Consider the following 241,602-nt stretch of genomic DNA (forward strand, 5'->3'; position numbering starts at 1 on the left):
TTTGGATGATTTCCAGTGGTATATCCTCGTGATTATTAAGGGAGCTGTTCAGAAACCCATAAACTTGTCTAAGATGACTGAAGTTGTCCAGGGGCCTGATGAGTCACCAGGAGCATTTTTAGAACGCCTCCAGGAGGCTTATCAGATTTACACCCCTTTTGCCCCGGCGGCTCCTGAAAATAGCCGTGCTCTTAATTTGGCATTTGTGGCTCAGGCAGCCCCAGATGTTAAAAGAAAACTGCAAAAACTGGAGGGATTTGCTGGAATGCATATCAGTCAGCTTTTAGAAATAGCCCAAAAGGTTTTTGACAACTGAGAGTTTGAAAAACAAAAACAAGCAACATAGGCATCTGAAAAAGGTGCTGATAAAGTATTCAAAAGACAAGCAAAAATCTTAGTGATGGCTATCCAAGAGGGGAAAAAGAAAAGGCCCCCATCACAGAGAAATGGCCAGGGAACCTTGGGTTCCCACCATAAAGGTAAAGGAGTTGAACAGGCTCCTCTAGGAAAGGACCAATGTGCTTATTGCAAGCAGACTGGCAGTGGAAAAAGGAATGCCCACTACGACCAGAAGAAAAATCAGAAAAGAAAAAGTCCTCACCCTACCTGTAATGGAAGAGCCTGATGACTGAAGGGGCCAGGGCTCCCTCACTGTTGGCTCCCAGGAACCCATGGTAACTGCTACAGTGGGGGGCCAGCCTGTACGCTTCCTAGTAGATACCAGGGTGGAGCACTCGGTACTGTAGACCCCCTTGGGCAGTGTCTCAAATAAAAGTGACTGTACAAGTCACTGGAGCAACTGGAGCTATTCAAGAAGATCCTGTCACACACTCATGAGAAGTGAGCTTGGGACAGAAAAGAGTGACGCAGTCATTTCTTGTGGTTCCAGAGTGTCCTTTTCCTCTCCTTGGATGAGACCTGCTCCATAAGTTACAGGCCTCAATCTCTTTCTCAGCTCAATAGGCTCACCTCACACTAGGAAATACAGCTCCCTCCACTGCCCAATTTCTGCTAAGTACCCCTCTGTCGGAGGAATAGCTTTTAGTTTCACCATCACAATCACCGGAGGAGAATAATAATCCTCTTCTTTTGGACTTACAGACACTTTTTCCCTGAGTTTGGGCCGAGCCAAACCCTCCAGGACTGGCTAAACACCATTCACCAGTGGTTGTAGAACTCCTGGCCACTGTCATGCCAGTCCAGGTGAAATAATACCCCATGAGTCAGGGGGCAAGACAGGGGATTAATCCCCATATTTAATGACTGTTACAAGCTGGCATACTTACACCATGTCAGTCTGCTTGGAATGCTCCATTATTGCCAGTCCAGAAACCTGGAACAAATGATTACTGGCTGGTACAGGACTTAAGGGAAGTTAACAAATGGACTGTTACTGTCCATCCAACCGTCCCTAATCCTTATACTCTACTTAGCCTGCTCTCACCAGAACATACAGTATACACTGTCCTTGACCTAAAGGATGCTTTTTTTGCTATTCCTCTGGACCCCAAAAGCCAGCCGATCTTTGCATTTGAATGGGCAGATCCTAGCTCAGGGAACACTACCCAACTGACTTTGACTCAGTTACCTCAGGGTTTTAAAAACTCCCCCACCCTTTTTGGGGAGGCTCTCCAGCAAGATCTTGTACCATTCCGAGCTAGTCACCCTAACTGTACTCTTCTTCAGTACGTTGATGATCTTTTATTAGCTACTGGAACTATGGACAGTTGCCTGCAACATATGAGAGACCTACTTTACCTCCTTCAGGAGCTCAGGTATCAAGTCTCCACCAAAAAGGCCCAGCTCTGTCTTCCCAGAGTGTCTTACTTGGGATACGAGATAAACCAAGGAAAAAGGGCACTCACCAGTGCCCAGAAAGAAGCCATCCTATGAATCCCCGCTCCCACCACCAAGAGACAGGTACATGAATTCCTGGGGGCCATGGGATACTGCTGCCTCTGGATATTGGGGTCCACAGAGATTGCCAAGCCCCTGTACACTGCTACAGGAAGAAACGGCCCACTGGTTTGGACAGACACCGAAGAACAGGCTTTTCAAAACCTGAAAAAGGCATTAACTGAAGCCCCTGCTTTAGCCCTCCCAAATATCTCAAAGCATTTTCACCTGTTTGTCCATGAAAGCCAGGGAGTTTCTAAAGGGGTGCTTACTCAGACTTTAGGACCCTGGAGATGCCCAGTGGCCTATTTATCTAAGAGGCTGGATCCTGTGGCCTCTGGATGGCCAAGTTGTCTGCAAGCCATAGTGGCTAGAGCAATACTAGTCCAAGAGGCTGATAAGTTAACTCTGGGCCAAAATTTAACCCTTATGGCTCCTCATCCCATAGAGACTTTACTATGAAGTGCTCCTGGCAAATGGATGTCAAATGCTCACATCTTGCAGTATCAGAGTTTACTGTTAGATCAGCCTTGTTTGACTTTCTCCCCCACAAGGTGTTTAAATCCAGCTACACTACTCCCTGATCCAGACTCCACTACTCCTGTTCATGACTGTCAGGATCTGTTGGAAACTACCAAAACTGGCCAACCTGATCTTCAAGATGTGCCCCTAGAAAAGGCAGATGCCACTGTGTTCACAGATGGTAGCAGCTTCCTCGAGCAGGGAGAACGAAAAGCTGGTGCAGCTGTTACCATGGAGACAGACATGTTGTGGGCTTAGGCTTTACCAGCGAACACCTCAGCACAAAAAGCTGAATTGATTGCCCTCACTCAGGCTCTCCAATGGGGTAAGAATAAACGTATTAACATTTACACTGACAGCAGGTATGCCTTTGCTACTGTACATGTACATGGAGCCATCTACCAGGAGTGCAGGCTACTCACCTCAGCAGGAAAGACTCAAAAACAAAGAAGAAATTCTAGCCCTGCTTGAAGCCGTATGGCTCCCTCAGCAGGTGGCTGTAATCCACTGCAAAGGACATCAAAAAGAAAACACGGCCATTGCCCGTGGTAACCAGAGAGCTGATTCAGCAGCTCAGGACACAGCATGACTTTCAGGCACACCTCTAAACTTGCTACCCGCAGTTTCTTTTCCACAGCCAGATCTGCCTGACAATCCCACATACTCAACAGAAGAAGAAAAACTGGCTTCAGATGTTGGAGCAAATAAAAATCAGGAAGGTTGGTGGATTCTTCCTGACTCTAGAGTCTTCATATCCAGAACTCTTAGGAAAAGTTTAATCAGCCACCTACATTCTACCACCCATTTAGGAGGAGCAAAACTAGCCCAGCTCCTCTGGAGCCTTTTTAAGATCCCCCATCTTCAAAGCCTAACAGATCAAACAGCTTTCCAGAGCACAACCTGCACCCAGGTAAATGCCAAGCAAGGTCCTAAACCCAGCCCAGGCCACCATCTCTGAGGAAACTCACCAGGAGGAAAATGGGAAATTGACTTTACAGAAGTAAAACCACACCGGGCCGGGTACAAATACTTTCTAGTACTAATAGACACCGTCTCTGGATGGACTGAGGCATTTGCTACAAAAAAAGAAACTGCCTGCATGGTAGTTAAGTTTTTACTCAATGAAATCATCCCTCGATATGGGCTGCCTGCTGCAATAGGGTCTGATAATGGACCGGCTTTCACCTCATCCATAGCTCAGTCAGTCAGCAAGGCATTAAATATTCAATGGAAGCTCCATTGTGCCTATCGACCCCAGAGCTCTGGGCAGATAGAACACATGAACTGAACCCTAAATACACTCTTACAAAATTAATCTTAGAAACCTGTGAAAATTGGGTAAGTCTCCTTCCTTTAGCTCTACTTAGAGTAAGGTGCACCCCTTACCAGGCTGGGTTCTCACCTTTTGAAATCATGTATGGGAGAGTGCCGCCTATCTTGCCTAAGCTAAAGGATGCCCATTTGGCAGAAATATCACAAGCTAATTTATTGCAGTACTTACAATCTCTCCAACAGGTACAAGATATCATCTTGCCACTTGTTTGAGGAGCTCATTCCAATCCAGTTCCTGACCAGACGGGGCCCTGCCATTCGTTCCAGCCAGGAGACCTAGTGTTTGTTAAAAAGTTCCAGAAAGAAGGACTCACTCCTGCTTGGAAGGGACCTCACACCATCATCCTCACGACGCCAACGGTTCTGAAGGTGGATGGAATTCCTGCTTGGATTCATCACTCCCACAACAAAAAGGCCAACAGAGCCCAACTAGAAACATGGGTCCCGAAGCCTGGGTCAGGCCCCTTAAAACTGCGCCTAAGCCGGGTGAAGCCATTAGATTAATTCTTTTTATTTACCTCTCTTGTTTCTTTTTGCCTGTTATGTCCTCTGAGCCTTCCTACTCCTTTCTCCTCACCTCTTTCACAACAGGACGTGTATTCGCAAACACTACTTGGAGGGCCGGTACCTCCAAGGAAGTCTCCTTTGCAGTTGATTTATGTGTACTGTTCCCAGAGCCAGCTCGTACCCATGAAGAGCAACATAATTTGCCGGTCATAGGAGCAGGAAGTGTCGACCTTGCAGCAGGATTTGGACACTCTGGGAGCCAAACTGGATGTGGAAGCTCCAAAGGTGCAGAAAAAGGGCTCCAAAATGTTGACTTTTACCTCTGTCCTGGAAATCACCCTGACGCTAGCTGTAGAGATACTTACCAGTTTTTCTGCCCTGATTGGACATGTGTAACTTTAGCCACCTACTCTGGGGGATCAACTAGATCTTCAACTCTTTCCATAAGTCGTGTTCCTCATCCTAAATTATGTACTAGAAAAAATTGTAATCCTCTTACTATAACTGTCCATGACCCTAATGCAGCTCAATGGTATTATGGCATGTCATGGGGATTAAGACTTTATATCCCAGGATTTGATGTTGGGACTATGTTCACCATCCAAAAGAAAATCTTGGTCTCATGGAGCTCCCCCAAGCCAATCGGGCCTTTAACTGATCTAGGTGACCCTATATTCCAGAAACACCCTGACAAAGTTGATTTAACTGTTCCTCTGCCATTCTTAGTTCCTAGACCCCAGCTACAACAACAACATCTTCAACCCAGCCTAATGTCTATACTAGGTGGAGTACACCATCTCCTTAACCTCACCCAGCCTAAACTAGCCCAAGATTGTTGGCTATGTTTAAAAGCAAAACCCCCTTATTATGTAGGATTAGGAGTAGAAGCCACACTTAAACGTGGCCCTCTATCTTGTCATACACGACCCCGTGCTCTCACAATAGGAGATGTGTCTGGAAATGCTTCCTGTCTGATTAGTACCGGGTATAACTTATCTGCTTCTCCTTTTCAGGCTACTTGTAATCAGTCCCTGCTTACTTCCATAAGCACCTCAGTCTCTTACCAAGCACCCAACAATACCTGGTTGGCCTGCACCTCAGGTCTCACTCGCTGCATTAATGGAACTGAACCAGGACCTCTCCTGTGCGTGTTAGTTCATGTACTTCCCCAGGTATATGTGTACAGTGGACCAGAAGGACGACAACTCATCGCTCCCCCTGAGTTACATCCCAGGTTGCACCAAGCTGTCCCACTTCTGGTTCCCCTATTGGCTGGTCTTAGCATAGCTGGATCAGCAGCCATTGGTACGGCTGCCCTGGTTCAAGGAGAAACTGGACTAATATCCCTGTCTCAACAGGTGGATGCTGATTTTAGTAACCTCCAGTCTGCCATAGATATACTACATTCCCAGGTAGAGTCTCTGGCTGAAGTAGTTCTTCAAAACTGCCGATGCTTAGATCTGCTATTCCTCTCTCAAGGAGGTTTATGTGCAGCTCTAGGAGAAAGTTGTTGCTTCTATGCCAATCAATCTGGAGTCATAAAAGGTACAGTAAAAAAAGTTCGAGAAAATCTAGATAGGCACCAACAAGAACGAGAAAATAACATCCCCTGGTATCAAAGCATGTTTAACTGGAACCCATGGCTAACTACTTTAATCACTGGGTTAGCTGGACCTCTCCTCATCCTACTATTAAGTTTAATTTTTGGGCCTTGTATATTAAATTCGTTTCTTAATTTTATAAAACAACGCATAGCTTCTGTCAAACTTACGTATCTTAAGACTCAATATGACACCCTTGTTAATAACTGAGGAATCAACAATTTGATTCCCCGAAAACATGGGTGGTGAATGTAATGCCCAACATTGTTTTTACTAACCCTGTTTTTAGACTCTCCCTTTTGCTCTCTTAATCACCTAGCCTTGTTTCCACATGACTAAAACTCTCGCTTAGCTGAGAAAGCCGGACGAACTCCATCTGGCCCCCTTGATTTGTAAGACATTAAGGACTCCTTACCCACCCCCTTCTTCAAGGAGTTAACTTGTGTAAACAGATTCTCAACATATCAAAAGAGTCCAATTAACTGATAAGGTACTGAAACAAACAATGTACGAAGTTCCCAGGATTTTGCTCAAAAGATAACACCACAAAGCCTTGAGTCTGTGTCCGGCATAGCACCCATATCTAACATCTTATGAAGGATTTAGAGCCCCCGCACCTGCTACCGTTGCTTTTCTGTAAACATTTGTCTTTTAAATTGTCTGTTTCTCTGTAATCATTTGTCCTTTTAATTTTTGCATGTTTTTACTTCTGTAGAATTGTTGCGTTTGAGCTCCCCTCCCCTTCCTAAACCAAAGTATAAAAGAAAATCAAGCCCCCTCCTCATGGCCGAGAGAATTTTGAGCGTTAGCGGTCTCTTTGGCCACCGGCTAAATAAAGGACTCTTAATTCATCCCAAAGTGTGGCGTTTTCCTACCTTGCTCGGGTATAACATGCTAACAGAAGAGAGTATGAGATTATTCTGTTAAAAAAATGATTTATCATTAACCACCGTAAATCCCCTTAACCCAGCAGGTTTCCCAACAGGGAGTCTAAACCTTAATTACCATAGAAAAGTCTGACCAGACCTAGGAGGAACTCCCTTCAGGACAAGATGATAGATGGTTCCTCCTGGGTGATTGAGGGAAAAAGGCACAATGGGTATTCAGTAACTGATAAGGAAACTCTTGTAGAAGCAGAGTTAGGAAAATTGCCTAATAATTGGTCTGCTCAAACGTGGGAGTTGTTTGCATCCAGCCAAGCCTTAAAGTACTTACAGAATGAGGAAGGAGTCATCTATACCAATTCCAAGTTAATACGGACTGAACAAGGTCTTATTAATAGCAAATAATAATTGAAATCCCAAATTGACAAGGTTTTCAACAAAAGTAAAGTTTGCTGAAAGTTAACAGTGTTAACATGTATTATCCTAACTTCTAATCTTGTGGCCTTAAACAGTCTAGTCCACAGACAGGAAGGAAGTTCGCATTGGAGAAGAATGGTTATCATCTTTGAAAGAAAAAAAAGGGGGGGAGGAGAATTTATGTAAAAAGGGATGTTATATGGTAAATTCTTGTTCTAAAATAAATTAACTGTTTGCTTAAAGAAAGGGATGTTTGCAACAAGTCAGAAAGTTGAGGCATGTGAAGAATTATTTTTGAAAGCCTTGAAAAATGTTATAAAGGGAATTTATGCAGGAAATGTTTTATAATTTAAAAGTAATTAGGCGTCCTGAATGTAAAACTATTGAAGAAACAATTTACTTGCAAGGTGTGTAAGGAAAGTAAAATATACTTTTGGTAAAAGGATTATAAGGAGGCATAAGAATGTGGATTTTTACCTACACTTAAAGGTTAAAAAAATTTATTTTAAAGGTCTCAGCAAGTTTTGAAACATTAATTGTAAAGAAAATTCTGTGTGTAAACATATGAGCTAAAGTTAAAGGGGTATCATCCAGTTTTTCTGTGAACTGGACATTAAAATAAAAGCACAACAGGTTTTTCTTAACTTGCTCTTTAACAAACTTTAACAACTAACTTGCTCTCTAACAAAAATTATAAAAGGTTAAAAAGAGTCTATAAAAATCTTACCTTATGGTCAGACATTAAAAGTTGGATAAATATGTCTACAAGGTTTTATTAAAGTTAAGTTTAATATTAATAACACTAAATTTAGCTTATCTCATATAAAAATCATATGGGAAGCATTTTAAAATATAAAATGGTGTTTGACTTTCTTTGGTCTGAAATCTAATAAAAATAGGTACTAAAGAAAATTTCTCAACAAGAACGCACCAAGGACTATAAAGTCCACTGTTGAGGTCCCCACATTTAAAACAAAAGATCGATTTCTTAGAAATCTTATACTAAGCGTATCTTCCACTTTACTTTCCCTCAAAACTAAAAGTCTTTTAGCACAGGTACCACCCCTAGAATTTCTGGTAAACCAGCACCAGCCTTGGGATCACGTTCTCATCAAAGGGTGAAAAGAAGGAAAACTCAAGTCAGCCTGGGAAGGACCCTATCTTGTGCTGCTAACTGAGGCTGCTGTTCATACTGCAGAAGGGGGATGCACACATCACACCTGAGTCAAGCAAGCGCCATTATCATCAGAATCATGGGCCATTGTTCCTGGATCAAGCCCTACCAAATTAAAGCTAAGAAAAGCTCAGTCTAGCTATACTTTCCTTTCCTTTCTTAACCCAGTGCTTATATTCATTACTATTCCTACCACTATCAACTCTAACCCCACTTTAGAGCACTTCTATGATTTAGGAGCAGAGGTCACTGGAAAGGATCCTATACGATTCTTTAAGATGCGCATTTTTCTCCCTCCTCCACCTCCTACATCTGCCCTGTTCCCAAACCTATGACACCAAACTATGCCTCACCTCATGCCAAATGACAAAAGCAAGCTCTCGGTAGTAGAAATAGGAGATCTGAGGCAAACCATAGCCATTGAAACAGGATATAAAGATGTAAATGCCTGGATAAAATGGATTAAAGATTCCATTCACGCTTTAAACAGAAGTGGCTGTTATGCTTATGCGGATGGTAGGCCAGAGGCCCGGGCTGGGCCTTTCCACTGGGGTGGTCCTCAAATCAAGTGGACACGGAGTGCATGACCGCTGTTTTTCAAGATTCCACTGCCTGGAATAACGAATCATGCCAAGCTTTCTCTGCTATTTCCTGAAGTCCAACACCCTGTGGGTCAGCCCCTGAGCGCCATCCAGCCTCCATCTTCCAAAACCAATTTTACATCGTGTCTCCAATGACAAGGGAAAAAATTTGGCATTCCGTGGAAACTTTACAGGATGCAGTGAAGTCCGGCATTTCCTAGAGCTGACCCATTAGTCTGCTCTTATTCATCCCTGAGTGGATGTATGGTAGTATTATGGAGGACCTTTACTGGACACTCTGCCAGATAATTAAGAGCAGTACTTATGCTCTAGTTCAATTGGCTATCCCTTTTACTCTGGCATTTCCTCAACCAGAGGAAGGAAAAATAAGATATCATAAAGTGAGAGAAGCTCCTTATGGGTCTTTTGACTCTCAAGTCTATTTAAACGCAATTGGAGTCCCACGGGAAGTACCAGATCAATTTAAAGCCCAAAATCAGGCCGGGCACGGTGGCTCACGCCTGTAATCCCAGCACTTTGGGAGGCCGAGGCAGGCGGATCACGAGGTCAGGAGATCGAGACCATCCTGGCTAACACGGTGAAACCCCGTCTCTACTAAAAATACAAAAAATTAGCTGGGCGTTGTCGTCGGCGCCTGTAGTCCCAGCTACTGGGGAGGCTGAGGCAGGAAAATGGCATGAACCCAGGAGGTGGAGCTTTCAGTGAGCCGAGATCGTGCCACTGCACTCCAGCCTGGGCAACAGAGCGAGACTCCATCTTGAAAAAAAAAAAAAAAGCCCAAAATCAAATAGCTGCAAGATTTGAGTCAATATTTTGGTGGGTGGCAATTAATAAATGTAGATTGGATAAACTACATCTATTACAACCAACAGCGATTTATTAACTGCACTAGAAATGCTGTTAAAGGAATAGCTGAGCAATTAGGGCCTATTAGCCAGACGGCTTGGGAAAAATAGAATAGCCTTAGACATAATATTAACATACAGAGAAGGAGTTTGCATCATGATTAAAACTCAATGTTGTACCTTCATCCCAGACAACACTGCCCCTGATGGAAATACAACAAAGGCATTGCAAGGTCTGACTGCTCTGTCCAATGAGTTAGCCAACAATTCAAGTGTAAATGACCCCTTTACAAGATGGCTAGAAAAGTGGTTCAGTAAATGGAAAAAAATAATAGCCTAAATTCTTACTTCCCTTGCAGACGTAATGGGTATACTTCATCTTGTCAGGTGCTGTGTCACACCATGACTCCGTGAGTTGGTGCAGAGGCTTATAAAAACAGCACTTACTAAAACCTCCCTTAATTATCCACCACCTTATCCATAGAAGCTTCTTTTGGAAAATCAAGCAGAACAACTAAGCCAAGACATGTTAAAAAAAATTTGAAAAGAAAGGGCTGTAAGGAAATGCAAGAGGAGGGGTTGTTAGATATGACTTCTAAATTTCTTCTCAAAGAATCAATATGTCAGTATGTTCAATTCTTTGCCTTCTACTTTTAAGCTTAACTTCCTCATAAAGCAACCTTTTTCAATTACCTGCTCCACCCTGACTCATTCCCATTACCTGCTACCTGCTCTGCTCTGACTCATTCTCCACCCGGCATAACCACTTTTTCCTACCAAACCACTTACCCCGTCACTCTCTTTAAATTAGCCAATCGGAATGAGTTTAGCCTGTCTGGTCTAACCCTAGCCAATAGGGGAAAGACACAGCAGCAGGGTCCACGTGCATCAAAGATAAGAACCCCTTTACCTCCCTTGTCCGGGTATGCGCTCACCATTGCTCCATCTGTAAGGGTGCACCCTTCTATAGAAGTACCTCGGCTTGCTGAGAATTAAAAAGAAAATGTTATATTTGAGTGCTATTTCTTTAGCCGCACCGAAACTTTATAACAGTACCTTCTACACGTGTTCCCATGTGACTAATCTTTTACTGCATAATTTTTAATAGAAATAATAAAATAATACATATATTGTCTGAAAAAAGTAGATATATTTGCTTTTCTTATGGAGGTGTAAAATGCAAGCAACTTAGCCAGGTACTGTGGCTCATGCCTGTAATCCCAGCAGTCTGGGAGGCCAATGCAGGTTGATCACTTGAGGTCAGGAGTTCAAGACTATTAGGCCTCTGAGCCCAAGCTAAGCCGTCATATCCCCTGTGTCCCACACATATACATCCAGATGGCCTGAAGCAAGTGAAGAATCACAAAAGAAGTGAAAACAGCCAGTTCCTGCCTTAACTGATGACATTCCACCAATTTGTGACCTGGAGGGGCATTCTCAGTACACTTTTGAGTAGAAATGTTCAGGAAGCAGGATAGTAGCCTGCTGGGAACATTAGTAAGAGGGGCTGCAAAGAAGATAATCAAAATATTGAATAAGGTGGGGTCAGGAGTTTGAGACCAGTCTGGTCAACAAGGTGAAACACTGTGTCTACTAAAAATACAAAAATTAGCTGGTGGTCATGGTGGGTGCCTGCAATCCCAGATTCTCAGGAGGCTGAGGTGGGAGAACTGCTTGAACCTGAGAGGCGGAGATTGCAGTGAGCCGAGATGGCACCACTGCACTGCAGAGATGGCACCACTGCACTGCAGCCTGGGCGACAGAGTGAGACTCCATCTCAAAAATAATAATAATTTATTTTGGCCACTGAAGACAAACTCAGCTGATTGTTTTAATGAGAATAAGGAGAAAATATGCAGAGTGTGTATCTGGCATTGTGATAAGTAAGAAAAGAGAGCATTATCTAAGTCGTAATGGGAAGAGTGTTTCTTTCCACAAACTGTTACTGGAGCACACAAAGGATGTAGAATTTTATTAATCGCAAATATTTTTTATGATTTTGTGTTTCATCTTTCCCCATCTCTTTTCTTTGTTCTATGCATTTCTTCCATTTGGCTTTTCCTGGGCTGCATTTTATATATATGAAACCGGTAAACGTAACTACAGTGTTTTGCTGAGTTCTGTGAGTAGCTCTACCCAATTATTCAACTTCAGGGAGGTTATGGGAGTCCCCAGTTTTTAAGCAGCAGCTCAGAAGCATAGATGGGCCCATGGGGTTTGTGACTGGCATCTGCAGTGAGGACAATGTTGTGGAACTGAGCCCTGAATCAGGGTCTGTGCTGACTCTGGGTGGTGTCAGATTTCAAATGTTAGACAATGAGTTGGTGTTGGAGAATTATTTGATGTTCAGCAAACTACAGATTTGGTGCCAGAAAAAAGATATCATGGAGCCCTGGCCTGGAATAAAATTCTGGGTGTTTGGGAATGGGACTGAAAACTTAGAGGAAAGGAGCGCTGATGACAGACCCCCTTTTCTTGCAGCTGTTACCACAGGATTCCCACCCACTCACAAACACACACACTAGACATTGACATGTCCACACTCCTCCCAGGACTAGGCACCACCCTCAGGAACTTCACCACGGCATTTTTGATCCAAGAGTTTCTTGCCAAGAACCCACAAGTCTCTACAAATCTGGCATATCCCCCTCCCTGGACACCGAATCTGCAGCAGCAACCTGTTTTCTCCACCAACCTAGGGTTCTGGACCTGCTTTTCACAATCTCGTCTGCCTGCATTCACACAGAAATAAATCAGAGTACAGCCCCACTGGGCCACTATCTGTAGCGAAAATCAGTCCACTTACCTACATTGCAATCTCCCCGACCCAGGAATTTTTTTTCTTTTAGCTCTTATTTTTGGTTTGGGGTACACATGTGGGTTTGTTACACAGCTATGTCATGGGGTTTGGTGTGCAGATTATTTTGTCCCTGAGTTACTACCTGTAGCACCAAACAGGTATGTTTTCTGATCCTCTGAGTCGTCCCATACTCCACCCTCAACTAGGCCTCAGTGTCTGTTTCTCTCTCTCTCTTTTTTTTATTTTTATTTTTGAGACCGAGTCTCGTACTCTTTCCCAGGCTGGAGTGCAGTGGTGCCATTTCAGCTCACTGCAAGCTCTGCCTCCTGGGTTCACACCATTATCCTGCTGCCTCAGCCTCCTGAGTAGCTGGGACTACAGGCGCCCTCCACCATGCCTGGCTAATTTTTTGTATTTTTAATACAGACAGGATTTCACTGCGTTAGCCAGGATGGTCTCTATCTCTTGACCTTGTGATCTGCCCGCCTTGGCCTCCCAAAGTGCTGGGATTACAGACATGAGCCACTGTGTCTGGCCTGTTCTCCTCTTTGTGTTCATGTGTTCTTATTATTTAGCTCTTACTTATAAATAATAACATGCATTTGGCTTTCTGTTTCTGCATTAGTTTTCTTTTTTTTGTTTTGTTTTGTTTTTTTGAGAAGGAGTTTTGATCTTGTTGTTTAAGCTGGAGTGCAATGGTATGATCTCGACTCACTGCAAACTTCGTTTCCTGGGTTCCAACAATTCTCCTGCCTCAGCCTCCTGAGTAGCTGAAATTACAGGAGGGCGCCACCACTCCTAGCTAATTTTGTATTTTTAGTAGAGACACAGTTTCTCTATGTCGGTCGGGCTAATCTCAAACTCCTGACCTCAGGTGATCCGCCCAAATCGACCTCTTGAAGTGCTGGGATTATGGGCCTGAGCCATCGCCTGGCCTCTGCGTTAGTTTTCTAAGAATGTTGGTCTCCACCTTCATCAATGTTATTGCAAAGGACATGGTCATTTTTTGTGTGTGTGTGTGGCCACCCAGTATTCCATGATGTTTCGTTTTTACTAAATTTTGTTTAGTAAATTTTTGTTTTTACTAAATTTTTTATTTTATTTTTGGAGACAAGCTTATTGCCCAGGCTAGAGTGCCAAGGCATGATATTGGCTTACTTTAGCCTCAACTTCCCAGGCTCAAGCAATTCTCTCCTACCTCATCCTCCCAAGAAGCTAGGACTACACACAGGCATTACCAAGCCTGGCCAATTTTTCTTTTTGCACTTTCCGTGGAGACAGGATTTTGCCATGTTTCCCAGGCTGGTCTCAAACTTCTAAGCTCAGGCAATTCACTTGCCTCCGCCTCCCAAAGTGCTGGGATTACAGGCATAAGCCACCGCATATGACCATACCATATTACCATATTTTCTTTATTCAGTCTACCATCGATAGGCATTTAGGGCCTGTCCTTATCTTTGCTAGTGTGAATAGTGCTGCAGTGAACATACATGTGGATGTGTCTTTATAATATAATAATTTATATTTCTTTGGGTATATACCCAATGATGAGATCCCTGGGTCAAATGATAATTCTGCTTTTAGTTCTGTGAGGAATCAACACACTGCTTTTTACAGTTGTTAAACTATTTACACTCCCACCAGCAGAGTATAAGCATTCTTTTTTCGCTGCAACCTTTGTCGGCATTTGTTATTTTTTTGAAATTTTATAAATAGCCATTCTGTTGGATGCGATGTGGTATCTCATTGTGGTTTTTCTTTTAATTTCTCTAATGATTAGCGATGAGCATTTTTTTCACACGATTGTTAGCCACATGTTTGTCATCTTTTGAAAAGAATCTCTTCAAGTTTTGTGATGTTACTTTTTAATGAGGTTTTTTTTTTTTTTTTGTAAACTTGTTTAAGTTCTTGGTTTTTTTTTTTTTTTTTTTTTTTGTCTTTTGTTTTTGAGATGGAGTTTCACTCTTGTTGCCCAGGCTGGTGTGCAATGGCCCAATCTTGGCTCACCGCAACCTCCACCTCCTGGGTTCAAGAGATTCTCCTGCCTCAGCCTCCCAAGTAGGTGGGATTACAGGCATGCAGCACCACGCCCTGCTAATTTTGTATTTTTAGTAGAGATGGGGTTTCTCCATGTTGGTCAGGCTGGTCTCAAACTCCCGGCCTCAGGTGATCTGCCCACCTCAGCCTCCCAAAATGCTGGGATTACAGGGGTGAGCCACTGCACCTGGCCTAAGTTCTTAATAAATTCTGGATATTAGACCTTTGTTAGAGAAAAAGTTTGCAAATTATTTTTATTCTGTAGGTTGTCTCTTTACTCTGTTGATAGTTTCCTTTGCTGTGAAGAAGCTCTTTAGTTTAAATAGGTCCCATTTGTCAATTTTTGCTTTTGTGGCAATTGCTTTTTGTAGATTCATCATGAAGGCTTTGTGAGTTTCTATGTCTAGAATGGTATTACCTAGGTTATCTTGCAGGGTTTCTTATAATTCTAAGTTTTACATTTAAGTGTTTAATTCATCTTGAATTCATTTTTGTACATGGTGTAATGAAGGGGTCCAATTTCAGTCTTCTACATAGTGCTAGGTAATTATTCCAGCACCATTTATGAAATAGAGAATTGTTCCCACATTCCTCTTGTCAGCTTTGGCAAAAATCTGTTGGTTGTAAGAGGGTGGCATTATTTCTGGGCTCTCTATTCTGTTGCCTTGGCCTTGTGCACTTATGGATTTTTTTATAACATCTTTCTGTCTTCTGTTTTTTTCCCCCATAAACCTTCTTTCAAGTGCATATAGTGTGCAAATTTCAGATGTCCCAGAGTTCAAAAAATTTTTAAAGTTCAAAAAAAATTTTGCTTTTTCTCTTTTCTTAGGTATTTAGATTATATGTAGATGTTTTTCTCTGCTTTTTTGAAATATATGTAAATCATATTAACAGCTAAATAAACCTTTTGTCATTTTTTCTCACTCCAGATTTTCTTTATCTAGTACTTCAGATTTATTGCTTTATTTTTGGTTCTGAGGGTTTATTTTTTTCATTTTTAGTCCTCTAAAGTAGACACAGATTTGTTTAGATAAAAGCGCTTTTCAAGAGCGCACAGAAGCTTAGCACAAAGATAGGATTAAGTTTTGTAATACAGAATGATAAAGACTGAAAGATGCTAAGTTTCTTTGACAGAGACCTGATGATCCAAGGAAATTATCTAATATTTGCAGGCTGAAGTACTTATACTGCAAAAGCAAGAACAGTTCAGTGTATAAACTGAAGAGTGGAGTCTGTAGTTGTACCTTGCTTTCTATTTATTACTTCAGAACAATTAGCATAGTTATGTGTAGTGTTTGTAGACAAGCTGCATCCATATAAATTAAACAGTATTTTCTTTTTTTAAATTATACTTTAAGTTCTAGGGTACATGTGCACAACGTGCACGTTTGTTACATACGTATATATGTGCCATGTTGGTGAGCTGCACCTATTAACTCGTCATTTACATTAGGTATATCTCCTAATGCTTTCCCTCCCCCCTCCCCCCAAGTATTTTCTTTTTTTGAGACAGAGTCTCACTCTGTTTCCCAGGCTGGAGTGCAGTGGCATTATCTCAGCTCACTGCAACCGCTGTCTCCCGGGTTCAAGCGATTCTCCTGTTTTAGCCTCCTGGGTAGCTGGGATTACAGGCGCGCATGACCACGTGTGGCTATGTTTTTGTATTTTTAGTAGAGACGGGGTCTCACCACGTTGGCCAGCTTGATCTTGAACTCCTGACCTCAGGTAATCCATCCAACTCACTCTTCCAAAATGCTGGGATTATAGGTGTGAGCCATAAACAGTATTTTCTAAAATTGTATGAATGTAAAGCTGCAATGCTGACTTCGAATGAATCACTTTAATTGTTAGTTTAATATTGTTATTTATACTTTTGAAATATAAAGTGTTTTAATTGAAGTATAGTTGCTATTTAGTTATTTAGAGACAGAGTCTCACTCTTTCACCCAGGCTGGAGTGCACTGGCTTGATCTCAGCTCACTGCAATCTCTGCCTCCTGGGTTCAAGCAATTCTTCTGTCTCAGCCTCCTGGGTAGCTGGGATGACAGGCACACTCCACGATGCCTGATTTTTTTTTTTTTTTGTATTTTTAGTAGAGATGGTGATTCACCATATTGGCCAGGCTGGTCTTGAACTCCTGACCTCGTGATCTGCATGCTTCAGCCTCACAAAGTGCTGGGATTACAGGCGTGAGACACCACTCCTGGCTATAGTTGCAATTTAAAAAATGCTGCATACATTAAGACTAGTTTATTAAAATTATTCATACTTAGATATTTATATGTAATATCTAAAGAAAATTTACTACCAAGTTGTTACAGTAGATATTAGGCTTACATGTTTATTACTTTATTCTATAGGGATAATTATGAGTAAACACAATTTTAGTATATTTTATTTCACTAAATTGGTATGCTGCTATTACAGGACAATGAAGACAGGTGATGTGGCCACCCAAAATTCGTAATAGCTCTTCAGTTACCTATGTTGCAAGTTCTAATGTGTTCCACTATATGAACACAGTCAGATTCTATTTCTTCATCAAAAAGTATTGTTGGAAGTTGTCAGATGTATTTCAATATAGAACCTCCATTCAATGGCTAGGAGAGGAGAGAGCAGCAGAGATGGAACAAAAACTTGATAAAATTCATCTGAAATTCTGCCCCCTTTCTTCATAATGCTCATGTTTCTCATGCTGAGAGTAATTGTGCACTTTCGGTGGTTAGAGAGAAATTGCTTTTAGGGGACTATTTTCTGGCTGACTTGATCAATCTTACATCTAATCTGAACTTTTTCTTAAGATCTTTTTAACTTTTTTTCCTCAAAATAATCTTGCTCAGATCAAGATCTGTTTTTCTCTCCAATGCTTTTGTGTTTGTTTCAAAAGCCCTATTCATATCTCATGGTGTCTGAATGAGGGGAGCTTCTCTATATGGACTCTATATAGAGTCCATCTCTATATGGACTCATTTGGAAATTCAGCAGTATTTTTTCCACATCACCATTATAAATAGAAATGGAGGCTGAAACACTGCTCACATTCCCATGATTGTGAAGGTGCAATTCTACCCAGGAGGCCTGCGTGCTCTCCTCCTGCAGCTCAGGCCTTGTTCTCTGATGTGACACTAGAGTGCTGCTGTGGTGAATGGTGTTCATATAAATTGTGAGCTGTGCTCTGGGTTGTGCCTCAGTGGCAGATGGTAGAGGTCAAGAGAGGACACTAGCAACCAGGAGAAAGCATCCAGTGCCAAGGAGTACAGAGCCACTTCTTTTAAATGGGAAAAGTTTATTTGTATTGAATATAAGGAATTAGCATACAGAGATGGCCTCTTTAGTCTACTTGTGAAGTAATTATGGTGACTATCTTTCTGTTGTTGCAGCCTCTTAAGCAGATTGATGATGATGCATGTCACATTCAAGTTCACTTGTGTAATAAAACTGTTTTCTTTCTGTTCTATTACTGTAGAGTTTCTCTAGGGCTTGAGAAAATTTTTCTTTTTCTTTCTTTCTTTTTTTTTTTGAGACGGAGTCTCACTCTGTCACCCAGGCTGTTAGTGCAGTGGCATGATCTCGGCTCACTGCAACCCCTGCCCTCTGAGTTCAAGTAATTCTCCTGCCTCTGTCTCCCTAGTAGCTAAGATTACTGTCGCCTGCCACCGCGCCTGGCTAATTTTTTGTATTTTTAGTACAGACGGAGTTTCACTACATTGGCCAGGCTGCTCTTGAACTCCTGACCTCGTGATCCACCTGCCTCAGCCTCCCAAAGTGCTGGGATTACAGGCATGAGCAACCGCACCTGGCCAAAAATTTTTCTTTTAATTATTGTTTCCAAACACTGTCTAGAATTACCAGACATGATATAAATGCATAAGGTGCCAACCAGGATTTTCTCTAGAGAAGACTTTTTCTCTCAGGCTTCCAGTCAACTCACACGTGTGTTGCAAAGTGCATGCTGTCCCCTAAATATGCAGGCAGAATTGTGTCTCTGCCTATTTGGAATCTATAGTCCTCTACAGTCACTTCCAGAGAGGCTAGACCACATTTCTACAAACTTCACAGGGGAGCAATTAACCATTTTACCTCTTTCAATGACTCGTGTATCTTCAGACGTGACACTGATATAGAAACTATATAGACCAGAAACCCAATCAGAATAACATGTGTGCACTGTGTAGACATAGAGACGTGAGAATCTCCGTGTTCCCCTTCCTCCTCTTGCTAAAGTGCTCACAAATGTGCAGGTAACACCTGCTGCTACTCCAGCCATTCAGGCCTAAATCTGTAGCTCCACATTTTGAATCCAGGTCGTGAGATTTGGGAAATAAAAAACTTTTATCTAAAAAATTCAAGTCCTTTTGGTTACCAAACTCAGAGAGACATTAAAATAAAAGTGCAGTTATTTCTCCCCTCTTTGAACTATGTATTCATCTCTTGAAACTGTTCACTATTGGCACAAGTACCTATAAGTTAAACTAATAATGCCACATTGGACAGTATATCCCATACCCTAAACCATAACGATATATATCTAATCAATAATCAATGCCATATCTGTATATAAATAAAAATTTCCAACAAACAACTTTGTATCAGCCCACTCTCTGTCCTTCTCTTGTTGTCTTTACAAATCCTCTTGTAACTGCTGTGAATCAAAGTGTAGATTCCAGGCAAATTGAACCTTTGCTCCCAGGTTATAATCCTTAAACTTGACCCAAATAAACTGTCTACTTATATTCATGTTGTGTCAGCTTTTTTTTTTTTATGTAGACTTATCATTTAGAATGTGCTAGAGCAGCCTCTATGAGGGGATCCCTCCTTTGTACTCCATTTGCTGTAACACCAAACGATGCAGAACCAGGTGGATTCTACCTAGAATCTGCTGATAAATTCAGGCCTCTGCCTGGGATTTATAAAAATGGCCAGATATTGGATTGAGAATGTACAGAAAACAAACAAGAAATTTTCAGCATTTTGAGATATCAACATAAACATCTTACAGCCCCCATTTGGGAGTGTGGCATTTTGAGGTTTTTTTACATCTTGTTCATTGACCTGCTGCGGTTATGTGAGAGGCTCCAGGAGGAAATAGCATCTGATGCCAGAATCTGTAAGTGTAAATAAGCATCTTAGGAGTGAGAGATGAAGTCCACAAAATATCCAGAGCCATGACCACAACTATATTTACCTGTAAAATGTGATACTAGAGTGTAGAATATTTTAGTTTTTTCTCTTACCCAAGAGCTAGCAAATCAGAATAGTGATCCAGGTTCTGGAGCTCCACCAGGGTAATTCCCTATTCCATTTACATTCAGCCTGAGTCTCTCCAGCCTGGCTTATCATTGACCATCAGCCCTGCATCACTGGGAATTCTCTCACAATCACCTAGGTGTCTTTGAGGCATTTGAGGATGTCCAGAGCAGAATTATGTCAGGCTGACAAGAACGGTTAATTCGGCTTCTGTCTCAGTGTAAGAGAAATGAGTCATTCTGTGTTTGTTCATCCCCTCATAGAAGAAGTGCCATTGGTTGGTACCCAGATGAGAGTTTATCCAGTTTCCTGGTACTTGGATGATAAACAAGGAGGAGATCTGGAGACCTAAATAGATAAACTAGTTGTTTCCATTTCATATGGCCATTAAAAAAAATGAAACAGTCATGGTTCCTACAATCCAGAAACGTTTAGTCTAGACTAGCAACTGGATAAATAATTAAGTTATGCATTATATGGTTGGTACAATAAGCAGATGTGTCCAAAATCTTGGGCTTTATTTAGGCCGCTGTCTTTATATTGTTGTGACTTCTGATGTCTACACCTGAATGATATTTATGAACAGAAGAATTGCTATAATTTCTTTTTTTATTTTTGAAATGGAGTCTTACTCTGTCACCAAGGCTGGAGTGCAGTGGCACAATCTTGGCTCATTGCAACCTCTGCCACCCGGGTTCAAGCAATTCTCCTGCCTCAGCCTCTTGAGTAGCTAGGATTACAGGTGCCTGACACCGCACCTGGCTAATTTTTGTATTTTTAGTAAAGACGGGGTTTGACCATCTTAGTCAGGCTGGCCTGGAACTCCTGACCTCGTGATCCAGCCAACTTGGTCACCCAAAGTGCTGGGATTACGGGCATGAGCCACCATGCCCAGCCATATAATATCTAATTTTTTTTACCTTGTTAAGTGCATGGTATTTATTTTCCAATAAAATTACACTAGAAAACCTGAAGGGATTTGTTTAAGTTGCATATTAGTATATGGTATAAAGTTGACAGGGCAGTTGCTAGAAAAGATTAAAATTAGAGAAATTCTAGGATTTAAGTTTCTTTCATGTAAGCTTAGAAAAAACAAAACTGGTATTACCCCAGTGGCATAGAGAACAGAATTCTATAGGGTCCTTACCCTGTTCCAGACCTGTTCATATTCACACTTGTTGGAGGCCTTATTTAGATCTGAATCTAACCTGGAGTCTTGCTCTCAGAACTGATTAGTAGAGATCAGAGTTTTGGCTGGTGAATCCTGCTGCCTTTCTAGAGCTGGTGCTCACAATTTCCTGAAACCCAAAAGCAGATAAATGGGAAAAATGAAGTATGTATTGTAGGGTCTTAGTTTTTAAATTTTCTGTTAAAACCAGTGCTTGCAGAGACATTCTATTTAGCAACTTGTTTTCTATTCCTGCAGATCCAGTAGTTGCTCCACAAGTCACAAAAAAGTAAATATAAACAGAATACAATTTTCTCTAAACTACATTAAACTCTTCCTTTCTATGTCTCTTTCATCTGTCTATATTTAGCTTTTATTCTTTACAGTTTTTTTAAAAATTTGCTAACAGAGAAACAGAAGAAGAAATAAAAATGCTGGGCCCTTTATCTAAATCTTGGAAATTATTAAACCCTTAGTACCAGCTCCAGGGTGTTATGACAATTAAATCACATAATGTGTTACGCCCAGCACAGTGCTCCATATCATACTCTTGAGCACATAGTACGTGCTTAATAAACATTGCATTAGTACATGTGTACATGTTTTTTAAATCCAGACTTATTCAGACATTGCTGCCTTTTGTTTCCTCTGTAAACTTTAAAGAGCCATCAAAGAATAGGAAACTTTAGGATGGAGATGGGTTGTCCTTATTTGTACAAGAAATATTTGGTTGTGACAAGAGTTCTAAGTGTAAGGAACCCTGTGCTGTGCCTGCTTTCTCTAACTAATGCTAATAATGAGCCCAGTGGAAGAAACATCAGCATTGACAGGGAACTTGTTTAAAACACCCATTCATGGACCCTTTTCAAACCTGCAGAATCACATTACATAAAGTGGGGCCAAAATTACCAAGTGATTTATAAGCTCGTTAAAGCTTGAGAGGCAATGATTAGCTCAGTGGTTATCAGCCCAGGCTTCTCATTAGGATCACATGGCCAATTTGCAGAAACCTCTTGTGCCCTCCCCACAGCTTCTGTTTATTGTTGTGGGTAGAAATATCCATGTTGTTTTTTTTTGCCTTTTTTTTTTTCCTTTTTGTGGAGAACGGGGTCTTGCTATATTGCCCAGGAAGGTCTCAAACTCCTGGGCTCAAGCTATCATCCTGCCTCTGCCTCCCTGAGTGCTGGGACTACAGGTGTAAGCCACTGCATCTGGCTCCATGTTACTTTAATGAAGGGCCTCATGTGACTCTAAGGTGAGGTCAGAATCAAGTATGAGGGTTTCAAAATACATTCATGAGAGTTAAGTTCCAACTATGCCCTAAAGTGCGGTCACAGGGGCAGTTCTGTTTGGGTTTGGTAGGGACAGGTCAGTGTGGCACATATTTGCATTACTGTAGCAGAAATTGCTGGTGTCTGTGGCAGGGGAGGGCAACTGAGGACAGAAAAGGAGAAACTTATATTTTTATCTTCATGGAGCGGCTCATTGTTCCTGAATCTCTTCTGTTTTAAAGGACAGAAATGAGTGGACTTTTTCTGTCTTTTTCTGCCAGTTGATGTCATGCTAGCAGGTACATGTGTGGTACTGACACCTTTAAAGGCATATTCTCAACATGCAGGTGTAATTTATCCAGAGAATCTCATCTGAGAAGAAATTCCAGAGAAGGAGAAGAAAGAAAAAAAATGGCTTTTCTTCAGGTAAACAGGTGTCAGATGAAGAGCTGTGTCCACTCTGCCTCCTGGACTGCCATGAATTTAGTACTTACAAAACTTTATTTCTCTACTTGTGTTTTTCCTCCTTAATGAGTTTGATTTAACTACTTCTTAAAATTCTTATGATAGTCAAGAGTCTCTGAGAAATATTTCTTTCCAATATCCAGTAGCCTTCTCTACATTTTCTATGTTATAGCTTCTTATATGACATGAAGAATTCTCAGCAAGAATTTATGATACACAGTATTAAAAATGTTCCCTTTGTGGCTGTTGAACAGGGAAAGATGTGGGTACTCAAGATCTCTATTGGGGAAACTTGTGGTCCATAGTACACATGGAGAACATGTCATGTTGAGGCTCCATCTGTGTGTTCCATTAGCTCTATGCAGAACAGGATTAAGAAAATGCTGATTTAAATGAAATGGAATTTATTAACCAGAAAGTTCTGAAAAAAGTTATTTGGAGATATCTGTTTTCTAGGTTGCCAAATGAAGCCTATTTAAAATTACTATTAAAATTACACAACATAGGAGTTATCTGGATTTTGAAGTTTGTATACAACTGATTTTTTTTATGGTTAAATTCAGACTATAATTTACTTCTTTTGGGAGAAATATTTCAACACTGATGCTGTGTTCTTCTATGTGAATTAGCACATCATAAAAATTTGTCCTAGTGCAGTTAGTGGTTAAAGATTCACTTGGTGGAATAGCTCTCTGATGAATTATTTTCACTACAGAGTTAATTATTTTTCTCTTCATCATGAAGTATCTTTATGCAGCGGATGTGCATAGACCATCACATTTAATCTGGCAGCTGTTCTTTTTTCTAATTTTTTCTACATAATTTTCTTTGGAAAATGAAGGCTTTCATCTTTGCTTACAGGCTAGAAAAACTGGGAAAAACATGGGCTCTTCCACTTACTGGATGTCTGCCAAAATATCCTTCTTGGGCCAAAAACATTGGCATTACTGGTGAGCTTGTTAGAAATTCAAAAAATCGGCCAAGTGCTGTTGCTCAAGCATGCAATCTTACCACGTTGGGAGGCCGAGGTGGGTGGATCACCTGATGTCAGGATTTTGAGTCCAGTCTGGCCAACATAGAGAAAACCCTATGTCTACTAAAAGTACAAAATTATCTGGGTGTGGTGGTGCATGACTGTAATCCCAGCTACTCAGGAGGCTGAGGCCGGAGAATCACTTGAACCCGGGAGACTTAGGTTGCAGTGAGCCAAGATTGCATCACTGAACTTCAGCCTGGGCAACTAGATCGAAACCCTGTCTCAGAACAAAACAAAACAAAACAAAAAATTTGAGAGGTGCCTTCTAACTCAACATGTCTTTTCCATTTGAAAAATATTCACAACTCATTCTGTATGATGTAAATATAGCACTCAAAAATGTACATGTTTATGTTTATGGCCTTAATTTTATACTTTATTATATGGAAAAATATAAGAACTGATATTGTGGATGTTATGCTGCTCTTTTTTCTCAGAGTTAGAGGATATATCAGAGAATATTTCTGTGTTGATATTATTTTATTGGATAACTTTAGTCAGTCGAATAAGTCAGAACCAGTTCTCTTTACTCTCTCATTTCACCTTAAGTCAAATAAAAAATTCTGCCTATGGCCACATGGTGAAAATGTGTGTGTGTGTGTTTTTCAGGGACCATTGCAATTTAGAGATGTGGCCATAGAATTCTCTCTGGAAGAGTGGCATTGCCTATACACTGCACAGTGAAATTGATATAGGGATGTGATGTTATGGAACTACAGACACCTGGTCTTTTTTGGTGAAGATAGCATTAATATATAATTCATAATATACTCTGAAGAGTATATTATTTCTCTTTTTTATAGAATGTATTATAGTAGTTTATTCTTTGCATAAAAGAGTTTCAGCGCTGGGCATGATGGCTCATGTCTGTAATCCCAACACTTTGGGAGGCTGAGGCAGGTGGATCACGAGGTCAGGAGTTCAAGACCAGCCTGGACAAGATGCTGAAACCCCATCTCTACTAAAAATACAAAAAATTAGCCAGGCATGGTGGTGGGCACCTGTATTCCTAGCTACTCAGTAGGCTGAGGGAGAGAATTGCTTGAACCCGAGAGGCAGAGGTTGCAGTGAGCCGAGATCGGGCCACTGCACTTCAGTCTGAGCAACAGAGTGAGACTTCATCTCAAAAAAAAAAAAAAAAAAAAAAAGAGTTTCTGATCCCCCTTTATTTGTAAAATCTTCAGAATTTGGTAATATAGGAAAGAATTTCTTCAATATGTTTTATCTTAATCCAAACTTTCCACAGTACTGAGATGAGCTGTATTCTTCACTCTAAATTAGTGGTACTTCCAGAAATTTAGCGGCATAAAATATTGTTGCCCCACCTGAAAATCTAATTGCCACCACCAATTTTTGATTCAGTAGTACCAGGTATTAAAATTAAGAAACCTACAAATTGAAAGTATTTTCTAAATATTTAGAAATTTCTTTTATAATTTAGTATTTTGGTATCAATTTACTATTATATTTTATCACATCCTCTCTGCTGAGCACATTACTAGCTTGTAGTTGGAGAATATGAGCAAGATTCATGTTATTTATTCTTAATAAAACAGGTATTGTTTTCTCTAAGCCAGACCTGATCACTTGTCCGGAGCAAGGAAAAAAACCTTTGACTTTGAAGAGACTTGAGATGATTGCCATAGCCCCAGGTAGGTGCGAGTGAAAATGAATACAACAGATGACACAGATAAGAGGTCCCAAGGTCAAAGAGAAAGCCAGTCCTTAGAATGTGACTGGGGAAGCTGAGTTCCAAAGGAAATAGTTCCTGGGCATCTGGGGTTTTTTGTTTGTTTTATTTTTTTAAATTTTGCTCTCAGAAAGGGGCATCTTTTTTGTTACGCTTTTTGCTTTTTTTTTTTTTTGAGATGGTGTTTCGCTCTCGTTGCCCAGGCTGGAGTGCAATGGTGTGATCTTTGCTCACCACAGTCTCCACCTCCCAGGTTCAAGTGATTCTCCTGACTCGGTTTTTCTAGTAGCTGGGATTACAGGCATGCACCACCATGCCCGGCTAATGCTATATTTTTAGTAGAGATGGGGTTTCTCCATGTTGGTCGGGCTGTTCTCGAACTTCCAAACTCAGGTGATTTACCCACCTCAGCCTCCCAAAGTACTGAAATAACAGGCGTGAGCCACCACACCCAGCCCTGCTTTATGCCTGTAAATTCTCTAAGGATTCTATTTTTCTTTCAGTGAGCTTCCTTCAGGTTTATACTGAAAGCAAAATTCCTCTTCATGGCATATAAGAGACTGCACAATCTGGCTGCTTTTTTATTGTTTGCAGGACTCACAAATATTTGCATGATTTTGAGAAACTAAAACTCTTTTTTAGGTTTTTTTTGCATCAGATTTGAAATGTGTGAGAGCAGTAGTTTCTTTTGCATTTTTTTGTTCATTTTTCTGCACAGTCCTTTCTGTTTTTATTGCTAGTCTTGAAATATAGTTGGCAATTATAAGTATGATATCCTTCTGCTTTGCTCTTTTTCCTTGATTGCTTTGGCTATTCCAAGTTTATTTTAGTTTCATGTAAATTTTAGAATTATATTTTCCATTACTGTGAAAAAAATAGCACTGCAATTTTGATTGGCATTATATTGAATCTATAGATCACTTTGGATAATATGGCACTTTAGTAATATTTATTTTCAATTCATAGACATAAAATATTTTAAAATTTATTTGGATCTTCCCTAATTTTTTTCATTTTTTTATTGTAAAGATTTTTTTACCTCCTTGGTTAAATTTTTTCTCAGACATTTATTATTTAATACTATAGCAAATAAGATTTCTTTCTTTTTTTTTTCTTTTAGAGATAGAGTCTTGCACTGTCACCCAGGCTGGAGTGCAGTGGCATGATCTTGGCTTACTGCAAACTCCGCCTCCTGCGTTCAAGCAATTCTCTTGCCTCAGCCTCCCAACTAGAAGAGATTGCAGGTGCCCACCATCAGGCCCAGCTAATTTTTATATTTTTAGTACAGATAGACTTTCACCACGTTGGCCAGGCTGGTCTTAAACTCCTGAACTCAGATGATCGACCCCCCTCAGCCTCCCAAAGTGCTGGGATGGCAGACGTGAGCTACCATGCCCAGCATCTTCCTGTATTTTATCAGATAGTTTTAAGTGTATGAAATCATACGTATACTTGTATGTTAATTTTATATTTTGCTAATTTACTGAGTGTATTTGGTTTAGACAGGTTTTAATATACTGTTTATGGTTTCTTTGTGTTTATTTTTGAGGCAGAATCTCACTTTGTCGCCCAGGCTGGGGTTCAGTGGCACAATCTCAACTCACTTCAAGCTCCACCTCCCAGGTTCACACCATTCTCCTGCCTCAGCCTCCTGGGTAGCTGGGACTATAGGCACCTGCTGCTGTGCCCGGCTAATTTTTTGTAATTTTTTTTTTTTTTGTAGAGATGGGGTTTCACTGTGTTAGCCAGGATGGTCTCGATCTCCTGACCTCGTGATCCACCCGCCTCGGCCTCCCAAAGTGCTGGGATTACAGGCGTGAGCCACCGCGCTCGGCCCTGTTTATGGTTTCTTAAATATAAAATTTTATGATCTACAAACTGCAACTTTTTACTTTTCTTTAATTTCAATGGATTAAATTTTTTCAACTAATTCTTCTGCCACATACATCCAGTGCTAGATTAAAATAGAAGCAATGACAATGGGCAAAATATAGTTTTATATTGGTGTCTGAATTTGATGGAGCAAACACCTCTTCAAATTTTCATAAACTGATTTCAGAAGATAAAAATCTTTTGTTGGACCCTTAGGGTGATGATAAGCTCTCTGAATTTGTAGTGAAGAGGGGTTGCAGCTTGGTCACAAGGCTGCTGGGTCTGCTTTAGGGTCCACCATTAGTTGGCTTGTTACAGGGGCTTGGATAGTTGTAATTCCCATTTTATTTGTGAACAGACCACATGTTTTTCAGGACTTTGCTCCATAGGGCAGACACTAGGGCAGGTTTTTGCAGTCGGATCTGCATATGGTGGGCCTCGTATCAGGATGCGGATGAGTGTAGCTTTCACTGAGTACCAGAGAACATTTCCTCAGGTAACTGTGTGGGTTTCTATGTAGGCAGAACTGATCATAAACTGAGGCTCAGGTAACTGAAACTGAGTCATTGAACTGCTTCACAGACCCCAGTAAAGGCCAAGGTTTGCAGGCCTGCCTACATGGCTGTAAATGGGTGCCTTCCTCCAGGTCTCTGGAATGGCAGGACCTTGGCCAGACTGTGGCTGGTAGGAGTTTGGGATAATTACAGAGTAAGTTCAGAATTCTCAGTGGGATCAAGTTGGGTGAACCCTATCCTGGTCTGTAGCCAAGAACAGGGGTCATGTAGTTTTCCACCTGAATGAGGGCCTGCCTTCCGAATAGAACACTTCTCAACCTTAAGCTTTAACAGTTTTTCACAACTCCCTCCCTGGATCTCAAATCTCTCATAGAGGCCCTTATTTTGGAGATGACGTCTTGCTTCATAACCAAGGCTGGTCTCGAAATCCTGGCCTGAAGCAGTTCTCCAACCTTAATGTACCATGTAGCTGTCATTACAGGTGTGAGCCATAATGACTGGTTCTCTAATAAAGGCACTTTTTTTTTCCTCTGAGATGGAGTCTCACTCTGTCATTCAGGCTGGAGTGCAGTGGCGCCATCTCAACTCTCTGCAAACTCCGCCTCCCGGGTTCAGGCAATTCTCCTGCCTCAGCCTCCTGAGTAGCTAGGATTACAGGTGTGTGCCACCACAACCGCCTAATTGTTTTGTATTTTTAGTAGAGATAAGGTTTCACCATGTTTGCCAGGCTGGTCTTGAATTCCTGACCTCGTGATCTGCCTGCCTCAGCCTCCCAAAGTGCTGGGATTAAAGGCATCAGCCACAGCACTCAGTCAATAAAGGCATCAGGGATGGCTGATTTTTTTTGCTGTAAGGGAATATGAAAATAGGGCTCTTTTAACCTTATTGATGTCACTCTCCCTATACATTTTTACTTTCTATTTTCTATTTCAAATTGTCTGTAACTTTAGATTCAGATATTTAGGACAATATGCTAGAATTTGCATGGTATGCCTGAAGTAAATTACATAACTAGCAGGCACTCCATATTTACCAAAATACTTCGTTATAAATTCAAATTTGTTGCAGGCAAAAAGGAATTACAGAATTTTCATTTACATTCTTCAGACTATATCTAAAGAATAACAGTTTATTTCCTAATATTTGTTTCACATATCACAGTGCCTAACCCTATTCTGCCAAATATATATGTATATAATTCTTTCTATGTTTAACAATTTAAGTCTATTTTTTGCTTCTAAAGTTGGATTACAACAGTTTCATTTTGTGTAATAATAGCATATATTTTAAACATAAAGAGTAACCCTAGTTTCTTTTAAATGCTTATTAAATGTTTCTCATTAAGTCTTCTATTTATTGTTTTGGGAAAAAAAGTCTTTCTGCTACTTTTGTTATCCACATAAAAAAACATATCCTCTACAAATAATAATTAACAAATGTCCAGTTTTATTCATTACAAATATTAACATCATTTTTCTTTTATTTATCCTTTATGCATCATTTTATACATTCACACACACAAAGAACATTAAAAATATATCCAATTATTCAATTTTGGTTGAATTTTCATTAAAATAAGTGTTAAAAATATTTATTTGTTTTCTGTTTTGAGAAGGCTTTTATTGTTGTACTCCAGAGTGTTATTTCTGGAGACAAAGTTGCCTGTGCTTTAATAGGGAGATTCCTGGGAGAATCTAAACCATAAGCAACAAAATTTTAAGTTAATAAATTCAAGACAAAGCAGAAAGTATAGATTTGCTTTCAGCATTCCCGAGGTGTTTAGATTTTTATTAGTCACCTAATTAAAATATTGTTCCAATAATTGTTCTTTTCTTCTGAAAATAAGCAGAAACTCATACTTACACAAAAACACTTCATAATTTTCTTACACCTAAGGTTTATCTTCAGAATGATATGTGTATATTTAACCCTGTGCAAATTAACACTAAAAGTCTATGTTTGCAGGCAGAGACCACATGTTCAAAGAAAACTATATAACAAATATTTTTAAATAATTTTTCAGGATTTTCTATGGATTTCTATTTCTTTTTTTTCTGAGATCGAGTCTCACTGTCACCCAGGCTGGAGCACAGCTGCAGGATCTCAGCTCACTGCAACCTCCACCTCCTGGGTTCAAGTTATTCTCCTGCCTCAGCCTCCATGTGCCACCATGTCTGGCTATATTTTGTATTTTTAGTAGAGACGAGGTTTCACCACATTGGCCAGGCTGGTCTTGAACTCCTGACCTCAGGGAAACCACCTGTCTTGGCCTCCCAAAGTAGTGGGATTACAGGCATGAGCCACTGGGCTGGGCCATATTCTATTTCTGTATAATTTTTATTATGACCATAAAAATAACAATGTAGTTAATAACAATTTAATTGTACATTTTAAAATAATTAAAGTATATAATTACACTGTTTGTAATAAAAAGTATAAATGTTAGAGGTGATGGATACCTTATTTACCCTAATGTAATTACTACACATTGTAGGCCTGAATGAAAATATGCCATATAAGGCATAAATATATACACATACTATATACCCACAAATACCAATAATAAATTTCAATAAGAAAAAAGAATAAAAATCTAACCTATGGAAACAATATTCTTAAATTCATTTGCTGTTTAAAGCCACTCGCAAAGTGATTACTAGAGATGTTATTTCACTATGTACCAAATAGTATGTTGCTACCATCTTTTACCTACACCCTTGAGTAAGGTGGGATAGGTTAAAGTTAGTGGAATAATGCTTCATTAAATGCACAATAGTCTTAACATGTTAAAAAAATAAAATTAAGTTTGCACATAATCTAATGATTTTTAAATATACTGCATTTTATTACATAAAAGTACAATTAATAATATACTTATTTTAATATACTTTTAACTATAATTAACAATTCCACCATAATGTAGAAAATAGTCTGAACACCTAGCTTATACATTACTTAATATAGGTTAACTACAATGAGCCTCTCCACTTATCTTTTCATCATGCATCTTACATTTTAGTGTCCTTACTTTTATAGAAAAGGTTATAAATAATGCCCAATAAAAAAAGAATCTCTGGTATCTCTGATGCAGCAAAAATTGCTCATATGTTTTCACATGTGAATAGGAATAAAATAACAGCATAAAGTAATTTGAAAGCTGTATGACATCATTATTCACTTTTGAAAAACTTTTTTTCAAGAAAACAAGTATACTTTTAATGTAATTACAATGCTTCCAAAAATCTCCTTTTAAAGCTATATACAAATAATTTTAAACAATTTTTTATTTTTATATTTATCAAGTGTGGCAACCAAATAAAGGCTTTGTCACATTTTATACTTTTCTACAGTTTCACACTAGTATAATTTTTTTATGTATAGAAACGTTGGAGGTGTTGGGAACAGCACTGTCACATCTTTCAGGTTTGTAGAGTTCCTCTTCAGCATGAATTATTGCCATGTCTCTTAAGAATTGAGAACTTATGGCTAGGAATGGAGGCTCATGCCTGTAATCCCAGCACTTTAGGAGGCCAAAGTGGGTGGATCAACTGAAGTCAGGAGTTTGAGACGAGCCTGGCAAATATGGCAAAACCCCATCTCTACTAAAACTACAAAAATTAGCTGGGTGTCATTGTGGGTACCTGTAATCCCAGCTACCCAGGAGACGAAGGTTGCAGTGAGCCAAGATCATGCCATTGCACTCCAGCCTGGGTCACAATAGTGAAACTGCATCTCAAAAAAAGAAAAAAAAAATTGAGAACTTGTTATAGGCTTTGCCAAATTCTTCACACCTGTAGGGTTTCTGTCCAGTATGAATTATGTGTAATAAGTGTTGAGAACTTCCTTACAAAGAGGTTTGTCAGCCTGGTGCAGTGGCTTGTGCCTGTAATCCTGGCAATTTGGGAGGCTGAGATGGGTGGATCACTTGAGGTTGGCAGCTGAAGACCAGCCTAACCAACATGGAGAAACCCCATCTGTACTAAAAATACAAAATTAGCCAGGTGTGGTGGTGCATGCCTGTAATCTTAGCTACACAGGAAGGCTGTGGCAGGAGAATCGCTTGAACCTGGGAGATGGAGGTGAAGGTGAGCCAAGATTGCGCCATTGCACTCCAGCCTGGACAACAAGAGTGAAACTCCATCTCAAAAATAAATAAATAAATAAATAAATAAATAGATAAATAAATAAATAAAGCTTTGTTACAGTATTGGTTTCTGTCCACTATGAATTCTCTTATGTTTATTGAAGTCTGAGGACCAGTTAAAAGCTTTGCCACATTCTTCACATTTGCAAGGTTTCTCTCCAGTATGAATTGTCTTATATTCACTTAGAGTTGAGGATGCAGTAAAGGCTTTGCCACATTCTTCACATTTGTAAGGTTTCTCTCCAGTATGAGTTCTCCTATGTTTATGGGGGCTTGAGGACCATGTAAAGGTTTTTATACCATTTATAGCATTTCTCTCCAGTATGAATTGTCTTATGTATAGTAAGGTGTGAAAAATGGTTGAAGGCTTTGCCACATTCTTCACATTTGTAGAGTTTCTCTCCAGTATGAATCTTCTCATGTTCACTAAGGGTTGAGGATAAAATAAAGGCTGTGCCACATTTATCACACTTGTATGGTTTCTCTCCAGCATGAATTTTCTTATGCCTAGTAAGGTGTGAGGAATGGGTGAAAGCTTTGCCATATTCTTCACATTTGTAGGGTTTCTCTCCAGTATGAATCTTCTCATGTTTACTAAGGGTTGAGGATGAAATAAAGGCTTTGCCACATTTATCACACTTGTATGGTTTCTCTCCAGTATGAGTTTTGTTATGTGAAGAAAGGGTTGCAGGATGTTTAAAAGCTTTGCCACATTCTTTACATTTGTAGGGTTGCTCTCCAGTATGAGTTATCTTATGAATAGCAAGCTGTGAGGGCCAGTTAAAGGCTTTGCCACACTCTTCACATTTGTAGGATTTCTCTCCAGTATGGATTATCTTATGTTCAGTAAGCGTAGAGGAATACTTAAAGCCATTGCCACATTCTTCACATTTGTAGGGTTTCTCTCCAGTATGAGTTATCTTATGTGTAGTTAGGTGTGAGGACCATCTGAAGGCTTTGCCACATTCTTCACATTTGTAGGGTTTCTCTCCAGTATGAATCTTCTCATGTTTACTAAGGGTTGAGGAAAAAATAAAGGCTTTGCCACATTTATCACACTTGCATGGTTTCTCTCCAGTATGAGTTTTCTTATGTGAAGAAGGGGTTGTGGGATGGTTAAAAGCTTTGCTGCATTCTTTACGTTTGTAGGGTTGCTCTCCAGTATGAGTTATCTTATGAATAGCAAGCTGTGAGGACCAGTTAAAGGCTTTGCCACACTCCTCACATTTGTGGGATTTCTCTCCAGTATGAATTATCTTATGTGTAGTAAGGGTACAGGAGTACTTAAAGGCTTTGCCACATTCTTCACATTTTTAGGGTTTCTCTCCAGTATGAGTTATCTTATCTGTAGTAAAGGTTGAGTACCAGTTAAAGTCTTTGCCACATTCTTCACATTTGTAGGGTTTCTCTCCAGTATGAATTTTCTTATGTGTAGTAAGGGTTGAGGACTGGTTAAAAGATTTGCCACATTCTATATGTTTCAAAGGTTTTTTTACAGTACGTCTTCTGTCTGTTTGAATTTGAAAATTGATGAAAGACTTTCACATATTTATCACATTGAAATATTTTGCAATGGGTAGTTGTCAAGCATTGGTTAAGCCCATTATAACCTCTTTTTTGCACCTTACACTCATCCACACTTTCACATCCTTTTTTTAACTGTAAATTGCCATGTCCACATTTTTTATATCTTCTCAGTATCACTTTTTGAAAAGAATCTTTTATGTTCTGCTCTAGCCAAAGTTCTTGGGCAAAATGAGAACAAATAACTGAAAGAGACAATAAAAACACAACACTTCAACTGCTAGACTCAGATAAATATATTTTACAAATCTAACCTATAAAATTTCACAGACTACCTAAGGAAGATGACATGGCAAAATACCACAAGCTGTAATTTCTTCCTGGACATATAAATGTAACAAAAACATACTGACCAAAATACAATTTGTAAAAAATGTATAAGTGAATTAAGTGTGTGAAGGGTCCCAGGTGAGCACAATGCAAAGAGCCACATAGAAGATAAAGAAAAGCCTGTTACTTATACCCAACACAGCTCTTCCATATCTCCAGTATAACTCTGTGCCTTTAAAAGTAAATTATTGGCCTGGTGTGGTGGCTTGTGTCTGTAAACCCAACACTTTGGGAGGCAGATGTGGGTGAATCACTTGAGGTCAGGAGTTCAAGACCAGCCTGGCCAAGATGGTGAAACCCCATCTCTACTAAAAATACAAAAAATTAGCCAGGCTTAGTCATGGGCACCTGTAATCTCAGCTACTGGGGAGGCGGAGGCATGAGAATTGCTGGAACCCAGGGGGTGGAGGTTGCAGTAAGCTGAGATTGCACCACTGTACTCTGGCCTGGGTACAGAGTGAGACCCCACCACAAAAAATAAAAATTAAAAAAAAAAAGTTAATTGCCAACCAGGCATGATGGCTCATGCCTGTAATTCCAGCAATTTGGGTGAACAAGATGGAGGACAACCAGAGGTGATCAGCCTGACCAACATGGTGAAACCTCATCTCTACTAAAATACAGAAAATTAGCCAGGGGTGGTAATAGGTACCTGTAATCCTAGCTACCTGGGAGGCTAAGGCAGGATAATTGCTTGAACTCTGGAGGCAGAGATTGTACTGAGCCAAGGTCATGCCTCTGCACTCCAGACTAGTTAATAGAGTGAGGCTCTGTCTCACACATACACACAAAAATGTAAATTGCCAACTCCTGGTTTCTTTTTTAAAAAACAAGAAAAATATTGACACATACATCTTTATTTCTGGCTTCTAGGGGCTTTTTTAGACACTAGTTGATATGTCCCATGACACAAAATGCCAAAAAAAATGGTGATATATGTTAGAATGACACTTTGAGTCTGAAGGTAAATTATAGAGAAGCAGAGAAACTGCAGTAACCCAAACAGGGAATGGGTGTAGTGAATGATTACTTATTATTAACTAAACAATAAACATAAAATTTTAAACAAGACACACCTTAAAAACATGTTTGAGGAATTCTCAGAATCTAGAGTCAAGACAATTGATTTCAGACTATGCCAGGACAGAGCCATATTATAAAGACTGTAACAGGTAGCTTTTTGTTAATGTCCTAATCTCAATCAAAGGTTATAATGTATACCAAATATTAGAGCAACATGGCCCCATCAAAAAAATTATAAAATTTTCAAAAGCAACCATAAAAAGTATGTAAAGTAATTTTTAAAATTCCAAATGAATTGAACAGCCCAGTGTTGGTAGCTCATTCCTGTAATCCCAACACACTGGGAGATCAAGGTGGGAAAATCACATGAGGTCAGAAGTTTGGGACCAGCCTGAGCAACATGGTGAAACCCTGTTTCTGCTAAAAATACAAAAATTAGCTGCGCATGGTGGCATGTGCCTGTAATCCCAGGTACTTGGGAGGTTGACACAGGATAATTGCTTGAATCCAGGAGGGGAAAGTTGCAGTGAGTGGAGATTGTACCACTGCAATGCAGACTGGGCAACAGAGCAACACTGTCTCAAAAATAAAGTAAAAAAGGCCAGGCACAGTGGTTCATGCCTGTATTCCTAGCACTTTAGGAGGCTGAAGTGGGTAGATCATTTGAGGTCAGGAGTTCAAGATCAGCCTGCCCAACATGGTGAAACCCCATCTGAACTAAAAATACAAAAAATTATCTGGGCATGGTGGCAGGCACCTGTAATCCCAGCTACTCGGGAGGCTGAGGCAGGAGAATTGCTTGAACCAGGAGGCAGAAGTTGCAGTGAGCCGAGATTGAGCCACTGCACTCCAGCCTCGGTGACAGAAAAATACTCTGTATCAGAAAAAAAACCAGAAACACAGACAACTATTGAAGATCAGAAAAATGAGAACAAAAAGAAATACTAAAGTAAACACACACAAAAAATTGTGGATATAAAAAGTACAAAAAATAACTGAAAAATTTATTACAAGAAAATACGTAAACATGAAAAAGCTGAAAAAACAAACTTAGATACACACAAATATATTTATAACACCCAAATAAGCAAAATTTCAAAAATCACATATAAGAATAGAATTTTGGGTGCTGAAGATAAAAATGATGTTCCGTTTATAAGCATAGTCTCATGAGATAACCAGTGAATTTATTTAAAACATTTTTGCATGTCAAAAGGAAACTGATATTGTTAAATTTATAATAATAATAAAAAAGCTGTCAAATGGGAATAATACCATCAGCAAAATTGTACTATCAGATAAAAAGAAGTCCTTCCAAAATAACCAAATCCTGAGAAAGTATATTGGCACTGCATACACCCTACATATCAAAGATGCTGAAAGGAGTTTCTTCCACTGAAAATAACATAATGTAAGAAAACACCACATAATCATATGAAAATACATAACTTTCTGGAAAAGATATGCAAATTCACAAAAATGGTATTTCTTACTTAACATTATCATAATGATACAGAAAACATTTTTAATTATTCTCTAAATTTAAAAGATAAAAGTACAGAAATTATTAACATCTGTTAATGGATATACAACATAAGAAATATAATTAACAAAATCAATAACAAAGTTGAAGGCAGATGTTATGATGAATAATTTTGGTATGTAACTGAAGTTAATTTTTTACCACATTAAAATACATTTTTGGATATTTTAGAGGTTTTATGGAGTCCCCTGGTACCACTAAGATTATATCTGTAGAGCTACACAAAAGTAAATAAGAGGGAACTGAAAGCCTATCAATACAAAAATAAAAAAAACACAAAAAAGGCAGAAAGAGAAAATGAGAGACAAAGACACAACAATCAAATAAAACAATTAATAAAAATAACAGTAAATTTTTCTATTTCAGAAAACTATTTAAATATATATGTTATCTTTCCAATCAAGAAACATACTTTTTTTTTTTTTTTTTGAGATGGAGTCTCGCTCTGTTACCCAGGCTGGAGTACGGTGGTGTGATCGGCTCACTGCAACCTCTGCCTTCCAGTTTCAAGTGATTCTCTTGCCTCAGCCTCCTGAGAAGCTGAGATTACAGTTGCCTACCAGCACACCTGACTACTTTTTGTATTTGTTAGTAGAGACACGGTTTCACCGTGTTAAACAGGCTGGACTCAAACTGCTGACCTTGTGATTCACCCACCTCAGCCTCCCAAAGTGCTGAGATTACAGGCATGAGCCACCACACCTGGTGGAGTTTACAGTGAGCCAAGATCACACCACTGCTTTCCATCCTGGGCAATAAAGCAAGACTCAGTCTCAAAAAAAAAAAAAAGACGGTACAGAAAAACTTTAAAATTCTTTTATAAAATATAAAAAACTATGTAAATTTGCATGAATCAATCAATAGATACACCATATGAAATAATTTTTATAACAATAACAAACTAGAAAATGTAGAGGCATAGTTTTTGTGTTCAATTGAAGTTGTTATGAGATTAAAACATATTGTTTTAACTTTAAGATGTATGTAATCTCTGGTTTTCAAAATGATTACAAAGGGAATATTTGTAGAAAGTATGGAAAAGAAGATAAAAAATAATCAAAGCATGCCAGTACAAAATTAAATGAAAATTAAGAAAGTAAAACAGCAAATGAGAAAAATATAACTACTAGAAACACATAAAACAATAACAATATAACTGGTAATAACAACTTCATTTCTTTAAGTAATCATTGTAAATATAAATTAATTAAACTGCTTAATAAAATGAAATGTAATTGGAGGACTTTCAAAGGCCAAGGTAGGCTGATCACTTGATCCCAGGAGTTCAAGACCAGCCTGGGGAACATGGCAAAACTCTGTCTCTACAGAAAAAAAGCTACCTGGGTGTGATGGCACTTACTGGTAACCCAGCTACTTGAGAGGCTAAAATGAGAGGATCATCTGAGGTTTGGAGGTTCAGTCACCAGTGAACCATGCAAATCAGCCTGGTTGACAGAGTGAGACCCTATCTCAAAAATAACTGAGGCTGGGCACAGTGGCTTATGCCTGTAATCCCAGCACTTTGGGAGGCTGAGGCATGCAGATCACCTGAGGTCAGGAGTTTAAGAGACTGGCCAACATGGTGGAATCCCATCTCTACTAAAAATACAAAAAATTAGCCAGGCGTGGTGGTTGGTGCCTGTAATCTCAGCTACTCAGGAGGCTGAGGCAGTAGAATCACTTGAACTTGGGAAGTGGAGGTTGCAGTGAGTTGAGATCATGCCATTGCACTCCAGCCTTGGCAACAAGAGTGAAACTTTGTCTCAAAATAAATAAATACATACATAAATAAATATACCTAAAGAAAAATCCATAGAATGCCTCAGTGGTTTCTTAAAAAGCATACTGTATGCTGCCCACAAAAGACTCATCGTAGCATTGAGTCAAATAGGCTGAAAGTAACAGAAGGAAAAAAATGTGTATTTCATGAAAATTGTAACCACAATTGAGTGAGGTGGTCATAATTATATTAGACATAACATGCTTTAAGTCAAGCACTACCATTAGGTGAAGACTGATATTATATTATAGTAAAGTGAGTTAATTTACCAGGAATCTATAACTATATTCATCTATCTATATGTATATGTGTATATAACATCAGGGCTCCAAAATATATAAAGCAAATATTGACAAAACTGAAGCAAGACATACACAGCAACGTAATAGTTGTAGACATCAAGACCCCATTTGCAATAATAGAAAATTCAGAGAAAAAAATGAAAAACAAAACTTAGACAATATTAGACTATATTATTTTGCATACAGAGGAATACTTCAGAGATTATAATTTATAAAGAAAAAAATTATGTGGCTCACACTTTGGCAGACTGTAAAAGAAGTGTGTGCCAGCATCTGCTTCTGGTGAGGGTCTCAAAAAACTTACAATCATGGTAGAAGGTAAAGAGTAACTGGACATATTATATGGTATGAGACAGAGCAAGTGTGAGGTAAAGAAGCCAGGTTCTTTTAATGAACCAGCTCTCATCTGAATTAATAGAGTGTAAACTTTTTGGTTACCAAGAGGATGTACCAAGCCATTCATGAGAAATTTTCCCCCATGACACAAAAATGTCCCAGCAGGTCCCACATCCAACATTGAGGATTTATCTTGCAGCATGAGTTCTGGAGAACATGGACATCCAAACCATATTATAGACCAACTAGGCTTCACAGACACACACAAAACTCTCCAGTCAAAACCAAGATAATACATAATATTCCCACTTGCATCTGGTGTATTCTGTTATGACATATACCAAGTTTTATTAAATTTAAAAGTACTGACTAGGTGCAGTGGCTCTCGCCTATAATCCTAACACTTTGGGAGACCAAGGTAAGAGGATCCACTGGGGCCAAAAGTTTGAGACTAGCCTGGGCAAAATAGTGAGATCCTAACATTACAAATAAGCAAACAATTAGCCAGACATGGTAGTGCATGTCTGCAGTTCTAGCTACTCAGAAAACTGAGGTGAAAGGATAACTTGAGCCCAGGAGGCTGAGGCTACAGTGAGCCAAAATTATGCCTCTGCACTCCAGCCTCAATGTCCATAAGATCTTGTCTCAAAACAACAACAAATCAATTAAAAAACACTAAAATTACACACTCTTGTGTTTTCTAACAAAAACTGAATGAAACTAGGAATTAAAAGCACAAGCCAAACAGGCAAATTCAAAAATATGTGAATATAAGACACATTCTTCAACATATTCTTGCTCAGGGGTCAAAAAACTTTATTTTTCAAAGATGTTAATACAACCTACAGTTAAAAGCTACAGTAACATAAACAATGTGATACTGACACAAAGATAAACAGATGAAAGAACAGAATAGAGAGCTCCGGAATGAACCCTTCTGTATATGATCAAATGATCTTCCAAAAGGTTGCCATGAGTACAAAATAGAGAAAAATCATCTCTTCAAAAAATGGTGTTGAAAACTGAATATCAACATCGATAAAATAAAGTTGGATTATTTTCTTGAATGATACAAAAATATATTTTAAATAAAATACTTAGACACAAAAAACTAACAAATCTTTCAGAAAAAATACAGGAAAAAGACATGACATTGTCTTGGCACCATTTTCTTAGATATGACATTAAATGCATGAGCAACAAATACAAGAATAGAAACCATTAACTATAGTAGATGTCAAAATTTCTGTACATCAAAAGAAAATTCGAGAATGACAACATATTTAGAAAATGGGTGAATATATTTGCAAATTACATGTGAAAAAAGTTAATATTAAAAATATATCAACAACTCTAAAAACTAAACCATAAAGTTCAATAACTTGATTTATAAATGAACAAACAAAACTTTCATCAAAAAACTACACAAATGGGAAGAAACATTTGACAGGATGCACAAAATTACTCATTTGCAGAGAAATGAAAAAAAAACACAATGACAGCGAAATCATCTCACACCCATTAGAATGGCCACTATATATTTTTTAAAAAATGCCAACTCTGTTGATGATGCAATAAAAATGAAACCCATGTTGGTTGTTGGTGGAAAACAAAGATGTAGTCATTATTTTAAAATGTTATTAATGTTCCTCATTTATATATCTATATACAAAATATGTAACACAGGCCAGGTGCAGTGGCTTAAGCCTGTAATCCTAGCACTTTGGGAGGCCAAGGTGGGCAAATCACCTGAGGTCAGGAGTTTGAGACCAGCTTGGCCAACATAATGTACGCTATCTTACTAAAAATACAGAAAATTAGCTGAGCGTTTTGGCGGGCACCTGTAATCCGAGTTACTAGAGAGGCTGAAGCAGGAGAATTTCTTGAACCCAAAAGGCAGAGGTTGCAGTGAGCTGAGATCGCACCACTGCACTTCCGTCTAGGTGACAGAGCGAGACTCCATCTCTACAAAAATAAATATATAAATACATAAATCACAGGAATGAATGAATGAATGAATGAATAAATAAATGCAACAGAGGACCAGGAAGACATATTTGAAAATCCATGGCCAGGCTTGGTGGCTCATGCCTGTAATCCCAGCACTTTGGGAGGCCAAGGTGGGTAGATCGCCTGAGGTCAGAAGTTCGAGACTAGCCTGGCCAACATGGTGAAACCCTGTCTGTACTAAAAATACAAAAATGAGCCGGTGTGGTGGTGGGCATGTGTAATCCCAGCTACTCAGGAGGCTGAGGCAGGAGAATCACTTGAACCTGGGAGGTGGAGGTTGTAGTGAGCCAAGATTGTGCCACTGCACCCTGGGTGACAGAGAAAGACTCCGTCTCAAAAACAAAACAAAACAAAACAAAACAAAACAAAAAAGAAAAGAAAGAAAGAAAAGAAAATCTATGTTTATTGCATCAGTATTCACAAAAGCCCAAAGGCTGAAGCAACCCAAATTTCTCTTGATTTATAAACATATCAAAAAATATAACATATACATACAATGGAATATCGTTCCACCTTAAAAAGAACAATCTTGTCACATTTTAAGATGAACATTGAGAATATTATGTCACTTGAATTAATCCAGTAAGAACATTATGGGTACTGTATGATTCCACTCATATGAGATACCTTAAGTAGTCAAAATCATAAAAACAAAGTGGAAGGTTTGTCTGTCAAGGACGGGAGAGAGGGTAAAATGAGCAGATGTTACTTAATGGGTATTGAGTTTAAATTTTACAAGATGTAAGGTTTCTAGAAGTTTTTTGCATAACAATGTCAATATACTTAACATCCCTGAAATGAACAGCTTTTCTTTTGAGACAAGGTCTCACTCTGTCACTGAAGCTAAAGTGTAGTGGCACACCTTTGACTCCTCCTCAACGTCCCAAGTAGCAGGTACCACAGCTGCACACCACCATGCCTAGCTATTACTAAATTTATTTTATATAGAGGGGTCTCCATATGTTGCCCAGACTGATCTCAAACTTTTGGGCTCCAGGGATCCTCCTGTGTTGGCCTTCCAAAATCCTGGGAATACAGATGGGAGCCACAACCATGCATGGCCCTGAAATATAGACTTGAATAGATTTAAGATGGTAAATTTTATGTTACGTGTTCTTAAAACAATTTTTTTAAAGAAAAACTGAAAAATGTCCAGAATTATAAATCATTTTGAAAATTACCTTCAAATCACAAAAATGTTTCTCTCACAAAAGAAAATATATGTTCATCATTAAACACATGGTGAAAATAAGACTGTGTCTATGGCTACTCACTTAAACAAGAAAATTTTATGGTCAGTTCTGCCTATATAGAAACTCACACAGTTTTCTGAGGAAACGCTCTCTGGTACTCACTAAAAGCCACACTCATCCACATCCTGATATAAGGCCGAGCGTATGCAGACCTGACTGCAAAAACATGCTGTAGTGCCTGCCCTACTGAGCAAAGTCCTGAAGGATATGCAGTCTGTCCAAAAATAAAATGGGAATTACAACTACCCAAGTCCCTGTATCAAGCCAACTAAAGGGGAACCCTAGTGCAGACCCAGCAGCCTTGTGACCAAGCTACAACCCCTCTTCACTACAAATTCAGAGGGTGTCTCATCACCCTAAGGGCCCAACAAAAGATCATTACCTTCTAAAATAAGTTTATGAAAACATGAAGTGTTTGCTCCATCAAATTCAGACACCAATACAAAACTATATTGTGCCCATTGTCAATATTTCTATTTTAATGTAGCACTGGAAGCATGTGGCAGAATTAGTCAAAGAAATAAAAAAATCCATTAAAATTAAAGAAAAATAAGTAAAAATTGGTGTTTGTAAATCATACAATCTTATATTTAAAAAACCATAAACAGCACATTAAAACCTGTCTAAACTGATAAATACACTCAGTAAATTAGCAAAATATAAGATTAACATACAAGTATATGTATGGTCTCATACATTTAAAACAAACTGATAAAATAGAGAAAGACAAAAACCTTATTTACTATAGCATTAAATAATATACTTCTTAGAAAAAAAATAAACAAGGAGGTAAAAAATCTTTACAATAAAAAAAAAAGAAAAAATTAGAGAAGATCCAAATAAATTTAAAAATTGGCATATTATCCAAAGTGATCTATAGATTCAATAAACTTTCTATCAAAATTGCAGTGGTATTTTTTTCATAGTAGTGGAAAATACGATTCTAAAAGTTACATGAAACTAAGATAACTTTGATAGCCAAAGCAATCTTGAGGAAAAAGAACAAAGCAGAAAGATACCATACTTATAATTTCAAACTGTATTTCAAGACTACATAGTAATAAAAACAGAATGTATTGTGCAGAAAAATGAACAAAAAATGCAATACAAACTATTACTCTTATACATTTCAGATCTGATGCAAAAAGAGAACTTAAAAAATAGTTTTAGTTTCTCAAAATCATGCAGATATTTTTGTGTCCCCAAAACAATGGAAAAGCAGCCAGATTGAGCAGACTCATATGTCATAAAGAGGACTTTGGTTCTCACTGTGAACTTGAAAGAAGCTCAACAAAAGAATTCTTAGAGAATTTAAAAGCATGATACAGAAGATGTCCCTTGGTGAGAACAAAATTAAAAACCAACCAGCCAACCAAACAAACAAACAAAAAACAGCTGCCCAGGAACTATTTCCTTTAGAACACAGCTTCCCAGGTCACATTTTAAGGACTGGCCTTCTCTTGGATGTTGCGACCTCTCATTTGTGTCATCTGTTGTATTCATTTTCACTTGCACCTACCTGGGGGTTTGGCAATCATCTCATGTCTCTTCACGGTCAGAGGTTTTTTTCCTTGCTCCAGACAGGTGATCAGTTCTGGCTTGGAGAGAACAATACCTGTTTTATTAAAAATAAATAGCATGAATCTTGCTTATATTGTTTAATTACAAGCTAGTAGTGTGCTCAGCAGAGAAGATGAAATAAAATATTCTAGTAAATTAATGCCAAAATACTAATTTATAACAAATTTCTAAATATTAAGAAATAATTTCAACTTGTAGGTTTCTTTTGTTTTGCTCTTGTTGCCCAAGCTAGAGTACAATCACTCAATCTCGGCTCACCGAAACTTCAGCCTCCCAGGTTCAAGCAATTCTGCTGCCTCAGCCTCTGGAGTAGCTGGGATTACAGGCCTGAGCCACCATGCCTGGTTAATTTTGTATTTTCAGTAGAGATGGAGTTTCTTCACGTTGGTCAGGCTGGTCTGGAACTCCGGACCTCTGGTGATCTGCCTGCCTCAGCCTCCCAAAGTGCTGGCACCTGGCCACCACACTGGGCCCTGCTTATAGGTTTTTTAAATTTTACTACTTGGTACTACTGAATCAAAAATGGCTTGTGTCAATGAGATTTTCAGGTGGGGGCAACAATATTTTATGCAACTAAATTTCTGGAATTACCACTAATTTAGAGTGAAGAATAGAGCTCAAGTCAGGAATGCAGAAGTTTGGATTAAGGTGAAACATCTTGCAGAAATTCTTTTCTACATGAACAAATTCTGAAGATTTTCTGGAAAAAGGCCATCTGAAACTCTTATGCAAAGAATAAATTATTTAAAAACATTCCACTAAAAAAGAAATAAAACTTTTAGGGTTTTTTGTGAATTATGTATTTAAGTTGTCCTCACCAAGGAAGACCAGGTGTCTGTAGTTCTCTAACATCACATCCCTATATAAATTCCGCTGTGCAGTGTCCAGGCAATGCCACTCCTCCAGAGAGAATTCTATGGCCACATCTGTAAATTGCAATGGCCCCTGAAACACACACACACACACACACACACACATTTTTACCAAGTCGCCATGGGTGGAATTTTTGACTTAAGATGAAATGAGCGAGTAAAGAGAACTGATTCTGACTTATAGGACTAAAATTATCCAGTAAAACAATTTTCAACACAGAAATATTCCCTATTATATTCTCTGACTCTGAGAAGAGCAGCATAAGATCTACAACATTATTTCATGTATGATATTTTTCTAAATAATAAAGTATAAAATTAACAGCATGAACATGAACATGTACATTTTTGAGTGCTATATTTACATCACATGGAATTATGAATATTTTTCAGATGGAAAAGACATGTTGAGTTAGAAGGCACCTCTCAAAATTTTTTTTTTTTTTTTGAGACGGAGTCTCGCTCTGTCGCCCAGGCTGGAGTGCAGTGGCATGAACTCGGTTCACTGCAAGCTCCGCCTCCTGGGTTCAAGCCATTCTCCTGCCTCAGCCTCCAGAGTAGCTGGGACTACAGGCGCCCGCCATCATGCCTGGCTAATTTTTTCTGTATTTTTTAGTAGAGACGGGGTTTCACCGTGTTAGCCAGGGTGGTCTCAATCTCCTGACCTCATGATCCACCCGCCTCGGCCTCCCAAAGTGCTGGGATTACAGGCGTGAGCCACCGCGCCTGGCCTCAAATTTTAATATGTACAATAAGCTGAAGACCTTATGCAGGTTTTTTTTTTTTTCCAGAAGATCTGGCATAAAGTCTGATTTTTTGAATTTCTAACAAGCTCACCAATAATGTCAATGTTTTTGTCCCAAAAAGGATATTTTGTCAAACATGCAGTAAGTGGAAGAGCATGTGTTTTTCCCAGTTTTCCTGGCCTGTAAACAAAGAGCCTTCATTTTCCAAAGAAAAGTATGTAGAAAAAAAAAAAGCTGCCAGATTTAATGTGATGGTTTATCCACATCAGCTGCATAAAGATAATTAATAATGGGGCCGGGCACAGTAGCTCATCCCTGTAATCCCAGCACTTTGGGAAGCCGAGGCAGGCAGATCATGAGGTGAGGAGATCAAGACAATGCTGGCCAACACGGTGAAATCTTGTCTCTACTAAAAATACAAAAAATTAGCCGGGCATGGTGGGGGGCGCCTGTAATCCCAGCTACTCGGGAGGCTGAGGCAGGAGAATGGTGTGAACCCAGGAGGCGGAGCTTGCGTTAGCTGAGATTGCACCACTGCACTCCAGCCTGGGTGACAGAGCGAGACTCTGTCTCAAAAATAAAAAAAAAAGATAATTAATAATGAAGAGAAAAATAATTAACTCTACAGTGAAAACAATCTGTCAGAGAGCTATTTCACCAAGTGAATTATAAACCATTAACTGCACAAGGACAAATTTTCATGATGCGCTAATGCACACAGAAGAACACAACATCACTGTTGAAATATTCCTCCCAAGGAAGTAAATAAAATCTGAATTTAATAATAAAGAAACATGTTTATGCTAATTTCAAAGTACAGAAAACTCCTATGTTCTGTAATGTTCAGTAGTAATTTTAAGGAGACTTCATTTAGCACCCAAGAGATCAGGTATCTCCTAATAATTTTTTTCAGAACTTTCTGAGTAATAAATGCCATTCCATATAAATAAGTATTGTCTTAATCCTGTTCTGCATAAATTAATGAAACACACAGATGGAGCCTCAACATTACACGTTCTCCATCTTTACTAAGGACAAAAGTTTTCCCCAATAGAAATCTTGAGTAGCCGCATCTTTCCATGTTCAACAGCCACAAAGGGAACATTTTTAATATTGCAGATCATAACTTATTGCTGAGAATCCTGCATGGCATATAAGAAGCTATGACACAGAGAATGCAGAGAAAGCTCTGGGATATAGAAGAAAAATTATTTTTTCAGAGACCCTTGACTATCGTAAGAATTTTAAGTAGTTAAACCAAACCCAGGGAGAAAAAACACAAGTAGAGAAGTAAAGGTTTGTGAGTGCTACATGCATGGCAGTCCAGGAGGCAGAGTGAACACAGCTCTTCATCTGAGACATGTTTACCTGAAGAGAAGCCTTTTTTTTTTTTTTCACCTCCTCCTCTGGAATTCCTTGTCAGATGAGATTCTCTGGCCAAATTACCCCTGCATCTTGAGACTATGCCTTTAAATGTGTCAGCACCACATGTTTACCTGCTAGCATGACATCAACTGGCAGAAAAAGACAGAAAAAGTCCACCCATTTCTGTTTTTTACAACAAAAAGATTCAAGAACAATGAGATGCTCCATGAAGATAAAAATATAAGTTTCTCCTTTCATGTCCTCTGGTGCCCTTTCTGCCACAGACACCAGCAATTTCTGCTACAGTAATGGAAATATGTGCCACACTGACCTGCCCCTACCAAAACCAAACAGAACAGGTCCTGTGCGCACCACTTAGTGCAAAGGTGGAACTTCTTAACTCTCATGAAAGTATTTTGAGACCCTCATACCTGATTCTGGCCTCCCCTTAGAGTCACGTGAAGCCCTTCATTAAAACAACATGGATACTTCCACCCAGAACAATAAACAGAACCGGTGGGGAAGGCACAAGAGATTTCTGCAAATTGGCCATGTGATCCTAATGAGAAGCCTGGGCTGATAACCACTAAGCTAAGCATTGCCTCTCAAGCTTTAAGAAGCTTATAAATCACTTGGTAATTTTGACTCCACTTTATGTGATTCTGTAGGTTTGAAAAGGGTCCATAAATGGGTGTTTTAAACAAGTCCCCTGTCAATGCTGATGTTGCTTCTCCTTGGCTCATTATTAGCATTAGAGAAAGCAGGAATAGCAGAGGGTCCCTTACACTTAGAACTCTTGTCACAACCAAATACTTCTGGTACAAATAAGGACAACACATCTATGCTAAAGTTTTATATTCTTTGCTGGGTCTTTAAAGTTTACAGAGGAAACAGAAGGCAGCAATGTCTGGATAAGTCTGCATTTAAAAAACATGTACACATGTACAAATGCAATGTTTATTAAGCAGGTACTTTGTGCTCAAGAGTATGATACAGAGCACTATGCTGGGCATAACATATTATGTGATTTAATTCTTGTAACATTCTTGGAGCTAGTACTCAGGGTTTAATAATTTCCAGGATTTAGATAAAGGGCAGAGAATTTTTACTGCCTCTTCTGTTTCTCTGTTACCAAATTTTTTTAAACATTGTAAAGAATAAAAGCTAAATATATACAGATGAAAGAGATATAGAAGAGTTTATTGTAGTTTAGAGAAAATTTTATTCTGTTTATGTTTACTTTTCTGTGACTTGTGGAGCAACTACTGGATCTGCAGGAATAGAAAACAAGTTGCTAAATAGAATGTCTCTGCCAACACTGGTTTTAACAGAAAATTTAAAAACTAAGACTCTACAATACATACTTTATTTTTCCCATTTATCTGCTTTTGGGTTTCAGGAAATTGGATTCACCAGCCAAAACTCTGATATCTTCTAATCAGTTCTGTGAGGCAAGACTCCAGAGTAGGGTCAGACCTAAATAAGGCCTCCAAAAAGGGTGAATCTGAACATGTCTGGGACAAGGTGAGGATCCTATAGAATTCTGTTCTCTATGCCACTGTGGTACTAACAGTTTTCTTTTTTTCTAATCTTACCTAAAAGAAAAACCCCAGAGTTTCTGTAATTTTAATATTTTCTAGCACTGCTCTGTCAACTTTATACTGTATACTAATATGCAATTTAAACAATTCTCTTAAGGTTTTCTAGGGTAATTTTATAAGAAAATCAGTGTGTACACTTACGAAGGTAAAAGAACAGAAATTATACGGCTGGGCACAGTGGCTTACACCTATAATACCAACACTTTGGGAGGCTGAGGTAGATGGATCATGAAGTCAGGAGTTCATGACCAGCCTGACTAAGATGGTGAAACCTCTTCTCTACTAAAAATACAAAAATTAGTTGGCTGTGGTGGGAGGCACTGTAATCATAGCTATTTGAGAGGCTGAGGCAGGAGAATCGCTTAGACCCAGGTGACAGAGGTTGCAGTGAGCCAAGATCATGACACAGCATTCCAGGCTGGGTGACAGACTAAGACTCCATCTCAAAAAAAGAAAAATTAATTATAACAATTCTACTGTTCATTAATATCCCTTCAGGTGGTAGGTACCATGACTGCTTCATGTATTTTTTTTTAATGACCATAAGAAATGGAAGCAACTAGTTTATCTACTTGGGTCTCCAGATCTCCTTGTTTATCATCCAAGTACCAGGAAACTGGAGAAACTCTCATCCCTGTACAAACCAAAGACAACTCTTGTATGATGGGTTGAACAAACACAGAATGACTCATTTTTCTTTACACTGAGACAGAAGCAGAATTAACCACTCTTGTCAGCCTGACACAATTCTACTCTGGACATCCTCAAATGCCTCAAAGAAACCTAGGTGATTGTGAGGGAATTCCCAGTGACCCAGGGCTGATGGCCCAATGATAAGCCAGGCTGGAGCGACTCAGGCTGATTCTAAATAGAAAATAAAACTGCGTTGGTGGAGCCCCAGAACCTGGGTCACCTGTCCTGATATGCTAGCACTTGGGTAAAAGACAGAACAAAAATACTCTACTCCAGTATCCCATTTTACAGGTAAACATAGTTGTGGTCATGGCTCTGGATACTTTGTGGCCTGATCTCTCACTCCTAAGATGATTATTTACACTTACAGATTCTGCCATCAGATTCTATTTCCTCCTGGAGCCTCTCACATCACTGTAGCAGGTCAATGAAAAAGATGTAAAAAAACTCAAAATGCCACACTCTGAAATGGGGGCTGTAAGATGTCTATCTTGACAACTTACAATGCAGAAAATAACTTTTGTTAATTTTCTGTACATTCCATATCCAAAGTCTGGCACTTTTTAAATCCCAGGCAGAGGCCGGACCTAATCTGTAGATTCTAGATAGGATCAACCTGGCTCTGCATCCTTTGGTGTTACAGCAAATGGAGTACAATCAAAGGAGAGTACCCTCATAGAGGCTGCTCTAGAACATTCTAAGTGATAAGTCTAAATAAAAAAAGCTGACATATCAAGAATATAAGTAGACAGTTTATTTGGTTTAAGCTTAAGGATTATAACCAGGGAGCAAAGATTCAAGTTGCCTGAAATCTACACTTTGATTAGCAGCAGTTACAAGATTTGTAAAGACAAGAGAGGGACATAGAGTGGTCTGATACAAAGTTGTTTGTCAGAAGTTTTTATTTATTTAGATAAATAATATTGATTATTGATTAGATATATATCATTATTGTTTAGGGTATAGAATATAGTATCCAATGTGGCATTGTTAATTTACTTTATAGCTACTTGTGGCAATAGTGAACAGTTTCAAGGGATGAATACATAGTTCAAAGGGGAGAGAAAGATGTTAACTGCTCTTTCATTTTAACATCTCTCTGAGTTTGATAACCAAAAGTGCTTGCACTTTTTAGATAAAAGTTTTTTATTTCCCAAATCTCAAGATCTGGATTCAAAATATGGAGCTACAGATTTAGGTCCTGAATGGCAGGAGTAGCAGCAGGTGTTACTTGCACATTAGTGAGCATTTCAGCAAGAGTAGAAAGGGGATAGTGGAGACTTTCTTGTCTACATGTCTACTCAATTCACATGTTACTCCAGTTCAGTTTGTTGGCCCCACGGTCTCTGAATCTGTTTAAGGTCTGAAAATACAAGAGTCATTGAAAGAGAAAAAATTATTGATTGCTTCCCTGTGAAATTTGTAGAAATCTGATCTAGTCTCTCTAGCAGTGACTGTAAAGGACTCTAGATACCAAATAGGCAGGGACACAATTCTGCCTTCATATTTAGGGGACAGCATGCACTTTGCTGCACAAGTGTGAGTTGACTGGAAGCCTGAGAGGAATAGTCCCCTCTAGAGTAAGTTCCGGTTGGCACCTTATTTGTGTTTATATCATGTCTGGTAATTCTAGACAGTGTTTGGAAACAATAATTAAAAGACAGATTTTATCCAGCTCCAGAGAAACTCCACAATAATAGAACAGAAAGAAAATGGTTTTATTACACAATTGAACTTGAATGTGACATGCATCATGGTCAGTCTGCTTAAGAGACTGCAAAGATAGAAAGATGGTCACCAATATTAGTCCCCAAGCAGAAGAATTTCCAGCACCATGTCATACATAGTTCATCCTAAATTCACCTGGAGATTGAAGAGGCCATCTGTGTATACTAATTGCTTATATTCAATGACAAATAAACTTTTCACATCTTCATAACAGGAGGTAGTTTAGCAGCTTGAAGCCAGGTGCCTGCTGAAGGTAGCCTCTTACTCTGCTACAAAAATGGTTGAATAGGGTTCTTTTTTGCTATTTACATTTTAGAGCTGTGGTTCTGTACTCCCTGCCACTGGGCTACAGCACTCCTGCTTGCTTTCTCCTGGTTGCTAGTATGCTCTCTTGACCTCTACCATGTGCCACTGAGGCACAGCCCAGAGCACAGCTCACATTTTATGTGAATCCCATTTGCCACAGCAGCACTTTAGTGTCACATCAGATAGTGAAGCCTGAGCTGCAGGAGGAGAGCCTGCAGGCCTCCTGGGTAGAATTACACATTCACAATAATGGAAATGAGAGCAGTGTTTCAACCTCAGTTTCTACTTATAATGGTGACAAGGAAAAAATACTGCTGAATTTTCAGCATGACTCAAGATAGAGATAGCTCCAAAAGTTCTCACTATGACAGCCCACCTCATTCAGAAAAAAATGGGATATTAATAGGGTTTCTGAAACAGACACCTAAAGCTTTGGAGAGACAAACAGATCTCCGTCTGAGCAAGATTGAGAGAAAAAAGCTAAAACTATCTTAAGAAAAAGCTCAGATTAGATGTAAGATTGATGATGTCAGCCAGAAAATATTCCCCTGAAAGCAATTTCTCTCTAAACACCCAAAGTGCACAGCTACTCTCTGCATGAGAAACATTAGCATTATGAAGAAAGGGGCAAAGTCTCAGAAGAATTTTATAGTTTCTTTTCTATCTCTGCTGATCCATCATCTCCTAGTCATTGAATAGGGGTTCTGTATTGAAATACATCTGACAACTTCCCACAACACCTTCTGATGAAGAAATAGAATCTGACTGTGTTCATTTATTGGAATATATTAGAACTTGCAACATAGCTAACTGAAGAGCTACTATGGTTTTTGGTGGCCACATCACCTGTCTTTATTTGTCATGTAATAGCAGCATACCAATTTAGTGAAATAAAAGATATTAAAATTTTGTTTACTCATAATTATCCCTATTGAATAAAGTAATAAACATGTCACACTAATATCTACTTACTGTGACAATTTGGTAATAAATTTTCTTTAGATATTAGATATAAATATCAGTATGAATAATTTTAATAAACTAGTAATAATATATGTAGTTTTAAAAATTGCAACTATACTTCAGTTAAAACACTTTATATTTCAAAAGTATAAATTACAATATTAAAATAACCATGTAAGTGATTCATTCAAAGTAAGTATTGCGGCTTTATATTCATGTTACTGTAGAAAATACTGTTTATGGCTCATGCCTTGTCCACACTTCGGGAGGCTGAAATGGGTGGGTCACCTGGGTCAAAAGTTCAAGATCAAACTGGAGAACATGGTGACACCCATCTCTACTATAAATACAAAAACTTAGTCAGGAATGGTGATGCACACCTGTAATCCCAGCTACTCAAGAGGCTGAGGCAGAAGAATCGCTTGAACCCGGGAGGCAGCGGTTGCAGTGAGCCGAGATCATGCCATTGCACCCCAGCCTCAGCAACAGAGTGAGACTCTGTCTCAAAAGAAAAAAAAAAAGAGAATACTGTTAAATGTATATAAATGCAGGTTGTCTACAAACATTACGTATAACTATGCTAATTATTCTGAAGTAATAAATAGAAAGCAAGGTACAACTACTGACTCCACTGTTAAGTTTATACACTAGACTGTTCTTGTTTTTGCAGTGCAAGTACTTCAGCCTGCAAATATTGGATAATTTCCTTAGATCATCAGGTTTCTGTCAAAGAAACGTAGTATCTTTTATTGTTTACCATTCTGTGTTACTAAATTTAATCCTATCTTTGTGCTAAGCTTTTTTGTGCTCTAAAATTAGCTTTTACCTAAACAAATCTGTGTCTATTTTAAAGGACTAAAAATGAAAAAAATAAAGTTTTCAGAACCAAAAACAAACCAATAAATCTGAAGTACCAGATAACGATAATCTGGAGTCAGAAAAATGACAAAAGGGGATGGGCATGGTGGCTCACGCCTGTAATCCCAGCACTTTGGGAGGCAGAGGTGGGCGGATCACAAGGTCAGGAGGTCAAGACCATCCTGGCTAACATGGTGAAACCCCGTCTTTACTAAAAATACAAATTAGCCAGGTGTGGCAGCATGCGCCTGTAGTCCCAGCTACTTGGGACGCTGAGGCAAGAGAAGGGCATGAACCTGGGAGGCAGATGTTGCAGTGAGCCGAGATTGCCCCACTGCATTCCAGCCTGGGTGACAGAGCGAGACTCTGTCTTAAAAAAAAAAAAGAAAATGAAAAAGAAAAAATGACAAAAGACATTATTTAGCTGTTAATATGATTTACATACATTTCAAAAAAGCAGAGAAAATTGTCTATATATAATCTAAATCCCTTAAGCAAAGAGGGAATAGCAAAATATTTTTTTGGAACTTATTGAAGAGTTTTGAACTCTTGGACATCTGAAATTTGCACACTCTATGCACTTGACAGAATGTTTATGAAGGAAAAACCAGAAAAGAGAAAGATGTTATAAAAAAATCCATGAGTGCACAAGACCAATGCAACAGAATAGAGAGCCCAGAAATAATGCCACCCTCCTACAACCATCAGATTTTTGATGAAGCTGACAAGAGAAATGTGGGAAGGATTCTCTATTTAATAAACAGTGCTGGAATAACTACCTAACATTATGTAGACGACTGAAGCTAGACCTCTTCATTATACCGTATACAAAAATCAACTCAAGATAAATTAAAGACTTAAGTGTAAAACTTAAAATTATGGCGGGGCGCGGTGGCTCATGCCTGTAATCCCAGCACTTTGGGAGGCCGAGGCGGGTGGATCACGAGGTCAGGAGATCGAGACCATCCTGGCTAAAATGGTGAAACCCCGTCTGTACTAAAAATACAAAAAATTAGCCAGGCATGGTGGCGGGCGCCTGTAGTCCCAGCTACTCGGGAGGCTGAGGCAGAATGGTGTGAACCCGGGAGGCGGAGCTTGCAGTGAGCCGAGATTACACCACCGCACTCCAGCCTGGGCGACAGAGCGAGACTCCGTCTGAAAAAAAAAAAAAAAACAGAAACCAACCAAACAAAAAAACCCTTAAAATTATGAGAAACCCTCCAAGATAACCTAGGAAATACCATTCTAGACATAGAAACTGGCAAAGACTTCATGAGGAAGCTACCAAAAGCAACTGCAACAGAGGCAAAAATTGAAAAATGGGACCTATTTTTCAATTGTGAAGATCTTAAGAGCTTCTTCACAGCAGAAGAGATTATCAACAGAGTAGACAACCTACAGAATAAAGGAAAATATTTGCCTCTGACAAAGGTCGACTTTCCAGAATTTATTAAGAGCTTAAACAAGTTTACAAGAAAAAAACAAGCAACCTCATTAAAAAGTAGACAGGACGGGCACAGTGGCTCACGCTTGTAATCCCAGCACTTTGAGGGGACAAGGAGGGTGGATCACTTGAGAGGAGTTCAAGACCAACCTGGCCAACATGGTGAAACCCCGTCTCTACTAAAAATATCAAAAATTAGCTGGGCGTGGCGGCAGGTGCCTGTACTCCCAACTACTCAGGAGGCTGAGGCAGGAGAATGGCTCAAACCCAGGAGGTGGAGGCAGAGGTTGCAGCCAGCTGAGATCACGTCATTGCAATCCAGCCTGGGTGACAAGAGCAAAACTGTTGCAAAAAAAAAAAAAAAAAAAAAAAAAGTAGGCAAAGGCTGGGTGCGGAGGCTCACACCTGTAATCCCAGCACTTTTAAAGGCTGAGGTGTGCTAATCACCTGAGGTCAGGAGTTTAAGATCAGCCTGATAAACATGGATAAATCCCGTCTCTACTAAAAATACAAAATTAGCTAGGCATGGTTGTGTGCACCTGTAATCCCAGCTACTTGGGAGGCTGAGGCAGGAGTATTGCTTGAACCTGAGAGTCAAAAGCTGCCGTGAGCCAAGATCGCACCATTACACTCCAGCCTGGGCAATAAGATCAAAACTCTATCTCAAAAGACAAAACAAAATGAAACAAATAAATAAATAAATAAAACTAATGTAGAAACAGAAAACCAAATGCATGTTATTATTTAAGTAAGTGCTAAATAATAAGAACACATGAACACAAAGAGGAGAACAAGAGACACTGAGGCCTAGTTGAGGGTGGAGGGTGGGAGAACTAAGAGGATCAGAAAACATACCTGTTTGGTACTATGGGTAGGACCTCAATGACAAAATAATCTGCACACCAAACCCCCATGACATAATTTTAGCTGTATAAAAAACCCACACATGTACACCGAATCACAAATAAAACCTAAAAGAAAAAAATACTCCAAGGTGGGGGAGAGTGCAATGTAGGTGCATGGACTGCTTTTCACTATAGATAGTAGCCCAGGTGGGGCTGTACTCTGATTTATTTCTGTGTGAATGCAGGTAGATGAAATTACAAACAGGTGGCCCAGACCCTAGGCTGGTGGAGAAAACAGGTTGCTGCTGCAAATTTAGTATCTAGGGGTGGGGATATGCCAGGAGACTTGTAGAGATTTTTGGGTTCTTGGCAAGAAACACTAGGATCAAAAATGCCATGGTGAAGTTCTTGAGGGTGGTGCCGAGTCCTGGGAGAAGTGTGGATACCTCAATTTCTAGTGTGTGTGTTTGTGAGTGGGTGGGAATCCTGTAGTAGCAGCTGCAAGAAAAGGGGTCTGTCATAAGAGCTTCTTCTGAGTTTTCAGTCCTCTGTCACCCTGGGAGAAGACCTGGAATCACAGGACAATGGGCAATGTGACAGCCTGTGTACAGGAGAGCAGAGCCTCCCATTTCTAAACACCCAGAGCTTTGTTCCAGTCCAGGCCTCTGTGATATCTTTTTTCTGGCACCAAATCTGTAGAGTTTGCTGAGCATCAAACAATTCTCCAACAACTAATTGTCTAACATTTAAATTCTGACACCACCCAGAGTCAGCACAGACCCTGATTCAGGGCTCAGTTCCACAACATTGTCCTCACTGCAGATGCCAGTCACAAACCCCATGGGCCCATCTACGCTTCTGAGCTACTGTTTGAAAACTGGGGACTCCCAAAACCTCCCTGAAGTTCAATGATTTGGTAGAGCTACTCACAGAACTCATCAAAACACTGTAGTTATGTTTACCGGTTTAATATATAAGATGCAGCCCAGGAAAAGCCAAATGGAAGAAATGCATAGAACAAAGAAAAGAGATGGGGAAAGATGAAACACATAGATAATCATGAAAAATGTTTGTGATTAATAAAATTCTCCAGCCGGGCACGGTGGCTCACACCTGTAATCTCAGCACTTTGGGAGGCCGAGGAGGGTGGATCACGAGATCAGAGATCGAGACCATCCTGGCTAACAGGGTGAAACCCCATCCCTACTAAAAATACAAAAAATTAGCCGGGAGTGGTGGCAGGCGCCTGTAGTCCCAGCTACTCAGGAGGCTGAGGCAGGAGAATGGCATGAACCCGGGAGGCAGAGCTTGCAGTGACTGGAGATTGCACCACTGCACTCCAGCCCGGGTGAGAGATCGAGACTCCGTCTAAATAAATAAATAAATAAAAAATAAATTGTCCATCCTTTGTGTACTCCAGGAACAGTTTATGGAAACACCCTTCACCTTATGACTTCAATGGTGCTCTTTTTTCTTACCTATCACACAGGCAAACACACTCTCTGCACATTTTCTCCTATTTCTCATTATAAAAATCAGCTGATTTTTTCTTCAGTGGTCAATTTTTTTTTTTTTTGGTGTGATCGAGTCTTGCTCTGCTGCCCAGGCTGGAGTGCAGTGGCGCCATCTCCATTCAGTGAAACCTTCGCCTCCCAGGTTCAAGAAATTCTCCTGCCTCAGCCTTCCCAGTATCTGGCACTACAGGCGCCCGCCACAACGCTCAGCTAATTTTTGTATTTTTAGTAGACACAGGGTTTCACCATGTTGGGAAGGCTGGTCTTGAACTCCTGACCTCAGGTAATCCGCCTGCCCCGGCCTCCCAAACTGCTGGGATTACAAGCGTGAGTCACCACCCCTGGCCTAAAATAAAGTAATTCTTAATGAAATTTACTTAAGTTTATCTCCCTCCGTCAGGCTCCTGAACTTTGAGCTACCCTCGGTCTGAGTCGACATACAACCCCATTTACGTCCCTCCTAAGAACATGCTGATTTCAGGGTAAGACATTCTGTGATCTAAAATCTGACCTTTTCACCCTCCATTTGCCATTCCCTTCCCACCTCCTTTCTAATCTTGTTTAATCCTCCTTAGGAAAGAAAGTCCTTTTGTGCCTACAGTTTTGCAAGCCACAAAGACCTTATAGTAAGTTGATACTTTCTCCTATTGCAATACTTTTTTGGAATTCATTGTTTTACATAAATCTAACGTTGTTATCTTACAAAGTCTAAAACTTGCCTCAAAACAAAAACTTCATTATCAGTAAGACCCTCCCAGTTTCCTTTCATCTTAATCTTAACTGCATCTGCCTGTGGGGCTCCAGCTTTCCAGGGCTCTGTAGCTTCTCTCAGGATAAAGGCTCTTTCCATAGCTGGGGTGAGCAGGCTGGGACATCTGCAGGGAAGTCTCCCCAGCAAAAAAAGAACTGGGCCTTTAATAACCTCCTGTTGGCCGAGTGCGCTGGCTAAAGCCTGTAATCCCAGCAATTTGCGATGCCGAGGCGGGCGAAAAACCTGAGGTTGGGAGTTGGAGTCCAGCCTGAAAAACATGGAGAAACCTCCTCTCTACTACCACACAAAATTAGCCGGGTGTGATGGCGCAGGCCTGTAATCCCAGTTACTCGAGAGCCTGTGGTAGGAGAATCCCTTGAACCCGAGGTAGAGGTTGCGGCGAGCCGAGATCGAGCCATTGCACTGCACCCTGGGCAACAAGAGCTAAACTCCATCTCAAAATTTAAAAAAAACAAAAAACAAAATAAAAACACCTCCTTTTTGCAGCCTTAATATTAGCCTTAGCTTGGAATTACTAGGTTCAAGCTTCAGTTTCCATGTCAGTGTTATTCACCTGGTTTTTGAAACTAAGTGTTTGAAAAATCCAGTGAAATTACTCAAACATAGTGTTTACATAAACGGAGATTTTAAGATACTTTTTAAAATTTTATTAAACAGGAGTCTCGCTCTCTCATGCAGGCTAATGTGCAATGACGCGATCTCAGCTTACTGCAACTTCCGCCTCCCGGTTTACATAAAGGAAGGAAATTTTAAGATCCTTACTTTTTTTTTTTTGCGATGGAGTCTCGCTCTGTCGCGCATATTGGAATGCGACGGCGCGATCTCGGCTCACGGCAACCTCCGGCTCCCGGGTTCAAGCAATTCTCGTGCCTCAGCCTCCCAAGGAGCTGGGATTACAGGCATTTGCCACCACGCCTAATTTTCGTATTTTTAGTAGAGACGGTGTTTCGCCATGTTAGCCAGGCTGGTCTAGAACTCCTGACCACGTGATTCGCCCGCCTTGCTCTTTGAAAGTGTTGGGATTACGGGCGTGAGCCACCGCGCCCGACCAGGAAGTGGTTTTTTAACCCTAAGGCAGTTTTGTTTTTGTGTTCTTCCCCTATTGCCTGGGGTCAGACCAGATCATCTAAACTGATCCCGACTGGCTTAGACCCCAACTTTTTCCAAATAGGATAAACGGAGATTTGCAGGGAAAGAAGAGGGAAGAAGGCGTAGTATTGATTTACAATTTTTACAATTTATGACCTGGAAGTTGAGTCTTTCAAGAGGAACTTAGTTGTCCTAACAACCCTTTACCTCAAGGGATCCGCCCGCCTCAGCCTCCCAAAATGTGGGATTACAGGCGTAAGCCACCGCGCCTGGCCCCATAAATTTTTAATACGAGAAAAGAGAAACTGTGAACCCCACGGACCAAAGCTCTTCCCATTCGGGAACCCGCACCCCGAGTCAAGATTCTCCCCTAAAGACCCTCTCGTGGTTCCTGCACAATCTGGGAGATACCCGGAGCTGTGGGTGCAGAGCTGCCCAGAGAGGGCTCCAGGCCGGGGCACACTCGCTGCCAAGGGAAGAGTCAGGACGCCCGGGACCGGCTTATAGAGCACCCGCCATCTTTTTTTTTTTTTTGAGACGGAGTCTCGCTCTGTCTCCCAGGCTGGAGTGCAGTGGCGCGATCTCGGCTCACTGCAAGCTCCGCCTCCCGGGATCACGCAATTCTGCCTCAGCCTCCCTAGTAGCTGGGACTACAGGCGCCCGCCATCATGCCTAGCTAATTTTTTTGCATTTTTAGTAGAGACGGGGTTTCACCGTGTTAGCCAGGATGGTCTCGATCTCCTGACCTCGTGATCCGCCCGCCTCGGCCTCCCAACGTTCTGGGACTACAGGCATGAGCCACCGCGCCCGGCGGAGCAGCTTCCATCTTATGGATGGTGGGGACTAACGCCAAGCTGGGCAAGGAGAACTCAGGGCACAGATTGTGGAGCTGACTGCGGGGAGCCCTGAGTCCCGCCACTGCCACTTCCCATCAACCAGTCCCTCCCCTCTCTGGGGATGTTGGACCGGTACTCTTACCATTTCTAGACTTCTAGGGGGTCCTGGCTCTTGGCTGTGGATCTCCCAATACCTGCAGGTCAAAGGGCCTCAGAGGCTGGGCCTCTATGAGCAGAGAACACAGAGCAGTGAACAAGAGATCTGGAGCTCCAGCGGCAGCAAGAGACAAAGGCCGCGCCATACCAGAAAGCCGTCCTCTTCGCTCCAGCTGCCTGCCTGATTGGAGGGTTTCCAGACCAGCCTCCCTGATTGGATTATGCTTAAGGCTCTGCCCCCTCAGTACCTGAGTGACAGAAGATGTAATCAGATTCTGGGCTGAGTGAAGGAGTAACAGCCTAAGATGCAGCCTTTCCAGACAGGGCTTCCTCCCTGAGCTGAGCCAGGCTCACCCCAGAGAAGGGAACAATTCTGTATCTTTTTTACTCTCTCTGTTTTTGAATGTATTCAAAAGGTGAGCAGGAGTATTTTTCTGTCATATGAATAATACATAATATTTTTGTTCAAGAGAAAATCAACTTTTACTTTGGTAATAGTGTATTATCAATACTAAAGCTAATTTTAATAAAACCTTATAAATAAATCAAATTTGCCACTTTTAACCTCTCGAGATTTACACATATATTTTGTAATCTCTTGTAATTTTTTTAACTTTTTATATTTTATTTTTATCTACATTCTATTTTTTCAATTTGAAACAACCTTTAAGTAATTTCAAATTGTTGTAGGAGATAGAAAGAAATCATTTAAGGCCAGGCACAGTGGCTCATGCCTGTAATCCCAGCACTTTGGGAGGCCAAGGTGGGCAGATCACTTTAGGTCAGGAGTTCAAGACCAGCCTGGCCAACATGGTGAAACCTAATTTCTACTAAAAATACAAAAAATTAGCTGGGCATGCTGGTGCACACCTGTAGTTGTAGCTATTCCGGAGGCTGAGGCAGGAGAATCACTTGAATCCAGGAGGCGGAGGTTGTGTAATGGCCCAAGGGGTACACCTTGCCCTTTGGTTTAGACAGAGCTGATTTATCAAGACGGGCCTTTTGCCTAGACAGAGCCTATTAATTAAGACAGGAGAATTTGTGGAGGAAAAGTTAAATATTAAATTTGAACTCAATTGAATGTGGACACAGACAATGGTCACTAAGTCCCAGAATAGGTTGTGTGAGCCCCTTGAGGCATTTATCCAGTGCTGTATTGGAGAAATCTGTAATTCAATCTATTCCCATACATTTATTATTGAAAAACAATAGGCAATCACAAAAACAAATTGGCCTTTTTGTGTTCCTTGGGCCTAGTCTTGAAAGGCTGTCATAACTGGGCCTTATGCCAAACAACTTGCTACAAAAAGAGCTAGGGTCCCAGTGTAGCAGGACAAGCCACAGACAAAACCTCTCAGACATCGAGTTGTAGAAGGAAGGGCTTTATTCAGCTAGGAGCATCAGCAAGCTGCTGTTTTAAAATCCAAGCTCTCTGAATGCACAATTTCTGTCCTTTTTAAAGGCTCACAACACTAAAGATTTCACATGAAAGGGTCGTGATTGATTTGAGCAATCAAGGGTTACATGACAGGGGCTGCATGCACCGGTGGTCAGAGAGAAACAGAACAGGGCAGGGAGTTTCACAATGTTCTTCTATACAATGTCTGGAATCTACGAATAAAATCAGTTTTTAAGTTATGAGTTGATTTTTTATTATTAGGTTTAGGCCAGGCAGGCCCAGGGCTGCCTGTCTTTAACTTCACTTCCTTGTTTTTTTCTTAAAACAGGTACTGAGTATAAAACAATAAAACAATATGAGTGGGTCTCTCTCTTCCCTCATTTCCTCTCTTTGAGACTCTCACTTTTTTATTAGTGGGAGTTCTCACTCTTATTTTTGCTACTTATGTCTTTTTGTGCAATAGATTGATAGTGATTTATACAGTATGCTTGTGCTGAAGTATTTTGGTGAACTAAGGTAGCGACGAAGTTTTTTATCATTTGGAGAAATACAGGTATCAGACAAGGGAGCAGTAAGCAGGTTCCTGTTACTATTATTACTCTTATTATAAGAGTTTTAAATCTTCCTATTTCTGGAATTAATTTCTAAACATGGCTCTTGGATTGAGTCTGTGCCACACTTGCACGGGTACATGTGCTAGTTTTGTTATATCTTTAACTATATCTTCAACTACTTGCCCCTGATCATCTGTGTGTAGACAACAATTAGTAAGGTTAAATTTTCTACAAACTTCTCCTTCAGCTGCTAGCAAGTAGTCAAGAGCTAGTCTATTTTGATAGACAGCATTTCTCATCAGAGTCCCTCATGGGGCAAGAACAGTCAAGGCTTGACCAGTTTTATTAGTAATAATTTTTAAAAACAGCTTGTAACCCTATGATTTGGTTGAGCCTGTAGATGGGGGCTCGATATCCTTATGAGCCATCTTGTGCCTAAGTGGCAGGTCTATAGTATTGTATGATTTTTTCAGGGGGCCATTCATTATCTTTCTAATCACCTATGGCTATGCTTCATTTTTCATGGGAAGCATAGACTGGGAAGCCTAGAAATTCACCTGTTTTTATGGACAGCAAGAAGAAATGGACAGCTTAATGGTGCCAATTACACAGCTACCTGTCTACTGATCAGGTAGCTTAGCATAAGCTCTGTGTCTATAGATCCAGTATAACCTGGTGGGGGCTGTCCAGTCCCGTGGAATTCTGGGTGGACTTAACAGGCTGCAACTTTGGAAATTTACTGAATGGATTTCTTTCTGTGTAATTGGAACTTCACCATGTAACTGTTTTTGTGGTATTATTACACAGCTTTTGTCCTAGGCAACTAAGTCAACTTACAGAATGAGTGAATTTTGTTCTTTTTCTGGATATGCAATATTGTCCAATAATTGAGACTTTTAGAACCTAGAAATGATCAGGGTGATTCTTTTGGGCCAGGAATTCATCAGGAACTGGGTCCGTAGGCACTAATTCTTGGGCTTCTTATGGCCATTGATCTTTTATTACAGTTTATTTACAAACATAACATGAAGTGATATTTAGAGATTGGGCTACATGCTCGGCTAATTGCAAAAACAAATTTTTAGTTTTTCCTGGAATCTCAGGTACTGGCACATTTAGTTCATCATAGAAAGTCTGAAATACTGGTTCTGAAGAGTGTTTTTGAACCTCCTTTTATTAGCATGCTTATACTAGGATCTAGTCCTTTTCCATCAATGCCTAATGTTACATTATATTTTTTGTTCTACTTTGGGTCTGAGGGGTTTGTGATTATCGATTTTAAAAGGTTGCAGCTCCTACTTGTGCAGGAGGGGCTGACTTTTCCTTTTTGGAGCTAAACAGGATCTTTTTTATCTTTTTTTCAAGTAGCCTAAATGACACAAGACTAGTATTGACACATCTTAGATAAATATGATTCTTGACAGATATATACATTTTTTTTTACTGTGTAACTTTTTTTTCTAATTTAGAGAACTGCATCTTATTCCATGCTGCTTACTATCAATAGCGCACAAGCACCAAATTTTAAGGTTACATTTTTGGGGACCCCTCTTTCTTCTGTTCTAGCTATTACTTTACTTGTGTCACTTAGAAAAGGACCAGTCCTAAATTTTATTTTAAAAATGCTGATCATGGGAAGCTTAAAATGGGTCATAACATGCATCAGGTTATTTCTTGGGCTACATACCTTGGATAGAATAGCATTATACAAACAAGTTTCTTTTAGAGTCCTGGTACACCTACAATAACTATAAAATAATAGGACTGTAGCAATCTTTTGTCTTACTTCAGTGACTTGATGTATATACTGGAAACAGTTCTCAGTCTGAGGAAGGTCAGTTGAAGTCTTTACTGTACAAGTCCAAATTTTAAGGAAAATGAGTGCTGCAATGAGTTTCTTCATGCTTTGGCTATGTGTGGACCAGTCAGCTTCTGGGTGTGACTGGAGCAGGGTTTGTGGTCTTCTTCAGAGTCACTTTGCAGGGGTTGGCGAAGCTGCTCCTATCTATGTACAGCTCCTAGTCTACTGATTTTTAAGGGTAGTCTCGGAGGTTGGGCCCACTAGAATAAAATGAGCCTAATACTTCTACACAGTTTATGTTTAACTGGGCTCTCTGATACTAGGAGTAAGGTGGCGGGGTTAGGGTGTTGCAATCTTCAATGGTTGTGTGGGGATTTTCACAGAGCAAGCTTTGGTATCTAGTTAGTCTAGCATTCATTAGCTAATGGTGTCCTTTGGTATTTATTAAAATCACCACAGCATGGGGGGACTTTATGTTTAGGTTTTGTCTAAGAGTTAGCTTATCTGCTTCTTGTGGTAACAGGGCCATTGCTACTAGGGCCTTTGGACATGGGGGCTAGCCTTTGGAAACCCAAACTAGTTGTTTTGAGAGATTGGCCACTGGCCTTGGCCAGGGCCTCACAGTCTGAGTTAAAACTCTAACTGCCATTTTTTTTTTCTTTCTGACACATAGAGTGTAAACAGTTTTGTCAGGTCAGGTAGCCTCAGGGCTGTGGCTGACAAGAGTTTTTTTTTTTTAACTTGTGAAAAGCTCATTGCTGTTGGTTGTAATAGATGTAGTTTATCTAATCTACATTTTTATTGACTGTCATCTCCTAAAATATTGACTTAAATCCTGTAACTATTTGATTTCAGGCTTTAAATTGATCTGGTATTCCTTGCGGGGCTCTAATTGCATCTAAATAGATGTGAGAGTTGAAAGACCTATAAGGGCTTCTCCTGCTTTATGATGTCCTATTATTTATTTATTTATTTATTTATTTCCTCTGGTTGATGAAATGCCAGTGTGAAAGGGATAGCCAAATGGACTAAAACACAAATGCCACTCTAGTTATTCGGCAGAGTGCCCAGTAAAGGTCTACCACAATACCACCACACATCCGCTCAAGGATGAAGAAGGGCTGACTGATTGATAAGCTCTTGAAAATTCTTAAGCTCACTGTATCCTTTCAGGTCTCTAAGGAATGCTAAGTCTTAGTGTTCCTAAGTGTTAGGAAGTGAACTTAGTGTTGGGAGATGGAAGCTGGATGGCCTTCGGGGACTGACCTGCAGGGACTTCAGAATATAGCAGAGAGAACTTGGCATGACTTATTACTCTAGACTGTAGAATCCTGGAAAAGAGCTATCATGCAGCCTATGCCTGGTCAACTGGAGGACCACATTAGTGGAAGGGGGACAATCAGGGCCTCTGGCCTGCCATGTGCACAAGCATAACAATTGCTTTTGTTTAAGGTGCAGATGGAATATGTGATCTATTTTAACCAGGAATTTGCATCTTGGTATGCTGTCTTAATTGCCAAAGTTTGTTTTAACTCTTTAACTTTTATGATCCTCTAGTAAAATGAACGTCTCCTTTAGCACCAATTTTTATTAGTTTTTAGACTAAAGAAAGCTAAACACCACTTTATATTTAATAATGTTTCTTGTATGATTTTTATACCAGATAAGCTAAATTTTACCTTTATATTAGTGTGTTATTAATATTAATCTTAATTTTAACATAACCTTGTAGACATATTTATCAAATTTTTCATGTTTGACCATAAGTTAAGATTTTATAGACTATTTTTAACCTTTTATAATTTTTGTTAAAGAGCAGGTGATGCTTTAAGAAAAACCTGTTGCATTTTTACTTTAATGTCCAGTTCACAGAAAAACTGGATGATACTGTTTTAACTTTAGCTAATGTGTTCACACACAGAATTTTCTTTATAATTAACATTTTAAAACTTGCTTAAACTTTTAAAACAATAATTTTTTTAACCTTTTAATGTTGGTAAAAATCTACATTCTTATGCCCTTTTATAATCTTTTTACTAAAGGTATATTTTACTTTTCTTATACACTTTGCACATAAACTTTTTTTTAAATAGTACTTAGGAGGCTTTATTACTTTTAAATTATATAACATTTTTGAATAAATTTTTTTATAACACTTTTTCTTTCACAACTTTCACCAACAATTCTTCAACATGTCTCAACTTTTTGACTTATTACAAACATTTATTTTTTCTTTAAACAACTAGTTAATTTATTTCAGGACAAGAATTTACCATATAACACTCTTTTTACATAAATTCTACCTCCCCCCCCCCTTTTTTTTTTTTTGAAGATAACAATTCCTTTTTTTAAAGCGAACTTTCTTTATGTCTTTGGACTAGACTGTCTAAGGCCACAAGATTAGAAGTTACCATAATACACGTTACACTGTTAACTTTTAGCAAACTTCACTTTTGTTGAAAACTTTGTAAGTTTGGGATTTCATTTACCCTTTGCTATTAATAAGACCTTGTTTAGTTTAAATTAACTTGGAATTGGTATAGGTGGCCTTTTTTTCTCTCTGCCGGTCTTTCCTTGCCTCTGCCAGCCGCTTATGCTGCTGTTCTCTTAATTACTGTAGGGGGGAAGAGGGTCTAAAACCAGCTGTAACTGTCTATGTATGGAAACTGGTCTGGGTGCCTTGGCTTGCAGATTACATTGTGTCATACTTTTGAAACAAGGGACCTGTCCAGGCTTCCTTCTGATGGTCAACCCACCTCTAATGCTGGCCAGTCTATTTCACACAAAGTTCTAAGTTTTCTTGGTGTCATAGTAACACTGTAATCTCTATTAAATCTTTTCTTGAAATTTTTTTAACATAGTTCCTAATGGGGTGGGCTTACTTATGCCTGACCTATGCTTCTTTGAGACAAAACACTATGCTTACACCACACACACACCACAAAACAAAACAAAAAAAAAAACAGGTAAAAAGGGCACACACACACTTTTGCAGTTTACACCAAACTAAAATCAAAACCAAAATCAGAGTATCCAGAAATCTAAGCCAGGTCAAAACCAAAACTAAAGTATCATGCAGTCTAAGTCAGGTCAAAACCAGAACAAAAGTGCCAATGCAGGCACACTGTGGGTGATCAGGCCACTCTTCCATTCAGATGGGGTGGGGCAAGTTCCAAAGACTAATCTTACCAAGTCAAGCCAAGTCAAAACCAGAACAAAAGTGCCAATACAGGCACACTGTGGGTAATCAGGCCACACTTCCACTCAGATGGAGTGGGGCAAGTTCCAAAGACTAGTCTTACCAAGTTACAGATGTCCAGACTCCAAATGCCAGTTCCTTCTGGGTGTTCAGCCACTGTGTTAATCCTCTGTGGGGACCTGCTACTCGCTGCTCTGGTGAGGTGTTCCGCCAGGGCAATTTCCTACCTGGGAGCACTCTTTGGATCATGTAACTCAGGCTGGCTGGAGTCCCCCGCAGAGATGCTCCACAGGGCAGGCTTAAGCCACCTGAGGGGCTGCCTCAGCTGCCCATCAGTTACCTCATTTCCCAGTCAGAGAACCAAGAAATGTAGCAGGACAATCCGCAGAAAAAAACCTCTCAGACACTGAGTTGTAGAAGGAAGGGCTTTATTCAGCTGGGAGCATCAGCAAGCTACTGCTTTAAAATCCGAGCTCTCCAAATGCACGATTTCTGTCCTTTTTAAAGGCTCACAACGCTAAAGATTTCACATGAAAGGGTCAGATTGATTTGAACAAGCAAGGGGTATGTGACAGGGGCTGCATGCACCAGTGGTCAGGGAGGAACAGAACAGGGCGGGGAGTTTCACAGTGTTCTTCTATACAATGTCTGGAATCTATGAATAACATTGATTTTTAAGTTATGAGTTGATTTTTAACTACTAGGTTTAGGCCAGGCAGGCCCAGGGCTGGTTTTGGGCCTGGCGCCAGGCTGCCTGTCTTTGATTTCACTTCCTTGTTTTTTTCTTAAAACAGGTACTGAGTATAAAACAATAAAACAATATGAGAGGGTCTCTCTCTTCCCTCACCAGAGGGGGCCAAAGTTTTATGAGACATCTCCTCATCTGTGCACAGATGGGTGGCGGACTCTGGAGTCCAGGCTGTTGCTTCCCATTCTAGTGGTGAATCTTCCATAGTCTGGTGAGTGTAAATATATATACATCTCTTTTTCCTTCTCCTATTCCCATTGCAATTTGCTTTTATCAATCTGCTTATTACATTGATTTGCTTATTATATCTGAATTGCCATTTATGTGGGATAAAGTTTGTTTACCCTTAAAGGTATTGTGTGTGTGTCTTTTCTTCTCCCCTTCTGTGTTTCCCACACAGAACATTTTTGTCATTACAAACAGAAATCAAAAACAAAAGTGTGCTGCTTCTTGGCCAGAAGGACAGGGCTGATGGCTACGGGACTTCCCATAACCTGGGATGAGAACTCCCGCAGTTCTCCCCCTTTGTGATCGAATGGTCCAGGGGAACTGACCTTTGTGAGAACTGGGAATCTTAATTAGTGCAATTTAAACCTTTGCCTGTGCATGAAGTGCTGCAGGAGATTCCAGTCAGCAAAGGAGCTGCTGAGTTGATCTCCCGGAGTGGATGGTGTTTGCTTACTGCTTATAAGTTAATGTATCAAGACAGGGGATGGTTGCTACAAGAGAAATGTAAGCTGGAAAAGAAAAATGCTAGTCTGACTTCCAGACTGGCCCTGGCCCAATGCCAGGCCTATGTCTTGACTGATCAGGCTCAAAGATATCCACCTATTGATGAAAAAAGCAGCTGTCCAAATGGCCCCATCATGGTAAAACTGAAGAACTAGTTAGCTAGGCTTGGAGCAGGTAAAAACCCAGCTACTGGCCAGGCACAGTGGCTCATGCCTGTAATCCTAGCACTTTTGGAGGCTGAGGTGGGTGGATCATGAGGTCAGGAGATTGAGACAATCCTGGCAAACACGGTGAAACCCAGTCTCTACTAAAAAATACAAAAAATTAGCCAGGCGTGGTGGTGGCTGCCTGTAGTCCCAGCAACTTGGGAGGCTGAGACAGGAGAATGGCGTGAACCAGGGAGGCAGAGCTTGCAGTGAGCAGAGATTGCACCACTGCACTCCAGCCTGGGTGACAGAGTGAGACTCCGTCTCAAAACAAACAAACAAACAAACAAAATAAGCAAAACCCAGCTCCTGTCTCAAGGATGGGAAATTAACCTTAGTAAAATTCAAGGACCTGCACAAAGTGTACAATTCCTTGACATCTTATGGAATGCAGAGAAATAGCCCATTTTACCAAAGGCTAAGGCTAAAATACCAGAATTTGCAACCCCTAGCACCAAAAAGGAGGACCAGAAATTTATTGGTTTGTTTGGATTCTGGAAACATGATATTCCCCACTTGGGTAACATTTTACAACCTCTGCATGTAGTCACTAAAAAACACTATGACTTTCACTGGGGAGAGAAAGAGAGCATGGCTTTTAACAAGCTAAACAAGTGGTGCAACTGGCCCTGGATCTGTGGCCCATATGGGATGGGCCAGTAGAACTGCAAGTAACTGTCCCAGATCAACCTGCTAATTTGAGCCTTAGGCAGAAACCTTTCGGGTTTGGGACCCAGAAACTGCCAGAGGCTGGCAAAGCTTATACCCCTTTGTAGAAGAAATTGTTAGCTTGTGATTGGGCTTTGCTGAAAAGAGAACACCACTGCTTCAACCTTGATGTCTTTATGAGGCCTGAAATTCCTATCATGGCTTGGTGTCATGAATTCCCCAAAACCCACCAGATAGGACATGCCCAAGGAAGTAGCATCATAAAATGGAAATGGTACATACAAGACCAGGCTAAGCCAAAACCAAAGGGGTTATCACTTTTACATGAGGATGTACGAAACTTGTCCGCTCAAAAAACCACCAAACTATCCTGCAGATAGGAAAGAAACCCCCCCCACAATCCACCCAAAGGGGCCAATCTTTTAAATAACTAAGCCCAAATGATCAGAAACATGCTTAATTTATGGATGGATCCACAAAATACATTGGTGGGACCCAATGCTGGAAGGCTGTGGCTTCTGTTAATCCTGTTAAAACATAAGCATTACTGGCCAGATGCAGTGGCTCATGCCTGTAATCCCAGCACTTTGGTAGGCTGAGTTGGGCAGATCACGAAGTCAGGGGTTCGAGGCCAGCCTGGTCAACATGGTGAAACCCCATTTCTACTAAAAATTACAGAAATTAGCCAGGGTGGTGGTGTGCACCTGTAATCCCAGCTACTCGGGGGAGTGAGGCAGGAAAATCACTGGAATCCCAGGAATCAGAGGTTGCAATGAACCAAAATCACACCACTGTACTCCAGCCTGTGCAACAGACTGAGACTCAATCTCAAAAAGAAAAAAAAAATAACAAACAAACAAAAACATAAGCATTCCTGATGAAGGAAGTGGTGGGAGCAGCCAGTTAGCTGAACTAGTATCCATATTCTAAGCTCTTCAGGAAGAGGCCAGAGAGATCTGTCACTTGTATACCGACTCTTGGTCAGTAGCAAATGGTCTTACTACCTCTATGCTCCAATGACAACAAAACAAATGGCTAATTGGGAATAAAGGGGCTTGGGGAAAACAATACTGGAAAGATATCTCAATCCTGGCACAGACTACCATTATCACTGTTTTCCTTTTTTTTTTTTTTTTTTCTTTAACGCAGAGTCTAGCTCTGTCACCAGGCTGGAGGGCAGTGGCACAATCTAGGCTCACTGTCACCTCCGCCTCCCAGTTCAAGCCATTCTCCTGCCTCAGCCTCCCAAGTAGCTGGGATTACAGGCACACGTTGCCACCCCCAGCTAATTTTTGTAGTTTTAGTAGAGACAGGTTTTCACCATGTTGGCCAGGATGATCTTGACCTCCTGACATCGTGATCTGCCCACCTCAGCCTCCCAAAGTGCTGGGATTACAGGCATGAGCCATCGTTCCTGGCCCTTTTTCCATGTTGATGCTCATGGGTCTCTGCTTTCTTTTGACAGACCATTTAATTAGCAGGAAGATCAACAGGCCAAAATTTCCACCATAACTGTAAACTTGAATGTGCATGAATGGAATACAATGTGTTCAAGCCTTGCAATGAGAGGCATTATAATGTATGGTGCTATAATTGGTAGTGATTACCGGGGAGAGTTAAAGGACATTTTATACAATACCACTCCAGATTTTTTTGCTATAAGACCGCAGATGCCTGTTGCTCAATTATTAGTGGTACCTTGTCAACAATTATCCCGTGAGGAAATCTCTGCCCCAACAGAGGCTACATACAGAATTGGGGGATTCAGATCCACTCCTACAGGTAGCTTAAATCCTGGAGCCAATATATGGATACAGGGTTCAACAGATCCTGCCCCTAAGGCTGGTGACCTTGTAGCTATGAAAGCAGAAAATGAAGGCATAGTACAATTTCCTAAAGATGAAAAACAATATGTTCCCCTCTGTTTTTGTTATTACAAGGAATAACCTATCTACTAATGGTCAGCACCTGTGTCTTTGTGTCTAAAGCCAAGAATAAATTCATTTACTAGGTAGCCACTGCTGCAACAAAAGCCAATCACAGAGAATGTTGGCTGTACATCGAGTTGCCAGAGGCTGCCAGGAATGGGCTACCTTGAAGAATCGTCCCTGACAATATTTCTGAATGGCTATGTCGTTATCAATGGGGCCACAACAACAACACTTGTAATCCAACCTGGACTTCCTTTCACCACACTAAGCAATCTGTCTTTGCCCAGGTCAGACAAAAGGTGAACTCCACCCTCACCTTCCATCAAAAGCCTTGGTATTTTGCCCAATATTCCTGGAACGGTATATATTGGAAACCTGCTGTGCTGGTGGCTGGATTCCACACAGCCCCTGCTTCATCTGGAGGCCTTAAATGGCTCCTCTAATGTTACTCTGGGGTTTCTCCAGACAATTGTCAACACATACTCCAAATCAACAACATTGCCCCCAATGAACCACAATCTCTTTCCTATTTTAATAACACATTAGTACAGTATGTTTACAGTAGGTCCATGGCTGTCCCCTGGGGGGCCCTCTGGGTATGCAGATCCTGTGGGTGTTGGTACCTGCCCCCACACTGGGCAGGGAGATCACTTGTGGGTGGCCATTAATTCCATTCACCATCCGGGATAATATCCCCCTCCCAAGTAATCTGGATGCTTACAAACACCACTGGTTATGAATGTGCCGGCCTCCTTGGTGGCGATACCTTATCACAGTATTCTCCCCTGCCGCTAGAACAATCCTGCTTCACCAACAAATTAAAATATTAAGCTTATATGTAGAAAAAGCTCTTAATGATAGTAGCACTGGACTTATGCTGTTATCAGATGAATTTGCTCAGCTGCGTACTGTTGTGTTGCAAAATCAAATGGCATTAGATATGCTTACCGCAGCCCAAGGAGGGGTTTGCGCCTTACTGCATACTGGATGTTGTGTGTATATCCCTGGCAATTCTCACAATATTAGTCTCCTTGCAAAGCCATGAGTATGTTTTTTTTTTTAAATTGTGCTTTTAATTCTCCTATGCTTACCCTGTATCCATAATCTATGTCAACTATGAGTTCCCCATGTATCTATAACGGTATTTTAATACAATTGAGTACCGAATTGAGGCCGAATGTTGACGAAAAGTTAAGTATTAAATTTGAACTCAATTGAACGTGGACACAAATAAAGGTCACCAAGTCTTGGCACAGGTTGTGTGAGCCCCTTTGAGGCGTTCATTCAGCACTGTTTCAGAGAAGTCTCTATTTCAATCTATTCCTATATGTTAGTTATTGTAAAACAATAGCCAATCACAATAACAAGTTGACCTTTTTGTGTTTCTTGAGCCCAGTCACAAAGGGCCCTCGTGACTGGGCTTCATGCCAAACAACTTGTTACAAGAAGAGCTAGGGTCCCAGACCACACTAAAGCTTCAAGAAACCTCTCCTAGTCTGTGCAAGGACTGTTGGCTGACTCTGGAGCCCAGACTGTTGCTTCCTGGTCTGGTGATAAATCCTCCATAGTCTGGTGAGTGTAAATATATATATATATACACACATATATATATATATTCCCTTCTCCCCTTCCCATTGCAATTTTCTTATTATATAAATTTACTTACTATATCTGCATTGCCATTTACGTGGGATAAATCTTGTTTATCTTTAAAGGTATTTTGTGTGTATGTCTTTTCTTCTCCACTCACTCATTTCCTGCAAAGAACACCATATTTCTCAGAGCCTTTGTTGGTTCCTTTTTATTATTTTTTCTTTAATCGTGTCTGCATGCCTTATTTTAGCAAAGTGGTCTTCAAACTCTGATATCCTTCTTCTGCTTGGTCAGTTTGGCTATTGATACTTTTGTATGCTTCATGAAGTTCTCGTGCTGTGTTTTTCAGCTCCATCAGGTCATTTATATTCCTCTCCAAACTGGTTATTTTAGTTAGCAGTTCCTCTAACCTTTTATCAAGGTTCTTAGCTTCATTGAATTGGGTTAGAACATGTTTCTTTAGCTCAGCAGAGTTTGTTGTTAACCGTCATCTGAAACCTACTTCTGTCAATTCATGCATCTCATTCTCTGTTCAGTTCTGTACCCTTGCTCAAGAGACATTTTGATCATTTGGAAAAGAGGCACTCTGGCCTTTCAGCCATTTTTTGTTGATTCTTTCTCATCTTGAGTTTGTCTAGTTTCAATCATTTGAGGGTGCTGACCCTTGGATGGTTTTTTTTTTTTTTTGGACACAGTCTCTGTCACCCATGCTGGACTGCAGTGGCACCATATCAGTTCACTGCAAATTCTGCCTCCAAGGTTCAAGTGATTCTCATGTCTCAGACTACTGAGTAGCTGGGAATACAGGCATGCACAAGGATGCCTGGCTAATTTTTGTATTTTTTAGTAGAGAGGAGGTTTTACCATGTTGGCCAAAGTATTGGGATTACAGGTGTAAGCCACTATGTGCAGCCTTGGATGAGGTTTTTGTGGGTACTTTTTTTTCTTGTTGATGCTGTTGTTGTTGCTTTCTGTTTGTTTTTCTTTCAATGGTCAGGTCCATCTTCTGTAGGGTTGCTGCAGTTTGCTAGGGTTCACTTCAAGCCCTATCCATCTGGTTCACTCCCGTGCCTAGAGATGTTACTCAAGGAGGTTGGAGAACAGCAAAGAAGAATGTCTGTTCCTTCCTCTGTCATCTCTGACCTCAAGAGACACAAATCTGATACCAGTAGAATTGCTCCTGTATAGGGTGTCTGACAATTCCTATTGAAGGTGGAATGGGGAGCAGATGGGGAGCAGAACCCATTTAATGAAGCACTTTGACTGTCCTTTGGTGGAGGGAGGTGTTTTGCTGTGGGAAAATCCACTCATCTGGGCTGCTTAAATCCCTCAAAACTAGCAGGAGGAAAGGCTAAGTCTGCTGGTCCACAGAGACTGCAGCCACCCCTCCTGCTAGGGTTCTGCTCTGATCCTTGTTATTTCTTTTTTTCTGCTGGGTTTGGGTTTGGCTTGTTCTTGTTGCTCTAGTTCTTTGAGGTGTTATCTTAGATTGTCTACTTATGCTCTTTCAGACTTTTTAGTAGGCACTTGATGCTATGAACTTCCCTTTTAACACCACTATTGCTGTATCCCAGATGTTTTGTTAGATTGTGTCATTATTATTGTTCAGCTCAAAGATTTTTAAAATTTCCATCTTGATTTCATACAACAATCATTCAAAAACAGGTTGATTGTAAATTTTATGTTTTATTTAATTTCCATGTATTTATTTAATTTCCATGTATTTGCATGGTTTGAGGGTTCATTTGGAGTTGATTTTCACTTTTATCCCACTGTAGTCTGAGAGAGTAGTTGATATAATTTTGATTGTTTTAAATTTATTGAGACTTGTTTTGTGGCCCATCATATGTCTGTCTTAGAGAATGTTTCATGTGCTGATGAATAAAATGTATATTCTACAGTTGTTGGTTAGAATATTCTGTAAATATTTGTCAAGACTGTTTGTTCTAGATTATAGTTTAAGTCCTTTTTTTGTTGTTGTTGTCATTGACTTTGTCTTGATGACTTGTCTAGTGCTGTCAGTAGAGTATTGAAGTTCCTCATCATTATTGTGTTGCCATTTATCCCATTTCTTAGGTCTAGTAGTAATTTTTTAATAAATTGGGAGCTCCAGTGTTAGGGGCATATATATTTAGAATTGTGATATTTTCTTGTTGGACTAGTCCTTTTATCATTATGTAATGTCCCACTTTGTCTTTTTCTTTTTTTAAGTGTTTTTGCTTTAAAGTCTTTTTGTCTGATGTAAGAATGGCTACTGTTGCTTGCATTTGGGGTACATTTGCATGGACTATCTTTTCCCAACCCTTTACCTTAACTTCATGTGTGTCTTTGTGTGTTGGGTGAGTCTCTGGAAGACAGCAGATTTTTGGTTATTAAATTCTTATCCATTCTGCTATTCTGTATCTTTTAAGTGGAGCATTAAGGCCACTAATCACTATCAATTATATCACCATACATTATAATGTCTGTCATTGCAAGGCTTGGAACACATAGTAATCCATTCATCCACATTCAAGTTTGCAGTTATAATAAAAATTTTGGCCTGTTGATCTTCCTGGTGATTAAATAGTCTGTCAAAAGAAAGCAGAGACACATAAACATCAACATGGAAAACAGTGATAATGGTAGTGTGCAAGAGGATTCAGATATCTTCCCAGTATTGTTTACCCCAAACCTCTTTATTCCCAATTAACCATTTGTTTCATTACCATTGGAGCATCCAGGTAGTAAGACCATTTACTACTGACCAAGTGTTGGCATACAAGTGACAAATGTTTCTGACTTCCTCCTGAATAGCTCAAAAGACAGCTAACTGGGAGCTAACTGGCTGCTCCCACCCCTTTCTTCATCAGAAATGCTTATGTTTTTAACAGGATTATAGGTCATGGCCTTCCACCATCAGGTCCCACCAATGTATTTGGTGGATGCATCAGTAAACCAAGCATGCCTGTGATCCTCTGGACTTAGTTCTTTAAAGGAGTTGCCCCATTGTACAAGGGAGGTTTCCTTGCCTATCTGCATGACTTTGTTGGTGGTTTACTGAGCTGTCAAGTTTTTTACACCCTCATGTAAAAGTGATAACCCCTTTGGTTTTGGCTTAGACTGATCTTGTATGTACCATTTCCATTTTATGATGCTACTTTCTTGGGCGTGCCCTATCTGATGAGATTGTGTGGAACTCATGACCCAAGTCATAGTAGGAATTTCAGGTCTCATAAAGACATCATGGTTGAAGCAGAGGTGTTCTGTTTCCAGCAAAGCCCAATAGCAAGCTAAGAATTTCTTCTTGAAAGGAGTATAAGGTTTTCCAGCCTCTGGCAGTTTCTGAGTCCAAAACCCAAAAGGTAGCCTCTTCCCATCTTGTTTCTGCCTAAGGCTCCAATTAGCATGTTGATTTAGGATAGTTACTTGCAGTTCTACTGGCATATCCCATAAGGGCTATGGATCCAGGGCCAGTTGACTTGCTTGTTTAGCTTGTTCAGAAGCCATGCTCTCTTTCTCTCTCCAGTGAAAGTCATCGTGTTTTCTAGTGACTGCATGCAGAGGTTGTAAAATGTTACTCAAGTGGAGAATATCATGTCTCCAGAATCCAAACAAGCCAATACATTTCTGGGCCTCCTTTTCAGTGGTAGGGGTTGCAAATTCTAGTATTTCATCTTAGCCTTTGGTAAAATGGATGATTTCCCTGCATTCCATAGGATGTAAAGGAATTTTACACTAGATGCCTGTCCTTGAATTTTACTAAGGTTAATTTCCCATCCTTGAGATAGGAGCTGGGTTTTTACCCACTCTAAACCCCGGCTGCCTAGTTCTTCAATTTTATCCTGATGGGGCCACTGGGACAGCTGCTTTTTTCATCAATAGGCAGATATTTCTGAGCCTTATCAGTCAAGACACAGGCCTGACATGGGGCCAGGGCCAGTCTGGAAGTCAGATTAGAATTTTCCTTTTCCATCTTACGTTTCTCTTGTAGCAACCATCCCCTATCTTGATACATTAACTTATAAGCAGTAAGCAAACACCATCCACTCTGGGAGATCCCATCACCATCTCCTTTGCTGACTGGAATCCCCTGCAGCACTTCATGCACAGTCAAATTTTAAATTGCGCTAATTTAGATTCCCAATTCTCACAAAGGCCAGTTCCCCTGGACCATTCAATCGCCAAAGAGGAAAACTGGGGGAGTTCCCATCCCTGGATATGGGAATTCCTCGAGTTTCCATCCCTGTCCTTCTGGCCAAAAAGCGGCACAATTTTGTTTTCGAATTCTGTTTATGATGCCAAAAATGTTCTGTGTGGGAAACGTGAAAGGGGAGAAGAAAAGACACACACACAATACCGTTAAGGGTCAACAAGTTTTATCCCATGTAAATGGGAATGCAGATATAATAAGCAAATGATATAATAAGCAAATCAATGTAATAAGCAGATTTATATAATAAGCAAATTGCAATGGGAAGAGGAGAAGGGAAAAGATATATGTATGTGTGTGTATATATATATATATTGCCCACCAGACTATGGAGGATTCACCAGCAGACTGGGAAGCAACAGTCTGGGCTTCAGAGTAAGCCACTAGTCTGTGCACAGATGAGGACAGGTCTCATGAAGCTTCGGCACAGTCTGGGACCCTAGATCTTTTGTAACTAGTTGTTTGGCCTAAGGTTCAGTCATGAGGGCTGTTCGTGAATGGGCTCAAGTAACATAAAAAAGTCAACTTGTTTTTACAATTGTCTATTGTTTTTGAACAACTAATATATAGGAATAGATTTAAATAGAGATTTCTCCAAAAGAGCACTGGATTAAAGCCTCAAGGGGCTCACACAACCTGTTCTAGGACTTGTTGATCATTGATTGTGTCCACGTTCAAATGAGTTCAAATTTAATATTTAACTTTTCCTCCACAAATTCCTCTGTCTTGATAAATTGGCTGTGTCTAGGCCATGGGCAAGGTGAACCCCTTGGACAGTTACACAACTCTGCCCTCTGGGTTCAAGCGATTCTCCTGCCTCAGCCTTCTGAGTAGCTGGGACTACAGGTATGCACCACAACATCCAGCTAATTTTTTGTATTTTTAGTAGAAATGGGGTTTCACCATGTTGGCCAGGCTGGTCTTGAACTCCTGACCACAAGTGATCTGCCCACCTTGGCCTCCTAAAATGTTGTGATTACAGGTGTGCGCCAGTGTGCCCTAAATAATTTCTTTTTTTTTTTTTTTTTTTTGTATTTTTAGTAGAGACAGGGTTTCACCATGTTGGCCAGGCTGGTCTCAAGCTCCTGACGTCAGGTGACCCACCCACCTCAGACTCTCAAAAATGATTTCTTTCTATCTCCTATAACAGTTTGAAATTACTTAAAGTTTGTTTCAAGTAGAAAAAATAAAAAGAAAGTGAATAAAAATAAATTGTAGAGTTAAAAATATTAGAAGAAATTACAAAATATGTATGTAAACCTGGAGTGGCCAAAAATCATGAATTTGATTTATTTATAAGGTTTTATTAAAATTAGCTTTAGTGTTGACAATACACTATTACCGAAGTAAAAGTTGTTGAATACATTCAAAAAGAGAGAGAGTAAAAAAGAGATAGGACCCCCATTCAATCGCTAGGAGATGAGACAGCAGCAGAGATGGAAAAGAAACTTTATAAAATTCTTCTGAAATTCTGCCACCTTTCTTCATATTGCTCATGTTTCTCATGCTGAGAGTAGCTGTGCACTTTGGGTGTTTACAGAGAAATTTCTTTTAAGGGAATATATTCTGACTGACTTGATTAAACTTACATCTTGTCAGAGCTTTTTCTTAGGATCTTTTTAACTTTCGTCTCTCAAAATAATCTTGCTCAGATGGAGATCTGTTTTTCTCTCCAATGCTTTTTCTGTTTCAGAAGCCCTATTAGTATCCCATGGTGTCTGAATAAAGTGGGCTGTCACAGTGAGAACTTTTGGAGCTATCACTATCTAGAGACATGCTGGAAATTCAGCAGTATTTTTTCCGTGTCACAATTAAAAGTAGAAACTAAGCCTGAAACACTGCTCCCATTTCCATTATTGTGAAGGTTCAATTCTATCCAGGGGGCCTGCAGGCTCTCCTCCTGCAGCTTAGGCTTAGCTCTCTGATGTGACACTAGAGTGCTGCTGTGGCAAATGAGATTCACATAAAATGTCAGCTGTGCTCTGGGCTGTGCCTCAGTGGCAGATGATAGAGGTCCAGAGAGAACACTAGCAACCAGGAGAAAGCAAGCAGGAATTCTGTAGCCCAGTGCCAGGGAGTACAGAGCCACTGCTCTAAAATGTAAATAGCCAAAAAGATAGAACACTATTAAACCATTTTTGAGGCAGAGTGAAATCCTACCTTCAGCAGGCACCTGGCTTTAAGCTGCTAAACTACGTCCTGTTATGAAGATGTGAAAAGTTTATTTGTCGTTGAATATAAGTAATTAGCATACACAGATGGCCTCTTCAATCTCCAGGTGAATTTAGGATGAACTATGTATGACATGGTGCTGTAAATTCTTCTAATTGTGGACTAATTATGGTGACCATCTTTCTGTCTTTGTGATCTGTTAAACAGATTGACTATGATGCTTGTTACATTCAAGCTTAGTTGTGTAATAAAACCATTTTCTTTCTGTTCTATTACTGGGAAGTTTCTTTGGGGCTGGAGAACGTTTTTTTTCTGTTTCTTTTTTCTTTTTTTCTTTTTTTTTTTTTTTTGAGACAGAAGTCTCACTCTGTTGCCCAGGCTGGAGTGCAGTGGTACAGGTGTGAGCCACCACACCCAGCCCGATTTTTCTGTTAACTATTGTTTCCAAACACTGTCTAGAATTACCAGACATGATATAAACACATAAAATGCCGACCAGAATTTACTCTAGAGGGGATTTTCCTTCTCAGGCTTCCAGTCAACTTATACTTATGCAGCAAAGTGCATGCTGTCCCCTAAATACACAGGCAGAATTGTGTCTCTGCCTATTTGGTATCTATAGTCCTCTACAGTCACTTCTAGAGAGGCTAGACCACATTTCTACAAACTTCACAGGGCAGCAATCAGTCACTTTACCTCTTTCATGGACTCTTGTATGTTCAGACCTGAAACTGATTCAGATACTATGAAGCCCAGAAACTTATTCAGAGTAACATGTGTGCATTGAGTAGACATATACACACGAGAATCTCCACTTTCCCCTTCCTCCTCATGCTAAAATGCCCACAAATGTGCAGGTAAAACCTGCTGCGACTCCAGCAATTCAGACCTTAAATCTACAGCTCCAAATTTTTAATCAAGGTCTTGAGATTTTTATCTTAAGTTCCATTTTATCTGAAAAATGCAAGTCTTTTGGTTATCAAACTCAGAGAGACATTAAAATGAAAGTGCAGTTATGTATTTCTCCCCCCTTTGAACTATGCATTCATCTCTTGAAAGTGTTCACTATTGGCACAAGTAGCTATAAATTAAACAATAATCAATGTTATTTCTGTAAATAAAAATTTCTGAAAAACAACTTTGTATCATCCCAGTCCCTGTCTCTCTCTTGTCTGTAGAAATCCTCTTTTAACTGCTACTAATCAAAGTGTAGATTCCAGGCAACTTGAATCTTTGCTCCCAGATTACAATCCTTAAGTTGACCCAAATAAACTGTCTACTTATATTTATGTTGTGTCAGCTTTTTTTTCTTTTCTTTGAGGCAGAGTTTTGCTCTTGTTGCCTGGGCTAGATGGAGTGCCAAGGCCCTGTCTCGGCTCACTGCAACCTCTGCCTCCTGGGTTCAAGTGATTCTCCTGCCTCAGCCTCCCGAGTAGCTGGGATTACAGGGGCCTGCCACCACACCAGGCTAAATTTTGTATTTTTAGTAGAGAAGAAGTTTCACCGTGTTGGTCATGCTGGTCTCGAACTCCTGACCTCAGGCAATCCACTCACCATGGCCTCCCAAAGTGCTTGGATTACAGGTGTGAGCCACAGCACCTGGCTGCTTTTTTTTTTTTAATGTACACTTATCATTTAGAATGTGCTAGAGGGGCCTCTATGAGGGCATCTCTCCTTTGATTGTACTCCTCTTGCTGTGACACCAAAGGATGCAGAGACAAGTTTATTTTACCTAGAATCTGCAGATAAGGTCTGGCTACTGCCTGGGATTTACAGAAAAGGGCCAAACTTTGGATAGAAAATGTACAGAAAACTAACAAAAGGCATTTTCTGCATTGTGAGATGTCAACATAGATATCTTACAGCCTCCATTTGGGAGTGTGGAATTATGAGATTTTTCACATCTTGTTCATTGACCTGCGACAGTTATGTCAGAGTATCCAGGAGGAAATAGCATCTGATGGCAGAATCTGTAAGTGTAAATAAGCATCTTAGGAGTAAGAGATCAAGGCCACAAAGTATCCAGAGCTATAACCACAACTATGTTTACCTGTAAAATGTGATTTTTGTATTTTACCTGTAAAATGAGTATTTTTTTCTTTCTTTTATGCAAGAGCTAGCAAATCAGGACAGGTAATCCAGGTTCTGGAGCTCCAGCAAGGCAGTTTCATTTTCTATTTAGAATCAGCCTGAGCCTCTCCCGACTGGATTATCATTGGGCTATCAGCTCAGGGTCACTGGGAATTCCTTCAAAATCACCTAGATGTCTTTGAGGTATTTGAGGATGTCCAGAGCAGAATTGTGTCAGGCTGAGAAGAGTGGCTAATTCTGTTTCTGTCTTAGTATAAGAGAAATGAATCATCCTGTGTTTGTTCCTCCCCTCATACAAGAGGTGTCTTCGGTTGGTACCCAGATGAGAATTTCTCCAGTGTCCTGGTATTTGGATGATAAACAAGGAGTAAATCTGGAGGCCCAAATAGATAAACTAGTTTCTTCCATTTTATATGGCCGTTAAAAAAAATACATGAAGCAGTCATGGTTCCTACAATCCAGAAACTTTTAGTCTAGACTAGCAACTGGATAAAAAATTGAATTGTGCATCATATGGTTGGTCCAACAAATAGATGTGTCCAAAATCTTGGGCTTTATTTAGGCCACTTTCTTTATATTGTTGTGACTTCTGATGTCTACATCTGAAGGCATACTTATGAACAGCCTTGTTATTATAATTTCTTTTTCTTGAGACCGAGTCTGTTGCCTAGGCTGGAGTACAGTGGTGTGATCTCAGCTCACTGCAACCTCTGCTGCCCTGGTTCAAGTGATTCTCCTGCTTCAGCCTCCTGAGTAGCTGGGATTACAGGTGCCTGCCACCTCACCCAGCTAATTTTTGTATTTTAGGTAGATATGGGGTTTTACCATATTGGTCAGTCTGGTCTCAAACTCCTGACCTCATGATCCACTGGCCTTGGGCTCCCAAATTGCTGGGATTACATGTGTGAACCACCATGCCCAGCCTTATAATTTCTATTTCTTTTACTTTGCTTAGTGTACATATTTATTTTCTAATAAAATTTCCCTAGAAAGGCCAGGCATGGTGGCTGAAACCTGTAATCCAAGCACTTTGTGGGGGCATAGACAGGTGGATCATGAGGTCAGGAGTTTGAGACCAGCCTGGCCAACATGGTGAAACACCGTCTCTACTATTAATACAAAAATTAGCTGGGCATTGCGGTGCACACCTGTAGTTCCACCTACTCTGGAGGATGAGGCAGAAGAATCACTTGAACCCAGGAGGTGGGAGTTGCAGTGAGCTGAGATGGCAACACTGCACTCCAGCCTGGGCAACAGAGTGAAACTCCCTCTCAAATAAATAAATAAATAAATAAATAAATAAATAAATAAATGAAAAACTAGCCTAGAAAACCTTAAGGGATTTGTTTAAATTGCATATTAGTACATAGTATAAAGTTGACAAAGCAGTGTCTAGAAAAGATTAAAATTACAGAATCTCTGGGATTTAAGTTTCTTTTAGGTAAGCTTAGAAAAAACAAAACTGGTGGTACTTCAGTGGCATGGAGAACAGAATTCAACATAGGGTCCTCACTGCAGTGTCTCAGACCTGTTCAGATTTATCCTTTTTGGAGGCCTTATTTAGGTCTGACTGTACCTTGGAGTCTGGCCTCACAGAACTGAGTAGAAGAGATCAGAGTTTTGGCTGGTGAATCCTGCTGTCTTTCTAGAGCTGGTGTTCACAATTTCCTGAAACCCAAAAGCAGATAAATGGGAAAAATAAAGAATGTATTTTAGGGTCTTAGTTTTTAAAGGCTCTATTAAAACCAGTGCTTGGAGAGACATTCTATTTAGCAACTGGTTTTTTCCCCTGCAGATCCAGTAATTGCTCCACAAGTCACAAAAAAGTAAATATAAAGAGAATAAAATTTTCTCTAAACTACGTTAAACTCTTCCTTTATTATATCTCTTTCACCTGTCTGTATTTAGCTTTTATTCTGTACAATTTTATTAAAAATTTGAGAAAGAGAAATAGAAGAAGAAATAAAAATGCTGGGCCCTTTATCTAAATCCTGGAAATTATTAAACACTGAGTACCAGCCGGGCGTGGTGGCTCTTGCCTGTAATCCCAGCACTTTGGGAGGCCGAGGCGGGCGGATCACGAGGTCAGGAGATCGAGACCATGGTGAAACCCTGTCTCTACTAAAAATACAAAAAATTAACTAGGTGCTGTGGTGGATGCCTGTAGTCCCAGCTACTCAGGAGACTGAGACAGGAGAATGGCATCAACCCGGGAGGTGGAGCTTGCAGTGAGCCGAGATTGTGCCACTGCTCTCCAGCCTGGGCACAGAGCAAGACTCCATCTCAAAAAAACAAAAACAAAAACAACAAACAAACAAACAAAAAATTGAGTACCAGATTTCAGGGCATTATGAGAATTAAATCACATAATATGTTATGCCCAGTACAGTCCTCTGTATCCTAGTTTTGAGCACATAGTACCTGTTTAATAAGCATTGTATTAGTACATGTGTACATGCTGTTTTTTAAATCCAGACTTATTCAGACATTACTGCCTTCTGTTTCCTCTGTAAACTTTAAAGAGACAGCAAAGAATATAAAACTTTAGGATGGAGATGGGTTGTCCATATTTGTACCCAGAAGTGTTTGATTGCGACAAGAGTGCTGAGTGTTAAGAGACCATGGGCTGTGCCTGCTTTCTCTAACTAATGCTAGTAATGAGACAAGGGGAAGCAACATCAGCACTGACAGGGGACTTGTTTAAAATGCCCATTCATGGACTCTTTTCAAACCTGCAGAATCACATTACATAAAGTGGGGCCAAAATTACCAAGTCATTTATAAGCTCGTTAAAGCCTGAGAGGCAATGCTTAGCTTAGTGGTTATCAGCCCAGGCTTCTCATTAGGATCAAATGGCTAATTTGCAGAAATCTCTTGTGCCCTCCCCACAGCTTCTGTTTATTGTTGTGGGTGGAAGGATCCATGTTTTTGAGTGAAGGGCCTCATGTGACTCTAAGGTGAGGCCAGAATCAAGTATGAGGGTTTCAAAATACATTCATGAGCATTAAGTTCCATCTTTGCACTAAACAGCAGTCACAGGGGTGGTGCTGTTTGGATTTGGTAGGGAAAGGTCAGTGTGGCACATATTTGCATTACTGTAGCAGAAATTGCTGGTGTCTCTGGCAGGGGAGGGCACCTGAAGACAGAAAAGGAGAAATTTATATTTTTATCTTCATGGAGCAGCTCATTATTCCTGAACTTCTTCTGTTTTAAATGACAGAAATGGGTGGACTTTTTCTGTCTTTTTCTGCCAGTTGATGTCATGCTAGCAGGTAAACATGTGGTACTGACACCTTTAAAGGCATATTCTCCATATGCAGGTGTAATTTGTTCAGAGAGTCTCATCTGAGAAGGAATTCTAGAGAAGGAGGAGAAAGAAAAAAAATGGCTTTTCTTCAGGTAAACATGTGTCAGATGAAGAGCTATGTCCACTCTGCCTCCTGGACTGCCATGCATTTAGTACCCACAAACCTTTACTTCTCTACTTGTGTTTTTCCTCCCTAATGATTTTGATTTAACTACTTCTTAAAATTCTTATGATAGTCAAGGGTCTCTGAAAAATATTTTTTTCCTATATCCCAGAGCCCTCCCTACATTCTCTACATCATAGCTTCTTATATGTCATGCAGGATTATCAGCAAGAATTTATGATCTGCAATATTAAAAATATTCCCTTTGTGGCTGTTGAACATGAAAAGATGTGGATACTCAAGATTTCTACTGGAGAAAACTGTGGTACTTAGTAAAGATGGAGAACATGTAATGTTACGGCTCCATCTGTGTGTTCCATTAGCTCTATGCAGAAGAAGATTAAGAAAATCCTTATTTAACTGGGATGACATTTATTACTCAGAAAGTTCTGAAAAAAAATTAGGAGATATCTGCTCTCTAGGGTGGCAAATGAAGCCTCCTTAAAATTACTACTAACAATTACAGAACATAGGAGTTATTTGTATTTTGAAGTTTCCATAAAACTGATGTTTCTTTATGGTTAAATTCAGATTCTATTTACTTTTTTGGGGAAAGAATATTTCAACAGTGATGCTGTGTTCTCCTGTGTGCATTAGCACGTCATAAAAATTTGTCCTCCTGCAGTTAATGATTAATGAATCACTTAGTGAAATTGCTGACAGATTTTTTTTTACTATGGAGTTAATTAGTTTTCTCTTTATTAGTAAGTATCTTTATGCAGCTGATGTGCATAAATGATCACATTTAATCTGGCAGCTGTCTTTTTTTCTTATGTTTTTCTACATATTTTTCTTTGGTAAATGAAGGCTCTTAGTTTTGTTTACAGGCTTGAAAAACTGGGAAAAATACCGACTCTTGCACTTACTGAATATTTGACAAAATATCCTTCTTGGGACAAAAACATTGGCATTACTGGTGAGCTTGTTAGAAATTCAAAAAATTGGCTGAGCATGGTGGCTCATGCCCGTAATCCCAGCACTTTGGGAGGCTGAAGTGGGTGGATCACCTGAGGTTGTGAGTTCGAGACCAGCCTGACCAACATGTAGAAACCCCATCTCTACTTTAAAAAAAAAAAAAAAAAAAAAATTAGCCAGGCGTAGTCACGCATGCCTGTAACCCCAGCTACGCAGGAGACAAAGGCAGGATAATTGCTTGAATCCGGGAGGTGGAGGTTGCAGTGAGCCAGATCATGCCATTGCACTCCAGTCTCAGCAACAAGAGTGAAACTCTGTCTCAAAATAAATACATTTAAAAATCAGACTTTATACCAGATCTTCTGGAAAAAAAAAAACCCTGCAAAACAAGGTCTTCAGCTTATTCTACACATCAAAATTTGAGAGGTGCTTTCTAACTCAACATGTCTTTTCCATCTGAAAAATATTCACAAGTCATTTTGTATGATGTAAATATAGCACTCAAAAATATACATGTTTGTGTTCATGTCCTTAATTTTATACTTTATTATCCAGAAAAATATCATTATATGAACTGATCTTGTGGATATTATGCTGCTCTTTTTTCTCAGAGATAGAGAATACATTAGAAAATATTTGTGTTGAAAATTATTTTATTGGATAATTTTAGTCAGTCCTATAAGTCAGAATGAGTGCTCTTTACTCTCTCATTTCACCTTAAGTCAAATTAAAAATTCCGCTCATGGCAACTTAGTAAAAATGTGTGTGTGTGTGTGCTTTACAGTGACCACTGCAATTTAGGGATGTGGCTATAGAATTCTCTCTGGAGGAGTGGCATTGCCTGGACACTGCACAGCACAATTTATATAGGGATGTGATGTTAGAGAACTACAGACACCTGGTCTTCCTTGGTGAGGATAACTTGAGTACATAATTCATAATATATCCTAAAGATTTTATTTCTCTTTTTATTTTTATTTTTTGAGATGGAGTCTCACTCTGTTGCCCAGGCTGGAGTGCAATGGTGCAATCTCTGCTCACTGCAACCTCAGCCTCCTGGGTTCAGTGATTCTCCTGCCTCAGCCTCCCAAGTAGCTGGGATTACAGGTGACTGCCACCACGCTCGGCTAATTTTTGTATTTTTAGTAGAGATGGGATTTCACCATGTTGGCCACACTGGTCTCGAACTCCTGACCTCAGGTGATATGCCCGTCTTGGCCTCCCAAAGTGCTGGAATTACAGGCATAAGCCAACATGCTCAGCCTATTTCTCTTTTTTGTAGAATGTTTTTAGACCTTTATTCTTTGCATAAAAAACTTTCAGATCCCCTTTTTCCAGAAAATCTTCAAAATTTGTTCATTTATTAAAGAATTTCTTCAAGATGTTTCATCTTAATCCAAACTTTCCACATTCCTGAGTTGAGCTGTATTCTTCACTCTAAATTAGTGGTAATTCCAGAAATTTAGTGGCATAAAATATTTTTGTCCCCACCTGAAAATCGAATTGCCACCACCAATTTTTGATTCAGCAGTACCAGGTAGTAAAATTAAGAAACCCACAAATTGAAAGTATTTTCTAAATATTTAGAAATTTCTGTTATAACTTAGTATTTTGCTATTAATTTGCTAGAATATTTTATCACATTCTCTCTGCTGAGCACATTACTAGCTTGTAATTGGAGAATATGAGAAAAATTTATGTATTTATTTTTAATAAAACAGGTATTGTTGTCTCTAACCCAGACCTGATCACCTGGCTACAGCAAGGAAAAGAAACTTTGACCATGAAGAGACAGGTGATGATTGCCAAACACACAGGTAGGTGTTTTTTTTGCTCTCACAAAGGGGCATCTTCTGTCTTATGCTTTTAAATTCTCTAAGGATTCTGCTTTTCTTTTGGTGAGCTTCCTTCAAGTTCACAGTGAGAGCCAATGTCCTCTTCATGGCATAGAAGAGACTGCACAATCTGACTGCTTTTCCATTATTTTGGGGACACACAAATATCTGCATGATGTTGAGAAACTAAAACTATGTTTTAAGTTCCCTTTTTTCATCAGGTTTGAAATGTGTGAAAGTAGTAGTTTCTGTTGCATTTTTTTGTTCATTTTTCTGCACAGTCCATTCTGTTTTTATTATTATGTGGCCTTGAAATATAGTTTCAAATTATAAGTATGATATCCTTCTGCTTTGTTCTTTGTCTTCATGATTGCTTCGGCTATTCAAAATTTATTTTAGTTTCATGTAAATTTTAGAATTGTATTTTCCATTACTGTGAAAAAAAACCACAGCAATTTTGATAGGAAGTTTATTGAATCTATAGATTACTTTGGATAATATGGCACTACAATAATATTTATTCTTTCAAGCCATAGACAAAATATTTTAAAATTTATTTGGATCTTCTCTAATTTATTTATTTTTTTATTGTAAAAATGTTTTACCTCCTTGGTTAATTTTTTCCTCAGAAATTTACTAATTAATGCTCTAGTAAATAAACGTTTTTCTTTATCAGACAGTTTAAGTGCATGAAACCATACATACACTTGTATGTTAATTTTATATTTTGCTGATTTACTGAGTGTATTTATTAGTTTAGATAGGCTTTAATGTACTGTTTATAGTTTTTTAAATGTATGATTGTATGACCTACAAACAGCAACTTTTTACTCATTTTTCAATTTCAATGGTTTTTTTTAAATTTCTTTGACTAATTCTTCTGTTACATACTTCCAGTGCTACATTAAAATAGAAGAATTGACAAAGGGCACAATATAGTTTTGTATTGGTGTCTGAATTTGATGGAGCAGACACCTCTTCAAGTTTTTGTAAACTGATTTTAGATTGTAAAGATCTTCTTTTATTGGTTCCTTAGGGTGATGAGATGCCATCTGAATTTGTAGTGAAGAGGGATTGTAGCTTGGTCACAAGGCTGCTAGGTCTGCACTAGGGTTCACCCTTAGTTGGCTTGTTACAGGGGCTTGGGTTGTTGTAATTCCCATTTTATTTTTGGACAGACTAAATATCCTTCAGTACTTTTCTCAGTAGGGCAGGCACTACAGCATGTTTTTGCAGTCGAGTCTGCATATGCTGGGCCTTAAATCAGGATGTGGATGAGTGTGGCTTTCATGAGTATGAGAGAGCATTTCCTCAGGTAACTGTGTGGGTTTCTATGCAGGAAGAACTGATCATAAACTGTGGCTCAGGTAACTGAAACTGAGTCATTGAACCACTTCAGGGACCTGAGTAAAGGCCAAGGTCTGCAGACCTGCCTGCATGGCTGTAAATAGGTGCCTTCCTCTGGGTCTCTAGAATGGCAGGACCTCTCCCAGACAGTGGCTGGGAGGAGTTTGGGACGGTTATATGATAAGTTCAGAATTCTCAGAATCTCAGTTTGGGACCAAGTTGGGTGAACTCTATCCTGGTCTGTAGCCATAAACAGGAATCCTGCACTTTCCCACCTAATTGAGGGCCTGCTTTCTGAGTAGAACACTTTTCAATCCTAAGCTTTAACAGAGTTTCATCACTCCTTCCCTGGATCTCAAATCTCTCTTACAGGCACTTATTTTGGAGATGGGGTCTTGCTACATAACCCAGGCTGGTCTCAAAATTCTGGCCTGAAGCAGTTTTTCCACCTTAATGTACGATGTAGCTGTCATTACAGGTGTGAGCCATAATGCCTGGTTCTCTCATAAAGGCATTTTTGTCAGGGATGGCTGACATTATTTTGCTGTAAGGGGATATGAATGTAGGGGACTTTTAATCTTTTCATCTTACTGATGTCACTCTCCCTATACATTTTTACTTTCCATTTTCTATTTCAAATTTTTCTGTAATTTTAGATTCAGATATTTAGGACAATATGCTAGAATTTGCATGGTATGCCTGATGTAGTTAGAAAATTAGTAGGTACTCCATATTTACTAAAAGAGTTACTTATAAATGTAAGTTTGCTACAGGCAAAAAAGAATTATAGGATTTTCATCTACTTTCTTCAGCCTATATATAAATAATAACATAGTTTATTTCCCAATATTTGTTTTACATATCAGAGGATCTAATTCTATTCTGCAATATATACATGTATATTTTCTGTCTTTAACAATGTAAGACTATTCTTTGCTTCTAAAGTTAGAATACAGCAGTTTCATTTTGTGTAAGAATAACATATTCAAAACATAAAACTAACTCTAGTTTTTTTAAATGCTTATTTATTAAAAGTTTCTCATTAGAATCTTCTATTTATGATTATACTGCATATTTTCTGAAATTTTACTGCCACACAGTGCATGCCAATGATTCAAAATACCTGCATTTAATGAGTACACAGTAACAGCTAAATATTGCAGTTACCCAGACAAATTTTTTTAAATTATTTTTTTGAGATGGACTCACAGCCTGTCACCCAGGCTGGAGTGCAGTGCTGCAATCTTGGCTCACTGGAAACTCCACATCCTGGGTTCAAGCAGTTTTCATGCCTCAGCCTCCCAAGTAGCTGGAATTACAGGTATGTGCCACCACACCTGGCTAATTTTTGTATTTTTATGTGAGATGAGGTTTCATCACGTTGGCAAGGTTGGTCTTAAATTCCTGACCTCAGGTGATCTGCCCGCCTCAGCCTCCCATAGTGCTGAGATTACAGATGTGAGCCAATGCACCCAGCCTGACAAATTCTTTTTAATGATACATCAATGTTGCATACCAGGTTTTATGAGTAAACTCTTCTCTTATTATTGTTTTGAAGTTTCACATTAGTGTGTTTCTTTAATGAAGGTTTCTGTTTTTTTGGGGGGGACAGAGTCTCACTCTGCTGCCCAGGCTGGAGTGCAGTGGCATGATCTCAGCTCACTGCAACCTCTGCCTCCCAGGTTCAAGCAATTCTTCTGCCACAGCCTCCCAAATTGCTGGGACTACAGGCTTGTGCCACAACATCTGGCAGATTTTTGTATTTTTCATCGAGACAGGGTTTAACCGTATTGGCCAGGCTTGTCTCGAACTCCTGACCTTGTGATTCATCTGCCTCCGCCTCTCAAAGTGCTGGGATTACAGGCGTGAACCCCCGTGCCAAGCCTCATTTATATTTCAAATAGGGTCTCACTTGGTTAACCAGGCTGATTTGCAGGGCTCACTGCTGCCCGAACCTCCCAAACTCAGATGTTCCTCTCACTTCAGCTTCTCAAATAGCTGGGTTACACATTTTTGCCGTCACACCCAGCTTGCTTTTTTGTATTTTTTGTAGAGACAGAGTTTTGCCATTTGCCCAGGCTCCTGTTGAACTACTGAGATCAAGTGATCAGCCCACCTTGGCCTTCCAAAGTCCTAAGATTACATTTCATTTTATTAAGTAGTTTAATTAATTTATATTTAAAATAATTGCTTAAAAAATGAAGTTGTTATTACCAGTTATACTGTTATTGTTTTATGTGTTTCTAGTAGTTATATTTTTCTCATTTTCTGTTTTACTTTCTTAATTTTCACTTAATCTTGTACTAGCATGCTTTGATTATATTTTGTTTTCTTTTGCATACTTTCTATAAATATTATCTTTGTAATCAGCTTGAAAACTGAAGATTACATACACCTTAAAGTTAAAAAACAATATATTTTAATCTTATAACGGCCTCCATTGAATACAAAAACTATGCTTCTGTATTTTCCAGTTTGTTGTTAATATTAAAATTATTATTATTATTTTTTGAGATGGAGTCTCCCTCTGTCGCCCAGGCTGTAGTGCAGTGGCACGATCTTGGCTCACTACAACCTCCGTCGCCCTGGTTCAAGGGATTCTCTGCCTCAGCCTCCTGAGTAGCTGGGATTTTAAGCTCCTGCCACCACGCCCAGCTATTTTTGTTTGTTTTAGTAGAGATGGGGTTTCACCATCTTGACCAGTCTAGTGTTGAATGCCTCACCTAGTTTATATGGTGTATCTATTCACAGATTTATGCGGATTTACATATTGTTTTTTATATTCCATAAAAGCACTTTAAAGGTTTTATGTACCATCATTTTGGTTTTTTTGTTTTGTTTTGTTTGGTGTGGGATTATTTTTTTCAGACTGAGTCTTGCTCCATTTCCCAGGATGGAGTGCAGTGGTGCGATCTTGGCTCACTGCAACCTCCACCTCTCGGCTTCAAGCAATTCTTCTTCCTCAGCCTCCTGAGAGGCTGGGATTACAGGTGCCTACCACCATGCCCTGCTAATTGTTTGTATTTTTAGTATAGATGGAGTTTCACCATGTTGGCCAGGCTGGTCTGGAACTCCTGACTTCAAGTTATCTGCCCGCCTCAGCTTCCCAAAGTGCTGGGATTACAGGTGTGAGCCACCACTTCCAGCCTGTACCATCATTTTGATAGTAAAGAATTCCATATGTGTCCATTTATTTACATTAGTGTATAGCTTTATATTTATATATGTTTTTATGATGCTGTCCAGGGTCAATTTGTGTTTCAACATAATGGACACATTCTAACATTTCTGTATTTTTAGATATAGAATCTCATTATGTTGTTCAGGTTGATGTTGAACTTTTGGTCTCCAGTGATATGACTGCTTTGGCCTCTGAAAGATGTAGGATTACAGACATGAACAATTGTGCCTGAGCCTCTTGTAGTATTTTTTTTTACTTTTTTTTTTTTTTGAGACGGAGTCTTTCTCTCCTAGCTCAGGCTAAAGTGCAGTGGCACGATCTTGGCTCACTGCAGTTTTCGCCTCCCAGGCTCATGCGATTCTCTTGCCTAAGCCTCCCTCCCGAGGAGCTGGGGTTACAGGAGCATGCCACAATGCGCAGCTAATTTTTTTTTTTTTGTAGTTTTAGTAGAGATGGAGATTCACCATGTTGGCCATGCTGCTCTCAAACTCCTGACCTCGGGTGATCTACCCGCCTTGGCCTTTCAAAGTGCTGGGATTACAGGCTTGAGAAACCGTGCCCGGCTTTTATTTTTTTAAATTTTTTTAAGAGTGAGTCTCACTCTGTCTCCCAGGCTGGAGTGCAATGGCATGATTTTGACTCACTGCAACTCCCACCTCCTGGGTTCAAGCAATTCTGCCTCAGCCTCCTGAGTAGCTGGGACTACAGGTGTGTGCCACCATGCCTGGGTAATCTTTGCATTTTTAGTAGAAATGGGGTTTCACCATGTTGGTCAGGCTGATCTCGAACTCCTCACCTCAGGCAACCCACCCACCTTGACCTCCCAAAGTGCTGGGATTACAGGCATGAGCCAGTGCACCCAGGCCCATGTATTATATTATGAGAGACAGTGATAGTTGTGATGAATACTCTCACCTTTTATTTTGGAAAGTCTTTATTTTTATCTTCTTTTTGAAGTAAAGTAATTTTGAATCGAGTATTGTTAGAAATTTTTTTTGTTACATCAAAATTGGGGAAGTTTTCAGTTTTTTTAATCTTCGTGTAACCTCTATATTACTTTTTCCCTATATTCTAAGATTTGTTTCATGAATACATTGATCTACTTCATGGTATCCAATAAGTTTTATATTCTATGTTTTACTTTTGTTCCACAATTTTATATTTTTGTGTTATATATATTTTGGGTATGCCACATCACACCAGTTAATTGTATTTTAATTTTTTAGTTTATATTATAATTGTATATGACAATTTTTAACTCTGTACAATTTAAGACAGTATGGAGCAAAATTAAATATGAATAAGCCATATGTCTATTGCCAATATAATTATTTATATGTTTGTTTGCCTGGATAAATATTATCTTTGTATTTTTTGTCACTTGTATATTTATTGTGTAGGTTTGCTGTAACAGTTTTTTTTTTTTTTTTGGAAGAGAGGTTTGCTCTTGTTGCTCATGCTGGAGTACAATGGTGTGACCTCAGCTCACTGCAACCTCCGCCTCCTGGGTTCAAGTGATTCTCCTGCCTCAGCCTCCTGAGTAGCTGAGATTACAGGCATGCACCACCATGCCCAGCGAATTTTGTATTTTTAGTAGAGACGGGGTTTCTCCATGTTGGTCAGGCTGGTCTTGAACTCCTGACCTCAGGTGATCTGCCTGCCTCAGCCTCCCAATGTGCTGTGATTATAGGTGTGAGCCACCATTCCCAGTCTGTAACAGTTTTTTAATCCTGTCTAGGTGAGTAGTCATAAAAATTCTCCTGATTTCAGCATTTATTTATGTGTGAATCTATATTTTTTCGGTGGGGGAGAAACACCTAAAGAAATGTGTTATGTGTCAAAAACACATAACAAAATTTACAATAAAATATTTCTAGGCTGGGCACAGTGGCTCACACCTGTAATCCCAGAACTTTGGGAGGCCGAGGCGGGTGGATCACGAGGTCAGGAGATTGAGACCATCCTGGCCAACATGGTGCAACCCCGTCTCTACAAAAATGCAAAAAATTAGCTGGGCTTAGGTGGCGGGTGCCTGTAATCCCAGCTACTCAGGAGGGCGAGGCAGGGGAATCGCTTGAACACAGGAGGTGGAGGTTGCACTGAGCCGAAGTTGTGCCGCTGCACTCCAGCCTGGGAGGAAGGGTGAGACTCCATTTTAAAAGAAAAATAAGTATATATATATGTATATAAATATATATATGCTTCTAAATATTCAGTTTGGTCATATTAATTCTGTTGACATTGTTATGCAACATATCACTAGAATATTTTTATCTTGCAAAGCTAATTCTCAATAGTCATTAAACAACTACCAATTCTAGGGCCGGGCGCGGTAGCTCACGCCTGTAATCCCATTACTTTGGGAGGCCGAAGCAGGCGAATCATCTGAGGTCAGGAGTTCAAGACCAACCTGACCAATGTGCAGAAACCCCGTCTCTACTAAAAATACAACAAAATTAGCCGGGCATGGTGGCGCATGCCTGTAATCTCAGCTACTTGGGAGCCTGAGGCAGGAGAATCGCTTGAACGCGGGAGGTGGAGGTTGCGGTGAGCCAAGATCGCACCACTGCACTCCAGCCTGGGCAACAAGGTCCTAACTCGGTTTCAAAAAAAAAATAATAATAATAAAGAAAGAAAGAAACAACTACCAATTCTTCTCATTTTGTGGTACTTTTCAAACACCACTCTGTTTTCTGTTTCTAAGAGTATAATTGCTTTGTATATCTCATACAATCTCTGTCTCTTTGTGGATGGCTTATTTTATTTTGCATAATGTCATCAATATTTATCTTAATAGTTGTTAGAATATTTTCTGCTTTTTGAAATCTGAGTGATATTCCAGTATTTTTATATCTACTGAATGATTTGGAGACAGAAATTTGCATTGCTTTTACCTATTGGCTTCCAGTAACAATGTTACAATAGTTATGTGAAAGTTAATATATGTGCTGCATTCTGTTTTATTAGTCTACATTTTCACCTTTATAATCATACCGAATTGTTGTAATTCTATACGTTTTTGATGTGTTTGAAATCAGAAATTGTAATGCCTCCAACATTGTTCCTTTTTCTCAAGATTGTTGGGTACTTTATTATCTCTTTAGATTCCATATACTTTTGGAGTTGGTGTTTTTGTTTCTTCAAAAATGCAATGAGAAATTTGAGAAAGATTGTATTAAATCTGTAGATTAAATTGAGCAGTATAGACATCTTCACAATATTAATTATTTCTTTTTTCATTGTTTGTTTTTGAGATGGGGTTAAATTCACCCACCTCAGCCTCCCAAAATGCTAGGATTACAGGCATGAACCACTGCACCCAGCCCAGTTATTTCAACAAGTGCATGCTCAAGAGTGTGTTGTATCATTTCTATATAGATGTAAATTTATCATTTATTTATATTATTGTTTTGTACTCTAATTCTATTTTTGTCATAGAAAATAATCTATGAAATTTCAGTTGTAAATAATGTGTTAAGACTTTGTTTTTGGCCTAACAGGTGGTCTATAAAGAAGAATATTGTATGAGCTATCGAGAAGGCTGTGTATCCTGATGTTGTTGAGGAGTGTTCTCTATACCTTCATTAGAAATAATTGTTTTTTACTGCCTTCTAGTCCTCTGTTCCATTACTAATATTATGTCTTGTTTTATTATTATTACAGAAAGTGGGGTATTGAAATATCCTACTATAATCATATTGCTCTCTCTGTATTCAATTTTGTTAGTATTTGCTTGATATAATTGAAACCCTAATTTGAGACACACACAGAAAAATACACACACGTGTATAAACAAATTTGTCATAGGTTCCCAGTGAATGAATCTATATATTGTTTAACGCCCTTCTTTGTCTTTTTGAAGTTTTGACTTAAAGTACATTTTATAAAATATGACAGTTTTTTTACTTAAGATGTAGCTTGTGTAATATTATTTTGACCTCTTCTGCTGTAATTTGGTTAATATTTATATAAAAATTCTACTTTTGTCTTGCAACTTTCAGTCTTTTCTTGTCATTAGATCTCAACTGACTCTTTAAAAAGGTAAGTTGAGTCTGATTTTTAAAACTTTTTAATGAACCTTTTTATTGAAATTATGTCTCTTGAATGGAAAGATAATTGTATATATTTAAATAGTTTTCTGAAAGAGAAAAACTTAGTTATTTTAATTGTTTTATTTGATTATTGTATCCTTGTGTGTCATTTTCTCTGTCTTTTTGTGTTGTTTTGATTTTTATATTGACATGCTTTCAGTTTTCTCTTATTGTTTTTTGTGTATCCATATGGATTTTTTTTAGTGGTATCTTAGGGAATTACCTAAAACCTCTAAAAGATTCAACAATATATTTTAATGTAGTAAGAAATTAGCTTCAGTTGCATACAAAAATTCTTATTACATCTGCCTTAAACTTTGTTACTGACTTTACTAATTACATTTTTTATGTTGTATATTCATGAACAGATGCTTATAATTTCTATACATTTATCTTTTAAATTTTAAAGAATAATTAAAAAAGTTTTCTGTACCATTATGATAATGTTAAGTAAGAAATTCTATTTTTATGTGTGTACATATCTTTCCCAGAAATTTATGTATTTTCATATGATTATGTGTTGTTTTCTTGCATTACGTTATTTTCTGTAGAAGAAACTCCTTTCAGCGTTCTTGATATGTAGGACATATGCAGTGCCAATATAATTCTCAAGATTTGGTTATTTTGGAAGAACTTCTTTCTATTTGGTAGTACAATTTTGCTCTTATGGTAATACTCCCATTTGACAACTTATTTTGAAATTATAATTTTAAAAATATCACAGTTTCCTTCTGATCTGCAAAAATTTTTTTGATAAATTCACTGGTTATCTGATGAGACTATGCTTATAGATTATTATTATATTTATCTTGCAGCTTGCAAAATTCTTATCTGTGATTTTTGAAATTTTGCTTATATATGTGTTTGTTATAAATATATGTTTGAGTGTATCCTAGTTTGTTCAGCTTTTTCATGTTTACCCCATTTTTTCTTACTTTTAAGAAATTTTTCAGTTTTTTTTACATCCACTATTTTCATTTTCTGCTATTTTAATATTTTTTGTGGTTAATCTCATTTTTCCGATCTTCAGTAGTTGTCTGTGTTTCTATATAACTTCCTGGATATTATTCAATTTATTTTATTTATTTATTATTCTTTTTTTTTTTTTTTTTCTGAGATGGGGTCTCACCCTTTCACCCAAGCTGGAGTGCAGTTGTGTGATCTCGGCTCACTGCAACCTCTGCCTCCTGGATTCATGCAATTCTCCTGCCTCAGCCTCCTGAGGAACTGGGATTACAGGCACCTGCCAGTATGCCTGGCTAATTTTTTGTGTTTTTAAATGAGGTGGGTTTTCCCCATGTTGGCTAGGCTGATCTTGAATTCCTGATTTCAAATGAACTGCCCATCTCAGCCTCTCAATGTGTTGGGATTACAGGTGTGAGCCACCATGCTTGGCCTATTTTATTTTATTTTTGAGACAGAGTCTTGCTCTGTTGCCCAAGCTTTAGTGCAGTGGCACATCTCCACTCACCGCAAACTTCCCTTCCTGGATTCAAGCAATTCTCCTGTGTCAGCATCCCACGTAGCTAGGATTACAGTCAGATACCACCAGGCCCACTAATGTTTGTATTTTTAGTACATACAGGGTTTCACCATGTTGGCCAGGCTGGTCTCCAACTCCTGACCTGTGATTCTACCACCTTGGCCTCCCATTGTGTTGGGATTACAGGAATGAGCCTCCAAATATGGTCTGTTCAATCTATTTTGAATTTTTAAAATTACTTTATACATTTTTAATGATTGCTTTTGAAAATTTTATAATTTTTTTGATGGGGCAATGTTGCCTTAATATTTTGTATACATTGTAATCTTTGATCGATATTTGAACATTAACAAAAAGCCACCTGTTACAATCTTTATAATATAGCTCTGTCCTGGCATAGTCTGAAATCAATTGTCTTGGCTAGAGATTCTGGGAATTTCTCAAACCTGTTTTTAGGAGGTGTCTTGTCTAAAATTTTGTGTTTATTGTTTAGTTAAATCAGTTTATTAATATTTCTTCTTAATAATCAGTAATCACTTGCTACACCCATTTCCTGTTTGGGGTACTGCAGTTTCTCTGCTTTTGTAACATTTACCTTAAGCCTTGGCAGACTCAAACTGTCATTCCAACATATATCACCATTTCTTTCAGCATTTTATGTTGTGGGAGACCTTAACCAGTGCCTTAAAAAGTCCCTAGAAGCCAGAAATAAAGATGTATGTGCCAATATTTTTCTTGTTTTTTTAAAAAGAAACCAGGAGTTGGCAATTTACATTTGTGTGTGTGTGAGACAGAGTCTCACTCTGTTACTTAGGCTGGAGTGCAGTGACATTATCTTGGCTAACAACAGTCTCTGCCTCCAGAGTTCAAGCAATTCTCCTGCCTCAGCCTCCCAAGTAGCTGGATTACAGGTACCTGTTACCATGCCTGGCTAATGCTTTTTATTTTTAGTAGAGACGGGTTTTTACCATCTTGGCCAGGCTGGTCTTGAACACTTACTTACCCTTGTGATTCACCGACCTCAGCTTCCCAAAGTGCTGGGATTACAGACTTGAGCCATCCTGCCTGGCCAGGAATGTACATTTAAAGGCACAATGTTATACTGGAGAGCAGGAAGAAGTGAAGAATATTTCTTCTAAAGACAGCCATTAGAAATATAAAGGGGGTTGTAGTGCCTTTACTTGCATCATAGATCTTATTGCACACATTTTGTACTAGAGGAAAACCCTGAAGCAGTTGCTCAAGCTTTGTTCAACATTGGAATTTATATTGGAGAAGAGTCCTGAAATATAATGAATTTAAAAACACTTATATTTCAAAAACTACAGCTTAGAAAACACCAGAGAGTTTATACTAAAATATATTTTTGCAGATGCAGTAAATATAAAAAAAATTAATTTAAAATTGATTTTATGTAAATATCAGAGAATTTACGGTAGAATAACTAAGGCACTGACATTTCAGACATTACAGCAAATCAGTGTTGAGTATAAAAACTAATCTACAGCTACAGCTGTTAGATAAATTGCTTGTATATAACTTTAAAAGGAGTAGATTTTTGAAGCATGGTAATTCTATTGAAAGTATACTTATTTGCGGCCTTGAGCAGTGGCTCATGCCTGTAATCCCAGCACTTTGGGAGGCAGAGGTGGGCAGATCACGAGGTCAGGAGATCAAGACCATCCTGGCTAACATGGTGAAACCTTGTCTCTACTAAAAATACAAAAAAATTAGCTGGATGTGGTTGCACACACCTGTAGTCCCAGCTACTCAGGAGGCTTAGGCAGGAGAATGGTGTGAACCCTGGAGGTGGAGCTTACAGTGAGCCGAGATCACACCACTGCACTCCAGCCTGGGCGACACAGCAAGACTCTGTCTCAAAAAAAAAAAAAAGAAAGTATACTTATTCGCTTGAAAAAAATTTTTTGAAAAGTGAATAATGATGTAATACAGGTTTCAAGTTACTTTATGCTGTTATTTTATTCCTATATTATTCACACATGAAAGCATGTGATCAATTGTTGATGCATCAGAGATACTAGACATTGTTTTTTATTAGTTGGGCATTATTTATTACCTTTTCTATAAAAGAGTAAGAACATTAAAATGTAAGATGCATGATGAAAATGTAAGTGGAGAGGCTCTTTGTAGTAAACCTCTATTAAGTAATGTATAAGGTGGTGGTTTGTGTTCTCATTTGTGTAATCCTAGCCTATGACTTAATGTTGACACTTTGCTTTGTCTTTTGGATGGCCTAACCTACATTAACATATACGCAGAACATTTTAAACCTTTTTTTCAAAAATCATAAAGAATTACTTTATCAATAAACAAAGGTAAACAATAAGCTGAGGGTTCAGAGTAATACTTTTCTACATTATAGTGAGAGAAATAAATTATTAATTATAGTCAAAAGTATTAAAATAAATTAGTATTGCAGGCTGGGCGCCGTGGCTCATGCCTGTAATCCCAGCACTTTGGGAGGCTGAGGTGGACGGATCACGAGGTCAGGAGATCGAGACCATCCTGGCAACACATTGAAACCCTGTCTCTACTAAATATACAAAAAATTAGCCGGGTGAGGTGGCAGGCGCCTGTAGTCCCAGCTACTCGGGAGGCTGAGGCAGGAGAATGGTGTGAACCCGGGAGGTGGAGGTTGCAGTGAGCCGAGATCGTGCCACTGCACTACAGCCTGGGGGACAGAGCATGACTCAGCCTCAATAAGTAAATAAATAAATAAATAAATAAAAATAAAATAAAATAAATTAGTATTTTACTAATTGTACTTTTAAGTAATAAAATGTATTACATTTAAAAATTGTTAGATTATGTGTGAACTTAATTTTTTTACCATGTTAAGCCTATTGTGCATTTAATGAAGCATTTTTTTTAATGAAGCATTATTATGCCACTAACTTTAAACTATTTCTCCTTACCCAAGCGTGTAAATAAAAGATGGTAGCAATATACTATTTGGTATATAGTGGAATAACATCTCTAGTAATCACTTTGCCAATGGCTTTAAACTGTAAATGTATTGAAGAATATTGTTCCCATAGGTCAAATTTTTATTCTTTATTCTTATTGAAATGTATTATTAGTATTTATGAGTATGTAGTATGTGTATATATTTATGCCTTATATGGCATATTTTGAGTTAGGCATATAATATATAGTAATTACTTTAGGGTAAATAAGATAGCCATCAGCTGGGTGTGGTGGCTCATGCCTGTAATCCCAGCACTTTGGGAGGCCGAGGTGCGTGAATCATGAGGTCACGAGATTAAGACCATCCTGGCCAACATGGTGAAACCCCATCTCTATTTAAAATAAAAATATTAGTTGGGCACGGTGGTGCGCATCTGTAACCTGGAATCCCAGCTACTTGGGAAGCTAAGGCAGGAGAATCACTTGAACCTGGGAGGTGGAAATTGCAGTGAGCTCAGAATGCACCACTGCACTTCAGCCTGGTGACAGAGTGAGACTCTGTTAAAAAAAAAAGGTATCCATCACTTGTAGCATTTATCCTTTTATTACAAACTGTAATTATACATTTTTAGTGTATAATTTAGTGAGAAGGATTGCCTGGTGTCAGGATTTCAAGACCATTTTGCCCAACATGGTGAAATCCCATCTGTACTAAACATAAAAAATTTAGTTGAGCATGGTGGCACACGCCTAGAGGCTGAGTCAGGAAAATCACTTTTAACTCCAGAGGTGGAGGTTGCAGTAAGGCAAGATCATGCCATTGCACTCCAGCCTGGTTGACAGAGCGAGACTTCATCTCAAAAAAAGAGAAAGAAATATAAATAAAATCCTTACATTTCTGAGTCCTGAAAAATTATTAAATATTTGTTATATAGTTTTCTTTTAACATTTGGTCTCTCTGCCTGCGAACATATAGACTTTTAGTTTTAATTTATGTGGGGAAAAGTGAGAGAAATCAGATTGTTACTGTGTCTGTGTAGAAAGTAGACATGAGACTCCATTTTGTTCTGTACTAAGAAAAATTCTTCTGCCTTGAGATGCTGTTAATCTGTAACCCTACCCCCAACCCTGTGCTCCCTGAGACGTGTGCTGTGTCAACTCAGGGTTAAATGGATTAAGGGTTGTGCAAGATGTGCTTTGTTAAACAGATGCTTGAAGGCAGCATGCTCCTTAAGAGTCATCACCACTCCCTAATCTCAAGTACCCAGAGATGCAAAACACTGTGGAAGACCGCAGGGACCTCTGCCTAGGAAAGCCAGGTATTGTCCAAGGTTTCTCCCCATGTGATAACCTGAGATATGGCCTCATGGGAAGGGAAAGACCTGACCATCCCCCAGCCCAACACCCATAAAGGGTCTGTGCTGGGGAAGATTAGTGAAAGAGGAAGACCTCTTTGCAGTTGAGATAAGAGGAAGGCCTCTGTCTCCTGCTCATCCATGGGCAATGGAATGTCTCAGTGTAAAGTCCAATTGTATATTCCATCTACTGAGATAGGGGAAAACTGCCTTAGGGCTGGAGGTGAGACATGCTGGCAGCAGTACTGCTCTTTAATGCATTGAGATGTTTATGTATATGCACATCAAAAGCACAGCACTTTTTTCTTTACCTTGTTTATGATGCAGAGACCTTTGTTCACGCGTTTTCTTACTGACCTTCTCTCCACTATTACCCTATTGTCTTGCCACATCCCCCTCTCTGGGAAATGCCCGATAATGATCAATAAATACTAAGGGAACTCAGAGGCCACGGCAGGCAGGCGCGGTTCCCCCTTATGCTGAACGCTGGTCCCCTGGGCTGATTTTTTTTTCTCTATACTTTTTCTCTGTGTCTCTTTCTTTTCCAAGTCTCTCATTCCACCTAACGAGAAACACCCACAGGTGTGGAGGGGCAACCCAGCCCTTCAAATTTACATAGAGTTAAATATACACATATTACTCTGAAGATAAATCTTAGGTGTAAGAAAAGTATTAAGTGAGTGTTTGTGTGAGTATGAGTTTGTACATATTTTCAGGAGAAAAGAGCAATAATTGCAACAAAATGAATAAATAAGGTGACTAATAGAAAACTAAACACCTCAAAAATGCTGAAAGCAAATCTATACTTTTTGCTTTGTCTTGAATTCCTTTATTCATTTTATTTTATTTTATTTTTTTGAGACAGAGTTTCACTCCTGTTGCCCAGGCTGGAGTGCAATGGCACGATCTCGGCTCACTGCAACCTCCACCTTTTGGGTTCAAGTGATTCTCCTGCCTCAGCCTCCCAGTAGCTGGGACTACAGGCACATGCCACCATGCCCAGTTAATTTTTTTTTTTGTATTTTTAGTGGAGACTGGGTTTTACCATGTTGGCCAGGCTGGTCTTTCATTCCTGATCTCAAATGATCCATCCACCTAGGCCTCCCAAAGTGCTGGGATTACATGTGTGAACTGCCACATTCAGTGTGTCTTGAATTTATTAATGTAAAATGTTATGGCTTATGGTTTGGATTCTCCCTAGAATCTGCCTATTAAAGCACAGGCATCTTTGTCTTCAGAAATGACACTCTTGAGTAGAACAATAAAAACCCTCTTCAAACAGAAAAAAATAATCATTTTTAACACTTATTTTAATGAAAATTTAACCAACATTGAGTAATTGGATATATTTTTATTGTTTTATGTGTGTGTGAATGTATAAAATGGTACATACAGGAAAAATAATTCAAGCCAGAAAAAAGATGTAAGTTAATATTTGTAATGAATGAAACTGGAGAGTAGTTAATTATTATTTGCAGATAATATATTTGTTTATGTAGATAACAAAAGGAGCAGAAAGACTATTTTAAAAGTTTATTTAGGTGGGTAGGCAACATTTTAAGATAATACCCTGGATTACCAGTCTGTTGCACACCTGCTGTGTCATACTTTCCTCTTGAGTGAAAAAAAAATGTATGACTGTGGTGGGAAATCACTCATGAAATTAGGTTACTCAACTGTTGACTTTGTGTTTATCAAAATGGAGATTATTCTGATTGTGTTAAACTTAATCACAGGTGCTTCTAAGAGAAAGAGACACATAGAAAAACAACCTGCTGGCCTGATTGTTTTGTGTGTTTTTCTGTGCTGGCTTACTTTACTTGGCATAATATTTTTCAGGTTCATGAATATTGTTGCAAATAACAAGACTTTCTTATTTTTAAGTGCAGAGAAGTATTTCATTGTGTACATATACCACATTTTCTTTTTCTATTCAACTATTGATGGACACTTAGGATGATTCCATACCTTAGCTATTGTGAGTAATCCACTTCCTTCCCTCTGTTTTGTTTTGTTTGAGATGGAGTCTCATTCTGTTGCCCACGCTAAAGTGCAGTGGCACGATCTCAGCTCACCGCAACCTATGCCTCCCAGGTTCAAGTGATTCTAGTGCTTCAGCCTCCTGAGTAGCTGAGGTTACAGGTGTGCACCACCATGCTTGGCTAATTTTTGTATTTTTAGTAGAGGCAGGCTTTCACCATGTTGACCAGAGTAACTTTCATTTGTTTGTATATATTTTTCTTCCTTTTCTATTTCTAGAAGCATGTTAATTTTAAAATATAAATTATGAATGTTAAAAACCTTCATTCTCTGTCTTTGATTACTATTACAACTGATTTAAAAATAAGTTTTTTTGAAATTCCCTGGATAAAGGTTATTACTTCATTATTAACATAACTTGAGACAGCATAGAAATGAAAGTGAATATTTGATAGTAAAACAGCAATTATGTAGCTCCTGGTAGTCATTTAATCTCTCACCCACTCTTTGGAACTTCTATCAAGACAAGAATTCTATTTTTGAAATGCTTATGTTTTTAACAGGATTATAAGCCACAGCCTTCCAGCATCGGGTCCCACCAATGTATTTGGTGGATCCATTTGTAAACCAAGCATGTTTCTGATCTTCTGGGATTAGTTTTTTAAACGATTTGCGCCATTGGTCGGGGTGGGAAGGGTGGTTTCCTTCCATATCTACAGGACTTGCTCAGTGGTTTTTTTGAGCTGGCAAGTTTTGTACATCCTCATGTAAAACTGATACCCCCTTTGGTTTTGGCTTAGCCTGGTCATGTATGTACCATTTCCATTTTATGCTGCTACTTTCTTGGGCATGCCCTATCTGGTAGGTTTTGGGGGAACTCATGTCCCAAGTCACAATAGGAATTTCAGGCCACATAAAGACATCATGGTTGAAGCAGAGGTGTTCCATTTCCAGCAAAGTTCAATAGCAAGCTAAAAATTGCTTCTTGAAGGGATATAATCTTTGCTGGCCTCTGGCAGTTTGTAGGTCCGAAATCCAAAAGTACCCTCTTCCCATGTTGTTCCTGCCTAAGGCTCCAATTAGCATGTTGATCTAGGACAGTTACTTGCAGTTCTACTGGCCCATCCCCTATAGGCCATAGATCCAGGGCCAGCTTCACCACTTGTTTAGCTTGTTCAAAAGCCATGCTGTCTTCCTCTCCCCAAAGAAAGTCATAGCATTTTCTAGTTGCTGCATGCGGAGGTTGTAAAATGTTACCCAAGTGGGGAAAATGATGTTTCCAGAATCCAAACAAGACAATACATTTCTGGACCTCCTTCTTAGTGGTAGAGGTTGCAAATTGTAGTATTTTAGCTTTAGCCTTTGGTAAAATGGACTATTTCTCTGTATTCCATAGGATGCCAAGGTGTTGGGGTGATCAGACCCAACACCAGGTCATAGGGGCTATGAAGTCTGATAGAGTCAAAGAATGAGACAAGACAAGTTAAAAGTTCATAGGGTGGGTCCAGGGGGCCAACTCCAAGCATGGTGGCTGTGAAGACCCCAAGCTCTGGGAGCCCATGCTATTTATAACTTATAACTTATTGGTAATCAAACAAAAAAGCAGTTGGTGAGGACATGTGGACATGGGGGTAGACAGGTGAGGATGTGCGGATAGAAAGGTAGTGGTGAATCAAGCGTAGCTGTGATGGTTGAGCATATGCTCTGCTACTTGAGATAAAGGAGAACAGGTTCTTCTAATTCAAGACACAATCAATTTATGGTCTCAGGAGAGCAAGAAGCAATGGGCCAACGAGTCTGGATACATTCCAGAGGCTACAAGGGGTTTTATGCCCTGAGCCTGGGTTCTGTCCAAGCCACAAGGGGTTTTATGCCCTGGGCTTAGACTGTAGTGTGGCAGGGCAGCCTTCCACCCTTTGGCACAGAGCTTGGTGTTCCACAGGCCACAAGGGGTTTTAGACCCTGGAACCAGGACATGTTCCAAGACTCTTTTATATTATGTCAGACAAGCAAGCCCTGCCTCAGCTCTTCTGCCAACACCAAGGAATTTTACAGTTTGTGCAGGTCCTTTGAATTTTACTAAGGTTAATTTCCCATCCTTGAGATAAGAGTTGGGCTCTTACCCGCTCCAAGCCCCAGCTAACTAGTTCCTCAGTTTCACCCTGACCAGGCCATTTAGACAGCTGCTTTTTTCAGCAATAGGCTGATAGCTTTGAGCCTGATCAGTCAAGTCATAGGCCTGGCATTGGGCCAGGGCCAGTCTGGAAGTAAAATTAGCATTTTCCTTTTCCAGCTTACATTTCTCTTGTAGCAACTAGCCCTTATCTTGACACATTAACTTATAAGCAGTAAGCAAACACCATCCACTCTGGCAGATCCCTCAGCTTCTCCTTTGCTGACTGGAATCTCCTGCAGCACTTCCCGCACAGTCAAAGGTTTAAATTGCACTAATTTAGATTCCCAATTCCCACAAAGAGCAGTTCCCCTGGACCATTCAAAAGGGAGAACTGGAGGAGTTCCCATCGCGGGATATGAGGAGTCACCGAGCCTCCAGCCCTGTCCTTCTGGCCAAAAAGTGGCACACTTTTGTTTTGAATCCTGTTCGTGACGCCGAAACTGTTCTGTGCGGGAAAGAGGCAAGGGGATAAGAAAAGACAGACACACAATACCTTTAAGGGTAAACAAGCTTCATCCCATGTAAATGGCAATGCAGATATATTAAGCAAATGATATAATAAGCAAAAAAAATATAATAAGCAGGTTGATATAATAAGCAAGTTGCAATGGGAAGAGGAGAAGGGAAAAGTTTGTGAAGTTTACGCTCACCAGACTATGGAAGATTCACCACCAGAGTGGGAAGCAACAACCTGGGCTCCAGAGTCGGCCACCCATTTGTGCACAGATGAGGAGAGGTCTCATGAAGCTTCAGTGCAGTCTGGGACCTTAGCTCATTTGTAACAAGTTGTTTGGCATGAGGCCCGGTCATGAGGGCCCTTTGCAACTGGGCTTAAGGAACACAAAAAGATTAACTTGTTTTTGCGATTGTCTATTGTTTTTCAAAAATGAATGTATATGAATAGATTGAAATAGAGATTTCTCCAAAACAGCACTGGATGAATGCCTCTAGGGGCTCACAAAACCTATTCTGGGACTTGGTGACCATTGCTTCTGTCCACGTTCAATTGACTTCAAATTTAATATTTAACTTTACCTCCACAAATTCCTCTGTCTTGATGAATCGGCTCTGTCTAGGCAAAGGGCAAAGCGAACCACTTGGGCCTTACACAACCTTTACCTCCTCGATTCAAGCGATTTTCCTGCCTCTGCCTCCGAAGTAGCTGGGACTATAGGAGTGCACCACCACACCCTGCTAATTCTTTGTATTTTTAGTAGAGATGGTGTTTCACCATGTTGGCCAGGCTGGTCTTGAACTTCTGACCCCAAGTGATCTGCCCACCTTGGCCTCCCAAAGTGCTGGGATTAAAGGCGTGAGCCACCATGCCTGTCCCTGAATGATTTCTTTCTATCTCCTATAACTGTGAAATCACTTAATGGATGTTTCAAACTGAAAATAATAAAAAGAATGTACATAAAAATAAAATACAAGAAGTCATAAAAATTAGAAGAGATTACAAAATATATATGCATATCTCGAGGGGTCAAAAATGAGAAATTTTGTTTATTTACAGCGTTTTGTTTATTTATTTATTTAATTTTTTTTGAGATGGAGTCTCACTGTGTTGCACATGCTGGAGTGCAGTGGTGTGATCTTGGATCACCGCAACCTCCACCTCCCTGGTTCAAGCAATTCTCCTGCCTCAGCCTCTGGAGTAGCTGGGACCACAGGTGCATGCCAGGAGGCCTGGCTAATTTTTTTGTATTTTCAGTAGAGACGTGGTTTCACCATGTTAGCCAGGATCGCCTCGATTTCTTTCTATGTCCTATAGCAGTTTGAAATTACTTAAAAGTTGTTTCAAATTGAACAAATAAAAATAATGTGCATAAAATATAAATAGTTTAAAAAATTACAAGACATTACAAAATACGTATGTAAATCTGGAGTTGTCAAAAATGACAAATTTGATTTATATATAAGGTTTTATTAAAATTAGCTTTAATGGATACTACACTATTACCAAAGTAAAAGTTGATTTTCTCTTGAACAAAAATTTGTTGTATTATTAATATGACAGCAAAATACTTCTGTTCACCTTTTGAATACATTCAACAGGAGAGAGTAAAAAAGAAATAGAATTTTCCCATGCTCTGGGATGTAAGAATTATCCAATCAGGGACACTGTGCTGGAAACCGTCCAATCAGGCACACAGCTGTAGCGAACAGCACGGCTTCCGGGTTTGGCGGGGCCTTTGTGTCTCTCTGCAGCCTGAGCTCCAGGTCTCTTCTTCACTGCTCTGTGTCCTCTGCCCCTAGAGGCCCAGCCTCTGTGGCCCTGTGTCCTGTAGGTATTAGGAGATCCACAGCTAGGACGCCGGGATCCCGGAAGCCCGGAAATGGTAAGAATGCCGGTCCGACATCCCGAGAGAGGGGGAGGGGCTGGTTGGAACCGGAAGGAAATGTCTTTGGCAAGACTCAGCTCCAGTCAGTCAGCTCCACAATTTGTGCCCCGAGTTCTCCTTACCCAGCTCGGCCTCAGTCCTGTTCAGCCATAAGATGGCGGCTACACAGAAGCCTGGCCCCCTGGGCGTCCTCTCTTCCGTGCGCAATGACTGTGTCCTGGCCTGGAGCCCTCTGTGGGCAGCTCTGCATCTGCAGCGCTGTGTCTCTCCCAGATTGTACAGGGATCATGAGAGGGTCGTCAAGGGAGAATCCTGACTTGGGGTTCAGGTTCATGAATGGGAAGAGCTTTGGTCCGTGGGGTTCACAGTTTCTCTTTTCTCCTATTAAAAATGTATGGGGCCAGGAGTGGTGGTTCATGCCTGTAATCCCAGCACTTTGGGAGGCCGAGGCGGGCGGATCACTTGAGGTAAAGAGTTATTAGAACAAGTAAGTTCCTCTTCAAAGACTCAACTTCTTTGTCATAAGTTGTAAATCAAATTTATCCCTGCTTTCCCCTTCTCCTTTTGTTGCAAATTGCTCGTTTACCCTATTTGGAAAAAGCTGGGGTCTAAGCCAACCGGGATCAGCTTAGATTATTGGGTCTGACCCAAGCCAATAGAGGAAGGACACAAAAACAGGAACTGTGTTAGGGTTAATAACCCCTTCCTGGCTGGGTGCGGTGGCTCATGCCTGTAATCCCAGCAATTTGGGAGGCTGAAGCGGGCTGATCACGTGGTCAATGTAAGGCTCTTGTATTGGTTTGAACCGTGAGAGCGTGCCAACAGACAACACCAGGCAGTGTGGAGCAACATGCTGTTTTAGTGAGTGCCAGGGTGCAGGCCGGCTGAGGCCTACAATGGCGTCAGCACCAAATGAGGACGAGGCAGGAGTTTTATTGTCTCCAGTAAACAGGAAGTCTCCCAGTCTGATGGGGCTGCTACGTAGTACCCAGACAGCCTCTTTCTCAAACTTCAGGGTTACATGTCTTCTGGCCAGAGTTGATGTCTTCCAGACGGTTCTCTTCCTGCTTCTGCTATCTTGCTGGCACACACTGCTGATGCAGGTAGGCTTGCGCCTTGGGACTGGGCCTGGGAAGGGAGGAGTTACTCATCCCTTCAAGCTTTCAGACCCCGGGGAGATTCTTTCTTTCCTCTCTTTTTGGTTATAGAAAGAAAGGGAAAAGGGGTGACTTTCTCAATAACTACTTCAGGTGTGACATAGGGGGTGGCATTGGAACCTTGGAAAAAGGTGCGTGGCTGGGTTTAGATGGGAGCTGGTTAATTTTTGGGGTATTCTTGAGAGACGGGTTGGTGTCCATCGTGTTGTTGAAGCAGAAGCATCATCTGGATTGTCTGGCAGTTAACTGTAGTTTCAACGAGAGTTTTAATGGCTTTTATTATTAGTGGGATAACACAGGCGAGAAACAGGAGGAACCTAATGATAAAGGTAACTGTCCCTACCAGCCTTTTAAATCCTCCTAAATGAAAGAACCACCCTCCTAGGAGGTTTGTTGGGCCACATCCCTTCCAGGTTTAGACTGGTACATGGGCTACTTTTCTCATGTTTGAAGTGATTTCTAGAACAACTTTTCTGTTATCATCTATGTTAAGACAGCAATTAGGATATTAAACTTACCACAGATTCCACCCTTTCCTGCTAATAAGTAGCCTAGTGCTGGCCTGTTTTGATAAATTGCTGTGCGCATTTGATTTTGTTGTTGTGTGAACATTTCCAAGGCTGAGACCGTTTGGTTAGTGATTATCTTTAGAACAGCCTGTAATTATTCTATTTAGCATATATATGGGAGTGCGATAACCTCATGAACCATCCTCTGCCTAAATGGCAGGGCCATAATATTCGATGATCCATTGCAGAGGCCACTCGTCTTCTTGCACAGGGACTCCAAGGGTGTCACCTGCTGTTAATGTTTTGGAGGAAGGAGTAGCCTTGGAGATGAGCTTGACCCTGGTGTGATGGATCCAGTGGGGGAGTTCTTGGACTCTCACTACAGTTGGCATGCTGAGTATGACAGTGTAAGGGCCTGTCCACTTTGGTTGTACCTTTTGGTGAGGGCTGGGTTGGCAGATAAACATGTCTATGCCTGCAAGGCAGTTATGTTGAGAGGACAAGGAGGTGCTGACAGGGAGAGGCATGGCCTCATTTGCTGCTTCACGAATGAAAGACTGTGTTGGATTAAGTAGGGGAGGTAATTCCTGAGTGGCTCGGAGTCTGGTAAGGATGGAGGCCTTAAGACAAAAGTATGGCTATGTATGATTTTGAAGGGAGTATAAAAAGAGGGTGCTTTTGGTGTTGTGTGGAGTCTCATGAGGGTGAAAGGGAGATTTCTTGTCCACAACTGACAGGTTTCTAGAGCTAGCTTGGTGAGTTGGGTTTTAAGGACAGAGTTGACTTTTTAAACTTTGCCTGAAGATTGAGGCCTGTAGGGTGTATGGGGAACCTATTTGATTCTTAAGGATGTAGAGACACCTTGGGTAATTTGGCTGATAAAGGTGAGCCTGTTATCATACTGGATGGATGTTGGGAGTCCGAAACGGGGAATTATATGCATGATGAGAGTTTGTGTGATGACATTTGCACCTTCTGAAGTTGTTGGGAATGCTTCTACCTACCCGGAGAAAGTACAGACAAAGACTGGAAGATAGCGGAGCCGTTTATCGGGCAGCATGTGAGTGAAGTTTACTTGCCAATCTTGCCTGGGTACCTTGCCCTGGGCTTGGTGGGTAGGAAAAGGTGGTGGCCAGGGTAAGCCTTGGGGTGACACTAAGTGGCATATAGAGCAGGACAGGGTGATTCCTTGAACACAGCAGGAAAGATGAGGACAAGTGAGAATAGGGTGGAGAAATTGAGGGAGAAGTTTGTAACTGACATGGAAAGAGTTGTGGAGACTTTGGAGGATAGGGATTGTTTGAGATTGAGGAAGGATGAAGCACCCTTCCTTGACATACCATGGTCCTTGCTTTTGAAGGTTTTTGGCCTGGAAGTCCTCTTTTTCTTTGGAGGAGTGAAAAGGAGGGAATGAGGACAGGGACAGAGCATGGCTGGGTTTAGATGCGAGCTGTTAGCACAGTGATGTGGGGAGTTTCTATGAATAGAGCATACAGTTGGAGGAGCAGTGGGGCAGAGATGAGACTTAGTACACTGGGGTGAGCTAGCATGTCTTTGATGTTATGGGTTGAATAAACTGTTAGGTTGGCATGGAGAGATAGTTTTAGGCTTTCAAGGGTGAGAACAGCAGCTGCCGTCAAGGCTCAGAGACAGGCAGGTCATCCAAGAACTGTGGCTTCAAGCTGTTTAGAGAGTTAGGCAACATCCTGGAGGGTGGGTCCCTTATACTGGGTTAGAACACCTAGTGCAACTCTACGCTGTTCGTCGGTATAGAGGGAGAAAGGTTTGGTAAGGTCTGCGTCTGGGAGAACGAGGATAGGGGCTGAGTTGAGAGCCTTTTGGAGTAGACAGAAAGGTTGGGTAATAGGCTGTGCAGGGTTTAAAGGCTCATGGAGAGGGCCTTTAGTGGCTTGGTATAACGGATTGGCAAGTAGAGCGAAGGAGGAAACCTAGAGACTAAAATATCCCGCTAGTCCTAGAAAAGAGAATTTCTTGCTAGTTTGTGGAGGCGGGAGGGACTGGAGGAGGGATATGTGGTTGGTTGTGAGCCTTCGGTTTCGTGGGGTAAGAGCTAGGCCTAGATAGGTGACTGAGGGGGTGCATATTTGAGTTTTAGGGGAGACCTGATACCCCCATTCTGCCAAGAAGTTTAAAAGAAAGATAGTATGGGCGTTGCAGTCTCTTTGAGAGGGGCTACACAAGAGCAGATCATTAGCATATTGAAGGGGAGTGGATGGTGTTAGGAATAAGGTACAGAGGTTGCAAGCCAGGGCCTGCCCAAAAAGGTGGGGACTGTCTCTGAAACCCTGAGGTTACTACTTCAAGGGTAGGTGGGCACAGCCTGGTGGGCTTACCTGAGGGGGCATGGCCTGGTGGGCTTATCTGGGTATGCACCAGGTGAAAGGTGGGTGTCGGGGTTTTCCTACGTAAAGGCAAAGAGGTCCTGAGAATCAGGGTGTGAAGGAATTGTGAAAAAAAGCATTATTTAGTTTAGGACAGAAAAATGGGTGATATTGTAGGGAACCACGGAAAGTAAAGTGTATGGGTTAGAAACTACTGGACATACTGGGAGTACAGCTTGGTTAATAAGCCTAGGGCCTGGACTAAGTGATAAGTTCCATGTAGCTTTTTAACAGGTAGAATCAGTGTGAAAAGGGGAGTTTGTTGGGCAGAGTAGGTGATTGGCGAGGAGGCGAGAAATGATAGGGTTTAGGCCTACAAGAGCTGCTTGGGGGTTGGATACTGCTTCTGTGATAGGAACTGGGTGGGGTTTTTAAGGGTAATGTGAACGGGGGCGTGGTGTTCTGTCACTGAGGGTGTGGAAGTATCCTAAACAGTGAGGTTAACTATGGATGGGGAATAAGGAAAGGCTGCATGTTTTAAGGTGGGAGGTTGGAGGAGAAGAAGAAAATTAGAAGCCCCCGAGGGGTCTGGGTAGATGCGTTGGGTACTATGGGGAATGTGGAGGTGGAGAGTAGTGTGGAGTTTTGAGAGGATGTCTCTACTTTGGAGGGGAGTTGGGCATGAGGGCAGGACTAAGAAAGAGTGAGTAAGGAAAAGGTGTGCAGGGACCAGAAAAGTGGAGGAGTGGCTCATGGTTTGGACACTTGTCCATCAATTCCTACAACAGACTGGGAGGACTGGGAAATTAGGTAAAGCAGAGTAGGTTGCCCCAGTATTAATTTTAAAAAACATACTGGCCTACCTGCCACCATCAGTGTTACCCTTGGCTCAGATGAAGATATGGTAGTTGCTGGGATGCCCTTTCCAGGGCACCATCAGTCTTCAGCAGCAAGGCTGGTGAGATCCAAGTAGGAGGTTTTGGCTGGCTCAGGAAGGGATGAGGGCAGTGCTTCTGGGGGACGCTCACAGTCTGACTTCCAGTGGAGTCCTCCATAGAGGGGGCACGAACTGGTGGGCTTACCTGGGTTTGGGCATTGTCTGGACCAGTGGCCTTCATTGCCACACTTGAAATGTGCAGGTGCAGGTGGATTCCTAGGGGCTTCCATGTGGAGCTGTGGCCCCATGGGCCTGCAGGGCCCCTGATGGCGGAGGCAAGCATTTGAAACTCTGCCTGTTTTTGCCTTTTACTTTCCTCATCATGATTGTTAAAGACTTTGAAGGCTAAATTAAGATCTTTTTGTGGGGTTTGTGGGCTGTTACCAAGCTTCTGGCTTCTGAAGCTTGTGCTGAATATCAGGGGTGGATTGGGAAATGAACTGAAGGTTTAAAATAGTGGTTCCTTCTGAGCTGGTTGAGTCTACGTTGTTATATTTTCTCATGGCTTCAGGTAAACAAGAGGGAGAAAAAGGGCTGGGTTTTCATCAGGACATTGGGTGATTTCTGAAAGTTTTTCATAGTTGACTGCTTTATGGGCACCTTTTGAGTCCTGCAAGGAGACACACAATCATGTGGTCTTGATAGTGGCATCCAGGGTCCCTGTCTTGATAATCCTAGTGGGGGTCCTGGTTGGGGACTGCCTCTGTACCAGTAGCTGGGCAAGAGCCTGGTGATTAATTGTATTAGCATGTGCCTGAGCTAGGGTCCAGATAGTCTCAGTCTTCTGGGGTGAGAGTTGAAGAGAGGATAATGTAGAGGTCATGCCAAGTTAGTTCATAAGACTGGGTAAGGTACTGAAATTCCCTAAAATAAGAGGTAGGGTCTTTTGGAAATGAACCAAATCTTTTGTTAATTTGAGAGAGATCAGTGAGGGAGAAGGGAGCATGAACTCTCACAATACCTTCAGCTCCTGCTACTTCCCAAAGGGGGCACTCTAGCACCGACACTGAAGTAAGGGTGGGGCATGGGCCAAAGATGGCACCTGAGTGAGTATGGATGGGAGAGAAGGAAGAAGTCGGAAGTGGTTCCTACTGACCATTTGAAGGGAGAAGGGGGGTTGAGTTGATAGGCAGTGGAGGATAGATAGGGGTGTAAGGTGGTTGGATGGGTTTACAGGCCTCAAGAGAGGGCGGTGGGGGAGGAGACTGGGTACAGGCAATACTAGAATTGTCCTGAGGAGGGGACGATGTAGGAAAAGAAGTGGATACTGCTGACTGGGAAGATGGCAGCTGAGAATATAAAGAGGAGGCTTGGGGGGTTATAGAAGACAGTTGAGAGGGAGAGGTAGGGGCTGTGAGGGGTGGACAGCAGTCTGCTGGATCCAGTAAGAAAAAAGACGTAGGGTTGGGAGGAGAAAGGTGATCAGGTCGGTGAGAATGGAGAAGTATTTGAACAAGTGAGCAAGAATTGCAGAGGTCTTGTTGTGATCTGAGTGCAAAAAGGCCTGGACATAAGGCATTTCTGCCCATTTTTCCAGCAGTCAGCAATAATTGCTTTAATCAGTTAAAATTGTAAAGTCGAATGTTCCATTTGTGGGCCATTTGGACCCATTATCCAATTCATAATGTGGCCAGACTGAATTGCAAAAAAAGACAAGGTGCTTAGGGCAGATATCTTGCCTGAGGCCTAAGGTTTGCAGGTTTTTTACAAGGCAGCCTAGAAGGCTGTCCTTCAGAATGGAAAACTGGGAATTTTCTATAATGGAGGGTAGGCACTAGAGAACAGAGAAAAGGAGACCGTCCTGGATAGCCGGATGGAGACAATAAAAGGAGCAGTTGTCATCACTGCCTTTTTCATTCCTGGAACGGGATCAGATGGCTTAGAGGGGTTCCCCTAAGGCCAGATGATCAGCTAGTGCCTGACACATGCCAGAGCCTTCTTGGACCAACATTGGATTTTTGGACACAAGAACCAAGAGAGGCCATACAGATTTTTCCCTGTTAAGCGGGCTCCCACAGAAAGCTACCAGTAGGTGAGATCACTGACTGATGTGCATGTACAGAGAGGCAACTGGAGGCTGAGGAGCTTCTTTTGTCCAGCTGCTGTGGCCTGCTCTCCAGGGCAGAGGGGTAGGTCCATGGGGATGCAGACATCAGCTCTCCTGGGTTTTGGCACCAAAATGTAAGGTTCTTGTATTGGTTTGAACCCTGAGAGCACACTAACAGACAACATGAGGCAGTGTGGAGACACATGGTGTTTTAATGAGTGCCTGGTTGCAGGCGGGCTGAGGCCTAAAATGGCCCCAGCACCAAATAAGGATGGGTCAGGGATTTCATGGTCTCCTGTAAATCAGAAGTGGCCCAGTCTGACATGGCTGCTATATAGTACCTGGACGGCCTCTTTCTTGATCTTCAGGAGTACGTGTCTTCTGGCCAGGGTGGGTGTCTTCTGGCCATCTCTCTTTCTACTACTGCTATCTTGCTGGTGCACACTGCTGATGCAAGTAGCCTTGTACCTTGGGACTGGGCCTGAGAAGGGAGTTACTCATCCCTTCAAGCTTTCAGGCCCCGGGGAGAATCTATCAGTCAAGAGTTCTAGACCAGCCTGGACAACATGGTGAAACCCGTCTCTACTAAAAATACAAACATTAGTGGGGCGTGGTGGCAAGAGCCTCTAATCCCAGCTACTTAAGAGGCTGAGGCACAAGAATTCCTTGAACCCGGGAGGTGGAGGTTGCAGTGAGCTGAGATCCTGCCATCACACTCCAGCCTATGTGAAAGAGCCAGACTCATTCTCAAAAAAAAAAAAAAAAGAAAAAAGAAAAAAAAAAGGTAAGCATCTTAAAATTTCCTTTGTTTATTTAAACACTGTGAGTAATTTCACTGGATTTTTCAAACACTTAGTTTCAAACACGAAGTGAATAACTCTGACATGGAAATTAAAGCTTGAACCTAGTGATTCCAAGCTAAGACTAATACTAAGCCTACAACAGGAGGTTTTTGTTGTTGTTATTGTTGTTTTTGAGACAGAGATTCGCTCTTGTTGCCCAGGCTGGAGTACAATGGCACGATCTTGGCTCACTGCACCTTCCGGTTCAAGTGATTCTCCTACCTCAGCCTCAAGAGTAACTGGGATTACAGGCATGTGCCATCACACCCAGCTAATTTGGTATGTTTAGTACAGACGGGGTTTCTCCATGTTAGTCAGGCTGGTGTCCAACTCACAACCTCAGGTAATTTGCCTGCCTCAGCCTCCCAAAGTGCTGGGATTACAGGCCTGAGCCACCGCGCCTGGCTAACAGTAAGTTATTAAAGGCCTACTGTTTTTTTCTGGGGAGCCTCCCCTGCAGATGTCCCAGCCTGCGCATCCTAGCAATGGAAGGAGCCTTTATCCTGAGAGAAGCTACAGAGTCCTGGAAAGCTGGGGCCCCACAGCTTGATGCAGTTAAGATGAAGACGAAAGGAAACTGGGAGGTTCTAACTGATAATGAAGTTATTGTTTTGAGGCATTTTTTAGACTTTGTAAAATAACAACGTCAGATTTATGTTAAAAAAAAAAAACGAATTCCAAAATGTATTGCAACAGGAGGAAGTATCAACTAACTATAAGGCCTTTATGGCTTGCAAAAATGTAGGCAGAAAAGGGCTTTCTTTCCTAGGGAGGAGCAAACAATATTGGAAAGGAGGTGGGAGGGGAATGGCAAATGGAGGGTGAAAAAGTCAGATTTTAGATCAGAGAATGTCATACCCTGAAATCAGCATGTTCTTAGTAGGGACATAAAATGGGGTTGTATGTTGACACAGACTGAGAGTAGCTCAAAGTTCAGGAGCCTGAGGGAGAAAGATAAACTTAAGTAAAGTTTGATTAAGAAATATTTTATTTTAGGCTGAGCTCAATGGCTCACGCCTGTAATCCTAGCACTTTGAGAGGCAGAGGCAGGTGGATCACCTGAAGTCAGGAGTTCAAGACCTGGCTAACATGGTGAAACCCTGTGTCTACCAAAAATACAAAAATTAGCTGGGTGTCATTGCAGTCATCTGTAATGCCAGCTACTTGGGAGGCTGAGGAAGGAGAATTGCTTGAACCCAGAAGGCAGAAGTTGAAGTGAGCCGAGGTTGAGCCACTGCACTCCTGCCTGGGTGACACAGCGAGACTCCATCTCAAAAAAAAAAGAAAAGAAAAGAAAAGAAAATGCTTATTTAAGTGGGATGGCATTTATTAACCAGAAAGTTCTGAAAAAAATTATTAGGAGATACCAGCTCTCTACGGTGCTGAATGAAGTCTACTTAAAATTACTACTAAGGTGATTCCGTTCCAAGATGGCCAAATAGGGACAGCTCTGGTCTACAGCTCCCAGTGTGATTGACACAGAAGATGGGTGATTTCTGCATTTCTAACTGAGGTACCTGGTTCATCTCATTGGGACTGGTTGGACAGTGGGTGCAGCCCATGGAGGCAGAGCCAAAGCAGAGTGGGGCATTGCCTCACCCAGAAGCACAAGGGGTCAGGTGATTTCCCTTTCCTAGCCAAGGAAAGCCATACTTTCACCAAAGACAGTGCCTGAAAAAATAGGAAACTTCCACCCAAATACTGTGCTTTTCCAATGGTCCTAGCAAATGGCACACAAAGAGATTATATCCCATGACTTTCTTGGTGGGTCCCATGCCCACAGACCCTTGTTCACTGCTAGTGCAGCAGTCTGAGATCAACCTGCAAGGCAGCAGCCTGGCAGGGGGAGGGGCGTCTGCCACTGCTGAGGCTTGAGTAGGTAAACAAAGCAGTCAGGAAGCTTGAACTGGGCGGAGTCCACCACAGCTCAGCAAGGCCTCTGTCTCTGTAGACTCCATCTCTGGGGGCAGGGCATAGCTAAACCAAAGGCAGCAAAAACTTCTGCAGACTTAAACATCCCTGTCTGACAGCTCTAAGGAGAGCAGTGGTTCTCCCAGCACAGTGTTTGAGCTTGGAGAACATACAGACTGCCTCCTCAAGTGGGTCACTAACCCCCGTGTAGCTTAACTGGGAGACATCTCCCAGTAGGGGCTGACTGACAGCTCATACAGCCAGGTACCCCTCTGGGATGAAGCTTCCAGAGGAAGGATCAGGCAGCAACATTTGCTGTTCTGCAATATTTGCTGTTCTGCAGCCTCCACTGGTGATACCCAGGCAAACAGGGTCTGGAGTGGACCTCCAGCAAACTCCAGTAGACCTGCAGCTGAGGGAGCTGACTGTTAGAAGGAAAACTAACAAACAGAAAGAAATAGCATCAACGTTAACAAAAAGGACATCCACACCAAATCCCATATGTAGGTCACCAACATCAAACACCAAAAGTAGATTAAGCCAAAAAGATGGGGAGAAACCAGATCAGAAAAGCTGAAAATTCTAAAAACCAGAGTGCCTCTTCTCCTCCAAAGGATCGCAGCTCCTCGCCAGCAATGGAACAAAGCTGGATAGAGAATGACTTTGAAGAGCTGACAGAAGTAGGCTTCAGAATATTGGTAGTAACAAACTTCTCTGAGCTAAAGGAGGATGTTTGAACCTATCACAAGGAAGCTCAATACCTTGAAAAAAGATTAGACAAATGGCTATCTAGAATAAACAGTGTAGGAAGGAGCTTAAGTGACCTGATGGAGCTGAAAACCATGGCACAAGAACTACATGACACATGCACAAGCTTCAATAGCTGATTCAATCAAGTGGAAGAATGGGTATCAGTGATTGAAGATCAAATTAATTAAATAAAGTGAGAAGAGAAGTTTAGAGAAAAAAGAGTAAAAAGAAATGAACAAAGCCTCCCAGAAATATGGGACTACGTGAAAAGACCAATTCTACGTTTGATTCATGTACCTGAAAGTGACGGGGAGAATGGAACGAGGTAGAAAACACTCTCCAGGATATTAACCAGGAGAACTTCCCCAACCTATCAAGGCAGGCCAATATTCAAATTCAGGAAATACAGAGAACACCACAAAGATACTCCTCAAGAAGAGCAACCCCAAGACACAAAATTGTCAGGTTCACCAAAATTGAAATGAAGGAAAAAATGCTAAGGGCAGCCAGAGAGAAAGGTCCGGTTACCCACAGACTGAAGCCCAACAGACTAACAGCAGATCTCTTGGCAGAAATGCGACAAGTCAGAAGAGAGTGGGGGCCAATATTCAACATTCTTAAAGAAAATAATTTTCAACCCAGAATTCATATCCAGCCAAACTAAGATTCATAAGTGAAGGAGAAATAAAATCCTTTACAGACAAGCAAATGCTGAGAGATTTTGTCTCCACCAGGCCTGCCTTACAAGAGCTCCTGAAGGAAGCACTAAACATGGAAAGGAACCACCAGTTCCAGCCACCACAAAAACATGCTAAATTGTAAAGACCATTGATGCTAGGAAGAAAGCCCATCAACTAACAAGCAAAATAACCAGCTAACATCATAATGACAGGATCAAATTCACACATAACAATATTAACCTTAAATGTAAATGAGCTAAATGCCCCAGTTAAAAGACACAGACTGGCAAATTGGATAAAGAGTCAAGACCCATCTGTGTGCTGTATTCAGGAGACTCATCTCATGTGCAGGGACACACATAGGTTCAAAACAAAGGGATGGAGGAAGATCTACCAAGCAAATGGAAAGGAAAAAAAAAAAACAGTGGTTGCAATCCTGGTCTCTGATAAAGCAGACTTTAAACCAACAAAGATCAAAAGAGACAAAGAAGGCCATTACCTAATGGTAAAGGGATCAATTCAGTAAGAAGAGCTAACTATCCTAAATATATATGCACCCAATACAGGAGCACCCAGATTCATAAAGCCAGTCTTTAGAGAAGTACAAAGAGATTTAGACTCCCACACAATAAAAATGGGAGACTTTTTAGACAGATCAATGAGACAGAAGGTTAACAAGGATATCCAGGACTTAAACTCAGCTCTGCACCAAGCAGACCTCACAGACATCTACAGAACTCTCCACCACAAATCAACAGAATATACATTCTTCTCAGCACCCCATCACACTTATTCTAAAATTGACCATATAGTTGGAAGTAAAGCACTCCTCAGCAAATGTAAAAGAACAGAAATCACAACAAACAGTCTTGCAGACCACACTGAAATCAAATTAGAACTCAGGATTAAGAAACTTACTCAAAACTGCACAACTACATGGAAACTGAACAACCTGCTCCTGAATGACTACTGGGTAAATAACGAAATGAAGGCAGAAATAAAGATGTTCTTTGAAACCAATGAGAACAAAGACACAATGTACCAAAATCTCTGGGACACATTTAAAGCACTGTGTAGAGGGAAATTTATAGCACTAAATGCCAACAAGAGGAAGCAGCAAATATCTAAAATCAACACCCTAACATCACAATAGAACTAGAGAAGCAAGAGCAATACGCATTCAAAAGCTAGCAGAAGGCAAGAAATAACTAAGATCAGAGCAGAACTGAAGGAGATAGAGACACAAAAAACCCTTTAAAAAATCAATGAATCCAGGAGCTGGTTTTTTGAAAAGATCAACAAGATGGATAGACCACTAGCAAGACTAATAAAGAAGAAAAGAGAGAATAATCAAATAGGTGCAATAAAAAATGATGAAGGGGATATCACCACCAATCCTGCAGAAATACAAACTACCATCAGAGAATACTATAAACACCTCTATGCAAACAAACTTGAAAATCTAGAAGAAATGAGTAAATTCCTGGACACATACACCCTCCTAAGATTAAACAAGGAAGAAGATGAATCTCTGGATAGACCAATAACAGGCTCTGAAATTAAGGCAATAATTAATAGCTTACCATCTAAAAAAAGTCCAGGACCAGACAGATTCACAGCTGGTTTCTATGAGGAGGAGCTGGTACCATTCCTTCTGAAACTATTCCAATCAATAGAAAAAAAAGGAATCCTCCCTAACTCATTTTATGAGGCCAACAGCATCCTGATACCAAAGCCTGGCAGAGACACAACAAAAAAAGGAGAATTTTAGACCAATATCACTGATGAACATCAGTGCAAAAAACCTCAATAAAATACTGGCAAACTGAATCCAGCAGCACATCAAAAAGCTTATCCACCACAATCATGTTGGTTTCATCCCTGGAATGCAGGGCTGGTTCAACATACACAAATCAATAAACATAATCCATCACATACACAGAACCAAAGACAAAAAAACCACATGATTATCTCAATAGATGCAGAAAAGGCCTTTGACAAAATTCAACAACCTTCATGCTAAAAACTCTCAATAAACTAGGTATTGATGTAACATATCTCAAAATAAAAAGAGGTATTTATGACAAACCCACAGCCAATATCATACTGAATGGGAAAAAAGTGGAAGCATTCCCTCTGAAAACTTGCACAAGACAGGGATGCCCACTGTCACCACTTCTATTCAACATAGTGTTGGAAGTTCTGGCCAGGGCAATCAGGCAAGAGAAAGAAATAAAGGTATTCAATTAGGAAAAGAGGAAGTTAAACTGTCCCTATTTGCAGATGACAAAATTGTATATTTAGAAAATGCCATCGTCTCAGCCCAAAATCTCCTTAAGCTGATAATCAGCTTCAGCAAAGTCTCAGGATACAAAATCAATGTGCAAAAATCACAAGCATTCCTATACACCAATAACAGACAATCAGAGAGCCAAATCATGAGTGAACTCCCATTCACAATTGCTAGAGAGAATCAAATACTTAGGAATCCAACTTAAAAGGGATGTGAAGGACCTCTTCAAGGAGATCTACAAACCACTGCTCAATGAAATAAAAGAGGACATAAACAAATGGAAGATCATTCCATGCTCATTGATAGGAAGAATCAATATCATGAAAATGGCCAGACTGCCCAAGGTAATTTATAGATTCAATGCCATCCTTATCAAGCTACCAATCATTTTCTTCACAGAATTGGAAAAAAACTACTTTAAAGTATATATGGAACCAAAAAAGACCCCACATTGCCAAGATAATCCTAAGCAAAAAGAACAAACATGGAGGCATTATGCTACCTGACTTTATACTATACTACAAGGCTAGAGTAACCAAAACACCATGGTACTGGTGACAAAACAGATATATAGACCATTGGAACAGAACAGAGGCCTCAGAAATAACACCACACATCTACAACTATCTGATCTTTGACAAAGCTGACAAAAACAAGATATGGGGAAAAAATTCCTTATTTAATAAATAGTGTTGGGAAAACTGGCTAGCCATATGTAGAAAGTTGAAACTGGATCCCTTCCTTACACCTTACACAAAAACTAACTCAAGATGGATTAACGACTTAAATGTTAGACCTAAAACCATAAAAACCCTAGAAGGAAACCTAGGCAGTACCATTCAGGACATAGGCATGTGCAAGGACTTCATGACTAAAACACCAAAGCAATGGCAACAAAGGCAAAAATAGAGAAATGGGATCTAATTAACTAAAGATCTTCTGCACAGCAAAAGAACTACCATCAGAGTGAAGAGGCAACTTTCAGAATGAAAAAAAATTTTTGCAATGTACCCATCTGACAAAGAGCTAGTATCCAGAATCTACAAAGAACTTAAACATATTTAGAAGAAAAAAAACCTCATTAAAATTGGGCAAATAATATGAACAGACACTTCTCAAAAGAAGACATTCATGCAGCCAACAGACATATGAAAAAAATGGTCATCATTACCGGTCATTAGATAAATGCAAATCAAAACCACAGTGAGATACCATCTCACAACAGTTAGAATGGCGATCATTAAAAAGTCAGGAGACAACAGATGCTGGAGAGGTTGTGGAGAAATAGGAATGATTTTAGACTGTTGGTGGAAGTGTAAACTAGTTCAACCATTGTGGAAGACAATGTGGTGATTCCTCAAGGATCTAGAACAAGAAATACCATTTGACCCAGTGATCCCATTACTGGGTATATACCCAAAGGATTATAAATCATGCTACTATAAAGACACGTGCACATGTATGTTTATTGCAGCACTATTCACAATAGCAAAGACTTGGAACCAACTCAAATATCCATCAATGATAGACTGGATTAAGAAAATGTGGCACATATACACCATGGAATACTATGCAGCCATAAAAAATGAGTTCATGTCCTCTGCAGGGACATAGATGCAGCTGGAAACCATCATTCTGAGCAAACTGTCACAAGAACAGAAAACCAAACACCACATGTTCTCACTCATAGGTGGGAATTGAACAATGAGAACAGTTAGACACAGGGTGGGGAACATCACACCCTGGGGTCTGTCATGGGGTGGGGTGCAGGGGGAGGGATAGCATTAGGAGAAATACCTAATGTAAATGATGAGTTAATGGGTGCAGCAAACCAACATGGCACATGTATACCTATGTAACAAACCTGCACATTGTGCACATGTACCCTAGAACTTAAAGTATAATAATAAAAAATAAAAAAAAGTACTACTAAAAATTATGGAACATAGGAGTTATCTGTACATTGAAGTTTGCATAAAACATGTTTCTTTAAGGTTAAATTCAGATTTTATTTACTTTGTGTTGGAGGAATATTTCAACAGTGATGCTGTGTTCTTCTGTGTGCATTAGCACATCATAAAAATTTGTCCAGTGCAGTTAATGGTTAATGATTCACTTGCTTAAATAGCTCTCTGACAGATTTTTTCACTCTTCAGTTAATTATTTTTCTCTTCATTATTAAGTATCTTTATGCAGCTGATGTGTATAAAACGCTATACTTAATCTGGCAGCTGCCCTTTTTTCTTATTTTTTCTTCATATTTTTCTTTGGAAAATGAAGGCTTTTATCTTTGTTTACAGGTGAGAAAAACTTGGAAAACCCAGGCTTTTCCACTTACTGGATGTGTTACAAAATATCCTTCTTGGGCCAAAAACATAGACAGTATTGCTGAGCTTGTTAGAAATTAAAAAAATCAGACTTTATGTCGGATCTTCTGGAAAAAAAAAAAAAGAAAAAAACCTGTATAACAAGGTCTTGAACTTATTGTACATATCAAAATTTCAGAGGTGTCTTGTAGCTCAATATGTCTTTTTCCATCTGAAAAATATGCACAACTCATTCAGTATGATGTAAATATAGCACTGAAAAGTGTGTATGTTGATGTTCATGCTCTTAATTTTATACTTTGTTAGCTACAATAACATCATATATGAACTGATGTGGATCTTATGCTGTTCTTTTTTTCTCAGAGTTAAAAAATACATTAGAGAATATTTCTTTGTTGGAGATTATTTTCTTGGATAATTTAATTCTATAAGTAAGAACCAGTTCCTTTTACTTTCCAATTTCACCTTCAGTCAAAATAAAAACTCTGCCCATGGCCACTTGGTAAAAATGTGTGTGTGTGAGTGTGTGTTTGTTTCAGGGGCCATTGCAATTTAGAGATGTGCTTACAGAATTATCTCTGGAGGAGTGGCATTGCCTGGATACTTTACAGCAAAATTTACATAGCGATGTGGTGTTAGAGAACAACATAAACCTGGTCTTTCTTGGTGAGGATAACTTTAATACATAATTCATAATATACTCTAAAGGTTTTCTTTCTCTTTTTTGTGGAATGTTTTTTAGTAATGTATTCATTGATCAAAGAGTTTCAGAACCCATTTTCCAGAAAATCTTTAGAAATTTTTCATTTAGAAAAGAATTTGTTCAAGATGTTTTGTGTTAATCAAAACTTTACACATTCCTGAGTTGAGCTATATTCTTCACTCTAAATTAGTGATAATTCCAGAAATTTGGTGGCATAAAATATTGTTGTCCCCACCTGAAAATCTAATTATCAGCAACAAGTTTTGATTCTGTAGTACCAGGTAGTAAAATTAAAAAACCTACAAGTAGGCTGGGCGCGGTGGCTTATGCCTATAATCCCAGCACTTCAGGAGGCTGAGGCAGGAAGATCATGAGATCAGGAATTCGAGACCAGTCTGACCAACATGGAGAAATTCCATTTCTAATAAAAATACACAATTAGCCGGGCATGGTGGCACATGAATGAAATCCCAGCTACCCTGGAGACTGAGGCAGGAGAATTGGTTGAACCCAGAAGGCAGAGGTTTCACTGAGCCAAGATCGTGCCATTGCACTTCAACCTGGGCAATAAGGGGGAAACTCTGTCTCAAAAAGAAAAGAAAAGAAAAGAAAAACTGATGAATTCAAAGTGTTTTCTGGGAGCCAAGATGGCCAAATAGGAACAGCTCCAGTCTACAGCTCTCAGCATGAGTGACACAGAACACGGGTGATTTCTGCATTTCCAACTGAGGTACCAGGTTCATCTCACTGGGGAGTGCCAGAGAGTGGGTGCAGGATACTGGGTGCACTGCACCGTGTGTGAGCCAAAGCAGGGTAAGGCATCCCCTCACCCAGGAAGTGCAAGGGGTCAGGGAATTTCCTTTCCTAGTCAAAGAAAGGGGTGACAGACAGCACCTGGAAAATCGGGTCACTCCCACCCTAATACTGTGCTTTTCCAATGAGCTTAACAAACGGCACACCAGGAGATTATATCCCACACATGGCTCAGAGGGTCCTACGCCCATGGAGCCTTGCTCATTGCTGGCACAGCAGTCTGAGATCAAACTGCAAGGCAGCAGAGAGGCTGGGGGAGGTACGCCCACCATTGCTCAGGCTTGAGTAGGTAAACAAAGCTGCCAGAAGCTTGAACTGGGTGGAGCCCACCTCAGCTCAAGGAGGCCTGCCTGCCTCTGTAGGCTCCACCTCTGGGGGCAGGGCACAGACAAAAGACCGCAGTAACCTCTGCAGACTTAAATGTCTTTGTCTGACAGCTTTAAAGAGAGTAGTGGTTCTCCCAGCACGCCGCTTGAGATCTGAGAATGGGCAGACTGCCTCCTGAAGTGGGTCCCTGACCCCTGAGTAGCCTAACTGGGAGGCATCTCCCAGTAGGGGTGGACTGACACCTCACATGGCCGGGTACTCCTCTGAGACAAAACTTCCAGAGGAACAATCAGGCAGAAGCATTTGTGGTTCACCAATATCCACTGTTCTGCAACCACTGCTGCTGATACCCAGGCAAACAGGGTCTGGAGTGGACGTCCAGTAAACTCCAACAGACCTGCAGCTGAGGGTCCTGACTGTTAGAAGGAAAACTAACAAACAGAAAGGACATCCACACCAAAAACCCATCTGTACGTCACCATCATCAAAGACCAAAGGTAGATAAAATCACAAAGATGGGGAAAAAACAGAGCAGAAAAACTGGAAACTCTAAAAATCAGAGTGCCTCTCCTCCTCCAAAGGAACGCAGCTCCTCATCAGCAATGGAACAAAGCTGAGCGGAGAATGACTTTGACGAGTTGAGAGATCAAGGCTTCAGAAGATCAAACTACTCCAAGCTAAAGGAGGAAGTTCGAACCAATGGCAAAGAAGTTAAAAAATTTGAAAAAAGAATTAGACTAATGGATAACTAGAATAACCCATGCAGAGAAGTCCTTAAAGGACCTGATGGATCTGAAAACCATGGCATGAGAACTACGTGATGAATGCACAAGCCTCAGTAACCGATGCGATCAACTGGAAGAAAGGGTGTCAGTGATGGAAGACGAAATGAATGAAATGAAGCATGAAGAGAAGTCCTTAAAGGACCTGATGGATCTGAAAACCATGGCACGAGAACTACGTGATGAATGCACAAGCCTCAGTAACCGATGCGATCAACTGGAAGAAAGGGTGTCAGTGATGGAAGACGAAATGAATGAAATGAAGCATGAAGAGAAGTTTAGAGAAAAAAGAATAAAAGGAAATGAACAAAGCCCCTAAGAAATATGGGACTATGTGGAAAGACCAAATCTATGTCTAATTGGTGTACCTGAAAGTGACGGGGAGAATGGAACCAAGTTGGAAAACACTCTGCAGGATATTATACAGGAGAACTTCCCCAATCTAGCAAGGCAGGCCAACATTCAAATTCAGGAAATACAGAGAACGCCACAAAGATACTCCTTGAGAAGAGCAATTCCAAGACACATAATTGTCAGATTCACCAAAGTTGAAATGATGGAAAAAATGTTAAGGGCATCCCAAGAGAAAGGTGGGTTACCCACAAAAAGAAGCCCATCAGACTAACAGCTGATCTCTCTGCAGAAACTCTGCAAGCCAGAAGAGAGTGGGGGCCAATATTCAACATTCTTAAAGAAAAGAATTTTCAACCCAGAATTTCATATCCAGCCAAACTAAGTTTCATAAGTGAAGGAGAAATAAAATACTTTACAGACAAGCAAATGCTGAGAGATTTTGTCACCACCAGGCCTGCCCTAAAAGAGCTCCTGAAGGAAGCACTAAACATGGAAAGGAACAACCAGTACCAGCCACTGCAAAAACATGCCGAATTATAAAGATCATCAAGACTAGGAAGAAACTGCATCAACTAATGAGCAAAATAACCAGCTAACATCATAATGACAGGATCAAATTCACACATAACAATACTAATCTTAAATGCAAATGGGCTAAATGCTCCAATTAAAAGGCACAGACTGACAAATTGGATAAAGAGTCAAGACCCATCAGTGTGCTGTATTGAGGAAACCCATCTCATGTGCAGAGACACACATGGGCTTAAAATAAAGGGATGGAGGAAGATCTGCCAAGCAAATGGAAAACAAAAAAAGGAAGGGGTTGCAATCCTAGTCTCTGATAAAACAGGCTTTAAACCAACAAAGATCAAAAGAGACAAAGAAGGCCATTACATAATGGTAAAGGGATCAATTCAACAAGAAGAACTAACTGTCCTAAATATATGTGCACCCAATATAGGAGCACCCAGATTCATAAAGCAAGTCCTTAGTGACCTGCAAAGTGACTTAGACTCCCACACAATAATAATGGGAGACTTTAACACCCCACTGTCAACATTAGACAGATCAACGAGACAGAAAGTTAACAAGGATATCCAGGAATTGAACACAGCTCTGCACCAGGCAGACCTAATAGACATCTACAGAACTCTCCACCCCACATCAACAGAATATACATTCTTTTCAGCACCACACCACACCTATTCCAAAATTGACCACATAGTTCTATGGAAGTAAAGCACTCCTCAGCAAATGTAAAAGAACAGAAATTATAACAAACTGTCTCTCAGACCACGGTGCAATCAAACTAGAGCTCAGGATTAAGAAACTCACTCAAAACCGCTCAACTACATGGAAACTGAACAACCTGCTCCTGAATGACTACTGGCTACATAACGAAATGAAGGCAGAAATAAAGATGTTCTTTGAAACCAACGAGAACAAAGACACAACATACCAGAATCTCTGGGACACATTCAAAGCAGTGTGTAGAGGGAAATTTATAGCACTAAATGCCCACAAGAGAAAGCAGGAAAGATCTAAAATTGACACCCTAACATCACAATTAAAAGAACTAGAGAAGCAAGAGCAAACACATTCAAAAGCTAGCAGAACGCAAGAAATAACTAAGATCAGAGCAGAACCGAAGGAGATAGAGACACAAAAAAATCCTTCAAAAAAATCAATGAATCCCAGAGCTGGTTTTTTGAAAAGATCAACAAAATTGATTGACCGCTAGCAAGACTAATAAAGAAGAAAAGAGAGAAGAATCAAATAGACGCAATAAAAAATGACAAAGGGGATATCACCACTGATCCCACAGAAATACAAACTATCATCAGAGAATACTATAAACACCTCTATGCAAATAAACTAGAAAATCTAGAAGAAATGGATAAATTCCTGGACACATACTCTCTCCCAAGACTAAATCAGGAAGAAGTTGAATCTCTGAATAGACCAATAACAGGCTCTGAAATTAAGGCAATAATCAATAGCTTACCAACCAAAAAAAGTCCAGAACCAGATGGATTCACAGCTGAATTCTACCAGAGGTACAAGGAGGAACTGGTACCATTCCTTCTGAAACTATTCCAATCAATAGAAAAAGAGGGAATCCTCCCAAACTCATTTTATGAGGCCAGCATCATCCTGTTACAAAATCCTGGCAGAGACACAACAAAAAAAGAGAATTTTAGACCAGTATTCTTGAACATTGATGCAAAAATCCTCAATAAAATACTGGCAAACTGAATCCAGCAGCACATCAAAAAGCTTATCCTCCATGATCAAGTGGGCTTCATCCCTGGGATGCAAGGCTGGTTCAACATATGAAAATCAACAAACGTAATCCAGCATATAAACAGAACCAAAGACAAAAACCACATGATTATCTCAATAGATACAGAAAAGGCCTTTGACAAAATTCAACAATGCCTCATGCTAAAAACTCTCAATAAATTAGGTATTGATGGGACGTATCTCAAAATAATAAGAGGTATTTATGACAAACCCAAAGCCAACATCATACTGGATGGACAAAAACTGGAAGCATTCCCTTTGAAAACTTGCACAAGACAAGGATGCCCTCTGTCACCACTCCTATTCAACATAGTGTTGGAAGTTCTGGCCAGGGCACTCAGGCAGGAGAAGGAAATAAAGGGCATTCAATTAGGAAAAGAGGAAGTCAAATTGTCCTTGTTTGCAGATGACATGACTGTATATTTAGAAAACCCCATAGTCTCACCCCAAAATCTCCTTAAACTGATAAGCAACTTCAGCAAAGTCTCAGGATACAAAATCAATGTGCAAAAATCACAAGCATTCTTATACACCAATAACAGTCAAACAGAGAGCCAAATCATGAGTGAATTCCCATTCACAATTGCTTCAAAGAGAATAAAATACCTAGGAATCCACCTTACAAGGGATGTGAAGGACCTCTTCAAGGAGCACTACAAACCACTGCTCAATGAAATAAAAAGAGGATACAAACAAATGGAAGAATATTCCATGCTCATGGGTAGGAAGAATCAATATCATGAAAATAGCCATACTGCCCAAGGTAATTTATAGATTCAATGCCATCCCCATCAAGCTACCACTGACTTTCTTCACAGAATTGGAAAAAACTACTTTAAAGTTCATATGGAACCAAAAAAGAGCCCACATTGCCAATTCAATCCTAAGCCAAAAGAACAAAGCTGGAGACATTATGCTACCTGACTTCCAACTATACTACAAGGCTACAGTAACCAAAACAGCATGGTACTGGTATCAAAACAGAGATATAGACCATTGGAACAGAACAGAGCCCTCAGAAATAATGCTGCATATCTACAACTATCTGATCTTTGACAAACCTGACAAAAACAAGCAATAGGGAAAGGATTCCCTATTTAATAAATGGTGCTGGAAAAACTGGCTAGCCATATGTAGAAAGCTGAAACTGGATCCTTTCCTTACACCTTATACAAAAATTAATTCAAGGTGGATTAAAGACTTCCACGTTAGACCTAAAACCATAAAAACCCTAGAAGAAAACCTAGGCAATACCATTCATGACATAGGCATGGACAAGGATTTCATGTCTAAAACACCAAAAGCAATGGCAACAAAAGCCAAAATTGACAAATGGGATCTAATTAAACTAAAGAGCTTCTGCACAACAAAAGAAACCACCATCAGAGTGGACAGGCAACCTAAAGAATGGGAGAAATTTTTTGCAACCTACTCATCTGACAAAGGGCTAATATCCAGAATCTACAATGAACTCAAACAAATTCACAAGAAGAAAACAAACCCCATCAACAAGTGGGCAAAGGATATGAACAGACACTTCTCAAAGGAAGACATTTATGCAGCCAAAAAATACATGAAAAAATGCTCATCATCACTGGCCATCAGAGAAATGTAAATCAAAACCACAGTGAGATACCATCTCACGCCAGTTAGAATGGCAATCATTAAAAAGGAAACAACAGGTGCTGGAGAGGATGTGGAGAAATAGGAACACTTTTACACTGTTGGTTGGACGGTAAACTAGTTCAACCATTGTGGAAGTCAGTGTGACAATTCCTCAGGGATCTAGAACTAGAAATACCATTTGACCCAGCAATCCCATTACTGGGTATATACCCAAAGGATTATAAATCATGCTGCTATAAAGACACAGGCACACGTATGTTTATTGTGGCACTATTCACAATAGCAAGGACTTGGAACCAACTGAAATGTCCATCAATGATGGACTGGATTAAGAAAATGTGGCACATATACACCATAGAATACTATGCAGCCATAAAAAATTATGAGTTCATGTGCTTTGTAGGGACACGGATGAAGCTGGAAACTATCATTCTCAGCAAACTATCACAAGGACCGAAAACCAAACACTGCATGTTCTCACTCATAGGTGGGAATTGAACAATGAGGACACATGGACATAGGAAGGGGAACATCACACACTGGGGACTGTTGTGGGGTGGGGGAAGGGAGGAGGGATAGCATTAGGAGATATACCTAATGCTAAATGACAAGCTAATGGGTGCGGCACACCAACATGGCAAATGTATACATATGTAACAAACTTGCAAGTTGTGTACATGTACCCTAAAACTTATAGTATAATAATAATAACAATAAAAGTGTTTTCTAAATATTTAGAAATTTCTGTTTTAACTTAGTATTTTTGTATTAATTTACTAGAATATTTTATCACACCCTCTCAGCTGAGCACATTACTAGCTTGTAATTGGAGAATATGAGCAAGATTCATATTATTTATTTATTTATTTTTATTTTTTTGAGACAGAGTGTCACTTTGTCACCCAGGCTAGAGTGCAGTGGTGCGATCTGGGCTCACTGTAAGCTCCACCTCCCAGATTCATGCCATTCTCCTGCCTCAGCCTCCCGAGTAGCTGGGACTACAGGTGCCTGCCACCATGTGTGGCTGATTTTTTGTATTTTTTAGTAGGTACAGGGTTTCACTATGTTAGCCAGGATGGTCTCAATCTTCTGACCTTGTGATCCACCCACCTTGGCCTCCCAAAGTGCTGGGATTAGAGGCGTGAGCCACCACACCCGGTCTCATGTTATTTATTTTTAATAAAACAGGTATTGTTGTCTCCAAGCCAGACCTGATCATCTGTCTGGAGCAAGGAAAAATCCTTTGAGTATGAGGAGACATGAGATGATTGCCAAACACCCAGGTGGGTGCAAGTGAAAGTGAATACAACAGACGACACAGGTAAGAGATCCCAAGGTGAAAGAGAAAGCCAGTACTTAAAATGTGATTTGGGAAGCTGTGTTCCAAAGGAAATAGTTCCTGGGCGGTTGTTTTATAATTTTTCTCTCACAAAGGGACATCTGCTGTCTTATGCTTTCAAATTCTCTAAGGATTCTACTTTTCTTTCAGTGAGCTTCCTTCAAGTTCACAGTGAAAGCCAAAGTCTTCTTCATGGCATATAAGACACTGCACAATCTTGCTGCTTTTACATTGTTTTGATGACACAAAATTATCTGCATGATTTTAAGAAACTAAAACTATTCTCAAAGTTCTCTTTTTGCATTTTGAAATGTGCGAGAGTAGTAGTTTCTGTTGAATTTTTTTCATTATTCTGCACATTTCCATTCTGTTTTTATTACTATATAGTGTTGAAATATAGTTGGAAAGTATAAGTATGATATCCTTCTGCTCTGTTCTTTTCATCAAGATTGCTTTGGCTAATCAGTTTATTTTAGTTTCATGTAAATTTTAGAATTGTATTTTTCATTACTGAAAAAGACACCACTGCAATTTTAATAGGAAGTTTATTGAATCTATAGATCACTTTAGATAATATGGAACTCTAATAATATTTATTCTTTCAATCCATAGACATAAAATACTTTATAATTTATTTGGAACTTCTCTAATTTCTTTCACTGATTTTTTTTGGTAAAGGTTTTTCATTTCATTGGTTAATTTTTTTCTCAGAAATTATTTAATGCTATAACAAATAAGATTTTTTTGTCCTATTTTTATCAGATAGTTTGATTTAAGTGTATAAAACCGTACATATACTTGTATGTTAGTTTCATATTTTGTAATTTACTGAGTGTATTTATTAGTTTAGATAGGATTTAATGTACTGTTTATTAGTTTTTAAATATAATATTGTATGATCTACAAGCAAAAACTTTTTAGTTTTCTTAAATTTTAATGGATTTTTTTTTATTTCTTTGAGTAAATCTTCTGCCACATACTTCCAGTGTTACACTAAAATAGAAGCATTCACAATGGGCACAATATAGTTTTGCATTGGTGTCTGAATTTGATGGAGCAAAGACCTATTCAAGTTTTCATAAACTGATTTCAGAAGGTAAATATCTTCTTCTGTTGGACCCTTAGGGTGATGAGATGCCCTCTGAATTTGTAGTGAAGAAGGGTTGTAGCTTGGTCACCAGGCTGCTGGGTCTGCATTAGGGTCCACCTTTAGTTGGCTTGTTACAGGGGCTTGGGTTGTTATAATTCCCATTTTATTTTTGGACAGACTGAATATCCTTCAGAGCTTTGCTCCATAAGGCAGACACTAGGGCATGTTTTTGCAATTGGCTCTGCATATGGTGGGCCTTGTATCAGGATGTGGATGGGTGTGGCTTTCAGTGAGTACCAGAGAGCATTTCCTCAGGTAACCGTGTGGGTTACTATATAGGCAGAACTGACCATAAACTGTGGCTCAGGTAACTGAAACTGAGTCATGGAACTGCCTCAGTGACCCCAGTAAAGGCCAAGGTCTGCATGCCTGGATGCATGACTGTAAATGGGCACCTTCCTCCAAGTCTCTGGAATAGCAGGACCTCTGTCAGACTGTGGCTGGGAGGAGTTTGGGATGGTTACAGAGTAAGTTTAGAATTCTCAATGGAACCAAGTTGGGTGAACCCTATCCTGGTCTGTAGCTAAAACAGGGGTCCTGTAGTATCCCACGTGAGTGAGGGCCTGCCTTCTGAATAGAACACTTCTCAAACATAAGCTTTAACAGCATTTCACAACTGCATCCCTGGATGTCAAATCTCTCTTAGAGGTACTTATTTTGGAGATGGTGTCTTGCTACATAACCCAGGCTGGTCTCAAAATCCTGGCCTGAACTAGTTCTCCAACCTTAACGTACCATGTAGCTGTCATTACAGGTGTAAGCCATAATCCTGGTTCTCTCATAAAGGCATTTTTGTCAGGGGTGGCTGACTTTTTATGCCATAAGGGAATATGAAAATAGGGCACTTTTAATCTTTTCATCTTACTGATGTCACTGTCCTTTTACATTTTTACTTTTTATTTTCTATTTCAAATTTGTCTATAATTTTGGATTCAGTCATTTAGCACATATGCTAGAATTTGCATGGTATACCTGAAGTAAATGAGATATTAGTAGGCACCCCATATTTACTAAAATAGTTACTTATAAATTTATGTTTGCTCCGGGCAAAAAGGAATTATAGGATTTTCGTCTACTATTTTCAGCCTATATCTAAATAATAACATAGTTCATTTCCTAATATTTGTTTTACATATCAGAGGATCTAACCCTATTCTACAAAATATATATATATTTTTCTATATTTAACAATGGAAGGTTATTATTTGCTTTTAAAGTTGGAATACAGCAGTTTCATTTTGTGTAAGAATAGCATATATTTAAAACAAAAAGCAACTCTAGTTTCTTTTAAATGCTAATTTATTAAAAGTTTGTCATTGGAGTCTTCTATTTATAATTATACTGCATATTTTCTGAAATTTTAGTGCCACACAGTGCATGCCAATGATTCAAAATACAGGTATATGATGATTACATAGTAGCAGTTGAATATCACAGTTACCTACACAATTTTTTTTTTTTTTTTTTTTTTTTTGAGAAAGAGTTACCTCTCTTACCCAGGCTGGAGTGCAATAGTGTGATCTTGGCTCACTGCAACCTTCATCTCCTGGGTTCAAGCAATTCTCATGCCTCAGCCTCCCAAGTAGCTGGGATTACAGGGATGTGCCACTATGCCTGGCTAATTTTTGTATTTTTAGTAGATTTTGGGTTTCACCACATTGGCTAGGCTGCTTTTAAACTCCTCACCTCAGGTAATCTGCCCCCCTCTGCCTCCCAAAGTGCTGAGATTACAGGCATGAGCCACTGCACCTGCCTGACAATTTTTTTTTGATGATACATCAATGTGGCATACCAGATTTTGTGAGTAAATATTTCTCTTATTATTGTTTTGAAGTTCTGTGTATCAGGGGTCCCGCCCCCAATATTTCAATGTATGTTCTTTCTATTTTCCATAAGTGTCAGCTGGTTGAAAAATAAAGAGAAAGAGTACAAAGAGAGGAATTTTACAGCTGGGCCACCAGGGGTGATATCACATATCGGTAGGACCACGATGCCCACCTGAACCTTAAAACCAGCAAGTTTTTATTAAGGATTTTAAAAGGGGAGGGAGTGTATGAACAGGGAGTAGGTCACGTGCTTCAAGGGGCAAAAAGCAGAACAAAGATCACATGCTTCTAAAACAGGACCAGAGCAAAATCAGAACTCCTGATAAGGGTCTATGTTCAGCAGTGCACGTATTGTCTTAATAAACATCTTAACAGAAAAAAAGGGTTCGAGAGCAGAGAACTGGTCTGACCAAAAATTTACCAGGGTGTAGTTTCCCAATCCTAGTAATCCTGAGGGTACTGCGGGAGACCAGGGCATATCTCAGTCATTATCTCAACCACATAGGACAGACATTCCCAGAGTGGCCATTCATAGACCTCCCCCCAGGAATGAATTCCTTTCCCAGAGTATTAATATCAGTATTCCTTGCTAGGAAAAGAATTTAGTGATATCTTCCCTACTTGCACACCCATTTATAGGCTCTCTGCAAGAAGAAAAATATGGCTCTTTTTGCCCAACCCCACAGGCAGTCAGACCTTATGGTTGTCTTCCCTTGTTCCCTAAAAATCGCTGTTATTCTGTTTTCAAGGTGCACTGATTGCATATTGTTCAAACATACATGTTTTACAATCAATTTGTACAGTTAACACAATTATCATACTGGTCCTGAGGTGATGTACATCCTCAGCTAATGAAGATAACAGGATTAAGAGATTAAAATAAAGACAGGCATAAGAAATTATGAACATATTATTTGGGAAGTGATAGATGTCCATATTAAAATGAAATCTTCACAATTTATGTTCCTCTGCTGCGACTCCAGCTGGTCCCTCTGTTTGGCATCCCTGACTTCCCACAATATCTCTCCCTTTCTTTTTATATAAATGTACCAACATCGCATGCAATGTTCAAGAGTCACTAGCTGATCTCCAAGCCAAAGTATAGATTGTCTTAAATCATTAATTTGATTAGATAATTTTTGATCAATGCCTTGTTGAGAATTCCACATTTGGTTGGAATTTGCTTGCCAAAGATTAACAAAATGGGCCGTTTGAATAGATTGGTGTAATGCCACTCCGGCAGTAGTGGCCAGTGCAGTGACTATAAATAGGCCCATGATCACAGTGATTAAAGTGAAAACAAATCTCTTAGATTTTTTGAGAATTCTTTGTAACACTTCATTCATTAAATGTACTGAGAGGGAAGATTCCCAGTGTCTGGGTAAAGTTACCGAATCCAGATTCCTTCTCGAGCTCGAAGCCACATTACACTTCTCCTGGAGTCAAAATGGGAGTTAACACAAGTGTATAAATGACAATTAATGCATTGGACAGTTTGTGTGTCCAAATTTTGATATTTCCCACTAACAGCACGTAAGGAGGCTTAACACAACTTTGTATAGGAATAGTCAGGCTGGAGGTAAACAAAGCAGAACATTGATACTGAGGGAGAGTAGAGGTGGTGGCAACGCCCAATGTTGTCTGCCATAAAGAAGCAATCCGAGGTGCCCAGGGATGCTGAGGAAGTAGAGGGGCATACCTGGGTCAAGAAGAATTATCATAATGCCAATTGGAGTCCCATAAAGGAGGATCAGCATCAAAAAGAGGAAAAGGGTTCAAAGGGGATTTATCATGGGGTTCAGAGTCATGGATGCAAGGGGCAGTAGTGGGGATAACAGACAGAAAAGTTTACCCTTCCCATACTCACAGTCCAGACATGGCAATAGCCAATTTCCAAAGTTCTGAGTGTTCCAGGCTCAGAATGGGGAATATCATATGAGGCCTCGGAGGGGTAATGCCCTTATCTTCCCATTTTAAGGGAAAGAATGAGCTGAACTTCCTATGTAAAGTAGAACGATGATCCTCGTCCTCCCAATAAGAAATAAAATAAGTAGCCTCCAGGCATTCCCTTCCACCAGAGGAGCAATTGTTTTTTAAATAGCCCTTTGGTGCCCATCCTATTACTAAACCATATGCGTCATTTTTTAGTACTACTACATGTGAGTTAACACAGTCTTCCCAAATTAAAATTTTAGATGGGCCCTCAAAATTTTTAGGACATGGTTTTCCTACAGGTTTATATTGAAAGTTTGGGGTATCTCCTATTACTCCCCCTTTCATTTGTCTTAAAGGAGAAAGAGAGAGGCTGGAGATCAAATGTCCCTGTTCTCTTGTAGCTAATCTCTCCGGAAGATAAGCAGCCCAGATTTGAGCTTGTAGATGAATACAACCATCTACATGTGCATGTCCAAGGCACAGAGGAGGGTATTTATAACCCATGGTAACATTAAATTCAGTGCTTTCTTCTCCTGGTTGAGTGGGGCAATGGTCATCTGTAGCTCCATGTATCCACACACTATCATTAGTATAGATTTCTGCAGGAGCATTCATCCAGGTGAGAGGTCGAATAAGTGGAAGAAAAGGCACATAAGCCCAATAAGAATAATTTTGTGTAGCAGGTAAATCATTTTGAGGGGAAACTGATGAGACAGAAAGTTTAAGAAGAATTATTAAATAAAACCTATTGTAAGCAAGATCCTGTGCTGAAGGAGGAAGAGAAGAACAGAGGGATGTTATTTTCAGGCTAATAGAAATGGTGAGATTTTTAGGTTTAGAAGTGGCATTAATTAGAGGGGTCTCCGTTGCCATTAGGGAGGATTGAACCAGACCCATTTTGATTTGGCATGCCAGTTTTTGAGAAGTCGGCAGAGATCTCACCAGGTATGAAGGCGGTCTCTGACTTGGATGTCTTTTCCCTGTGGCTTTCTTTGTCACTATTCACACGAAGTTTGAGTCTCTCAGTGGGCACCCAGACAGGGGATTGATCTCCTGGTGAAACACAAGCATACCCTCTTCCCCATGTTATAATTGTTCCAGGTTCCCAGGTATTGGTTTGGGAGTTTTTCCGTAACACTGGCTTGCCTTCATTTAGGGAGAATTTTTTGCCTGTATAATGGCATTCAGCTGCAGTCAGAGTTGTCTTTAGGAACATTTAGAAAGTTTAAAGTAAACAATGCTAAATGTAATTGGGAGTGGGGAGTGGTTAAATTATGCTTTTGTTGCTCAGACTGTTTGGACAATTGAGTTTTTAAAGTGCAATTGGCCTGTTCCACCACAGTCTGTCCCTGAGGATTGTAAGGGATTCCGGTAGTATGGGAAATTCCCCTTGTTGCATAAATAAATCAAAAGACTTACATATCCAGGGGTGTTGTCTGTTTTTATCTGACATGGAAGCCCCATAACTACAAAGCAAGAATACTTATGTCTTTTAACATGGGCAGTGCCTTCCCCTGTTTGGCAAGTAGCCCAGATAAAGCCTGAAAAGATGTCTACAGAAACATGCATATATGAAAGTCTGCCAAAGGAGCTAACATGAGTCACATGCATTTGCCATAAGTCATTAGGAGTTAGGCCTCTGGGATTAATGCCAGATTCCTGATTTGGAAGTACAAAAACTTGGCACTGAGGGCAGCAGTGGATAATAAGCTTAGCCTCTTTCCAGGTGAGAGCAAATTTATATTTTAATCCAGTAGCATTGACATGAGTGAGATTATGGAACTCTGAGCTTCTTGGTTTGCAAAAGAGACCGGTCAACCTTTTGATTACCAGCAGGCATGGGTCCCAGTAAAGTGGTATGAGATCTGATATGTGTAGTATAGAAAGGGTGTCTACACTGGCGAACCACCTGTTGTAAACTTGAAAATAAAAAAAGCCAATTCAGAATTATCAATATGTTTGATAGTAGCGATTTCTATATTTTTAGTGGCATGTACAACATAAACAGAATCAGAGACAATATTTAACAGTTTGGGGAAATCCTGTAAGGCAATAATTACAGCAATTAACTCTGCCTTTTGAGCAGATGTGTGAGGCGTAGAAATAAGCTTGTCTGCAGGACACAGATAACCAGCATTTCCGTTACTGGAGCCATCAGTGAACACTGTAACAGCCTCAGGAATGGGCTGATCTTTGGTCTATTGAGGGACCACCCAATAAGTCATTTTTATAAAATCAAACAATTTTTTTGATAATGATTGACAATAACACAGATAAAATCAGTCAAGTGAATTTGCCACAGTATGGAATGTTGAAAAGCAGCCTGAACTTTAAGCCGATTTAAAGGAACCACAATAGATTTGGATCAAATCCAGAAATTTTAAGTGATCTACACCAAGCTTGTCCAATTAGATTGGCTATTTGGTCCAGATAAACAGACAAAGTTTTTGACACAGAATGAGGAAGAAAACACCACTCCACTAAATCATTATGTTGAACAATTAGCCCAGTAGGGGAGTGCAATGAAGCAAAAACCAGAAGCTGAAAAGGCTGAGATGGCTGTACCCTAGACAACAGGGCAGTTTGGATTCTTTCTTCCATGAATTACCGTTCCAGTGAAGCCTCAGGGGTCAAAGTCCTGAGACTGTGGAGATTGGAATCTCCACACAGTATAGAAAACAAGTTAGACAGTGCATATTTTGGAATGCCTAAGGTAGATCTTAAATAATTAATGTTACCCAAAAGTTTTTGGAAATCATTTAAGGTTTTCAAAGAATCTCTCTTAATCTGAACTTTTTGAGGTTGAATATATTCTTTATTGACCACCATTCCTAAATATTGAGCAGGAGTGGTCTTTTGAATTTTATCTTGAGTGATGTGTAATCCAGCCTCAGTGACATGGTGGCTCAAAAATTGATAACAGTCAATTAATTCTTTATCAGTGGGGGCAGCAATTAATATATCATCAATATAATGAAGAATATAGGCCTGGGGAAATTGAGCTCACACTGGTGAAAGCACCCATCCAACATAAAGCTGGCAGATGGTAGGGCTATTCAGCATTCCCTGAGGAAGTACTCTCCATTGATAATGAGCTACAGGCTCCTGATTATTGATAGATGGTACAGTAAAGGCAAATTTTTCACAATCCAATTTATGTAAAGCAATAAAAATACTTTAAGATCAATAACTATGAGAGGAAATTCTTAGGTATTAAAGCAGGGGCAGGCATGCCAGGTTGGATGGCTCCCATAGGTTTAATTACAGCATTAATGGACCTTAAATCAGTTACCATCCACCACTTGCCTGATTTCTTTTTTACTAGAAACACAGGAGAACTCCAGGGGGAAAGAGAAGATTCCACATTTCCAAGTTGTAACTGTTCAGAAACCAATTGAGTTGAAGCCTCCAGTTTTTTTTAGAGAGTGGCCACTGATCAATCCAAACAGGTGTTTTAGATTTTCATTGTAAAGGAATAGGATTAGGAGGCATGGCAGTGGCCGCCATTAAAAAGGAGAACCTAAACCAGCGCTGTCTTCTTTTACAGTAACTTGAAGAGGTTTAGCAATTCCTTCATGTTTTGGACTGAAACCGAGTCTGGGAACAAACCCCATGTTTTCCATTATATGTTGACTGGGAGCACTATAAGAGTTATGCTGAATATTAATTTCAGCTCCCCCTTGTGCCAACAAATCTCTACCCCAAAGATTAATGGGGATTGGCATGATATAAGGCTGAATTGCACCCTTTTGACCATCAGGGCCAATGCAAGGCAAGATAAATGTGCTCTGGTGAACTTCATCAGCTTTTCCAACACCTACTAGTCCCATGTTAGTGGGATGTTTAAGTCAAGAGGAAGGCCATAAATTAGAGGAAATATTAGAAATGTCAGCCCCAGTATCTACTAGGCCCTCAAACTTTTTTCCTTGAAGGCGTATGGTGCAGGTGGGCCATTGTTTAGAAATTACGTTAATCAAATAAGTGGCTTTTTCACCACCAGAGCCCATCCCAGGGCCCCGTGTCTTATCTCCTTTGTTTAAACAATATTAGGTAGTGAAAGTAATTGAGCAATTGACTCACTGGCCGGAATGGAAACAGGAACCTTGGCAGACACCATAAGTTTAATCTCATCAGAGGAATCAGAATTAATGAGACAAGTATGAACTATGATACCTTTAGCAGAGGTGGATACCCTACATCCTACATAACACCAGGCCCACCGAACCTTGAGATAAAGGGCCAGTGACCCCTCTGGGGACAATTAAAGGCAAAGAATTAGGTAGTAAATTTAGAGGAATGGTAATACAGAGATCGACCCCCCTGACCCCTACTGTGGAGGTAGACAAGCACTGTACTGAGATAGAAGAAGAGGATGGGACCCATCTGGGTTGGCTGTAGGTAAATTTGTTTGTGCTGGGGGCTACGTTGGGACCACTTGAAGTGGAAATGCAACATTGGTCTGAGTCTGAGGTGTCCCATTTGATATTGGGGTCTGGGACTGGCCCCACTTCCCATTTCCCTGGTTCTGTGGCAAGGGATTTGCATCTATATCAGACTTAGAGGGGCAAGTACTTGCCCAGTGTTTATCTTTAGACAACATGGGCAAACAGTAGTAGGAGAATTTGACTGTGTTTGTTGAGCCAGCTTGGCTGCTTTTAAGTTTTTAACAGGCTCCAAGAAAAGAATAAGTTGAGACAGTTTGACTGCCATCCTTCATGGCCTGTGCCCACAGAATAGCTTTGTGGGTCTCTGATCCAATGCCTTCCCAAGCTTTAATATATGCAGGCAACACCTCATGATCAGGAAAATTTTGTCTTTGGATGGAACACATGGCAATTTTACATTCATGGTTCACATTCTCAAAAGCTAACATATGAAGGAGAATACCTTGAGCATGCTCATGAGAGACAGATTTTTCAACAGCATCTTGTAATTTAGCCAAAAAAATGAGGGTATAATTCTGACCTTGTTTAACACTAGTAAATGAAACAGGAGCTTGGCCTGGGGTGTGTAATTTATCCCAAACTCTCATACACAACTTCGTTACTTGTTCCATGGTGAGAGCATCAAAGCCTAATTGAACGCTAGTGTCAGAGTAATTATCAGAGCCTGTGAGCTGAGCCTGAGTAATTAGAATGCCATCAGCCCAATTTAGTTGAGCCTGCAGACGGGCCTCCTCTGACCACCAGGTACAGAATTGTAAATGCTGAGATGCAGTTAGAACAGCTTTTGCCAAAAAGTCCCAGTCTAAAAGAAGCAAAATGACCTCAGTACAAAGAGTCTGTAATACCATTTTAACATATGGAGAACTAGGACCATACTGAATAAAGAGATCCTTGAATTCTTTTAAAAAGGTAAGATTGAGCAGTGCATACCAAAGCACTTGTACCCCTTGAGCATCAGGAGGTTCCAGCATGACCGGATAAGCCTACATCTCTAATCCACTTGTTTCTTTGTTCTGGTGTAATAAGTGTTGCATTAAAGTTTCAAGAACAGGCACATGAGACGGAGTTGGCATAGAAGTGACAGGAAAAGTATGTGCAGATAAGAGAAACTGAGGTTGAGGAGGTCAGACTGGTATGAGAGTGTGAGAAAGGGGCATTGGGGGAGCACAAGAGGCAGAAGCATACTGGTGATTATTGTCCCAGTCCTGTGCAACTAGAGTGGCAGGAGTGTCCTTGCATGAAGAAGCGTATAGAGAAGCAGGCTGAGTGGATGGCAAAGTGACTGATTGAGGGACCAAAATGACAGGAGGGTGAGGAGCTGTGGTGGATGGGGGAGGGCCTACAGAATTACAGGTAAATTATAGTTTGGTCCTGGAGCCATTAGGGGTCTCCGGAGGCAAAGCCTGCAAACGTTTGAAGAGGGAAGAGTTAGCATAGATATGGTCCTGGCTGTCCAAGTTGGGGCCACGGGAGCTACAAGTACCGGCTCTTCATGAAAAGAAATAAGATCATCAGGGGAGATGTTAAGCCAAAGTCACTGGAGTTAGATATTGAATTCTCAACATTGTCAGGTCAGGGAGGAGTAGGCAAAGGGAGAGGCTGAGCAGATAATGAAGGCCGAGTGGGAGAGGAAAGCTGAGGAAGAGGTAGAGGGTTGCCAGATTTAGAAAATTGTGGTAACTGCAGGGGACACGGGATTGGTATGTCATTAGGACACCAGGTACCAAGTCCCAATCACCCCAAACAGTGATGGCAACATAATTTCCTGTCAGGACCAGTTCCCAGAATTTTGCACCAACATGATCCCATAGTTCCACATCTAACGTTCCCTTTTCAGGAAACCAAGGACAGTATTCTTCCACTGCCCTGAATAGGGTGACCATATTTTCCTTGGGCACCAGAACTCCACCAAGTTTTAACAGGAGTTTAATATAGCAGAGATAAGCAAAATGTTTAGACTCCATGTGACCCATAGTTACCGCAGACAATACACAGACAACTCACCAATCGTCAGGGAGTCAAACAAGCATTTCTGTGGACTGGACCAATGAACATTCCTCCACACCTACCAAAGGGAATCAGGTTCCCACATGCACTTAGGAAAAAGAAAACAACATTGGCACACCAGTTATTGGGGAAAACCACCCCCAATACTTCAACATATGTTCTTTCTATTTTCCATAAGTGTCGGCCGGCTGAGAAATAAAGAGAAAGAGTACAAAGAGAGGAATTTTACAGCTGGGACACCAGGGGTGACATCATATATCAGTAGGACCGTGATGCCCACCTGAGCCTTAAAACCAGCAAGTTTTTATTAAGGATTTTAAAAGGAGAGGGGGTGTATGAACAGGGAGTAGGTCGCATGCTTCAAGGGGCAAAAAGCAGAACAAAGATCACATGTTTCTAAGGGAACAGGACAAGGGCAAAATCAGAACTCCTGATAAGGGTCTATGTTCTGTAGTGCATGTATTTTCTTGATAAACATCTTAACAGAAAACAGGATTTGAGAGCAGAGAACCGGTCTGACCAAAAATTTACCAGGGTGTAGTTTCCCAATCCTAGTAATCCTGAGGGTACTGTGGGAGATCAGAGCATATCTCAGTCCTTATCTCAACTGCATAGGACAGACATTCCCAAAGAGGCCATTTATAGACCTCCCCCCAGGAATGAATTCCTTTCCCAGAGTATTAATATCAGTATTCCTTGCTAGGAAAAGAATTTAGTGATATCTTCCCTACTTGCACATCCGTTTATAGGCTCTCTGCAAGAAGAAAAATATGGCTCTTTTTGCCCAACCCCACAGGCAGTCAGACCTTATGGTTGTCTTTCCTTGTTCCCTAAAAACCACGTTATTCTGTTCTTTTTCAAGGTGCACTGATTGCATATTGTTCAAACACACATGTTTTACAATCAATTTGTACTGTTAACACAATTATCATACTGGTCCTGGGGTGATGTACAGCCTCAGCTAATGAAGATAACAGGATTAAGAGATTAAAATAAAGCTAGGCATAAGAAATTATGGAGGTATTATTTGGGAAGTGATAAATGTCCATATTAAAATGAAATCTTCACAGTTTATGTTCCTGTGCTGCAACTCCAGCCGGTCCCTCCATTTGGGGTCCCTGACTTCCCCCAACGCTATGTTAGTGAGTTTTTTCAGGGTAGGTTACTTTTTTTTTTGTTTTGAGATAAAGTCTCGCTCTGTCACCCAGGCTAAAGTTTACTGGCACAATCTCAAATCACTGCAACCTCTGCCTTCCGAGTTCAACCCATTCTTCTGCCTCAGCCTCCAAAGTAGCTGAGAATACAGATGCATGCAAGCCCAGCTAATTTGTGCATTATTATTGTAGCAGGACAAGCTGCAGACAAAACCCTTCAGACACCAAGTTAGAGAAGAAAGGGCTTTATTCGGCCAGGAGCTTTGGCAAGACTCACGTCTCCAACAACTGAGCTCCCCAAGTGAGGAATTCCTGTCCCTTTTAAGGGCTTGCAACTCTAATGGGGTCCATGTGAGAGGGCTGTGATCAATTGAGCAAGCAGGGGTATGTGACTGGAGGCTGCATGCACTGGTGATTAGAATGGAACAGAATAGGACAGGGATCTTCACAGTGCTTTTCTTGTACAAATAACTGATTAGGTCAGGGTTGTCTGCTTATGGATTTCATTTCTGCTTTTTAGTTTTTACTGCTTTCTTTGGAGGCAGAAATTGGGCATAAGACAATATGAGGGGTGGTCTCCTCCCTATTCCCCCCCTTTGAGAATCTCAGTAGTGGGAGTTCTCACTTTCATTCTGGCTACCCGTGTCTTCTTACAAGGCAGATCGATAGTGATTCAAATAGTACACTTGTGCTGAAACATTTTGGTGAACTAAGGTAGCAGTGAAGCTTTTTATCATTTGAAAAAGTACAGGTAGCAAACAAGGGAGCAGTAAGCAGGTTCCTATTACTATTATAACTCTTATTATAACAGTTTTAAATGCTCCTAGCACTGGAAACCATTTTCTAAACTTGGCACCAGGATCAAATCCATGCCACATTTGCACAGGCACATGTGCCAGTTTTGTCATATCTCTAACTATGTCTTCAATTACTTGCCCTTGGTCATCTATGTGTAGACCTCAATTAGTAAGGTTAAATTTCCCACAGACCCCTCCTTCAGCTGCTAGTAAGTAGTCGAGAGCCAATCTATCTTGATAGGTAGGATTTCTCATCTGAGTTTCTTGCCAGGCCAGAATAGTCAAGGCTCTGCCAGTTTTATTAGTGGTTATTTCTAAGACAGCTTGTAACCATATCATTTGGTTGAGCATGTAAATGGGGTTGTAGTATCCCCACGAGCCGTATTGTGCCCAAGTAGCAGGCCCATAATATTGTGTGATTCTCTCAGGGAGCCATTCATCATCTTGCCAATTCCCTATGGCTATGCTTCTCTTTTCATGAGAAGCATAGACAGGGAAGCCAGGAGTTCACCTGTCTTTATGGGCAATAGGAAGAAAGATTGTTTAATAGTGCCAATAACACAACTACCTGCCCACTGGTTGGGTAATTTGGCATAAGCTCTATGCCCACATATCCAGTATAATCCAGTGGGGGCTGTCCAGTCCTGGTGGGACTCTGGGTGGGTCTACACGGTTTGCAACTTTGGGAATTTACTAAATGGATTCCTTTCTGTGTGATTTGAACTGTACCAAGTGACTGTTTTTGTGGTACCATTATACAATTTATGTCCCAGACAAATAAGTTGTCCTATGGGATGAGTGAATTATTTTCCTTCTCTAGCTATGCAATATTGTCCAATAATTGAGGCTTTTAGGGCCCAGAAATTATCAGGGTGATTCTTTTGAGCCAGGAATTCAACAGGAACTGGGTCTATAGGTACTAATCCTTGGGCTTCCCATGGCCAATGATCTCCCATTACAGTTCCTCCACACACATAACATGAAGTGTTATTGAGAGACTGGGCTATGTGCTCAGATAATTGCAAAAACAAATTTCTTGTTTTTCTGGGAATTTTTGGTACTGGTACATTTAGTTCATCATAGGAAGTTTGAAACACTGTCTCAGGAGAGCGTTTGTAAACTTCTCCTCAAACTAAGATATTTACTTGAGGATCCCATCCAGACCCGTCAATTCCTAAGGTCACACACTCCTCTTTTTTCCAGTGAGGATCAAGGGGATTTGTTATTACTAGCTCTGTGGGGTTACATTTTCCCTTAATACAGGAAAGGCTATTTTTTCCTTCCTGAAAGTGGACTGGATCCTTTTCATTTTTTATCCAAGTTGCCCAAGTGACACAAGACCAATATCCACATTCATTGCCACACAATCCTAATTCATGACAAATGTACTTTTTTTCAGTCATATAGCCTTTTTCCCAACTAAAAGAGCGACCTTGCCTTCCTAACTTATTGCTATTAATGACAGCACTGGCATCAAATCTCAAGATTATGCGTTTGGGCACCCCTTTTTATTCTGTTGTGGTCAATACTTTACTTGTATCATTTATGAGTCCCCACCAGACTTCAGTCCTTAATCTTTGTTAAAAAACTGTGGACATGGGAGGCTCAGAACGGTCATAACACACATCTGGCCAGTCTTTTCCTGGGCTACATACCTTGTACTGAGTGCCATTATATAAGCATGTTCCTTTTAAAGTCCCTAGACATTCATAGTAACTATAGAACAGAAAGATTGTTTTAACTTGTTGCCCTACCTCGGTAACCTGATGTATACACTGAGAGCAGTCCTCCATGTGGGGAAAATCAGTGGAAGTTTTTACTATACAAGCCCAAATTATAAGGAAGATGAGTCCCACGATGATCCTCCTCATGCTTTGGCCGTGCATAGACCAGTCAGCTTCTGGGTGTGACTGGAGCAGGGCTTGTCGTCCTCCTCAGAGTCACTTTGTAGGGGGTGTCCGGGCTCGGTTTTGCCTCCCAGGTTTCAGCGGCTGCAGGTTTCACACAGCTGTGGTGGATCCAGGCTGGGATTCCTTCTACCTTTACAGCTGTGGGGGTGGTCAGGATGACGGTCTGAGGTCCTTTCCACCGTGGCCTCAAAGGGGCTATGTTGCAGTCTTTGATCCAAATGCAATCACCTGGAGAGAAAAGGTGAACTGGGGAGAATAAGCTGATGGGACATCTCTCATTTACCCAAGTTGAGATTGTTTGTGTAATTTTTCCTAAAGCCTGTAGCTGTCACTGTAATTCAATTTCACCTAACTCTCAGGGAATGCCTGGAAGCCCCCATAGTATAGGAGGAGGTCTATGATACAGTATTTCATAAGGGGAGTATCCTGTTTTCTTAGAAGGAGTGCATCTAATTTTAAACAATACCATAGGAAGGGCCTGTATCCACTTTAATCCTGCTTCCTGACATACTTTCCCTAAACTATTTTTAATAGTCCGAATCATTGGCTCGACCTTTCCGGAACTCTGAGGTCGGTAGGTGGCATGTAGCTTCCAAGTGATTCCTAATGCCTTTGCTGTCTTCTGTACCAAGTCAGCCACAAACACTGGCCCATTATCTGAGCCGATTCATAAGGGCAGTCCAAACCTAGGAATAAGATCTCAGAGAAGCACACAGGTTACCTTGGGGGCCTTTTCAGTTCTTTTTGGATAAGCCTCCACCCACCCAGAGTAAGTACACACAGGAACCAGCAAATACTTGTTACCTGCACATTTCTGTGAAATCCACCTGAGGATCCTGAAAAGGAGCTGCTACATAAGCTTGTATGCCAGGCAGAACAGTGAGACATTGCCTCATATTGTGCTGTCGGCAAGTAACGCACTGTTTGGTACTGCTTTGGCAAGGGCTGGGAAGCGTGAGATGTAGAAGTACCAGCCTAACAATTTTTCAAATGACTCTTGACCTAGATGAGTGGTTTCATGCATGGCCAATACAATTGTGGCTCCCAGCAACTGCAGCACAGCTACTCTCCCATCTGGCAGTCTGATCCATCCTCCTTTTATTACTTGCCCCCTTCTGTGTGGAAGAAGTCTTTTTCTTTCTTAGGTAGGTACCAGGTCAGGTATTTGAGGGAGTAAGGGGGCTGCTACTGATGCCTAGTATGGGGTAGATGCTGCTTTTCGAGCTTCTGAGTCAGCTCGGGAGTTTCCTAAGGCCACTGAGGTGGAGCCTCACTGGTATTCCCTGCAGTGCATGACTGCCACCTTCTGAGGTTTCCACACTGCCTCCAATAATTGTAGAATTTCTTGTTGATATTTTATGTCCTTTCCCCCAGAGTTTAACAGGCCCTTTTCCTTATATAATGCTCCATGCACTTGGAGGGTTAGAAAGGCATGTCTAGAGTCAATGTAGATATTTACAGTCTTACCTTCACTGAGTTCTAGAGCTCGAGTTAAAGCAGTGAGCTCAGCCTTCTGGGCTGAAGTGCCCTGTGGCAATGGTTTGGTTTCAATGACAGCATCCAAAGTTACCACCGCATATTCTGCACATCTTTCTCCTTGTGGGTTGATGAAGCTACTCCCGTCCAAATATAACTCCAAGTCTACTGATGCCCATGGCTGGTCCCTAAGGTCAGGTCTGCTAGAATAAACTGAGTCCAACACCTCTACACAGTTATGCTCGACTGGGCTCTCTGATACTGGGAGCAGGGTGGTGGGATTTAGGGTGTTACAGACTTCAATGTTTATGTGGGGATTTTCACATAGCAAGCTTTGGTACTTGGTTAATCTAGCATTTGTTAGCCAATGGTGTCCTTTGGTGTTCATCAAAGTTACCACAGCATGGGGGCTTTTATATTCAGATTTGGCCCAAGGGTTAGTTTATCTGCTTCTTGTGCTAACAGGGCTGTTGCTGCCAGGGCCCTTACACATGGTGGCCAGCCTTTGGAGACCCCATCTAGTTGTTTTGAGAGATAGGCCACTGGCCTTGGCCAGGACCCCACAGTCTGGGTTAAAACTCCAACTGCCATTGTTTCTCTTTCTGACACATAGAGTGCAAAAGGCTTTGTCAAATCTGGTAGTCCCAGGGCTGGGACCAATGTAAGTTTTTCCTTTAACTTACAAAAGGCTTGCTGTTGTAGAGGCCCCCATTCAAAAGGCTCCCAGTTGCCCCCCTTTGTAATGCCGTACAAAGGTTTGGCTAGCACTGCAAAGTTTGGAATCCATAATGTGCAAAACCCCACAGCTCCCAGGAATTCCCTTACTTGCCTTCTGGTTTTAGGTTCCGGTAGGCTGCAGATGACCTGCTTTCTTTCTGACCACAGGCTGTGCTCCCCTTTCCAAATAGTGAATCCCAGGTAGCGTACCTGCTGTCTGCAGATCTGAGATTTCTTCTTGGGCACCTTATACCCACAGTCCTCCAGGTGCTGAAACAGGGCATCAACCCTTTTGAGCACCCAACTGCCATGGAGTGTCCCAGCAGAAGGTCATCCACGTACAGGAGCAAGACATAGCTTAGGTCTTTAGCAGGAAACTTTTGCAAGTCTCAAGTCAGAGCCTCCCCGAAGATAGTAAGGGAGTTCTTGAACCCTTGGGGAAGCCAGTTCCAAGTGTACTGAGTAGTGACACCTGACTGTAGATCTTCCCACCGAAACGCAAACAGCTTCTGGCTCTCAGGAGCTATTCTGATGCTACAGATGGCATCTTTTAAGTCCAGATGGGTAAACCAGATGTCCTCAGCCGGCAGCAGCCCTAACAACGTGTAAGGGTTAGGAACTGTTGGGTGCAGAGTCACTGTAGCTTGGTTGACCAAGCGCAAGTCCTGTACTGGTTGGTAGTCCTTGGTCCCTGGCTTAGGGACTGGCAGGAGGGGGGTGTTCCATGGACACTGGCAAAGAACTATAATTCCATAGGCTTTGAAGCACCTGAGATGAACCCGGATTCCTTCGAGAGCTTCCCTGGGAAGGGATACTGCTTTCATCTAATCAGTTGGGCCCAGGCTTAACTTCTATGAGTATGGGGGCTTGGTTGGCCGCCAGTCCTGGAGGATTATCCTCTGTCCATTCTCAAGACCAACGCTCAGCTAGAGCTGGTTGTATCTCTTCCCATTCTTCTTCCCAGGGGACTGTAAGGACAATGATAACTCCTGTTCCCAGTAACTTTAGCTGTAAAGAGCCGTGTTTTGTAAAGGAGATGGTGGCTGTCAGCTTGCTAAGCAAGTCTCTTCCCAGCAAGGGCAAGGAACAGCCAGGCATGTACAAGAACTGGTGAACTACTTCATGTCTTGCCACCGAGTAGGTCCGTGGCAGACAGTAAGTCTACTTAGTAGAAACTCCTGTTGCTCGGATTATATCAATGGTTTTCTTGGACAAGGGGGTGACCGGGGTGGTCAATACCAAATGTTCAACACCTGTATCAACCAAAAACTTAATATCTTTGCCCCCAATTGTAATCCTGACCGTGGGCTCCTTGGGGGTGATTGAGCCCAGTCCCCTTCAGTCCAATAGCCCTTCAGCCAGATTGAATAAAGCTCCCTCATCTTTATCTGAGGTCTTTTGTTCTGAATCATGTTGCTTTTCCTTCAGTTGGGGACACTTATTTTTCCAATGTCCCATTTTCTTACAATAGGCGCATTGGTTACATTGCAAGCGTGGGTGATTAGACAGGGTATTATTCCCAGAACCCCCCTTTCCCTCTCCTTTTGGGGGAATTCCCCTGATGGCCACAGCCAGTAAGTTGGCGTTTCGCCTGGCCTGGCTTTCACCTTCCTTACGGCTTTCTCTGTGGCTTGTTGCATCTCTATTCAAACACTTGATTGGCTATTTCCAGTAACTGTGAGATATTCATACACTTAAGCCCAGCCTGTTTCTGCAGTTTTCTCCTGATATCTTCCACGCTTTGACTAACTAAGGCCATGTTGATCATGTGCTGATTTTCAGGGCTATCTGGATCAAAATGAGTGTACATACTGTAAGCCTCACACCGTCTTTCATAGAATTGCGCTGGACTCTCCTCTTTTTCTTGGATGACCTCAGAGATCTTATTTACACTTGTAGCCTTTTAAGCCCCTTTCTTTAGACCTTCTATTCATGCATCATGGTACTGTCTTAGCCTCTCCATGTCTGGTCACTAGTTCAGGTCCCATTGGGGGTCTGTTCCTGGCAGCTGAATTCTTATATATTCTTGGGGATTTTGGTAATCCACTGGGATGTGCTCCTCTGGCCACTTAGTTGCCACCCGGAGCACCCTTAGCCTTTCATCAAAGAGGTACATGAACAGCTGGTGGCAATCAGCCCAAGTAGGATTATGAGTGTGTATAATAGTTTGGAGCAAGTCAATTAAAGCTTGAGGCTTTTCAGTGTAAGCAGCAGTATTATTTTTCCAATTGATGAGGTCAGCAGAGGTGAAAGGTTGATACACAAAGTCACGCCTTTCCACCATGTGTCCATCCTCATCTACCCCAGTATATCACTGCTGTCTCAGGGGCATTTGGATTCCAGTCTTGGGCCGTAAGTGAGCTGCCAAGGGAGGAGTTTCTCCCGTGGCTTCACTTCCTCTTTTGTCTACTCTGGGTGGTCTAGGAGTGTGGCTATCTGGTGGAGGTGTGGGTGCTGTGGGCTCAGGAGTGGGAAGCCCTTCCTCTTGCAATTCTGACCATGATTCTTCTGGTATTGGGTCAGACAGGGCTTTTGGTGCCGGCTTCCCTCAGCAGGTGGAGTGAGAACCTTCCTTAACTAACTGTCCCTTTGCTACTAGTACTGCTGCTGCCTGTCCTCTTAACTACTGTGGGGGGTCCAAAACTAGCTCTAACCGAGAATCTTTATACAGGAACTGATCGGGGTGCCCTGGCTTGTAGGTTACACTGTGCCATACCTTCAATACAAGGGACCTGTTCAGGCTTCCTTCTGATGGCCAACCCACCTTTAATGCTGGCCAGTCTAACTCACACAAAGTTCTAAGTTTTCTTGGTGTCATAGTAACTCCATAGTCTCCCTTAAATCCCTTTTTGAAATTTTTCAACATAGCTCCTAGTGGGGTGGGCCTACTTTGTGCCTGACCCATGTTTCCTCGAGACAAAACACTGCGCTTACACCACATGCACACCACAAAACAAAAACAGGTAAAAAGGGCACACACACACTTTTTCAGTTTACACCAAACCAGAATCAGAACCAAAATCAGAGTATCAAGAAATCCAAGCCAGGTCAAAACCAAAACCTAAGTATCAAGCAATTCAACTCAACTCAAAAACAAAAAACCTAAGTGCTGGTATGGGCACGTCATGGGTGATCAGGCCACGCTTCCACTCAAATGGAGTAGGCAAGTTCCAAAGACTAGTCTTACCAAGTTTCAGATGTCTGGATTCCAAGTGCCAGTTCCTTCCTGATGTTCAGCCACTGCAGTGATCCTCCATGGGGGCCTGCCACACACTGCTCTGGTGAGGCATTCCACTGGCGCAGTTGCCTACCCGGGAGCACTCTCAGGATCCGCGTTGCTCAAGCTGGCCAGAGTCCCCTGCAGGGATGCTTCACAGGGCAGGCCTAAGCTGCCTAAGTGGCTGTCTCAATGGTCCTTTAATCACCTGCTTCCCAGTCAGGGAACCAAGAAATGTAGCAGGACAAGCTGCAGACAAAACCCCTCAGACACCAAGTTAAAGAAGGAAGGGCTTTATTAGGCCGGGAGCTTTGGCAAGACTCACATCTCCAACAACCAAGCTCCCCAAGTGAGCAATTCCTGTCCCTTTTAAGGGGTCACAACTCTAAGGGGGTCTGCATGAGAGGGTCATGATCAATTGAACAAGCAGGGGGTACATGACTGGGGGCTGCATGCACTGGTAATTAGAACAGAACAGAACAAGACAGGGATCTTCACAGTGCTTTTCTTATACAAATAACCAATTAGGTCAGGGGTCGATCTTTAACTACCAGGCCCAGGTTTTGGTGCCAGGCTGTCTGCTTGTGGATTTCATTTCTGCCTTTTAGTTTTTACTTCTTCTTTCTTTGGAAGCAGAAATTGGGCATAAGATAATATGAGGGGTGGTCTCCTCCCTTATTATTAGAGACCACATTTCACCATATTGGCCAGGCTGGTCTTGAACTCCTGTCCTCGGTGATCTGCCTGCCTTGGCCTCCTAAAGTGCTGGGAGCACAGTCTTAAGCCACCGAGCCCAGCCTCAGTGTAGGTTTCTTAACATCAGTTTATTGTGTTTATTGGGTTTACTTACGTATTATAAATTTAGACAATTTTCAATTCTGCTTGTACTCTTTAAGTCAACTTGAGTTTCAACTGAAAAATAAATAATGCATGTGTATCCCAATCAGATTACATGTGTATGCATTGTCACACATGTCCATGTGAAGAGACCACCATACAGGCTTTGTGTGAGCAATAAAGCTTTTTAATCACCTGGGTGCAGGCTGGCTGAGTCCGAAAAGAGAGTCAGCAAAGGGAGATAGGGGTGGGGCCATTTTGTAGGATTTGGGTAGGTAATGGAAAATTACAGTCAAAGGGGGTTGTTCTCTGGTGGGCAGGGGTGGGGGTCACAAGGTGCTCAGTGGGGGAGCTGCTGAGCCAGGAGAAGGAATTTCACAAGGTAATCTCATTAGTTAAGGCAGAAACAGGCCATTTTCACTTCTTTTGTGATTCTTCAGTTACTTCAGGCCATCTGGGTGTATATGTGCAGGTCACAGGGTATATGATCGCTTAGCTTCAGCTCAGAGGCCTGAGATTCTTGTCTTCTTATATTAATAAGAAAAATAACATAAAATAGTGTTGAAGTGTTGGGGCAGTGAAAATTTTGGTGGGGTGGTATGGAGAGATAATGGGGGATGTTTCTCAGGGCCGCTTCAAGCAGGATTAGGGGTGGCGTGGGAACCTAGAGTGGGAGATATTAAGCTGAAAGAAGATTTTGTAGTAAGGGCAATATTGTGGGGCTATTAAAAAGAGCATTTGTCATATAGAATGATTGGTGATGGCCTGGATGCAGTTTTGTATGAATTGAGAAACTAAACCAAAGACACAAGGTCTGAATAAGAGAAGGAGCAAAACAGGTATTAAAGGACTAAGAATTGGGAGGACCCAGGACATCCAATTAGAGAGGGTCCAAGGGGGTTCAGAGTAATTACTTGTTTGGTTGGTGAGTTTTGGGGCTCTATTCTTGACAGAGTCCTTTTTGTTAAGTTGGAGGCTGAGCTTGCTGAGGTATGTTCTGAAAAGACCATTAATCCATTCTACCTTTCCTGAAGATTGAGGACAGTAAGGGGTATGAGGTTTCAATGAATACCAAGAGCCTGAGAAACTGCTTGGGTGATTTGACTAGTAAAGGCTAGTCCATTATTAGACTGTATAGAGGTGGGAAGGCCAAACTGAGGAATTATGTCTGACAGAAGGGAAGAAATAACAATGGTGGCCTTCTCAGACCCTGTCGGGAAGGCCTCTACCCATCCAGTGAAAGTGTCCACCCATACCAAGGAGTGTTTTCATTTCCTGACTCGGGGCATGTGAGTAAAGTCACTTTGCCAGTCCTGGGCAGGGGTAAATCCCCGAGCTTGATGTGTAGGGAAGGGAGTGGGCTTGAATAATCCCTGAGGAGTAGTAGAATAGTAGATGGAACACTGAGAAGTGATTTCCTTGGGGATAGATTTCCATGATGGAAAGGAAATGAGAGGTTCTAAGAGGCAGTCTAGTGGCTTGTAACCTACATGGAAGAAGTTATGAAATGACTACAGAATGGAATGGGTCTGTGAGGCTGGAATGAGATATTTTCCTTGGTCCAAGAATCATTTGCCTTGTGTGGGAAGAGATTGATAGGTGAAAGTTTCAGTGGGGGAGTAGGTGGGAGTGACCAGATAAGAAGGAGAAAAACTGCCATGAGGGATAGAAGTTGGAATGCTAGCTGCTTTTTAGCTACCTTATCAGCATAAGCATTGTCCTAAGTGATGGGATCTGATGCCTTTTGATGGCTGGTTTTTTAGCTACCTTATCAGCATAAGCATTGTCTTAAGCGATGGGGTCTGATGCCTTTTGGTGGCCTTTGCAGTGAATGACTCCATCTTCCTTTGGAAGTAAAGCCGCCTTGACAAGAGTTTTTATTAAAGAGGCATTAATAATGGAGGACACTTGTATAGTGAGAAAACATTTTTCAGCCTATATAACAGCATGGGGGTGCAGGATATGGAAAGCATGTTTAGAGTCAGTATAAATATTGATGCATAGTCCCTTTGCAAGATTGAGGGCCTGAGTTAAGGCAACAAGTTTGGCTTGCTGAGAGGTAGCACAGAGGGGCAGAGCGGTAGCCTCAATGATAGACATGGAAGATACTATAGCATAGCCTGCCTTTGCTGGTGAGTGGCAATTAGGCCTGGTGGAACTGCCATCAATAAACCAAGTGTGATCAGGGTTAGGAACAGGAAAGAAGGAAATATGAGGAAATGGAGTGAATGTCAGGTGGATCAGAGCGATACAGTCATGTGGGCCAGTTGTGGTATCAGGAATAATGTGGGGGCCAGCCTAAAACAGTAAGGTCAAGTTGTTTGGACAGAAAGGCTACACAGTGCAGTCCCAGCTCTTGTGTAAGAATTTTGACCACACAGCCCTGTACTTCGGCTGCATGTAATGAAAAGGGTTGCGATGAGTTAAGGAGAGCTAGTGTGGGAGTAGCTTCTAGGGCTGCTTTTAAGGAATGGAAAGAGGAGTGGTGAAAGGATTTAGGATCTGTGGGGTCAGCTAGGTTTGCTTTTTGAGTTTATACAATGGTTTAGTCAGGATGGTAAAACTAGATATCCAAAGGCAGAAGTACCTAACCATGACTAGGAGGGAAAGGAGTTGTTGTTTTCTAGAAGGGGTTGGGGTTTGGGAGATTAGCTGGACACAATCGGTAGGGAGAGCACATGTGTTTTCATGAAGAATTATGCCGAGATAGGTAATGGATGAGAAAGAAATTTGGGCTTGACTGAGGTAATGGGAGCTGTCTGTGAAGCCTTGCAGCAGTACAGCCCAGGTAATTTGCTGAGCCTAATGGGTGTCAGCATCAGTCCAAGTGAAAGAGAAGAGAGGCTGGGATGAAGGGTGCGAAGAAATAGTAAAGAAAGCATGTTTGAGATTCAGAACAGACTAATGGGTTATGGAGGGGTTGTGGAGGGAGGTATTGAGGATAGGAAAGTATATGGTTTTGACACCAATGGGTGGATAGGCAAGACAATTGGTTGATAAGGTACAGATCCTGAAATAACCTGTAAGTCTTGTCTGGGTTTTGGACAGGTAAAATGGGGGAATTGTAAGGAGAGTTTATAGGCTTTAAAAGGCCATGCTGTAACAGGCAGGTGATAACGGGCTTTAATCCTTTGGGGTAAGGGTGATTAGGTTTTAATGGGATGGTAAGAGGTGCATGAATTGTCACCAAGGAGGGAGTAGAGGTGTCCTATACTTGTGGATTAAAATGGGGAGATACAAGGGGAGGATGTGAAGGAGGCTTTGAACTGGGGAAAAGGATGGCAATGAGGTGTGGCTGTAGCCTAGGAATAGTCAGGGAAGCAGATAATTTAGTTAAAATGTCTTGACCTAATAAGGGAGCTGGGCAGGTGGGGATAACTAAAAAGGAGTGCGTAAAAGAATGTGGTCCAAGCTGGCATCAGAGTTGGGGAGTTTTAAGAGGTTTAGAAGCCTGGCTGTCAATATCCACAACAGTTATGGAGGCAAGAGAAACACGCCCTTGAAAAGAAGGTAATGTGGGGTGGGTAGCCTCCGTATTGATTAAGAAGGGTATGGACTCACTTTCCACTGTAAGAGTTACCTAAAGCATCTGTGATGGTCCAGGAGGCTTCTGAGGTGATTAGGCAGTGTCAGTCTTCAGCCGCTAAGCCAAGAATATCTGGGAAGGAGTCAGTCAGAGAGCCTTGGGCTAGAGTTCCAGGGGCTCTAGGAGTGGCTGCCAGGCGAGCTGGACAGTCTGATTCCCAGTGGGGTCCCGCACAGATGGGACATGGCTTAGGAGGAATCCTGGGCTGCAGGCATTCCTTGGCCCAGTGGCCAGATTTCTGGCACTTGAAGCAAGATCCTGAGGGAGGCGGTCCTGTAGGAATGCCTGACCACTGTGGCTTAGGCATTTTGAAGTTCTTGTGTGCTGGAGGTGTGGCTGGGTTTTGTCTCATAGCAGAGGCAAGTAATTTTTACTCTTCTCTATTATTGTACACCTTGAAGGCAAGGTTAATTAAGTCCTATTGTGGGGTTTGAGGGCAAGAATCTAATTTTTGGAGCTTTTCTAATGTTGGGAGTGGGTTGGGTAATAAAATACATATTGAGAATAAGACGGCCTTCTGCCCTTTCTGGGTCTAGGGCGGTAAACCATCTAAAGTTGTTGCCAAATGGGCCATGAACTGGGTTGAGTTTCTATATTTGATGAAAAAGAGCCTAAATGCTAACTGATTTGGGAAAGGTCAGATAAAGAAAAAGGAGTGTTAACCTTGGCTATGGCTTCAGCTCCAGCCACCTTTTTAAGAGGAAATTGTTGGGCAAGTGGGAGAGGGCTAGTCATGGAATGAAACTGTAAGCCAGACCGGGTGTGAGGAGGGGAGGTGATAAAAGGATTATAGGGTGGGGGAACGGAGGCTGATGAAGAACTGGGACCTGGCTTGGCCTGGCGAGGAGCAGCTTGGGGAGGAGAGGACAGGTGGGTCTGTAGAAAAGGAAGATTGAAAAGACTCAGTGATGCTTGGGGTTGGGACTGAAGGGACAGGTGGGAGGGAAAGAAGGAGGATTTGTGATGAGTCGCATTGGGAACAGAGATTAGGGAGGGACCAATGTGTAAAAGAATGCCTGGACATCAGGCATCTCACACCATTTGTCTTTTTTGACAAAAATCATCCAGGTCTTGTAAAATGGAGGAATCAAAAGTGCCATTTTCTGGCTATTTAGAACCATTATAGAGTTTGTATTGGGGCCAAGTGGTGTTGCAGAAGAAAATAAGATGCTTAGGTTTTAGGTCAGGTGAGAGTTGAAGAGGTTTTAAGTTTTTAAGAACACAGGCTAAGGGAGAAGATGCAGGAATGGAGGTCAGAATGTTGCCCATAGTGAAGGATGTAAGTTTAAGGAGAAAGGTAGAGACATGGAGAAGAGGGTGGTGAGCAGCCCTGGGCTGCAATATGGGTGAGCATCCAAAGCAGGTGTCCCCGCAATTAACTTGCCACCAAGGGAATGTGGGTGAATGACCAAGGCAGATGTCCCCACGGTGATCAGACGCCAATGAAATGTGGGTGAATAATCAGGCAGGCATCCCCACAGTGATTAAACACCAAGGGAAAACTGTCTTCCTGAGTCTAAGACTGGCACCGGAGTTTTGGGTCCACGGATAAAATGTGTCTCCTTTGTCTGTACTAGAGAGGAAAAAGAACTGGAGTTGGAAGGACAGGGAGATTGAAGGGTAGCAAGAGAGGCTGGAGAAGAGAGTGAAAAGACCGCTTACCCGATTTGAAATTGGTGAGATGTTCCTTGGACTGGTTGGTCTGAGGACCCGAGGTCATAGGTAGATTTCCTCACGGAGTGAGGGCGGGGACAGGCCTCCCGAAGGATTACCTCTGTCCTGGGTTTTTGGCACCAAATGTCATGCGTGTCCATGTGAAGAGCCCACCAAACAGGCTTCGTGTGAACAATAAAGCTTTTTAATTACCTGGGTGCAGGCAGGCTGAGTCCAAAAAGAGAGCGAAGGGAAATAGGGGTGGGGCCATTTTATAAGATTTGGGTAGGTAATGGAAAATTACCGTCAAAGGGGGTTGTTCTCTGGTGGGCAGGGGCGGGGGTCACAAGATGCTCAGTGGGGGAGCTTCTGAGCCAGAAGGAATTTCACAAGGTAATGTCATCAGTTAAGGCAGGAACAGGCCATTTTCACTTCTTTTGTGATTCTTCAGTTACTTCAGGCCATCTGGATGTATACATGCAAGTCACAGTGGATATGATCGCTTAGCTTGGGCTCAGAGGCCTGACATGCGTGTTTATCTATAAATACGATGCCAATTTTACTTATGGCTTATCTCATATTCTTTGTTAGCTGATTTTCGATGGTAGTTTTATCTTGTCTAAGTGAGTAGTCGTGGAGATAGTCATTATCACGATGTGTTTAATGATGAATATATATTTTCTTTTTGTGAGAGAAACACTTTTGTGATTTGAAGTTAATTTTTAAAAAGATTTACCATTCTGTATTTTTGTCAGTTTTTCCTTGAAAACGTTGTTTTAAAAACACATAACATAAAATTTACCATCTTAAATTTATTGAAGTGTATATTTCACAGCCAGCTGTGGTTGTGGCTCTCATCTGTAATCCCAGAATTTTGGGAGGTCAAGACAGGAGGATATCTGGAGCTGAAAAGTTTGAGACCAGCCTGGGGAATACATGGAGACCCCTCTCCATAAAAAAAAACTTAATAGTAGCCAGGTATGGTGGTGTGCAGCTGTGGTCCCAGCTACATGGGAGATTGAGGAGGAGTCAAAATTGTGCCTCTACACTCCAGCTTGGGTGACAGAGTGAGACCCTGTCTCAAAAAAAAAAAAAAAAAAATGCTGTTCACTTCAGGCATGTTAAGTATATTCACATTGTTGTGCAAAAGATTTCTAGAAACTTTACATATTGCAAAACTAAAACTCAGTAACCATTAAGTAACAACATCTCATTTTACCCTCTCTCCAGCTTTTGGCAGACAAAACTTCCACTTTTTGTTTTTATGATTTTGACTACTTAAGATATCTCATATAAGTGGAATCATACGGTATCCATAATTTTGTTACTGGATTAATTCAACTGACATAATATTCTCAATGTTCATCTTAAAATGTGACAAGATTGTTCTTTTTAAGGTGGAATAATATTCCATCGCATGTATATGTTACATTTTTTGATACGTTTATAAATCAAGGAACATCTAGGTTGCTTCAGACTTTTGGCTTTTGTGAATACTGGTATAATAAAGATGAATTTTCAAATATGCCTCCCAGGTCCAGTGTTGCATTTTTTTTTTTTTTTTTTTTCCCGCAGACGGAGTATTGCTTTGTCGCCTAGGCTGGAGTGCAGTGGTGTGATCTTGGTTAACTGCAACTTCTGCCTCCTGGGTTCAATCGATTCTCCTGCTTCAGCCTTTCGAGTAGCTGGGATTATAGATACCCACCACCACACCCAGCTAATTTTTTGTACTTTTAGTAGAGATGGGGCCAGGCTGGTCTCAAACTCCTGACCTCAGGTGATCTGCCCCCTCAGCCTCCTAAATTACTAGGATTATAGGCTTGAGCCACTGTGCCTGGCCTTCGTTACATATTTTGGATATAGATTTATAAATGAGGAACATTTATAATTTTTAAAATAATGGCTGCATCTTTGTTTTCCACCAACATTCAATATGGATTTCATTTTTATTGTATCATCAACAGATTTGGTGTTTTAAAAAAATTTATCATGGCCATATTAATGGGTATGAGGTGATTTTGTTTGTCATTGTGGTTTTTTTTTCATTTCTTTACAAATTAGTAATTTTATGTGTCCTTTCAAATGCTTTTTCTCATTTGTGTACTTTTCTAATGAAAATGTTGTTTGTCCGTTTCTAAATCAAGTTATTCAACCTTATTTTTTAGTTTTAAGAGTTGTTTATATATTTTGAATATTAACTTCTTTCATGTTTAATTTGCAAATGTTTTCACCTATTTTCTAAGGGATGTCATTACTCTTGAATTGTTTTTTGGTATGAAGAAATTTTGAAGCCTATTGTAGTTAAAACTTTTCTGTTATTTCATTTGCTGCTCATGTATTTAATTTTGTATCTAAGAAAATGGTGCCAAGGCCAATGTCATGTCTTTTTCCTGTAGTTTTTCTAAAAGATTTGTTAGTTTTTTTATGTCTCAGCATTTTATTTAAAATATATTTTTGTATCATTCTAGGAAATAATCCAACTTAATTTTATCAGTGCTGATATTCAGTTTTCAACATCATTTTTTTGAAGAGATTATTTCTATTTTGTGCTCATGGCAACTTCGTGGAAGATCATTTGATCATATACAGAAGGATTCATTTCTGAGCTCTCTATTCTGTTCTTTCATCTGTTCATCTTTGTTTCTGTATCACATTGTTTATATTCTTTAGCTTTTAACTGTAGGTTGTATTGACATCTTTGAAAAATAACATTTTTTGACCCCTGAGCAAGAATATGTTGATGAAGAGTGTGTTTCATATTCACAAGGTTTTGAATTTGCCAGTTTGACTTTTGCTTTTAATTCCTAGTTTCATTCAGCTTTTGTTGGAAAACACACAGTGTATAATTTTAGTGTTTTTAAAGTGATTTGTTGTTGTTGTTTTGAGACAAGATCTTACTGTCACCAGGCTGCAATGCTGTGGCATAACTTTGGCTCACTGTAGCCTCAGTCTCCTGGGCTTGAATGATGCTTTCACCTCACTTTTCTGAGTGGCTAGGACTACAGTCATGCACTACCATGTCTGGCTAATTGTTTGCTTCTTTGTAGTGTTAGGATCTCACTATGTTGCCCAGGCTGGTCTCATACTTCTGGCACCAATGGATCCTCTTACCTTGGTCTCTCAAAGTGTTAGGATTATAGGCAAGAGCCACTGCACCCAGTCAGTATTTTAAAATTTAATAAAACTTGCTATGTGTCCTAACGGAATACACCAGATGCAAATAGAAATATTGCATATTATCTTGGTTTTGACTGGAGAGTTTTGTGTGTGTCTGTGAAGCCTAGTTGGTCTATAATATGGTTTGGATGTCCATGTTCTCCAAACCTCATGCTGCAAAATAAATCCTCAATGTTGGTTGTGAGACCTGGTGGGACATGTTTTTGTATGAGGGCATATTTCTCATGAATGGCTTGGTACATCCTCTTGGTAAACAAAAAGTTTACACTCCATTAATTCAAATGAGAGCTGGTTCATTAAAAGAACCTGGCTTCTTCACCTCACACTTGCTCTGTCTCTTACCATATAATATGTCCAGTTACTTTTTACCTTCTACCATGATTTTAAGCTTCTTGATATCCTCACCAGAAGCAGATGCTGACACACACTTCTTATACAGTCTGCCAAACTGTGAGCCAAATAAACATTTTCCTTTATAAATTATGCACTCCCATGTGTTCCTCTATATGCAAAATAACTAATATAGTCTATAATGTTGTCTCAGTTTTCTGTTTCTTATTTTTTATCTGAATTCTCTATTTATTTCTTCAAATGGGGCCTTGATGTCTGCAATTATTATGTCGCTATGTATGTCTTGCTTCACTTTTGTCAATATTTGCTTTATATATTTTAAAGCCCTTATGTTATTTACACATATACATATAGATAGATAAATACTATAAATTCCTGCTAAATCAACTCACTTTACCATAATATAATATCAATCATTGTCTCATGGTAGTACTTAAAGCATATTCTGCCCAATATAATTATGACCACCTCACTCACTTGTGGTTACTATATTCATGGAATATACATTTTTTTATTCTGTTACTTTCAGCCTATTTGACTCAATGATTAAATTAGTCTCTTGTAGGCAGCATACTGTATGCTTTATAAAAAACCACTCAGGCATTCTATATCTTTTTCTTTATATAATTTTATATATATATATATACACACACACACATATATATATATACACAAGTGTATGTATATATATATATGTGTGTGTGTATGTATATTTTTTTCCAGATGGAGTTTCACTCTTGTTGCTTAGACTGGAGTGCAATGGTGTGACCCCAGTTCACTGCAACCTCTGCCTCTCAGGTTCAAGCAATTTTCCTGCCTCAGCCTCCCAAGTAGGTGGGAGTACAGGCGCCTGCAACCACACCCAGGTAATTTTTTCTATTTTAAGTAGAAATGGGGTTTGACCATGATGGCCAGGCTGGTCTTGAATTCCTGATCTCAGGTGGTCTACCTGCCTCGGCATCACAAAGTGCTGGTATTACAGGCATGAGCCACCACATCCAGCCTTGTGTATTTTGGAGATAGTGTCTCACTCTGTCAACCAGGCTGATTTGCTCGGTTCACTGCTGCCTGAATCTCCCAAACTCAGATGATCCTCTCATATCAGCCTCTCAAGTAGCTGCATTACAAGTATGTAACATCACACCCAGCCAACTTTTTTTTTTGTATTCTTTGTCGAGACAGATTATTGCCATGTTGCCGATTCTGGTCTTGAACTCCTGGGATCAAGTGATCAGCCTATCTTGGCCTTCCAAAGTCCTGAGATTATATTTCATTTTATTAAGTAGTTTAATACGTTTAAATTTAAAATGATTCCTTAAAGAAATGAAGTTGTTATTTCCAGATATATTGTTATTGTTTCATGTGTTTCTAGTAGTATATTTTTCTCATTTCCTTTTTTACTCTCTTTAATTTTGTACTGGCATGCTTTGATTATTTTTTGTTTTATTTTAGATACTTTCTTTAAACAGAATCTTTGCAATCATCTTGAAAACTGTAGATTACATACATCTTACAGTTAAAGCAATATATTTTAATCTCATGACAACTTCAATTGAATACAAAAACTGTGCCTCTATATTTTCCAGTTTGTTGTTGATTTTTTTTTATTAAAATGTGCATCATTCTTTTATTTTTATTTATTTATTTTTTATTGATCATTCTTGGGTGTTTCTCGCAGAGGGGGATTTGGCAGGGTCATAGGACAACAGCGGAGGGAAGGTCAGCAAACAAACAAGTGAACAAAGGTCTCTGGTTTTCCTAGGCAGAGTGTTTGTGTCCCTGGGTACTTGAGATTGGGGAGTGGTGATGACTCTCAACGAGCATGCTGCCTTCAAGCATCTGTTTAACAAAGCACATCTTGCACCGCCCTTAATCCATTTAACCCTGAGTGGACACAGCACATGTTTCAGAGAGCACAGGGTTGGGGTTAAGGTCATAGATCAACAGGATCCCAAGGCAGAAGAACTTTTCTTAGTACAGAACAAAATGAAATGTCTCCCATGTCTACTACTTTCTACACAGACACAGCAACCATCCGATTTCTCAATCTTTTCCCCACCTTGCCCCCTTTTCTATTCCACAAAACCGCCGTTGTCATCATGGCCCGTTCTCAATGAGCTGTTGGGTACCTCCTCCCAGACGGGGTGGTGGCCGGGCAGAGGGGCTCCTCACTTCCCAGTAGGGGCGGCTGGGCAGAGGCGCCCCTCACCTCCTGGACAGGGCAGCTGGCCAGGCGGGGGGCTGAGCCCCCCACCTCCCTCCCGGACGGGGCGGCTGGCCGGGCCGGGGGCTGAGCCCCCCACCTCCCTCCCGGATGGGGCGGCTGGCCGGGCGGGAGGGCTGAGCCCCCCCACCTCCCTCCCAGACGGGGCGGCTGGCCGGGCGGGGGGCTGACCCCCCCCACCTCCCTCCCGGACGGGGCGGCTGGCCGGGCAGAGGGGCTCCTCACTTCCCAGTAGGGGCGGCCGGGCAGAGGCACCCCTCACCTCCCGGATGGGGCAGCTGACCGGGCGGGGGGCTGACCCCCCCACCTCCCTCCCAGACAGGGCGGCTGGCCGGGCAGGGGGCTGACCCCCCCACCTCCCTCCCGGACGGGGCGGCTGGCCGGGCGGGGGGCTGACCCCCCCACCTCCCTCCCGGACGTGGCGGCTGGCCGGGCGGGGGGCTGACCCCCCCACCTCCCTCCCGGACGGGGCGGCTGGCCGGGCAGAGGGGCTCCTCACTTCCCAGTAGGGGCAGCCGGGCAGAGGCGCCCCTCACCTCCTGGACGGGGCGGCTGGCCGGGCGGGGGGCTGAGCCCCCCACCTCCCTCCCGGATGGGGCAGCTGGCCGGGCGGGGGGCTGACCCCCCACCTCCCTCCCGGACGGGGCAGCTGGCCGGGCGGGGGGCTGACCCCCCACCTCCCTCCCGGACGGGGCGACTGGCCTGACGGGGGCTGACCCCCCACCTCCCTCCTGGGCGGGGTGGCTGCCGGGCGGAGACGCTCCTCACTTCCCAGATGGGGTGGCAGCCGGGTGGAGGGGCTCCTCACTTCTCAGATGGGGCGGTTGCCAGGCGGAGGGTCTCCTCACTTCTCAGATGGGGCGGCCGGGCAGAGACGCTCCTCACCTCCCAGACGGGGTCGTGGCCGGGCCGAGGTGCTCCTCACATCCCAGACGGGGCGGCGGGGCAGAGGCGCTCCCCACATCTCAGACGATGGGCAGCCGGGCAGAGATGCTCCTCACTTCCTAGATGGGATGGCGGCCGGGCAGAGACCCTCCTCACTTTCCAGACTGGGCAGCCAGGCAGAGGGGCTCCTCACATCCCAGATGATGGGCGGCCAGGCAGAGATGCTCCTCACTTCCCAGACGGGGTGGCGGCCGGGCAGAGGCTGCAATCTCTGCACTTTGGGGGGCCAAGGCAGGCGGCTGGGAGGTGGAGGTTGTAGCGAGCCGAGATCACACCACTGCACTCCAGCCTGGGCACCATTGAGCACTGAGTTAACGAGACTCCGTCTGCAATCCTGGCACCTCAGGATGCTGAGGCTGGCGGATCACTCGCGGTTAGGAGCTGGAGACTAGCCCGGCCAACACAGCAAAACCCCGTCTCCACCAAAAAAATACGAAAACCAGTCAGGCGTGGCGGCGCGCGCCTGCAATCGCAGGCACTCGGCAGGCTGAGGCAGGAGAATCAGGCAGGGAGGTTGCAGTGAGCCGAGATGGCAGCAGCACAGTCCAGCTTTGGCTTGGCATGAGAGGGAGACCGTGGAAAGGGGAGGAGAGAGGGGAGAGGGGAGACGGGAGAGGGGAGAGGGGAGGGGAGAGGGGAGGGGAGCCGGAGTCACTCTTGTTCGAACGCCTCCAACACTATGACTAAGTAAAGGAGAATTTCTGTTGTTGATTTTAAAATTATTCTATATGGTGTATCTATTAACATTTATGCGGATTTCCATATTTTTATATTCTATAAAAGTACTTTAAAGGTTTTGTGTACCATCATTTTGTTAGTTTGTTTTGTTTTGTTTTGAATCGAGTCTTGCCCTATTGCTTAGGACGGAGTGTATAGATGTGATCTTAGCTCACTGAAACCTCGGCCTCCCAGGTTCAACAATTATCCTGCCTCTGCCTCCCTAGTAGCTGGGATTACAGATGCCTGCCACCAAGCCTGGCTAATTTCTTGTATTTTTTAGTAAAGATAGGCTTTCACTATGTTGGACAGGCTGGTCTTGAACTGCTGACCTCAGGTGATCCACCTGCCTCAGCCTCTCAAAGTGCTGGGCTTACAGGTGTGAGCCACAGCACCCAGCTGGAAATTACTTTTTATCTCACTATTCATAGCATTTCATATCAATACAAAGATTGACACATCTAGATATAAATATACATAGGGAGATAAATACTCACATAGAGAATTCTATAAATATTTCTATCTAAACATTTATGTATACAAAACATGTTCCCCAAAAGACATTTTTAATCTTTTAGCATGCACTGAAGATGCTGATGTAGAATTACTTCTTTTTTCTTTTGCTAAATAACATGTCAGAATGGAACATAGTTATACAATTTTGTTTATGTAAATATCAACAAAGCTCTATCTTCAAAGGCAGGCCACAGAAATAAGCTGAAAAGAAAGTCATGTAACACATCTGTCCAGGACAGTATTTCAGCACTCTGCATGTCTCCTCATTCTGTGCATGTTGTGTTCACACCTACCATTTGGGGCCTGTCTCGACAAAGCCACAGTCACCATTTAGATAATTTGATAATTGTATACACCTGGGCTGAGCTACTTGGCTGGTTGGGATCACCTGGGCTGTGCAAACTGGCTGATTGCAATCACCTGGTTTCTGCTAATTTGCTTAATTTATCTCAGCTTCAGGGGTAGAATACGGAGATGTCATCTGACCTACTTTATTTCTGAGGTTTTTTTTAAGGGTCATATGCAGAAATAAACATTTCATAGACATACCCATGTGACTCATTTTGTGTGTATATGTTTATCGAGCCACCTATTTTGTATCTATATGTACAGAAAGAAGCCTATAAAATAAACTTGATCTGAGGCTATTTCCATTTTCTTTACCTACAGGTTAGGTAAATCAGTCAGCTACTGAGCTCAGTGAAGATTTATTCAAACCAAGCCACACACCATATTACATTTTTTCATAAATGTAAAAATATCTTTAATAACCTGGAACCTGGGTGTTTTTAATTCTCATCCCATTAAACCAGCCCCATGAGGTTCTGTTCGTCTATCTAGGAACTGCCAGAAATGCTTGACATCAGTGGGCTGAGCCTTCCTCACAAAGCAGATTTGACCTGGCAAATAAGAGCCACCTGTGGCACTTCAGTGAATGTTCACTATCACCCATTTGAAATGTGGCCAAGTACCATGTACCATTATATTTGCTTCCATCATCATCATCATCTATCTTCTAAAAAGAGACCTAGACTTCTTTTTCATTACCATAAATACCTGACTTCTGCCTCAAAGACAAAAAGACAAGAGTGTGATTTTACATCACACACTCTTGGAAATAAATACAGTTCTTGTCTTGATGAAAGTTCTAAAGAGAAAGAATAAGTATTCTCATATTTAGGTTAGGACCTTTGGACTGGGGCTGGTTCATCTCTGACCCTACATACAACAATAAAAGAAAAGTCAATCCTGACATGGCAGTAAATAACTCCAAAGGCCTTAGTAAGTATTCATCTTCCAGAAGCGCACAACAAAGCCCAGTGCTTCCTTTGAATATATTAAGTGCAGCAGGATGTATATCAGAGCATTCCTCTATTTCTGTACTATTCTAGATATAGTATTCTATAGGGAAAAGATTTTTATACATGTATGAAAGGTTTTTGTATTACTGTTTGTAGCAATAGCTATCAATACTTCCACATTCAATGTCTTTATTCTGTATGAATATATATAAAGATTGTTCCAGCTTCATATATATATACTTATACATATTAGGTATGTATATGAATATACATACATGGTAGATACATAAACACAAACATATGAATGTGTCTTTGTAAATATTAATGTATACATATAATATTCTCCCACTTTTTAAATTATAGAGCGTATACTAAGGATGCAGGTGTAGAATTAATTGCCTTCTGTTTTGCTCAGTAGCATGTCAGAATAAAACATAGCCATACAATGTTGTTTATAGAAACATAAAGGTTCAGCTTCAGGTTTCAGGCCTTGTAAAGCTGTGTGGTATATACTGTCCAGGTGAGCAAATAAGGCCCTGCATTTCTTTTTGGTGTGCATGGGCTATTTACATTTACCATTTTGGGCATACCTGAATGAATCTGTAGCCACTAGTTAGATAATTAGCTGATCGGGATCACCTGGGCTGAGCTAATTGGCTAATTGAATTCACCTGGACTGATCAGTTGGTTGATTGGAATCACTTGGGCTGAGCTAATTCACTGATTGAAATCACCTGGACTGAGTGAATGGTGGTTCAAAATCACCTGTGCTAAACTAATGGGCTCATCAGTTGAGCTAACTGGCTGATTGGTATCACCTAGAATAAGATAGTTGGCTGTTAGAAATCACCTGGGCTAATCAGCCGGGCTGAGCTAATTTGCTGATTGGATTCTCCTGGGATGTGCTAATGGGCTGCTTGGAATCCCCTAATTGGCTGATTTAAATTATCTAAGCTGAGTTAATTGATTCAGAAAAGTTGAACACTGAGCTGGGCCGGTGGCTCATGTCTGTAATCCCAGCAATTTGGGAGGCCGAGTCAGGCAGATCATTTGATGTCAGGAATTTGAGACCAGTCTGGCCAATACAGTGAAACCCTATCTCTACTAAAAATACATAAATTAGCCAGGCTTGGTTGTGGGTGCCTGTAATACCAGGTACTGGGGAGGCTGAAGCAGCAGAATCGCTTTAACCAGGGATGTGGAGGTTGCAGTGAGCCAAGATTGTGCCATTGCACTCCAGCCTGAGCAAGAGTGAAACTCTGTCTCAAAAAAAGAAAAAATATCTATCTATCTATCTATCTATCTATCTATCTATCTACTGTCAGAGGATGATAACTTGAAGTATTTTAGAGATGTTAAGAATCTGAAATTATTTTTACTTTTAGTTTTTATAAATGTTTCTTAAGCATTTTTAATTTCCAAAAAACTTGTAAATAATGTTGTCAGTTTAATTTTTCTGAAGAATTTAAATAGAGTCAAATTATACATATCAAAAAATCTACTTTTCTGGTAGTAGATCAGCTTAATTTTCAGAACAAATGTGTTAAACTTCACGAGATTTTATGCTGACCAATTTGATCAGTAGCCTCTTTCATACAACTGGGAGAGATGACACCAAGATGTAGCATTCATGTTGGGTGAGAGACTAAATGACTACCAGTAGCTAGATAATTTCTGTTTTACTAATAAATGTTTATTTTCATTTCTATATTGTCTCAAGTTATGTTAACAATAAAGTAATAACCTTTATCCAGGAAATTTTGAAAACTTATTTTTTAATCAGCCATAACAGTAAGCAAAGACAGAGAAATGAAGGTTTTTACCAGTCATAATTTATATATTAAAATTAAAATACTTCTAGAAATAAAGAAGGAAAGGAAGAAAGAAATATACAAACAAATGAAAAGCAGCCTGGTCAACATGGTGAAAGCCTGCCTCTACTAAAAATACAAAAATTAGCCTGGTGTGGTGGCATACACTTGTAATCTCAGCTACTCAGGAGGCTTAGGCATGAGAATCACTTGAACCTGGTAGGCAGAGTTTGCAGTGAGCTGAGATTGTACCACTGCACTCCAGCTTGGGTGACAGAATGAGACTCCATCTCAAACAAAACAAAACAACAACAAAATAAAAGAGAAGGAAGGAAGTTGATTACTCACAATAGCTAAGGTTTGAAATCAACCTAAGTGTTCACCAATAGGTGAATGGAGAAAGAAAATATGGTATATATACACAATGAAATGCTATTCAGCCCTTAAAAATAAGAAAGTCTTGCTATTTGCAACAACATTCATGAACCTGAAAGATATTATGTTAAGTAAAATAAGTCAGCACAGAAAAAAAACAAAATCCTCGTTTTTTTTTTTTTTGAGATGGAATTTTGCTTTTGTCACCCAAGCTGGAGTGCAGTGGCACCATCTCCACTCACTGCAACCTCCAGCTCCCAGGTTCAAGAGATTCTCCTGCCTCAGCCTCCTCAGGACCTGGGATTACAGGCATGTGCCACCACACCCAGCAAATTTTTATATTTTTAGTAGAGATAGGATTTCCCCCATGTTGGCCAGGCTAGTCTCAAACTCCTGACCTCAACTGATCCACCCACCTCAGCCCCTCCAAGTGTTGGGATTACAGGCGTCAGTCCCTGTGCCCAGCCCACATAATCCTATTTCTATGTAAAGTGTAAAAAAAAAAAAAAAATTAAACTCATAGAAGCAGATGGTACAATAATAAAACAAACAAAAAATCCCCTATAAGGTTTTTTGTCTGGTTAAGAGAGCTTCTTCAGGATTTTTCAGGGGTTATATTTTCTTTTATTTTCCACATTTTCCTGTTCTTCAGCCAATGGATGAAAAAAGATACAGAGAAGACACATTTACCTTTTATCCGCTTCACTTCCATTCACTATTATTCAATGTGGATACAGATGAGAGTAGCAGTTTTCTAGTAGGACAGCCACTTCTCTGCAATAAACAAAAAACTGAAAAAAAATTAGCATATGCATCAGTAACCCTTCTAGTAAAATAAAGATTAATTTTGTTGATTTCTATTGAGTTCCTGTAATATTTGATCAAAAGCTAGCAAAAGCACAGTAGAAAAGGAAAATTGTTCTAAATAAGAATATTGTGAATGGTTATTTTGTCAATATAAGTAAAAATATGACCTCACACTAATAGTCTCACCTATAGTTGTACAACATCAAATGCTAATTTTTATTTAAAATTTTATTTCATATAAGTATTCAATTTATATCACCTGCCTCTGCTATTTCAATGCCTCCTTCACTTTATATCAGTGAAAAACAGGCCAGCAGGTCCTAGGAAAGCACGTCGTGCTATTGCTACTTTAACAATAAACAGGTCAAGCATGGTGGCTCATGCCTGTAATCCAGCACTTTGAGAGGCCGAGGTGGGTAGATCACAGGGTCAGGAGCTCGAGACCAGCCTGGCCAATATGGTGAAACACCGTCTCTACTAAAAATACAAAAATTCCCAGGTGTGGTGGCTCACGCCTGTAATCCCAGCACTTTGGGAGGCTGAGGCTGGTGGATTGCTTGAGGTCATCAGTTCAAGACCAGCCTGGGCAACATGGCTAAACCTCTTCTCTACTAAAAACACAAAAAATTAGCTGTGCATGGTGGTGGGTGCCTGTAATCCCAGCTACGCAGGAGGTTGAGGCAGGAGAATCTCTTGAACCTGTGAGGCCAAGGTTGCAGTGAGCCAGGATCATGCCACTGTACTAGACCCTAGGCAACAAAGTAAGACTCCTCTCAAAACAATAAAATCAGCTGGGCGTGGTGGCGGGTGCCTGTAGTCCCAGCTACTAGGGAGGCTGAGGCAGGAGAATCGCTTAAACCCGAAAGCCAGAGGTTGCAGTGATCTGAGATCATAACACTGCACTCCAGCCTGGGTGACATAGCGAGACTCTGTCTCAAAAAACAAAAAACAAAAACTGATCATGAATAGCACTTTTTTGGTTGCTACACACGTGTCAAACACTGTTATTTGGCTTAAGGTACTGGTTTTTTTTTTTTTCTTTTTCTTTTTTGAGATGGAGTTTTGCTCTTGTTGCCCAGGCTGGAGTACAATGGCACAATCTCATCTCACTGCAGCCTCTGCCCACAAGGTTCACACAACTCTTCTGCCTCAGCCTCCCCAGTAGCTGGGATTACAGGCACCTGCAACCACACCTGGCTAATTTCTTGTATTTTTAGTAGAGATGGGGTTTCACCATGTTGGTCAGGCTGGTCTCGAACTCCAGACCTCAGGTGATCCACCCGCCTCGGCCTCCCAAAATGCTGACATTACAGGCGCGAGCCACCACATTCAGCCTGGTTTTCTATTTTTTTTTTTTTTTTTTTTTTTTGAGACAGAGTCTCATCTGTCGCCCAGGCTGGAGTGCAATGGCATGATCTCGGCTCACTGCAGTCTCTTCCTCCTGGGTTCAAGTGATTCTTCTGCCTCAGCCTCCCAAGTAGCTGGGACTACAGGTGCATGCCACTATGCCCGGCTAATTTTTGTATTTTTAGTAGAGATGGGGTTTCACCATGTTGGCCAGGCTGGTCTCGAACTCCTGACCTCTTGATCCACCCACCTCGGCCTCCCAAAGTGCTGGGATTACAGGCATGAGCCACCGCACCCAGCCCTATTTTTTTTCTAAATTTACTGGTAATATAAAATTCTTCGCTAAGAAGACATGATCTTATTCAAATGTTTTATGAGATTTCATTGATGTCTGAATTATCTGGAATATTAAAATTTTTCATGAACTCAAATCAAGTACTATACATAATCTTTTAGTAAAAGCTTTTCTGAGGCAGAGTAAGATTTATAACATTTTATTATCATATGGAAGAAGTGTATTAACCATGTTTTCAGTAATCACTCTGAACACAGCATTCTCAGTTCACAGTGTAAAAAGTGAAGTAGAGGTTCCTCTTCAAAGACTTTTCTACCTAATTATGAATAGTAACTTCTCTTAGAAGCAAAGTTTATTCAAAGACCTGTGCTAACATTCTTAAATATCTGCTAAGCACAATTAAAAAATCAATGTACTTTATGTTCTTAGCTCCCACAATTTAGCCTAAATATTTGCCCTGGCATGCTTATACTAATCCAAGCAAGCATTAGGTCATAGCCTGTTCCTCCTCCTTATTTGAAGGTATTTTTACCTTTCTCAGCATTCCACAAGTTACTTCCTCCTTCCTTTGTTCTCCTCTGCCTTTGTCTCTTTTAAAAAGTTCTAAGTTGCTAAACAATTGGGACATACAGAATGTGAGGTCCCATTCCAGCCAATGAAAACCAGACACAGCAGTAGGGTGGACACGTCAAGTTATAAATGACTCTGTCTCCTCTGTTCAGTGTACTCGTGGCAAAACTGCTTTCTGCAAAAAGTAAAAATGGCCTTGCTAAGAAAAATTAAATTTATTTTCAAGTGCTATTTCTTTACAGCTCCAGAGAACAAACATTTCTAAAACCATTATGGACCCTGAGTAATTCAGGGGGAATTGGTATCTCTGTAAAGAGACAGTAAGGAAATGCTGAGTGGAGGCACCACACTGCACATCAATGCTTTCCACATGCACCCAATAGAGTCTTAATTTAATTGGGCTGTTATTTGCATAGCTAGATAATTACCAACTTTAGTCATACTATTTTTTAGCAACTAATGGCATCTGTTACCCATTAATTTTATACATTTGCTTTTTTGAAAAACAAATCTTTTGTTAATTCACTCTAAATTGAGACTACATTTACAATCTTCAGTTTTTCAGTGTTAAAGCAAATCAGAGAAGAGCAATGTGTGTACATAATGTGCATTTTCCTGCCTACCAAAATTATTCTGGCTGGGAAAAGTGGCTCATGCCTGTAATCCCAGCACTCTGGGAGGCTGAGGTGGATGGATCACCTGAGGTCAGGAGTTCAAGACAAGCCTGGCTAACATGATGAAATCCCATCTCTACTACAAAAATTATCCGGGCATAATGGCGGGTGCCTGTTATCCCAGCTACTCAGGAGGCTGAGGCGGAAGAATCACTTGAACCAGGGAGGTGGAGGTTGCAGTGAGCTGAGCACGTACCATTGCAGTGCAGCGTGAGTGACAGAGTGAGAATCCTTCTAAAAAAAAAAAAAAGAAATTCTTTCTTCAATTACTTGGAAACCCTGGGAAGCCCCTATAAAATACTCCCTTTGAATACTTTAGCCAGGATTTCAGATTTCAAAAGGTCAAAAACAATCATTGAGCAAAGCTTAAATCTTGCCTTTGTTTCTTGTTAGTCATCTGGCCATTTCTGTAAGTACGGCAATTATGCGAAGCCATTGAAAAAATGTGGTCTTGGTAAATTTTATTCCATTTCAAATGTTTTCTCTAATGTTACCTTGGTCATGTGAATCTAAAAGAAACTATCTACATAACTAATCATGGATTCAAAAAATATTCATATTAATGTGTTTACAGTTTAATCTTGTATTACAGTATAGTAGAATCCTCTATAATTAGAAGTTAATTATTTATAAATTCATTGTTTTTAAGGTTTTTCAAATATGAAAACAGACAATTAGGTATACTTTTTGAAGTAAGTTCAATTTTAGGACATTACCCACTGGTCTTCATGGCATTTCTGTAATAAATAGTGTAAACCTGTGTCACCAGAATGGTGCAGACATGCTGATTGAATTAGAATGAGTTCAGCCTTGTTGGTAGACTATTGGTATCCCAGAGGCTGATCATTCACTACAGCTTACTAAATACTGTTCCATAATGCCAGTGAGCACTTTTACCCAGGTTACCTTTTTCCTCCCATTAATGTGGACCTGTTGTGGTCTCCTGTTTCTCTTAAGCTATCCCAGATGAGAGGTGATTATTTCTTGAATGAATGAGATTCCCTTTTTTTTCCCTCTGCCATAGAATCCTCTTATGTTCCTTACTGGAAGCAACATGGAGGAGGCAGAAATGATGGCAAGATACAAACATTTTTCCCGCCATGTGGCCACCATAAGCAGCTTACAACATGTTCTACCTAGAAGTCACTTACTTTCAGGCCAGCAGGGGTGTTTTTCTGTGATGTGTCTCTTTCTCTTAAAAGCACCTCTGATTAAGTTTAGCACAATCAGGATAATCTCCATTTTGATAAACACAAAGTCTACGGATGAGTAACCTAATTTCATAAGTGATTTCCCACCACAGTCACACATTTTTTTTACACTCAAGAGGAAAGTATGACACAGCACGTGTGCAACAGACTGGTAATCCAGGGTATTATCTTAGAATGTTGCCTACCCACCTAAATAAATGTTTAAAATCATCTTTTGCTGGGCACGGTGGCTCATGATTCTAATACCAGCACCGTGGGAGGCTGAAGCAGGCAGATCATGAGGCCAGGAGTTTGGGACCAGCCTGGCCAACATGATGAAACCCTGTCTCTACTAAAAATACAAAAATTAGTCAGACGTGGTGGTGCATGCCTGTAATCCCAGCTACTTAGGAGGCTGAGGCAGGAGAATTGCTTGAACCCAGGAGGTGGAGGTTGCCATGAGCTGAGATCACGCCACTGCTCTCCAGCCTGGAAGACAGAGCAACACTCCATCATGGAAAAAAAAAAAGAGTCTTTCTGCTGCTTTTGTTATCTACATAAACAAAGATATCAACTGGATATAATAATTAACTACTTTTTAGTTTTATTCATTACAAATAACTATTTTTCTGGCTTAAATTATTTTTTATGCACCATTTATACATTCACACACACATAGAACAATAAAAATATATCCAATTATTCAATTTTGGTTGAATGTTCATTCAAATAAGTGTTAAAAATGATTTTTTTTTCCTGTTTTAAGAGGGCTTTTATTATTGTACTCAAGAGAGTTGTTTCTGGAGACAAAGTTGCCTGTGCTTTAATAGGCAGACTCTGGGGAGAATCCGAATCACAGGCCAGAACATTTTATATTAATAAATTCAATACAAAGCAGAAAGTATAGATTTGCTTTCACCATTTTAAAAGTGTTTAGTTTTGTTAATCACCTAAATAACATAATTTGTTTTGTTGCAGTAATTGCTTTTATTCTGAAAATATGTACAAACCTATACTCACACAAAAACACTCAATTCATAATTTTCTTACACCTCAGGTTTATCTTCAGAGTAATATGTGTATATTTAACTCTATGTAAATTAAAACTAAAAGTCTATGTGTTTGCAGGCAGAGACCACATGTTCAAGGAAAACTATATTACAAGTATTTATAATTTTTCAGGACTCAGAAATGTATGGATTTTATTTTTATTTTATTTTTTGAGATGGAGACTCACTCTGTCAGCCAGGCTGGAGTGCAGTGGCATGATCTCAGCTCACTGCAACCTCTGCCTCCTGGGCTCAAACGATTCTCCTGCCTCAGCCTCCTGGCATGTGCCACCATGCCTAATTTTTGTGTTTTTAGTAGAGACAAGGTTTCACCACGTTGGCCAGGCTGGCCTTGAACTCCTAACCTCAAGCATTCCACCTGTCTCGGCCTCCCAAAGTGCTGGAATTACAGATGTGAGCCACTGTGCCTGGCCGTATTTTATTTACATTTTTGTATAATTATTATGATCATAGAAATAATTCTGTAGTCAATAACAATTTAATTGTACATTTTAAAATGAATAAAAGCATATAATTACACTATTGGTAATACAAAAGATAAATGCTAGAGGTGATGGATACCTTATTTACCATAATGTAATTACTACATATTGTAGGCCTGAGTCAAAAGATGCCATATAAGGCATAAATATATACACATATTATATACCCACGAATACAAATAAAAAATTTAAATAATAAAGAGTCAAAATTTAATCTATGGGAACAATATTTAACTCATTTGCAGTTTAAAGCCACTGACAGTGATTACTAAAGATGTTATTTTACAATGTATGAAATAGTATATTCCTACAATATTGTACCTACACCCTTGAGTAAAGTGGGATACAGTTAGTGGCACAATAATGGTTCATTAAACGCACGGTAGTCTTACCATGGTAAAAATAAAATAAAATTAAGTTCACAAATAATCTAACAAACTTTTTTTTTTTTGAGACAGAGTTTTGCTCTTGTTGCCCAGACTGGAGTGCAATCGCACAATCTTGCCCCACTGCAACCTCTGCCTCCCAGGTTCAAGTGTTTCTCCTGCCTCAGCCTCCTGAGTAGCTGAGATTACAGGCATGCACCACCATGCCTGGCTAATTTTTTTTGTATTTTTAGTAGAGACTGGGTTTCTCCATGTTGGTCAGGCTGGTCTCGAACTCCTGACCTCAGGTGATCTGCCCACCTTGGCCTCCCAAAGTGCTGAAATTACAGGCATGAGCCATCAAGCCCGGCCCTAACAGTTTTAAAATGCACTGCATTTTATTACATAAAAGTACAAGTAGTAAAGTAATATACTCATTTATTTTAATATACTTTTAATTATTTCTTTGTGTCACTATAATAAAGTATTGCTCTGAACATTTACGTTATACATTACTTAATAGAATTTTACTACAAACAGCTTCTCCACTTGTATTTTCATTATGCGTCTTACATTTTAATGTTCTTACTATTTTATAGAAAAAGTCATAATGTCCAAATAATGTAAAAAAATCGAATATCTCTGATGCAGAAGCCACTGATCACATGCTTTCTCACATGTGAATAGAAATAAAATAACAGCATAATTTGAAAGCTGTATTACATCATTATTCAGCTTTCAAAAAATTTTATTCAAGGAAACAAGTATACTTTCAACGTAATTACAATGCTTCCAAAAATCTACTCCTTTTAAAGTTAAATAGAAATCATTTACCTAAAAACTGCAGTTGTGGATTAGTTTTTATATTCAATGCTCTGATTTAGTGTAATGTCTGAAGTGTCGGGGCCTTAGTTATTCTACTGTAAACTCTCTTGATATTTATATACAATCTATTTTGAATTAAATATTTTTTAATATTTACTGCATCTGCAAAATTATATTTTAGCATAAACTCTCTGTTGTTTTCTAAGCTGTAGTTTCTGGGGAAAAAAAAGTGTTTCTAAACTTAATACATTTGTAGGACTCATCTCCAATATAAATTCCCTGATGTTGAACAAACTTGAGCAACTGCTTTAGGATTTTCCTCCAGTACAAAATGTGTGCAATAAGATCTGTGATACTAGTAAATGTACTATGTAACTCCCTTTATATTTGTAATGCTTGTCTTCACAATAAATACTCTTCTTCACTTTAAAGGCTTATACTTGCTGAAAGTTTTGACAGTAATTGCCATTTTAATGCTTTTATTAAAAGGAAGATTTTTATGTTGAGTTAGATGTGAGTAGGAATTAATAGGTTTTCCATATTCCTTCTATTTGTACAATTTTTCTCAAGGATACTAGCTTTTCTGTGAGATAAGGTGTAAGAACTGATTAAAAGTTTTGCCACATTCTTCACACTTGTAGGAGTTTTGCCAGTATGAATTATCCAACCTACAATCAAGAGTGGCAACCATATAAAGGCTTTGTCACATTTTATATATTTCTAGGGTTTCACACTAGTATAATTATTGTTATGTGTAGAGAAGTTGGAGGTGTTCGTAAAAGCAATGTCACATTTTTTAGCTTTGCGGATTTCCTCTTCAACATGAATTATTGCCATGCCTCTTAAGAATTGAGAACTTGTGGCTGGGCGTCGTGGCTCACGCCTGTAATCCCAGCACTTTAGGAGGCCAAGGTGGGTGGATCACCTGAGGTCAGGAGTTCGAGACCAGCCTGGCAAACATGGCGAAGTCGCATCTCTACTAAAAATAAAAAAATTAGCTGGGCATGTTGGAGGACACCTGTAATCCCAGCTACTCAGGAAGCTGAGGTAGGAGAATGGCTTAAACCCAGGAGGCAGAGGTTGCAGTGAGCCGAGATCATGGCACTGTACTCCAGCTTGGATGACAAGCATGAAACTTCATCTCAAAAAAAAAAATATTGAAAACTTGTTATAGGATTTGCCACATTCCTCAAACTTGTAGGATTTTTGTCCAGCATGAATTATGTGTAAGAAGGGTTCAGAACTTCCTAAAAGCGTTGTCACATTCTTTATATTTGTAGGGTTTATGTTCCATATAAATTCTCATATTTAGTAAAAGTTGATAGCTGGTTAAAGGCTTTCCGACATTCATCAAACTCACAGGGTTTCTCTCCAGTACGAATTATCTTATGTCTAGTAAGGGCAGAGGTGTCCTTAAAGGCTTTGCTGCATTTTCTTATTTGTTGGGTTTCTTTCCCGCATGAATTATCTAATGTCTACTAAGGTTTGAGGATGAAATAAAGGCTTTGCCACATTTATCACACTTGTACAGTTTCCCTCCAATATGAATTTTCTTATGTGAAAAAAGCATAGTGGGATAGCTTAAAGCTTTGCCACATTCCTCACATTTATAGTTTCTCTCCAGTATGAATTACCTTATGTGTAGTAAGGGTAGAGGGGCACTTAAAGCCTTTGCCACATTCTTCACATTTGTAGGGTTTCTCTCCAGTATGAATTCTCTTATGTCTAGTAAGGATAAAGGAGCGCTTAAAAGCCTTGCCACATCGTTCACATTTGTAGGGTTTCTCTCCAGTATGAATTCTCTTATGTGCAGTAAGGTGTGAGGACGAGTTGAAGGCTTTGCCACATTCTTCACATTTGTAGGGTTTCTCTCCAGTATGAATTCTCTTATGTGTAGTAAGGATAGAGAAGCACTTAAAGGCCTTGCCACATTCTTCACACTTGAAGGGTTGCTGTCCAGTATGGATTATCTTATGTGTAGTAAGGGAAGAGGAGTACTTAAAGGCTTCGCCACATTCTTCACATTTGTAGGGTTTCTCTCCAGTATGAATTCTCTTATGTGTAGTAAGGTGTGAGGACCAGTTGAAGGCTTTGCCACATTCTTCACATTTGTAGGGTTTCTCTCCACTATGAATTATCTTGTGTGTAGTAAGGGATGAGAAGTACTTAAAGGCTCTGCCACATTCTTCACATTTGTAGGGTTTCTCTCCAGTATGAATTCTTTTATGTGTAGTAAGGACAGAGGGGTGCTTAAAGGCTTTGCCACATTCTTCACATTTGTAGGGTTTCTCTCCGCTATGAATTATCTTATGCGCAGTAAGGATAGAGGAGCGCTTAAAGGCCTTGCCACATTCTTCACATTTGTAGGGTTTCTCTCCAGTATGAATTATCTTATGTGTAGTAAGGTTAGAGGAGCGCTTAAAGGCCTTGCCACATTCTTCACATTTGTAGGGTTTCTCTCCACTATGAATTATCTTATGTGCAGTAAGGTATGAAAACCGGCTAAAGGCTTTGCCACAGTCTTCACATTTGTACCGTTTCTCTCCAGTATGAATTCTCTTATGTGTAGTAAGGTGTGAGGACCAGTTGAAGGCTTTGCCACATTCTTCACATTTGAAGGGTTTCTCCCCAGTATGAATTTTCTTATGTGTAGTAAGGGTTGAAGACTGGTTAAAAGCTTTGCCACATTCTATACATTTGAAAGGTTTTTTTCCAGTATGTCTTATCTTATGTCTGTTTGAATTTGAAAATTTATGAATGACTTTCACATATTTATCACACTGAAATATTTTGCTTTGAGTAGTTGTCAAATATTGGTTAAGTCCATTATAACCTCTTTTGTGCACCTTACACTCATCTACACTTTCACAGCCCTTTTTAAACTGTAAATTGTCATGTCCATAGTTTTCATATCTTCTCAGTGTCACTTTTTGGAAAGAATCTTTTATGCTCTGCTCTGGCCAAAGATCTCGGGCAAAATGAGAACACGTAACTGAAAGAAACAATAAAAGCACATTACTTCAATTGGTAGACTCAGATAAATATACTTTACAGATCTAACCTATATAATTATACAAACTACATAAGCAAGATGACACAGCAAAATACCACAAACTGTAATTTCTTCCTGGATACATAAATGTAACAAAAGTGGACTGCCCAAAATACATTTGTAAAAAATTTATAAGTGAGTTAAGTGTATGAAGGGCCCCAGGTGAGCACAATGCAAAGAGCCACATAGAATAAAAAGAAAATTCTGTTACTTATACCCAACAGAGCTCTTCCTGCTCTCCAGTATAATATTGTGCCTTTAAAAGTAAATTTCCAGTCGGATGCAGTCGCTCATGCCTGTAATCTCAGAACTCTGGGAAGGTGACACATGGGTGGATCATGAGAAATTCGCCCCCATGACCCAAACATATCCCACCAGGTCCCACATCTAACAGTGAGAATTTATATTGCAGCATGAGGTTTGAAGAACATAGACATCCAAACCATATTATAGACCACCTAGGATTCACAGCCACACACAAAACTCTCCAGTCAAAACCAAGATAATACACAGTATTCCTATTTGCATCTGGTGTATTCTGTTAGGACACATATGAAGTTTTATTAAATTAAAAATACTATGTGCTGTAGCTCTTGGCTATAATCCTAACACTTTGGGAGATCCACTGGGGCCAAAAGTTTGAGACCAGCCTGGGCAACATAGTGAGATCCTAATACTACAAACAAGCAAACAATTATCCAGACATGGTAGTGCATATCTACAGTCCTAGATACTCAAAAAACTGAGGAGAAAGGATCACTTGAGTCCAGGAGGCTGAGGTTACAATGAGCCACAATTATGCCACTGCACTGCAGCCTGGGTGACAGTAAGATCTTGTCTCAAAACAACAACAACCAATCATTTTTAAAACACTAAAATTACACACTGTGTGTTTTCTAACAAAAACTGAATGAAACTAGGAATTAAAAGCAAAAGTCAAACTGGCAAATTCTAAAATAAGTGAATATGAAATACACTCTACAACATATTCTTGCTCAGGGGGCAAAAAATTTTATTTTTCAAAGTTGTCAATACAACCTACAGTTAAAACCTACAGTAACATGGCCAGGCATGGTGGCTCATGCCTGTAATCCCAGCACTTTTGGAGGCCGAGGCAGGTGGATCACGAGGTCAGGAGATTGAGACCATCCTGGCTAATATAGTGAAACCCCATCTCTACTAAAAATACAAAAAATTAGCCGGGCATGGTAGCAGGCGCCTGTAGTCCCAGCTACTTCAGAGGCTGAGGCAGGAGAATGGCATGAACCTGGGAGGCGGAGCTTGCAGTAAGCTGAGATTGCGTCACTGCACTCCAGCCAGGGTGACACAGCGAGACTCCGTCTCAAAAAAAAAAAAAAAAAAAAACACCACCTACAGTAACATAAACAATGTGACACTGACACAAAGATAAACAAATGAAAGAACAGAATAGAGAACTCAGAAATGAACCCTTCTGTATATGATCAGATGATCTTCCACAAAGTTGCCATGCATACAAAATAGAAATAATCTCTTCAAAAAATGAAGTTGAAAACTGAATATCAACACTGATAAAGTTGTTTATTTCCTTGAATGACACAATAATACATTTTAAATAAAATGCTTAAACATAAAAATACACAAGTGAGGAAAAGCATTTGAAAGAACATACAAAATCATTAATTTATACAGAAATTAAAAAAACACACAATGACAAGATCAACTTACACCCATTAGGTGCAATAAAAATAAAACCCATGTTGATTGCTGGTGGAAAACAAAGACACAGCCATTATTTTAAAATGTTGTAAATGTTCCTCATTTATAAATCTCTATCCAAAATATGTAACACAGGCCAGGTGCAGTGGCTCAAGCCTGTAATCCTAGCAGTTTGGGAGGCTGAGGTGGGCAGATAACCTGAGGTCAGGTGTTTGTGACCAGCCTGGCCAACACACCATTTCTACTAAAAATAAAAGATTAGCTTGGCGATGTGACGTGCACCTGTAATCCCAGCTACTTGGGAGGCTGAGACAGGAGAATTGCTTAAACCCAGAAGGCAGAGGTTGCAGTGAGCCGAAATCGTGCCACTGTACTTTAGCCTGGGCAACAGAGTGAGACTCCATCTAAAAAAAAAAGGAAAACAACAGCAACAACAAAAATATGCAACACAGGACCTGGAAGATATAATTGAAAATCCATGTGTATTGTACCAGTATTCACAAAAGCCAAAAGGCTGAAGCAACCCAGATGCCTCTTGATTTATAAACATATCAAAAAATGTAACATATACATATGATGAAGTATTATTCCACCTTAGAAAAAACAATCTTGTCAATTTTAAGATGAACTTTGAGAATATTATGTCACCTGAACTAATCCAGTGACAAAATTTTGGATACTGTATGATTCCACATATATGATATATCTTAAGTAGTCAAAATCATAAAATCAGAAAGTGGAAGGTTTGTCTGTCAAAGGCTGGAGAGAGGGTAAAATGAGCAGTTGTTACTTAATGGTCAATGGCTTTTAGTTTTACAAGATGAAAACTTTCTAAAAGTCTTTTGCTTAACAATGTGAATATACTTAACATGACTGAAATGAACAGCTTTTTTTTTTGAGACACGGTCTCACTCTGTCACCCAAGCTGGAGTGTAGTTGTACAATTTTGACTTCCCTTAAATCTCCCAAGTAGCTGGGGCCACAGCTGCACATCACTATGGCTGGCTATTATTATTATTATTTTTTATAGAGAGGTGTCACCATATGTTGCCCTGGCTGGTCTCAAACTGTTGGGCTCCATGGATCCTCCAGTCTTGGCCTCTCAAAATCCTGGGATTACAAATAAGAGCCTCCACCAAGCCTGGCCCTGAAATGCACACTTCAATAGATTTAAGGTGGTAAATTTTATATTACGTGTTTTTAAGCAATTTTTTTTAAAGAAAAACTGAAAAAAAAAAAAAAAAAACAATTATGTATCTTTTTGAAATTTACTTTCAAATCATAGAAGTGTCTCTCACAAAAGCAAATATATATTCATTGTTAAACACATGGTGATAATAAGACTATCTCCATAAGTACTCACTTAGACAAGATAAAACTACCATCAAAAATCAGCTAAGAAAGAATATAAGCCATAACTAAAATTGGGGTCATATTTATAGATAAATACACATACAAATGTAATCTGATTATGATAGATATGCATAATTTATCTCTTAATTAAACCTTAAATTGACTTAAAGTGTACAAAAAGAACTGCAAATTGTCTAAAATTATAATACATAAGTAAAACCAAAACACCCAATAAACTAATCTTAAGAAACCTACACTGAGGCCAGAGGCAGTAGGTCACATCTGTAATCCCAGCACTTTGGGAGACCAAAGTGTGCAAATCCTGAGGCCAGCAGTTCCAGACCACATTGGCCAATATAGTGAAACCCCATCTCTGCTAAAAATACAAAAATTAGCTGAGCATGGTGGCTCATGCCTGTAGTCCCAGCTACCCAGGAGGTCAAGGCAGAAGAATCACTTGAACCTCGGAGGGGTTCAAAACTTCAAAACAACAATAAGAGAAATGTTTACTCATAAAATCTTGTATGCAACATTGAAGTATAATTAAAAAAAAATTGTCAGGCCGGGCACAGTGGCTCAAAACTGTTATCTCAACACTTTGGGAGGCCAAGATGAGCAGATCACCTGAGGTCAGGAGTTCAAGACCAGCCTGGCCGAAGTGGTGAAGCCCCATCTCTACTAAAAATACAAAAATTAGCTGGGGACGGTGACACACGCCTGTAATCCCAGCTACTTGGGAGACTGAGGTATGAGAATAGCTTGAACCCAGGAAGTGGAGGTTGCAGTGAGCCAAGATCATACCACTACACTCCAGCCTGGGTGACAGAGTGTGACTCCATCTCAAAAAAAAAAAAAAAAAAATTCTAGATAACTGCAATATTTAACTGTTGGTGTGTACTCACAAAATGCAAGTATTCTGAATCATTAGCATGCACTGTGTGGCAGTAAAATTTCAGAGATTATGCAGTATAATTATAAATAGAAGATTCTAATGAGAAAATAAATTAGCATTTAAAAGAAACTAGTTCCTTTTAATGTCTTAAATATATGGTATTCTTACACAAAATGAAACTGCTGTAATCAAACATTGGAAGCAAAGAGTACCCTTACATTGTTAAATAAGAAATATATATTTTGTAGAATGGGGTTAGACCCTCTGATATGTAAAACAAATATTAGGAAATAAACTATTTTATTATGGAGATATAGGCTGAAAAAAGTAGATGAACATCCTATAATTCCTTTTTACCTGCAGCAAATTTAAATTTATAAATAACTATTTTAGTAACTATGGGTGCCTACTAATTATGTAATTTACTTCAGGCATATCATGCAAATTCTAGCATATTGTCTTCAATATTTGAATCTAAAATTACAGACAAATCTGAAAGAGAACATAGAAAGTAAAAATATATAGGGAGAGTGACATCAGTAAAATGAAAAGATTAAAAGTGCCCTATTTTCATATTCCCTTACAGCAAAACAAGTCAGCCATCGCTGACAAAAATACCTTTATGAGAGAACCAGGATTATGACTCACACCTGTAATGACAGCTCCATGGAACATTAAGGTTGGAAAATTGCTTCAGGCCAGGATTTTGAGACCAGCCTGGGTCTCAAAGACCAGATCAAAGATGTAGCAAGATGCCATTTCCAAAATAAGTGCCTCTAAGGGAGATTTGAGAGCTAGGGTGGGAGTTGTGAAATGCTGTTAAAGCGTAAGGTTGAGAAGTGTTCTATTCAGAAGGCAGGCTCTCATTCACGTGGGAAACTACAGTACCCCTGTTCATGGCTACAGACCAGGATAGGGTTTACCCAAGTTGGTCCCACAGAGAATTCTGAACTTACTCTGTAACCAGCTCAAACTCCCAGCCACAGTCTGGCAGAGGTCCTGCCATTCCAGAGACCTGGATGAAGGCACCCATTTACAGCAATGTAGGCAGGCTTGCAGACTTTGGCCTTTACTGGGGTCCCTGAAGAGGTTCAATGACTCAGTTTCGGTTACCTGAGCCACAGTTTATGGTCAGTTCTGCCTACATAGAAGCCCACACAATTGGGCCGGGCGGGGTGCCTCATGCCTGTAATTCCAGTACTTTGGGAGGCCGAGGCAGGCAGATCATCTGAGGTCAGGAGTTTGAGACCACCCTTGCCAACATGGTGAAACCCAGTCTCTACCAAAAAAATACAAAAAATTAGCTAGGTGTTGTGGTGAGCACCAGTAATCCCAGCTACCCAGCAGGCTGAGGCAAGAGAACTGCTTGAACCCAGGAGGCGAAGGTTGCAGTGAGCCGAAATCACGCCATTGCACTTTAGCCTGGGCAACATGAGTGAAACCCCATCTCAAAAAAAAAAAAAAAAAAAAAGAAAGAAAGAAAGAAATCCATTGCAATTGAAGAAAAATAAGTAAAAGTTGCTGTTTGTGGATCATACATCTTACATTTTAAAAACCATAAACAGTACATTAAAACCTGTCTAAACTAATGAATACACTGAGTAAATTAGCAAAATATAAAATTAACACACAAGTACATGTATTGTTTCATACGCTTAAAACAAACTATCTGATAAAATAGAGGAAGAAAAAATCTTATTTAATATAGCATTAAATAATAAATTTCTGAGAAAAAAATTAACCAAGAAGGTAAGAAAATGTTTACAATAAAAAAATGAAAAAATTAGAAGATCCAAACAAATTTTAAAATATTTTATGTCTAGGGATTGAAAGAATAAATATTATTAAAGTTTCATATTATCCAAAGTGATCTATAGATTGCATAAACGTCCTGTCAAAATTGCAGTGTTTTTTTTTTACAGAAATGGAAAATACAATTCTAAAATTTACATGAAAATAAACTCTGAATAGCCAAAGCAATCTTGAAAAAAAAAAAGAACAAAGCAGAAGGATATCATACGTATAATTTCAAACTATATTTCAAGACTATAATAGTAATAAAAATAGAAAGGACTACATAGAAAAATAAACAAAAAAATTGGACAGAAACTACTACTCTCACACATCAGACCTGATGCAAAAAGAGAAATAATTCTCAAAATCATGCAGATATTTGTGTGTCCCCAAAACAATGAAAAAGCAGCCAGACTGTGCAGTATTTTATATGCCATGAAGAGGACTCTGGCTCTCACTGTGAACTTGAAGGGAGCTCACCGAAAGAAAAGTAGAATTTTTACAGAATTTAAAAGCATAAGCAGAAGATGCCCCTTTATAAGAGCAAAATTTAAAAAAGAAAAAAAAAAAAAAAACAGCTCCCAGGAACTATTTTCTTTGGAGCACAGCTTCCCAAATCACACTTTAAGGACTGGCTTTCTCTTTGACTTTGGGACCTCTTATCTGTGTCGTCTGCTATATTCATTTTCACTTGCACCTACCTGAGGGGTTGGCTACCATCTCATGTTTCTTCATGGTCAAAGGTTTTTTTCCTTGCTCCAGACAGGTGATGAGGTCTGGCTTAGAGACAACAATACCTGTTTTATTAAAAATAAATAACATGAATCTTGCTCATATTCTCCAATTACAAGCTAGTAATGTGCTCGCAAAGACAATGTAATAAAATATTATAGTAAATTAATACCAAAATACAAATTTATAACAGAAATTTCTAAATATTTAGAAAATACTTTAAATTTGCCAGGTGCAGTTACTCACGCCTGTAATCCCAGCACTTTGGGAGGCCAAGGTGGGTGAATCACGAGGTCATGAGTTAGAGACCAGCCTGGCCAGCATGGTGAAACCCCATCTCTACTAAAAATACAAACATTAGCCAAACACGGTGACTTGCCCCTGTAGTCCCAGATACTCATGAGGCTGAGGCAGAAGAATTGCTTCAACCTGGGAGGTGGATGTTTCAGTAAGCTGAGATCACACCACTGCACTCCAGCCTGGGTGACAGAGTGAGACTCTGTCCCCGAAAAAAAAAAAAAAAAAAAAGAAAAAGAAAGAAAATACTTTCAATTTGTAGGTTTCTTAATTTTCCTTCCTGGTACTACTGAATCAAAAATTGGTGGTGGCATTTAGATTTTCAGGTGGAAGCTACAATAGTTTATGTCAGTAAATTTCTGGAATTACCACTAATTTGGAGTGAAGATTACAGCTCACCTCACAAATATGGAAAATTTGGATTAAGATGAAACATCTTGAAGAAATTTTTTTCTTTTCTTTTTTTTTCCCCTTGAGACAAAATCTTGCTCTGTTGCCTGGGCTGGAGTGCAATGGCATTATTTCGACTCACTGCAACCTCCGCCTCCTGGGTTCAAGGTATTCTCCTGCCTCACCTTCCCAATTAGCTGGGATTACAGGCATGTGCCACCATGCCCGGCTAATTTCTTGTACTTTTAGTAGAAATGGGGTTTCACCATGTTGGCCAGGCTGATCTTGAACTCCTAGCCTCAGGTAATACCCCCACCTCAGCCTCCCAAAGTGCTGGGATTACAGGCATGAGGCACCAAAGAAATTATTTTCTAAATGAACAAATTCTGAAGATTTTCTTGAAAAAGTGGATCTGAAACTCTTTTATAAAAGAATAAATTACTAAAAAAATTCTACAAGAGAGAGAAATAAAGTCTTTTGTGTATATTATGAATTATGTATTAAAGTTTTTCTCACCAAGGAAGACCAGGTTTCTGTAGTTCTCTAACATCACATTCCTATATAAATTCCGCTGTGCAGTGTCCAGGCAATGCCACTCCTCCAGAGAGAATTCTATGGCCACGTCTCTAAATTGCAATGGCCCCTGAAACACACACACAACATACGTTTTTACCAAGTAGCCAAGGGTGGAATTTTTAATTTGACTTAAGTTCAAATGAGAGAGTAAAGACAAATGGTTCTGACTTATAGGACTGACTAAAATTATCCAATAAAATAACTTTCAACACAGAAATATTCTCTAAAGTATTCTCTGAGAAAAAAGAACAGCATAAGATCCACAACATCAGTTCATGTATTTTTCTAGATAGTAAAGTGTAAAATTAAGGGTATGAACACGAACATGTACATTTTTGAGTGCTATGTTTACATCATATGGAATGAGCTGTGAATATTTTTCAGATGACAAAGACATGTTGAGTTTAGAAGGCACCTCTAAAATTTAAATATATACAATAAGTTGAAGACCTTGTTATGCAGGGTTTTTTTCCAGAAGATCTGGAATAAAGTTTGATTTTTTGAATTTCTAACAAGCTCACCAATGATGTCAATGTTTTTGGCCCAAGAAGGATATTTTGTCAAACATCCAGTAAGTGGAAGAGCCTGTTTTTCCCAGTTTTTCTGGCCTGTAAACAAAGATAAGAGTCTTCATTTTCCAAAGAAAAATATGTAGAAAAAATTAAGAAAAAAGGACAACTGCCAGATTAAATGTGGTGGTTTATTCACATCAGCTGCATAAAGATACTTAATAATGAAGAGAAAAATAATCAGCTACATAGTGAAAAATATCTGTCACAGAGCTATTTAAGCAAGTGAATCATTAACCATTAACTTCACTAGAAGAAATTTTTATGTTGTGCTAATGCACATAGAAGAACACAGCATCACTGTTGAAATATTCCTCTTTTAAAAAAGTAAATAAAATCTGATTCAATCATAAAGAACCATCAGTTTTATGCAAACCTCAAAATACAGATAACTCCTGTGTTCTGTAATTTTTAGTAGTAATTTTAAATAGACTTCATTTAGCACCCTAAAGAGCAGGTATGTCCTAATAAGTTTTTTCAGAACTTTCTGGGTAATAAATGGCATCCCATTTAAATAAGCATTTCTTTTTTTTTTTTTTTTTGAGGCAAAGTCTCACTCTTGTCCCCCAGGCTGGAGTGCAATGGCATGATCTTGGCTCACTGCAACCTCCGCCTCCTGTGTTCAAGTGGGTCTCCTGCCTCAGCTTCCCGAGTAGCTGGGATTACAGGTGCCTGCCACCACGCCCGGCTAGTTTTTGTATTTTTAGTAGAGACAGAGTTCCACCACGTTGGCCAGGCTGGTCTCGATCTCCTGACCTCAGGTGATCTGCCCACCTCGACCTTCCAAGGTGCTGGAATTACAGGCATGAGCCATTGCGCCCAATCTAAATAAGGAATTTCTTTTCTTTTCTTTTCTTTTTTTTGATATGGAAAATCACTCTGTTGCCCAGGCTGGAGTGCAGTGGCGCAACCTTGGCTCACTGCAACCTCTGCTTCCCAGGTTCAAGCTATTCTGCTGCCTCAGCCTCCTGAGGAGCTGGGATTGCAGGCACCCACTGCCATGCCTGGCTAATTTTTTGCATTTTTAATAGAGACGGGGTTTCACTGTGTTAGCCAGGATGGTCTCAATCTCCTGACCTCGGGATCTGCCCGCTTCAGCCTCCCAAAGTGCTGGGATTACAGGCATGAGCCACTGCACCCGGCCAATAAGCAATTTCTTAATCCTGTTCGGCATACAGCTAATGGAACACACTAATGGAGCCTCAACATTACATGTTCTCCATCTTTACTAAGGACCACAGTTTTCCCCAATAGAACATGAGAAGTTATGATGTAGAGAATGAAGAAAAGGCTCTGGGATACAGCAAAGAAACATTTTTCAGACACCTTTGACTATCGTAAGAATTTTAAGAAGTACTTAAACCAAACTCCTTAGGGAGGAGAAACACAAGTAGAGAAGTAAAGGTTTGTGAGTACTAAACGCATGGCAGTCCAGAAGGCAGAGTGGACACAGCTTTTCAGCTGAGGCACGTTTACCTAAAGAAAAGCCTTTTTTTTTTGTTCTCCTATCTCCTCCTTCACTGGAATTCCTTCTCAGATGAGATTCTTTGGACAAATTACACCTGAATCTTGAGAATATGCCTTTAAAGGTGTCAGTACCACAAGTATACCTGCTAGCATGACATCAACTGGCAGAAAAAGACAGAAAAATCCACCCATTTCTGTCCTTTAAAACAGAAGAGGTTCAGGAAAAATGAGCTGCTCCATAAAGATGAAAATATAAGTTTCTCCTTTCCTGTCCTCAGGGGCCCTCCCCTACCACAGACACCATCCATTTCTGCTACAGTAATGGAAATATGTGCCACTGACCTGTCCCTACCAAACCCAAACAGAACAGACCCTGTGGCCACCCTTTAGTGCAAAGGTGGAACTTAACGCTCATGAATGTATTTTGCAGCCTTCATACCTGATTCTGGCCTCACCTTACAGTCACATAAGGCCCTTCGTTAAAACAACATGGATGCTTCCACCCAGAACAATAAACAGAAGCTGTGGGGAGGGCACAAGAGATTTCTGCAAATTGGCCATGTGATCCTAATGAGAGGCCTGGGCTGATAACCACTAAGCTAAGCATTGCCTCTCAAGCTTTAACGAGCTAAGCTAAGCATTGCCTCTCAAGCTTTAACGAGCTTATAATTCACTTGGTAATTTTAGCTCCACTTTATGTAATGTGATTCTGCAGGTTTGAAAAGGGTCCATGAATGGGTGTTTCAAAAACAAGTTCCCTGTCAATGCTGATGTTGCTCCCCATTGGCTCATTATTACCATTAGTCAGAGAAGCAGTCACAGCACATAGTCCCTTATACTTAGCACTCTTGTCACAACCAAATACTTCTCATACAAACAAGGACAACCCATCTCCATCCTAAAGTTTTATATTATTTGATGGCTCTTTAAAGTTTACAGAGGAAACAAGGCAGCAATGTCTGAATAAGTCTGTTTTTAAAAAACAACATGTACACATGTACTAATGCACTGTTTGTTAAACAGGTACTATGTGCACAATAGTATGATACAGAGCACTGTGCTGGGTATAACACATTAGGTGATTTAATTCTCATAACACCCGGGGAGCTGGTACTAAGGGTTTAATAGTTTTCAAGATTTAGTTAAAGGGCCCAGCATTTTTATTTCTTCTTCTGTTTCTCTCTCATCAATTTTTTAAAATTGTACAGAATAAAAGCTAAATATAGCCAGATGAAAGAGATAGAAAGAAAGAGGTTAATGTAGTTTAGACAATTTTATTCTGTTTATATTTACTTTTTTGTGACTTATGGAGCAACTACTGGATCTGCAGGAATAGAAAACAAGTTTCTAAATAAATGTCTCCGCAAGCACTGGTTTTAATAGAAGATTAAAAAACTAGGACCCTAAAATACATACTTTATTTATCCCATTTATCTGTTTGTGGTTTCAGGAAATTGTGAGCACCAGCTCTAGAAAGGCAGCAGGATTCACCAGCCAAAACTTTGATCTCTTCTAATCAGTTATCTGAAGCAAGACTACAAGATAGGGTCAGACCTAAATAAGGCCTCCAAAAAGGGTGAATCTGAACAGGTCTGGGTCTGGCTCAGGGTGAGGACCCTATGTAAAATTCTGCTCTCTATGTCACTGCAGTACTACCAGTTTTGTTTTTTCTAAGCTTACCTAAAAAAAAAAAAAAAGAAAACTTAAATCCCAGAGTTTCTGTAATTTTAGTATTTTCTAGCCACTGCCCTGTCAACTTTGTACTACATTCTAATACGCAATTTAAACAAATCCTTTAAGGTTTTCTAGGGTAATTTTTTTTTTTTTTTTGAGATGCAGTCTCCCTCTGTCACACAGGCTGGTGTGCAGTGGTGCCATCTCTGCTCACTACAGCCTCTGCCTCCAGGGTTCAAGTGATTCTTCTCTCTCAGCCTCCTGAGTAGCTGGAACTACAGGTGCATGCCACCACGCCCAGCTAATTTTTGTATTATTAGTAGAGACAGCATTTCACCATATTAGCCAGGCTGGTCCCAAACTCCTGACCTTGTGATCCACCTGCCTCGGCCCCACAAAGTGCTGGGATTACAGGCATGAGCAACCATGCCCAGCTTTTCTAGGGTAATTTTATTAGAAAATAAATATGTACATGTAGCAAGGTAAAAGAAATAGAAATTATATGGCCAGGAGTGGTGGCTGATGCCCATAATCCCAGCACTTTGGGAGGATGATGTGGGTGGATCACGACCTCAGGATTTCGAGACCAGCTTGACCAGATGGTGAAACCCCATCTCTACTAAATATACAAAGATTAAAAAAAAGATATATATAAATTAGCTGGGCATGGTGGCTGGCACCTGTAATCCCAGCTACTCAGGAGCCTGAAGCAGGAGAATCGCTTGAACCAGGGCAGCAGAGGGCAGCAGTGAGCCAAGATCACACAACTGCACTCCAGCCTGGGTGACAGAGACTCCGTCTCAAAAAAAAAAAAGAACCTATAATAACAATTCTTCTGTTCATAAATATGCCTTCAGATGTAGACATCAGAAGTCTCAAAAATATAAAGAAAGTGGCCTAAATAAAGCCCAAGGTGTTGGACACATCTATGTATTGCACCAACCATATGATGCACAATTCAATTATTTATCCAGTTGCTAGTCTAGACTAAAAGCTTCTGGATTGTAGGAAAAAAGACTGCTGCATAGTTTTTTTTTAATGGCCATATAAAATGGAAGCAACTAGTTTATCCATTTGGGTCTCCAGATCTTTTCCTTCTTTACCATCCAAGTACTAGGAAACTGGAGAAACTCTCATCTGGGTACCAACCAAAGACACCTCTTGTATGAGGGGATGAAAAAACACAGGATGACTCATTTCCCTTACACTGAGACAGAAGCAGAATTAACCACTCTTATCAGCCTAACACAATTCTGCTCTGAACATCCTCAAATGCCTCAAAGACACCCAGGTGATTGTGAGGGAATTTCCAGTGACCCTGGGCTGATGGCCCAATGATAAGCCAGGCTAGAGAGACTCAGGCTGAAGACCAATGCAACAGAATAGAGAGCCCAGAAATAATGCCACCCTCCTATAACCATCAGATTTTTGACAAAGCTGACAAGGGAAATGTGGGAAGAATTCTCTCTTTAATAAATGGTGCTGGAATAACTACCTAGCACTATGTAGAAGACTGAAACTAGCTCACTTCATTACAGCATATACAAAAATCAACTGAAGATAAACACTTAAATGTAAGCTTAAAATTATAAGAAACACTGCATGAAAACCTAGGAAATACCATTCTAGACACAGAAACTGGCAAAGAATTCATGAGGAAGCTACCAAAAGCAACTGCAACAGAAGCAAAAATTGACAAATGGGACCTATTTAAACTAAAGCGCTTCTTCACAGCAAAGGAAACTATCAACAGAGGAAAAAGACAACCTACAGAATAAAAGAAAATTTTTGCAAACTTTGCCTCTGACAAAGGTCTAATATCCAGAATTTATTAGAAACTTAAACAAGTTTAAAAGACAAAACCAAACGACCTCATTAAAAAGTAGGCAAAAAAGATGAACACTGCTTTTCAAAAGAAAATATACATGTGGCTAAGTACCTGAAAAAAATGCTCATCGCTAATCACGGGAGAAATTAAAAGAAAAACCACATGTGGCTAAGAAGTACTTGAAAAAAATGCTCATCACTAATCACTAGAGAAATTAAAAGAAAAACAACAACGAGATATCACTTCACACCAGTCAGAATGGCTATTTTCAAAAAGTCAAAAAATAATAGATGCTGGCAAGGTTGCAGAGAAAACGGAATGCTTATACTCTGCTGGTGGGAGTGTAAATAGTTTAACAACTGTAAAAAGCAGTGTGGCGGTTCCTCACAGAACTAACAACAGAATTATCATTTGACCCAGGGATCTCATAATTGGGTATATACCCAAAGAAACATAAATTATTATATTATAAAGACACATCCACATGCATGTTCACTGCAGCACTATTCACAATAGCAAAGATAAGGACAGGCCCTAAATACCTATCAGTGGTAGACTGGGTAAAGAAAATATGGTATGGTCAGATGCAGTGGTTCACGCCTGTAATCCCAGCACTTTGGGAGGCCGAGGCGGGTGGATCATGAGGTCAGGAGATCGAGACCATCCTGGCTAACAAGGTGAAACCCCGTCTCTACTAAAAATACAAAAAATTAGCCGGGCGCGGTGGCGGGCGCCTGTAGTCCCAGCTACTCGGGAGGCTGAGGCAGGAGAATGGCGTGAACCCGGGAAGCGGAGCTTGCAGTGAGCCGAGATTGCGCCACTGCAGTCCGCAGTCCGGCCTGGGCGACAGAGCGAGACTCCGTCTCAAAAAAAAAAAAAAAAAAAAAAAAATTGGCCAGGTGTGGTAATGCCCGCGTGTAGTCCAAGCTACTTGGGAACATGAGGTAGGAGAAAATTGCTTGAGCCAGGGAGGTTGAGGCTAAAGTAAACCAATATCATGCCATGGCACTCTAGCCTGGGCAATAAGGGAGACTCTGTCTCCAAAAATAAAATGAAATAAAAGATTTAGTCAAAATAAAATATGGTATATAAACCTCATGGAATACTCTGTGGCCATTAAAAAAAAAAATCATGTCCTTTGCAATAACGTCAATGAAGCTGGAGACCATCATTCTTAGAAAACAAATGCAGAGGCCTGGCGCAGTGGCTCATGCCTGTAATCCCACCACTTTGGGAGGCCAATGTAGGTTGATCACTTGAGGTCAGGAGTTCGAGACCAGCCTGCCCAACATGGAGAAAAGCCATCTCTACTAAAAATACAGAATTAGCTGGGTGTGGTGCCATGTGCCTGTAATCCCAGCTACTCAGGAGGCTGAGGCAGGAGAATCACTTGAAACTGGGAGACGGAGGTTGTGGTGAGCCGAGATCACACCATTGCACTCCAGCCTGGGCAACAAAAGTGAAACTCCGTCTCCAAAAAAAAAGAAAGAAAGAAAAAGAAAATACTGTAGAAACAGAAAACCAAATGCATGTTTTTATTTATAAGTAACAGCTAAATAATAAGAACACACAAACACAAAGAGGAGAACAACAGACGCTGCGGCCTAGTTGAGGGTGGAGGGTGGAAGACTAAGAGAATCAGAAAACATACCTGTTTGGTGCTATGCTTAATACCTCAGTGACAAAATAATCTGCACGCAAAACCCCCATGCACCAAAACAAACTCATGTGTACCCCAAAACAAAAATAAAAGCTAAAAGAAAAAATTAAATCCCTGGGTGGGAGAGATTGCAATGTAGGTGAGAGGACTGATTTTTGCTACAGATAGTTGTCCTGGTGCAGCTGTACTCTGATTTATTACTGTGTGCACGCAGACATATGAGATTATGAACAGCTGATTCAAAATGCTAGGTTGGTGGAGAAAACAGATTGCTGCTGCAGATTTAGTGTCTGGGGGTGGGGATACGCCAGGAGACTTGTAGAGACTTGTGGGTTCTTGGCAAGAAACACTAGGATCAAAAACGCCGTGGTGAAGGTCCTGAGGGTGGTGCCTACTCCTGGGAGGAGGGTGGACATGTCAATGTCTAGTGTGTGTGTTTGTGAGTGGGTGGGAATCCTGTGGTGGCAGCTGTGGGAAAAGGGGGTCTGTCATCAGAGCTCCTTTCTTCTAAGTTTTCAGTCCTCTGTCACCCTGGGAGAAGACCTGGAATCACAGGACAATGGGCAGTGTGACAGCCTGTGACCAGACAGCAGAGCTCCCATTCCCAAACACCTAGAGTTTTATTCCAGGCCAGACTTCTGTGATATCTTTTTCCTGGCACCAAATCTGTAGAGTTTGCTGAACATTAAACAATTCTCCAACACCAACTCATTGTCTAACATTTGAATTCTGACACCACCGAGAGTCAACACAGACCCTGATTCAGGGCTCAGTCCCACAACACTGTCCTCACTGCAGATGCCAATCACAAACCCCATGGGCTTATCTATGCTTCTGAGCTACTGTTTAAAAACTGGGGAGTCCCATAACCTCCCTGAAGTTCAATAATTTGGTAGAGCTACTCACAGAACTCAGCAAACCACTGCAGTGATGTTTAACAGTTTAATATATAAGATGCAGCCCAGGAAAAGCCAAATGGAAGAAATGCACAGAACGAATAAAAGAGATGGGGAAAGATGAAACACACAGATAATCCTGGAAAATATTTGTGATTAATAAAATTCTCCATCTTTTGTGTGCTCCAGGAACAGTTTATGGAAAGAAACACTGTTCCCATTATGACTTAGTGCTCTCTTTTCTTATCTATCACACAGGCACACACACACACTGCACATTTTCTCCTTTTTCTCATTAAAAAAATCAGCTGAATTTGTCTTCAGCGCTCAAAATATTTCTTCACTTTGTCACCCAGGCTGGAGTGCAGTGGAGCAATCTCAGCTCACTGCAACCTCTGCCTTCCAGGTTCAAGCAATTCTCCTGCCTCACCCTCCCAAGTAGCTGGGATTATAGGCACCCACCAACACACCTGGCTAATTTTTTTTTTTTTTTTTTGAAATGGAATTTCACTCTTGTTGCCCAGGCTAGAGTGCACTGGTGTGATCTCGGCTCACCACAAACTTTCAAGCCATTTCCCAGGATCAAGCCATTCTCCTGCCTCAGCCTCATGAGTAGCTGGGATTACAGGCATGCACCACAATACCTGATTTTTCTTTTTCTTTTTTTTTTTCTGTAGTAGAGATGGGGTTTCTCCATGTTGGTCAGGCTGGTCTCGAACTCCCGACCTCAGGTGATCTGCCCACCTCAGCCTCCCAATAATTTTTGTATTTTAGTAGAGACAGGATTTCACCATGTTGGCCAGGCTGGTCTTGAACACCTGACCTCAGGTGATCCGCCTGTCTCAGCCTCCCAAAGTGCTGGGTTTACAGGCATGAGCCACCACACTTAGCCTAAAATAAAATATCCCTTAATCGAACTCTTCTTAAGCTTATCTCCCTCCCTCAGGCTCCTGAACTTTGAGCTACCCTCAGTCTGAGTCAGCATACAACCCCATTTTATGTCCCTCCTAAGAACATGCTGATTTCAGGGTAAGACATCCTCTGATCTAAAATATGACTTTTTCACTCTCCGTTTGCCATTCACCTCCCACCTCCTTTCTAATCTTGTTTGCTCCTCCCTAAAAAAGAAAGCCCTTTTCTGCTTACATCTTTGCAAGCCATAAAGATCTTAAATTAGTTGGTATTTTCTGCTGTTGCAATTTTTTTTGGAATTCATTTTTTTAACATAAATTAATATTTTTTATTTTACAAAGTGTAGAAAGTGCCACAAAACATAACAACTTCATCATCAATAAGACCCTCTAAGTTTCCTTTCATCTTAACCTCAGCTGCATCTGCCTGTGGGGCCCCAGCTTTCCAGGGCTCTGTAGCTTCTCTCAGGATAAAGCCTCCTTCTATGGCTGGGGTGAGCAGGCTGGGACATGTGCAGGGGAGGCTCCCCAGAAAAAAACTGAGTCTTTAGTAACATCCTGTTGCAGGCTTAATATCAGCCTTAGCTTGGAGTCACTAGGTTCAAGCTTTGATTTCCATGTCAGAGTTATTCACTTGGTTTTTGAAACTAAGTGTTAGAAAAATCCAGGGAAATTACTCAAACACAGTGTTTACATAAGAAGGAAGTGCTTACTTTTTTTTTTTTTTTTTTTGAGACGGAGTCACCCTGTGGCCCAGGCTGGAGTTCAATGGCATGATCTTGGCTCACTGCAACCTCTGCCTCCCCGGTTCAAGACCTTCTTGTGCCTCAGCCTCCCATGTTGTTGGGAATACAGGCGTATGCCACCACACCCGGCTAATTTTTGTATTTTTAGTAGAGATGGGGTTTCATCATGTTGGGCAGGCTGGTCTCAAACTCCTGACCTCAAGTGATCCACTCACCTCGGCCTCCCAAAGTGCTGAGATGACAGGCGTGAGCCACTGCACCTGGCTAAGGTGCTTGCATGTGATACCTCCATAAGAAAAGTAAATATATCTACTTCTTTCAGAAAATATATGTATTATTTTATTATTTATCTTAAAAATAAGTAGGCCTGGTGCGGCAAATCATGCTTGTAATCCCAGCACTTTGGAGGGCCGAGGCAGGTAGATCACGATGTCAGAAGATCACGACCATTTTGGCCAACATGTTGAAACCCCCTCTCTACTTAAAATACAAAAGAATTAGCTGGGTGTGGTGGCACGTGCCTGTAATCCCAGCTACTCAGGAGGCTGAGGCAGGAGAATTGCTTGAACCCAGGAGGTGGAGGCTGCAGTAAGCCGAGATCACGCCACTGCACTCCAACCTGTTGACAGAGCGAGACTCTGTTTCAAAAAAAAAGTAAATAAATAAAATAATGTAGTAAAAAATTAGTCATATGGGAACACTTCTAGAAGGTACCATGTTTCATCACATATAATTTAGCATTTAACTCAGAACTCAACAGGATATAGAACTGAGATATTCACTGTCACAAATTTCCCCTGCAAAAAGAGGAACTAATGTGTTGACGAATCTATGTAACTCATCAATTATCTACCACATTTTCCTGTGGAAATATATTCATTGTCTACAGCCAAAATGGAAGAGAGATTTTCCCTATTTTTTTCCTTGGTAACTAGCATTCCTGGCTAACATACTGAAACTCCATCTCTACTAAAAATACAAAAATTAGCTGGGCGTGGTGTCGCGTGCCCATAGCCCCAACTACTCCAGAGGCTGAAGCAGAAGAATGCTTGAACCTGAGAGGCGGAGGTTGCAGTGAGCCGAGATCTGACACTGCACTCCAGCTCTGGCGACAGAGCGAGACTCCGTCTCAAAAAAAAAAAAATAAAAATAATAAATTGAGGAACATGGGGTACACTTGAGGCCTTGCTTGAGACACATGTGGAAAATGCCAGGGAAAATCAGTCCGCTGTGGCGTGTGAAAATAATTAAGTGGCAGGCAATTAGACTGAAGAAGCTCTAGTCCCTGGATTTCTACCTCAAAAAAAAAAAAATCTAAGCTCATGTGCATTTTTTGGGAAATTACTACATTAGGGGAAACAAAATTCAGGCTTAAGCAACTATAAACTGCCAATTAAACTGTAATTACATAACCAGGAATTTTTTTTTTTTTTTTGAGACGGAGTCTCACTGTCGCGCAGGCTGGAGTGCAGTGGCAAGATCTCAGCTCACTGCAACATCCACCTCCGGAGTTCAAGCGATTCTCTCACTTCTGCCTCCCGAGAAGCTGTGATTACAGACATCTGTCATCACACCCAGCTAATTTTTGCATTTTTAGTAGACATGGGGTTTCCCCATTTGGGCCAGGCTTATCTTGAAGTCCTGACCTCAAGTTATCCGCCTGCCTCGGCCTCCCAAAGTGCTGGGATTACAGGCGTGAACGACTGCGCCCGGCCCCATAAATTTTGAATAGCAGAAAACAGAAACTGTGAACTCCACGGACCAAAGCTCTTCCCATTCATGAACCTGCACCCCGAGTCAGGATTCTCCCCTGACGACCCTCTGGTGGTCCCTGCACATTCTGGGAGAGACGGGAGGCTGCGGTTGCAGAGCTGCCCACGGAGCGCTCCAGGCCAGAGCAGTCACTACGCAGGGAAGACACAGGACGCCAGGGGGCCCGGCTGTCAGCGTAGCCGCCAAATTATGGCTGAACGGGACTGAGGCCGAGCTGGGCAAGGAGAACTCAGGGTGCAGATTGTGGAGCTGACTGCGCAGAGGCCTGAGTCCCGCCACAGCCACTTCCCACCGGTTCCAACCAGCCTATCCCCCTCTCTCGGGATGTCGGACCGGCACTCTCACCATTTCTAGGCTTCCAGGGGCTCCCGGGCGTCTTAGCTGTGGATCTCCCAATACCTGCAGGACACAGGGCCACAGAGGCTGGGCCTCTAGGAGCAGAGGACACACAGCAGTGAAGACAAGACCTGGAGCTCCGGCTGCAGAGACAAAGGCCCCGCAAAACCCGGAAGCCTTCCGCTTCACTCTGGCTGCGTGCCTGATTGGACGGCTTCCAGCCCAGCGTCCCTGATTGGATAATGCTTAAATCCCCGCCCCCTCAGGCCCTGAGTGACAGAAGATATGATCAGATGCTGGGTTAAGTGAACAAAGAGTGCCAGCCTAAGCAGCTGGCTTTTCAAACAGTGCTTCCTCCCTGAGCTGAGCCAGGCCCACCCCAGAGCATGGGAATATTTTATCTCTTGTTTACTCTCTTTCTTGTTGAATGTATTAAAAAGGTGAACAGAAGTATTTTGCTGTCATTAATAATACATAAAATTTTTGTTCAACAGAAAATCAACTTTTACTTTGGTAATGGTAAAATCTATTAAAGCTAATTTTAATAAAACCTTATAAATAAATCAAATTTGTCATTTTTGAGCACTCCAGATTTACATATATATTTTGTAATATCTCGTAATTTTAAAAAACTATTTATATTTTATTTTTGTCCACATTCTTTTTATTTTTTCAATTTGAAACAATCTTTAATTTCCAACAGCTATAGGAGATAGAAATCATTTAGAGGCAGGCACGGATAGTTCACGCTGGTAATTCCAACACTTTGGGAGGCCAAGGTGAGCAGATCACTTGAGGTCAGGAGTTCAAGACAAGCCTAGCCAACATGGTGAAACCCCATCTCTAATAATAACTAATAAATAATAATAATAACTAATAATATAAAAAGTTACCTGGGTGTGGGGGTGCACATCTGTAGTCCCAGCTACACCGGAGGCTGAGGCAGGAGAATCACTTGAAGCCAGGAGGCGGAGGTTGTGTAACAGCCCAAGGGGTTTATTTTACCCTTTGCCTAGACAGAGCCGATTCATCAAGACAGGGGAATTTGTGGAGGAAAAGTCACATATTAAATCTGAACTCAATTGAATGTGGACACAAACAATTGTCACCAAGTCCCAGAACAGGTTGTGTGAGCCCCTGAGGTGTTCATCCAGCGCTGTATTGAAGAAATCTCTATTTCAATCTATTCCTATATATTAGTTGTTGAAAAACAATAGACAATCACAAAAAAAGGTTGACCTTTTTGTGTTCCTTGAGGCAAGTCGTGAAGGGCTCTCATCACTGGGCCTTATGCCAAACAACTCGTTACAAAAGAGCTAAGGTCCCAGACCGCCCTGAAGCTTCATAAGACCTCTCCTTGTCTGTGTACGATGGACGGGTGGCTGACTCTAGAGCTGTGGCTGTTGCCTCCCTCTCTGGTGGTGAATCCCCCATAGTCTGGTGAGGGAAAATATATATATATATATATATATATATATATATATATCTTTTCCCATTTCCTCGTCTTATTAAGATTGGCTTATTACATCAATCTGCTTATTATATTTATTTGCTTATTATATCATTTGCTTATTATATTATTACTTTATTATGTCTGCATTGCCATTTACGTGGGATAAAAGTTGTTTACCCTTAATGGTATTGTGTGTGTGTCTTTGTTTCTCCCCTCTCACATTTGCCTCACAGAACATTTTTGGCATCACAAATAGGATTTGAAAACAAAAGTGTACCCCTTTTTGACTAGAAGGACAGGGCTGGAGGGCTCAGGGACTTCCCATATCCTGGGATGGGAACTCCCCCAGTTCTCCCTCTTGGTGATTAAATGGTCAAGGGGAACTGGTTTTTGTGGGAATTGGGAATCTAAATTAGTGCAGTTTAAACCTTTGACTGTGCGGGAAGTGCTGCGGGGGATTCCAGTCAGCAAAGGAGATGCTGAGGGATCTCCCGGAGTGGATGGTGTTTGCTTACTGCTTATAAGTTAATGTATCGTGATAGGGGCTGGTTGCTACAAGATAAATGTAAGCGGAAAAGGAAAATGCTAATCTGACTTCCAGACTGGCCCAATGCCAGTCAATGTCTTGACTGATAAAGCTCAAAGCTATCAGCCTATCGCTGAAAAAAGCAGCTGTCCAGGTGGCCCAGTCAGGATAAAACTGAAGAACTAGTCAGCCGGGGCTTCGAGCAGGTAAAAACCCAGTTCCTATTTCAAAAATGGGAAATTAACCCTAGTAAAATTCAAGGACCTGCACAAAGTATAAAATTCCTTGGCATTTTATGGAATGCAAATAAATAGTCCATTTTACCAAAGGCTAAGGCTAAAATACTAGATTTTGCAACCCCTACCACTAATGTACTGGCTTGTTTGGTTTCTGGAGACATCATATTCCCCACTTGGGTAACATTTTACAACCTCTGCATGCAGCCACTAGAAAACGCTATGACTTTCACTGGGGAGAGAAAGAGAGCATGGCCTTTGAACAAGCTAAACAAGCAGTGCAACTGGCCCTGGATCTATGGCCCATACGGGATGGGCCAGTAGAACTGCAAGTAACTGTCCTAGATCAATATGCTAATTGGAGCCTTGGGCAGAAACAAGATGGGAAGAGGGTACTTTTCGGGATTTGGACCCAGAAACCACCAGAGGGAGGAAAAGCTTATACCTCTTTCAAGAAGCAACTGTTAGCTTGCTATTGAGCTTTGCTGGAAATAGAACACCTATGCTTCAACCATGATGTTTTTATGAGACCTGAAATTCCTATTATGACTTGAGACATGAGTTCCCCCAAAACCCACCAGATAGGGCACACCCAAGAAAGTAGCATCATATAATGGAAATGGCACATACAAAACCAGCCTAAGCCAAAACCAAAGAGGGTATCACTTTCACATGAGGATGGACAAAACTTGCCAGCTCAGGAAACACTGAACGAGTCCTGCAGATAGAGAGGTAAACACCCCCCTCCCCAACCGCCCATCAAATGGGATCAGAAACATACTTGGTTTACTGATGGACCCACCAAATACATTGGTGGGACCCAATGCTGGAAGGCTGTGGCTTATAATCCTCTTAAATACATAAGCATTTCTGATGAAGGAAGGAGTGGGAGCATTCAGTTAGCTGAACTGGCAGCCATCCTCTGAGCTATTCAGGAGGAGACCAGAGGGATTTGTCACTTGTATACGAACTCTTGCTCAGTAGCAAATGGTCTTACCACATGGATGCCCCAGTGGCAATGAAACAAATGGCTAATTGGGAATAAAGAGGTTTGGCGAGAACAATGCTGGTAAGGTATCTGAATCCTGGTGCACAACACATACCACTGTGTTCCATATTGTTTGTTGTTGTTGTTGGTTTTTTCCTAGCCCTGTCACCAAACTGAAGTGCAGTGGTGCAATCTCAGCTCACTACAACCTCTACCGCCCGAGTTCATGCCATTCTCCTGCCTCAGCCTACCAAGTAGCTGGGATTACAGGCACGGGCTGCCACGCCCAGCTAATTTTTTTTTTTTTTTAGACTCAGTCTCACTCTGTCGCTAGAATGGAGTGCAGTGGCGTGATCTGGGCTCACCGCAACATCCACGTCCCACGTTCAAGTGATTCTCCTGACTCAGCCTCCCGAGTAGCTGGGAATACAGGTGCGCACCACCATGCCCAGCTAATTTTTGTATTTTTAGTAAAGACGGGGTTCATCATGTTGGCCAGGATGGTCTCAATCTCTTGACCTCATGATCCACCCACCTCTGCCTCCCAAAGTGCTGGGATTACAGGCATGAACCACTGTGCCCGGCCCTGTTTTCCATGTTGATGTTCATGCATCTCTGCTTTCTCTTGACAGACTATTTAATCAGCAGGAAGATCAACAGGCAAAAATTTCCACCATAACTGCGATCTTGAATGTGGGTAAATGGATTACAACATGTTCAAGCCTTGCAATGAGAGGCATTATAGTGTATGGTGGTATAACTGATAGGGATTACCAGGGAGAGTTAAAGGTCATTTTATACAATAACACTCCAGATTCTTTTGCTATAAAACCACAGATGCTTGTTGCTCAATTGTTAGTGGTACCTTGTGAACAATTAACCCCTGAGGAAATCTTTGTCCAACAGAGTCTACATACAGAACTGGGGGATTCAGATCCCCTGGTACAGGTAGCTTAAATCCTGGAGTCAAAATATGGGTACGGCGTCCCTCAGATCCCAACCCTAAGGCTAGTGACCTTGTAGCTATGAAAGCAGAAAAGGAAGGCATAGTACAATTTCCTAAAGATGAAAAACAATATCATTTCCCCTCTGTTTTTGTTATTACAGGGAATAACCTATCTACTAATGGTCAGCACCTGTGTCTTTGTGTCTGAGGCCAAGAATAAATTCATCAACTTTTTAGCCACCGCTGCAACAGAAGCCAACCACAATCAATGTTGGCTATACGTCGAGTTGCAGGAGGATGCCAAAAATGGCTACCTTGGAGAATCATCCCTGACAACATTTCTGAATGGCTATATTGTTACCAATGGGCCACAACAACAACACTTGCAATCCAACCTGGGCTTCCTTTGACCACACTAAGCGATCTATCTTTGCCAAGTCAGACAAAAGGCGAACTCCTCCCTCACCTTGCATCAAAAGCCTTGGTATTCTGCCCAATATTCCTGGAATGGTATATACTACAAACCTGCTGTGCTGGTGGCTGGATTCCATACAACCTCTGCTTTGTCTGGAGGCCTTAAATGGATCCTCTAATGTTACTCTGGGGTTTCTCCAGTCACGTGTCAACACATACTCCAAATCAACAACATTATGCCCAATGAAACACAATCTCTTTCCTATGTTAATAAGAGATTAGTACACTATGATTACAGTAGCTCCATTGCTGTCCCCTGGGGGGCCCTCTGGGTATGCAGATCCTATGGGTGGCGATACGTGCCCCTACTTTGGATGGGGAGATGCACTTGGGGGTGGACATTAATTCCATTCACTATCCGGGAAAATACTCCCCTCTCCAGTAATCTAGATGCTTAGAAACATTGCTAGTTACAAATGTGCTGGACTCCCTGGTGGTGGTACCCTATCACAGTATTCTCCCCTGCCACTGGTACAATCTTGCTTCACCAACAAATTATAATACTTAGCTTACCTGTAGAAAATGCTCTTAATGCTAGTAGCACTCGACTTATGTTGTTACCAGATGAATTTGCTCAGCTGCATACTGTTGTGTTGCAAAATCAAATGGCATTAGATATGCTTACCACAGCCCAAGGAGGGGTTTGCGCCTTACTGCATACTGGATGTTGTGTGTATATTCCTGGCAAGTCTCACAATATTACTCTGTTTGCAATGCCATGTTGGGTCTAATTTTTATTAATTGTGCTTCTAATTCTCCTGTGCTTACCCTGTATCTGTAATCTATATCAACTATACCTTCCCGATGTATCTGTGAGGGTATTTTAATACAATTGAGTATCCAATTGAGGCCGAATGTAGTGGAAAAGTTAAATATTAAATTTGAACTCAATTGAATGTGGACACAAACAATGGTCACCAAGTCTCAGAACAGATTATGTGAGCCCCTTTAGGCATTCATCCGGCGCTGTTTCAGAGAAATTTCTACTTCAATCTATTCCTATACATTAGTTATTGAAAAACAATAGCCAATCACAAAAACAGGTTAACCTTTTTACAGGTGTGAGCCACCATGCCTGGCCTTGGATGGGGTTTTTGTGGTTACTTTTTTGTTGTTGATGCTGTTGTTCCTTTCTGTTTGTTTTTCTTTCAATGGTCAGGTCTGTCTTCTGTAGGGCTGCTGCAGTTTGCTGGGGGTTCACTTCAGGCCCTATTCATCCGGTTCACTCCCGTGCCTGGAGATGTCACTCAAGGAGGTTGGAGAACAGCAAAGAAGAGTCTGCTCCTTCCTCTGTGATCTCTGACCTCAAGAGGCACCAACCTGATGCCAGTAGGATCACTCCTGTATAGGGTGTCTGACAACCCCTGTTGAAGTGTCACCAGTTGGGTGGCATGGGGAGCAGAACCCATTTAATGAAGCACTTTGACTGTTCCTTGGTGGAGGGGGGTGTTTTGCTGGGGGGAAACCCACTCATCTGGGCTGCTCGAATTCCTCAGAACTAGCAGGAGGAAAGGCTAAGTCTGCTGGTCCACAGAGACTGCAGCCTCCCCTCCCCCTAGGGGCTCAGGCCCAGGGAGATCAGAGTTATGTCCCTGAGCCCCTGGCTGGAGATGTTGGAGTTCCTGCAGGGAGGCCCTGACCAGTGAGGAGAGATGGGTCAGGGTCAGGCCTGAAGAGACATTCTGGCCACAGTCTGCCACAGCCCATGTGTTGGGCTGTGGGGGACACCTCTTGAGACCAAGCTGTCCAGTTTTCCTGGATCTAGCAGAGGAAAAGTGAGGCCAGGAGCTATAGAGATGGCTGCTTCCCTTTCCCCATCCAGGGACCTTAGCCTGTTAGGCAGTTTCGAGTCCCAGTGCTGGCTGCTGTCCCTCCCTCAAGGAGCTCAAACAGCTTAGACAGCAGCCAACTGCAACGGTGGTGCTGGTCTCCCCCACCGTGGGAACTCGGCAGGCTTAAGCAGATTCTACCTGACAGGCTGTTCATAATCTGCTCAGCTCCAGGGCTGTGTCAGGCATAATAAGTTCCTCTTCAAAGGGTAACTTCCTTGTTGTTTGTTCTCAAAATCAACTTCCTTATACCTTCCCGCTCCTAGCTACCTGCTATGTAAACATCTCTTCTCCCCAGTCGCAATCCGTAATCCACATCTCTTCCTTATTTGGAAGAAGTCCTCCTCACTCCTAGTTACCTGCTCTGTAAACAACCTTCCTGCCAGTCTCGATTTAAAATAGCCGTCGAGTTAGCTCCAGCCAATGGGGGCAGCACGCAGAAGTAGGGACTGTGTTAGGGATAAAAACTCCTTCCCTCCCTTGTATGCTGTGCTCTCACAACAGCCAGAGACATGACTGGCACCCTTCTGCAGAAGTAAATTTGCCTTGCCTTGCCTTGCTGAGAAATTCCTTGTTTTCTTTGCGACTCTGAGCTCTTGTTTCCAACAGTTGGGACCTTAGGCTCCAGTGGCGTGGGTTCATGAGTGGAATCTTCTAATCTGTGGGTTGCATAGTTCCATGGAAAAAGCACAGTTTCCCAGGATGGGTAGCAGGCTCACTCACCGCCTCCCTTGGCTATTGGGCAAGGGCTCCCCAGGCCCATGTGGGTGTCAGGTGGGCTGCCACACCACACTGCTCTTCCTCTCCATGGATCACGCCATCCACCTAGTCAGTTCTGATGAGAGGACCTGGATACCTCAGGTTATGGTGCAGGATTCACATACTATTATGGTTCTTTTCTATGGGATGCTGCTTCTAGTCAGCCATCTTGGCCCTGCCACCACCAATTTTTCTTTGAAAGGCTAATAGAATTCAGCTGTGAATCCACCTGGTTCTGAACATTTTTTTTGGTTGGCAATTTTTTGAAATTATTTCAATCTCACTTCTTGTTATTAGTCTGTTCAGAGTTGTTGTTTTTTAACCTAGGAGGGTTGTACATTTCCAGGAATTTATTCATCTCCTTTAGGTTTTCTAATTTGTGCACATAAAGGTGTTCACAGTAGCCCTGAATGATCTTTTGTATTTCTCTGGCATTGGTTGCAATATCTTCTGTTTCATTTCTAATTGAGCTTATTTGGATCTTATCTCTTCTTGGTTAATGCTGTTAATGGTCTATCAATTTTGTGTATCTTTTCTAAGAGCCAGCTTTTCATTGCATTTATCATTTGGATTTTTTGTTGTTGTTGTTGTTTCAGTTTCATTTAGCTCTGCTCTGATCTTTGTTATTTCTTTTCTTCTGCTGGGTTTGGGTTTTCTTGTTTCTCTAGTTCCTTGAGGTGTTATCTTACATTGTCAGCTTATGCTCTTTCAGACTTTTTCACAGAGGAATTTGATGCTATGAACTTTCCTTTCAGCACCACTTCTACTGTATCCCAGACATTTTGATCGGTTGTGCCATTATTAATGTTCAGTTCAAAGAATTTTTAAATTTTAATCTTGATTTCATCCAATGATCATTCAGAAACAGATTGATCATAAATTTAATTTTTTGTTTAATTTCCTTGTATTTATTTAATTTCTAAAATGTATTTAATTTTCATATATTTGCATGGTTTTGATAGTTCATTTAGAGTTGATTTTCAATTTTATTCCACTGCAGTCTGAGAGTAGTTGATATAATTTGCATTGTCTTAAATTTATTGTGACTTGTTTTGTGGCCTATCATGTGTCTATCTTGGAGAATGTTCCATGTGCTGATGAATAAATTGTATATTCTGCAGGTGTTGGGTAGAATGTTCTGTAAATATTTGTCAAGTCCATTTGTTCTAGAGTATAGTTTAAGGCCACCGTGTTTTTTTGTTTTTATTGTTGACTTTGTCTTGATGACTTGTCTAGTGCTGTCAGTAGAGTATTGAAGTTCCCCATTATTATTGTGTTGCCATTTATCTCGTTTCCTAGGTCTTGCAGTAATTGCTTTATGAATTTGGGAGCTCCAGTGTTAGGTGCATATATATTTAGGATTGTTACATTTTCCTGTTGACTAGTACTTTTATCATTATATAATGTCCCTCTTTGTGTTTTTTATTTTTTACCTGTTTTTGCTTTAAAGCCTGTTTTGTCTGATGTAAGAATGGCTACTACTGCTTGCTTTTGGGGTACATTTGCATGGACTATCTTTTTCCAAACCTTTACCTTAAGTTTATGTGAGTCCTTATGTGTCGGTTGAGTCTCTTGAAGACAGCAGATATTTTGTGGGTAAACTCTTATCTATTCTGCCATTCTGTATGTTTTAAGTGGACCATTTAGGCCATTTACATTCAATGTTAGTATTGAGGTGAGAAGGACTATTCTATTCATTGTGCCAGTAGTTTCCTGAATACCTTTTATATTGTGTTATTGTTTTATAGGCCTTGTGAGATTTATGCCTTAAGGAGGTTCTATTTCAGTGTATTTTGAGGTTTTGTTTCAAGACATAGAACCCTTTTTATCAGTTCTTATAGTGGCGGCTTGTTAGTAGTGAATTCTCTCAGTATTTGTTTGTCTGGAAAAGACTGTATCTTTCCTTCATTTATGAAGCTTAGTTTCACTGAATACAAAATTTGGGCTGATACTTGTCTTGTTTAAGGAGGCTAAACATAGGACCCCAATCCCTTCTAGCTTGTAGGGATTCTGTTGAGAAATCTGCTGATAATCTGATATGTTTTTCTTTATAGGTTACTTGAGGCTTTTGTCTCACAGCTCTTAAAAATCTTTCCTTTATATTGACTTCAGATAACCTGATGACTGTGTGCCTAGGTGATGATCTTCTTGTGATGAATTTCCTTGGTGTTCTTTGAACTTCTTGTATTTGGATGTCTAGATCTCTAGCAAGTCCAGGACAGTTTTCCTCAATTACTTCCTCAAATAAGTTTTCCAAACATTTAGGTTTCACTTCTTCCCTGGGAACACCAATTATTCTTAGGTTAGGTTGTTTCCATAATTCCAAGCTTCTTGGAGGTTTGGTTCATTTTTTAAATTCTTTTTTGTCTTCGTTAGATTGGGTTAATTCAAAAGCCTTGTCTTTGAGCTCTGAAGTTCTTTCTTTTACTTGTTTGGATCTATTTTTGTAATTTTCTACTATGTTTTGCATTTCTCTAAGTGTGCCTTTCATTTCCAGAAGTTGTGATTTTTTTTTTATTTATGCTATCTATTTCTCTGGTAATTGTTTTCGTCCATATCCTGTATTTAAAAAAAATTCTTTCAGTTAGTATTTATCTTTCTCTGGTGCCTCTTTAAGTGGCTTAATAATGGACCTTGTGAATTCTTTTTCTGGCAATTCAGAGATTTCTTCTTGGTTTGCATCCATTGCTAGGGAGCTAGTATGGTCTTTCAAAGGTGTTAAAAAATCCTTGCTTTGTTGTTACCAGATTGTTTTTTTGGTTCCTTCTCATTTGGGTTTTCTATGTCAGAGGAAAGATCTGAGGCTCAAGGGGTGCTGTTCAGATTCTTTTGTTTCATGGGGTATTCCCTTGATGTGATGGTCTCCCCTTTTCCCTTGGGATGGGGCTTCTTGAGAGCCAGAGTGCAGGGATTGTTATTGCTCTTCTGGGTTTAACCACCCAGTGGAGCTACTGGTCTCTGGGCTGGTACTGGGGAGTGTCTGCAAAGAGTCCTGTGATGTGATCTGTCTTCAGGTTTCTCAGCCATGGATTCTACCACCTGCTCTGGTAGAAGCAGCAGGGGAGTAAAGTGGACTTTGTGAGGGTCGTTGGTTGTAGTTCTGTTTAGTGCACTGGTTTTTTTTTTTTTTTCTTTTGAATGCTAGTTGTTCTAGCAGTGAAGTTGTCACGTGGAAAGACTGAGGAGGACTTCTGGTTAGCCAGGATGTTACAGGTGATGGAATTAGCTGTTGTTTTCTCCTTTATTGGAGTGGGGATTTTTTGTTTGTTTGTTTGTTTGTTTGTTTTTTGAGACAGAGTTTTGCTCTTGTTGCCCAGGCTGGAGTGCAATGGTGTGATCTCGGCTCACCACAATCTCTGCCTCCCAGGTTCAACGGATTCTCGTGCCTCAGCCTCTTAAGAAGCTGAGATTACAGGCATGCAAGACCAGGCCTGTCCAATTTTGTATTTTTAGTAGAAACTGGATGCAGTTTCTCTATGTTGGTCAGGGGGGTCTGGAACTCCTGACCTCACGTGATCCGCCTGCCTCAGCCTCCCAAAATGCTGGGATTACAGGTGTGAGCCACACCACCTGGATGGGGTTGTTCTTTGATGAGTTGCTGCAATGGCTTGAGTTGGTTGACCTCCAACCTGGAGGTGGGATTTTCAATAGAGCATCAGCTGTCGTAGTATGGGGGGGATGCAAGCTTGCCATCAGGTCACCTGGATAAGTATTCAGGTTTCTCAGGCAATGGGTGGGAACATAGAGCTCCCAAGAGAGTATGTCTTTTGTCTTCAGCTACCAGGGTGGGTAGAGTAAGACCATCAGGTGAGGGCAGGGTTAGACATGTCTGAGCTCAGACTCTCCTTGGGTGGGGCTTGCTGCAGCTGCTGTGGGGTTGGGAGTATGGTTCTCAGGCCAATGGAGTTATGTTTCCAGGGGGATTATGGCTGCCTCTGCTGTATCATACAGGTCAGGATGGAAGTGAAGGAAAGCCAGCAGTGACAGGCCTCACTCAGCTCCCATGAAGCCAGCAAGGCCAGTTTCACTCACACCCTACCCACCAACAGCACCAAGTTTATAACCAGTCCGTGAGCAGTACTGAGATCTTGCCCCAGGCTATAAGCCTCCCCATTGAGAAAGCAACCTGGGCTTTCAGGCCCCACCCCTCACCACCTGCCATGGCTTCTGTGCCCATATCTGTGCTTCCCATTCACTGTCCCCGTGCCAATTTTGCCAAGGAACATTGACACTAGGTCAAAATTCTTACAGAATTTAGCTGGAAGTTTCCTTCTCCCTGTGGCCCTTCCCCAATTCCACTGGCAGCCTGTCCCAAGGACCACTGTGAGATAAAGTCAGAAACGGCTTCCCTGAGGACCAAGAGTGCCTATTGGGCTATTCCCACTGCTTCTTCTGCTTTCATATTTTGCTTGGCTCTCTAAGTTCATTTCAGCCCTAGGTGAGGCTAAATCCTTCTCTGGTAATCTGGATTTTCAGGTTTTGAGTATGTGTGTTTAGAGGTGAATGTTCCATCTCTTACACTTTTGGCACTTGCTATTTTTCAGTCATCTCGCAGAGGTTGCAGTGGCAAGCCACTTCTTTCAAAGAGTCTGTGCATTCTTTTGGTTTTCCTGGTATGTTCCTATGGTAGTTCTTGGAGCAAAAGTTCATGATGAAAGTCTCCACATGCTGTTCAGTCCATCCAAGTGGGAGATAGAAGGTAGTTCTGTCTCCTAGCCACCATTTGTTTTTCTTTTGCCTTCTGAGATAGAAATATTGATTGACTCTTCATCACAGATACAAAAAAAAAAAAAAAAGATCAGTGAGCATTCTTTCTTTATTGTTTTAAACAGCAATCTACTTTTTCTTCGGGCTACTGATTTAATTTCTCATTATACATTTATTTATTTATTTATCTGTTTCTTACTGCCTGTGCTCACCACTAGACCAGCTGCAAAAAATTCAACTACAGAAATATAAGGTAAGTATTTCATAAATGATTCTCATTAACTATAAATCCACAAAAATTTCATGTTCACATTCATCTGACTGGCCTCATTTGGCCTTCTACAGAATGTTTGAAGTTTGATTAAAAATAATCTACTGATAAATATTTATTGATAGAACACTGAAAGGTGAAGTCTACTGGTGAAAACATTGTTCCTTCATTACCAGAAATGAAGTAGATACATTTATTTCTTGACTTACTATTATGCTTCATTAGTGTGTGTTTATTTTTATTCAGTACCATGCTATTTGCTTTCTGTAGCTGTTTTTTGAGACAGATTTCACTCTGTTGCCCAGGGTGGAGTGCAGTGGCTTTATTGTGGCTCACTGCAGCCTCAACCTCACAGGATCTAGGGATCCTCCCACCTCAGCATCTCAAGTAGCAGAAACTATGGGTTTGTGCCATTACACTCTGCTAATTTTTGTATTTTTTGTAGAGATGGTGTTTTGTTATGTTGCTCAGGCTGGTCTAGAACTCCTGGGCTCAAGCAACCCAACTTGGCCTCCCATAGTGCCAGGATCACAGGTGTGAGCCACTGCACCTGGCCTTACTGTAGCTTTGTAATATATTCAGAGACTAGGTAGTGTAATGCCTATAGCTTTGTTGTTTTTCCTCACTATTGCTTAGGTTATTCTTGGTCTTTCATGAATTGATAAAGATTTGATAATTACTTTTTAAATTCTGAGAAAAATATAATTGGAATTTTTATAAGGATTGCATTAAATCTATAGATCACTTTGGGTAGTATGGACATTTTCACAATATTAATTCTTTCAATTCATGAGCATGGTGTATTTTTCAATTTTTTAGTGCCTTCAATTTATTTAATTAATGTTTTAAGAGTTTTTAGTGAACAGATCTTTTGCCTCTTTGAATAAATTTATTTCTGTGTATTTTATTCTTTTTGATGCTTTTGTAAATGAGATTACTAATCTCAATGCCTGTCTACACATCTATTCAAATTCAACAGATTTAGAGATGAAACCAAATACATGTGAAAATGCAGGAGAGGAAAGAAATTCAAAGTTTTATAGTTTTGTAAAATACAGGTGCCCAATTTAGCATCCTGTGTCATGCCCTGTGGTGACAAGCATCGCATTAAGCTTAAACTTAAGCTCAAATTGACTTCTTATTTGGGATAACCCAAAGATAGAGAAACTCATCATCCTGATTTTACACAGGTGGAGACTGCTGCTTAGAATAAATGAATATACAGAATCACATGGCTGGTACATGGTAACCTGGAACTTCTAGAACAAACCATCTGAGCCTGAACTTGAAATGAGCTGGGCAGCTTCTTACCATCTGTCTATGAATAGTCCAGAGATACCAGAGGGTGCCCTTTGAGCCTTTGGTGAATAGGTGAAAACTTCAAATGTTGATACTCAGGAGGAAGGAGTTAGATTGACCCAACACTTGATGGAACACTTATTTTTAACTTAATGCAGCCATAAAAGTGTTTATAACACTTGGGGCTTTGAGTTCTTCAATTAAGGAAGAATTTCTATAGAGTATACTTTTCCCTATAAAATGTATTTAGCCATTGATAACTCTATGTAGCTCTGTGAAATATGTGCTTATTAGACAGATCAGGTGTTTTGGCTATGAATAAGATGAATAATTGTGTTTGAAATAAAATATATTTATAAATAATTTTGATTCTGAATATTTAAAAACTATTAACTACTGTTTGAATAAGTCTTTGTCCAAAACATATATATATATACATTTTATAAAATATATAGAATATATGTATATATATAAAATACAAACATAGATAATCATATGTAATATAGATGGTAATATAACTGTACCTTCTGTGGCTATTATGAGCTTCACTGGTCACCAGCTCTAGGATATGGGGCATCAGGTACTCAAGAGTGGCAGCAAGAAACGTAAGCATGGAAGAGTCCAGGCACTGGGCACAGCAGATCTCCCACAAGAGGTGTCCAAACATATCATGGAGAATTGCAGCTCTGCTCTTGCTAAGAAGGTGAGTCTACTTTTATTTATTTATTTATTTTTAGACGAAGTCTTGCTCTGTCGCCCAGGTGGGAGTGCAGTGGTGCTATCTTGGCTCACTGCAAGCTTCACCTCCTGGGTTCTAGCGATTCTCCTGCCTAAGCCTCCCGAGTAGCTCGGACTACAGGTGTGTGCCGCCACTCTCAGCTAATTTTTTTGTATTTTTAGTATAGACGGGGTTTCACCATGTTGGCCAGGCTGGTCTCGATATCCTGACCTGGTGATCTGCCTGCCTCGGGCTCCCAAAGTGTTTGGATTACAGGCATGAGCCACTGCACCTGGCCTCTTTTTTTTTTTTTGTGACCGAGTTTCGCTCTTGTTGCCCAGGCTGGAATGCAATGGTGCGATCTTGGCTCACCTCAACATCCGCCTCCCAGGTTCAAGCGATTCTCCTGCCTCAGCCGCCCAAGTAGCTGGGTAGGCTGGTCTTGAACTCCCAACCTCAGGTGATCTGCCGGCCTCGGCCTCCCAACCTGCGGAGATTACAGGTGTAAGCCACCGCGCCCTGCTTTTTTTTTTTTTTTTTTTTAGACAGAATCTCACTCTGTCGCCCAGGCTGGAGTGATGTGGCACCAGCTCAGCTCACTCCAACCTCTGCCTCCTGGGTTCAAGTGATTCTCCTGGCTCAGTCTCCTGAGTAGCTGGGTAGCTGGGATTACAGGCGTGCGCCACCACACTCAGCTAATTTTTGTATTTTTAGTTGAGACGAGTTTTCACCATGTTGGTCAGGCTGGTCTAGGACTCTCAACCTCAGGTGATTCGCCTGCCTCCCAAAGTGCTGGGAATACAGGCATGAGCCACCGCACCCGGCTCACCAAGACCTTTAAATGCCACTGGTGTCAACTTGGCCATGATAAAGCCTGGGCCTAGAAATGCCCATGATTAAAATCTGGTCACTCTAATGACTGAACCCTCTTTTTAAAGAAACTGTAGCTATTCAGTTGACTTTTTGTTGTAGACAAAAATGTGTCATCAATAGAATATTTTGCCCTGTCTAGAGGACACCGCTACAGATTATCAGACTCTAGCCAGTACTCTTTGAGTGCTTTTACAACTTTTTGTAAGTTTTAGGTCACTGAAAGACATTCACAATGTCTTGTCCAGTAGAGTGTCAATTGTTTCTTCTCTTACAGTACAATAATATGAGTCTCCCTCCATTAACATATTTATTTAATTATTTCCAATTTATATTGCTTTTGCTGTACATTTGATTTTTTTTTTTTTTTTTGAGATGGAGTCTCTCCTTGTTACCCTGGTTGGAGTACAGTGGCACGATCTCAGCTCACTGCAACCTCCATCTCCTGGGTTCAAGTGATTCTTCTGCCTCAGCCTCCTGAGTAGCTGGGACAACAGGTGCCCACCACCACGCCTGGCTAATTTTTGTATTTTTAGTAGAGACCAGGTTTCACCATATTGGTCAGGGTGGTCTCGAACTCCTGACCTCGTGATCTGCCTGCCTTGGCCTCCCAAAGTTTTGGGATTACAGGCGTGAGCCACCGCGCCTGGCCATTTGACTCTTTTTTGTACTGGCTCTCATATCGGCTGATTCCTCAGATGTTAAATAAATATTTTAATATGTGTTCCCATCTTTATGAGTGTCACGAATTTATAATTTTTTTAAAATTATGTTTTAAGCACTTTTTATGTCACACTGATATGCCCAATGGATTTATCTACCAAAAGCATCCAAACTTCTATGACAGAGGGTTACACAGTTGAACCTGGGTGTTTTTATTTGAATATCTAGGTGACTAAAGCTTCAGTAGAACTTTGTGGACTCTGTTTTCATTTTAGTTTCAATTTTCCTTTCAGCTAACTTAGTGTTTCTGTGTTTTTCTGCTGCATTTAGAGCATATTACCTAGTCTTTACCATTGGCAACAGTGGCTTGAAGTTTGTTTATAAAATTATGTTTATCGAGATAAAATTCACATAATATCAAATTCAATATATTAATTATTTTCAGGTTTACACTTCAGTATCTTTTTGTGTATTCACAATGCTTTACAATCATTAGCAATAGGTAATTTTAGAACAGTGTAATTACCCAAAAAAGAAACCCCACACCCATCAAGCAGCCACTTTCAATTTTCCCCACTGGCCTCTGGCAAACATTAATCCACTTTCTGTTTCAAAGGATTTGCCTGTTTTGGGAATTTTATACAAATGGATTCAAAAAATACATGACCCTTTTTGTATAGCTTTTTCCATCAAGCGTAATGTCTTTAATATGTATCCATGTTGTGTGCCATATTGGCACATCATTCCTTTTTCTGGCGGAATACTATTGCCTTGTATACTACATCACATTTGTCTATCTAGTCCTCCATGGATAGGCATTTGCACTGCTCTCACCTTTTGGCCATAACAAATAATATTTCTACGGACACGCATATACTTGTTTTTGTGTGGACCTATTTTGATTTCCGTTGAGTATATACTCAGAAGTGGAATTGCTAAGCCATGTGGTAACTCTATGCTAACCTCAGGAGGAACTGCCAAAATGTTTTCCAAAACTGCTGCCTAATTTTGCCACTGCACCAGCACTGTATGAAGGTTTCAATTTCCCCACATCTTCACCCACACTGATCTGTCTTCTGAAATATACCTGTACCAGCAGGTGTGAGGTGATATATCACTGTGGTTTTGACTTGCATCTTTCTAGTGAATAAAGATGTTGTGCATCTTTTCATGTGCTCATTGGCCACTTGTACAGAATAAAAATCTTGGAGCCACTGGTCCAGATTATGAGTCTCAAACACATGTTACAAACAGATTTTTGATGCTGCACAAGAAATAGCACTCAGCAAGGCAAATTTACTTCTATAGAAGGGTTCACCTAGTAAATTAAGCAATGACAAGGGCGCATAGAACAAAGGAAGCAGGAGTTTTTATTATCTCCGGTGCAGCTTCTACCTGTGTCTTTCCCCTATTGCTTAGGTTTGGACCACACAGTCTAAACTAGTCCTGATTGGTTAAATACTTCAAACTTTTTAGATATGGTAATCATGTAAGGGAGGTAAGAGAGAATGGAGGTCCATTGGGGGGGAACTAGGAAAGCAACCTGTTCCCTAATAAGGAAAATAATGCAGATTGGGACTTAGATTGTAGCAAGTTCATGCATGTCTAGGCATAGTTAGGTAAGTTGGGGCACAGTTGAGGTAAGGAATAGTTGGAATTATAGAATAGAGAATGGGGAAACTGGATAAGCTATTTGAAGAGGGAACATAACTGTGTCAAACACAAACACCATGGAATGACGATAATGTTGTACATAGTAATCTGGTAATTCTGTTATTATCCAATGAAGAACAGTATCTTAAATCTTTTTTCTTTGTATTGTTTTTGCTGTCCAATTTGCCAATCACATGCATAGAAAAAATGGTATTTGTCAGTGTATTTCCTATCCAGGACAAGATGTTGGAGGACCCAATGTATTTGGGAGCTTGTAGTCTCAACTGTGCCCACCTGGAGTTCATGGGGCTGATAATGATGGCTGGAAGACACTCAAGAGGCAGATGGTGGTAATGTACACACCTCTGCCCACTCTGTGAACATAGAAAACATGTTTGCATGCACTATCACTGAGGAAATGCTTGAAATTAAAAGAAGTCATTGTCTGTGAAGCTGCTTTGGAGAATATGACCAAGATGTTGGCTATAGCCAGGTGCTTGAGAATCAAATCTGTGGACTTTAATATCCACCTGGTATAACAAAGTGGCAAAAAAATAAATTCCCCAATAATCCAACTGTTGTCTGAGAAAAGAAGATTATTCCTATTTCCAAATTCCTGGAGGCCATTCATTATTTTCCAATTACTAATATTTTTATTCGGAGTGAGAATATTCTGCATAGGCACATAAGGTCTGTTTTATTGTGGCAACTAAAAAGGATTATTGTTCACATACCACTGTTTTCAACTTATAATTTTGTTTTTAAATTCTACTTTTCTTTCACTAAGATGTTTTTCTATTATCTCTATATATACATATATATACACACACACATAAATTCATAAACACACACACATATATGTATATATAAATTATTTGCATTTAGCCTGTGCTTTTTAAAATAAATTCCAGTGGTTGACATCTAGCTCACATGTTGTCAGGCATTTTCCATTTTAGTAATTTAATTTTCATCTATATTATTTCATTGAAATACACTTGAATCAAATATGAAACTTTAATATGAAAGATTCCATTGGCTTTTCTTGCAAAAACCTTTAATATGAAAGATGCCATTGGCTTTGCTTTATTATTATAACTATATATAGTGTGATAACTTTATATATATATAGCATTATAAAACTACTATATTTGTGTGTTACATATAATTTTTACAACAACTCTATTAAGTGGTTTATTATTCTGATTTTACAGGTGAAGAGAGCTTAGACAAAAATAGAAAAAATGACATTTCCAAAATTACCTTCTTGTAGGAGGCAGTTTCAGGAGTTGAAGATGCTTTTAACTATTATGCTGTCTCAATATCAGATATATTTTTTTAAAAAATCCACGTATTTTAAAAACATTTCTGTATCTCTTGTTAGTTTTTTAAAGAATGTTTGTACATATTTATTTAAAATTGCAATATGAAATATTAAAATTTAAATATGATTGCATAATTTATTGGCAAATATCTATAATGATTCAAAGATTCAAGTAGAATATTAATGTTCTGATTTAGCATCATCTTAAGTGGAATTTATCGAATGCAAAAATTATTTCCTCTTGGAATTAAAACAGAAGATTTTTTCAACTTAACCAAGAAGGAGACATAATGGAATGGCTATTAAGAAAAGGAGCTTGAGGCTGGGCACTGTGGCTCACACCTGTAATCCCAGAACTTTGGGAGGCTGAGGTGGGTGGATCACCTGAGGTCAGGAGTTCAAGACCAGCCTGGCCACCAGGCAAAAACCTTGTCTCTACTAAAAATACAAAAATTGGGCCAGGTGTGGTGGCTCACGCCTGTATTCCCAGTACTTTGGGAGCCCGAGGCAGGCAGATCACAAGGTCAGGAGTTCGAGACCATCCTGGTTAGTATGGTGAAACCTGGTCTCTATTAAAAATACAACAATTAGCCGGGCATGGTGGCATGCACTTATAATCCCAGGTACTCCGGAGGCTATGGCAGGAAAATTGCTGGAAGCTGGGATGCAGAGGTTGCAGTGAGCCAAGATCAGGCCGCTGCACCTCAGCCTGGGCAACAAGAGCAAAACTCCGTCTAAGAAAATAATATATCTCTCTCTATATATATTTATATCTATCTATATCTATATATTTATATCTATCTATATCTATATTTATATCTATCTATATCTATATTTATATCTATATCTATATATTTATATATCTATATCTATATATGTTTATATACGTATATCTATATATTTATATGTATCTATAGCTGTATATTTATATATCTATATCTATATATGCATATATCTATATCTATATATTTATATATCTATATCTATGTATATTTATATATATATCTATATATATTTATATATCTATATCTATATATTTATACATCTATATCTATATATATTTATATATCTATATCTATATATATTTATATATATCTACATATATCTATCTATATCTATATCTATATATATCTACCTATCAAGTACCATGCTCACTACTTGCCTGATGAAATAATGTGTACACCAAACCCCAGTGACATGCAATTTACCCATTTCACAAACCTGCACATGGACCCTTGATCCTAAAATAGAAATTGGAAGAAAACAGCACAAATAAAATAAGATTCAGAAATTGAGTATATAAAACAACAACGATTTTAAAAACAGCTTTCTTGCTTTTCTAAAATATGGATGTTAATAGATGATCTGGATCTTCAGCCCTCATCTTGGACCATGAAGAATGGAAAACGAATGTCAGGGGTGATGGAGCAGAGACATCCCTAAAGGCTTCCTGAAGCTGCCATGCTGGCCCAGGTATGCCTAACTCCCCAGTTTTTATGTGAAAAAAAAATAATTTACGTGTTTTAAGTCAGTATGAATAGATCTCAATTATTAATAGCTGAATAAAGGAAAATGAGCTGTTGAATATGAAAAAAAAAAGCGATATTTTGAAAAATTTGCTCCAGTTACAATTTACCAATAACAATTACAGCTCTTTGCCAGGTGTGGTGGCTCCCTCCTGTAATTTCAACACTTTGGGAAACCGAAGCGGGCAGATCACCTGAGGTCAGGAGTTTGAGACCAACCTGGCCAACATGGCAAAACACCGTCTCTACTGAAAACACAAAAATTAGTCAGGTGTGATGGTGCATGCCCGTAATCTCAGCTACTTGGGAGGCAGAGGCAGGAGCATAGCTTGAACCTGAAAGGTGGAGATTGCAATGAGCCGAGATCATGCCACTGCACTCCAGCCTGGGTGACAGAGTGGGACTCCATCTCAAAACAGAAACAAACAAACAAGAAAAACTGTTACAGCTCTCTAGTGTTCCCAGAGAAATGAAGGAGTTTGGAACAGGCTTTTCTCATCTATGATTTCTGAAGAAAGAAAGAGGCTCACATGGAGAGAGCAGAAAATGCTGAGTCTTATATACGAAGAACAGACAGTGAAGTCAGTGTGTCTTTCTGGGTTCTGCGCTTCCTTAAGATGATCCTCTGCTAAAAAGCAAACTTTTTGTGAATCTTCAAATTCCTGAGCAAAACTATTCTTTAATATTTAATCAGGAAATGTGATTATATAAAAAGCTGGAGGCCAGGCACGGTGGTTCACACTTGTAATCCTAGCACTTTGGGAGGCCGAGGCAGACGAATCACCTGAGGTCAGGAGTTCGAGAACAGCCTGACCAACATGGAGAAACCCCGTCTCTACTAAAAACACAAACAATTAGCTGAGCATGGTGGTGGATGCCTGTAATCCCAGTTACTTGGGAGGCTGAGGCAGGAGACTTGCTTGAACCCAGGAGGCGGATGCAGTGAGCGGAGATCACGCCATTGCATTCCAGCCTCGGCAACAAGAGCGAAACTCCATCTCAACAAAAAACAAAAACAAACACAAACAAAAAAAGCTTGAGTAGAATATGTGAAAGGTTACAGTGCAAATAAATAACTTTGAATTTAAATATTGATATAAACATAAACATATAAACATAAATGGGGCAAATATGTGCAATTTACAGAGATGTATCTCAAAGAGTTATTCTCACACAGAAAAACACCAACTTTATATACTTGAGAGATAAATTCTACTTATTAAATAGTTGATAAACTGATGCTATCTAGACTGTTCGAGAGTTTTAATGTAGTCAATCTTCCCGCTAATGTGTAAGTGTTCATAAGAGGGATATGAGAACTTTGCTTAAGAGTTCTCATATATGAGACACATATAGAATATTACAGACATATAGAACATATAAGTATAATGTAAAAATTTTAAATATTAGTAGCCATTGTGTCAGCGTACTAAAACATATAATTATATTATGATCCAGTGTACTTTATGCCAGAAATGGAAGTGAGATTTACCATTTGGAAATCCACTAACAAATTAGTCAAATAATTGAAACCAATAGAATGTCATGTTTCATGTTCATAGATATAAATAAAGACATTACCAGAATTCTACAGAAAAGTTTATATATATTTATATATATACTTAAGATATATATATATATATATTTTTTTTTTTTTTTTGAGATGGAGTCTCACTCTGTTGCCCAGGCTGGAGTGCAGTGGTGTGATCTTGGCTCACTGCAACCTTTGCCTCCCAGGTTCAAGCAATTATTCTGCCTCAGCCTCCTGTATAGCTGGGACTACAGATGTGTGCCACCACACCCAGCTAATTTTTGTATTTTTAGTAGAGACAGGGTTTCACCATATTGGCCAGGTTTGTCTCGAACTCCTGACCTGGTGATCTGCCCACCTCAGCCTCCTAAAGTGCTGGGATTACAGGCATAAGCAACTGTGCCAGGCCTAGAAAATCATATTTTTAAAAAATTAGTAAGGATTTAGCATAAAGTATTTCTGAAAAATATGAATAACAGATTTGTACAAGTAAAAGTAGTGGCAATATATGTTTGAAAAGGATGATTCAACAGTATTGGATCAATGATCTTTTAATCAGTTTAAAAATTGAGTTTGAATGCAACAGAGACATCATCTTATTGTGTTCTGAAAATAGAAATTTTGCTGCAAAGAAGAATAAATGAATAAAGATATTCATAAAAAGCATAAAAAAAAAGTGGGCTGGGTGCAGTGGCTCACACCTGTAATTCCAGCACTTTGAGAGGCTGAGGTGGGTGGATCACCAATGGTCTGGAGTTGGATACCAGCTGACCAACATGGTGAAATCCCACCTCTACTAAAAATACAAAACATTAGCCGGGTGTGGTGGTGCATGCCTGTAATCCCAGCTACTTTCGAGGCTGAGGTAGGAGAATTGCTTGAACCCGGGAGGTGGAGTTTGCAGTAAGCCGAGATCTCACCATTGCACTCCAGCCTGGCCAAAAAGAGCAAAAAGTGTGTCTCAAAAAAAAGTAAAAATAAAAAAGAAAAGTGAAGTGACATCTTCTATGATGTGTTATAAGGAATTGAAAAGTTAAATAATGTAGTTTTAATTTATGAACAGATTTAGAGACCAATGGAATATAAAATTCAAAAATAGCATGAAATATATATGAAATGTAGTGTATAACAGATGCAGCAGTAGTGAAATTGATGTGAGGTCAATGTGTCTCCCTGGAGACTAAAGCCCACATATATGCAGTGAGGACCTTGTCTCCCAATGTTTTATTTTTGCACATCTGATGTTTTCACATGTGCAGGGAAGAGGTTTAATATTTGATTGTCTTTGGCTATGGTCTGATGGATCAGTCTCTCCTGACTCAATACACACTGTAACCTGTTCTCAGAGTTCACAGTATGTCTCTTGGTGAACGTAGGTGTTACTACTGTCTGCAAAGGTTGACCATCTACAACAGACACTCTTGCTCTGTTTGGGAATAGGTACTTATTGTTTCAGTAGTTATTTTCAGTTGGTAAATTTTCTGGGGGACTCCCCCATGCCCTTGTCCCACATGAGGTAATTCTCTTAAAGCAGTTCAGGAAGAACAACTTTGCGTAGACTCTGGAATGGGCTGCTTCAAAGTAGGATACTCCACATAACCTATATTCTAATATGCAACCAACAGAAGACAGTACACTTTTCCTTTTTCTTTTTTTTTAAAAAAAACTTTTGGAGAAGATAGGCAAGGCATGGTGACTCATGCCAATAATCCCAGGACTTTGGGAGGCCATGACAAGAGTATCACTTGAGGCCAGGAGTTTGAGATTAGGCTGGGCAACATAGGGAGACTTTGTCTCTATAAAAAAAAAAAAAAAGAAATTAATAGGGCATGTTGACATGCAACTATAGTCCCTCCTACTCAGGAGTCCAAGGCAGGAAGATCACCTGAGTTCTTCCTATGTAAATATTAAAGGTCCAGACTGTGAACAGATCTGAAGTGAGGCTACAGTGAGCTATAATCACACCACTGCACTCCAGCCTGAGTGACAAAGATCTTGTTTATAAAAAAAAAACTTGAAACAAATAAAGATTCTTTGTTATAACAAATAAAACTAATCTTAAGAGGATGTGCTATAATGTATATTAACAGATGTTTTGTGCCTATACTGAAACTTTTGTTTGTTTGTTTTTAAGACAGAATCTCACTCTGTCACCTAGGCTGGAGTGCAGTGGTGTGATCTCACCTCACTGCAACCTCTGCCTCCCAGGTTCAGCTGTAATCCCAGCCACTCAGGAGGCTGAGGCAGGAGAAATAACATGGTGAAAGTACCAATAAACATGGTGAAATACCACCTCTACTAAAAATACAAAAATTAGCCTGGCATGGTGGCATATGCCTGAAGTCCCAGCTTCTTGGGAGGCTGAGGCAGAGGGATCACTTGAACCCGGGAGGTGTAGGTTGCAGTGATCCAAGATTGCATTACTGAACTCCAGCCTGGGGGATGGAGTGAGGCTCTTGTCCTTAAAAAAAAAAAAAAAATACTTTAATGAAAGAAATCAGAAGGAGCAAAAAGTAGAAAGATACACCATGATCATGATGCAAATACTCCATATTGTTAAGATGTCAGTTCCTCCTAGCTTGATCTGTGATGCACTACAGCCTTAAACAAAATTCCATGAACTTCTTTTGGGGCTACTGAAAAACTGATTCTGAGGTTTATATATAGAGGCAAAAACCTACATGTAGAGGCAAAAGACCTAGAATAGCCAACACAATATTGTAGGAGAATAATAAAATTGGATGATTGAGACACTACTCAGCTTCAAGATTAAATATAAAGCTACAGTAATCAAGACAGTGTGATATTGGTAAAAGAATAGACAAATCAGTTGATGGAACGAATGCAGAGCCCAGAGGTAAGCCCATATTAATATACTGAATGAATCTTTGACAAAAGACTAAAGGCAATACAATGCAGCCAAGAGAATCCTTTCAACAAATGATGCTAAAACAACTGGACATCCACATACAAAAGCATGAATCACAAACATTACATCCTCACAAAAACTGACACAAATGGAACACAGACGTAAATTTAAAATGCAAAACTATAAAATTCCTAGAATGTAATTAGGAGAAAATCTAGATGACCCTGGATTTAGCAATTATAATTTAGATAAAATACCACCAGTTCATTTTCTGAAAGTAAAATATCGATGTCAAATTTACCAAAATTAAGCATTTTTGCTCTGTGAAAGACACTGTATAGAGAATGAAAAGAAAGACACAGTATGGAAGAAAATATTTGCAAAAGATATATCTGATAAGGATTGTTATCCAAAATATAGAAATAATTTTCAAACAACAATAAAACAAACGACCTGACTAAAAAATCAAAATAAAGAGTGAGCCGAAGACCTCAATCAACACCACACCTGAGGGCAGCAGGAATGAAATAACCACAGGTAAACCACTGCTTGCTAGTGTTGCCCACCTTTCTTTCAGAGAACAGACAGTGAACAAAGGATGATGGGGCCACAGAAGAAGTAAACTCTATGTCTTCAGATCTGTTCACAGTCTGGACCTTTAATATTTACATAGGAAGAAAATAAAGGCAAACTTATTTTGCTATTTGGCCTTGACCTTAAAGGCCAGGCTGTGGTTATCTGTTTTCTCCTGTGGTGTGGGAAACTGAGTGAATATAAGCACCAATCACATGCGTACATGTCCACATGTCCACATGTATTTCTGCATTTATTTTATTTATTTATTTATTTATTTATTTATTTATTTATTTACTTACTTACTTTTTGAGACGGAGTTTTGCTCTTGTTGGTCAGGCTGGAGTGCAATGGCATGATCTCAGCTCACAGCAACCTCCGCCTCCCGGGATCAAGAGATTCTCCTACCTTAGCCTCCTGAGGAGTAGCTGGGATTACAGATATGTGAAACCAGGCCCGGATAATTTTTTGTATTTTTAGTAGAGATAAGGTTTCTCCATGTTGGTCAGGCTGGTCTCAAACTCCGGATCTCAGGTGATCCACCCCACCTTGGCCTCCCAAAGTGCTGGGATTACAGGCAGGAGCGACCACACTCAGCAATACTTCTGCATTTCTCAACATTATCTTACAAGACATCTAACTTTAAATAGGGAAAAATATCAGTACTTTTACGGTGCTCAGCGTTAGAAGGTAACTGGTAATCAACCTGTCATTAAATCTTGGCATTCTATCTGCACTGGGTGCATGTATCAGTTAGCTATGCAGCATAACAAACCATCCAAAACTGATTAGCTCATAATTGAACTGCTCAGCCATTTACGCTGGACTCAGTGGGGCCATTCTTCTGTTCTCAGCTGAGCTCCTTCAGACATGTGTCACGAGCTGCTCATTGACTAGGAAGGCAGCTGTGCTTCTAGGGGTGAGCTTCTGCTTCTGGGGCTGTCAACAGGGGCACCTTGCTTCTCCTCCCCATGGTATCTTATCCTCCAGCTGGCTAATATAAGCTTGTTTCATGAAGATGGCAGCATTCTGAAAGAAAAACGGAAGCAGCCCCAGCATGGTGGCTCACACCTGTAATCCCAGAACTTTAGTAGGCCAAGGCAGATGGATCACCTTAGGTCAGGAATTTGAGACCAGCCTGGCCAACATGGTGAAACTCTGTCTCTACTAAAAATACAAAAATTAGCTGGGTGTGGTGACACATGCCTGTAGTCTCAGCTACTCGGGAGGCTGAGTCAGGAGAATTGCTTGAACCTGGGAGATGGAGGTTGCAGTGAGCCAAGATCACGCCACTACACTCCAGCCTTGGTGACAGAGAAAGACTCCTTCTCAAAAAAAGAGAAAAAAGAGAGAGAGAAAAGAAAAGAAAAACAGAAGTAGTCAAAACGGTTTGAATCTTGGCCCCAAACTAACACATTGTCATGTTCCCAGGTTTCTACTGCCCTGAGCAAGTAAGAACTGCCAGAGCAAGCGTTAGGAAAATAGATTCTGGATCTTGATGGGAATGGCTGTAAAAGCACCTGACAATGGACGTGAATACAGGAGGGATGAAAAATTGCTACCATATTTGCAGTCAGTATCCTTCTGCTGTTGTTTGTTTGTTTGTTTTGAGAGGGAGTCTTGCTGTGTTGCCAGGCTGGAGTGCAGTGGGGCTATTTTGGCTCACTGCAACCTCTGCCTCCCAGGTTCAAGCTATTCTTGTGCCTCAGCTTCTTGAGTAGCTGGGATTACAGGCCCACACCACCACACCCAGCGAATTTTTGTATTATTAGTAGAGATGGGGTTTCACCATGTTGGCCAGGGTGGTCTCTATCTCCTGAGCTCGTGATCCACCCGCCTCAGCTTCCCAAAGTTCTGGGGTTACAGGCGTGAGCCACTGCACCCAGCCCATTCTGCTTTTTCTGCATGTGTGGCCCACAGAACTCTTCCACATCAAGAAATTTTCCAAACACCCACAGCTACTAAATGGCTGGGCTGGGACTCAGGATCAACTCTGTCTGACTCCAAAGCCTATGTACCTCCATGGATCACAGTATTCAAGTAGCTGTCCTAGACTCTTAAAATCCTGGAGAGTGACACTTCAAAAATAGAAACCAGATTGCTTTTAGATTTGTGCCCACATAGTACTGTTTATTGTTGGGAATAATCTCAAGAAATTACTGAAGCACATGGTGGCTCACATCTGTAATCCTAACACTTTGCGAGGCTGAGATGGGAGAATCACTGAAGCTCAGGAGTTCAAGTGCAGCCTGGGCAACATAGTAAAATCCTGTCTCAATATAAAACAAATTTAAAAAGTTAACCAGGCATGATGATGCTCGGGTGTCTAGGGTAGGAGGATTGTTTAAGCCTGGAAGGTGGAGGTTGCATTGAGCCATGATTGATTACACCACTGCACTCCAGCCTGGGTGACAGAGTGAGACTCTGTCTCAAGCAAAACAAAACAAAAACAAAAAAGGAATTGCAAAAGCATTTTGAAAGAACATAGAATAACTTGGAAAAAATAGCTGACATAGCTGATATTGAATAACTTGGAAAACATAACTTATTTTAGATAATCAAAGCCCAACAACACATCACTTATTTTTTTATCATACAAAACATTTGAAAACTTTTAAAAGAAAAAAACTTCAGAGAAATTAAGTTTAACATAGTTTAATTGAGCAAAGAATAATTTGGAAATTAAGCAGCCTGTGGTCCCAAATAGCCTCAGAGAGACTCCAGCACAGCCACATGGAAAAAAAGATTTATGTACAGAAGAAGCAAAGTGACATTCAGAAAATAGAAGTGAGGTACAGAAACAGCCGGATTTATTACAGCTTGGGATTTGCCTTATTTGAATATGGTTTGACCAGTTGATGTTCTTTTATTAGCAAAAAGGTAGTGGTTGGTACAAGAATAAGTTACAATCTATTTACATATTCAGCTATGTTTTAGTTTACTATGTACAGAAAATCCTATTAACCAAAATTAAACAAAAGGGGTCAGCTTTAGGCTTTAATTAATTTAACAATATCTCCCTTTTGGTTATCTCCTCATTTTCAAGAAATAAACCAAAACTTTAGACATTGATATTACTTTGTCACCATTACAAATGTACTTATTTAGTCTCAAATTCTGCTATAAAATAGCAGAACTGTGGGTTTTGTAAAGTGAAAACAAGTACTTCAGGTTATTACTTTTTAAAAGGATTACAGTAGGGAAGACCTCCTTGTTTGAAATCTGCTGTTTACCAAAGAAAAACAAGACCTGGCCAGTTTTAGCATCTACCTAGTTCTTTAAATTTTCAGTTTGACTATGTCACATTTAGCATGAATGACTCCATTTTGGTTTGGTTTGGTCTGTTTGGGCCTAGTGAACAAGCTCAGTCCAGAATGATGGCCTCCAATAATTTTGTTTAAAAAATTTCCCCCTTTTGATTAAGTTTTCACATAGGTCAGAGTGTGACCAAAACTCAGGGTCTTAGTGTCACTCTCAGTTTCCATTATTTTTGGTTTCCGTTCTTATCAGGTCATTCATGGGTTATGGTGTTCTCATGGTCAAATACATTTTCTAGTTTTCATCATTCCAGTTAAAGAGAGACCACTTGACATTCTAGAGATGACTGCATGCAAAGATTTATAACTTTTGAGAGAATAGAGTGCAGTAGGGAGACTATTATTTTGACTATCAGGAAAATAATATCAAGAGTTAGAAGTATGCTTTTTTTTTTTGAGACGAAGTCTGTCTTGTCACCGAGGCTGGAGTGCAATGGCACAATCTTGGCTCACTGCAACCTCTGCCTCCTGGGTTCAGGTGATTCTCCTGCCTCAGCCACCGAAGTAGCTGGGATTATAGGCATGTGTCACCACACCTGGCTAATTTTTGTATTTTTAGTAGAGATGAGGTTTCACCATGTTGGCCAGGCTGGTCTCAAATTTCTGACCTCAAGTGATCCACCTGCCTCGGCTTCCCAAAGTGCTGGCATTACAGGTGTGAGACACCATGCCAGGCCTGAAGTATGCTTTTTAACCAAGGACCCCATGAACCAACCAATAGATCAAATAATTAGCTAGTTAAATGGTCTACTCATTTCAACCAGTCTGTTCATTAATTTCCTACAACTGAATCTCTGTAATACTCGATGTATTTCTCCATGTGCAACTACAAATACTAGCAACTGCACAGATACTTCTCTGTTTATCCAGTAAGTAAACTAGATAAATTCTTTTATTTAACACAACTTTAGTAAAAAAAAAAAAAGTCTTCCAATGACTTTTTATAAAGGTCAACACATTTTTTCCACTCTAAGTGCATCTATCATCAGTTGCAATTACAAAAGTAATCTAGTGAATTTAGTTAGCTTTGCTCAGTACTATTGTATCCGTAATGCCTTATTTAACAGTTTTACAATTTTTCTAGTGAAATAAGTATCTTTGTAATTGGAGACCTTTTCAAAAAGCTTTCATGAAGAAAAAAAAGTCTTAGTATCCTTTTAGCTACCGTTATAACATCAACCTTCTTGCATCAGAAAGCTTTTATACTACCAGAAAACATGCATTAAAAATGACAATTGCCAGGTGTGCAATTTTCTGTCCAGTGCTCACGTCTGTAATCCCAGTACTTTGGGAGGCTGAGGCATGAGGATCACCTGAGGGCAGGAGTTCGAGACCAGACTGACTAACATGGTAAAACCAAGTCTCTACTAAAAACACAAAATTTACCTGGGCATAGTGGCAGCCGACTGTAATCCTAGCTACATGGGAGGCTGCAGCAGGAGTTGCTTGAACCTGGAAGGCAGACGTTGCAGTGAGCCAAGATCGCGCCATTGCACTCCAGCCTGGGCAACAAGAGTGAAACTCAGTCTCAGAAAAAAAAAAAAAAAAAGCACACCTGTAATCCCAGTACTTTGGGAGGCCGAGGCAGATGGATCACAAGGTCAGGAGTTCGAGACCAGCCTGGCCAATATGGTGAAACCCCGTCTCTACTGAAAATACAAAAATTAGCTGGGCATGATGGCACGTGCTGTAGTCCCAGCTACTCGGGAGGCTGAGTTAGAAGAAACGCTTGAACCTGGGAGGCCAAGGTTGCAGTAAGCCGAGATCTTGCCACTGCACTCCAGCCTGGGCCACAGAGTGAGACTCTGTCTCAAAAAAAAAAAAAAAAAAAGACAATTTGTGTGTAAATGTTTAAATGATGGCCCTGAGGTAGCAGAAACTTACATAAACTTTTAATTATCTTCTGATAATTATAAGTTCGACAAAAAAAAAATCAGTCTTAAACTAGTATAGTAATTTAGAAGTCACTACACACACACACACACACATGCACATACACATTCAATTTATATTTATTATAGATTAATACAGATTACTTATCTTTTCTGTGATGAGTAGTGAAATGCAGAGTTTTTAATAATGGAAACTTCAAGAACTCAGGAATAGGAACCATATGCGGTGGCCCACGCCTGTAATCCCAGCACTTTGGGAGACTGAAGAAGGTGGATCATGAGGTCAGGAGTTCGAGACCAGCTTGGCCAACATGGTGAAACCCATTTCTACTAAAATTACAAAAATTAGTCTGGCATGGTCGTGGCCACCTGTCATCCCAGCTACTTGGGAGGCTGATGCAGGGGAATGGCTTGAACCTGGGAGGTGAAGGTTGGAGTGAGCCGAGATCATGCCATTGCACTCCAGCCTGGGTGACAAGAGTGAAACTCCGTCTCAAAAAAAAAAAAAAATTACTTTAATTAAAAAAAAAATAACTCAGGAAATATCAAGTGGCTGCCTATATTCTCCATGAGTCCACACTGAACATTAAGTTTATGTCTTCTTAAACACTAGGTTACTTTCCCCAATTTAGGTGCACAGCACTGATACCTGAGAGGTTATCATAGGTCATTTGACTTGGACCACAGAGTTGATTTAAAAAGCATATCTAAAACATTTCCGTACTGGCTGATGTAACTGAAAATGTGGCAGAGTACTTTTGTAATAGTCAATTAATTTTTGTCTTGTCTGGGCTCGCAGGTTTTTTTGTTTGTTTGTGTTTGTTTTTGTTTTTTGTTTTGTTTTGTTTTGTTTTCTTTTTGAGATGGAGTTTCTGTCTTGTTGCCTGGGCTGGAAATGTTGTGATCTCGGCTCACTGCAACCTCCACCTCACGGGTTCAAGCGAGATTGCGCCACTGCACTCCAGCCTGGGTGACACAGCAAGACTCCATCTCAAAAAATAAAAACAAAAATTTAAAAATAAAAGAAATTAAAAGCTAATTTTCACAAAACTTTATAAATAAATCCAACAAATATATCATTTTGACCACTCTAGATTTCCATACATAGTTTATAATCTCTTTTAATTACTTTTTTTGATAGGGAGTTTCACTCTTGTTGCCCAGGCTGGAGTGCAATGGCGCAATCTCGGCTCACTGCAACCTCTGCCTCCCGGGTTCAAGATATTCTCCTGCCTCAGCCTCCGGAGTAGCTGGGATTACAGGAATGTGCCACTATGTCCCGCTAATTTTGTATTTTTAGTAGAGATGGGTTTTCTCCATGTTAGTCAGGCTGGTCTCAAAATCCCGACCTCAGGTGATCCACCCGCCTCGGCCTCCCAAAATGCTGGGATTATAGGCGTGAGCCACCGCGCCCGGCCTTCTTTTAATTACTTTTTAAATTTTCTCTACTTTATTTTTTTCTACGTTCTTTTTATTTTCTCAATTTGAGACAACCTTTAAGTAATATCAAACTAGACAAAATATTTTTAACTTTCTTCATTGAAAGCATATTTTTGCTTTTGCTTGCACAATCTCTATGCAAAATTGTTTTTCTTAGATCCAGTAGTTTTAATTATATATATTAATTACATGAACTCTTTAAAACCTAATTTTTAGTGAAATCTCTAGTAAGTAATCTTGAACTGTTTGATATCAGTATTTGTAGACAACCATTTTATATTTTTAATAGAAGATGTTTTTTCAAATTCTCTGTTAACTAGCAGATCTAAATATGTTTAGCTTTTCTCTATCATATAAAAATAAGATTCTTGTTGGGGGTAGTGGCTGACGCTTGTAATCCCAGCATTTTGAAAGGCCAAGACACAAAGACTGCTTAAGCCCAGGAATTGGAGGCAAGCCTGGGCAACATGGCAAAACCCCATGTCTACAAAAAATACAAAATTAGCTCAGCATCGTTACCTGCACCTGTAGTACCAGCTACCCAGGAGGCTGAGGTAGGAGAATTGCCTGAGCCCAGGAGATCGAGAGTGCAATGAGCCGTGATGAAGTCACTTCACTCCATCCTGGATGACAGAGACCGTTTTTTAAAAAATTAAATGCCAAAGCATATAAACTTAATCTTATGGGACTTCGGGGGTGGGGGTTTGTTTTTATTATTCTCTCAACAGCTTTGTGGCTACAGGTGGTGTCTGACTGCATGAAAAAGTTTTTTACGGGTGATTGCAGAGATTTTAGGGCACCCATATCCCAAGCAGTGTACACAGTACCCAGTGTGTAGTCTTTTTTTTAATTTTTGTTTTTTGAGACAGAGTCTCGCTCTGTCTCCCAGGCTGGAGTGCAGTGGGCGGTCTCGGCTCACTGCAAGCTCCGCCTCCCGGGTTCACGCCATTCTCCTGCCTCAGCCTCCTGAATAGCTGGGACTACAGGTGCCCGCCACCACGCCTGGCTAATTTTTTTTTTTTTGTATTTTTAGTAGAGGTGGGGTTTCACCTTGTTAGCAAGGATGGTCTCGATCTCCTGACCTCATGATCTGCCCGCCTCGGCCTCCCAAAGTGCTGGGATTACAGGCGTGAGCCACAGGGCCTGGCACCAATGTGTAGTCTTTTATCCCTTTTCCCCGTACCGTTGTTTCCCAAGTCTCTAGAGTCCATTATATAATTTTTTTTTTTTTTTTGAGACTCAGTTTTGCTCCTGCTGCCTAGGCTGGAGTGCAATGGTGCGATCTTGCCTCACTGCAACCTCCACTTCCCGGGTTCAAGCGATTATCTTGCCTCAGCCTCCCAAGCAGCTGGGATTACAGGCATGTGCCACCATGCCTGGCTAACTTTGTATTTTTAGTAGAGACGGGGTTTCTCCATGTTGGTCAGGCTAGTCTTGAACTCCCCACCTCGGTGATCCACATGCCTCGGCCTCCCAAAGTGGTGGGATTATAGGCGTGAGCCACCCCACCCCACCCATTATATAATTCTTAAGCCTTTACATCTTCATAGCTTAGCATACATCCTCATAGCAATTTTGCAATGGCAAATTCTGCTGCTATAAACATGCATGTGCAAGTGTCTTTTTCATACAATGACTTATTTTTCTCTGTGTAGATACCCAGTAGGGGGATTGCTGGATCAAATGGAAGTTCTATCTTTAATTCATTTAGAAATCTCCAGACTGTTTTTGATAGTAGTTGTACTAGTTTATGTTCCCACCATCAGTGTAAAAGTGATCCCGTTGTACTACATCAATACCAACGTCTGTTATTTTTTGATTTTTTCATTATGGCCGTTCTTGCAGGAGTAAGATGATACCACATTGTGGTTTGTTTTTCAGTTCTCTGATCATTAGTGATGTTGAGTATTTTTTTAAAACGTTTTTTAACCATTTGTATGTCTTCTTTTGAGAACTGTTTACTCATGTGCTAAGCCCACTTCTTTATAGGATAGTTTGTTTTTTTCTTGCTGGTTTGTTTGAGTTTCTTGTAGAAACTTTGTCAGTCCTTTGTCAGATACATAGTTTGCGAATATTTTCTCCCACTTTGTGTGTTGTTTGTTTACTCTTCTGATTATTACTATTTTTTTCTGAGCAGAAGCTTTTTAGTTTAATTAAGTCACATTTATTGATCTTTGTTTTTGTTGCATTTGGTTTTGGGGTTTTCGTCATGAAATCTCTGCCTAAGCAAATGTCTAGAAGAGTTTTTGCTATATTATCTTGTATAGTTTCAAGTTTTCCATTTAAGTCTTTGATCCACTTTGGGTTGATTTTTGTATAAAGAGAGCAATGAAGATCCAGTTTTATTCTTCTAGATGTGGCTCGCTAATTATCTCAGCAGCATTTGTTGAATAGGGTGTCTTTTCCCTACTTCATGTTTTTGTTTAGTTTGTAGCAGATCAGTTGGCTGAAAGTATTTGGCTTTATTTCTTTATTCACTATTCTGTTCCATTGGTCTATTTGCCTATTTTTATACCAGTACCATGCTGCTTTGGTAACTATAGTCTTCTAGTATAGTTTGAAATCAGATAATGTGATGTCTCCAGATTTGTTCTTTTTGCTTAGTCTTGTTTTGGCTATGCAGGATCTTTTATTTTTCTGTATGAATTTTAGGATTGTTTTTTCTAATTCTGTGAGGAATGATGGTGGTATTTTGATGAGAACGGCATAAATTTGTAGATTGCTTCTGGCACTATGATCATTTTCACAATATTGACTCTACTCATCCATGAGCATGGGATGTGTTTCCATTTGTTTGTATCATCTTTGATTTCTTTCAGCATTGTTTTGTAGTACTCCTTGTAGAGGTCTTTCACCTCTTTGGTTAAGTATATTCCTAAGTATATTTTTTCTGCAGCTGGTATAAAGGGTTTGAGTTCTTGACTTGATTCTCAGCTCAGTCACTTGGTGTATAGCAGTGATATTGATTTGTGTACATTGATTTTGTATCCTGAAACTTTACTAAATTTATTTCTCAAATCTAGGAGCTTTTTGAATAAGTCTTTAGGGTATTCTAGGTATACAGTTATATCATCAACAAGCAGTGACAGTTTGACTTCCTCTTTACCAATTTGTATGCCCTTTATTCCTTTTTTTGTTTTTTTTTTTCGATGGAGTCTTGCTCTGTCACCAGTCTGGAGTGCAGTGGCTCAATCTGGGCTCACTGCAACCTCCACCTTCCGGGTTCAAGCGATTCTCCTGCCTCAGCCTCCCGAGTAGCTAAGACTACAGGCATGCACCACCATGCCCAGCTGATTTTTGTTTTCAGTAGAGACAAAATTTCATCATGTTGGCCAGGATGGTCTCGATCTTTTGACCTCACCATCCACCTGCCTTGGCCTCCCAAAGCACTGGGATTACTGGCATGAGCCACTGCTCACTTATACTTTGACTTGCTACATCTTTATTCTGTATGAATATTAACAGAATTATAGATAGATCTGGATATAGATATATGTAAGTACATAAACACACACATACAGGATTATATTAGTTTGTATATGTAAATATTTATGCATACAAAAGATGTTCATCAATAGACATTTCTAATTTTCCACCCTAACCTAAGGACATAGATGAAGACTTACTTTTCACCTATATGGCTTTATACCATCTCAGACTGGAACACAGCCATAAAGTGTTATATATAAACATGAACAAACTTCATGTTTATGATCATGGCCTGTGAATAAATATTTTGGTAGTGGGATGTAAGGCTTTATGTCCAGCTTAGCATTTTAGGTCCTTACTTTTCTTCTCAGAGTATGCCTGTATTATTCACATCCATTATTTTGAGCCTGCCTTGATGTCTACACTTTTCCAGTTTAGCTAATCAGTTGATTATATTTACCTGAGCTGACCTAATTGGATTTTTGCAATCACACAGGCTGAGCTAATTTGCTTATTTAATTTATCTGGGATGCAGGGGTAGAAATGAAGATGACCTTTGTCCTAAATGGGACATATGCAAAAATAACCTTTACCTATACATACATATGTGACTCATTCTTTGTGTACATGTTTATCTATCAACCTATCTTATATCCATATTTATATTTACAGAAAAAAAGGCATTGAAGTAAACTTGGTAAAAGGTAATTTCTATTTTCTTTACTTCCAGGCTACATAAATCCAATCAGCCGATTAGCACAGTGAAGATTTATAAAATCCAAGCCAAAACTTTGCCGCACTTTTTTCTTTCATAAATGTGAAAATGTCCTTCTTACCTGGCCCCCAGGTCTTTTTATTTCTGAATCTCAATAAATCAGCCTAGTGGGCTTCTGTTCAACCAGTTGAAAAAGCAGGAATGCCTGACATCAGTAAGACTATCCTTACTCAGGAAGAAGTTTTGAACTGGCCAATAAAAGCCACCATTGGCACTTTTGTGAATGTTCACTATGATCTGGTTGAAATGCAGCCTGCTACCATGTACAATCACATTTACTTTCAGTATGATTGCCTGTCTTCGAGAAAGAGTGCTAGACTTTCTTCCCATTACCATAAAGACACTACTTCAGTCACAAAGACGAAAATACCAGTTGTACTTTTACATTACATACTCATAAAAATAAACTAGATCACATGTCTTAAAGAAAGCCCTGATGAGAAAAAAAATAAACATTTTACAATTTAGATGAGAACCTTAGGACTGGGGCTGGTTGATCTCCGGCCATATGTCCAACATGAAGGGATGGATTAAACTTGACATGGCAGTGAATGACTTCCATTGGTTAGTGCATGTTCATTTTCCAAAAGTGAGCAATAAAGACCAATGCTTCCTTCGTATATGTTAAATGCAGCAGGATGTATGTCAGTGCATACCTCTATAGTGTACCCTTGTAGATCTAGTTTACAGGGCAAATATATTTATACATGTATAGAAGTTACTTTTCTTGGGGGGAGGGGGATGGAGTCTCGCTCTGTTGCCCACACTGGAGTGCAGTGGTGCAATCTCAGTTCACCACAACCTCTGCCTCCTGGGTTCAAGCGATTCTCCTGCTGGGACTACAGGGATGCACCACTATGCCCAGCTAATTTTTGTATTTTTAGTAGAGACGGGGTTTCACCATATTGGTCAGGCTGGTCTCGAACTCCTGACCTCGTGATCCATCCACCTCAGCCTCCCAAAGTGCTGGGATTACAGGCATGAGCCACTGCAGCTGGCCAGGTAAACAGATTTTTAAAACTTACATACAGGACTATATGAGTATGTCTAGGTAAATATTTATGTATACAAAAAAGTTCCCCAATAGACCATTTTTAATCACTTGGCATATACAAATTATACAGACATATAATTACTTTCAATCTCTTTTGCTCAGTAGCATTTCAGAATGGAGCATAGCCATACAATATTGTTTTTATAAACATGAACAAAACCCTTCACCTTCAGTAGCACAGGCCTCAGAAATAAGCTGACAGCAAAGCCATGTTATTCATGCTGTTCAGGTTGGCACTTCAGGGCCCTGCATTTCTTCTCAATGTATGTATGTGCCCTTCACACCCACTAGTTTGGGCCTGCTTTGATAAACCTATAGTCACTATTTAGATAATTGTTTGATTGGATCTACCTAGGCTAAGAAAATTGGCTGATTGGAATCACCTTGCGCTAATCTAATTGGCTAATTAGATTCATCTTTACTGATAAAATTGGCTAACTGGTATCACTTGGGCTCATTTAACTGGTGAATTGGAATCACCTTGGGCTAATCTAATTAGCTAATTGGATTCACCTTTACTGATATAATTGACTAATTGGTATCACTTGGGCTCATTTAATTGGCTGATTGGAATCACCTGGGCTGAGCTAACTGGCCTACTAGAATCACATGGGCTGAGTTCATTGACTGCGTCTTGAGGAGAATGAGTAAGGTAATGACCTCTTACATACTTTTCTTTTGGGGCTTTTTTTCAAGACATACTCACAAATAGACATTAATTAGACTTATGTATATAAGCCTTAGTTTTTATATGTGTTTTCCTACATATATGTCTCATATCTGTTTCTAAATCTACAGAAGAAAGTTTCCGGCCAGGCGCGGTGGCTCACGCTTGTAACCCCAGCACTTTGGAAGGCCGAGGTGGGCTGATGACCCGAGGTCAGGGGTTCCAGACCAGCGTGGCCAACGTCGTAATACCCCATCTCTACTAAAAGTACAAAAATTAGCCGGGCGTAGTGGCAGGCGCCTGTAGTCCCAGCTACTCGGGAGGCTGAGGCAGGAGAGTCGCTTGAACTTGGGAGGTGGAGGTTGCAATGAGCCGAGATCCTCGTGCCACTGCACTCCAGCCTGGCGACAGGGTGAGACTCCGTTTTAAAAAATAATCAAAAAACCAAAATAACAATGCTTACTTTATATAAGTTAAATGCCGATGGATTTAGGTAATAGTATACATCCATTTGGGTAGTATTCTAGGTATATTTCATAGTGCAGAAAATTTTATACATCTATGGAATTATCTTTATATATTAATATTGATATCAATAATGATCAACATTTTCACCTTCTACATCTTCACTTTTTATGAATATAGATACAAAGATGGATACATCTGGACATAGGTAGACAGATAAACATGCACGTACAGAATTATATAAGTACAATTATGTAAATGTTTATGAATATACAAGATGTTCCACAAATTATATTTTTAATACCTTAGTATATACTAAGAATGCAGATGTAGACTTACTAGTCTACTTTATGGCACAGTAGGAACCCCAAATGGAACATAGCCATATACAATGATGTTTATAGAAACATAAACAATACTTCACTTTCAAAGGCAAGGTCTTTGAAATAAGCTGACAATACAGCAATGTAATGCTTTATGACCAGATTAGTATGTCTGGGCACTGCTTTTCTTCTCAGTGTAGAAAAGTGCTTTTTACATCCACCATTCTGACTTAATGAATCTACAGTCACTAGATTATTGGCTGATTTGATCCACCTGGGCAGAACTAATTGCCTTATTGGAATCAACTAACATGAGCTAATTGGTTAATTAGATACTTCTGAACTGAGCTAATTGACTGATTGGAATCACAAGGTTCAACTAACTGGCTGATTGGATTCTCTAGAACCTAGCTGATTTCCTGATTAAAATCACATGAGCTGAGCTTTCTGTTTAGAATCGCCGAGGCTGAGTTAATTGGCAAATTAGATTCACCAGGGCTGATCTCATTGACTGATTGGAATTGTTAAGGCTGAACTAATTGGCTGTTTGAAATCACCTGGGCTGAGCTAATTTACTGATTGGAATCACCTGGGTTGAGTCGATTGGCAAAATGTAATCACCTGGGCTGAGCAAATTTACTGATTGGAATTGCCTAGGCTGAGCTAATTGGGTAAATGGAATCACTTGGGCTGAGCTATTTGGCTAATGGAATCACCTGGGCTCAGCTAATTGGCTATTTGAAAACACCTAGCTTGAGCTCATTGGCTTATTAAATTTGCCTGATGAAATTGTATTCATCTATCTTGAGGAGCATGAGTAGGGACATAACCTCTGATTTACTTTTCATTTGTGAGTTTTTTTGTTTTGTTTTGCTTTTTTGACGGAGTCTCACTCTGTCGCCCAGGTTGGAGTGCAATGGCTCCATCCCTGCTCACCGCAACCTCCGCCTCCCAGGGTCAAGTGATTCTCCTGCCTCAGCCTCCCCAGTATCTGGGATTACAGGCACCCACCACCACACCCAGCTTCATCTGGGAAAAAAAAAAAAAGATTCTATTTCTATGTCATGTATTTGAAAACAAAAGCCCTAAATTTGAGGGAAGCTTTAAAAAGAATTATTTCTCATTTGCAAATTTGTGTTAAGGCCTTCAAGCTGAGGCTAGTTTATCCATGTTTTCACGTTCACCAGAATTAAAAAGGCCATTTTTGACTTGGCAATAAATGACTCTCATGGCCTTAGTACATTTTTGCTAACAGATGTGAGCAACAAAAACCAATTCTTTCTTTGAAAGCATTAAATGCAGCAAGATGCAGGTCAGAGCATACCTCCACTTGTGTGCTCTTACGGATAAAATTCAAAGGGCAAATAAGATTTTGCATTTATTGAAGTTTTTCTTTACATTGCTATAAGTACAAACACCCATTTATCCTTTGACCTCTTATACCTTTATTCTGTATGCATATGGAAAAAGTGATAGTTAGATCTGTATGTAGATATACATGGGTAGACAGATAAACACACACATATAGAATTATATGAGTTTGCCTATGTAGATATTTACGTATACAAAACATATTAATCAATGAACATTTTAAATTCCCCAGCCTACACTGAGGAGGCAGATATAAACTTACTCTCAACTATATGGATCCATAGCGTCTCAGACTGGAACACAGCCATACAATGTTATGTTTAAACATCAATAAAGCTTCACGTTTAGGTGCATGGCCTGGGAAGTAAGTTTTTGGTAAAGCCATTTAAGACTTTAGTTCCAGCTTAGCATTTTCAGGGCCCTGCTTCCTTTCTCACTGTATGCTCATGTGATACATTTGCCATTTGGGTCCTGCCTGGATGTCTTCACTTTCCCAAGTTAGTTAATTGACTTATATTCATCTAAGCGGCTCATTAAACTCATCTGGGCTGCAGAAGTTGGGAAGAAAAACGACCTCTGACCTACTTATTCTGTGGCTTCTCTACAGGACATAAGCAATAATAGAAATTACATTGGTATACCTATGTTACCCATTTTCCATGTATATGTTTATCTAGCTGCCTATCTTATATATATATCTATATGTATAAAAAAGACTGCCAAAGAAGAGTAGGTTAGAGGTGATTTTTACTTTATTGTCCATTCAGGCCGGGTAAATCCAATCAGCCATTAGCTCAGTGAAGTTTTATCAAATCCAATCCACCACCAAATCACGTTGTGCTAAATGTGAAAATGTCCTCATTACTGGGCACCAAAGTGTTTTAAATTCAGAGTCTAATCAAAATAGCCCATGTGGTTCTGTCCATCCAGCTAGGAATCTTCAGACATGCCAGTAGGCCTAATTTTTTTTCACAAGCTCTGGCCTGACCAATAAGAACAACCTTTGGTGCTTCAGTGCAGTGTCATTATCAAATGCAGCCAGGTAACATGTACCATTATATTTGCTTTCAGTATCATAATCTTCTAATAAGAAACCTAGGCTTTCCATTATGATAAAGACCCTACTTTAGCCATAAAGACAAAAGGGCAAGAGTGTACTTTCACATTGCACACTCGTGGAAATAAATGAGAACCCCTGTCTTGATGAAAGTCTTAATGAGAAGAAATAAACATTCTCAAATTTTGGTGAGAAACTTTGGACTGAGTCTAGTTC

The 241,602-nt window shown here is 40.3% G+C and overlaps 2 protein-coding genes, 3 long non-coding RNA genes, 1 other non-coding gene and 5 pseudogenes across 17 annotated transcripts, besides 5 other annotated features; 3 read left to right on the top strand and 8 right to left on the bottom strand.

Annotated features, from left to right (window-relative positions):
* Positions 2,563-3,198: an enhancer, noted in NCBI's record as "OCT4-NANOG hESC enhancer chr19:20478616-20479251 (GRCh37/hg19 assembly coordinates)". NCBI's record gives its function as "activates a minimal SCP1, AML or CMV promoter by ChIP-STARR-seq in naive H9 embryonic stem cells {active_cell/tissue: H9 hESC(naive)}" and the evidence as "EXISTENCE:reporter gene assay evidence [ECO:0000049][PMID:30033119]".
* Positions 17,162-17,734, bottom strand: BNIP3P21 (BCL2 interacting protein 3 pseudogene 21; annotated as a pseudogene).
* LOC124904660 (putative zinc finger protein 826) lies at positions 32,003-32,769 on the bottom strand. The gene has a single exon (XM_047439794.1). It carries the CDS (start codon positions 32,612-32,614, stop codon positions 32,081-32,083), a length of 534 nt encoding a protein of 177 aa, XP_047295750.1. The 5' UTR covers positions 32,615-32,769; the 3' UTR covers positions 32,003-32,080.
* A 644-nt stretch (positions 32,770-33,413) lies between these two features.
* On the bottom strand, positions 33,414-59,721 carry ZNF826P (zinc finger protein 826, pseudogene; annotated as a pseudogene). Its single transcript, NR_036455.1, has 3 exons — positions 59,542-59,721; positions 43,706-43,780; positions 33,414-33,794 (listed from the first exon to the last, which is right to left on the bottom strand). The product of NR_036455.1 is annotated as a zinc finger protein 826, pseudogene (transcript).
* MIR1270 (microRNA 1270) lies at positions 34,028-34,110 on the bottom strand. Its single transcript, NR_036053.1, has one exon. It is a non-coding gene; the product is annotated as a microRNA 1270 (primary transcript).
* On the bottom strand, positions 49,777-54,899 carry LOC124904663 (uncharacterized). Of its 2 annotated transcripts, none has more exons than XR_007067167.1 (2): positions 54,883-54,899; positions 49,777-50,407 (listed from the first exon to the last, which is right to left on the bottom strand). It is a non-coding gene; the product is annotated as an uncharacterized LOC124904663 (long non-coding RNA). The 2 variants fall into 2 exon arrangements; XR_007067166.1 differs by lacking the exon at positions 54,883-54,899 and adding an exon at positions 52,422-52,464.
* On the top strand, positions 51,270-51,822 carry BNIP3P22 (BCL2 interacting protein 3 pseudogene 22; annotated as a pseudogene).
* Positions 57,399-58,245: an enhancer, noted in NCBI's record as "H3K27ac hESC enhancer chr19:20605449-20606295 (GRCh37/hg19 assembly coordinates)". NCBI's record gives its function as "activates a minimal SCP1, AML or CMV promoter by ChIP-STARR-seq in primed H9 embryonic stem cells {active_cell/tissue: H9 hESC(primed)}" and the evidence as "EXISTENCE:reporter gene assay evidence [ECO:0000049][PMID:30033119]".
* Positions 59,486-59,695: an enhancer, noted in NCBI's record as "active region_14378". NCBI's record gives its function as "activates an Ori minimal core promoter by ATAC-STARR-seq in GM12878 lymphoblastoid cells {active_cell/tissue: GM12878}" and the evidence as "EXISTENCE:reporter gene assay evidence [ECO:0000049][PMID:35858748]".
* Positions 67,164-89,647, top strand: LOC105372317 (uncharacterized). 2 transcript variants are annotated; one of them, XR_936409.3, is made up of 3 exons: positions 67,164-67,467; positions 86,949-87,044; positions 89,609-89,647. It is a non-coding gene; the product is annotated as an uncharacterized LOC105372317 (long non-coding RNA). The 2 variants fall into 2 exon arrangements; XR_936410.3 differs by lacking the exon at positions 67,164-67,467 and adding an exon at positions 71,970-72,366.
* BNIP3P23 (BCL2 interacting protein 3 pseudogene 23) lies at positions 77,969-78,503 on the bottom strand (annotated as a pseudogene).
* Positions 89,648-107,797: 18,150 nt separating the features above from the next.
* LOC105372316 (uncharacterized) lies at positions 107,798-205,851 on the top strand. The gene is made up of 3 exons (XR_936408.3): positions 107,798-107,942; positions 131,838-131,970; positions 204,695-205,851. It is a non-coding gene; the product is annotated as an uncharacterized LOC105372316 (long non-coding RNA).
* Positions 165,032-200,537, bottom strand: ZNF737 (zinc finger protein 737). Of its 9 annotated transcripts, none has more exons than XM_006722597.5 (6): positions 200,394-200,537; positions 188,465-188,591; positions 187,231-187,326; positions 179,375-180,732; positions 170,806-170,906; positions 165,032-166,078 (listed from the first exon to the last, which is right to left on the bottom strand). In XM_006722597.5, the coding sequence occupies exons 1-5, from the start codon at positions 200,394-200,396 to the stop codon at positions 170,838-170,840; spliced, it is 1,653 nt and encodes a 550-aa protein (XP_006722660.1). In that variant the 5' UTR covers positions 200,397-200,537; the 3' UTR covers positions 165,032-166,078; positions 170,806-170,837. The 9 variants fall into 9 exon arrangements, with proteins under 9 accessions (XP_006722660.1, XP_005259754.1, XP_047293963.1 ...); XM_005259697.5 differs by having other exon boundaries at positions 165,904-166,078; positions 170,806-170,889; XM_047438007.1 differs by lacking the exon at positions 165,032-166,078 and adding an exon at positions 189,046-189,132 and having other exon boundaries at positions 169,601-170,889.
* Positions 199,970-200,129: an enhancer, noted in NCBI's record as "active region_14379". NCBI's record gives its function as "activates an Ori minimal core promoter by ATAC-STARR-seq in GM12878 lymphoblastoid cells {active_cell/tissue: GM12878}" and the evidence as "EXISTENCE:reporter gene assay evidence [ECO:0000049][PMID:35858748]".
* Positions 200,340-200,389: an enhancer, noted in NCBI's record as "active region_14380". NCBI's record gives its function as "activates an Ori minimal core promoter by ATAC-STARR-seq in GM12878 lymphoblastoid cells {active_cell/tissue: GM12878}" and the evidence as "EXISTENCE:reporter gene assay evidence [ECO:0000049][PMID:35858748]".
* Positions 217,686-218,403, bottom strand: VN1R78P (vomeronasal 1 receptor 78 pseudogene; annotated as a pseudogene).

This window comes from Homo sapiens, chromosome 19, assembly GCF_000001405.40.
Source record: "Homo sapiens chromosome 19, GRCh38.p14 Primary Assembly".
Lineage (NCBI taxonomy): Eukaryota > Metazoa > Chordata > Mammalia > Primates > Hominidae > Homo > Homo sapiens.

Coding starts and splice junctions, on each gene's coding strand:
- LOC124904660 (XM_047439794.1), bottom strand. CDS start 32,614: ATGAGAAGATTCATACTGGAGAGAAACCCTACAAATGTGAAGAATATG.
- ZNF737 (XM_005259697.5), bottom strand. Junction 187,327..188,464: donor CAGAAACCTGGTCTTCCTTG/GTGAGAAAAACT, acceptor TTAATAAAACAG/GTATTGTTGTCTCTAAGCCA. Junction 180,733..187,230: donor GATGGTAGCCAACCCCTCAG/GTAGGTGCAAGT, acceptor TGTTTCTTTCAG/TTACGTGTTCTCATTTTGCC.